At 40.1% G+C, this 266,500-nt stretch overlaps 4 long non-coding RNA genes across 12 annotated transcripts; 2 read left to right on the top strand and 2 right to left on the bottom strand.

The window, feature by feature from the left end:
• Nucleotides 1-12,777: 12,777 nt before the first annotated feature.
• Nucleotides 12,778-22,784, bottom strand: LOC308476626. Its single transcript, XR_013986017.1, has 3 exons — nt 21,626-22,784; nt 14,365-14,501; nt 12,778-12,841 (listed from the first exon to the last, which is right to left on the bottom strand). It is a non-coding gene; the product is annotated as an uncharacterized lncRNA (long non-coding RNA).
• A 4,839-nt stretch (nt 22,785-27,623) lies between these two features.
• LOC308476619 lies at nt 27,624-262,896 on the bottom strand. Of its 9 annotated transcripts, none has more exons than XR_013985997.1 (8): nt 262,882-262,896; nt 261,494-261,557; nt 255,492-255,648; nt 224,757-225,048; nt 164,956-165,028; nt 113,062-113,125; nt 61,884-61,947; nt 27,624-29,087 (listed from the first exon to the last, which is right to left on the bottom strand). It is a non-coding gene; the product is annotated as an uncharacterized lncRNA (long non-coding RNA). The 9 variants fall into 9 exon arrangements; XR_013985998.1 differs by lacking the exon at nt 262,882-262,896 and adding an exon at nt 261,765-261,903 and having other exon boundaries at nt 255,492-255,651; XR_013986004.1 differs by lacking the exons at nt 261,494-261,557; nt 262,882-262,896 and adding exons at nt 238,961-239,033; nt 241,702-241,976 and having other exon boundaries at nt 255,492-255,571.
• LOC308476621 lies at nt 32,808-35,470 on the top strand. The gene is made up of 2 exons (XR_013986008.1): nt 32,808-34,675; nt 35,254-35,470. It is a non-coding gene; the product is annotated as an uncharacterized lncRNA (long non-coding RNA).
• LOC308476614 lies at nt 126,331-129,511 on the top strand. The gene is made up of 2 exons (XR_013985996.1): nt 126,331-126,997; nt 128,046-129,511. It is a non-coding gene; the product is annotated as an uncharacterized lncRNA (long non-coding RNA).
• Nucleotides 262,897-266,500: the final 3,604 nt, after the last annotated feature.

The raw sequence follows: 266,500 nt of genomic DNA, 5'->3' as shown, positions 1-266,500 counted from the left end.
TGCGCTGGGCGGCCGCTGCACTGTCCCTCCCCCAGATAGTCCCTCGCTCTCTCTCCGCACCGCACGCCTGGCACCCACTCCCTCCACAGTGGGCGGCGACCCAGCGGCTCGGATTCGCACAGCCAGCACTGCAGTGAGAGAGAGTGAGTGAGCCAGGTAGGGGCAGAGAGCTGCCCCCCAGATGTTGCGCCCAGTGCAGCCGGCCCCCCCTGCACCCCCCACGCTACGCCACTGTATTGTATTATTTTAAAAATCAGGTACAGGATACCAAAAATACCTTCCCTTTTTAATAACAACTATTGTTGTGACGAATTCATATTCCTTGACTTAGCTCGGACTTGACTGCCTCAAACAGCTACCTCACATATGGCGATTACATAGCTCTTCTAGGCTCCCTTTGAAAGTCACACTTCTCAGATGATACATGAGCACTGGTTGGAGAAGGAATTCTCCGTAGGTCCTCCTCAACCTGAAATAAAGAGCATCTGGCCTTGTCGAAAGAGCTTTAGTCCTAAAACACTTCCCTGTGGGAAAATATGGTTTAGCACTCTCCCTGAACGGGTCGAAGAATATGTTGCCTCAGAGCTGATTTCTCCTGAGTGCTTTACCAAGTGGTTAAGCTAACTAATTGATGGCCTCGGAGCGGAAGCCTCTTTGGGATGTCACAGTTTCATACTATATCTAGCGCTATGTCAAAAGTCTTAGTATTCCCACTCCCACCCTACCTTTCTTATTTTTTCCTCAGGAGGTACAACAGCATGGCTACCACCATCACTGCTGGCTTTTATAATCAACCTTTTTCTTTTTGAAAATGGAAGACGCATTCAATTTTCTGCTAGATTTCTGTAGCCTTCCACATTACACACACACACACACACACACACACACACACACAGGGGTCATCTGAACTCCACCACCACCACCCTGTGACTGGTGCTTGAATGTGCCAGCAAACTCCAGTCAAAACTTTTGTGTTTTTAAGTTGCTCAGAAGCAAAATAAAAGTTATTTCAATGGCTCTGAGGGAACTGGATGAATAGTATTCTTCAAGCAGATTATTGTTTCTCCTTTGAATTTATTTGTTCTATCTTATTATTTATCTACTTCATTTCCAACAACACTGGTTTTGTTTGGGAATAAAATATTCCATTGGCAAAATGGAATCTTGAGTATCTCATTACTATAGAACAACATGTTAGCCACAAATGAAGCAACTCGCAAACAAAAGAGATTATGACTAATCCTTAATTGAAAATGAATGAACAGCACTGGTGCTGGAAAAGTAAACCTGTAAATATCCTTTAATATATAATTAGCTTTTTATATATTTTTAAAATTGTAATAAAAAGAGTAAATTATTCTTAGTCAAATTTACTGGAGATTATTGTATTCTGAACTGTGCATTAAGATTATTGCAGTTTACAATATTGGGAATAGAAAATATAGTACTGATTTTTCTGTAGTGAACTTTCCAATTCTTTGTTAAGATGCCTTACAACACTCTGCTCTACTGGGGGGGAGGAGATGGGTGGGGTTGCATTGTTCTCACTTTGTTTTTCTATTAATGTAACAGCATCATCTCACACTTAAACCTGTAATCTTGCTTGAAACTCAATAAAAACTACTCTTTCTTTTTAAAAAGAGATACCTTACAACACGTCCTGTACTGGGCCATGAGAGCCTCAAGTTACTATGATAGCTGATGGGCTGTCACACAGAGAATGGAGCAGACTTGTCATTTGTTGCTCCAGAGCTGAGAAAATTGGTATAAATTGTAGAGAAACATATTTCTGCTAAACATTAGGAGAAATGTCCTAATGCTAAGAACAAGTCTTTGATGTGTCAGGGATTGATTGGGGGCGGGGTGAGAGGAGTGAGCAGGGCTCCTGATTCAAGGAGGCACTGAAATCATGATTAATGTAATGTGTTAATTACTAATGACATTGATATTACTGATGATAATAATACAGCTATCCACATTACTTACAAAAAATAAAATTTATTGATTTTAAAAATGTATTAGATGAGATTATTGGTAATGTGCAGTACTAAATGTTATGGAGGGTGGTTGTGAGATGCAGTTGCAACAAAAAGAAGAACGTGTAACGTTACAGATGTAATACACATTAGAGTAAGTATTTTCCATGTTCCTGATTTAACTGCCATTGTACTGTTCAACCACAATTTGAAATATTCCAATTATTTGTGCTTGTACTTTATCATTTTGTTCCAGTTGCTGTTAGATTTTTACATGGTCAAATATGGAGTTGACTTACAGGGCGTGTTTCATGCCATTGGCTCCTGGTGCCAACAGACTTAGTTCCTGCTCTGCACCTGGGTACTTGCACTTACCACTAAACTGTGTACACACTTACGTTGAATGCAAGAGTCAGCAGCGCTGCCAGGGTGCCATTTTAGGGGGGCGGGGGAGAAGGCAATAGTATTTATTTATAGATCTCATGAAGCCTGTAGAGCACCAATATTTCTGGACAATTCACTGGATCCAAACAGTGAGTGACGACTGCTAATAAAAAATCATACAAACCACTGCACTAAAGCAGATAAAGCTAATGGTTTTATTGGGAAAATAGAATTAGAACTAAAGCACAAGAAAGGGTCTAAAATGCACTTCTATTTGAAGTGTGCGTGAGAGAGAGAGAGAGAGAGAGAGCATAGACACTTATATATTGTTTGAACTCTACAATGATCCGCTGTCTGCTGCCCAGGATATTTGAATGTTTTTCTCCCTTTGCAGTACACTTTTGTGAGCATGATGCTCGGTGCTGAGGGGTGATCCTTAGAGATAAGAATGTTTCAAAGGATAGATGGCCTTTGCTAGATTGGGATACATATCTTTCAGCTAACTTAATCCACAATATCGCTGTGTGAGGGAAACGATAAGTTGCTATAGATTGCTATAATTGCCAAAGAATGAACGCTACAGAAATTCTTTATTTCTCCCATACCCAAAACTACACAAATAAAAACTGTTGTTTTGATTTATACAACTATATGTACCAACATTTGCTTTTCTTCTGGAGGCTTGAAAAAAACACAACCAAAAAAGTGGCAGAAAGATTTGCAAATGGAGAACTGGGACAAGAAATCCCACAATTATCTTTCCAGCTTCTCAGTTAAACATGTGCCAAAGCCCTTTAGTACTAGCTGCATGATACAAATCTTTCTCATTTGAAACACTTTCAAGGTTCTTCCAGATGAAGGAATGGCTTGTGTGTCAGGAGTAGTGACACCTACAAGCCACATGAGGGACTTTGCTGAACCCTGGGTTAGTCACTGCTAGCCCAGGTGACTCATTGTGGTGGCACAGCTCAAATGAGTGTGACTATGAAATATCACACACAAAATCATCCTCAGGGTTCATTTTCCTTCACTCCCACTTCACTAAAAGCTGCTATCTTGGATGTGTCCTTGTTGTTGCTACTTTCAGTTTGTTTGTTTTAGGGCTGAAGGCCAGATGAGCTCCACTCCACTTTCACAGATATTTCTTTCAACCATGGCACTCTCTTGAGCTCTCCCTCTCGCAGGAGGGGGAACTAGCTAACTCTTGCCAGAGGTTACTAAAATTGAACAACATGTATTCTCATGATAGCAAGTGAAGGAAGATCAGTTTGCAAACATGGCTGAAGAAAATAGGGTTGATGATGAGAGTTGCCCTCAGTTCCTGAGGGAAAGCAGACATGGAAGAAAAATAAAATTAATATTGTCAACTATGGCTGGTTACTCAGCTGCTGTCTATTGGCAGAGTTCCATCATAATCTCGATTCAAGGACAGATGTCTGTTTTGCTCTTCTCATTTTTACCTTATTGACAGGTCTGCAATCATGGAGCTACTGTCTGGTGCCAAAACAGCCTCTCTTTATGTACTCTGCCCTGGGAATACTGCCTTGATTTGTCTCCCTGCAAGATTGGGATTAGTCTAACAAATGAACTGGGAAATGCTCCTGTATGATTAACTAAAATGTGCTGCGCCAGAGTCTGTGGAGAAAGCGGGCTGGTTACGGCCACCACCAGCTGCCAGCAGGCTTAGAGCGGTGCTGAGCCATGGAAGGGTTAAAAGTTTTGTCTGTGACACTGAAATTGAGGCCAGCTGTAGGTCATATTCATGTCCCAGCCACAGGAAAATGAACCTGTGAGACAGAACCTAATTATCTGCTAAACCAAAAGCCAGTCTCAGTTCAATAACTTACGACAGAGCTGGCAGCCAGATATAGGGTTGCCATGACAACACCAAAGACGAAGGGGGGGGGGGAGAACCCTACCGCTGCAGAGAAGGAGGAGGAAAAGGAGACTGTAACCCTAAATGTGCTGTAGCCATTTGATCTCGGGCAAGTGGAAATGTCTAAAGACCCAGATTGTGGAGAGGGTCCATCTGCTTTAATATCCTCTGCTGTGACTGAAATGAAAGAAAATGTAATTATAATGATCTCAAGGCTAAAATCCAGAAGTACACACCTAGCTGGGATTTTATTTTATTTTTAAAGTGAACAACATCAGTGACTTTGCCTTCCAACAGATCCTGTAAGATGTATGTGGAGGCAGCAAAGGAAGGCTTCAGTTGCATACTAGTCTAAAATGACTTCAGGCCGATTAAGACTTTGGCTCTCCAAAACAGAAGAGCTGCTTGTGAGAAATGAAACTGGAAATCTTCCAGCAGGTATGAAACAGAACCATGAATTAAATGTCTTTAGAACTACCAGGAATAGTTGCTTACAGAGAGGGCATATATCACAGGACACGTAAAGGAAAGGCATATATAAGAAAGTTTTATAAAATAACATTGACTGCATTGAGCATAATAAACTCAGGGATGACGGCGATAGACATTTCCATGTTCATTGTTATTTATTAAGCAACTAAAGGAACGCTGGGTGCTGTACAATGCAAAATATAGAAAACCCTGCCTTAGTCTTATAATCTTAAAAAAAAGTCCAGAAGGGACAGGGAGATTATGCACATCACATGAATGCCACTGGAAATAGCCTCCATTTGTGGATTTGAGGTGTAGGAGCAGCCTTTGTGTTATTCAAACACCTGGCAAAGGAGTTCCAACAACAGCATCATTGTTAACACTGCCTTGGAAACTTTATATGCCAGGTATCTGAATGCCTTAGAGTATATGCATTGAAAATGCACCCAATACACATTGGAAGCACACGACTGCCCACAAGAATGATGGGAACTGTAGTTTCTCCCTCACAAGGCTACAGATCCCCAGCACCCTAGTTCCTATGATTCTTTGGGGCAAGCCCTGTGCTTTAAATGTGCTTGGGATATATGGTACTTAACAGTGTGGATCTGCCCTTGGTGATGAACACAGCAGGCATGACACATACTGTTGTGCTTTGAAGGTTGTCAGAGCAAAGAAGCCATCCCCAGCCCTCTCTGTAGCCTCACACAGAAGTTATACAGGTGCATGGATATGCAGAGAGAAAGCTTGTATCAAGTAGCCATGTCCCTGAGGTCCCGCATGCCGCCTAGTCGCATCCCCTGGTGTGTTCACACACATAAAGCATGAACTATGTAGGGAGGGAGTTTCAGATATGAGCCTTGGTCATGGTAACAGGGGTGTTGTTAAAAGACTTGGGCTCAAATTTGCATAAAAATTACATGGGGTCATTTATTTGTATGGGTACAGATTTGGGCTTACCTTCAGAGAGAGAAATAGCTCTGGTTTTCAGTGTTTGAGCTACATGGTGCCAATGGTTTTTCGGAGTCTCTCCTCATTACCCACAGTCGAGTGAAATGAATGGCTGCTTATGTACCTATCAAAATGAAAGCAATTGCCTCAGTGCAAATCAAGATGGTGAGCGATTACGGCCTTGCCCTGTCCCAACATCCCTAAATGGCAGTAAACATCTAATATGAGAAATTGGTGTGAAGGCCTGTATATGAGACACTGGGGTATGGGAGCGGTGTGGGATGTTTGGCCACTTTAGGCAAAATGCATCTGCCCCCTCTCTACAGATCTGGACCCCCTCCCTGCCCCCACCATTGCACCTGCCCCTGGCCTCGCCGCCGCCACAGCTATACCCTCACTCACGGCTGCACCTCCGCTGCCACCACAAGGCAGTGGTGAGGGCGACCATGAGCGGCAAGGGCACTATACTGGCAGGGGAGGTGGTGAAGCCATGGCAGGGCTGGCAGCGGTGCAATGATGGGGGAGTGGAAGGGGAGGCGGTCAGATTGGCCACCCGAGGCAAATTGCGTCGCCTCACTTCATGGAAGCACCAGCCTTGCTGGAGTGAAGTGTTTCATAATATCCAGACATTTCAACCCAAATTCTGGACTTAACATATGGCCCCATGGCATTTAAAAAAGGCAGCTACAGATACATCACAGTGAAAGTCAGTAATGGCTGAGGCCAGTGGCGGAGCTGGTTGTATGGGTGCCTAGAGCGGCAGCCATGCCATGCACCTGAGGGGGGGGATCTGCCGTGCGGGGCGATCCTCCATGCGGTCTGCAGTGGCGTCGCCGCAATCCTCCACCTGCGGTTGTGGCGACGCGAGCCTCCATGCGGCAGTGGCTCACGTCACTGCACCCGTGGGTGGTGGGGAAAGTCCTCCGCGGTGTGCCTTTTTATCACCCCCCTCAGGGATGGCACCCAGGGTGGACCGCACCCCCCAAACCCCCTTCCTATGCCCTGGCTGAGGCCTGGTTGTCACAAACAGGTGAGGTGATAAACATGTTTCTGAATCGTATCACTTCTTGCCGCGGGATGGAATTACATGATTGAACAGCATTACACGTGTGTGCACATGAACACACTGCCAGACACCTCCTTATCATAAACAAGCATATAGGAAGAAGATTGTCTAAGATCATTTCCCCTGATAGCTAACCTATAAGCAGAGCTATTTTTCTGCATTTCCTTGTATAGAGGAGAAGAGAATGAGGCCTTTGTGATGATTCCCAGTTGCGGAAAAGGTTTGTTCGCTACTGTTTGGTCAACTTATGTAAAAAGTAATGGAGATTGAGGAAATATTTCGGTACAGGGTAAACTTCAGGCTCCTTGTTATTGAGAAGCCTAAGCAGTCATTTGAGTTATCAATCTACCATACAAAGTTGATTTCCTCACGCCCAGCCATCCATGAGTCCAAAGCCTTCTCTTGCCTCAACTCCTTCTGCAACAACACACCCACACCCACATACCCCTGCAGTTAATACCAGGAGGGAGAGGATGCAAGGTTTTCAAAATGCATAATATTCCCCCAAATGGTATGTAGAATTTCATCATTTTGCTTTCTCTGTTCCTCTCTAGCCTAGTCCAACAGGTGAATGTAAGAAAGGAACATCCTCTGGTGGGCTCATTAGAGGCTCACTGGATTGAGCTCTGTGTCTATTTACTTGATAAAATGAAGTTATGCCTATGGATGTAAGCACCAAAGAAAACACCTTTGTTTGTGCCTTGACAATGGGAATTCTAGTCATTATTTTCTATAAGAAAAAGAAAATTGTTATTTTTCTATAAAACATCCTGCAACTGTGATAGAGAAATGGACACCCCTTCATGATGTTGGAATGTACATTAGAATGTCATCTCTTAGGATATAATTTTGTTTTGGCAAGCCTCTTTTTAAAAAGTAAAAATTATTTTTAAAAGATGACTTTAACTCTGAAATTGCAAAGCTAAAACACAACAACAAACCTTTTGGGCATGTGAGGTGATGAAGGGGCATGTTGCACATTCCACACCTATTGTAAAGAATCAAATCTAAGGCTGTATTCAAACTCCTGTTTACTGTGCATTTCCAGTGCTGGGGCTTTACTCTGTATTCACACAGACATATATATCCCTGATCTTTGTTATAAGATAATACTGCTTGATGCAGTTGTTTCTGAAACCAGCTTCACACTGACTGGAATGCTTAATTTGTCTCTAGCCAAGGTGTGAACGCTTTTGCATAGGATAAAGGCATCTCTGCCTTGTCAGTGTCCCTTAGCATCTACTGCAACTAAGCCTTCAAGGAGAGGCTAAATTACTAAGGATGGAAGGAAGAAGATCCTGGGTCTAGCTTGCAGAAACCAGGGTGTAAGACTTGATAAAGGTCTGGTTAGACGCAACAAACAAATATATATATATATATATATATATATATATATATATATATATCTCCTTCCAGTAGCACCTTAGAGACCAACTACGTTTGGTATTGGTATGAGCTTTCGTGTGCATGCACACTTCTTCAGATAGGTTAGATGCAGTAAGCCTGCCTATTGAAAATCCCATTTCTGTCAATCAAGGTAGGCAGGGTCTGGGAAGGTCACTTTCAGGACGGAATTGTTTATCTTGGCACTGATTGGCTGCTGGGCTTGCATCTTCTCCTGTTCTTTTATCACTCCATCTTCACCACCCATCCTTGGAGTGCTTCTTCTCCCATGTCAGATTTACTTATTCAATGTCAATTCAGTTGAATCTGCTATTGACTAATATATTGGGATTTTGTCAGTAAGGTAGCAGAAGGACCTGTGGAGAAATACAAGCACTGGGGAAGGAATGACATGGGATGGCATAGGACTGTAGATGTCACCTAAGGTGAACCTGACTGGCCCAGCACATGGAACAAATTACATTCCCTCAGGTGTACATATGGTGAGGGCTAAGTTCTGTCAGGGGAAAATCTCAGTTGGCTGCCCATGCCAGTCTTCCTGGGCACCTCAGTAGGAGGGGCTAGAACTATGCTTCCATGTTGAAATTAAGAGAATTCTGACAACAGATTTGGATGGCACGCGTATTTATGGGCTGAAAAGAAGAAAATCCATAAAGGTTTTGAGAACCACATTTTCCGAAGATAGCTAATAGAAATATGGGAGAGGTATAAAAACCTACTTGAAGTAAAACCCCCACACTGGTTGTCTCCTTTAGAGGTTATGAGTGTTAAAAAAATCAATATGAGAAAGAATTGGATTACATATGGAAATTTGATTATTAAAGAAGGGGGGAAATGGAAAATGAAACCTTATGAAGAAGTGAAAGAGTCGGTATATGATTGGTTGCATTATTTCCAAATAAATGACATGTTTAAAAAAGATTTTAAAGAAAATGGATATGCAGAGAAAGATTCTAAATTTCAAATAGAAATTATAAATAATGAATATAAAATCTTATTCAAAATGTATAAGATATTGTTGGAATGGCATACAAAGGATGAAGAAGTTAAATCAGTCATGATAAAATGGGCCAGAGATATTGGTCATAATATACAATTTAATGATTGGACAAAACTATGGAATGAAAGTATTAAATTTACTGCATGTACTGCATTAAAGGAAAACGTTATGAAAATGATATATAGATGGTATATTACACCAGTAAAACTTGCAAAAATGTACAAAACATGTAAGAGGTGTTGGAAATGTAAATAAAAAGATGGTACATTTTATCATATGTGGTGGGAATGTAAGAAAGTGAAAAGCTTCTGGGAGTTGATATATAATGAGCTGAAAAAAATGTTGAAATATACATTTGTTAAGAAACCAGAGGCTTTTCTTTTAGGAATTGTCGGTAATGAAATAAATAGAAAGGACCATAAACTTTTCCAATATGCAGTAACAGCAGCAAGAATATTACTGGCCCAGAAATGGAAACAAGAACAAATACCAACGTTGGAAGAGTGGAGAATGAAGCTGATAGACTATGCAGAACTTGATAAACTGACTGGGAAGATCAGATATCTACGAGATCAAAAGTTCATCGAGGACTGGGGAAAATTAGTTGAATACTGGGAATGTATAAGTGATAATGAAATAACGCTAGTGGCATTTAGAGAAGCTCTGTAACAGCATAAGAAATATTGTAAAAAGGCAAAATAGAAGTGGGGGGTAGGTATAAAGGCAATAGTAAAATTTGGAAATGTGTAACTGAAGAAGTTAGAATTTGGATGTTTGGCAGAGAAGCCGAAGGAAGTCAAAAACGGAAAATTTAATAGAAATTGTAATGTGGTATGAATGTATGGAAAATTAATAAAATATAATTTGGGGGGGGGGAGAAATTAAGAGAATTATGCTTTGACACTTTGCATTTCTCCTACAACAAGATATGTCATTTCCATATCCATTTGGAATGGATGCATCTCATGTTCCCCTCACACAAACGTACATGCTAGTGGCTATCAAAGGGTATGGCACATCATACTGGTGTGGCTGGAGAGGATGGAAAGTTTGGTAGGAAAGTTCAAGGACAATGAAAGACACATTTAAGCATGTCACTATAGTATAGTATAGTAAAATCAACATATATATATTTTTGGGGGGGGAATACACAACCAGAAACAGTTTGTGGGTGATATACTTACATTTTTTCTTTGCACATGAATGAAATCATCATCTCAAAAGCATACCCACTTTATCTCATTTTTGCCACTTCTCATAATAGGCTGCACAACTTTCATTGGGGTCACACCTTGATATTAAATCCCTAGAGTCAGAGAAAAGCATAATCTTGCCATTCACAAGACTAAAGAGTCTTGTGACATTTTGGATGCTAATACATTTATTCTGCCAAAATATCCTTGGCTGGTTGTGGTTATAATAAGAACTCATTGTGCGGTTTAGTGGGGTAAAGCCCACTGTCAAATGCATGAAATAGAGAGGTAATGGGCACACAAACACACATGTGGAACTGAGGAAGGGGGGGCTGTTTAATTTTTAAAGAACAGACTGCCAGCCATTGGAATATGAGCTGTAATAATTACCGTTATATAGCATTTTTGGCAACTGAGATCTGCCACTTTGTCTTCACCCACGACTATTTCAGATTTGGGGGTAGCTTATATCTACACCCATCTTTTAGCCAGCTTAACTAGGATGTAAACCAAGCTGTTAATTGAGTTCTGACAATTCCTTCATCAATCCTATTACCTCAAGAAAGGTGTCCAGTTTTGATTTACAGGTTTGAAATGGCTTGAGTACCCATTACTTAACATTCTCTATTGGGCTGCAATCCTAAACATATTTACCTAAGACTAAATCCCCATTCGGGACACGGGTGGCGCTGTGGGTAAAACCTCAGCGCCTAGGACTTGCCGATCGCATGGTCGGCGGTTCAAATCCCCGCGGCGGGGTGTGCTCCCGTCGTTCGGTCCCAGCGCCTGCCAACCTAGCAGTTCAAAAGCACCCCCCAGTGCAAGTAGATAAATAGGGACCGCTTACTAGCGGGAAGGTAAACGGCGTTCTGTGTGCTGTGCTGGCTCACCAGACGCAGCTTGTCACGCTGGCCACGTGACCCGGAAGTGTCTTCGAACAGCGCTGGCTCCCGGCCTATAGAGTGAGATGAGCACACAACCCTAGAGTCTGTCAAGACTGGCCCGTACGGGCAGGGGTACCTTTACCTTTACCTTAAATCCCCATTAAACACAGTGGGCCCTACATTTGAGTAAATAATTGGATGATTGAGCTGCCAAAGGGTGACCATTCCTACTGAGAGGACCAAAATGCATGACACACACACACCCGGTCATAAAATCATAGAATTATAGAGCTGGAAAATACCTCAAGGGTCAACTAGTCCAACCCCTTGCAATGCAAGAATCTCACTTAGCAACCAAACCAGACACCGCTTAGCTTTGCAAATGTGCTAGCCATTTCATTGCTGCACTACTAGGAGGGTCAAATTCTTTTTATAACTCAACACAAACTGTGTCCCTGGTAAACCACTTGTCTGACCCATTTTTCACAAATATAGAGCACTCTGTGTCACACTATTGTTCAGCCCACTACTCTAGAAATGTCTGCTGTGGCAGTCTGCTATACTGTGGTTTTTGTCCCTGAATGACAAATACATTTTATTCTGGGATAAAAATAATTCTGGTTGGCCATATGAATCACAAAATTAGACCTTACTGGAGGTTTTTGTGTTTTTTTCAGTCAATGATTCTATCTTCACAGTACAGAGCCTTTTAACATTTGCCCCATTAAGTTACTTGTGCTCTGAATGGATATTGTTATGTTCCGTATCCACTGTATCTTAATACATTTCTCATTATAGAAGTGTTATTATTCTTGATGTCTTTCCTGATCCTCACAGTTTCCTGTCATATTAAATTCAATGTGGCATAGTTGATAAACTGGGATTCAGGAGCCAGGGTTCAATCCCCACTCCTGCCATGAAACTCTCTAGGTGACCTTGGAACAATTAATGTCTCTTAGCCCAACCTACCTTACAAGGTTGCTGTGGAGATGAAATTAGTAAGGTGAACAGAACCTTGTGTGCTGCTTTAAGCTCCTTGGAGGAAATGCAAGCCAAAAGAGTAATACATACATACATACATACACAGTATCACTAGCAACTGCCATGTTAGACCTGGGACAGATTTACGCTGATGGGATTTCTGCATGGAAATGCTATCACATTTCATTTATTTATACTGAATCTTGTTAAGGAGAATTCCTCACATGCTTTTTAAGTGGCTGCTGTCTGCCTGGGGCTTGTAACACCAGCTTTAGTCTCCCATCCTGAGGTGCAAAGCTAGAAACGGTAGCCAGAGGCTTGAAAATTCACTTCCTGACTGAGTATCAGTTCTGTTTGTGTAAGAAATTCTGACTCAGATGGCTCTGTAAAGAGCCAAACAAATGGAGGACTCTCTTCTGTCTCAGCCCAAACAAAACAAAAGGAACCGATGTCTGTTAATAGGAAGCACAGATATTATTATTTAGCTAACAGCCATTATTTTAATTCTCCTTTGATATATATATGCAACAAAGTGTAAAGCAGAAACTATACCTTGTGGCACCTGAAATGTTAACTATCCTGGCACGCAGTGACCCTTCAAAGTAGCAGCGATATGTGATCTTATTATAGCACAACCTCTGCAGTTAAACAGTTCCTAAAGTAAATATATGAAAGGCCTCTATAAATTATTTGTCTTTAAAATACTACATATGCTATAGTGACCCATATAACAAGAGACCTGTTATATTTAACATATTCTTTTCTTAGCTCCAAACTCAATGTATGTGCCTGACAGCTTACCCAATCTCACTGCTGATGAATCTCCTCCCTCAACTATAACAACAAGACTGATAAGTGGCTGCCAGGAAAGGACCTTCTTATGTGATACCTAGTTGGGTAATCTTTCAATCAAGTGGATGGGCTCTTGGTAGCTGTGAAGCAGCCACTGAAGATGCCGCTCTACATGCCCTTGCTGTCCAAATGTGGTGGAATAATCAATCATCGTAATAGATCTTGTGATGGGACATTGCAAAGAAGGAGTTTCTAAGGTATGCTGAGTCCAAGCTATTTATAGGTTGAAATTAGCAGGTTAAATTCTGCCCAGGAGGCAACACAGATGCTACATCTCCAACTTTATGTTCTCCTAGCAATCCGCTAAGAGGTGAGTCATTCCACTTGGCATCATCTGAAGCTTCTTTTTATTTATCTATTTGCTAAGGAGTGAGTCACCATGTTTGGCATCAGTTGAATGGATGAATCTATCAATTTCAGTTTCTCATTTTCCTATCAGGCTCAGTTCACATTCCCACAACAGTTTGCAATTTTTAAAAAAGAGCCTTCACAAAAATTATCAGCATTTTAAAGCACATTATTCCTAATATAAGCAATTTGCATGCACACCTTCCCATATTATACACATTTTAGCAAGCAATTTATCCTAATATAATGCATTTTTGTACACACTTCCTCCTAATACACAATCTTGTGTACATTTTGGGCTGGGTAACTGCATCACAAAATTTGGATACATGAAAATTTCAAAATGTGTTTGTGTATTGTTTTATGAAGTTCCTATTACGTTGAGTCACAGTAAAATGCAAGCCAAACAGAATTTCTTCCCTATCCCTAGCTGAAGGGGCTGTTTGTTTATTTATAATATCTACTTTCATTTCAATACAGTCATATCTCGACTCCCGAACGCTTTGGGAGTCAAACGTTTCAGCTCCCGAACGATGAAAAACCAGAAGTAAATGTTCTGGTTTTCAAACATGCAGAAGCCGCATTTTGGAAGTCAAACGTTTTGGAAGTCAAACAGACTTCCGGAATGGATTCTGTTCGACTTCTGAGGTACGACTGTATAGTACAAAGTATATGTCTAGATCTGATTCCATTTTCATCTTGAGTTGAGGGAAGCTACCATGACAATCCCTGCAACCTGAACAATGAAGAAGGAAGGCTGTATCTCAAAATTAGGAGTCTACAATCTCCTGCTTCCTACAGGACAACAACATTATTATCACCAACTGGTCTTGGACATCTCTGAATAACACCTCTCAGGGCTGACCCAAGACATTTTGCTTTCCCAGTTCCATATAGCTGACAAGATTGGCATCTGAATCTTCCTTCAATACTGGTGATGGGACAGGGCCCTCCACTGCCCCGAGAGAAGCACACTACCTTAGGAGGTAGAGAGGAGGCTCCTTGGCAAGCACTGCTATTTTCCCCAGCACATTATTGCTGCTCCTTGCTCCCTTCATCCTCCACCTGAGGCAATTTCCTCACTCTGGCTAATGGTAGGGTCAGCCCAGGATTACCTTTAAGGACAAAAGAAGGAAGTGAAGGAAGGAAGGATTTGTTAAAAGCTGTCAGTTCTTGAGCTTCAGTAAGGCTTCAAAGGAAAGCATGCTTGGGATAGCCTTCCTCACATGTCTGTGCAGTTAGGCTCTGGATGGTGTATAGCTTTCTGGGAGTGTAATATGTATTTAAATAAGTGAAATGCTCCAGAGTGCAACCAATCTTTTCCTGAAACCACAAGATCCTGAAAGAAACAGAAAAAGAACGAGAAAGGGTCTGAAGTAGCATCAGAAGATTTGTGAAATGAAATTGATTTCCATTCCAATCAGGTCTTTTACTCTTCTTGAAAATGTCAAGGTGTCGGCCTTGGCCATTACCAGACTGTGATTTATAGTTGAGACAAAGCAATAATACTCAGGTGACTGTCTGGAGCTGCGCTGCAGTGTCTGGAAAGTCTGCAGATGGCAGCCATCTCTTTTCTTAACCAACTTCAATTGCTTATCTTAGATTTGGGGTGGAGGGCACTTTGTTTTCATCCTTGATAAGAAGATGATGACATGCAGGCCTTGATATTTTCTTAGCAACAGAGAAAAGAAACAAGCACTGGGAGGAAAAGGGTTCGGCACTTCTGAGGGAGATATTTTTTATATGTTGAAAAAAACACCCTTACACCAGACTAAGCAGAAAAGCAGTAGACTTTAAGAATCCTTTTTCACTTGTATTATGCCAGAAATCAGGTTTCAAACATTCCTAGCCTACTGCATAACTGTAACCGAATTAGGCAGAAAAATAAGGATCTAAGTGCATTTGTATCCATTGACTTCAACAAGATTGAATCTGGTTGTATCCACCTACTTTTAACTTATGTGGCTTATGGGTCCACATTGAATTAAAGATGTTAACATTTATAACTAGTTCAAATAACATCTAACCAAAATCTGAAACACCTTTTGAGGAGGAATGTAATTCCTGAACAGTCATCAAGTCAATTGAATAATCTTCAACAAGTCTATCTTGCAGTCTAACCATACAGGGCTGTTGTGAAGATAAAATGGGACAACAATATAATAATAAAAGGACATGGCATGTGCAGGGAACAATTTTGTGATGTGGTAGCAGAGCACTACAGATATGCTCTCCCCTTCCCACACTGCCCCTTCCTCACAGCAGCTGTTTGGAATTTCCAGTGGAGATCTGGAAGCAGAGTGTGGTATTCAGCTAAGCATTACTCAGAGTACACCCACCAAAATGAACTAAATTCAGATCATTAATTTAAATGGCTCTAACTCTGAGTAAAGCTTAGTTAAATACCACCTAAAAATTAGCTTCTCTTCATGGCTCACTCTCACTGAAGAGTGGTACAATGTAGTTTCTCTCATAATATGGTTGACTTTGGTGAGTTGGCTCAGCTTTTTTTTTTTTAGGTAATATTTATTGATATTTCAAAATTACAAGAAAAATAAAAAATAGTAAACAATACTACAATACACAAAAAGAAAAAAGAAAAAGAAGACAATAAAAAAGAGAAAAGCACAAAATGTGAAAACCAATATAACAATACAGCAATAAAAAAAGTAAAAAAGAAGAAAAAAGAGAAAAAAAACACAAATCCCAAATTGCATATCCATAATTTCCATTTGCTTGTTTCATTGACCTCCTCACACCTCCGTTTTTGTATTCTAGTTTAGTAATTATTTCAGCAAATTCTTTCCATCTTTCTCAATTTTTGTTATGAAATTTGTCTTAACAATTTAACCTAATAATTAACTCAACAAATCCTTACTATCTTTCCCCATATTCTATTATTCAGATTACCTTAATTTATTTAACCTTATCTTACCCCTAAGTGCCTTAAAGCTTAAATCTTAAATTTCAGATATACATAGCTCCTAATATCATTTCTGCTAGAGTCGTATAGTTTCATTCCCATATTTTCCCTAATATTCATTAGCTGATTCTAAAATAAAAAAGTTTCCATTATAAATTCTCTTCCAATCATCATCCAGCGTCTCTTCTTCCTGGTCTTGGGTCATGTCAGTCCTTATTGTCCTTATTGTCTATTCCGTCTAGTCCATCAACCTGGAAGCCTTATGTCCGAGGCCCTTAAATCTCTTCCATGTCCCTTCTGCAATTCTTCTTCATCTTGTTTGTCTTTGCCCCTTTCCTTGCCTCTTGTTGGTCTCTGTCTTAGTTTCTTTCCTTTCTCATTGAGGAGTAGGTCTCTGGGGGATTCCAACCCAAAATTGTCTCCATCGCCCTTCATCCAGCTCACCCATTCCCCACAGTCCCACTCCCCACAGTCCTCGATATAATCCAAAATGAGTTTAAAATCAAATTTCAGAGTCTCTCCAAAGCTAGAAGTCTCCTCATCTCCAGACTCCCCTTGGCCCACTCCAGCTTCAATCTTCAATAACAGTGGCTTATGCTCCTGTAGGGCCTCGGGTCTCTCCATTTGTACTATTTGAGGTGCAGCCACATCCTCCTCCATTGTCAACTACACTTGCCCAGTCGGTACAGATTGATAGGTTGGTTCTTGGATGATTTCTGTATCAATGTTATTAACCACAACAGTCAAATCCATTTTCTCATTCATCAAGTCCATCTTTTCATGCATCTGCTCCAGCAAAGCATTTGTCTTGCGTAGAGCAAGCAACCAGTCTTTATCCCAGCTCATCTTTATTCAAGGTCGGAAAAATCTGTTCCCACAGTCTTAATCTCACAGATGTTGGGTCTCGAAATGCTGCAACAACAATTTAGCAAGCTCCCTCTAGAGGAGACAATCTACTTGTAGCCATTTTTTTTTTAAAGACAAAGGAAAGTTACTTTCATTTTTCAGATATTTCAAACGTTTTTCAAATATTTTGTTTCTTTAAGATGCAAAAAGCAACATTAGAATCAACTTGTTTCTCTTCATTAGCTATCTGTCAAAGTGTTACGTTCACCATCAGTGAACCTCAGCAACAGTTTCTGTCTCTGACACCCCGTTCCCAGGTTAGAGACGATGGAAACTTATCCTTCTTCACTCCCTCTCCTGCTAGGGTTAAACAGAGTTCCCCCCTTTTCTCCTGCTTCCAAGGGGGGTTTCAGTGGTTCTAAATGAAGGAAATTTAGTCCTTTTTTGACAGCTTCCCGGCTTTAGCTTGCAAAATTTTTGCTTTAGTCTATATACAAAGAAACGGAAGGCGGACTTCCTGTTTACACCTTCCCGCTTCGTTACCAAATTAAAACAATTTCTTGATCCAATTTTCCGTTTCTACTCACGGGTACTTGTTTTAAGTCCAATTGTCCACAGGAAAAAGTCAGCGCTCTCTGGCAATGGCTGTGCGGCTTCACTCCGTGAAAGTAGCAGTCAGTTCGTAGCACCGCGCTTCTCACCCCACTTCGCTCCGGAGCCCCTGGATGGGATTCCCCGCAAGTAGGGGGGCGCTTCTGGTGCCCTGCCAAACCCCACGTTCCCAGGCTTCCTCCGCCTGGGATTTCTAGCGGGTCCCCACCTTCGCCGAGGCGGGAAGACCCATTTTTCACGGAGCCCGTTCCTCCGATCGGAGGAACTCCGCCATTCACCAATGGCGCTAACCCGGAAGTCCGTTGGCTCAGCTTTTGGACACTCTGCTTATGAGTTCTTGAGCTAGAATTCCATTTGTTAAAAAACAACAACCCCAAAAATAATCCTGTCCATGCTGAGCTGTGAAGACTGAGCAAAATAATTTTTCTTCTTCTCCATATGTTTTAGTCTAGTTTTGTGTTAATATTTTACATCCTTTCATTGTGAAATAGTTGAATTAAAAGTTATTATAAGAGAGAAGACAATATGCTTTAACATACTCTGTATTTGTAACTCCAGTACATTATGATTTCAGAGTTTTCCCCAGGATGTTCTCTATAAATCATTGTTCTGTTAATTTGGATTTTTAAAAGAACCAAAAAAAGAATGAAAATTATTAGCTCTTCCACTATATGTATACATCTATTTAATATGTTCAGAATGGTAACTGATTACTGTTAAATAACTGAAAATGAATCAAAGTATTGTAAAAAGTAACTGAAAGTTTAGGATTTCATTAGTTATAGCAACTGCACAAAATACATTACAATGAACTGATTTGTAGATTTATTTATTTCAGTGGGTTTATATCTCATCTTTACTCTCAAAGGGAACCCAAGGTGGATAGCAAATCTATAATTTAACAATACAAAATACAATAATTACCAAAGCCACCTCTAAAATACCAATAAAAAGGTTGACTGTGAATGACCCTTGAAAGCCAAAGCAAAAATACAATCATCTATGCACGTTTACTAAAGAACAAATCTCAGTGAACTCAATGGGACTTACTTTGTGCACAGGAAGTTTTTACGTGTTTCTTTTTTGCTTCAGGTCTCTCAATTAAAAAGAAAAAGAAAACACCAGCTAATGTTAATTATGTTGAAATATATGTATTCAGTTGATGAACTACAAATTTTGACATAAGTGCAAACAGAAAGAAAAATGGATAAAAATGACAGCACATATAAGTAAACTGGATATCATATTCAGTTGAAAAACTGCAGCTGGTGCAGAATCTGGTGGTCAGATTGTTGACTGGGGCAGAACCGTTCAAGCATGGAACACCAATTAAGGAATGATTGCACTGGCTACCGATTTGTTTCCAGGCTCAATTAAAAATGCTGGTTTTGTCCTATCAAGCTTTATGCAGCTGAGGACCCCCATACCTCAAGGCCTGCCTCGTCTCACATGAGCCAACCTGGACTCTATGCTTGCAATCTGAGGACCTTCTCTGTGTGTCTGATTCAAAGTTCAGAAGGTGGCAGTGGAAGAATGGCATACCCTCAAACTATCTTGAAACCTAGAATCCATCAAGGTTTCTTGTTTCGTTCCATAAAATCACGATTTGAAATCTTTGGCCACTTTTTCATTCATTGCAATAAAAACTTCCCACAAACAAGAGGTGCAAGACCTGCCACCACCAATGGAAAAATCCATTGTAGTGTGGATGAGTGATTTTGAGTAGAGAACAAAGAGGAGAAGCCAGATACAAATAGTTTACTAGTGTAATAAGCTGGTGTTAATTTATTGTAGGATTCTATTCTGACTATGCTGGGGGAAATGCTCAATTCTCCATTTATATAATCTTGTATTAATAAATAATTGCCATCCATCAAGAAACTTTCAAAAGGCAAGAGAGAAAAAAACTAACCAGGAAGGAAGGAACGAAGGAAGGATGGACAAATAATACCATAAAACTGCACCTATGTGCACCTCTCACTAGGATTTCGAATATGAGAAACACCTTGCCACAAACTAGTTCCAGAAGTATACATGCTGATATGAACATTAACCCAGCTAGTTATGATTCAAATATCTACCATCTAGTTTCTTGAAAAATGCATTCAGGTAGGGGATACTGTCGATATTTGAAATCCAACCCCTGAACTGACCTTTTAAAGGAAATGCTTCCCTTAAATGGAGTATATTTTCCTTTTATGTCCCTGTTTAATTCCTACTTTAAACTTTCCTCTCATTGTATACTCTAAGCTCCACCAGTGAATTTAAATAGGGTTTCACTATATGTTTTAGTGCATTCAGGATTTCTTTGTTACAGTTCCCACCCTGCTGCATTATGTGAGTGCTGGCACGGAAGTCCAGCAGTCGGTTTGTTTTCTGCCATTAATAAAAGAATCCACTTTCTTCCAGTTCTTTGAAGAAGTTGAAAAGGCTACAAGTGAGGGAGGAGGGGATGGGGAACAGATTGCAGTGTAATCCCCCAACAAAATGCTTGTCTAGATCAGAAACCTCCCTGAAGAAAATTTACGAATGCTAAGCCTGCTTTTTCTGTGAGGAAGACTACAGTCAATGTACTTAGACACATACTGGGTTTTGACTAACAGTAGGGATCCCACTAGGCAAATTGAATTAAATAATAATAATAGAACCTCTTTTCCTGTCCACTCTTTGAACCAACACTATCCAATTCTTTCAGCGCCCAGTGTTTGATTAAAGGCACTATTTTGTTATATACTTTGTCAAAGCAATGTATTATGATGGGGAATCTATTAAAGTTACTAAACAAATGAGATTTGCACATTGTTAGTGCTTTTTCATAGTCCAAGCTTATTTTAAAGCAGTTGAACTCTTTCTGAAGAACAGAAGTTTTGTCTCCTGGGCCCATCACTCAGAATACAACAGATGTGAAAGTATAGCACCCAACAAAACTAGCCCTGAGTCAACAACTTGTAGCAAGGCACTTGAGTTTCATCGTATTTTAAAGCCAAAACTTGTGGCTTGATGCTGCACCATCATTCTGTGAACAAACAACAACAGCATTGTGACAATATTATATTGACACTGTAGGCAGATGCAATGATATATTGAATAAGGATGCAAGTTCTGGGGAAGTCAGTGCAATTTACTCTCACTTATGTCAATGGGACTAATTTTGATTCAACCAAATTCATTTGTTTTTTTAATTATCTTTAGACTGAGCTGCAAACCTGTTGCTTTCAAAATAAATTGTTATAAAACATCACATTTATTACAAGGGGAAGAGGAAAACAACAGTGATTTATTTCATACACAATAGGATGGATATGCTGTTGAAGCCTGCATTGTGTCCTTATTGACTATTATTAGACTGCAATATTTAATTCCCAACAAGCAGTAACAAAAGCAAGGAAGCCAATTCTTTTTTAAAACAAACAAACAAGCAAGCAAGCAAGCAAGCAAGCAAGCAAAAATTCATTCAAAAGTTCCAATACAGCTTTGTCCAATTTTAAAGGCTTGTGAGGTAAGATTCAAAACAAAATCCGCAAGATCGATTCCATAAGTTTTAAACTGGGTATGAGGGTTGAAAGAGAAAGGTGAAAACATCATCTTATTATTTATTTAATTTCACTTCTTTGTATATTCAACCTATTAAGATAAGCAAAAAGTGTCATGCTAATGATGCTGAATGTTAAGCCATGCACTGATTCAGAGCAATGGAATCATGGCCACTGAAGAAGGCACATCAAGAAAACTGTTATTGAATAAATGTCTTGATGCACATAGATGATAGATTTAAAATGTTTCAGCAGAGTCTGTCCTAAAAGTATACAATGAAAGAAGAAGAAGAATGTTGATAAGACATTGCTTTTGGATCCTCACCTTTACTTATAATTTGCCTCTGGCATTTGGCACATTGAAAGTTGCTTGCCTCTCTTGTCCCAGTGCACCTACTGACTGAAATCATCTGTAAGGGGTTGCAATATGGCAGGGTTAATGTTACCAGCTGTCACGGCACATTTGCGTTCTCAAATAGGGAATAATGATCTTTGGATGGAGGACACATATGTTACTCTGTTGTCATGGGCTGATCATTACTTGGTTAAGTTTGACATTACGGCTGTCTGGGCACAAATGTTGATGGTCTGTCCTCAATGGCTAATGCAACCTGAGGATGTTAAGGGAATTTCTAACAGCTTGGGCCAGTAATCCTCTTGGACCTCACTGCCCGCAAAGAGGGGATGAGCTCAAGGCAGCCACTCCCAAGTGCTCCAGCTGAGCTGCAGGGATGTCTCAGAGGAACTGAGGGTGATGAAGCAACAGGACGAACCTCTGGAGTACAGGGATCACAAGACTCACAATGAATGTGACCTAACACAGGTAAAAAACACATCTGCAGTCATACTCTGTGCTAGTGATGTTGTTGAAGGAAACTTACTGCACCACCACATCTACACAATGTCATTCAGCATAGCTGTTTCATGTGGCAAGAGATTTCCTGGATGTGAACTCAAAGAAACAGAACCTGGAATCCATGAAGGTCTGTTGTGAAGTGTTGTATCCATTTGCATATAAAATCACATCCAACCAGGATGCCATAATTAACAAAGTGGCATAAGAGCATAGGAAGAGCCCCACTGTATTAGCCTGAAGGCCCATCTAGTCTAGTATGCTGTCCTCACAGTGGCCAATGATATGCCTATTACAAGCAGGACATGAGCACATCAGCACTTTATCCACTTGTGGTCCCCAGTAACTGGTATTCAGAGGCATACTGGAGCTAGTATACAGCTACCATGGCTAGTAACCACTTACAGTGGTACCTCGAGTTAAGAACTTAATTCGTTCTGGTGGTCTGTTCTTAACCTGAAACTGTTCTTAACCTGAAGCACCACTTTAACTAATGGGGCCTCCTGCTGCCACTGCGCTGCAGCTGCACGATTTCTGTTCTCATCCTGAAGCAAAGTTCTTAACCTGAGGTAATACTTCTGGGTTAGCGGAGTCTGTAACCTGAAGCATATGTAACCCGAGGTACCACTGTATAGCCTTCGTGAAACAGTTATGGGTAGTTTTAAGACATGTTCGGCAATCACTGCACCTTGTGAAAGTAAACTCCATAATTTAATTCCATAATTTAATTATATGAAATACTTTAATTGTGTGTTCCAGATCTTCCAACAATCAGTTTCATTGGATGCACCCGGCTTCTGGTATTATGAGACAGGAAGAAAAACTTATTTCTATCCATTTGCTTCATCCCATGCATAATTGTATACACCTCTTTCTTGTACCCATTTAATCACCTTTTTTCTAAATGAAAAACCCTCAAATGTTTTAAGTTTCCACACTGGGAAGCTGTTCCAGTCCCCATGTAGTTTACTGGCCCTTTTCCAAATGTTTTCCAGCCCCATGATGCCCTTTCTGTAGTACAGCAACCAGTAGCTGAACAGCATTCCAAATGCAGTTGCACTATATATTTGCATAACAGCAATATTATATTGACTGTTTTATTTGTGCTAATGATCCCTAACATGAAATTCAGCTTTTCCACAGCTGATGTACACTGGGTTGACATTTTTATTGAGCTATCCACCATGGCCCCAATATCTTTTTCCTGGTCAGTTATCATTTCTGACCTCATAAGCATATATGCAAAGTCAAGATTTTTTTCTCCCCAATGCATCACTTCACACTTGCTTACACAGAATCATATTTGCCATTTTTGGAGCTCCTCACAAGCCACCTTGAACAATTGGGTTGATCAGCAAATTTGCCCATTTTAGTGTTCACCCCTATTTCTAAACCCCTTATGAGGAAATTTAAATGTTCTTGTTTTTCATTGCTATGTGTTTTAAAAGGTTTCATGGAATGGATATGTTGTTTATATCTTGTTGAGGGTTTTGTTTAAAAGCATAATACAGAGCCTGTAAATATATAAATAAAAATTAAACATATACTTAAAACTATCATACTAAAATGACTAGGACATAGAGTTGCTTAACTCTGGTTGGATTATATTTAATACTAGCTTATTCTTACAGTATTTGGCTTTTGCAGTGTCATAATAAGCACCTTTATATGATCCTTTTGTTTTCTAAGTAAAAAGGGAATCAAATAATGAAACAGTGGAATCCTAACCATGTCTACTGAGAAGTGACTCTTAGGGACTTCAGTGGGTCTTACTCAATTGCCGCCTCCAATCCCAACCCCTCTGATTTCAGAGTAAGTCCTACAGAATGCAATAAAACTTACTTCTGAGTAAACATGGTTAGGATTGAGCTGCAAAGTGTTAATGCCTTTGAAGTTTAATTAAAAACCTTCAACAAGGTTATCCTAAGCAAGTGCTGTAAATGCATTTTATATTGTGAAATATATGGAACTTGTTATGACTTAAAATGACATTTGGGGAAATGGGTGTATCCATATGACAATTCAAACTTAAAGCATGATTGTCATAATAATGATAATCCAACTGAACATGACAGACGCAAGATCACTTGCTATTCCTCTCATTTTTATTTTTATTGTTTGGACTGATGTTTGTTGGGAAATTGCTAAATAGCATTCAAAACAGACAGTTGATTAGAACACAATCTAGGAGGGAAGAGAAAGTCATGGAAGGGTTAAGAGATGTATGTAAAACAATGGTTTTCCTTTTTAAAATTAAAATGTACAAATAAGCTGGTATCAGGGAGACTAGGTGATCTTTCATTTCCACCGCACTGAGCACAGCTCACACCAGCAGAAGACAGCCATTAATGTATGCGTCTGGCTCAATCTGGTCTCCCAACTAGGAATTCATCAAATTGTTAATATCACTCCTTTTTTGTATGCATCACACATCATTGTGTCTCTTGGTGCTGCAAGAGGTTGCTTTTTTTATAGAGTCACTAGCTGTAGCAGGAGCTGATTATACCATATTGTACTGTACAATATTACACAGATAGAAAAAAGCATTGAAAAAGACACATATACACATAGCTATTCATGTTTACCTATAATTCATCAACAAATTTGCTGCTGATCAGCCAAATCTTTGAATTACCAAAACAAAAACAAAAAAACCTTCATGCTGGACCATATGATGGATTCAGTAAATACATGACAATGTCACATGTCCTTATAGTCTTGAGTTGTATTTTGGTGTGATGGGAAAAGAAGATGTAGGCATCTTTCCATTTCTGACAATGCTGAATGGCAAAAAAACCCCCAATGTTCCTTTCCTCTGCTGTGTGTCGTATAGCCAGTGCTCACCTGAGAGGTTCTGGCAAGTTCTGACTGAAAAAAACTCCTGCTCCTAACAATATCATTCCTGGGGAGATCTAGAAAGATCCTTAGGGATGGTTTGTATGTTACCTTCCTAATGTAGGATCATGTGTACTAATGTCCTCAACAATCACCAGAGTCAACAACCACAAATGTGGAAGGCCCTTCCCCCTAGACTGGACCCATCTTCCCAATGAGACAAGTGCCACTCACTCATCCTCAGAGCATTTTGTCACATTCCCTTGCCAGAGTTTGTGGGATCACCACACCACACTACCATATCCACACACATGGACCTGCTTCTCTATTGGAAAAGAAAGAAAGAAAGAAAGAAAGAAAGAAAGAAAGGGAAACTCCTGTGGGCAATTCCATGTGTGGCCATTGAATACTGTATCCACGGAAAGCAAGTTATTATAAAGTTCTTGTTTTTTAAAATCTGTTGTGAGATGCAGTATCTACTAAGTATCTACTTTGGCTGTTATTGAAAAGATCAGCCAGAGTTCCATCCATTTATTACTCAGTGATATAACACATGCTTTGAGTGCAAATGCTCCAAGATTCATTCCTGGCATCTGCAGCTGAAAGAATCAATGAGTAAACAATGCAAAAAACCCCACAAAAAACCCCCACTGCCTGCGATACTGGAGAACTATCCTGGAAGGAGAAATATCCTGACACATGCGCCCCCAAATAGCAACAGTACATAAAACTATATCCAGTTTATTAGGGAATCTCACACATTCATTGACTAGGAGTATGACTGCAATCCAGGGCACACTTACTTGGAAGTAGACTCCACTGAACTCAGCAGTGCTTATTTATGACTGCCTAGGTCCAACTTGTAAAACACAATGAGCTTTAACAAAGGATTGTCTGAAATTGAAATTTTAGCCTTTAATTAGAAGTGCAAACTTGCAAATATGTGCAAGTGTTTAAACAGCCAGTGTGAAGCGGGAACCCTGTCAAAGAAAAGATCAGAAGTACCCAAATTCTGTTTGATTTATTCCTTCATTCTCCAGGAGCATATGAACATAGGAAATATAGTGTCAGAAAATTGGTCCATCTAGCTTAGTATCATCTACACTGAACAGTAGCAGTTTTGCAGCATTTCAGCCTGGAGTGGTTTCTAGCCCTACCTAGAGACTTTGGGAATTGGAACCTGAGGGTTTCTGCATGCAAAGCAGATGTTCTATCACTAAGCTATAGCCTTTCCCCATGTCTTAACCTCCTCTCTGCTAATCTGTCACAACAAAACTTGGAAGCCTCATTATCATCTCCTTCACATGCTAGAGGAAGGGAGGTCCCTAAAAGACTCAATAACATTGGTAAATACGGTAATTATAGCTCTTTCTTTGAAAAAAAATGTCCAGGGTGTCCATTCCTACCACCCACCCATCTCCAATTTCCCCTCTTTTACACCACTGGACATCATATGCTGCAACTTATTTATTCTTATGTAGGAACACAGAAAATTGCCTTACGCCAGGTCAGAACATTAGTTAGCACTACAATGACTGGCAGCTCTCCAGTCTTTTCCAAATCTACCTAGATGCCAGGGGCTTAATCCAAGACCTTTTGCATATACATGTGCTCTCCACAGAGCCCCTTCTTAATGAACTTCACTCTTTGGCTAGACTTATTTTGGCCTGAAACAATGGTTATTCTCAATCAACCTATGAGCACCATATTGAATTTATGCTCCTGTATTCCTTCAAAGGTGGGTAGAGCAACTGTTTGTGCAAATGTAACATCAACTGGATTCATATAGTATTATTATGGATTTTACTGGGCCAAAATCAAACGAACAGAGGTTGCATGGGAGCAATGATAGATTATAAAGATTTCTGCCCTTCCATTTATCTTATTGTAACTGGAAAAGCTTCATTCAAGTGAAATATATACATTATTTCAGCTTTAATTAGTGTGTGTCAAAATGAGCACTACACATTTATTATGATGGACTGGTTTTGCCTGCAATACTATTTATTTGGAGACATCTTTCTGATTACATACATAGTCCTTTAGTTTAATACTGCTAGATCACAGCTGGATCAAGTATATAAACATGTGATTAAAAAAGAATTTGCAAAAACCTATTGTTGCCAAAAAATGAATGTGCCACGCCTTTGCAAAAAATGTGTTTCCTTGGGGGGGAGGGAACAAGACCCTATTTATTTATAACATTTGGGGCGGTGACTTTTAAAAAAAATGACTATACAATTATTCTGCAGTATAAGAACAATGTATTGTAATAACAGTGTTGATGCTGACAGTACAACAGTTCCTCCCACACACTGGGGGCAGGGGGATGGGAAATCAGCTGTAGCTGGAATATAATCCAAAATGGGGAATTGTTTGAATGCTTGTGATGTGCAATGCCTTTGTTTCAGACTGCAAAGTTTGAATTTTTCACAGTAGAGGATGGGAAAGATAATACAGGAAATTGAAAAAGCCTCAAGGACTATATGGAAATGAAAGCTGTATGTGAAGAAATCAATCCCAGTATATTTTAGCTCTTTTCAGTGCTATGCTAACAACTTGTGAAGCACTTATGTCTTTGCAGAACAAAATTGTGTTAACTAGTTTTGAGTAAAATAATCACAAGGGAAAACAATACATTTGATATTAGCTTTATGTTATAGTAAAACTATGAAAGTGCTATAGAATGCTGTGATGCTGGTTACAATCAGAGAAACAGAGATGAAAGCATTTAAAACATTGGAACAAAATGACAGGACAGGCAAATACCTATCTATAAACTTGCATCAAAACTTTATAGGTGGGAGGGGGAAGATACTGGTTTGCTAGGCCTCAGTGTGGAAATGGCAAACGAGTCAAGCACAGTTTCATTATCTAATCACAGGGATGCTTTATTCTCCAGCACTCGAATGAAGGCCCAACATTAATTCAAAACATTAAAGAGTACAGTACAGCTGTTTGAATATATGAACCTGTAACACAGCACGTTACCATCTCTATTCTGCACAATGCATTTCTCTGTGGGCCAAAACATCACATGCCTCCCCCATCGACAAATATCTCTTTTTATGCTGCTAATATCGTGGAAAGTTAATCATTAAAGTCCAAAGTTGCTGGTTCCCCTCCGCCTAGGTCCCAAGAGCCTGACTTGTGATTGTTACTAAAAAACCTCACAAGTTAGGGTCTCAGGGACTAGGAAAAGTCCGATAAGATCCAGTCGAATTCTTCTTCAATTAATCAGATTGGGCTTTGTTGTTGTTTTAGAAAGTATCTCTTTCAGCAAGTGCGGAAGATATAACAAAAAGAGGCACCACTAACACTGACAAAACAGACCTTCAGTTGCATGAGCAAGATATTATTGAGATATATTTATTTATTTAATAAACCCTCCCATTTATAAAGGCTATCAAAGTTGTGCATGCAAAAGAAGTAAGAACAGGAAGCTAAAAACAGGTTACATCTGTTTCAAACAGACTTTTAAACACCCTCCTTCTATTTTTCCCAGTGGCTTAGACAAAGATTAAACAGTTCAGCATTATATATTCACTACCATATTTACAGTGGGCCCTAAAACATTCTGCACCTTAAAGCCATTTTAGACCAAGAATGCCCTTTGGGTATCATTTATGTTTTCCCCCTTCTTTCTTTTATTGAATATGTATCTCTCTACTAATATGAAAAAGCACCTGACTTTTGAATGCAGATTTACTTTCCACATCCTAAACTGCAGAACACAATGACTTTGAGCTAACTTGTCATTCTTGGTCCCGAGTCGGTTGAACCACATTTGAACTTTCAAAAAATATTCTTCATACAGTTAGCAGGCGGGAAAGAAGGTATTTTCCCCAATCACTTTTTGCTTTTAAAGTCCAAGACTTTTAATGGCACAACAACAATGCGGAAAAGATTCACTCTCTCTCCTTCGGCATCTGAGTCTCAATTGTAGAATGGAAAGAAAATGTCTACTTTTAGGAACAGATCCATGATGTTCGGCAGATGAACCCAGAGCCAAAGAATCAGCAGCCATAAAGATCCTGGCCACTGAGGCAGAGACTGGTGTATATAACTCATTCCTGTCTTTCTTCATGATGCAGCTCAGCTTTAAAGGGAAAAAGAAAGTGGAGAGAGAAAACAACAGTAATCAAAATAATTAGTATCTCAAGTTGCAGAACAAGCTGATAAACTACACACAAAAAAATAACTGGAAGAAAATATTTATTAATTGACACCCCCTCCTTCCTAGGTAGTTTCATTATCCCTTGCCCCTCACCCCATTTAACGGAATGTCACTTCTAGATTCAGTACATGTTGGAGTACTTTAAATATTTTGATCGAGGAAAGAATATCATGTCACAATCAAACCCTTTCTTTGTCATTTGCTCTGCAGTAGACTTCGAACTGTTATGCCTCAGGCACGAAAGAGTTAAACAAATCACCAGAAGCCCCGTAATTTTTAGACATTTGGGCAAAAAATTAATTATCATGCTTTTTGTTAGAACTGTAAGATGATTTTCCAAAGCAATTTTTGACCATAGCTTCCAAACCAAGAAATTAGGAAGAAAAATCTAGCCCCTCTGTAAATATGACATTAACATAATTACACCGCCCCCCCCCCATCACATAGACCCATCCTCCTTAGGGAATACATCTGATGCTCAGTAGATGGAAATCAGTCAGATTTCAGCTGCTCTCCAACGTACCTTTGCTTCTCACTGACTGACTGGGTTTTACCTCCCATGAATATGCGCGCGCGCGGGCGCGCACACATACACACACACACACACTCAGACGGACATGCTCACTTACATACACTCAGACAGACATGCACACGCAGCTGCACAGACAAAACACGCACACACACGCGCGCACACAAAGGCAAGGCGAAACGTCGGATGCTGACTCAGAGCGGCTGCAAGTGGAGGGGGTGGCAGCGGCTGGATTTTTCCCTGCACTCGTCATTTACATTAACTCTCTCTCCAGCATCCGCCCTCTGCCAGACCTGCTGGGCTGCAACATTTGCATGACGCTGTGACTCCAGCCTTGCGGGTCAGATGTTGCAAGAGGAAGGAAGGAAGGAAGGAGGAGAAGGGGAAAAAAGCAGCAGCAGCAGCAGCCCCAGTACACTCATAAGAAATGCCTTCATTTCTTCTAAACAGGTCCCTCTTCTTATTTTCCCCACCTTTCTACTTCCTCTGTAGCTGTATCTCAGTTGTTTGACATCTTTCCGGAAGAAAATGTCTTGAGCTGCAATAAGCCAGGAGCCTGACGGTCCTCCCCTCCCCTCCCCGTCCTATTCCCACCCCTTTCTCCCCCCTAATCAATAAGACAGATCTCCAAATGCAGTTGTGGAAACAGACTGTGCACAGACGTTCATCCTCGGTCTTCTGCCTCAGGAAGAGCAGACAAGCTCGGCTCACACACACACACGTGATGTAAGGAGAAATAATGCCAGCAATTCTTTAACAGACTTAGAATTTATTCTACGCCTTCATTCTCCCCCCCACCCCCACCCCACCCGCCGCCTTTCCCCTGTGCTGAATTCATAGGTGGAAACGGTTCTTCCAGTGTGCACATCACCTCTCTCCCAAGCTACAAGGTTGCAACGTTTCATCTCGGTATTTTAAACAAAACTAATGAAAATTAATAATTTTCATCCTAATGAGAATCTCTGCATTAAAAAAATAGAAAAAACGAGTCAGGCTGTCACCTAATAGGAATGGTGATTTATTCCCCCGCCCCTCCAAATTACTGCCTGATTCCGAGTCACTAATATGATGATAAAGCAGAAAGCTTCTGGGTTTAAAATCTGTAATAGGAAGGGGCAGTTCTAGACTTCAAAAAACAAAGTGACTGAGTGTCTGCCTCTGTGTGTGTATGTGTGAGAGAGGGAGGGAGCGAGGGAGAAAGAGAACAAAAGAATAACAGCTATACTGTATTGCACAAAAGCACTACAATGGTGCAGGCTTTTTTTATTCGAGCATTATTTATCATTGTATATCTATCAACATACATATGGAGCTATTTGACCACAGATATTCTGTAAATCTCAGCAAAAGGTTTACTAGCTGAGATGCAGAAAATGTGTGCCATGCTAGTTTCATAATGCAGTTATTTAATGTGCTTTGACTTGCTCTGTCTTAACACTTGGTAAATTTTAAATATGTGTTGTGCACTTAGTTCTGTGAAAAAGGAACACTATGTCAATATGATTTAAAGTACAGAATTCATGTAAGAAACAGAGTACAGTACTCTGTCCCCAAGAGGAAAAAGTTTCTCAGCTTTCAACAAACAGGCAGATCCCAGCATGCAGTGCCAACTAAAGTAGGGACTGGGCAAGCTAAGTGGACAGGCAGCATGAAAGGCCTCAATCTGCACAACATTCATATTAAAATACGAAAAACTACAACAGAGAAAAGAAGCAAGCGTTAGTATATGACCCCTAAAGAAGATTGTGCATCAATTAATACCATCAACACTTTTAACCCCCACCCCAAGAAAGATAGTTAAGAAGCAGTTCCCCAGAGTGGCTGGGAAACCCCAGCCAGATGGGTGGGGTAAAACAACAACAACAACAACAACAACAACAACAACAACAACAACAACAGACAAAAAGGCAGGCAAGACCACAAAAATTTGCAAGGCATGAAACCACACCAGACATAGCCCAACAAATGAAGGATTGAAATCAGATTTGGAAAACTGATAAAAATGACAGGATTATGGTATTCAATTAACTGGTTTACTTTTTTATTTTTAAAAAACCGACAACACCTACAGTGTGACTATGTACTGCTATCAACTGTCTGCGACCTATACTGACTTCCTAGAGCTGCGCATATATTAGATTGGCCATTGCAAACCTATAGATGTTTACTCAGAATTAAGCCTTAATGTGACAGTGGGGCTTATTCCTAGGCACATTGGTAGGAATAAACCTCACAGAACACAGTGAGACTTCCTTGGAGTAATACGCATCGAATTGAGCTTGTCGGTCTACTTTTGCTAGAATTCATCATCATTATTTTTTATTTTACTTTTATTACTACTTTCTTTTTTGGTTGCTCCTTCCAGCATCCTTGGTCTGCCCCTTTTCTTACCCTGGTAAACTGCTGTATTGCTGTCAAGGGGCAGGGCAGGTTACTATGTTTACAAGTGAGTGGTGCGTCCTGCAAACTACAAGATATCTCAACTCATCAGCGGTTAAAAATATTCATCTACAGAGTATTTAGAAGCGCTTGAATAAAAAGCATGAAGCAAACAAGGAAGAAAATGGCTAAACATTTTGTAATTTTATACCCGGGCTGTGACTTGGGAGAATATCCAGGTTCAAGTGCTCAGGACTTCATCTGGGGGCACCTTTAGAGCCAGTGGGGAATGCAGACTAGATTAAATCAATAGCTGAGATGTCGTAATCAATCAGCTCAATTACAGCTGTCACAGACCCAGGTTTAAGGTTTTCCCCGATTCCAGTTTTCTAATAATTAACCCTTGGTCATCCCTAAGTGCTCAGTCACCTTACTTTATAAAGGGGAGCACGAGCAGGCTTTTTTCTTTTTTAAGTTTTGTTAATAATGTTGCCATGAAAGTGTGGTGAACTAGTAATGTTGAGTTAACACACCTTCTTTCCCATATGTCTCTTCATTTATATAGATATGACTGTGATTATGCCTGTGGAAAAGCCAGGGTGGATCAAAGAATGTTGCTAACATTAAACAGCAATTTCTTTGAAGATTACAAATGTGAAGGGACTTGCAGAATTAGACTGGAGCCAGTCACTGCTCTCCATTGAACATGTATAAAATAATATTTCCCTCTAACTTTCACCCACTTTGTGCAGGACTTTGACACAAGGACATCCACATGTTCTACCCAAAACTGTTTGACTGAGCAACTTATTTGAAAAATACATTTCCAACCATTGACCATTTGGGGATCTGTTCAGTTCATAAGTCACAGCATCTCTGCTTAAAGACTTTAGTAAATAACAGCAGCATTTGTTTTTCACTGAATATTCCTTTCAGAAGAAAATAAATAAACAAACAAACCCTACAGTTCCCTTTGTACATACATGGCAAGTATATTTTATGTTATGAACCCCTAGGGGAAAAGATGAACCTTTAGATATTACAGAAGATTCAGCACATGATGGCCATATTTCATGATCACATTTAATGTTGTGGGAAGTAATTGTGGGTATTATTATTGGACAGAAACAAAAATAAATTCCTCGCATGCATTTCTACCTTTGCTATATAAATGCTGTCATATTCTTAGTGAGGAAAACGAATCTCAGATGGGATTGTGGTGCATATGCAGTACATTGAACAAATTAATTCTATTAACTCAACTTCCTCCATCATTATGTCTTGTCCTTCACAAGCCTCTTAATTAAACTCCCCTTATACATCCACAAAGCAATGGAACTGATTTTAAGACCATACCTGCACTAGGATGCTGGTACAATGGGTTGGATCCAGACTATATAAGACAATGGGTTAGCTCCAGACTAAGACATGTTTAGTGTGGACATGCTGGAATCAATAGTCAGCCATGACTGACCATATCTAAGCCTGGATTCGGGCCTTTCACATCTAAGCATTGGGCCTATGGGGTAGCAATGGCCAGTGGACACTGAAATGAATAGAAAAATAGCACTGGAAGCCTTCCATTGTATGGTTGTCTCATTGGGTTTCAATGAACTTACCTTCCCCTTGATTGTGGCTAATATCATGAAGGGCTAAGGCCCAGGAAAGTATGGATAGGATTGCAGCCTAACTGAAATAAATTGCACCAAAGTGATAGGATTTAAAGATACACACACTCTCTCTCTCTCTCTGTGTGTGTATCTATACATACATACATACATACATATTCTTAGACATGGTGTTCTTGAGCTGTGGCTTAAATACAGACAATACTGCCTGAAATAAGATGCAAACCTATGTACAGTTATTGGGATTAAATTCATGATTTCAATGGCACTTATTTACAAATAAACATGGTTAGGAACATGGCTGGAAAACTGTTTTATTGCTTTATTGACAGTAAATAGGATTACATAAGTGCAAATGTCTGTGGTAATTATTCTATGCCGGGTGTGTGTGTGTGTGTGTGGAGTTCATGTAAGGTAATAAGAAAACTGTGTGTTTAGAAAATATTCATTTACCAAGTAGCACATTCAGTTTCGCAGTTACAAATTAGTCTAGATTGACAACATGACTGCTAGCGTATGACCACTAGCAAATGAGTTCAATTTCATATCCTTGCTCGCAAGAGATCTACTGAGAGTGGTAGGAGACAGAGAATGAATCTATGGTCCTGTCCTTTAGAGGTTAAGGGGTGGGGGGGAAATAGCATTTCAATGAGATGAGTATGAATTTCATAAAGATGATGAAAAACTTAACAGGCACACCATTCAGCTTGTCGAACAGCATGACATATGCAAGCCTCAAAATTGTTCTCATCATCCACAAGGGGACAGCACTGGCTGCCAGACTAGAAACACACAGTTTCCACATGAAGAGGCAAAATGAGAGCAGCCATTGCTGCAGCTACCAAAACAGAGGTGATATTCCATCTCTTCTTTGAAATGGGGGGTCTAGAAAGAAGGAGTGACAAAGACCTCGAGATAGAAGGCTGTCAGGTGCACGAATACATGAAACGGTGGGATAGGCTTTAAATTTGAAGGTTATGTGCAATTATCTTTTTTCTTTCTTTCCCGGTTTTGAAGAAATAAATACCATAGCAAAGAAAGTAAAGCATGAGAAAGATGCATTATCTTGGAGCTGAAGACTGGGGGGTTTTTTTAGAAAGGAAATTATAAATGTGAGATCTTTGGCTTTTGAGAATATGTATGCTTTGAAAGACTTTTATAGTAGAAATTATGCAGGGCCAGTACAAATAAACTGATGGCAAGAGACACTGAGTACATATAGTATTTTACCTTTGTAGTCTGCTTTTAAGAAGCTATGTAGAAACAAATATTAATTTAAAAAGACGACTAAGTATCTTACCTTTATGAGGATCAAATAGAGATTTATAATTTAGAAAGAGTGAGTCACTGAATGTGTCTGCATGCTAATTCGTTGCCTAACTGTTCTTAAAATGCATCATTATTCTGCGGAACAAGGTAATACATGCTTTGAAAGAATCATGGCTTGAGATGACTGAGGGGGGAAATTTGTTCAGTTTGCCCATGTTGACACTTTTGTCCTACTCCTATTCTTCTCTTGTGTTCTCTGATTTTTCTATCTTTACCGTTGCAGGTTAAACATGCACACAACACACTCAAGTCATGTGAAATTGTGGAGATGAAACATAACAGAAAACAATTGTTCAAACAGGTATATCAGTGATCTAACGACTCCTGTACATGTGTGGAAGAAAATTCTTCACACAAGAGGAAGCTGTTTTACTTCATTTTTCCTTTTGTTTTCTTTCAATTAGCACAGCTCAAATAAATGCAGTCTAAATTACTTTAAACATCACTGTGTTAATTCTTGTTTAATACCAACATATGCAAATTAAAGGATCCATCATTATTTGTGACAATCTTAATCTCTCAACCAACCAAAAGACAACCTTGAATGCTTCTGTTAAACAACATTCTATTGAGGTGAAATGGTGTGCTAGCTTTGAATGTTTTTATGTATTCTCTTTTCATTGTTCAATGCATATATATATTCTTCTTTGGTTATTTTAAATCTCATCTGAAAAAATGGCATGATACAGAAACATGATACACTATATCAATAATAAAGAAATTGATTGTTTAATGAGGATGGAAAACATTAGTATTTACTTTGTACTTGAAATGAATTATTGCTGATCATAATGCTATTGCATAAATTGCAGCAGTAGAATATATTTATAAAATGCCTTATTATTCCTTTGTCTCTTTAAAAGCTCTAACTTTCATATACTAAAAATGTCTGCTACAGTATTTTCTGAGAATGTAGTACAGCAAGTTGTCAGGCAAAGACGGTTCCTTCTTTTACATGTTTTGAACAAAGGTTTCTCTAACCTTTGTATATTTCTTATTTATTTGTTTCCACTTCCTTACAAAATTCAAAAGCATGAGGTTGTATAGGGACTATTTGGTATTGCTGGTGCTGCAGTGAAGACAGGTATGCTCACAAGAAGCTTACAAAGGAAGGGTAAGAGATTATGGTGTTTCTGTATTCAGAAACATCTGCATGATCCGTCTCCAAAAGCAGCAAAATGCCATCTTATTTGTGAGGGTAGAAGCACAAATATTTTACAAACAATGCTCTGTAAGGGCGGAAATACTCAAGATTGTAATCACAAGCTATGGCTTTGTTAGAAGGCTAGTTCCTTTACTAAGACCAAGGGAATGCTTTAAACAATCATACACAATGTTTTAGGTATTAAGTACATGCATAAAATTAATATTTCAAACCTTTCTACACAGTGAAGGTTAAAGCCCATCCTGCATTCTCATGGTTTACTCTCTTTTCCCTTTCAATCAATTCCATTGATTTTAAGGGTCAGAGGCTATACCTTCATTGATCAAAGAAACAGCCTGACACAGCGAAAGAGTCTGCCAATTCCAGACAGATCAATCACACCTTTGTCTGCTTTTGATACATTATGGTTATTTATTCTGCATCTCCGTGGTTTTCTGTCACACGGTTCTTAATGCAATAATGCTACTGAGGAAAATAAAAGGGGAAATATTCCATTAACAATATTGTAAGCGCTTCTCTGGTCTTTCTTAGGGTGGTTTACAATGGAACTTGGCCAGCACGCTGGATTTCATTTTTGACTTGGAACAGAGCTCTTGTGCTGGTATTTAACTCTCCTTAAGATCAGCATTTTGCAGGAGTCAGTGAAGGATAAAAGATAGCCTTTGGAAAAGAGCTGTGTAAAATGTATTTTGAAAAGTAATTAGGTTCGATAGAATAACAGTTGCAACCTACAATTACCCTCATTGTTTTCAATATTTATTTGGGCACTTATTTTTGAAATATGCCTTATTGGTTAAAATGTAAATCCAATCAACCCCCAGCCACTGACAGTTTTATCGCTGTGAAATGAAACTAATTGTCTCCGTGTAATAATTGTTATAAAACAGCACCAAACAGATTATTAGAGGAAACAAAATCTGCTGTATTCCACATCTGTTGCAATAAGAACTACAAGGCTTCAAATTATGCACACCCTTTTCAGTGCATTTTTTCCACACTCATAATTAAGTTAAATGCATATTTATAGCATTATGAAATGTTTTAATTTGTGAGACAGTACACGTTTAAAGGTAACTGTTTGGGAGGTAGGAAGGGTGTTCCAGGAGGGTAAATAAAGTGGTACCTCGGGTTAAGTACTTAATTCATTCCGGAGATCCGTTCTTAACCTGAAACTGTTCTTAACCTGAAGCACCACTTTAGCTAATGCCGCCTCCTGCTGCCACCGGAGCACGATTTCTGTTCTTATCCTGAAGCAAAGTTCTTAACCTGAGGCACTATTTCTGGGTTAGCGGAGTCTGTAACCTGAAGCGTATGTAACCTGAAGCGTATGTAACCCAAGGTAGCACTGTATACTGCTTTCTCAATATGCTGCTTGGGTAATTAGTTTTCAAAAGAATATAAGCAGTTAGTATAACTGTATATATAATAATGGATGAGATTCTAGTTCAGTAAATGGCATGATGACCCCAAGTTAATCAGAGCCAAGATTTCATAGTCAAATTACAAAGCTGCGCCCTATAAAGTTGCCACTGGCTTCAGCCTTCCATTGTAGGTTTTTTTCGGGATGGTGCCTTTACATAGCCATGTAGACACACATTAACTTGTAATATAAAAACATGACGCTCAACATTATTTCCTGGCACAAGGTGCACATTAGTGAACACACTGGAATGTATCAGGTCTACAGCTGCTACAATACTTGTATATAAAAAAGAACAAATGGAACACAAATCTTGAACATAAAGCCATTAGAAGGGTATCAGTTTGACATAGCTTCAGCCTATAACTCTAGGTATGTCAAAGATGCATTTGGCACACTTAAGAGTTAAACTGGCAGAAATGGTCTCCTCTCCCACTGATAAACTACAAAGTCCAAAAAGACAGAAAGTCAGCTGACACGCTCAAAGGCAGAAGACCTTTTAAACATTTGCAGGCTGACAACAGTATTCTAAAGCATGCAGTTTCTTGTGAAGAAATAAAACTGAATGTACAACATTTTAGGGAAGTTTTGAATAAGCCTATTTGTCCAGCTTACTTTGCAACGGCTGTGTATAAAACAGCACTATAAACACTTTCATTCCCTACACAAGGGCTAAACAAAGAGTCCTCTTTTAGCCATTTAATCTGGTAATTTATTTTTTCAACCATCACATAAATCGAAACACAGCTGTAACCAATGACTTGCAGATTCACTTCCCTGCCAGCTGGATTTTGTTCTGCTGAAGCAGCAAGATTTTTACATTGTTCACTTCTGTGCATCTGGAGAAATCACTAAGGATCAAAGGTGACTAGAAAAGCTCTTTAAATAAACTCAACCAACAGTGAAGATCAGCTTCAATGCCTGCAGAATCTACATATAATGGCACAAATCATCCCTTGTTTTGTCAAAATCAGAATCTCTCCTTCTGGAAACTGAAATAATCTGAAATATATAGTTATACTTTTAAGAGGGTGAAAATGCAGCTGTCACTTCTAGTTCAAGCTGCTGTTTCCTGAGAGTTTTAGTTTCCTCCACATTCAAGTTTTGCAAATTACGTACTCACAGTTGAGTATTTTCTAAAAAAAAATTATCTTGGTAGCAAATCCTTAAAATGAATTCTGGCTACCAATATCAGCATTTCTGGGTTAGAGATAAATTTTATTTTCCCAACTCTTTCATACAGCGGCAGACTAGAGGTGGCCACTTTACTAGGGACTGGGACCCCCAAGCTAAGCCGTTTTAATGAAGTAGTTCAAACAGGCAGACACTTGTGTGGTGCAGTTTTTTCATGTGATTGAACTATTTGGTGGTGAATTGTGTGAAATTGTGTCCCAACAGGCACTTTTTCTGTTTTACCTTAAGTCCTGCCATCTGGAAGTGTTGGAGCACTATCCATAGTCTGGTGGAAAAGTCCTCTCTTGATGATGCAGCGATCAGCACATCGTCGAAAAACGGCGTGACTCCAGGGATGCCTTTAAGGAGACGGTCCATTAGGCTCTGAAATAACCCTGGGGCCACGCTAACTCCAAACTGTAGGCGTTTGACCATCAAAGCACCCCTATGAGTCACGATTGTCTGGGCGTCTGCGGTGGCCTTGTCAACGGTTAGCTGCTGATAAGCTTATGCTAAATCCAGCTTCCCGAAGATCTTGGCTCCAGCCAGGGTTGCTAACATGTGGCTCACCACTGGAACCAGGTACGTGTGGTCCTGTAAGGCCCGGTTCAGGGTGCATTTGTAATCGCCACAGATACAGACTGAGCTGTCCGGCTTAACCAGTGTGACGATTGGGGTTTCCCAGGTTCCCAAAGCTACCAGCTCTAAGACCCTTTGGGTGACTAAGCAATCAAGCTCCTCATCGATCTTGGGTTTAAGTGCAAACGGAACTCTACGGGTCTTGACCCGAATGGGTTGTACCATGGGGTTAACCCATAGGGAAATCGGGGGTCCGTTGTACAGGCCCAAGACTGATGGAAACTCCTGGCAGATTGATTCAAAATCTGCCCCTGGGGAAATCTGATTAAGCCCTGAAATACCTAAGCCTAACGGCCCGAACCATACTAGGCCTAGAAGGCTAGTGAATGGGCCTTCAGTTATGATGAGGTTCAAATTCTTGGTGTACTTTTTAAACTGGACCTTGAAGGTGCCTATACCCTTTAGTTGGATTCTTTTTCTCTGGAATTCCCACAGCACTATGGGGGCCCGGCGGAGAGGAGGACCACCATTAGGGCAAAGCTCTTTCAGAGTCTTAGCAGATATTATGGAGTAGGATGAGCCGGTATCCAACTCCATAGTGCATGGGGTTCCCTCTATCTTGAGTTGTACCCTAAGCTTATTGGACCCTGGGGATGGAAGTTGAAGTACTCTGGCTGGAGAGGTGGACTGTAACTCCTCCTCTATGTAGACCTCGTGGACATGTTGCTTGGGTCGTGCTCCGGAAGTCTTAGAGCAGTAGACTCGACCAACGTGCCCAGTCTTCCCACAGTGGCAACATGTGGTGTCCCGAAACCTGCATGTTCTGCATGCAGAGCATGAGACTCTTAATCTCAGGGTCATGGGTTTGAGCCCCATGCTGGGTAAAGATCCCTGCATTGCAGAGGGTAGACTAGATAACCCCTGCAGCCCCACCCAACTCTACAATTCTTTGATTCTATCTTAAATTTCATATGATAAATTTATTACAATGCACCATATTGTTTTTTACAAAGGAAACCACAAAAAGAAATTAGCAGCTTCTTTGGGATGTAAATAAATACAAATGGTGAAGGCACACAACTTGTAGTTTAATCCCCCACCCCACCCCAAATAACAGAGTTGGAATGCTTGATTCCCTCCGAGTGGTTTCATGTATACAGTGGTACCTTGAGTTACAAACGCCTCAGGTTACAAACGCTTCAGGTTACAAACTCCACTAACCTGGAACAGTTACCTCGAGTTGAGAACTTTGCCCCAGGATGAGAACAGAAATCGTGTGCCAGCAGCGCAGCGGCAGCAAGAGGCCCCATTAGCAAAAGCATGCCTCTAGTTAAGAACAGTTTCAGGTTAAGAACGGACCTCTGGAACGAATTAACTTCCTAACTAGAGGTACCACTGTATATTGGACTCACTCTAAAAATATAAATGACTAAAATTGGCTAGACAAAACAAACAGCCTGAGGCCCATGCTACAATGTAGTTAAATTGATATACCTGGGTGTGTGTTCGGGCATGTTTACGTGCGGCCACATAAATCTAATTAGCTCTACTGATTTCAACAGAATTAATGCAACTTACACCTGATAATAGTAAGTGAATAGTAAGAATGTTTTGTGTTTATATATATACACACACACACACACACATATGTATATATATGTGTATATATATAACGTTATGCATATATATATATATATATATATATATATATATAGCATTCTCGTATATTTGTTTTAGGAAATGACATATACAAAAAATTAAATTGTGTGTGTGAAATAGAAGAATATGAAGATTTATTCTAACAATAGGCATTATGCAACAGAGGAATAGTGTTCCTAAACAATTCTTTTGAGTATTTTTATTCAGGATATGGCTGTATTCATTGTTGGAGTTTTTATCTGAATACTAGTTACAGTATATTTAAAATTGACATACAAAGCTAAATTCGAAGGAAGCAAAATAGGGTAGCTGTGTACCCAATTTTACAGGGGGCAGCCCTCTGTCTAAAGCAGGGTGGCAAAACTGTGGCCACCCAGATGTTGTTGGACTCCAGTTCTCATCAACATTAAGGCTGACCAATCCAGGGCCTGCATGGTCCCTGATAATCAAACTACTGCCAGCATATAACACATTGTTTGTGTGATTTGCACTGGCTGCTAGTTTGCTACCAGGACAAGTTCAGTTAGGCCCTACACATCTCATGATCAGGTTACTTGAGAGACCGCCTTATCTCTTATACAACCAGCAGATCGCCGCAAATCCCAAAGATCTCAGAAGCCCACTCTGCAGTCCCTCAGAACAGAGCTTTTAGTGTGGCTGCCACTATTCTGTGGAATAGCATTCCTGTTGAAATATAACAGGCGCCCACTATCTGCAATTTCCAGAAGCGATAAAAGACATTTTTGTTTCTGCAGACTTTCCCAGCTGGATAAATGTGTCTCTACAATGAGTGTCCACTTATTAGGATTTTAGTCTTGTTTAAAATGTTTTTTGGATTTTTAACTGTTTTTAACTATCTTATGTGTAAATCATCTAGAGATGGCAGTTTAAAAGGCAATTAATAAATTACTTAGTAATAATAATAAAAAGGGGTGATGTCTCCACCTCATCACCCAGTCAATACCCACCAGCTAACCAAGATGGGCAAGGACCAAGGAGGCAGGTGGTTAGTCACACTTCTCATAGCAGCTTGTCCACAACCTCAGGCTGCAATATTTGAAACTGATCCAGTGATAGAACAGACAGTGCTCTGTCAGATGGCTATTTGCAGACACAAGAGTGGTAGAAAAGTCATTTTTCTTTACCACCGTCATTGACAAGTTGTAGGCAAAGTAATGCACCCTCACCTGCGTTGGATCATGTTCAGTACCGTGATTTACACTACCTGTGCTCTAGCCATTGACCCCATTTGAAAACATACAGGTCACCAGAGTACCAAGGTGAGCTTTGTCTTCCCCAGCAGTGGCGAGGGCACTCAGGAGTGATCATATCAATGACTCTATGCACCTTCCAATTCCACAGTGTGATGAAAGCCTTGACAGGAGCTCCAGTCTTATCAGTCAGAAAAGCCCTCAGCATTCAGTTACCCATCAGATTACAAAAGTCACTGTGGGTGGACCATCTACATGGATCCTCCACTGCTGCAGAGTGGAGTACCATATTCAGCCCAAACCTCACCAGGAAACGATTCACAAACTAAATATAATGAGCACTCATATTAGAGCACTGTGATAGCTATAGTCTTATATATGCTAATCCTTTACGCTTTTTCACTCTTGTCTAATGTTCTTAACCCTTCTTTTAGACTCTCTTAGCTTCTTTTGGATTCTTATAGACTTTTATATATACTTTTTGTTTTAACTCCTTTTAGTTTTTTAAAAAAAGTTTTTTGATTTTAAATTATTGTACCCCTCCCCAGCGGCGGAGCAAGTCGATTTGGCACCTGGGGCAGGGTGTGTGCCCTGTGCCCAGGGGCAGAGCCAGCTGCCCATGGGGGGGGTGAGCCAGGGCGGGACACTCCATGGGGCCTCTGAGGAGTCTGCCTGTCTCCTCCCACTCAGCTGTCCTACAGTCCTACAGCTGATTGGGGGACAGCAGGCGGACAGTTTGGGGCAGCACATAGCCTGCGGGCGCTCAAGCCACCACGTCACTCCCAGGAGAGATGTGTGGCTCGGGCATGCTGCAGGCCCCGTGGCGAGTGCCGCCCGGCATTTTGTCACCCCCTCAGTGGTGACACCCAGGTGACCCGCCCCCTTCCTCCGCCCCTGCCCCTCCCTTCTTATGCTGGTCTATGACCGTAATAAATATTTGTTGTTGTTGACCCACTCATGGCAACAGACTCACAGTGGAGAGTATTACCAATCCAAACTAAGGCAAAGACCAGATCGAGCTTATTGATCTGTTGGATCGATAAACTAAGACAGACCCATGGGGATCATGAAGTCCCAAGCCAGCCTTTTTGATGTAGTCCCAGAATGGGTACTGAAGTCCACCAACACCACCGTGAAGAAGTTATCTAGCACCACAACCTAGACTACCCTCACTTGCTCATTTAGGAAGACTGTAGTGCAGCCTGGTGGATATGGTATACTAACAACATCCCTATTCTGTCTAAGTTCTGAACCACGCTCTTTCCCCAAAATCCCTTAAAATCAGACATAGTGCTGATTGTGAATGACACATGTTTAATTCTAGGCAGATCTGGCATTTAACAACAGCCTCCAATCTTTTTTGGATTCCAGGGTGGTGTGCAACAAAATTTTATATCTTAATAGAAACTGACAATAAAAAACAGGTAAAAAAATTAAATACAGAACTGGCATTTGCAACAACCTAAAATGCTTCTCTGTGGTGGACCTTATATTCTGAACAGGTCACCACCATATTCTTTCTGGCTGAATACCACTCTATTATTTTTACCCAAAAGACATGAGAGTGAGGGCAGAAAGAATCACCCTCACTCTGATTTAGCTTCAGACATAATCATGCATTCAAATCTCATTGGCTATCTGGTATTACATAGCAAAGGGGAGCTTCTGTCCATGAAAGCTTCAGCTCCCCTTTGAAGCCCATTATGCTCCATTCAGAGCATTCAGCTCTGCTTCAAGTTTCACACAATGGCCACTCTATGCTCACCATAAAGAAACTGAATGCATTAAAACTGGAATAAGGTTATACATTTTTTGTAGAACACATCCTGCTATCCAGCTTTACAGGATCCTGCTAACATATAAAACTGTACTTCGGAGAGCTGACCACAAGGCACAAGTGATAATTACATCACACTTGGACTTCTGTAGCACACTCTGTATGAGGCTGCTTTCGAAAAGTGCTTAGAAAGTTTAGCTGCTTCAGGAATCTGCAGCCAGATTATTGACCAGGAATACAGTGGTACCTCAGGTTACATACGCTTCAGGTTACATACGCTTCAGGTTACAGACTCCGCTAACCCAAAAATAGTGCTTCAGGTTAAGAACTTTGCTTCAGGATAAGAACAGAAATCGGGCTCCGGCGGCGCAGCAGCAGCAGGAGGCCCCATTTGCTAAAGTGGTGCTTCAGGTTAAGAGCAGTTTCAGGTTAAGAACGGACCTCCGGAACGAATTAAGTACTTAACCTGAGGTACCACTGTATGTGATTCCTCTCTTACAAGAGCTTCAATGGCTATTAGCCTATTTCCGAGAACAGGTCAAAGTTTTCACTATGACCTGGGACAAAGTATATATACATCCCTTATGTAAGTTTTCTCAAATACAGTTATCTCAGGTTCGAAGCTTACTCTGTAAAACTTTCAAACATTTTTTCTAATGATATTGGCTTCCAAATGCATCACCCTGCCCCCCCCCACCAAAAGAAACTAAATAATATTTCTCTCCTCCAGGGCCTTAAGGTCACCTGTATTTTTAATGCCAAATCAAATCCCAAGAGTTTTTCTTCAAGAAGGACACATTTATTCATGAATTAGTTGAGAACAGTCTTTCAACATCACTTTTCCAATTCAAGCTTCTAGCTGTATACACTTATATTGGGAGGTTCCTTTGCAATGTCATCATGACTGCCGTTCAGTCCAGCATCACAATATTTTACTATCTATTAGAACCTCTTTCACTTGTAGCTCTACATTTCTTTCACACAGAGATCACAGTGTTTTATCAATGTGTGCTCACTGACAGAACTATATGAAACCTGACAAACTTCTCTGACAATCAAGCTCAAACCACTTAGTCAATACTAAGTTCACAAGTTCACAAAGAATATTTGCAAGGAAAACTTAGTCAGATGGACAGCATATAAAATCATCATCACCATCACCACCATCATGGGTTTCCATATTACAGAATGGACAATCTGAACACTCCATCTTTCCCCTCATTTATGTCCATCTGCATAGTATAGTTTCAGATGAACCCTAAATATTTGTATTCTTACTTCAAATCTTTTTTTTCAAAATGGCAAAATATTCTGGGTTGCATAAAAGGAAAGGGTTGCCATGCTTTTGGGCCAGTGGGCAGAAAGGCAAGGATAAGACAGAAGTTAAGTCTGTGTTTTGATACATGGAACCAAAACAGCTTCTCAAGTGACCTTCCAAGATCCCCAGCAAGTTTTAAGTGGTCCATGAATACAGTGCGGGAACTGCTGCAATAGAGAATTATACCAGAAAGCGAAAGTATATCTGAAATAATATTGAAGTCATGCAATGAAGAAGCAAGAACTTTCAGAGAGCCCACATGTTACAGCACTGCATGAACACTTCCACAAGATTTAATGGAAGTATCTGTGGGGAATAATGCTACTGGCTGCTTTCCATCCACTCAAAGATATCTGGATCTAATTCGTAGTTTTAGAAGGTTCAGAGGAAATACTAGGACAATTGCAGGAATTAGCAAGCATCACCTTTTATCCTAGTCATCATTGATTTATGGCCGTTCTAAGGTCCAAAAGTGCCACAATGCAAGATTTTAAACTTTAAAGCAATCACTGGGGGCTTTTCCTTGTAGCAGGAGTGTTGGGGGGGGCATGTTGGCCTTTTTGGCCTGAACCAAACACTTCTATACGTTTCTTTAGGCCCCCTACCATTTTAAGCTAATAGCAGCTCTGAGTGGTGGATTAAATCAGGGACACATGTATTGAGCCTAAACATATAGCTTTTATCTACCAGCTAGGTAAAGGTAAAGGGTCCCGTTGTGACCGACTCTGGGGTTGCGGCGCTCATATCGCTTTATTGGCCGAGGGAGCCGGCGTACAGCTTTTAGGTCATGTGGCCAGCATGACTAAACCGCTTCTGGCGAACCAGAGCAGCACACGGAAACGCCGTTTACCTTCCCGCCAGAGTGGTACCTATTTATCTACTTGCACTTTGACGTGCTTTCGAACTGCTAGGTTGGCAGGAGCTGGGACCGAGCAACGGGCGCTCACCCCGTCACGGGGATTCGAACTGCCGACCTTCTGATAAGCAAGTCCTAACCTGGTTTAACCCACAGCGCCACCTGCATCCCTTATCTACTAGCTAGTTAACAGTAATTAATGCCATTATTCTTCTTGAAAACAAAATCTAGTCCTTTAACTCACTGTCCTACCCACTAGCTTGTGTTTGCATCTTTCATTTTACTCAGTATTAACACAGCTATATTTATTTCCTTATATGAAAAGACCATTTTTTTAAAAACAAAGACCAGTGGCGCTGGTCTGCAAGGAGATTGCAGCTGGCCCTGAGAATCTCCTGGCCCTGCTGGTGCTCCTTGGTGGTGTTGCTGCTCCTTCGCCTGGCTTCTTCGAGCAAGCAGGGACAAGAGAAGAACAAAGTGTCCTCTTGCCTTGTGATTTCCTCTGAGTGACTGTGCACAATGGACATGAGAATGGGCATCAGAAATAGTGGTAGACACCCCCAAAGTCAGGGAACTCTATACAATACAACCCGAGGAATTGCAGAAGAGAAAGTCTGAAGAGAAACTCATGGAATCGTGAGCACATGCGTATGAGTGCTTAAGCCTTCCCCAACCTGGTGCCCTCCAGATGTTTTGGACTACAACTGCCATCATCCATGACTTTTGGCCATGCTGACTGGAGCTGGAGTCCAACAACACCTGGAAGGGGCAGGAAGGCTGACACAGACACAGAAATCTGACCCTGGTTAAGCCAGCTACACCATAACATTATTCCTTACCTCTTTTATATTTCAAAATCAATGAACATTTTTAGTGACTGTATTGGTTTTTAAAAAGTAAGAATGAAATTATTATTTTTCATTACATTTTTTAAGTAACTACTTGATTGCATCCATGTAGAATGGTTTGGGCATAATGAGCATTTATATATCATACACATTATATGTCAACAACTGCAGGTTACTTTGCCTACCATGTGCTTGCTGTACTTCTTTACAGAAATAGAATCATAGAGTTGGAAGAGACCACAAGGATCATCTAGTCTAGGGGTCTGCAACCTTTAAGACAAAAAGAGCCACTTGGACCCGTTTCCGAAGAAAAAAAAACTGGGAGCTGCAAAACTCGTCATTATAAAAATAACTTTTTTGTCACTTTTTTATTATTTCTTTGTTTGACCCCTCAGAATTACTCCTCCTCATAGAAATAAACGTTAAATTAACAAGTTACCTTTTTTTGTGTGTGTGTGTTCTTCACTCCCCTTCAAAACAGTGACCAGCGTACATGCCCCCTTTCAATGCAGTGACCAGCGTACATGCCCCTTACAATGTAGCGGGCGGGCGGGAAGGTGATGTCGGGACAGTGTGTGACTAACGCACGCACCGCCCCCATGCGACGTCACAGCCAGTACAGCGCCCGCCACAGTGGGGAGTGTCGGGGCGCACAATGCGCCTCCTCCCCTCACTAGTATCTGCCCCGGAGCCGCAGCAAAGGTGTAAAAGAGCCGCATGCGGTTCCAGAGCCGCCGGTTGCTGATCCCTGATCTAGTCCAACACCCTACAATGCAGAAATCTTTTTGTACAACATGGGGCTTCAGCCCACTACCCTGAGATTAAGTCTCAGGCTCTACTAACTGAGCTATCCATATAGCAAGTACCTCATTGATAAGTGCTTGTTTTTCCATGTATTCAATTACTCTTTATTATCAAGAGACAAAGGGTTAGTGAGAAAAGGCGGGTAGAGTGAGATTGCTAGGGCCTGGAGACAGAAGGTCTCTATGGATTACTGAGCAGAAAGGGAGTGGACAGTTCAGGGGTTGGGGACATGAAGACGATGGTTCAAAGAGCCAAAGAATCAGAATTGTGCTGACTGTTTGGGAATAATTGCTTGGGAATGATAATGTTGTTGCAGCAATATTGCATGTAATTGTCCGAGTCAAAGGATTTAAAATATAATTTGTTAATCTCAGGGTAAGTCTGGACAATGGGCGATTGATGTGAATGGAAAGAGAACAATATGGGAAAGAGAAGGAGGAAAAAAAGTTAATGGAAAAAAACTTTTGTTTATGAAAAAAACCTGAAATGATTTAGAATTAATTCTATGGAATATAAGCCATATACTGGTTATTTGTTTATTTCACTAACTGAGTTAATAAACATAAACAAAACATACAAAATGCTAAGTTCTAGATTTATTGATGCCGATAATTCAATTAAAATACACAGGTAGAAGGGAAAAATTATGGTCAAGCCAATTCTGTAAGTAGAATTTATCAATCATGCAGTTGAAAATGGCACGTTCCTCACCATAACATACAATCTCTAATGACAGTGTTTGAAAAAATGAAATAGCTCTAAACAATAAATATTTCCTTCTCAAAACACACCACACTCAGCTCACAAACTGCCACCACACCAAGTTTGTGCATGGAATCAAGCCGCAAATGCATTGTACATTTAAAGCCTATAATGTCCTTCTAAAGAATTCCGGTAACTGTTGTTTGTTAAAGGTGCTGGGAATTGTAATTCTGCAAGGGGTAAACTATCGTTCCAATGATTCATGGTCATGTGCTTTAAGAGTAAGTATGCCATGCCTCAGAATACACAGATCAGGATATCCATTGTTGTTAGTGGTGGGAGCTTTTCCACAATGCTCTGAACTACATGCAGGCATCCTGCACAGTGCTTTGAATGAAGAACCAAGATCTCTTTTCAGGTCTGCTATCTCCTTATTGATTACTCTCAAATCCAGTTATCTATATGTGAAGTCTCTCTTTCTAGTCAATCCTGTACAGTGGTACCTCGGGTTACATACGCTTCAGGTTGCATACACTTCAGGTTACAGACTCGGCTAACCCAGAAATTGTGCTTCAGGTTAAGAACTTTGCTTCAGGATGAGAACAGAAATCGTGCTCTGGCGGCGCGGCGGCAGCAGGAGACCCCATTAGCTAAAGTGGTGCTTCAGGTTAAGAACAGTTTCAGGTTAAGAACGGACGGACCTCCGGAACAAATTAAGTACTTAACCCAAGGTACCACTGTATCTCTGCCTGATTTCCTGACATTGCAAAAAATCCTGATGGAACTTTCTGCCATCAGCTAAAGTTAAGCATTATGAAGACCAAAGCTCCTTATATTTGTACACAAACTCTCCCTCCCTCCCTCCTTCCCTTCATTCCTCCTTTCACTGAAGGTCTTAGGCTAGTTTTTCTTTAGCAAAATGCCCCCCATGAACCACTCACATCCAAACCATCCATTTAAAGTACACTGCTTCTCCAGGGATTCCAGGGAATTGTAGTTTACCCCACAGAGCTACAATTCCCAGTACTGTACCATTAATAAACTAGTTTCCAGTATTTTTTGGAGGGGGGAGCCATGTGCTTCAGATGTGTAATGTGGATGTGTAAAACTGAAGGAAGTTTTTTTTTAAAAAGGTAATAAAATGTACAATGTAGAAATTGGAGATAATTTTAAAAGTAATCGGGATCTGAGATGCAGATTTGCTGTTAAAAATTCCACCAGGCTAGCACAAGCTGCTTGCATAAGCCCAAGAAGCCCTTTGAATCCTGGCCGTTGTCATCTCCCAAGGCCAAATATTAGAAATGTGTAGCCTTGGCATTAATTTGTTTACCTTTCTATTTGCTTCCCACATCATATTGGAGGACAAATACTGCAGCTTTTGCCTTTCTCGCAAGGAAAACATCAAGCCTCTTTTCTGTCTTTGTGGAGTGGTCACCTCTAGTCTCTATTACAAACACCTTTCTTCATTGTATTCCTTACAATGCTTCTCTGAGGCATTCCACTTCAAACTCTTTGTTTTTGAAAGTTCTTCACATCTCTGCTCCATCTGTACCACATCTCCCCTTTCAGCCTTTCATACTTTTCCTATTCTACTCCAAAACTATTGCGTTTGGCCGGCTTTTTTGTGAACAGTTCCAGCCCCACCATATACGATTCTCTACTGCTGTCAAAAAGAGAACAGTGCAACTACAGGCTTTAAATAGTAGCAGCAACAACAAAACATGTATATTTCGATCACTCTTTGGCGATCCTTTGGATGGTTGCCACGTCGTCTTGTAATTGGCACACAAGCCAAAGACAATCAAAAAGCTGACTGCAGTCAAATATGGCACTTAACCAAATCACTTTCTTGTATAATCAAAGGCAACTGCAAATTGATAATTTTGACCACCCAGGTTGAGCAGGACATAGGCTTTTCTATACTTTAGTTTATAAGAAGAGCTACAGTCGTATTCCCCCCACCAGGCATTTATTTTCTATATTATTCTGTAAAATATTTGTTTCTTTTTAAAAAATTGTTGCCTCATTTTCTTCAGAAACCTAATTTGTATTTTAGTTGTAGCTATGGTAACAGAAACAGTAGAAAATATAATAAAAGAAAACATATGCTTCCTCATAAATGAAAATTAAATAATTTGTTATAAAATGTAGCTGAAATACAAAGCCACCCACTACTATAAAACTCCCTGCTAAAAGGAGACTTCTTGGATATAAATATTAAGGAAAGACAGGACTTAATTAAGTTAATTGTATGGGAAAATATAGTATATAAACATTATATTTTTAGAAAGTGCAACTTATTCATATCATCCCCACAAAAAACCATAAATTTATAAATCATACTCTCTAACCAAAGGCACCTCAGGCAATACAGTGGTACCTCGGGTTACATACGCTTCAGGTTACATATGCTTCAGGTTACAGACTCCGCTAACCTAGAAATAGTACCTCTGGTTAAGAACTTTGCTTCAGGATGAGAACAGAAATTGTGTAGCGGCGGCGCAGTGGCAGCAGGAGGCCCCATTAGCTAAAGTGGTGCTTCAGGTTAAGAACAGTTTCAGGTTAAGAACGGACCTCCGGAACAAATTAAGTTCTTAACCCGAGGTACCACTGTATAAAGGTTTTGGCAAAAACTGTACAGTATTATCAATATAGGGTGAATGGGGGAATAACCCTCTCAAATTTCTCTCTGCCGTGATGAATGGCACAAATTTGACAATAAGATGACCACTATCTTACATTGATGGCCTGTTTCATCAATGTTTTGGTCCAAGTCCCAATAAGGTATATAGGTGGGGGGGCGGTGCCTGTGCCTGAGTAATTCTCATTGGTTCAACAGAGTCTCTCTGCCCCCAGGTGCAAATACGGGCAATATAACAGGCCATGATGGATAATGGAAGGTTTGTGTGGCCCTCCCAAATCCCAGCCCAGACCTTCTCTGTTTGGGGCAAGCATGAGTAGCTTGCATTGCACAGAGAGGGAGAGTGGCCTGGGAAGACATATGGGAAGCATACACAAACTTCCCACTCCCATCATTGCCTATCATTCCTAGTGCTGGGTAAGGAAGGAGAAACTGTGCTCTGTTGAGTGGGGGTGCTTGAGGAATTTGATTTATGTTAACTCCAGTGGGAACTGACTTGAACTGCATCTCTTGGACTAATGTTTGGAACCAAACATAATTATCCATCAGATTTCACACTATTTTACAATACAGTTTTCAGGTCAACATTTAAGAATGCATATTTTAGGATAAATTACGTTTAGAAATACAGTGGTACCTCTGGTTACATATTTAATTTGTTCTGGAGGTCCGTTCTTAACCTGAAACTGTTCTTAACCTGAAGCACCACTTTAGCTAATGGGCCTCCCGCTGCCGCCGCGCTGCCGCCGCACGATTTCTGTTCTCATCCTGAAGCAAAGTTCTTAACCCGAGGTACTATTTCTGGGTTAGTGGAGTCTGTAACCTGAAGCGTATGTAACCTGAAGCGTATGTAACCCGAGGTACTATTTCTGGGTTAGTGGAGTCTGTAACCTGAAGCGTATGTAACCTGAAGCGTATGTAACCCAAGGTACCACTGTATGTACATTGAGATAAAATGTCATTTAGGTATGCATATTGTGATAAAATACAGTGAACTATGTGGAACTTACTACAGTTGTCACTCAGCCATAACATGACACCTGTTGACTGAACTTTATTTTTACATGAAGTTTTGTGCTCTTAAAAAAAAAAAAAAATAACCCTGCCAAAGCAGCTTATGTTTGAACACATTCACTGTTCAGATATATTTCCTGTTAAACTATATAAACTAAATACTGGCATCCAAAACATCTTAAAATAATGCACTTGGCATTACAATTCTGAGGCAGAATGAGGTGACAAAATATGGATACCACTTTGAATATCCACACACATCCAAAACTCCCTGAAAACAGAAGAGTGGAGATAATGCGAGTAAGTTAGAGAGAAAGACTGAAGTCTGGCCCTTAGCCTATTCTGCTTGTTTTCAACTGCAGGGACTTTATCACATAAAGGGAAATTGGAAAATGGCATCCCATCACTGGTGGTTAATACTGGTACAGCCCACTCTACTGTTTCAGCATTCTAACACCCCGATACCTCTATTCCACTTACCTTTCCTTTTTCAGAATGTTCTTTGGTGTCATAAAACAAGTCTTGCCTTGCCTTATACTGCAGCAGTTAGAGCTGTTCCATAGATTCAGGCAATCCTGGGATTGTTTGGCCACAGATAAAAGTATCATCAGATAATAACCTGCCCTTGAAAATACGTTAAACTAGAGATGGGGAATCTATGACCCCCTGGGTGTTACTGGATTTCAACTCTCATCAGCCCCAACCTGCATGATCAAGAGTAATGGATGATGGGAGTTGTAGTCCAACAACATCTGGAGGACCACATATTCCTTATGCCTGCCCTGCCTTAAACATAAAACTGAAACAGACAATATATCCCCTAGCTTTTAAAGAGGGTAAATTGTGGATATGTGCTAGACTGGACTGCACTCCTTTAAAGATGATACATCATTCTATTTAGATAACAAAAGGGGCTGTAAACACACTTATACTGAAACAACAGAGAACCATGCTCAATAGTGTGCCCCAGCTGCTTTGCACTGTTCCAGTGATTATATAAAAACATTTTATGTAGCTATTCTAAAACTGTTTATGACTGATCTGTGTCACTAGAGCAAGCAGTCAATGGTAACTAAGCCACGCTAGCAAAATTGACCCAAGACTTTTAACCAAATAGCAGCATTTATGAATGCAAGGAGAGAGGGGAATTCAAAGCAAACTGCATAGACTTGAGTTTTAATGGGAACTAACTCTTGATCAAATAACTCAGTTCACAGGACTGCAGCTATCTTGAAAGAAGTGAAGTTTGAACTGGTGAACTAGATGGATCACTTCATTCTATGCTTCTGAATACTTTTAGAAATGCATTTTGGGCTTCTTATTCAAATGCATTTGTAAGTGAGCTTCCAACATAAGATTAGAATATCAGAATTGGGAGATACCTGAAATGTCATCTACTTCAATCTCTTGCTGATGCCAAAACACACTACTATAGCAACCCTGATATGTGACCATCCAAGCACCTGTCTAATGAATGAGAAGCCCACACTTTCTGGGTAGTCTGTTCCACAGTTGAGCAGCTTATACCATCAGGAAATTCTTTCTAATGTTAGAACAACAGAAAACAGATTTCCACAAACTTCTAAAATATCTAAATACCATATTGCCGCTTAACCAACATTTCTCCAGGCTAAACATAACCCAACTTCTTCCATTTTCCCTCAGTGGCCTTTGCTTCCCAGCTGCTCACGATATTTGTTGCCCTCTTCTGGAGACATTTCAATTTATCAGTATCCTTCTTAAACTGCATCGCCCAGAACATGGTACTTAATTCTTCTAGGGTATTAGCTAGCCCACACTATTTGCTGTCATCTTTGAATTTTAGGAACACCCACTCTACCCTTTCATCTAACTCCTTTGAACAGATGTTGAACAATCCTAAGCCAAGGGCAGAACCCCGCAGCACTCCACTTGTCACTTTTCTCCAGGCTTTTGATAAGCATTTGTGTACTGTCTATCAGGCAACTATAACCCTACCTAACAGTAGCACTGTCTAGCCTACATTTTGCAGCTTGGAAAGAAGAATATCTTAGGGGCATGTAAACAGCTTTGCTGAAGCCTTCTTCAAATGAGAACATTGGTCCATGGATTCTAGATTAGCCTATGGGTAAGTGAATGCTGATTTGTATAAATTCACATTGCTTAGTGCTATCACTGCTCACTAGCAAACATGTTTGAGCATGTACAATACAGACAATATTGAGAATATCAAGTTTACAGCAATCCAGGCAGCATCAAAGAGCAACTTCAAACTTTCAAGAAAACACAATAGAGCAGGCTTCCTCAACCTCAGTCCTCCAGATGTTTTGAGACTACAATTCCCATCATCCCTGACCAGCTAGCTAGGGATCATGGGAGTTGTAGGCCAAAAACATCTGGAGGGCTAAGGTTGAGGAAGCCTGCAATAGAGTCTTCCTAGGAATGTATGATTTGGGGATGTAGGCAGAGGATCTCATGTCTAATAAAATTTTCTGACCATTCTGCTTACCTTCCATGGTACCTAGGCATGGTGGCCCCCTGGTTTGCCAGCAGCAGCCTTTCCTGGTCGCTGGAAATTTTTGAATTTAAATTAAAAAAAAATTGTCATGAGTGGTTGTTGATTCACATGGCAGGCTCATGGAGCTTGGGCACACAATACATATATTAAAAATAATCTCACATCTGCTTATAGACTTATGTGACATGTGTCATTGTTGCTAATGTGGAAGAGACTGCACATTCTAGGGACTCATACATATTATAGGGCAATTTAGAAGAAGCCACAGTTAGGTGCTTCCAGACTTGAGTGGTTCATTGCTTTTCTGCTTCAAGCTGCTTCCACACCTACAGCTGAATTGTCAGACCTTCTTTCCCAGCCATGAAAGTGGGATGATTTTTAATCAGGACAATCCTGTAGATCAAATCCTGACCACCCCTCCCCCATGACTGTCTTAAAAAGATGTAAAGAAAGACAATCATACTCAAATGGGGGCAGTTTAAGAAAAGGAATCAATTCCTATAAGAGAAACAGTACAATAGTGTCTGGAAATGGCTAGAACATCATATATAAGCCATTCAGCTATTGCTATTCAGCACAACCTTCACACAAAAAGCTATGGGGCAGCTAAGCTGTAGTATACTGTAAGTAGTATCTTCATCTGTGTAGTTGTTCCATGGTTTGTTTTTGTTTTAAGTTGGCTCTTAAACTCTAAAAAAGAAAGGAAAGGAAAGGAAAGGAAAGGAAAGGAAAGGAAAGGAAAGGAAAGGGAAAAGATGGGGAAAAGACCTTTTGCTAATGATGTCATGTAGATGTGAGCAAATGAAAAGGGGCAATTTCACAATAAATTCCATTGCGGAAGCTCACTTCTCAGTTGTGAAAACAAATCAAAACCTATGCATGTGAAAAGCAGGCGTGTCAGGAACAAAAATCACTGACCACTTTTCTTCTTCATGTGCTAGTTTTCCATATGCAGGGAAGTTTTGAGGCACAGAAGCATTCAAGTATCAACACACACACACACACACACACCACCCCACACAGCTACATTCATGGGAAAACTCTCACCATATAATTCTCTAAATATTTGAAATGGATCTTAGGAAGCATGTGGGAAAAAATGAGAACAGAATGAGAATGTATTGGGTTGGTGGTTAAATTATGGTTACCAGACGTCGCCATTTCCCGGGGACAGTCCCCAGATTTACAAATCTGTCCCCGGACAAAAAGTAGGGAATGAACGTTGCGTGATTGGTTCAACGGCACAAGACACACCATATGGGGACTTCCGGCGAGGCAAAATGGTGGGCGCCATGGCAGCAAGCAGCTCCTGAAGCCAGCCAGAGCCAACTGCGCTACTAGGCTGGCTTCAGGCTGTTGAGACTGCCACTGCCACTGTCGCGGGGGAACCGGGGATGCCCGGTGCACCAACTGGGAGAACCGCTCTCTCACACACACCCCGCGACCCAAATCGAGCTGGGAGTGAATGTGCCCAACCACCCACCCAGCAGCACTCTGGGGCCAGTAAAACCCCCGAAGCTGATGCAGGGAGGAGAAGAGGAGAAGGAGAAGGAAGAGGAAGGAGAAAAAAGAGGGGAGCCCTGACCTTGATGCACCGCTGAGGAGAGGTAGGAGAGCACCGGGAGGGCAAGGACACGTGCCTGAGCCCAGGCTCGACCCGAGCCTACTCCATGGCAGCTAGCGCTCCAAGAGAGCAGGTCGGGGCCCAGAGGAAGGCCACGTAACAGAGGAGACCACAGAAGGGAAGATATTACTTCTTAATTTTTTTTAAAAAAACAACTTTTTAAATAACTTTTTTTCTCTTTTCAAAAAAAAAAGTGTCCCCAGATTCTTTGGGAAAAAAATCTGGTAACCTTAGGTTAAATAGAACACAGACTCCGCATCCTCTCAGCTGTATGCCAGGCAATGTTGTAAAATGTAGTAAAAAACTGAGCAGGGAAATGATTAGCAAAGTCTTGAGTCTCTGAGAAAGAAGAGCTTCCCCTACTCTTTAAATGACAGCCAAGTAATCAACAAGGGAACTTTAGTTTAGAAGACAGCAGAGCCCTGTGCAGACATTCTAGGTGTGTAGGTAGGTCAGGATTGTGCCCAATGGTCCTGATCCCATGCCATGCCCTACATCCATGCTGATACCCTTCCTGACATATGTGTGTACACTCAAACATGTGGTCCATGCCCAGGGTGTAGATCATGCATTTGGAGCTCATGTATGTATATGCTTAGGCCCCTTTGCAGACAGGTCCTTAAGCATATGATGGTTTGGTGCAGGAAAGAAGTATGGCCAGTGAGCATGATCACACCCACCACCATTTATGCAGCCTGCACATTTAGAACATCTGCACAAGGACCACATTGTGAAGTGAAGGAACTCAGGAGTATGGACTATTCTTAGCTGATACAATGGGAATTTTAACATTTGTTATCGCATTAGTTGAAGAGACTAGAAAAGACAAAACAGAAAAGCAACATATTACAGCTTGGATTGGTGAGCCATCTTCTGTTTAATTTTGCCAAAAGTCAGCAAGAGCAGAGGTCAAATTAAGTCCAGGATGTCACCTTTTCTATTTTTGTATCTTTTATATTTGTGCAATATCTTTTTATATTTAGCTCAAACAGGGACCAGCATGAAAAGCAGCAATGTGAAAATATTTTTGAAAATCAGGTAATACATGCTCACTTAAACCAGTGAGGACAAAGGATTACAACATTCAGCATTCAGATCCCCATTCACTCAGTTATTCTGTCCTGCAAGTCCCCAGCTGCTACTTCCACAAAAAGAAGTAGTCTCATATGATGTCATCCATAGCTGGGCTCTGACAGCTGAGACTCCAGGTGAGGTATTGAATACTTCAGGTTCCCTCAAGAAAACCTGCAATGTCTTGCAAATTCTCAACTAAAAACTTACATTTTAGCCATGCCCCCCTACAGAAGGAGAAAGGATTTAAACTGCAGTTGGAAGTGGTACAATCTAACAACAGAAACATCATGTGGGTGATCTTAGCTTGGCTCCAAGACTTTTGACTAGCTAAAGAATAATTTGCAGTGTTCAGATGTTCTTCCAGCCATGTGGGATCCCCTTGAGCAATACCCAAGTGGTTCAGAGACAATTTAAATTATGCAACTATGTGGGCTGAGGAGCGGAGATCACATGGCTTCCTCAATGCCAATTTTGTAGGAAAGACAAAGAATAATCACTCCGGCCCATATGCCGTAGAACTGGCATTGGGGAACCCATGTGACTGTTACTATAGATCACATAGTTGAGTCATTTAAATAATCTCCCAGTTAGGGGTGGGAAAAAATTTCATTCGGTCCACATTTTTCAGGAACTGACCTAGTTTGCAATTTCAGGGTGAATACATGGATTGGAACTTAATTATCCCTTAGATTTCACGCTTCTCAGAATTTTCTGCCGCAGTTCTTGACTTTTAAAATTGTATCAATATGTATAAGAAGATGTGTTTGGAAATGCATACACTGAGATAAACTGCACACCCACACAGACACACATACACATATAGATAAAATACACTTTTAATTACATTTCTTGCATTGTTGCTTTTTTTAACACCCCCCCCCCCAGATTAATATAAATAAACATATACAAAATAAATGCAGACCAGCAATGGCTGATCTGTCCAGTCCTACTCCCATCCATGTGAAAAAAAGCTTGTGAGAATATCTAAAGGGCACCTGTCACACTAATTCATCAGAGAAGCTGTAACTTGTGTAAGCAGACATACACATGATCTAGTCTCATATTAAATCATTATTTTTTGTTAAGTATTGCTCTAGAGTTAGCTACATCAAATTTAAACTATTTCAGATAAGTCTTATGAGGAAAAACGGCAGAGATAAATATTTGTCATTTTCTGTATGTAGCGATTAAGTCAGATTTTCCAGCTTTGCTGCTGATATAATTAAAGTAGCCATCATTCTTTCTCAAATATCTGTGATGTGCAGTCACAGTCCATTAGGAGAACATGTTAGCATAGTTCCTAATACGCTGTAAATGAAATAACCATGTAATAAGGAGTATGTGAGCATCAATAAAGCTTCAGAGTGATTACTCCATATACATTTACTACACAGAGTTCACTTTATTAGATTAAAAAGATGATGAATTCCTCGATGGTTCAAGTGTGCTCCAAGGAAAGCTAGAAGGTTGTACAGTTAACTCCCAGGGTGTAACTCTAAACCATACAACCTACTACCTCAACCCGGATGCACACAGCTTCCAATGTCTTCTTCTGATCTTCTGCATCTCTTTCAAATATGGCAGACACTTACCATTAATCAGTTTCCATCATGTTTAATATGAACATGGAAGGATCACTGAGGAGTTTGCTTCTGTCCTGTTGATATTGTGTGTGCTTCCACAGAATTAGCAACCCTCTTTCAAATCATGAGAGCATACTGAACATCCATGTGAGTTTCCCCAGTACATATCAAGCAAATGCATTTAAATTGTTTCACCCTTAAGTAATGTTTTTGAGGCCATTCACGTTACAGAGAAAAGTGGTGCTTGCCACAAGTATCCCATGGTGAACACCATTATAGTGAGGGTATAGCTAAACCATACCACACCGTTAGAGCACATGTTTGGCATGCAGAAGATTCCAGATGCTATTCCTGGTATTTCCTTGTGCTTTTTTTTTTTTTAAGGAATAAGTGGCATGTCTATTAGCCAATTACTTCCCTCAGTATTTGTTTACGTGTGAGCAAACAATTCAAACTTTATGGTTCTCAGACTTTACTGGGAACACGCACAGAGATATGCTGTGAACATCTCTTTACTATATTGTGCAAAATGACCCTTATTTTCTGAGTTTATAAATCCTACTGGGATTTAAGCACTTGGAAGTATTTGCAGGGTTGAGGCCAACTGCCACAACCTGGAGCCCTGTACACACATGGTTTCTTGTTACCAGCTATGGCAGGGGTGCCCAAACATTTTTCAAAGAGGGCCAGATTTGATGAAATGAACATGCGTGAGGGCCGACCAAAGTTGTTGAGCTTTTTTACAATTTTACCCCTAAGTTGTTGAGCTGTTTTTAGGATTTTACCCCAGGACATATACTGCCATGGGGGCCAGATTAAACGGACTTTGGACATGCCTGAGCTATGGAATAGTCAATCCAATATTCCTGGGCAACTTCAACTTCCATAGATGACAATCAGAAAGCCAAATAGTCTTTTGAGTTCTCCCTTGGCAGATCAAAGCCACTGCTTTTAATTGTTGCCCATTTTCCATACTCTTTTCTGGAAATGTATTGTGAATTTAAATGTATTCTGCTTTGAAGAGATAAAAACACAAAACAGAAAAATAGTAAGATAGAACATTTCTCCCTCATATGTTCGATGATGACAATGCTAAAACCAAAATATAAATTTGAAAAAAGGAACATCCATTCTCTTTGACAATAGTTGCTCAAAAACCAGTCTTTTTTTTACCCAAGTTGTGACTTGTTATATATATATTTGGGTCAGATCACCAGACTGACACAGACCCATAGAAGCGAGCTTGTGCAGTACACTTCACCACAAGATCGGATCTACGGGTTTATGCTAATTGGCATCATCTTTCAGATTAAGCAGTGTGGGAGCAAGTTAGAACAAATCATTTATGTTGACAAACAACAACTTCCAAATGCACATTAAGGGAAAGATAAGAAACAGTTTGAATGTTCAAAAACTATGCAAAACAGATACAAAGTTATATGGTAGCAAATTCAAGTGGGTTTTGAGCTATCAAAATAACAGCACCTCAAATTTCGTAAACCAAATAGGGGGAGGGAGGGAAACTATGCAGATTTAATACAATTCCTGATGAATGAACGATGTGTTACAAACAATGAAAATCCAGCTACTGAATCTAAAAAGACATCATGTCCAAGAATAAAAATTTATCTGCTCCAAGTAAAAGTACCAGCATACTGCAAACTCTGTATTATTTGTGTAGAGTATATTTACTCAAAATTTCATAAATGTTTACCCAAACAATAATGACAAATGTAAAAAATTCTCCTCTTTTGGCTATTAATAAATTATCCTAGTTTTTATTGAATCAAGTTATGAGGCCTTCTGCCACATCTGGAAGCAGCCTTTCTGAAGTATCAACAGGTTCTCTGACAATCGAATCCTATCCATGTCTACTTTGAAGTAAGTTCCACTGAATTAATGGGGTTCAATCCTTGGTAAATAGATTGCATCCTGAAGGAATTATCCTCCAAGTGTCTTTCATAAACATAAACACCATTATTTTAACTAAAAAAAACCTACGTAGCATAGATATATTTTAGGACAGAGGTGCTAAATACTTTTTTTAAAAAAATAAATAGCACCATCTACACTAAACACATAGCTTTAAGTCAATGTCTTTCATTGATTAATTCAAATACTAGCTGTATGGGTATTAATCAATCAAAATGTTGTTTTCTTTAGCATTAATGCTTACGAATCAGGTTCAAAATGTGTTTATTCATTGGTAATTTAATAAGAAAAGTGTTCTAGCACTAAATGTTTAGAATGACCCAAATGTCAGTGCTTGGATATATTGTCGTTTGGGGGCAAGTAACTTGCATCTAAGTTTTGGACATTGCAGGCCAGTAACTGAAGTTATTTGGCATTTTAGTCATTATTCAACAGAAATTCTATTTATATTTCCCACTTCAGAAATGAGCATCTAGTAACAATAATGCTTTTAAAATATTTGTAACTTAATCCAAATAATTAATTCATCTTCCAGAAATGTTTATCCTTAAATTCTTAAAATTGTATTTTAAACAGCATAATTATGAATATGGAGATCAGCTTTGCATTTATTTTAGGGGAGTGCCATGGAAAAGTTTGACCAGACATTTACCATACCATACAGATGAGTGTGGAATATATGCTGGATCCCCCAAAGTCCATTCTATATCACACCTGTTGTTAGTTTAATTACATTAATTCTGCAATTCTAACTTGTTTCCCTTCACTGATTAATACTCTCTCTGTGGTAAATTCAAGATATTTGAAAGGAAAACAACAAGGAACAGAAAAGCCAGTTGAACTGCACTTTTTTCAGTAATCATATCAATATTCAAGAGGTATTATTCAATTAAAATGAAATGCTAATTGTTAAAAATGCTTTAAGAACGTGATTCAAATATGAAAATAGTCACATATGTGTTTAACATTGTATTACCTTCATTCAGTTCTTACGTGATCCAGTTCTTCGGTTTTCTTTTCCATTTTAATTTTTCACAGCCCTATAACAAAATGAAGAAACACAACATTAAAATGTTCTACAATACAATCCATTTTAAAAGGTCTCTTGATCATGATATTATGCACAAAGAAATGTGTGCTCCTGATGAGACCATATAAAGTTAATTTATTAGACAAAAGTAAGAAAAAAGCACACTTATTTAAAATATGTAAATATATAGAAGCTTGTCTGATACAAACAAGCAAAGAGGGACAAAATAGATTTGCATGTTTAATAAAATGAAAAAGTGCGACTTGAGTAGGAAGATACAAGTGCAATCCTAAGCATGTTTACTCTTACTTTCATGAAAGTTGCATAGGATTGCAGCCTAAAACTATAAAACTTTTAAATGCAGTGATTTATCTGTTCACATAAGCAATAACTTCTTAGTCTACACAATAATTACTTTTCCATTACAGCACGGAGATCTACTGGCATATTTATTTTAATTCCAATATGCAATTCTTTTACTATAACAGCTAGGGGAAAAATATATAATCTAGCTAATTAATGCTTCAGTGTAAATCCTAGTTAAGGACTTATATTTGTCAAATGTGAATTATCCTCCCTTGGCAGTTTCTCACTGTTCTTTGTTTTTTTCTCTACTCCTTGCAAAGTTCAAAACAGCATGTTAGAATCCACATTTGACATCATGCCACAAACTGTTAGAAATATTTACCCTTCATGTCCCTAGCATGTGTAACCTGCACAACAGACAACAATCACTTTTACACAAATCATTTCAAAATATTTAATCTAAGTTATAATTCATAGTTGGAGCTGCTTTTTTAAAGACACAAAACAAAACTTAGAAGTATGGAAAGGGTTACAAACATTGCCCATTGATGTGCACAATTATTTTCCAGTGTTCCAACTTAAATTATTTCTGATTAGAAATATGAAAGCTGTACAGCAACGGAACAGTTTAAAGGAAACTGATTTGCTGAGGCGGCATTATCCTTTAATGCCACGAGTAACTGTGCATAGCTTCTTTGTAAACAAATATTGAATGCGTGGCCTCACATTTTTGTCCACCTAACTATTTTTGGACAAGTGCTCCATTACCAAACATCCAAAAATAGACATTGTTACTAACTGAAAACCAGACTTGCAATATGAAAGTTATAATAACACGCCTTTCATTTCTGTCCTTATGCCACTGAATTCTTCATAATGCAGTTAGACTGAAATAGTGATAAACTTTTATAGGCATTAGAAGAATTATATTATTGTTTCAAAGCACTGATGAGAGGGCAGACCCATTGTACCAGTTTTGTGAAGCAGGAATAAAAAAATTACCCTGCGTTCTTTTGCAGCAGCAGTCTATATACCTGAAGGCATATAGAGATTATAGTCAACATTTATCTTGAATAGCCATAAGACAAGATGACTTTGCACTACTTCAGCACTTAGCTAAGATTAAACGTGGCCCAAAGTTAATCATAACATTCTCGAGCCTCTGTTTACTTTTGTATTTTTAGCAGTACTCAGACATGACTGAAACAAAAAGATCTTTTCAGCAGTGTGATTGGTCAAGAACGTTAAAGTGAATAAGACAAGGATTTCGGCTTCAAAACGAAAGGAAAACAAATTAACAATATCTGCTATACCTGTTTCAAAAGGTGCTTTATCACTCATTGCAACCTATTGATGCAACAAAAACACATTTTTAATGAATCGAACATCTCAGCTGATTTAGTTACGTCCTAAGAATCCCTAAGACATCTTGAAGCTCCTGTAGTTAAACATGCCAGTGTTTATTATTTTTTGTGAACAAGTCAGTTGACTTTCTTTCCAAACTCAGACTTTGTAACTTCCTAGGCACCGTCTAGATCCAGAAGTGAGGAACAGGGTGTCTGCCGTCTTTTTCGTTCTTCTTAGAATTCCAGGCACATGGCACTGCGCAAAAACTGCACCAATCCTTGCGGCGGCCGCCTGTGCAGGACCAGAAGCAGGGCAAGCCGGGGGGGAGAGGAGGAAAAAAATCCACTGAACTCCTGTGCTGATTTCATAAATGATGCTTGCATAAATCTGCCGAAGCCAAGGGGCAGAGAGGCAGAGTGCCAGTTGCTTACACTGTGCTTGCAATGATCTCATGTTCAATGCTGTTGTCGGGTCTGCCCAGCTCCAACGCCAGCACATCCAAACACTTGAAACTTTTATTCTCCAGATGCCCAAAAGGCTTGTCGTAAACTACCTCCAAAATGCTGCCATGCCACCTTTCAAACAAAACGACGACTCTCTCTTGAATTTGTCCTTTTCAAATGCAGCTCTCTTTCTCTTTTTAACCCTAAATACTCTGTTTAGGATTTCCTTCTCTTTCCCTCACATCTATCAGGAGACAGATAAGCAACAGACTGTATCAGGCGTGAAAGGGGCAGCCTCTTGGTGGCCTGCCAAAAAAGGGAAAAGAAGAAGAAAGGCAAAGTTGTGCTTCAAGGCTCTGTTGCTTGCTGAGTCTGGTTAAAGTCAAGTATTAAGATCCACCATTTTCTGAGCCACATAAGGAACGAGGGAAAAGAAGCCAGGGGTTGCATCTTTCCAAGTCTCCGTTGGCACCATTGCAAAATCTCAGCCGTAAGGTCACATGATTTTTTTCAGCCAAATGTGGAGTGCATTCCCATAAACCATTCTGCTGATACTGCGAAGGCAGCTATTGTCTAGTTTATACCCAAAGTTCAGCCCACTCTTCATTGAATTAGCTGAAAAATGCATCACCTTTGGGGGTTGGGAGTCATGGTAACGTCTACCTGGCAAGCTGCCCACTTTCTCTGCCCATCAACCAGAGGCGGAATTGTGCTGCCTAAATGTAATGATGACTGGGAATGTGAAGAGTCGTCCAAAGAGAATCTGATTCTTGTGAAGCCTGTTCATTTGCGCAGCTAACTCTGGCTTCTTGTCGGGTTGAGGGGGGTAGGGCGGGTGGAGAAGAGAGGACATTCTTCTAAGTGTAGCAATTAAAGCCCTGATAGACATGCTTACTCTGAAAATGTATTCTGTAGCACACCCAAATACATCCAGAACTGAAATATATTTTTTTCTAATGCACATTTCCTAATTTAAAGCAGTGCTTGCTTGTTTTGTTTTCCTGAATGCAACATTCCCTAAATATTTTCCTTCCTGATATACTGTATATTTATTCTAGCTACTCCCTCCTCCCCACTTTCTTTATTAGCTGCTGATTAGATCTGGGCAAAAATTATAGATGTGCCCAGCCATGCCACAATCAACACAGAGATTGCAATATCACTGTAATCGTCTTCAAAGCAGTCTGCCAAGAAAGCCACTTGTGTTTCCACAGTATGAATGACTTCATCTTAGCCCTGTTTTCTAATTCCTAAGCCACACTCAAACTACGTGTCAACCAGGTTTGATACATTGAAAACCGGGTACTTATTCTTACTCTGAAACCACACAACTTGTTGCTATTTACAAACAGGCATTTTGTAAATATATATATTTAGACTCATGTTCAGGGGTACACTTCCAGAAGTTGTTGGCCTTCCATCAGCCACAGCAAGCATGACCAATGGTCACAGTGATGATGAAACTTGTAATTCAGCAACATGTGGGGAGTCATATGTTCCCCACTCCTGCACCATGCAGAATAATGGTTTAAGTATTAACATCCATTTACCTACTGTTTTTAAAGTGCTTTTCCCCACCGCACCAGCAACCTACCACTGAAATGCAGAATTTCTTCCCACCCAAATTAAGGTGCATTATGCTTTCTGGATTACATTTAACCTAAATACCTGCATATTACTATTTTTTAGCCTCCCTAGTCTGCGGGCGACAACCCACATTCTAAACAGTAGTATCCAGTCCAGCATGTAAAAACTGGTATTGTAGAAAATCCCCACCATTCCCTTCTGTACTCTGTACAGTCTACTGGAAGGTGCTCTGCCTTTTTCCTATCAAAAAACTGGACACCATGGGAGAAATTCAGTGTCACACTGTTACAAACATTCAATCTGCTTGCCCAGCAAAACCATCTCCCCTCTTCTCCCTCTGTGAACTATCCTGGGAGGTTCTTCCGACCTGACCCTCAGCCAATTTGGGGTGTGGAGGGCATACAAGGAGAGGACAGCCCCACTGTGCTAGAAAAAGCCCTTCTTTGGTCTTCCACTTGCAAGGCCAATTAGTTGAATCTGGTGTAAGCACTGGGGGCCAATCAAAAACTTTTGGGTTTGAGTTCAAAATTTGAAGAATTCTAAAGGGATGATTACTCAAGGTACACTTGGTTTTACACCCTCAAACCACCCTTGATGCTAATCATGTATCTCACCCTTAAGTGGATAATTTATCTTTCAGAGGTGGCCAGCACAGGGTCCCAAGGATGACTGGGAGTGTCTGTGTGTTTATGTGGGGCAGAGCGGCTTTCACCCTCCCACCACTGAAATCCCACAAACCTGTTTCTTAACTTTTATCCTGTACTCTAGTACATTCAAATATGGTTTCTAATTCTGGTCTGCAGGCTAGCTATGTAAAAACTACAGATCACCCAACTGGATATAATCACAAACTATGATTTGCTGCAAGTTAAGAAGCCAGGGTGGTAAGCAAAACATGCAATAGTAGAATGAAGAGGAGATGGGAAGAAGTGAAAGGAGTGGATGAACGTGAGTCTCATTCATACAACACCAAACCATGGTTGGGAATTACATGTGAACCAGCTCAGTGACTACACTGAAGCCTTTTGGGAGTTTATAATAGTTCCAGCTTCATAAACCACCATAGAAACTTTGATGTTCTAAAATGGTCAGGTCTTTATTGGGCTGGAGGCATAGGTTTCCTTTCTCTGACAGAAGGAGTTTCCTCTCATGAAAGGAGTCTTATTTCATAAGAAGCTCCTTCCATTGGAAGAAGGGAACCTTTAAATCTAACCTATCGTAAAACGCTTGTGATAATAGCACTGTGATATCTGCTCCTCTTCATAGAAAAGAAGCGTGAGTGTAGGCATTCGTCTAAATGTGTGCAAGTGTACAAGCCCCGAAGAAATGTGAAATAAGCATATAGTGATAGCTTAATGATAAACTTAAATTATGGGGAAAGTAAAATTGTAAAGTAAAGTTGTAATATTAAAAATACCATTTGGAAGCAAATACTACTGAAATCAATTGATTTTGGTTCCAAGTAAAACAAATTTAGGGATAGGATTTTAAATAAATTTATAGCCTTAGGCACAATCTCATCACATTCTTTCTCTTTCTTTCCCTCTCATATAATCAGTGCATGGTCTTAATATTAAATATGTTTTGATATGATAAACAATTTGCATTACTGAGGAATTGTACAAGTGCCACTGAGAAATTACTAGGCAATTTTTTTGTGCTTGAGATGATTTCACTCCATATTTCACACCAAGATCTGGACAAGTATGACATATAATGTAATGCTGTAATTAGAATGTGTGATTCAAAACTATGTAGGACCATGAGAGGTATGTAGGATGCTCAACAACGGTTCTTGATGCTTTTCTTCATGCTATCAAACCAGCTGACCAGGAATAAATGATCAGGGCGGGGGCCTGGTGACGGAAGGAACAGAGGTCTTTTTATACCAATATTTTCATTGTTTCCATACTGGTAAATGTGGCCATGGTTGCACTGTTACATATAGCTAAACAGCTACAATATTTTCTATGCATTTTATCCATTGCATGCAAGTTCTATTCGGCAGTATATGTAACTTATATTCAACTCACCTGAAATCAATAAAAATGTTACACTGTATTTCTTTATTATGGAAAACTTATTCTCTCAAAGCAATGGTTTTAGCAAAAACTGCAGTTGCTTCAATTGGTTTTCTATTTCATTTTAAGGAACCAACTTATTCAAGTAAATGGAATAACTTGCATGTGCATGAATTTCTGTTTACTTCCATGTGCAAGTCCTTTGGTGCCCATAGACCTTTTTAGTGAACATGCCTTTCCCTAAGACTTTGAGTGAGCTGCCCTGTGAAGGTGTGTGTGGTTGCAGAAAATATTCAGCAAATTTCAACTATAATGACTGTATATCGCTGCCCCAACCAGTCCATTTTAGGCAGGCAGACATGCATATAGGTCCACCCCACTTTACTGAATGTTCATGCACTTTACGAAGTTCTAAATGTGCTTTGAAGTACATGCTGTCAAAGACCGGAGTATGCACCTATAAAACAAAAACGAAAAACACAAAGTATGCAGTTGGGCCCTACAACGAAATGTTACACGGGGGTGTGGGAGGGGCTTTTCTCAGGTGGGAAGGCTTCCCAGAAGAAGAAAGCCTTATCACATGAAAACACACATTTTGAAGCCATGGACTCAGCTGGCTCCGGTGTGTGGCCTGATCCTCGCCTTCAAGAGCTGTAGGGTGTCTCAGCTGAGAGCTTTGAAAGGAATACTGGGGCACTTGGGGGAAGAGGGGGCCATGCTGGCTGGGGGGCAGCTTAATACCCTTGTCGTGCTCCTTCTCCCTTTCCCAATCTGTATGCGAGAAAGCATGCATGCACAGCCTGAATTCACCTGTTCTCTGGTCTTTTGAGGGCCCTTTCCTTTCTTTTTAAAATAACATATGCATGTCTGCAAACCTTGGGATTTTTCTGAATCTGCTGACCCCTCTGTTTTGTGTGTGGATGGTGCCATTTAGTTACAAAAGTGATGGCACTCCACCCCCACCCTGCCAGGACACTGTAAACAGAGGAAATTATGTTGGTATGTGTCAGGGGTTCAGGGACAGAGGCACAGGATAGGCAGGAGATGGAGAGCGATGGGGATGAATCCCAGGACAGCGAGGAAGAGGATGACAATGACTCAAGAGATTCCATGAGTCTTTCCAGCGAATCAGAGGATTCCCAGAAGGGGGCACCGGTGGTCAAGGCCAGGGGAGCCCCAGGGGGAACGTGTCAGGAGCAGGGGGCCAGCGGGGGATCCCAAAGTGGCAGCTGGGCGTCAGGACCAGCCTCCCTGCCAGAGTGCAGCGAAGGGGGTGGAGGTTCCAGTGTATCAGGGGAAGCAGCTCCGGCAGCAGAGAAGGGAGGGAGGTCGGAGCAAGCCACCCTCCCGGAAGGGGAGGGGAGTAGTGAAGGGAGTAGTGTAGCTGTCAAAAGGAAGGTTAGAGGTTGGGCGCGCGCGCCAAGTTCAAATGTGAAGGCGCGCGGAAGTACAGGGAGCCCAGAGGAGGGGCCAGGTCCCAAAGCCCGCAGGAGGGGGGAAGAGCAAGCTGGGGATTCCGCGTCAGGGGAATCCAGGAGGGGCGAAACCCCAGCGGGCAGGAAGACCCTGAGGAAAAGGAAAGAGAGAAAGAGGTGGAGCAGAGCAAGCCTCTTAAACTGGTGCAGGGGAGGGACTGACTCAGAGGGGACTTCAACGGTCTAAGCGTAACAGACGTGGGGCTGCGCGCCTCGGATGTGAAGCTAACAATGAGCTCCAATAAACACTTTTGTATATAAGAAGAGATTGGCATTGGTCTTTTGTGAGCTGAGACCTGAGGCAGCCTTGACAGTATGATTTGGCAGTTGAATGTTCATAAATCGTAGTAAATGTGCACAGGCTGATAGGTCATTATTGTAAATGTGAACTGATGAGAGTTGTGTTGGCTATTGGTCACATACATACATTAAAAATATAAACTATCCACTTGAATTTCATATACAGGCCAGGCAACAGGCAAAGTTTCTAGACAACTGTATATTTCATGGGAAATATATACAGTACTTTGTGCATATTTTGAAGTTGTGCATATTTACTACTTGGAAACTATGGACTGGCCAATGTACATGATTCACTGTTTATATGCAGGTTCTCCATGCCTTTATCTGACTGTGTCCTGTGAACAAGGTTTATACACATTTTACAAAAAGCTCACATAGACTATAAATCCTGCAAAGGATGTGACTGAATTATGTCTTTATGGAACATGAGACAAGCCAGTTTCAGACTCCATCTTAGCTATGAAGCCACAATTACTTCCTCTGTAAGTTTGTACATACACAAGAGGCGTTCACAGGTTCTCTCTTTTTCTGTTTGCGTTTTCAATAGCAATATTCCCAGTTGTCCTCAGATGTTTAAAACTGTCATGATATTAAGTTATTCTTTCCTGTTCCAAATTAGTAATACTGTAAATCCTAAAACTAGCAGAAGAACGTTTTTATTCTTTGTTAAAACGGCCTCTTCAGTATGCTCTTAAGAAAGAAAAACATACTTATCTATCCAACTTGTGTCTGATTATTTTTAGTGGCCTCTCAGTCCGCAGATTGTTTATATATCAAAGCTATCAGCTTATTGCTTATACAAAATGAAGCTTTTCACCATCAGTACTTGAAGTGGCTTAATTCTGAAAAGTAGTTTATTGAGTATCTCTCAGCAGTAAAATATATGGTTGCTTTTGATTTGCCAGCAGTTGCAAAGATTCAGGGGCTAAAGGAAAAAGGAAGTAGGGGGTGAGGGTTAACAGGCATTCTCATGTAATGCTTCCAAATATCCAGAGATGGAAAAGCTTTTTCAGCCCAAGGGCCATATTTTGTCATGGAAAACCTTCCAGGGGCCACATGACAATGGTGGCCAAAGACTAAAGTGGCCAGAGCAATGGATGTGGCTCTTAGCTTTGTGCATTGGTACATTCCAGCAATGCAAAAGGCAGATGTTTCAACACTGTCCTCTCCTACATCTCTCAATAAAGTGTTGTGTGGCAGTTGCAGAAAGTCCTGTAGGGCCTCACTTGGTAATTAACTAATTACAAAAAATGAAGCACAACAAGGCTATACCACTTGGAAAAGGCATGGCTTCCTCCAAATGCCGTATTTTTCGCTCTATAAGATGCACCAGACCATAAAACGCACCTAGTTTTTGGAGGAGGAAAACAAGATAAAAAATATTCTGAATCCCAGAAGCCAGAACAGCAAGAGGGATTTTCTGCGCCGTGATCCCTCTCACTGTTCTGGCTTCTGGGATAGCCGCGCGAAGCCCCTTCAGGGCAGTGGGATGATGGCTCCCCCTGCCCTGAAGAGGCTTCACGCGGCTAAGCCAGAAGCTAAACAGTGAGAGGGAGTGCTGCGCAGAGATCCCTCTTGCTGTTCTGGCTTCTGGGATAGCTGTGCAGCCTGCATTTGCTCCATACGATGCACACACATCCCCCTTTACTTTTTAGGAGGGGGAAAGTGTGTCTTATAGAGTGAAAAATATGGTAATTCTAGGAGCTGTAGTTTCTTACGTGTGCTGAGAGTTGTTGAGAGAACCTTATTACCCTCACAGAACTACAATTCTCAAGGAGGATTGGTTGTCACACCACTCTCAGACCTGTAGCTGTGGGTATATAGTTTAGGGCACAGGTACCTGAAAGAAAGCCTGCCATCATCCTAACCCACCAAAGCATTGAGGTGATTTTGGGGGGCTCTCTTCTACATGCCCCCACTATCTGAGATTGTTGTTGCCGTATTTTCTGTTGTCCTTTCTCTTGCTTTGTAACCCATACTGGAAGTTCCATTCAAGGGGAGTATTATATTTTATTTTTACAATCAGCCAATCCGCTGGCTAAAATCATCTACTTGACTTCCCCTAGCACAAAATAAGAGCATGAGCTGTGGAGGAAGCATGCAGAAGAATGTGGAATGGCATTCTGGGGCTGAGTTCAACAACCTTGCTCCTTTGTGTGCAGGTGTGTGATACAAGCTCAGACATGCACAGTAAACCAAAAATTTATGCTGCCTTTATTTTCATTGTACTTATGGCATGATTATTTTATTTGTACCAACTCAACACCACCCAGAGGCATCTGCAAGGATGAAAGCCAGTAGAAAGTGGTGGTTTAAATAAATAAGTAAGCAGGTATACCTGTCCCTAGGAAATCACTGTCCATATTTTGTCCTTTGGGAGAGGTTAGGGTGCACTGATCCTTCTTTCACTAAAGTGGTAAACTGACCATATTCTGGCAAGCACTCTTAACCCCCCCCCCCCTTTACACATATTTTTAAAATAAATAAATACAGTGGTACCTCTGGTTACAAACTTAATTCGTTCCGGAGGTCCGTTCTTCACCTGGAACTGTTCTTAACTAGAGGTGTGCTTTCGCTAATGGGGCCTCTTGCTACTGCTGCATCGCTGGCACACGATTTCCGTTCTAATTCTTGGGTTCTCAACTTGAGGTAACTCTTCCAGGTTAGCGGAGTTTGTAACCTGAAGCATTTGTAACCTGAGGCATTTGTAACTCAAGGTACCACTGTACTGGTCTAGAATCGGAAAAACTGGCTGTTCCCTGCCCACCTCCAGTCAGTCTGCAACCCCAGATAGCCTGCCTTCTTGTTGTTACTAGTCCAGAATAAAACACACCATCTACTACTGAGCATGCTAAACAGTCCGTAGTGCTTTTGTGTGGCCTGCTGAAGATGGGAGCAGTGCAGCATGGTCTAGCACTATGACACGGGAAGCCAAAATGGTGCCCAAGAGATGTTATTGAACTCCAATTCCCATAAGCCCCAGCCAGCATGGTTAATGGTCAGGGATAAAGGCAGTTGTAGTTCAACAACATAAAGAGCACCACATTGGCACCCCCTGCTCTATGTCTTAGCCTGTGTCTGGCTTGTGTCCTTCTCTCTAGAGTGCATCTAATCCTTGCTGCTTGTGACATGTGTGCCAAAGCACCACCAACTTTGGCTTAAATTTGTTTTATTTTTTCCATAGAAAAATGCATCTCAAAAATGCCATTAAACAATATTTATCCTACTTAAAGCATTTTCTTTCTTTCTTTCTTTCTTTCTTTCTTTCTTTCTTTCTTTCTTTACTTCCTTCCTTCCTTCCCTCTTTCTATCTTTCTTTCAATATTGGCTTTGATATGGTGGAAGCTTCTATGAGCAAAGGGCGAGTTTCAATGACTCCCCCCTTTTCCTGCAGTGGTCCATGGCATCTCACACTGTTCCACAGCCCACCACCAATTATAGAGCACAAGGCGCAGGGTGGAAGGGTTCCACAGAAATTGTCTCATTTCTCTTCCAATTCTGACCAAAATGAAAATGGAACCAGAAATTGCCATTGTTTGCTTATTATTCCCAGATCTGGAACAGAAATCAATCCCACGACTGGTATATGTTGCTGTTGTTGTTTTCAGTCTGCAAACAATACATAATTGATGTCTCCCTCACTCACTGTGGATAGTGTTTTCTTTCAGTTGAAACAATGTAATGATAATAGAATCGGTTTCATAGAATTCTACCACAGTTGACAGAGAGACAAATAACATTGCTCTTGTTGGATGCAGAATTGCAGCAGAATGGAAACAGCGATGCATGATACAAACACAGGTTGGAACAGAAACCACTGCCTTTAAATCCCTAAGGAATAGTGTCCCACTGGGTTAGCTGGGAAGCCAAGAACGTGAGATTAACCAGTTGGCTCAGGCCAATGGCCTATCTAGTTCAGCATCCAGTTTCCCCAGTGGTCAACCAGATACCTGTGGAAAACCAGGGACTAGAATATGGGTACAAGAGCATTCTCCCCTCCGCGGTTTCCAGCAACTGGCACTCAGAAGCACTGCTGGCTCCAACCGTGGGGGCAGAGCATAGGCATTGTGTCTAGAAGCTATTGATAGCCCTCTCCTACATGAATTTGTCTTAAGCCACCCAAGTTTCTCCTGACGGAGCAAGTTCCATAGTTTGACTAAGCACTGCATGAGGAAGTACTGCTCTATATCTCCGAACATTTAGCTTCTACTGAGCTACATCAAAAGTTCTGAGGTGCAGAATATTAATTCTTTCAACATATGAATTTCATGTCTATTCCACAAACAGGGCACCCTGTAAATCTGTTAAGTATTTAAAGTCCATATTTGCTTTAATAACCCTTTTTGTGATAAGAAGTATTTCTTTGAAAATTACTGAGCCAATATTTTTAGAAGTAAAGCATTAGAACATTTTGGTAAGATTCCAATGGCTGGATTAAAAACAAGAAGAAAAATCATTGTTCAAAATGTAATTAACTCTAAATATTAAGTAGATGCAGAATAATTACCACATTCTGAAAGGCTATGAAAACTTGCTCTCGATTTGCCAAGATGAATGACTCACAGCTACCATAAACACAGGTTTGAAAAAGATGTGTGCAGAGGCTTTGTTTCTGTATATACGCAATAACTAATTGCATATTTAACACAGGAGTTTATTTTTATTGAAGAGGCAGATTACAGCAAAGAGCCTGAATAGTATAAGGGAATTAAACAAATGCAAAGCAATCTCTCTGCCAAAGAAAGAAGCATAATTTTCCAATATGGGAAGTTTTTATTTGGACTGTTATATTTGTCATTTGATAGCCTTAATATAAGACAGATGTTTCTAAATTTTCTTAAAACTTTATGCAAAACATTACATCATACAGAAATATCTAAGTTTAATTTCCAATAAAGACAAAGCAATCCTTAAGTTTATGACTTCGGTGGGGGGATGGGCTAAAAGCCTGCACATGGCAGCTCATATACCCTTGAAATCAATGAGAATTAAACTGTGTGTAGGACTGCAGCCTTCATCATTTCATCCTATGGACTGAGCAACTAATTCATTTCTGTTTTAGCCTCACTAGCAGTCATACACATGAAAAGTTCACATTTAAACTGTATGAATTTTGTTCATACTGCCTATGTAAATACAGAGTTTAAAAACATAAAGTATGCACTTTTCAAAGCTTTCAGTGCATTCATCCATAAAAAATATACATTTTGTACACATCTTCTTACATGGAATAAGTATTCCATCTTGTATGAGGAACAAAGGTGAATCTATAAATATCAGCTGATGATGGCCTTTCCTTTGCATCCTGCTTAAGCTACTAATAATTCTGTTCACACGCACACATGTGAGCACAAACCCACATCAAAACTGGTTGTGTTAAGACAAGTGAAAGAAAAAAATGGTAGTAAAATTTATGGCAACCACATGAATATTCAGCAATAGGGTATTTGAATCAGTAGCTCTATAGTTTCTTGCCTGTACCTTGGAATGCTATTGGTGCTACGTTATGCATACTACTTGAGTCAAAATTTGATGTTAGTTCATGAATGTTCACTACACGTTCATTAAATAAACAGCAAGGAGTTTGGGGCAAGCAGTCTTAGTGTGTCAGTCTAATCTACTTCATATGGGTATCATGCAGCCTGCAACCCTGAACTCTTTGGTGGAAAGTGAGAATTATTTCAAACAAATAAATGTAATATTTCCCCATGTTTTTTTCTGAAAGCTGGGTGGTCATGAGGTCCAACCTTGGCTTCTCTTGCTTTTGAATTAATGGCAGCTGTCCTTCATGATGAGGATTCTTGCAGATTATATCAATAGGCAAACCCCAAAGAAATGCATAATCACATAAGTGGGCTTCTAAGAAAATTATCTCTCAGGCACCTGAAGATAATATGCGCTTCAAAATAATGGAACTATGTAGAGTAGTAGAATGGTCTGCTATCCAGTTTTACCCTGCTTTTCTGCTTTAAGAAATATCTAAGGAGATTAGTGATGAAAAATTCAAAATAGTGAAACAAACTTTAAAAAACAGACAAACCATAATTAAGGGCTTATCCACATTTGCTTTTTGCTCCACTGTTTCCAGACACAGGTGTGCACTTAAAAGCTCTGTGTCCAAGCGGGTTCCCCTCCCTCAAAGCTTTCCTCGTGAAAACCAACTCTTTAGCATCCAATCGGAGCAAATGTCAATTCCAGTTTTCAGTAGTAATGAGCAGGTTTTCACAAGGAATGCTCTGGAGCAATTGAGTTTGGAAGGTAAGTTCGTACCAGAATTCTCAAAGAATGAAATTCTCAGACATATTTTGTTACATAAATATGGTTCAGTTGCTGATATGCGGCATCTGAAGAACTTAAGTGGTCTGGAACAAAACCAAACATTCCATAGGCTCCCATCACACATACATAGTAGCACTGACAGCCACACCACTCTCTATGTGTGTGACACACATATAAACACACTATGAAGGGAGCACTGGAGCAGTGACAAATACTTCAGTTGTGCTTCTGCTTTTCCTGCTTCAGCAGTGATGTGCAAAATGGGGCTGAAGGATTAGTCCCAGACAATCAGCTCCTCTTGCTAGATCTGCAAGTCCTACTACACACATTCCCATAGAGAGGAAAGAAGCAGAAGCTCACTTTCCCCTCTTCTACATAACAACTGAAGGAGCTCTCAGGATAAAGGCTATTAGAGATTCTTTGTGGATAAATCTTTTGGCTGAATACACACATTTATAATGTTTTAGTCTCTTAACAGAGAGGCTTGGCACACAATGCTATGTAATTTAGTTTCTTAAACGTATTATAGCCGTGGGTGATTTCAAATAACAAGTTTTACAAACAGATGGAAAATATTTTAACCACCTTGCCCTTAACAGAGGTATGCTTTATATCCCTCCCAAGTGATTTGCTCAAGCAGCTATAATACAACTGATCAGATGAAAGCATTTCCCCCCCAATGTCCATAAAGTTTTAAAAATCTTAGTACTACAATGGGAAACATAAATTGTTGAAAGAGGTCCTAAGCCAATTAAGGAATGCATTTCTTCATGATTTACATTTCAGTTTTGATTTGGCGGTTGTGATATTTATTAGGCAAGTGAACAATTTGTTGGCTAGAATATTATTTTGAGCTTGGTTTGAATTTCTAGCCCAGGTTTTATTCTATGGGTGGTCTGGGGTAAAAATCATTCTTGGTATATTATGTAGCATGGTATATGAAACTATGGAAAAAAGTTCTCAGTACTTTCTTATTCTGAAACTATGGAATACTTGTCCTCGTGGTACTGTTGTCATGTATTATGTGAATGACTCTGCAACAAAAGAGATTTAGCACAAGTCTAAACACTTATGTCTGTTTAGCTGGACCCTTCTTTATGTAGGCAGCACAGAAGCAATTGCAGCACACTGCCAAAGAAAGGTAAGACAGTGGAAGTGGCAAGGGAGATGTCTGCAATGCTGCTCCCCAAACCAGCTTTCTGGGAAAGACGGATCTGGGATAAGGAAGAGCTGCAGTATGGGCTCTTCGCATCTAGCCCAGAACTTATCTTGTCAAAGAAGGCGGAAAATGAGGCAGAATGGCTGGCACAGCAGTAACTTAGACTGCAATCCACACCCCCTCCAAGCCGCCCGGTTGGGCACTTACCTGTGGGCGTGGTGCACCAGCCAGGTGAGTGGGTGAAGCAGAAATCGCGTCCTGCCCACAACACCTACCCTCTTGGAGGGAGGAGAGGCTTTGTGCCAAGCAGATCGCAGAATTGAGCACATTTTGTATTCTGTGGAGCCACAAATCACATAGCAGGGAGACATGGCTGTGGCTGACAGTTGTCGGCTGCTAAATCACTTTGTACATAGAAATGAATAACTGCCATGTGTGATAAAAGTGTCTCATCCTGCAGTCAGTAGGTATTTTCTTTCCATATCTCAGCTGAACTGAATGGGTCTCTGTGTAGAAACAGACGAAGCTGAGGATTAAATGTACTGACATTTAAAACTTTGAGCACACATACATCACTTGAGGATCTCATCAAAGTAGAAATGCAATCCGTTTGCAATGTCATGTTTTAGAGACAATGTATTCACAGTCAGATCTTACACAGTTAATCCATTTTTAATTTGACAGTAACATTGCATTTAAAATGTCCAAAATGAATAAGCAAGGAGGACAGGCAGCATGCTGACTAGTAAACTACTGGTTGACAAGTTCTACATAGAAGACACAGGTCCAGGCTTGCAAGACTGGTAGCACTCATGAACATACAATTAATTATATTTAGGAATCACAGCCTAGATTCAGAATAGTTCAGAATACATTAATCTGGGCAGTGTAATTGTTGCCTCTGTGTGCTGCCTTTGCATCTGGTATAAAGTTCACGTTGCTACACTATGGGCAATTTCACTCTTTGCTCACTGTTCACTGAACATGTTCACTGAAGTATGTACAACCCAAGGCATTCACTGCACACCCTGGCTCCCTTGATAGGTACACATCTATATCAGAAACACTATGGAAAATATGCATCTACCATGGCTCCATGTAATGCTTTTCATTTAAACAATGGAACTGATCTAGAGATGCACGACAAGAAGAAATTCTGGCAGTAGCCCTGTTCCACACATTATTGGACAAGTGCTAGTTGAAGACTTCATGCAACACAGACCACTTGCAGAAAGGTGTACCGGGATCCAGCCCAAAGTATAAGGTTGCTTTAAAAGGTCTAATTTAAGACAAAAGAGGAACCTCCAAGAAAATGTTGCAATGTAGTCTCAGTCTTACCTCCAAATAGGATTAGTCCTCTTCAGGATTCAAGTCAGCCTGCTATACCCTCCTCCAGCAGGACCTTTCATTTTCTCTTCCCCATCTTTTGTCTTTCTTTTCCAAAGTAGAGTCAACATTTGGCATCTTGTTTTGTACTTTTGAAAAACTCAGGCCTCTCCCACAAGCATGCCAATACCTCCCTCTTGGTTCTTAGTGGGTCCATTATGGCTACAAATCTGTTGGCACCCACTTGGTGAGTTCACTATGACAAGGAATATATGTACTAGCTTTGCATTGCATCTAGAGGCATTTAAAGAATAAGAGAATGTGAATATTGAACAATACACTGTCATTTTCTGGAACTGAAATAAGTACAAGGATAAAGAACAAAAATAAATAATTACCAAAAAAATATCTAGAGTCCATGATAGCTTTTAACTATCATGAGGTGGGGTAAGGGAGATGGAATATTTTCTGAGGATACAAGATAAACAACTTTCCCCAAAGCAATCCAGTGATTCCAAAATTTATCTTAAAAGGAATTATCCTGATATGATCTGTAGCTTTGTCTGCCAAATTTATCATCACATCATTCTTTCTTTAGGAAAAGATTTACAATTATTTTTGCTTGCTTTACATTCATTTCCAAGGGATGACAACTCCAAAACTGAAAAGATATTTAACATAGGCACAAATATCTTGGAGGGGTAAACCTGGAGAAAATGAGGGGGTTAACAAGCTTATTATCTACACAATGTACACTTGGACAGGTGTCAGCAGACAATGCAGGTCAGTTCACAAGGCTGATGATAACCTTCCATACCCTTTGAGTTGATCACGTATGAATGCCAGGCTTAATGAAAATATGTCAGAAAATAAATGAAGCAGAGTTCTAGACAAGGCTATAAAACCAATGGTTGGAATCCAATACTACACAATTGGAAATTGGCATGTGCAGTGGGGCTTTTCCATTCTACTCCCCACTGAAGCCTTGTGTCCCATGAAAAGTACCTCTGTGTGGTGAGATGTTGGACCATATTCCAAAAAAAAACAACAACCCTAATGTAAAGTGAGAAGTGAGATGGAATCCAGAGGGATATGGTCTGCTTTTGAACAACATCAAGATCCAGGCTGTAACAGGAGAACAGACATGTTTCCCTCTTCTTGTGGCCTATATTTTGAAGCTCAGTCTTGTAGGATTTGGTATGTGTTAGTTCACAGGGTTCATTGTTATTATCAGTGGTTTTTAGCATCCATATTAAACTGCTGGGCATGATCACCGTCCTATGCAGAACTGGGCTGATGTGACATTAGTATGCCGGCAATGAAACCCCAGCTCTTCTTATGTGGAGGCAGTGCTCAGATGGATGAAGGCAAACAGATGAAAGCTAAATAGAAGCAAATTAGACATGATAATTGGTAGAAAATATCAAGACTTGCACAAAGTTGAGTGTTCTGTGAATAATAAAACTGGTATTTCCCTACCTGAGCAGAAACTGAATCTAGCGTGCACTCCTGCTTTTTCAGAAGGTGTCAGTGGTAGCCAGCAACACATTTAAACAACTGGGTTTATTCCCTAGACTTTGACCCTACTTGAACCAGCATAGCTTTGCTTTTTTTAAAAAAAAAAAAAATTTTTATTAACCGGCCAATCAAATTAAATCACATCACATAAATTCCGAATTACAAAGCCGAATTTTAAATTTTGTTGGGGGGACCCATATTTCAAGATCCGAAGGGGGATTCTGATCATCTTCTTGTTACTGCGTTAATGTCCAAATCAGTCCAAATCAGTCCAAACAGAGTTCATAATTCTATCCAGTCATATCTTGCTGTTTCCACATCACATCTTGTTCATATATTTTCTCTTTTTTCTTTATGATCTCTTCTGATAGTCTCTTTAAGCCGATAAACACCAATAATAATCCTGTGTGAATTTTCCCGTTCTTCCAATCCTCAAATCGGGATGGTTTCCATATATCATCGCCTTCATAGATAACATCGCTCTTTCCATCATTAATCTCGCAAAACTGTCGCTCTTAAGTCCCTCTGAGGAGTTTCACCCACAATATAAAAACAGCTCTATTTCTCCTCCCAGACTCAAGACCTCCGACAGAACTTCCCAATATGGCGACGGCATTTTTAACTGCATCATTCCAAAGCTCTTATACATTCCACGCTCTTCTTAAAACATGCTTTGGTTCGAAGGTTTGTCTCCACACAGCCTTAAATCCACAGCTTAAGTCCTTAAAACGACATTTCTGACTCGTGAGGGGAGGGGATTCTTGTTTAATCACATAAGGAAAGAAAGGAAAGTTTTTTCCCCCTCCCCCATCAGTCATTTACCATACCGAATCTTGGCGTATCTTCTCATGATTTCTTCTTGTTCCTATCAGAGATCTCTTCTGTTAGCAGTCTTTACCCCCCCCCTCCTTCCTTGAACTATGTGCATTCCTTCATCGAAATTGTTTCTTTTGAAGTTCTTGCTCCTAGTGGCATGGATCAGGGACGGCGTCCAGGAGCGCCGAAATCCCACAGGAGGGCTTTGTGCCTAGTGCCCCCATCCCCACAAATTTGGGGGTGGTATAGGGCACAGCAGGCAAGGGCAGTCCCCCCCACCATCCTGGGGGGGGGGGGTAGGGAGGCTAATTACTCCCATCATAGCCTCCAAATTACCTCGTGTGGGTCGGAGAGATGTTATTGTCAGCCATCTTCCGATGCACCCCCTAGTGGCCCCCCCAAACCAGCATAGCTTTGCTATGTAGATCCATGTTTTTTTAAAAAAACAAATTCCAGGTGGAGTTTCTGTAATGTCCAAATGCTTAATCTGGTATTAAATATTATTATCATTACGACGATGATGATGTTATTTATTTAATTTGTCAATTGCTTTAATCTTGCACAGGACAACCCAAAGCAACTTTGTTGTTGTTTAGTCGTGTCCGATTCTTCGTGACCCCATGGACCAGAGCACGCCAGGCACTCCTGTCTTCCACTGCCTCCCACAGTTTGGTCAAACTCATGCTGGTAGCTTCGAGAACACTGTCCAAGCATCTCATCCTCTGTCGTCCCCTTCTTCTTGTGCCCTCAATCTTTCCCAACATCAGGGTCTTTTGCAGGGAGTCTTCTGTTCTCATGAGGTGGCCAAAGTATTGGAGCCTCAGCTTCAGGATCTCAAAGCGACTTACAACCAACCAAACAGAAAATAACCCACAAGTGTACATTAAAACCAAGAGGAAAGAAAAATACATTAAAAATACCCCACTCACTTCTAAAAGGCCTGGTTATATATGGAGAGCTGCTGTAGAAAAGGCCCACTCGTGTTACCACCCTCCAGACTTCTTGCGGAGGGGGCAAACAAAGAAGGGCCTCAGATGATGAACTCAGGGTCTGGGTTGGTTCATATGTTGTGGCATGCCTCCTAACAAAATTTTGGAGGCACCACCCTGTTCAGTTTGTTTTGTGCCAGTTGCACTGGTTGCCTAACAACAAAACAACAACAACCACAAGAAGAAGGAGCACAAATTAATGTGCTGACATTAATCGTTAAACCCTTTTCCTTCTTTGAGACCAGTCCTTGCCATAAGCGGCCATGACATTTCTGGACAATCTTGAGGCTGCTTGGCTAACTGCAGCCAGGCCTTCTTTCATTCTTTCAATGATCTTATGGTCTTTCTGTCTGGTGATTATTATAAGATGGTGATCAGTTATATTTTTAGCTGACACCAGTTTTCTTTCTTTTAAAAAAATCTGACTTTGTTTTGTTTGAAATTTATCATTTTATGTGCTAGACTTTTTTTATTCTTTGTAAGTCACTTAGAGCACACAGAGAAGCACCCTATCGATGTTTTAAATAAGTAAATAAATAGAATTCTTTACCTGGGTATATGGGCACACAGACCAGTTGAAAAACACAATTAGGAAAAACCAGGAAGGTTAGTAAAGCTGAATTTCAACTGCTTCACATGAAACATTATAATTAGTCGTGAACAAAATAGATATATTTCTATTTATTGTAGCAATCACGTATAAAAGTGACCCAACTGTGAAATGTATTTCACATCTTTTGCAGTAGACATTATCAGAAATCAAAACAAAAAAAATCCTGCCTCAGAAAACAAACCCTTGCATTCATCTGAAAGACTCTGTAGAAATTTGATTGCCCTTTTAAAAACACTAAAGATGATGAGGACCTAATCTGAATTAGCAAATGAAATGAATGGCTACAATTTTGCTTTTAAGTTTCTTATTAGAAGTGGTCTTTATGCTATGCAATACATGGTTAAAGTGCTAGCCAGACAAATCGCTGCTGTTCCTTTGACCTGAACATAAGATGGCATAGTTCCAACCAATCTGAAGGAAGGTTTCTAGGCAGAGCATCAAATCTAGGCCCCCTGGGTCTCGGAATGATGGATTGAATTTTGAAAGTTGCAGCAGACCTCCACATGAGATTTCAGTACTGTACTTTGTTATTTGTGTACAGATTAAACATGTTCATGTGGGTTACAGCTTTCAAAACACATCTTTAACCATCTACTTAGACTCACTGCTCTCCCCTTTGGAACTGTTATTACAGAGGTAGAAGAAAAACTTGTGGGAAAAGGGCAGCAGTAACAAAGGCTGCAGTGGCAACAACCATTGTGAAGAACAAAGTCAGTGAGCAGGATCTCCTATCCCACATTACTTTCTGGAACATTTCTTTCATTTCCATATGACATGGATTTATATACGCTCATCAATCATACATGATTTTAATGATTAGAGATATCTCCCATTTTAAAACTCACTACCTTTCCTCTTTTAGTATTATGGCTGTGCTTTCAACTAGTTCAACTAGGGTTGCCACAAGTCCAGATTTTCCTGGACATATATGGAATACTGTGGCCGGCAGCAGTGTCTGGGCGGAAATCAGGGGAAATGTTCTGGAAAATCCGTGTGTATGGCAGCCCGTGACTTATCCCTAAAAATAATGCAAAAACGTTTTTGCCCCAAAAGTTCAATAACTTTGGCAAAAAAAAAAAAAAAGCTCAACAACTGTTCTGTTCAGATTTTCATTGTTTGAAATATTATTAACCAGTGTTGCACCCTCATAACTGATACAATAAGAAGTCCAGAAGTACCCCCCTCCCCAGCTCAACAAGTCCTGTGCCATTTTGTCTGTAACAAGTGCAAGTCTGCTAGTGCTCATGTAGTCTGTTCGATGTTCTTCACAATGCCCTTGGAAGATGCTTGCCTTATTCTCTGCACTCTTTATTTGGGCTTGGGCAATGAGGTGGTACTTTGTTTCATTATTTTTTTTTAAATGCTCTGGGTTTGCAGTTGCATCTTTCATGGCACTTTTAGCAATAAGACAACTTACTCCCCCTTTTTTATCTGCACTTGCCACTTTCATATTCAGACCAATAGGAACTGCAAAGTCACAGATAAACAGCAATAGTCAGTCTACAGTTATAAAGCAGCAGGTCTCTGGTGGACCCTGACAACTAGTAGGGTGAAGCCATAGAGATGTCAACTTTCAGCTGGTTTTGATGGGTCAGCTGGCAAAGTACTATCCCCATTCACAATTAGACTAATCTATTTGTCATCACTTGTAATTGGCTGTATGGTAACATGATGTCATTGTGATTACTACATGATCCTCATTGTCAGAGGAAGAACCACCACCCATTTGAAGCGGCAGAAGATAATATGCCACAGCTCTGTCCACATATTCAGCAGTTCTGAATATGACTTTATTACTTCATTTCAGCAGTAATTGTTCTTTTCCCCATCCTTGGACTAAGCTAAACTGGTAAAGAAAAAGTGATTTATATGCGTTGTACATGCGATATAACATTGTGCCACCAGATGGCGATGTAGAGCCCCGTTTTTCTCTACCTGTTTTCCCTGTTTAAATTTACAACCCTTTGAACTGAAATGCTTCTTTCATGTGTCTAGATCCAGCCATTTTCTTCTTTCTCTAAACCCCCCTTATTGATAGACATTTGTTATTTTCTATGGTTTTGTATGCTTGTCTTACTGTATAGAAAGTTAAAATCCAATGAACACATACTGTTTTTTAAAAATACAAACCTGAATACAAGTAGGGTTGGAGAGCTTTTCTCTAGAAAACCTACTTTTCACCCTAACTATTATCGTGGCCAAATATTTGGCACAGCAATTAAAAAAAAAAAATCTCTAGGGATGTGTTTTGATATTGCAAGGTGTTAATTAGCCAAGGATATCTTGCTGAGATGACTATACCATTGGTTGAAGTCATTGCTCTCTCCCCCATTGCTGAATCTTGGTTGTGAGAAAATAACTGTTCAGCCACCAGACTATTACTAACCTCCAAAAGTTGGTAATAGTCTGAATAAATATCACTTGCTTTAAAGACTCATGGCTTCCCTCAAATCGTAGCTTGTTAATTGTGCTGAGGATTGTTAGGACAATCCTATTCCCCACACAGAGCTACAATTCCAGAGTTCCCAAGGAAGAGGGGTTGCTTGTTAAACCATATTTGGCTGGCTGGCTGGCTGGCATTCAACACTGCAACATTTTGGTGCAAGTTCCACATGTTAGTTTAAAAGAGAAGACACCTCCCCCGACACCCTCTTTCTACTATACTATACTATATATGGTACATAAATTGTGAGATCTGTGTATTTCGCAAAATAGAAAATTATGAGGACTAACTTTCTAATAATCTCTTATTGTTTTCCTCTCTAGCAGAAAAGCTGTCTATAAGAGGTGATAGAAAGGGTCTAGTTCTGAGAGGAAAGGTTTATTATTCCTTATCTATTTCTCCATCCTGCAGACTTCTTTCCTCTTGGCAATGCAGCTAAGCAGTGGACACACTGAATGGAGCACACATACAATCTCAGCTACTTGTGCTTGGACACAACAGGCAAGAGGCCCTTGCATTCTGTCCCTCTTCTTGCATCACCCCAACTTCCATTCTTAAATACGTTGAATTCTCCAAACTCTCAAAAATACAAGATGATGCATGCATTCTTCAAAATTTCCTTGGCACAAAATAATGGCTACCATGCCTGCCTTCAGGGGAGGAAAAGAACACCCTGTGTGAATTTGAAGCACTAAACAGTTCCTTCAGTTTTGCTCCTCCCAAACATTAAAATACTGTTAATGCAGCTGACCTGGACTCAGCCAAGCCATATTGCAGCTTCAGTCTTCTTTGGCAGGATCAAACTAAGGAAATGATAGTGCCTGAAGTACTTTTATGTTGTCATAAAATAACCAGCAATATCTTCTGCCACTTGGGAGAATAAGGAGGTGACACATCGCCAGCATATCTGGGAGGAAAGGATATTCTAGTGGTACTTTTTTCTTGCTCCTCTATTTGTCGAGGCTCTGCTCCACAGTGGCGTAGCGTGGGGGGTGCAGGGGGGGCCGGCCGCACCGGGCGCAACATCTGGGGGGGGGGGGCGCGCGCTCGCACTCGCAGCTCTCTGCCCCCTGCTAAAATCCACGGGTTAGGGGGCACAAATTACTTGCCTCGCCCCGGGTGCTGACAACCCACGCTACGCCACTGCTGCTCCACATAGTCTTTTCTTTTCCTATGGCTTAGTTTTGGAAGAGTACATTTACATGCGGCATTTACTGCATCTTTCTAATACTATAACGCCATGTTTTGGTAAATTTAAAATGGCAGAAAATGTCACATGTTTCTCTTTGCCAGACTTAGTCCCAGTGCTGAACAGGGCATGGATTAAGTATAACTTTATGCCAACTTAACTTGGTTTGCTTTATGCCAGGATCTTGTGCATAGGATTGCTCCATATATCTGCACATAATGATTGTATTCATCATAATTAGTACCTATCAAACAACAGGAATAGGCTTGTTAAATGCCTGCTCGAACCATGATCTTAAAAATATATGTATAAATAGAAGCACGTATAAATTAGGACTGCTGAGCAAGTAAGAATTTATTTTATTAACTATCTGCCTTTTAACCGATTGATTAGATTAGAAAAAAACCTATTACGAACCATTTTGAGGATACTGGGGGGCAAGACAGTTTTCTTTAGTATGAGACATATTTCCGCAGACTTTCAGTATGCCATCAGTTTGGGAACTGAAAGTTAAGTATAACAAAATTCAATAAAATCTCAGATTTAATAAACACAGGGCATATTCCACACAAACCTTCAGTGCCATCCTACACATGAATTCTCAAAAGTAAGTCCCATTGAGCTCAATTGCACTTATTTCCAGGTTAGAAAGTATAGGGTTGAAGCCTTAAGCACTTTTAATTCCCATTGATTTCCCTCTCCCCTTTTCAGTTGGAGATATTTAAACAAGCTGGATTGTGTCTGTCTTGAGATTGACTTTAACTAAGCATTGCCAGCTTTAGTTGCCTGTGGCGCTTGTTGGAAGGAAATCAACAGAGGTTTCATCTAGAAATTCAAAATATCTGCAACCTTTGGGTGCAAAGAGGAAGCAATTCTATTTCTTATCCTTTCTATCTCCCATTTTTAACCTTTCTTATTACAATGTAGATTTCTAAATTAGATAGTGTACTCCAGCTGAGACTTGAAACAGTGTTGATTAGTGTCAAACAATTATTCATTGGACATAGCTATGTTGTTTCAGTTAATTCAACACTTATCAGAGCTTGCCTGTTTTTGTAGCATTGTTTCATTTTCTACACTTTTTTCCTATAACATGTGAGCATTTGTCATTTCTTTCTGTCTGTTTGTGTTGTGTGTGTTTGGATCTAACTTATATCTTCATTGTTTTATACAGTTTGATCTATAAAGCTATATAGTCTTACATTTCTCACTGCTGAAATGAAATTATTTCCTTTTATTTGAAAGGTAAATCTGGGCACACGGTTCTTCTTTTCAAGTATTTATGTTCATATTGCTGTCCAGAACATCTCTAGGACATACATCTGAACCAATAGGGTCTCTTTTGTGTTTTGATCCAATTCTCCTTTATTACTGAAAAATTATTGTTGTTATTGCCGTGCTAGTTTTCTGATTTCCTATCTGACCCATATAGCAAAGTCAGGGAAAACATTCTTTTTCATGTATCTTGTTCCCCTTCAAGGGATTACTGCGAAGAACAAAGTAAGATAACTTGATGTAAATCTATGCACCAAATTGTAAGGGATATGTATACCTAAATATTAAAGCTTTAGTCTTTCCCTACCTCACCAGCTTGCACCAATCAAAAGCTCAAGAGGCTCTCAAAGTACACAGAACTTCCCCATTCAGTGCAATGGCACATATCTTCAGGATAGTGCATGTAGGATTGCATACTTAGGAACATGTAAAACTGCTTTGAATTGAGTTACGCCAGTGGTCTATCTAACCCAGTACTGTATATCCAGACTGGAAGGGGCTCTCCAGGGTTTCAGACAGTATTCCTTCCTAGTCATTCCTGCGGTCTTCTCCATGCAAAGTATTACTTGCTATGACTCTTTAGGGTAGTGGGCTTTGGGGGCACATGGTAACTGGCTATTTTATCAATCAACAAGTTGTTAGGTAACTATTATGGGGATCTAAAAGCAAGCAGGCAGGCAGTATCTGATTCCAGAAACATCATGTCAGTGCTTCCAAAGTCCTCCAATCATCCCCGCTCTCTTTGGAACACTCAACAGCTCTGCCAGCCAATTTCAAGCAGGTTCCTTTTCAAATGGTTACATGTGGCTAAATAAATTTTGAGTCCCCAAATGGGCAGGTGTGACGTACATTCCAATCTCACGTTAGACAAGAAGAGCCAAATGTCCCATTAAACAAGAACTATCAAATATATCATCGAAAACTTGGGTGATGCTGTCATCTCTTCATTTTGCACAACAGAATAGCATGGTAATAACAATATGGATGTGAGTTTGGCAGTTGTTCAGGACTTAACAACTAAAGGAACAATAACGTTTCTTGGTAAATGAGGGTGTTGTTTTTTTCCTGCACTGATTTTGAAAAACAATTCCTATCAGAAAATTTTTGAAGGTAATGCCTTTCAGCTATGGGAAGGTGGAGCAGAGAAACAGTTTGCAGCCAGCTTTGAGAAGAAATTCTACTCAACCTGGTGGTGGCTGGCTGTTGGGGCTGCACTACCAACGGAAGATGTTCTCCTTTCCTTTTGGCTGTTGGAAATTCAAATTTCTCCATCATGGGCGGGTGCCTGCAGACATCAGCAGGGGGACGGAGCCAGGTGGAAGCCTAGCATGGTCTCCACTTGGGTGTCTGTCAGGATAAAAGGGGCCCACCTCCACACCCATCATCACAATCAGCTTGGGGTCTCCCACCCTCAATTTCCTGGTTTTATTGTTTGGTCCATGACCATGCTGATTTTTTTTATTGTTGCTGCCATATTTGGGGCCAGTCTCGGGTTTTTCTGCCTCCCTCACAGCAATCGCCACAACTTTGGTGGTCAGGCACTGGGTAGAATTCATGGTAATTAATTGGAAGTGGGGGGTTGTATGGTTTTCCTTCCTTTTCCAGGAATTGGGGCATCCCAATAAAGGGATCTGAGGGGAAGTATTTTGTCCATAAGCCCAGATAGAGGTTGAGAGCCAAAGCACACCCCAAAGTGGTGATTCCAGCAGGCTGCTCCTATTTGATGACTGTCATAGGACAATCCTTTCCTGGAATCGAGCCCCTGGGAAGCAGTCAGCAGGCGGACAGGCTGAGTGGATAATCACCCAGTGCCTGAGCCAAATCACTTACATCTGTAATCAATATAGTTGTGGCTGTTTTGATACAAGAATGCAGTCCTATGTATCTGTAATAATACCGTGTGGCACTGGGCAGTGGGTTCACTGTGCTTGAGCAGGCAAGTGGAAAAAGTGGGGAGTTAGCTAAAACTGGGTGTGGCTTTGAACTGGTGAAACAATTGCTCTCTGGGAGCCAGGGACAAGATCAGTGACTTTGCCACCTGCTTATATGAGTCTTGTTTCCTTTCTCTATGCTTTGTTGTGCATTTGCCAATAAAACAGATTTTGCTGGTGTAGCAAGAGTGGTTACAAAACTGAACTACAAACCAACAACTCCACATTTTCAATCTCATCTCCGCCATGAACTCATCAGGTACCTTAGTGATGCCACTCTCAGCCTCAGTCACTCCACTGCAATATGGGAGATAATGATATTGACTTACTTTACAGGGTTGTGTTGAGTATTGCAACTAGATGATGCTTGGTAAAAACACTCTCCCATCCAAAGGAAATGAAATCTTCCTACCCAGCCCTGGACTTCTTGTCACTCAGGAATGTATGTATGGCATAACAATCTACATCCACAAACTAGTATTGCTCTGGATAAATACGAAATAAAATCAATATAGGTATGTGTTTTGTATACAGTGGTACCTCGGGTTAAGTACTTAATTCGTTCCGGAGGTCCATACTTAACCTGAAACTGTTCTTAACCTGAAGCACCACTTTAGCTAATGGGGCCTCCTGCTGCCACTGCGCCGTCACAGCACGATTTCTGTTCTCATCCTGAAGCAAAGTTCTTCACCTGAAGCACTATTTCTGGGTTAGCAGAGTCTGTAACCTGAACCGTATGTAACCTGAAGCGTATGTAGCCTGACGTACCACTGTACTTTTAAAATGTTCTTCAACTATTTTTAAGGCAAAAATATCCATTAATAAATATTATATCTTGCTTTTGTTATTTAAAGGCTTGTGCAGCAGGTGATGTAAAAGACCTCTGATTGAAGCCCTGGAGAGCTGCTGTGAGTTGCAGTAGGCAGCACTGGGCTATATGAAGCTTCCTATGTTCCTAAACTTATGTAATTATTACCTTATTAACTATTTTCAACAACCTGTTTGAACACTTGTTGCTTGGTTATAATGCTGTTAAATACTGCAAGCAGATTATTTACTGCACTGGACTAGATAACTGTTGCATGGCAATATATTTGAGTTTTTAATCAAGTTAAATTGAGAAAAGCAGTAATTTTAAAGACTTTGGAGAAAGCTTTCAATTATCTGTAAAAAGCAAGAGCACAGCAGATTTTAATGCAAATGTGTTATTTACTCTATCCATCTTCAGGCTTTATCAAGAGGGGAAAGTAAACAAATGAGGGGGCAGGGAGTTGAGTGTGCTAGATCTCCCCCTACTTGTTGCCAAATCATGGAAGACAGTTGTCTGAAGCAGAGAACTTTTTGTATCCACAGAAGACTTCCCAGGCATTCTAGAACCCTGAGGATTCTAAAATGGGGGCAGGGCTTCTTCTCCAATTCAAAAGAATCTCTGCTTCAGACAGTTGCCTTCTGTTAGTTGGAAGGCCAGTAAAGCAACACTGAAGGAGGTACAGATGGCATATGCCCCTAATACCTCCACTCATGTCGTGTATTTATTTTTCTAATTTGAGATGCCTGAAGAGGACTTCCATCTCCCTCCTATCTGCCATCTTGGTATTTTTTTACTACATATTTTATTTCCTTGGTTTTTTTACATTTCCACAAAAGCACAAAATGTAAAAATTACAGTGTAAATATTTATTTCAACTCATAGTGGAGAAATATTTACATGGAAAAGGAGTTATGATCTCCACACTTTCTTTGAACATCTATGCAAAAGTTATTGCATAAGAGATTAATTACACACAGGTCTGACTGTTTAGTCATTATTGTTCAACATGTCATAAACAGCAGCACATGCTGAGTAGGGAATGGACACATCATTTTTCTCTATAGGAATTGTTAGGCGATGGATTAGCTATTTTGGAAAGACCTAAATATTTCTACATGTGTTGTGTTAAATTTCATATCCCTGTGAACTGTGATCGAAATCAAGGGAGGAATTCAATGTCACACTCTTCTGACCATGTCATCAACGTGTGCATTTATGCCAATGAGGACAAAAACTGCTTACTGCCACCTTCAGGAGGAGCAGAGGTTACACTCTACCTTGGCTTGTACAGGGCTCATCGTGAAACCAGTTCGTCCCCTCCATGCTGTGTGTCATGATGTCATCTTGAATTGTGCTTTCCCCAACCCTCATGAGCAGTCAGTCATAACACACATACTGTTCACTTTATTTCTCCCTCTCTCTCCCAGACCACACATACGTGTATTCACTCTCCCCTCTCTCTAACACACAGACCACACATGCATCTCTCCCTCTACTGTCATACATAGGCATCTGAATTTTTCAGGATGCGCTCTGGGAAGTAGGGCAGAGTAAAATACTGAAATGGTGGAGCAAGCTGGTTTCTCACAAAAATTGAGAAGAATTTTGTCTGTACATTTCGCCTCATATCTCAGGTTCTAAAATGCTAGAAACCGACCGTTTCAAAAACAAAAGCTGAGAATCTGGAAGAAGTTTGATCCTGGAAGAATCAAATAAGGCCTTTGAGGGAGTCATGGTTCTCATAGGTGCCAGACTGATGACCCCTTCCCTAATACATGTTCATTAGGGGATTTTTGGCTGTGTGTGATAAAAACAACAGATAACCTGGATTCCATTATATAAAAATTACTTTCTGCTTACCTCTTGCTTACAGATTGGGCTTTTTAACCAATCTGAATGTTCTGGTGGCAGCTTTGAGACTAGATTTCATAGAGGTGATTTAGCAATTGGACACAATCTTCTGTGGAATGTAAATTCCAATATTTCAACTGACCTTATTCCCAAGCATTTCCTCGCATTGACAGATAAAGCACTAATGTGCTTTGTGCGACACCTCACAGTATTGAAAAGCTATTCTAGCACACAAGAACATCAGATGTCTGTCATGACCACCAAATTCAGCCATGATGAGCTTTCCAGCAAGATAACAACTTTCCTTAGAATTTTGCCAATGAATTCCAGCTTCCAACTCAGCATGTATGAAAAGCTATTTTGGCTACTTTGTTGGTGCTTAATAAAATATATGTGGTAGTCAGATGGGTGTGTAGCCCTCAGGATGCTGAAACAAGGTCCCAGGGAAGATGATGGGTGGCACAATAGAGTGAACTGCAGAAGGAATAGCAGCCCTGCTATGAGGACAGCAGTTGGTCATGTCTTTGTGGCAGCTGGCCCATTAGTTCCCCAGTCAGTGGTGAACCCTGCAGCTTTCTCCAAAACAAAGGCCTGCTTGAAACTGAAAATGAAAGCAGGTGTGGAAAAGGAGATCTATGTGACTTAGAGAGGTGTATATAGGGGGGAGAGAGAGAGAGAGAGAGAGAGAGAGAGAGAAGAGGACAAGGAATAAGTCTCTTCTGAACTTCTCACAGACCCAGAAGAAGCACAGAAGAACAGCTTCATTCTTTGCAGTATAGGCAACCAGATGAGTCAACCAGGAAATATTTTTTAGAATCCCTCTAAAAAGGACACAAGATTCACACATGTACACCACCTACCATTATGATAGTGCTCCTATACCTTAATTTGGGATTTTGCTGTCACAATTCTAGCCCATGATCATGCTAATGAGAAACAAGAGTTACTCAGGGAATGAGGAACAAAGCTTGATACCGTAATAGAAACAGCTCAAGTCAATTACTTCTAGTAGGCATGCTACATAATATTCTGCCTTATATCGCTGTTGTATATTACCAGACAGTCTAAATCTCTCCAGTCAGTACAGCTGGCTACGGTGGTTTACAATATCACTGGCTTTCATGGACTACATAAGGGTGCTTGCTCATGGTATTATGAACAAGCTGTCATTTCCCAAAATCTCTTTCGGCTCTTATGTGTGGACAAAATGTGACATGGACCACTTGAGAAAAAGACTCTAATGCCCATAGAGAATTTAAATCAACACTACACGTATTATTTTTTCTTGTTAGTGTTATTTAATGACAAATACAACATAGCTTAGTTTGAATTGGCAAAAGTTACCTCAGAAATGTAGTCGTGTGCCAGCATATCTGGAGACCACTCTTGACTGTACTTTCCATAATAGAGAAAAGACTGAGGGTGTTTCCTTAATAATTACAGAATCCAATAATTTATGAGAAATGAAAATACTTTTAAAGCTCCCTTTTCTATACTGTTGATGTTGCCTAGCTATTTATTGAGAATGTATATTATTAGCACTTGTAGTCATTGTATAGAAGGACAGAACTGCCAGAAAAGGCCCTGTATACCTGAACTGGATGAGCTGGAATTTGGCCAATTACTCAACAATGAATAGCCAAAATCCATCATCACTGGATCACTTAAGGCATCCATGTTTCACCTATTCCCATTAAAGCACAAGTTGAGTGGGGAAAAACTTGCTTAAATTCAGTCTGAGATTTTAACAAAATATTAATCCATGAAGCAGCAATGCAGATTGCTAGGAAGAAGTTACTGTGTCCCATGTGTTTTGGATGGTCCACATGTATATTTTCTTTCCTTCTTTCTTTATTTTATATTTATATCTATTCTGCCTCCCAGAGCAGCAACTCCTGAGGCAGTTTACAAACAAAACAATATAAAACAAAGTACTAAACTAAAAACAACAGAGGTTTGAATGACCAGCACAACAGTTGTAATACTAACATTTGTTCAGTTCTTCCCATGCAGGATTGCTGGCAAAATTCTCAATTTTATTATGTTCCATTTGGAAAAAATTAGATAAACAAATAATAATTGGTCTTAGATAAAGCATTGGATGACAGCTAATATTAGTTATACTCCAAATCAATCTATTAAAACAAATGGATAGGGGTCCATTAATTTCAATAGGTCTGCTCTAAATATGATAGACTGATTATTTCAGTAAACAGTTATGAGATTCTTATTTTTAAAATGCTAACATTGATAAGCTAGTACTTGACCATATAGTGGACTCAGTGTCCCTAGAGATAAAAAACTGAACCATTCTGAATTAGATATCTGATCTATTCATAGTCTCTGTGCAACAAGTACAACTTTTAAGTTGTCTTTGTAGGAAAACTTTAGTAATATGAAAAGTTACATCCCAAGCAGCAGCATTACACATTAAATAAATGTTCATTTCTCATCAGAATTCAGCTAGTTATCATGTTTAAAGTAAGCAAAGAAGGAAATCAGACATACAGGCTGATTCTAAACATGTTTCCTCAGATGTATGTCCGACTGAGTTCAATTAGACTTGTCTCTGAGGCAAGTGTGCTTAGGATTGCAGCCAAAGTCATGATCATATTTCAGCATATCCGTATCACTAAAATGATAACACATTATCATGGGCAGCATGCAATAAAAACAGGGCTTTATTTTATCACAGTATTTGCTCTCTCTCCTCTTCCTCCAACTCAAAGGACAAAACTGTTACATGTTTCTTTTATCTAACTCTTGTTACCTCAGAATCTGAGGTAACTGCGTACATTAATCTTGCATGGCAGAGATCGCTGAAATTATGTCCAAGTTAAATAATTATGTTCCATTCAATGTAGCAATGTATTTATCTGTTTACTGGAGTTCGGATCATATTCAATCAAGTGCTTTGTTTTTTTAAAAAAATCTCAACTAAAAAAATTATCATCCCAGTACTGTGAAGAAGTTGACAGAGTTGTAAACTTTTGCCAGTCTGCAGAACTGCAAGAGTTCGAAATATTTTTATTACACAGTTTTTTGAAAGGGCTTTGCAATATGTGAAATCTCTGAAAAATGTAGCCAGCAAATTTGCAGAGTTGTCTGTGCTATCAAATGTCTCAAAACTATGTTAAAACTATGAGAGAGACACTATTTTGAACAGAAGAAGAAACAGACTGCTGTTTTATGACTGAAAACCTACCATCACAATCTATGGGAAAACGTTCCACTGGCATTTTGTTTTATTTTGGATTGTTTTATTTGATGTTTTAATGTACATTGTAAACCACTTTGATATTTTTTATTAAAAATATAAAGTAGTGTAGAAATGATGATGGTGATGGTGATAGTTTCCATATTTGAATTAGGATATCTGAGGGTGCTCATTAGTATAATTCAACTTCAGGATACTCAGCCAAGAAGGCCATTCAGTAAGCCTTGGGAGTCACTCTCTTTTCACCTAACCTGCCTCACAGGGTTGTTAGGAGGATAAAATTAGTAGGGAAGAAACATGTATGCCACCTTGGAGGAAAGATTGGCTATAAATTAAATAAATAAATCTAGAGGTGCATTGAATAAGCCAGTAAGGGTGCAGAATTAAAACATCTCATAGTTCAATATTATGCATGTCTACTTAGAGGGAAACACCATAAAATTGAGTAGATTTTAGTATTAGGAAAGTCTGAATAGGGCTGCAGCCTTAGAGTGCTTCTTTGGAAGGGCATTTTAAAAGAACTGTCTGATTCGGTTTTTATTTTTAATTATTAGTAAAAAAAAAAATTAACCAATGCTGGAATTCTGTTTTGAGTTACATGCATGTGTATATAAAGGTGCAGGGGGACAATTAAGGGCTGGAAGCTGAAGCTTTTACCTCTGAAATGCTTTCACTGAAACCAATGCTATACTGATTTTAAAACTATGACCACGTTGAAGGTGAAGTTATTCCCAGTTTGGACAAAAGCTACAAAGTGAACAATATTGTTTTATAATCCCATCTTGAAATTATTAAAACTTCCTGTGATATGATCTTTTGCTTTGCATTAACTGAATCAGTATTTCTCAAAGATGCTCACTAATTTGATGAGCTATACAACTACATGAAAATCTGTCCCCTTCTTGTATTTTTGACCCTTGCATGCAGAAGGGGAGTATTTACTTATCTTTCAGCCAAACAGTACACCTGCCTCAGGTTTTCCTGTATGCAAATTTTTCAGTTCAAGCCTGAAGTCTATGATTGACCATAATAGATCTCTCACTGAATGACATTTTAAAAAGCTGAACTTTATATACATACCATACACATAAAGAAAAATAATTTTCATTAAATGCTCATTTTTATAAACATTTATAAATTCCTACTATTTTATTTTATACCTTCCATTGGTTGTTTAGGGTACAAGTTTCTGGAAAAAAAAGTTCAACAGTAACCCCCCCACCCCTCCTGCCATTTAGCAACTTTTAAAAATTCCCCAGTGAGATATACTAAAGCTTATATATTTTATGTGCTTTATTAACACCATGAATCCATTACTTCAACATATTTTAATACTGGGTGTTTTCATCGCTGTAAAATCCATATACTACACTTTAAATATTGCACTTAGGAAACAGTTTACAGTATCATAATTCGGACCACAACTATATAATACTGAACAACCACCACTCATGGTGAACTGACAGGAATTTGCAGACCCTCGAGGTTTTATAAAACATCTCAAGCTGTTCCAGGTGCTTAGTTTTCAACCACTATATTGCATTATTAGAAACAGATGAGCATGCACACCAACAAATACATGTGTACAATGCATTCATATACACTATCAACACTGATTATAAAAGTAAGCAAAGCAGATGTCTCAACTTTTCAATTCTTTACTAATACTTACGCTGAATTTCACAAACCACTTATTGTAGACTAGCACAACAGGAATTAATCTGAAGTAATGTGAAGATGACAATCCTACACTATTTGCCATTCTCTATTAATAAACAATGCATGGATTTAGCAAAGAGCCTGCTAGTTCCAAAATTAGAGGCACAGTCAAAAATTCCCAAAGCTCTCCCTCCCCAAGATACAAAGACTTCTAAACTTTCTTTTCTTCAAAAATACATTATATTTATATTTTTCAAAAAGCTTTTCTTAAACATCATCTTAAACTGTGAAGAGAAAGTTCTTTAGAAAGTTACTTACTCTTCATATACCTTTAATGAATTGAAGAGTTTAAAGAATTCCTCTGCTCTTTATCCTGACGTGTTTTAAAGCATAGGTTATCACTGTAAACTAAAATGAGACAGTTCAGCTTGTATTGATTTTCTGGTGAGCATAAGCATACGATTGAACTCAGTGAAACCCTATTCTGAATGGTGAGCAAGCTAAAAGAAACGTTAAAATGATAATTCCAACATCTTTGCATACTAGGAAAAAAGAAACCAGACTGAAAAGGAATGTTTCACGTCCACTGTATAAAGTCATTTTGACATGCCTACACAACTGGTTATGGCAGCTTTCAGAGTGATTCCTCGTCACAAAAAAAGAAAGAAAAATGCTCCAGGTTCTTTTAGAGAAAGCTCTCCATTGGGAAGTTGATTTTGGCCATGTGCCAAAATCATGTGCAAAAGGGGCCCTCATTACCAATTCATGGCAGCCTTCAGCGCTAACAAAAAATGTGACCCAACAGGCTAAAGCAACAACAAAAATTAAAATCTAGGAGACAAAGACAACTTACTTAATATTCCCCCCAGAGCTACATTAAACTTTTTAGTAATTCAAACCCTATTAGTCCAAAGCCATACTGAACAGCTTTTAAATTATCGTCGAGATATTCTGTAATAGTTGAAAAACACTCTTTGTAACTCTTCCCAAACTGTAGGACTTCTTGAAAGTATTTTTTATGGGATAGCTGAACTTTCTCTTTCCACATCCATGGCTATGAAATCGTGTTCTAAACAGGTACAGCTTTGCACACACAAATTTTATAAACTTGGAAACTAAACGGAGTAGTGCAGCATTTTGCCAGCTTTTCAGACAGAGCAAAACAGTTACGGTGCAAGAATCTCTCTTATTTAGAAAAAAACGTACATGCAAGCAAGGCAGTTTTAAGCAATTGCAATTAACTGAGAACTCACTGCACTGTTTCTCATAAAAGCAGATTTGATATTCAGCCTTACCTAGATGTCGTCTGGCTTTTCTGTGGATCAAAAAGTTTCCTGCCTAAGCACACAGATATTCTTTCACAACCCATAAAGGCCCCTTTTATTAATCCAGCACGGTAACAAACTTCTTTCTGCACCACACGTTGAGAGCAGGATGCATCAGCTTTCAAGACAGAACGCATTCTTAATACACAAATGTTGGCAGATTGCATAATGCTGGATTTATCTTAAAGAGGGAAAGGTCTTTTTTTTTCAAAAAAGCACCAAAAACAAAAGGAGTAAAGAGGGTGCGGTTAGATGTTAGGCTATCCCTGAGAAAAGGGCCTAGGCTGCTGCACAGGCACCTAAATGCTAGCAGAAGCTTACTGGGAAAGGAGCCAATGGAATGACTTTGTTTGACCCAGCTGCCAATCTCTCCTGAAGCAGTGCGCCAGACTAAACACTGACACTATTTTAACTCAAATCAGGCTACAGCAGCTGTTTGCTTTCCGGCTTTGAGCTATGCACCATGGCTGTGATGACTCTGCACGGCACTCTATCATGTTAAAATATGTTCCTTGTTTGGTTTTGTCATATAGCAGTCATTATGTTTAACCACTTCCTCTCCCCCAGTGCAATAAAATAGATGAGCTTATGTGATTGTTGAAACTTCCAGTGAAGAAGAAGGGTTGCCAGTGAACACTGGCGATCTTTAGGACAAGAAGGCAAGTTCCAGAGCCTGGCATACCAGGGATGCAACACAAATGAATTCTAACGTTGAGTGGTGCGCATTCTGTAGTCCACCTCAAAACAAAACATATGTGTTATGACATGGTTGAACTTTAATAGTAATATATCTCATCTCCAATTGAACCTAGATCTTTGCCACTTCTGAGGTTCACTGGGAATTTATTAAGCGTTCCTAGAAGAAAAGTCCAATAACTGCAGACAGGTTTGGAAGATATCTGCTTGACTGGTGGCCCAGCTATGCTATTTGGACAAGGATGGCCCAACTTTTGTTGCCTATGCTCTGGTAACCTCTAGGTTAGATCACTGGTCAGAAGCTGTAGAAGGTACAGAAGTCAACGCCAGGGTGCTCACTGGGGCAAGAGAGTCTGAGCACATAAAACCACCCCTAGCCTGACTACACTGGCTAATAATTCATTTCCAGCTCAATTCAGAGTGATTGTTTCGACCTATGAAAGCTTATAGGACCCTTATACCTCAAGGCTTCAGGACTCCTATACCTCAAGCACCACCTCTCACAATATGAGCCAATTTCAGACCCTGAAATTGTTATTCTGAGGTCCAGGCAAAAACTTTCCTTTTCACCCAGGCCTTTGGTCCTTAGTTTGGAAGTTTTTAAAATCTTTGTGGCATCTTCTGGTGGAGCAGGATCTACTATACCTATCTTATATTTGTATAGATGTGTTGTTGTTTTTAGGTTTTTATTGACTGTGTGTTATAAGTTACTTTGAGTCATTTTATGAGTAATGTGACGAATAAATAAAATGATACTGATATTTTTGTTGATTACCGTCAAACCACATAAATTACAAAGCCAGTGTGTTTTTTTTTAGTTTTACACTTGCTAAACTTTTGCTGTGGACTACTTGATCAGCTCAAGCAGCCTGCTGGGGAACACAGAACCAAACCTGAAAACAGTCCAGGATGAGTATCAGAGGTGAATGCTGCAATCCGGAATGAATACAATCAGTTTCCAGAAATAAGAGGCCAGGTGGTCAGAGGAAGACAGTATAAGGCAGGCAAGAAAACAGATCACAAGAAACAGAAAACAACCCTGTTTGAAGGGCCAGAAGCATGATATGCACTTCTGTACAGTTTCCCAGACGGCAGTAGCCCAAGTGAAGCAAGACAAGACAAAGATACCTCTAGAGCACCTACTTTTTATGATGTTGATGTATGGTTAACCAGGCTCCTTTTGGCTTCTTATTTCTTGGCCTGGCTGGCCAGATTAACTACTGTACTTCTTTCTGAACACTATTTGGATGGTTCTGCAGCACAACAAAAATCAGACCAATAGCTCCTCTGTCTGATAACTGCTGCACTGTCACAGAGAAAAAGGCACCTGGGCCATCTGCCAGAATCCCAGTGCTTATACATCTCTCTCTTTGGTCAATATATTCTCTCTGTGCTGTATATGAGACTGGCCTTTGAAAATAGTTCAGAAGCTTCAGTTAGAGCAGTTGACTAACTGTTGACAGGTTTGAGACGGACACATCATGTAATACCAAATCTGTTACACCTACATTGAAACTGTACACTTTTATTTTTTATTTTGTTTTAGAAAAATAGGTGCCGGTACTCAGCATGAAGTTGTTATGGTGCCACACTTTTTAACAGCAGCAAAAGAGGTGCCGGTTCTGCGTGCCCTTGAGTACCCCCTAATAATAATAAAAAACTAACACTGCTTCCAAGCCCAATTCAGAGTGCTGGTTTTGATATAAATCTCTTTATATCAGGGCCCCTCTTTATATCAGGGCCCCAATATTTCAGAACACCTTGCCCCGCCCTGCCCCGATATAACCTTAATAACACAAGAAACTGCAATTTCATGTTATGTCCAAACTCTAAACTGTGGTCAGTGGTCTGGGTTTGCATACATTGTGAAACAGTAGTTAGTTAAAAATAAAAACAAAAGCTTCCAAGATTTGGGTAGCTGACAATGGAGAGGGAGTTGATGAGCTGAAGGCTCATTCACATAAAGAAATGTAGTGCTCCAGACTACTTTTCAGCAAAGCTCTTGATGCTTTTTGACACTGGCCATTGCGCATATACATGAGGATAGTAGACAAGAAAGGTAATGTGCTTCAGAAATAGTTTGAGAGTAAATTCACATTACATAGTTTGTTGAGACAACTGCAGTTCTCACCTCACAGCTTGCTTATATGAAGCTATCATCACCAACAAGATATAATATTGCCAAAACTTTCTTTTCATAGTGTCAATATTGCACAATTTAAGAACTAACGTTATTATATATACTTTTGAAAAAACCTGAAAGAAAGACAGCACACTCCTAAACATGTTTATTCAGAGATAAGGCCCACTGAGTTCAATGGAAATTACTCACTGGTAAAGGATGTTTAGGATTGCAGCCTAACAGGCATTTCAATATTTGCTTTACATAATGAGGCTTGTGAAACTAAAACCGAGAATTTAAAACTAAATGCTTTCCTTGCAAAGTTTAAATAACCCATCAGTCTTCTAACATATGTCCCTTTGACTTGTGCTATGTTGAATTTTAAAATAGTTTTAGTCTAGAAAGTCAACATATATATAGAGAGAGAGAGAGAGAGAGAGAGAGAGAAGAAATCTTCACCATCAAAACTGAAAGATACTGAAGTTTCATTTTTCTCCCTAGACTCATCTTTTGAACTTGATAAAACCTACTGGTATTTGGTTATTATTATTATTATTATTAATTGCATTTGTTACTCACTTTTTCCAAAGCTTCTCAAATGACTGAACAAGATAAAATACAAATAGAGAAATACAAATAGAGGACATTTTAGAACAATGTTTTATAAATCCTTGCAGATTAGTAAAGTGCACAGCATTTTTTAAAATTAAGATTTGTGCAGTTCATTTTTTTTCTTGCCTCCCACCCCAACAAAGATTTCATAGAATCATGGCCTAGGACCCTCGTACCTACGGGACCGCCTCTCCTGGTATGCCCCACGGAGAGCCTCAAGGTCCATAAATAGCAACACCCTAGTGGCCTCGGGCCCTAAGGAAGTTAGATTAGCTTCAACCAGAGCCAGGGCCTTTTCAACACTGGCTCCAGCCTGGTGGAACACTCTGCCTCATGAGACCAGGGCCCTGCAGGATCTGATTTCTTTCCGCAGGGCCTGTAAGACAGAGTTGTTCCGCCTGGCCTTTGGCTTGGAGCCAGTTTGATTCCCTCCCCCTCTTTCTTTTTTCTTTTTCCTTTCTCCTCCTGTGATGAGGCTGCATTTTAAGATTATATTGTTTCAATATTTTAATGTTGTACTTTAATCTTGTTTTTAAGTTGTATTCATTCAACTTGTTTTTATTATTGCTTGCTAGCTGCCCTGAGCCCGGCCTTGGCTGGGAGGGCGGGGTATAAATAAAAATTATTATTATTATTATTATTATTATTATTATTATTATTATTGGGTTGGAAGGGACCCCAATGTCATCTAGTCCAACCCCCTGCAATGCAGGAATCTCAACTATGACAAAGGGCCTTCCAATGAAGGAGGATCCATCACCTCATGTGGGAGTCTGTTCTACTGTTGAACAGCTCTTACCCTCAGAAAGTTATTCCTGATATTAAGTTGGAATCTCCTTTCTTGTAACTTGAAGTCATTGGTTCGGGTCCTACCTTCCGGAGCAGAAGAAAAAAAAGGTTTCTCCCTCCTCTGTGTGACAGCCCTTTAGATATTTGGAGATAGTCTGCATATCTCTTCTTTGTTAATATCCTTCTTAAATTGTTGTTCCCAGAACTAAACACAGTACTCCAGGTGTGGCCTGACCAAGGCAGAATAGAGTGGTATTATTACTTCCCTTGATTGGGACACTATACCTCTGCTGATGCAACCTAGAATAGCATTAGGGTTGTTGTTTTTTGCTGCTGCATCACACTTGTTACTCATGTAAGGTGGTAGTCCACTAAGAACCCTCCTCAATCATTTTCACATGTACAACTGGCAAGCCAGATGTCCTCTCTTGCAAACCTAAGCTCATTCTGAGCTTTCAAAATGTTTCTGCTACAAAGACTGAGATATTCACAGTAAAAATAACGGGGAAAAACAACTACTATAATGTAAGTCAAACATTTGACAGTAGACCTTTAAGATTTCAATTTTGAAATCTAGGACAATAGAGTAAGATGAGGTGTGTGTAATAAATGTAGGATTTACCTTATTTACGTGAAATGAAGTGTGTTGCTTAATGTTTACTTGTTATGCTTCATAGACAGGAAGCTGCAGAATGATGCATAAACTGGAAGTTGTGACTTATTTCATTTGACATCTTCGGGACTGCAACAGCATATGATGCTGCCTTATAATGAGGCAGACCATTGGTCCATCTACCTCAGTATTGTCCACCCTGAAGGGCAATGGCTCTCCAAGTTTTCAGAAGGAAGACATTCCCGGACTTACCTGGAGATGTCAGAGATAGAGCCTACCACTCGGTTATGGCCATTTCCTTTAATTGTCAGTAATACTGCCTGAAAGCGCACAAATGAAAAATAAAAATAACTGTAGCTGTTAAGACTGAGCTAAAGCAACTCCTGAGTTTGCATTTAGGCCGTACTTTGTGGAGAGCTACAAAGCATTCACCCCTTGTGCAAAGAGCACACCCTTGTATTGCTTAAGCAAGTGGGAGAATTTGTCTTTTTCCTATGCTGCATTGTGAAGATAAGCCACATCATTGGTCAGTACTTTGGTGGCTTCCTAGGCACAGCACCAGAAGTGAGGGAGCACATTCCTAAATTGCCTAGGCAACAAAATGATACTCCCCTTGTAAGACCATTACATAAACTAGTAGCAATAGGATTGGTTATTTGATAGACATGTTGTGGAAGCTACCTAACCTTGCTGTTGTTGTTTTTTAAATTTGTCTTTATTAAAGATTTTCTTGGTTTACAAAAGTGCCTTCTCTATTTTTTTCAGGTTGCACAGTCTTTCTTACAAATCAGTTACATTTGTTGTAGATCAAAATAAAAAAAATCCTTCCAGTAGCACCTTTAAGACCAACTAAGTTAGTTCTTGGTATGAGCTTTCGTGTGCAAGCACACTTCTTCAGATACCATATTTGTTGTAGATATTAGTGTTGAGTATAGTATAAGGTTGGGGGGGGAGGGGTGATGAGGCTTATATTCTTTTGTACAGTGTATGTATGGGGTTTTGTGTCAGCTGAGTAGTCCATGATGTCCTTTCAGTAATATGTGATGCTGATCTAATAAAAAATATCACCCACTGAATCCTAGTTACTGCCTCTGCATCTGCCTTTAGTCTCTACGGCCAAAGGGGAAGGGAAGCCAATAAAATGATTCAAATATAGATTAGCCGCAGTCAGGCAGTAGACAAACAAAATTTTCTTGGTGGCTAGCTACTATTATAATGGAAGGACAGGAATCATATTTTAAATATCTCCCCTTTTGTATGTCTCCTCTTCCTCCTTTTGAACCTGCAACACAACATGAAAGAAGACATACCTGAGCATCCCACTTTTATATGCCATGGGAATGTGGAGAACGGATAGGAAGGAAAGGGGTAGAGGTGGAGGTGGCCTTTATGCACATCAAATCTGATGCCGTGATAAATATATGTGACAAGGATTGTGTTGCATTGACCACAGATACTTAATATGGGGTACCTCAAGGACAATTTTGAAGAGGTTGCTATAAAAATACAGTAGGAACTAGGAACTTGGAAATCCAGTTCAATCATCTTTCAAAATTATAGAAAACAGTCTCAACATTCATGAGTGAGAACTTAGAGAATGTTGTACTAATGTGCAAACAGACTTGCCAAATGCTTCCCAGAAATCTAAATATGGTCTGCAGTAAATCTGGAAGCACAATTATTATATAAGCAAATTCAATAATCTAAATGGGTTTTTTAAAAACAACAACAGATTTTTAAAACATGTAGTTATGAACACAACATTAAGATAGACTCTTAAGCAGAGCTAATCAATGTGGTGCTCTCCAGATGTTGCTAGACTACATTTCCCAACATCCCCAGCCAGAGGCTATGCTAATTGGGACTGATGGGAGCTTGAGTGCAACAAAAATCTGGAGGGCACCTTGTTAGCCACCCCTGCTCTAAAGTAAGAAACATGTTCTGCTTTAAATGGGCGCAAGACATAGGCCATAACATTATGTTGGAAGATTGGGAAAGATTATGGAAAATAGACTTAAAATTTACAGACTGTTCTTTATTGGAAAAAAAATTACATGAAAATGATGTATAGGTATTATATAACACCAGTACAATTAGGGAAAATGTATAAAACTGGCTCAAATTTGTGTTGGAAATGTAAGGAAAAAGAAGGGACTTTTTACCATATGTGGTGGGATTGTAGTAAAATTAAAATGTTCTGGGAAATGATATATAATGAGTTAAAGAAAATGTTTCATTTAACATTTGTGAAAACCCCCAAAGCTTTCTTATTAGAGATTGTGGGAAAAGACCTGCCAAAGAAATTTAAAAAATATTTTTATGTACACGATAATGGTGGCAAGAGTCTTAATAGCACAAGGATGGAAGAATGAGGAAATCCCGACGAAAGAACTGTGGCAAGAAAAACTGATGGACTATGCGGAATTGGCAAAACTGACACACAAACTACATGACAAGGATAACTGTGATTTTAAAGATGAATGGGAACCATTTACGAAATACAAAATGAATTGGACTCTTTCGCAGGTTTTGAATAAACATTCACAAACTCTTTATTGTAATATATAGATAGATAATCTGAGGATCTTTACAATTTCACAATATGCAGACAGAAAGATGTGTTGAGAAACCAGAGAAAGGAGCTGAGGGAAGTCCGGGGGTAGGTTGGGTTTTCTGTTTAGAGGGGAGGGGGGAAGGAGGGGGGAAACAATGTGGATGATGTATTTTTGTTTAAATTACTGTGTTGAAATATCTAATAAAAAATTAATAAAGAAAGAAAGAAAGAAACATGTTCTGCTGATGGGACTCTTCTTGGGGTGGGGGCAAACTGACAAAATAAAACAGACTTGTTTGTAGATGAAATAAATAACTACAAATTTGATACATATAACAAAAATGTTACAGTCTTAAGCTTCTGAAAATAAAAAATGCATGTCAACTGACATGACAGCTCACAACCTGCATAACCCCAAACTGTATTATTCTTATAAGAAAATTTGGGGATGTAGAAATGAATATTAAAAGATTTTAAAAGAAAAGGTTGCGTGCGTGCTGGCATGCACCCCCCAAAAAACACTGCTCCTTATAGAATGCTAGAAAAGGGTCCCTTACTCCTGTCAATCAAATGTTAAGCTCCTCTGAGCAAAGATCTATCTCAAGCCTAGTTCCTTTGTTGTTTAAATTGGTGAGTTGGGTATAGTATCAACTTCCACCCCTGGGATTCTCCAAAGTTATGGACCAAGAATAATGAACCTGAAATGAGGCAAGTATTGTGTACAATATGTTTCAGTGTTTATATGTGTATAAATTAATTATTTTCTGACAAAAAGGTTACTTTATTTGAATTATGAATTTTACAGTAAAATTAACTAGATTCAGTCAATATGATCAAAGTCATATTTTTTCTACAATTTGAGATACTTAATTTTTGTCCCACCATCAATCAGACATTTTAGAGCTCAAAATTAAGATTCCAATGTACTAGGGTTCAAAATTGCAATACTAGGGTTCAAGTTAATTTAGCCCCACTGTCCTCAATTGGTCTCATTTGATCTTACTTGTAGTAGGGCCTTGTAGATCAGGCTGTTGAGTGTGTCCACTTTCTTTGGAGTCTGAAAGCATTTTAAAGCACCTAATCAAAATGTTTGCGTTCCTGCTTGCAAAATTATTATATTTTAATTGGTGTTTGATTTGGCCCCATCTGAACTATGCATTCAAAACAGTATTATACCATTTTAAACAGTCATTGTTTCCCCCCCCCCCCAAGAATCATGGGAACTACAGTTTGTTAAAGGTGTTGAGAGTTGTTAGGAGAACCATATTCCCCTCACAATCTGTAATTTAACAGTCTATTTGTCTTCCCAGGAAGCTCTAGGAACCGTAGCTCTGCAAAGGAAATAGGGGTCTCCTAACAAGTCTCAGCAATTGTTGATACAACAGAACTCTGAGCCTGCCGCCTTTGACTTACCCTACCTTAAGTCAGCTTTTATTCATTGTTGACCTCTGGCTGATCAGATTGGTTTGTTGTGTTTGACCCTGGTTTATATCACTTTGCAACTTCTCCTGCAATTGTTTGGGAATCTTAAGTGTGAGACCACAGTTTCTATGGACTCTGTAGTCCCGCAGCCTCTACAACGAATATTGGAACTCCTACTGTTCTTTTTCTTACAGAGCAGCACATCCACCTTTGACTTTACAGAGACACAGTAAGATGCTATCTGACATGGCGACCCATTTTTAGGGGGCACAACCTGTATCTAAAATGCTCCTCATTTTCCTCATTGGTGTTCCAGGTGTGAACCCAATTCAAAAGTGGGGGAGGGGGAGAGAGCAGGAACACACAGGTCAGGCACTTTCTGTGTTAGCTCCCCCTAGGTTACAGTGTAAGAAATAAAGATAGTATCCAAAATTGAATTCTAGGAAGTAGATATTTGTCTGTATGAGATATTTAACATAGATGGAAATCAAGCCTCTAGATATTTGCCTCTGACCTGCAGACAGTTATGAGGATGGAAACATGGGGGCTAGCACCACTTTCACCCCCACTTCCCCCCACATGATTCTCATTGTTTGTGCAAACAAAAAGCCTGAATAGGCATTGGATTTTGACCACAGCTGGGAATGGAAGATATAGTAATAGCCTGCATGTATCAGAACTACTGTGTATTTTCATAGAGGAATGGGTTGCTGTATTAGTCAGAGCAACAATATAGGAATGGTCTATGATAAAAAAAGTAGGATGAAATTCTGTTGAAATAAAATTGCACTTTATAGTTATAGGCATATTTCAATTAGGACTGGAAAGTTATTTCTATTTGTTGCCTGTTCCGTCCCAAAGGATTGGGATGGGTAAAAACATAAAAACGAATAAAACAGACAAGTCATTTGAGGAGAGAAAATGTTCCTGTTCTTTTCCAACTTCCAATATCTTGTTTAAAAATTGTAATGAGTTTGTAATCAGCTAGGCAGAACCAAATTATAGTGATTCCTTTTTGGGAGACAACCCAAGGATTATTCAGCATGATATGATATTTCTTGTTGTACTTCTCTATGTTCCTAAACTCTGGGTAACATCCCAATAATTCTGCTTGATTTTTCAACTAGTTTTTAAATGAAAGCACAGTATTTTTCAACAGATGTATTCAGTTAAAAAAGTAATGTAAAACCACATGGAAAAAAATCTGAGAGCTATCATGACCATAATAACTAAAAATCTGTTTTCTTAAATTGTGGAGATATTAACTTAACAGAACTAAAAACTTGTTCAATGCTTCTTTTTATATATATATATTTTTTAAAGGATGAGGGAGTTCATTTCATGCTATTTTATTGCATATCCTGAACTAATATTTCACCTGTACAGTATTCCCGAATAAAAATGTAATTCATTCCACATATTAATTGCTTCTCTTTTCTCTTTTTTATAGCTATAAATAATGTTGCATTTTAATTCAGATGATGCTGTGATGATCTGGAGATTGTGGGACAGATGTATGAAGAAACAAATGATTGTTAAAAGCTATGACCTGATGACCAGATATGACTTCTAATGTACAATCATAAAACTACACAATCCTAGATGTCTTGTGAAATAAGCAAGCATGAGATTGGAGCCTAGTAACACTTACTAATCAAGCTTAGTGAGGCTTCCTAGTGCATAGAATTTTACTTCACAGTAAACAGCGTTTCCGTGCACTGCTCTGGTTCACCAGAAGCGGCTTAGTCATGCTGGCCACATGACCTGGAAGCTGTACGCTGGCTCCCTCGGCTAGTAAAGCGAGATGAGCGCCGCAACCCCAGAGTTGGTCACGACTGGATCTAATGGTCAGGGGTCCCTTTACCTTTAAACAATGTCAGGATGTGCCAAATCAACAACTTTCCCGCTTGAGGAATGCCCTGCCATTCTTCTTTGCTGTGGGACATCCAGAGATCTTTTAGAAGTATCTCTCCTGCTAGAATTTCCCCAGCAATTCAAACCTAGGTGTGCTTCTTCAGGTGTTGCAGGAGCAGTCAGTGTTAGCTATGAATGAGGTATAAAATTGCCACACATATTTGCATTTTTGCCAGAAAAAATAATCCTGGAGTTACTAAAAGGTTCAGTATGCTTAAAATGTAAACTTTATATCCATATGGCTTTTCTATCCAAACAAATCCCCAGTAAAGCTATTCATTTCATAGCCTTTAATTACTTTCAAGTCAATGTAGTTCAATGACAAATTGCGCCATTTAAAGGTATTTGGATAAAAGTATGACATTCATTTTCAAATGGATGAGATGTAGTCTTACATTATGAAGCTGACGGAATTTGGGAATGTAGTTTTTGCTTCTGCTGAAAACTACTTGGATGGAGAACAGATAAGTGATTCTCCTCCATTTATTTTGCTTAACTTCTTCTTGGAAAAAATAATATTCGTCTTTCACACTTCATTTGAAAGGATCTCATAAAATAGATCACTAGGTCTTATTGTCCAAGAGGAGTGGCTGCCTGACCGAGCAACTCAGTTAGCCAATTTATAAAGTAGACTGTTGAATCACCTGACACAGGTTCTCTCTGGAAATCAGTCTGTTGCAGACACAGGGCATGAACCTGTACTTTCTAGATAATGTACTTAATTAAGCATTCCCCAAAATATAATTTAATACATGTTCAGAAGAGGGAAAGGACTTTAATACAATTGTGAAACTGCAGAGTCTGAAGGAAACTTTCCAAACTAACATCACTGCACATTTACTACAACATTAAGGAACTTGTCACAGGAAACCTGGTACAACATGCCATCAATAATTTGCTGTAACTAATATTTCAATCTTGTTCCCAATCAAACAGAAGTCATCTTATACGGAGTCACACCATAAGTCCTTCTATGTCAGTATTACCTACACCAAGGTTGGGTTAAACATCTGTGGCCTTCCAGGTGTTGTTTATCTCTGACTCCGACAAGTCACAGCAAACATGGCCAATAACATAGGCCTCTGACAAAGTCCAAGTTTCAGATTTCAGTTCAGTATTAAATCAGTTAAAAGTGAGTTTCAATTTTAAAAGAAAATCTTCACATGAAGTTAATCCCCACTTCATCTCCATCCACCCCCCCAAAAAAAAACATTTCTAAGGGAGCTAAACTTTTTAAAGTCCCTCCCTCTTTCAAATCCCTACTTACTATTATTTACTACCTGTGTTTTTCAGATGAGCTCCTTCTGCTCTAACTGGCTGCAACAGAACCTGGGGAAAACTGGCCAGTGCTAGAAATGTGGAACAAAATATGTGGGAGCCCACTCCCAGAAAGTCCTAGTGACAAAGCATCAATGTATCATGTGAGTAAAGCAACTGAGCAAGTTCAGAAACAAGATAAGGAGGTCAGGGCAAACTATGCCCCTTCCCTTTGTGACTTAACAAAACTCGTTTCCAAGTGAACTTAATAGGTCAATAGGATGATGGGATTTATAAGTCCAGTATCATCTGGAGGGGTATGAATTAGTCATCCTTGATCTATGCTTCCTGGTGGCAGCTGCCCATGTCTTTCGCAGTGCTGACTGAAGATGCCAGGGATTGAGCCTGGGACTTCTTGGATGCAAAGCAATTGCTCTCCCACTGAGCTGCGCAACCCAGAACTATTGATGCATCCTAAGGCTTTCAATGGCTACTAGCCATGATGGCTACCTAGCATGTCAGCTATCAAGGTAATATGCCTCTGAATAGCAGTTGCTGTGAATCACAAGTGGAAAGGGTACAGTCCTGCTTGCAGGCTTCCCTTGGGCATCTGGTTGACCCCCGTGAGAACAGAATGCTGGTCTAGATGGGCTTTGGTCTGATTCAGAAGGGATCTTCTTATGTTCTTAAATATTCATCTGGCTTCTGGTATTGATGTGTGTGTTCTAAGGCTATGATACAATATTCACATACCTGGGAGTAAGTCCCATTGAACTCAATTAGACATACAGCTGAGTAGATATTATAGGTATCCTTATATGATTCTTTAACAACATCCATTATCCATGGATAATATCAACTCCTAAATCGAACTTTAGCAGAAGAGCAGTGTTTCTTTTGGCTTTGCATCTTTAGGCTACTTCCTTTGACATAAACTATAAATAAGAGTTCCATTTATTATGCCCTGCAGGCCAGACACTCTATATAACTGTAACCACACTAGCTGCTTTTTGTAGTCTGAATCTAACACACCAGGCTATATTAAAAACAAACTTCATTTTCTTAATTTCTTCCATAAGCCCTTGCCTTTCACATTCTCATCTCTTTTCCTTCCAGTTTGCAGTTGTTGTTTTTTAAATGAAGCTTCCTTCTGCTTTCATGGGAATTTCTCTCATAACACATCAATACACCAAATCCCTTTCCTAGCAGAAATATCTTCCAGAAATATATTTTGTGATGAAGGTGTGTGTGTGTTTACACACAGATTTTTGCAGGAATGTAGCTATTCTTCCGACGCTATTCTTCCAACATCAGCCAGATGATACACAGTATCTCTCACATTCTATATGAGAACTGATGTCTGTGAGGTCTTACTGCTGTTTTCAGTTGCAAAGACTGAAATTTCTTTGGACCACTAGATGGCAGTCACTTCAACTTAATATAAACGCAAATGGTTGCCACATGTGAAGAAAACAATGGTATTCTTTGTGTTTGAAACTGTAGCAAGACAAAATTGATTTTAACCTTCAGAACTGTTTCTGGAGCATGACTAGCTAATGTAGATCAAACTATGCACTCATAGCTAACCTTAAATCAAGCATGTGGTACATTTATAGTATTTTATTTTATTTTATTGAATATTAATGAGTTACAGTTTCAACTACATGTGGAAATATTTCATCACCATAATGGGTCCGTGAACCTTGAATGTAACACATCCCAGCCTACAGACATCAATTCAAGACTTCTGTGATGATGCCAAAATTTAAAACATGTGAGAATTGACAATTTTAGATGTATATTGCATACTCATCATGGTTATGAAAACTAATATCAGCATATCCAAGATAACAGCTATAAACATCAGCAAGCCAAAAGATAGCAAGGAAGTTCTTCAGTCTAGCTCTTGAAAATCAATACAATAAAATAGTATGGTATGCATTTAGCACTTGTATGTGCCTTTATGAATACAGTGGTACCTCTGGATGCGAACGGGATCCGTTCCAGAGCCCCGTTCGCATCCGGAAGCGAATGCAACCCGCGTCTGCGCATCTACGCATGCGCGGGTCACGATTCGCAGCTTCCGTGCATGTCGTGATTTTGAGCATCTGCACATGCGCGAGCTGCGAAACCAGGAAGTAACACACTCTGTTACTCCCGGGTCTCCGCAGAGTGCAACCCAAAAATGCTCAACCCGAAGCTACTTCAACCCGAGGTATGACTGTACTACCATAACTACATGTAAACTAGTCCATGATAGGGTCACTACCAGAGCTGTGTAGGGCTTCACAGACCAAAACTAACACCTAAAAATTGGCTTGGTAGCTAACCAGCAGCAAAATCTGGCTCAGACTTGTTTTTATATGTTGTATTCTGCCTTGTTATATTTTGTATGCAAGTTTGGCTTATAAATTCCTAAATAATTAAGTAAATACCAGACCCTCCAACTGTCCCTATTTTCCAGGGATGTCCCTGTTTTAGAGAAGCCATCCTGATTTCTGATTTGATCTCAGAATGTCTCACTTTTCCTTAGGATGTCCCTATTTTCACTGGATAAATGTTGGAGGGTATGGAGTTATCCGACCCCCCCAGGCAATCCTGTATAGGGAAGTTTTTTAATGTTTAATGTTTTTATAGATGTTGGAAGCTGCCCAGAGTGGCTGGGACAATCCAGTAAGATGTATGGGGTGTAAATAGTAAAATTATTATCATGAAATGGGACATCCCTATTTTCATTGGATAAATGTTGGAGGGTATGAAATGCTATTAGGCCCGATTCCTAGACCACGAAAACCACTGGGCTCTGTTTGCTGGTGCCACATCATAGATATGGTCTGAAGGCACAGGAGGCCTCCATCTCGGTGAAGCTAAGCAGGTTAGCGTGTGGACAATGACTGGATGCACAGCTGTCTGGGAAACATCTGTACACCAGCTTGGGTACAAGATGAACAAAAGGTGGGATTAAAAAATGCAAACAAACAAACAAAAGTTCTGGGTCTGCTCTTAGCTCCTTTCTCTTGCACAGCAGGCTTCACTTCCAGACTCCACTCTGATACCAAAATAGTTGATCTCAATAACTAGCTAGCTTAGCAAGAAGGCCAGAGATCATGAGGGGCTTCCCCATTAGCATGCCCTTCACTGTGCAGTCTAAAAAGCCCACTGAATGTGACTTGCCTGAGGACAACATAGTGTGAAGTTGCCACCGCTCCACATATATTTTTTATTGTATTTATAGTTTAAAATAAAGGTATTATGAGCTTACCTCCAGTTTCTGAAATGGCAGAAATCTAGCTCTTTTAAAAAATGTATTCAAGGCACCCAGACATCTAAAGAAGTGAAATGAATTCAGGTAAGCAGAGTCACCAAATAACTCAAATAAACAACGGATTTAATGTGCTTTGATATTTTAATAGGAAGTCAAGACTTTGTTATGATTTAAGTCTACATGGTAGCTAGTAGCACACCTGAAGGCAAGTTAGGACCAGTCCTACTTTGGGACATGGGTCGCTGGCTTATGGATTGTTCTGCTTAAAATTATTATGTGCGTCTGCAAACTTTGTATATACTCCAAATCTGCTGCATGTAGATGCTGCTGTTTGGGTTACATAAGAGTGGAAACACGAGTGAAGGTCAAAAATATAATATAAGGTTGGGGAATGGCCTGTGGGGACATGGAAGCAGGCTTTTTTACTGGTGGCACCAGTGTTGGGGAAAGTACCTCCTGCTGACATGAGAGGACCCATCTGAACTGGCAACCCCCTCGCTTTCCCTTGACCTCTTGACCCAAGTCTCCTTTTAAAATTTCTGGGCTGTTTCTAAGGGAATTGTTTCATTGCATATTTTTTGATGGATGCTTACATTTTAAAGTTTTAATTGGACTATTTTAATGTATTTTAATTAAGTTCTCATTTTAACTATTCTGTATTGTTACCAATGTCATACAATTGGAATTCATGTTTTGGAAACTTCTTAGAAGTCATCTTGGCATTAAGCAATATTTTAAATTAATTCATTAATAAACACATATGCATCTGGCTCCTCATCCAATTATGTATGTATGGCATGAAAGACTGCTTCTGTGTGTGCTGGGATTCCTACTCGGATCGGCGTGAACATGCAGATAACGTGTGGAAGGAGGGCTAGACACAGATGTATACAGTTTGTGATATACAAGCCAAAAACTTACAGCTGAAGTTCTTTAAGTATACAGCTATGAACTTCCTTAAGATAAAATATTACTTGAAAGCAATACCAATGGAAAACAAATGCTTTTTGCAATTTAGAATTTCAAATTTTAACCTAAGAAGGATGTGAACTGAAAACGAGTAAGCCCTGTGGTGAATTAACACTAAATTTAAGTCTGATTTCATCCATCATTTTACATGGGGTGAGGAGGAGCTGAAAAGTAAGTCCTTAACAGGAAAAGGAGCCGTGGAGATGCTGACAGGCTGGAGTGCACTGGCCATGCCATAGCAACACCTCTGTCATGGATTGGCTAAGCTTCAATATTGTACTGTGCTTGAGTCAGAGAACCTTCCAGTTCCATCTGGCTGAGCTACAATGATGGCATGAAATGCTTATGAAGTTTACAACTACATTTGGCATTACATGTATTTTTGCAATTCACCTTAACAACAACAGCAACAAACCAGTAGGTGTGGCCATGCCTGACTGGGACTGTTGCAGGAAAGGTTGGCTTCCCTGCTTACCACAGTCTCAACAAAAATCCCCTCTCCTGCCATTTGCTCCCATTGGGATTTTCAGTGGGGACATGGTGAGGAAGGAAAGGGTTAAACCACTTGCCATCTTCCAAAATCCCTACACCTATTTTGTTTGTTTTCTATCAAACAATCATGTTAAATGCAAAAAAGAAAAGCACTGAATGTAGTGCATAGTTATTACAATGTTTGTAGTTCAGGGACTCAGAAATACAAATAAAATATTTTAAGTGCAATATACAATGGGACACTAGATGGCGATGGTGAGCCTTATGGAAAATTCAGTGTATTTTTAAAAACGCTTTAAAAAAAAAAAAACATTTTCAGAACAGTTTTTATATGTGTGTAGTTTCCACCCAGCTCAGCTTCAGTGAAGGAAAATAAAGTCATCAGTTTTGCTACTACAGGGATGGGGAAGCAGTGACCTTCCAGTGGTTGTTGGGATTATACAGTGGTGCCTCGCAAGACGAAATTAATCCGTTCCGCGAGTCTCTTCGTCTTGCGGTTTTTTCGTCTTGCGAAGCACGGCTATTAGCGGCTTAGCGGCTATTAGCGGCTTAGCGGCTATTAGCGGCTATTAACGGCTTAGCGGCTTTAAGAAAAAGGAAACAAACTCGCAAGAACTCGCAAGACGTTTCGTCTTGCGAAGCAAGCCCATAGGGAAATTCGTCTTGCGGAACGACTCAAAAAACGGAAAACTCTTTCGTCTAGCGAGTTTTTTGACTTGCGAGGCATTCGTCTTGCGGGGCACCACTGTACTTGTTCCAGCAAGTATGACCAAGGTCAGGCATTATAGGATTTAACCTTGCCCTGAAGAAATGACAGGAGTGGGCTGTACTTTAGAAAGAAAGCCCAGGATGGAGCATGGGAGCAAGTGATACATGGCTTGAGAAACAAGAACCTGAAGAGAGAATAACCGAAAGAGAAGGAAGGGAGACACAAAATGGATAAAAATTAGATCTGTAGAAGCCTTGTAGCACTTAAGGTCAGAGAGGTGGTATGAGGACAGCTAAAACAGTGATCAGGTGGCTAGCTGAGAGGCTGACTAAACGAAATGTGGAAAGGTAAAGACTTGAGGAAGGGACAAATGTGGTAGGGACAAAGAAATAAGGGAGCTGGTGAAAAAGTAGGTCTGGGCTAAAACCTCAGATTGTTGGTATGGACATGAAGGAAGAGGAAAGATAAATGAATAGTTTACTCTTATGTATGTTGACTCACAAGTAAATTCCATCAAGTAATGAGGCTTCCTCCTAGGTAAGTGGAGATAGGATTGCACCCTAAGGGAGGTTTGAAGGACTTAGGGACAGAAGGCAAAGGAGCCTAGGATTAGTAGATCTAGAAAGAGACATGGCTGCTGTATAAAAGGGGAATCCAGCTAAGTGAAAGACTTCTGTTGCCTCTGCAATCCTGTGATCTGACAACCCTAAGAGGGAAACAAAAACTAAGACTGGAAGAAGGGGTAGATTATATATATTTGATTTTCAACATTTGATTTCAACAGCTAATTGTCAGACTTGTAGTTATAAAAAATATTCTTGAATCTTCAAACAAAATCCTCCTCCTGTCATTATTTTTCTCGCTATGCATATTTTTTCCTAGGCTTCCTCCATTTTCTTTTCTCCTATTTTCAACAGTCAAAATGTAATCCTTTGTGTGCCTTCTTAGGAGGAAGCCCAATTGAGTTCAGTGGGACTCTGAAGCAAGCTAGTATAGGAATGCAGCTTCTTGCTCTTGAACTTTCTCAGCCACTGTCTGTTCCACTTGGGGGGCTCAGAGAACAATGGGCCAAGGAATTAATATGATGCAATGAAAACTAATGATTAAAGCTCATAGACAATACATAAAATCAATGGTCAAGATTAATAACAAAAATATAAAATTAATATCTACTGAAAAATGTGGGGGTGGATCAAACTAGAAGAATCCCGAGCAAATTTACATACAGTTGATTGAAACAATGATTACATGATGATAATTAGAAATGGCCCTGTCAGTCTATTTTTTGCCTGTATCATTTTCACAAATGTTCATTCATTAAGTTTTTCATCCCATTTCTGTACTGATGTTTTCTGCATGAAATTAGTATGTAAATACACATATATTCTTCTTTTATTAAAAATACATATTGAAACACATATTGTTTTGACTTTACACAATACAAAACATATTTTCTCCTAAAATATTTTTAATGCAACTTGGCATTTTTTTGAGCCAAGAATTCACAGAATTTGGAGATCTGTGAAATCTGAAGAATAACTACATTCCAATCCCCATGTTGTTCCAGGTGGACATTATCTGGGAGATCCAGGAGGAGGTGGTAAGGATCAGAAATTCAGTTCCTCAAGCATCCAATTTATTTATTCCTCCTTATTGTACTACTAAGTACAATGCTACTTAGTCCATCAGCTGTGATTATGTGGCAAACCAAGTCATTCTTTTGGAGTATGCTCTACACTTCGTTGTGTGCCAAGACTGGGGAGTAATAGACTAGTTGCCTTGACAACAGGGGTACATTCCCTTTTTATTGTGAAAATTGACATTAGATTTTTACTGAGCCCTAATTCAAATTATAGTAGGAATTTAAATGTACACCAGTAAGTAGTAATAAATGTATGTAAGGCATTAATGGAAAAATCAGCCAAAGTCATTGTCAAGATGTTAATGGACTCAGAATTCTGATCAGACTCCAACTAGTCCTTGCTTTCAGGGGGGAAAGACAAATGAGCCAAAAAGATTATTATATTACTTTGTGACCTGATTAAGTGCCCAAGAGGTATTCTGACATGACATTCTTTAACATGATATTTTGCTTTATGGGCCCTACAGTTATCATTTCAGAATGAACTTTAGCTTGAAATAGTCTGCGCTGACACAAGTATCAGCTTCTGCTATACAACATCATGTTCAAAATAAGTATAAGAATCACTAAACTGACATAATGGCATCACATAAATATGATTTTCCCACATCGAAATAACACAAGTTCCCATTTGACAGTTTAAGAGAACTTGTATTTTTTTAAAAAAAATAAGTCACTTAATCAGAGAAAGCCAGTGTGGACAGGTTAAGGATGGCAGACACAACTTTGAACAGCATTCAGGAAGTATAAAAAGGTAAAGGTAAAGGTAAAGGGACCCCTGACCATTAGGTCCAGTCGTGACCGACTCTGGGGTTGTGCGCTCATCTCGCTCTATAGGCCTAGGGAGTCGGCGTTTGTCCGCAGACAGCTTCCGGGTCATGTGGCCAGCATGACTAAGCCGCTTCTGGCGAACCAGAGCAGCACACGGAAACACCGTTTACCTTCCCGCCGGAGCGGTAGCTATTTATCTACTTGCACTTGACGTGCTTTCAAACTGATAGGTTGGCAGGAGCTGGGACCGAACAACGAGAGCTCAACCCGTCGTGGGGATTCGAACTGCCGATCTTCTGATCGGCAAGTCCTAGGCTCTATGGTTTAACCCACAGCACCACCCACATCCCTATTCAGGAAGTATAGAATACAATAAACTACTTCATGACAGTCAGGGCTGGCAGGAACAAAGCCAATAGGTCTTAGTCACTCTGCATAGTTAGCAGGAATATGCAAATAAGCTAAATCAGTGGCTTCCAAAGATCTGGAAAGGGACTGTCAATAAGCCTCCCTAAAGTCAGAATCACAATGTTAATGGGTGTAGGATTCCAAGCAGGTTCCAAATCATTCTTACTTCATAATAATGAGTTCAGGAAAGACAACAAGTTGAAGGGGGGGGGGGGGGAATATACTTTTTTACATGTAGTTCTGATAAGATGGCAGTGTTATCTGAAAAGTGTTGTTCTGGCTCAATAAGGCAGGGAAGGCACTTTCAACATTTCCAGCTTTTGCTTGTTTGTTTAAATAATTATAATTATAATAAAAATAAGATAATTGCTTATTGCCTTCACATCTGATGGGAGGGTGTTCCACAGGGCAGGCGCCACTACCAAGAAGGCCCTCTGAACAGTGACAACTTTTGCCCAACAACACAAATATTTAAAATATTGTCATTCAAATAGGAAACCATTGCTTCCAAATCATTAGTGCAGGAAAATTGCTGATGGCTGTGTTTTTGGTTTGTTTGTTTTCAGAATTCTCTTGCATTAATAACAGCTGCCTTAGGTTTGGCAAAAAGAAGTGTGCTATAGGTATTTTTAAACAAATAAAAAAAATGATGATTTTCAGCAAAGAGTACAGTGTCCAGGTTCCACAAGACGGGGCACCAAAGCTACTGTGAAATCTTTCACTAAGAGACATAGGGGAAGGGAATCCTGGTCAAGACACGTAGCCACTGATAGCCTTACCCTCCATCAATTTGTCTAACCTGTTTTTAAAGCCAGCATAAGTTGGTGGCCATAACTACATCTTGTGGGAACAAATTTCATGGTTTGTACTGTACGAAGGACCTCCTTTGTGTGCCCCAAATCTTCCAACGTTCAACAGTCCTGGGTTCCAATATTATGAGGAAAACTTTCCTCAATTCACTTCTCTACATTATGCATTATCATTCCTTCCCCCAAGCTCACCCTTTTAAAAAAATTAAAAATTCTCATAAAAAGAGTTGCTCCAGTCATTTTGGTTGCCCTTTTCTGAAGCTTTTCGAGTTCTACACTGTCCTTTTTGAGATGAACTGACTGGAACTGTACTTAGTAGTCCAAGTGTGGCCATACCACAGATTTATAAAACATTATTATATTGGCATATGATGGAGGCCTTCTGATCTCCCTAATTTGTATTCTATTGCTCCCAGTCTACTACCAATGACAAAGGATAGTTGATTAGTTTACTGTCCAATCATACATCATCATAAGGATAGAGTGTTACCAGCTGTCATACACAAAGGCAAGTAACAGAAACCCCATCCGCATGTAATTGCAGTATCTGTCTATTATTGTTGAGAATTCTTGGAGAACAGGTAAGGTCCCTATAGAATGGAGGTGGGCAAATATTGTGCCCATCTTCAAAAAGGGGGGAAAGAATACCCAGGCAACTACCGACTTGGGGGCTTGACACCGATACCAAGAAATGTCCTAGAGCAGATAATGAAAGGGTCAGTCCTTGAGCACTTAGAAAAAGATGCTGTGATTACTAAGACCCAGCATGGCTTTCTCAAAAACAAGTCATGCCAGTCATTTCTTTTTTTCTTTTTGATAGTTACTATTTTTGTGGATCAGGAGAAAGCAGTGAACATAGTATATCTTGAGTTCAGTAAGACTGTTGACAAAGTTCCCCATGACTGCCTTGCAGAGAAGCTGAAAGGAGATAGGATAGTCATCTTCCAATAGCTAAAGAGCTGTCATATGAAGGATGGAGCAAGCTTGTTTCCTCCTGCTCCACAGGCTAGGATCTTCAAATTACAAGAAAGGAGATTCCGACTAAACATCAGGAAGAACTTTCTGACAGTAAGAACTATTCAGTAATGGAACAGACTTCCACAAGAGGTGGTGAATTCACCTTCCTTGGAGGTTTTTAAGCAAAGCTTGGATGACAATCAGTGTGGTGTAGTGGTTAAGAGCGGTAGTCTCGTAATCTGGGGAACTGGGTTCGCATCTCCGCTCCTCCACATGCAGCTGCTGGGTGACCTTGGGCCAGTCACACTTCTTTGAAGTCTCTCAGCCCCACTCACCTCACAGAGTGTTTGCTGTGGGGGAGGAAGGGAAAGGAGAATGTTAGCCGCTTTGAGACTCCTTAAAGGGAGTGAAAGGCGGGATATCAAATCCAAACTCTTCTTCTTCATGTATAATCTAGTTGAGATTCCTGCATTGCCAAGAGTTGAACTAGATGACCCTGTGGTATCAACTCTACAAATCTATGATTCTATGATGCTAAGTACAATTTAATAAATAAACACTTTGTACCATTAATGTGCCTACTTGTTGTTTTTGACTTGGTTCTAACAACAAGGTCTGTATTTTGCTAAGCATGCTTAATAAAAAAAGTAAATAATATAGTGATAGAAACTAGGTCAAGTGGGTTCTCTAGAAAGAAATGTGGTGCTGCGGGATACTCAGCCATGAAAACTGCTTTACGGGCTTGAGGGCAGGCAGCTCTGTTGTCAGGGAAGAACTCATAGGACTTTTAAGACCTAAGCATTTTTCCAAACAATGTGGCCAAACTAGAAAGGTGCTGCTACTGTTTTCACATTACAAAAAGAAATGCAAAAACTGAAAGATTAAGGCTGAAATCTTAGGCATACTTGCCAGGAACTCCTCTCTCTTTGGCTACTATAGACTTTCACTGAAGTCTACTATAGACTTTTGGCTACTATAGACTTTCACTTGTTTCTCTCTACAACTACTCTGCAGTTCATGGAATGTTAGTTCATATTCAACTCTTAAAAGTAGAAGTCCTTTCAGACTCTTCTTGATGTGGTAATCTTCTAGGGTACCTCTCCAACCTTTTCCTCATTGCTGGCTGGAGATAATAATAGTTCCCATTTTTGAGAGGAGCTGAAAACTAAAGAAAGCATGCCAGTGGTTGCTAGGGATCCCCTAACACTTCCAAATTGTTTCCAGAAACTGAGAGCCCAGGTACATCCCTCTTCTAACAGCAAACTTAAGGGGTGAGTGCCAGAAGGATTGAATCCAAATTAGGGTGTCAAAGAAACAAGAGGGAAATATCAGCAGGTTTCCACCCCAAGGTTTCCAGAACTACAAAAATATTTTAATAAGAAAAAGTTCCAGGAACAAATCCCCTTAAAACTGTGAAATAGGAACTGAACATGTTAAGCAACCATAAAATGTTGAGAAAATCAGGGGGGACCAAGCCAGGAGAGTAAAATGCCCTGCTTGAGCCCTTTGCATTTTAGTAGTCTAAAGCATAGCTGTCAAGTGTCCCTTATTTGAAGGGACAGTCCCTTATTCCAGCGCCATGTCCCGCTGCTGTCCCTTATTGATAGATGTCCCTTAAATGATGTCCCTTAAATTTCAAAGGAAGCAGCTCCTCTCCCTCCCTCCCTGCCGGCCAGGGAGGAGGGAGGCTCCAACTGTGTTGCTTGGCTGTGTTGCTCACCCAATAAGAAGTCTAAGAATGACTGGGGGGGTGGCGCTTGCATGCCTTGTGTGTGGCTAGTTAATGCAAGCTGAGGGGTTTTTTGAATGCTGGACACCATTTTGTTGCACGTGCTGCTGCAAACTTTGCAGTGCAAAGCCAGGCCGGGGAGCCATCTTAAGTTGAGGCTGCATAGGCCTTGTGGTGCATGCGATTCAGATTCTATTCAGTTGAACCTCTGGTTATAAAGTTGGTTGGACAGTGTTCTCGAAGCTACCAGCATGAGTTTGACCAGGCTGCAGGATGACAGGAAGACTGGAGTGCCTGGAACAGGTGAAGCTGCAGGTCCCTTATTTTGGCTGCTGATCCCTTATTTTCAAATCTGTAAGTTGACAGCTATGGTCTAAAGGTGGGCATAGCTAGCTGGAATCTTGAACAGGAGCATTCAAGTTAGGGAGGTGATGATGTGCTGCAGCACAGAGCCCCCTTATTGATAGATGTCCCTTAAATGTCCCTTAAATGATGTGAGCAGTGTGAGACGTAGCCAGGTTCTGATAGCTGAGACTTCTGGTCCAATCTACACTACACATTTAAAGTAGTATCATACCACTTTAAACTGTCATACCTCCCCCCACAAAATCCCAGGAAGTGTAGTTTGTTAAGGATGCTGAGAGTCGTAAGGAGGCCTCTGTTCCCCCCGCAGAGCTACAATTCACAGAGTTCCCTGGGAAGATTTATTGACTGTTAAACCTCTAAGGGAATTGTAGACCTGTGAGGGGAATATGGGTCTCCTGACATTGCTCAGCACAAACAAACCACAGTTCCCAGGAATCCTTGGAGTAAGCTATAACTGCTTAAAGTGGTATGACACTGCTTTAACTGTTTAGTGCAAACGGGTCCTCTGAATGAAATTTACCCTTTGTCACCTTGTTCATCAAATTCCACCTAATATCAAACCATGAAAGTGTAATATGTAGCTAGGCTATGTGTTATGATTACATATTTTGAGACAAAATTTTAAATCTGTACACTGCAATAAACTGCATTCTTCACCTACCCTAGAGCACATTAATTGGCCAATTACAATTCATTACTATGAAGCTTGGAGACCACCGCGCCCACACTAGTGATCATTCTACGACACTGTTGATCTAACTTCCCTCATAACACATTGATATAAACAATGAAGCTACTCCATGGATCAAAGATATCAATATCCGGAGGATATAGTATGGCAGAAGAGTGTGGATGGATTGAAAGAGTATACACAGCACAAGAAGTCCCATACACATAAATATCCTCATATCCTCCAATGACTCAAAAGTTTTAAGAATGTATATCAATTTTTGGGGGGGGGGGTCATGTTTATGGTTTGAGTCTTGCTAAAAGTTACCGTATTTTTTGCTCTATAAGACTCACTTTTTCCCTCCTAAAAAGTAAGAGGAAATGTCGGTGCGTCTTATGGAGTGAATGCAGGCTGCGCAGCTATCCCAGAAGCCAGAACAGCAAGAAGGATTGCTGCTTTCACTGCACAGCGATCCCTCTTGGTGTTCTGGCTTCTGAGATTCAGAATATTTTTTTTCTTGTTTTCCTCCTCCAAAAACTAGGTGCGTCTTGTGGTCTGGTGCGTCTTATAGAGCGAAAAATACGGTATATATGTATATGCACTACAATACTAAATCACTGCTCAACATTATAGCATCACCAGGTTCTGTCTTTTTTTAAAAAAGGAAAATGAAGCCCTGTTCTTAAAGCAAACACAACACAAATCATATAAACCTTGCATTTGGCTGCATACAAATTAGTTTTTAAAAAATATCTACAGGCAATATGCTTCACGTGCAGTCTTTTTTCTAAAGATTCTTTATTTGGAACTAATAAATACAACCGTATAAGGCTTCAGCTGAACAGTAAGCATGGTACATGCATCACTGGCAGTAAGCATATTTTTATGTTTGCAAATATATAGTTATTTGGTGCTGTATTGTGGGGATGAAAAATTAGAAGTATCTCGTAACAGTCAGTATAAAATCTAGGTTTATTGTTTCTTGGTTACATAAGGAATAGAGCATTATCCCATAATTAGTATAATACAGTATATCAGTATCATTAAGTCTCATTAAAAATAAAAACCTCGCTCAAACTAATTAAGTTAAGTTGAATCTGCAGAACCTGAAATCATAAGGAGAACTTAATAATTAATATATATACCATAAATTATCTGATGAACACCAATGGTTTCTTTTTTAAAGACAACATGACAATTGTTAACATTTATGTTACATTTAGATTTCTCCTAAGTGTTTGGATATATTTGTTTTGTCCAGTCCTCTTACTTCCTCCTGTTCCAAATGATATACTAAAAGACTCCCCCTCTCCTTGAAAAGCATGGTGTTATCATTATTCAACTAACTGTATTGCCATCCAAGCATTCTTACTTTCAAACACACACCATGGAGCTCCCAGTTTTAATACTTTATAATGTATCTTGAGAAATGATAGTGTTTTACTAAATATTAATCACTTTAATTTAAATTCTATAATTATGCATTCCATAAAACACTGTCATGAACAAATAACAGCAAAATAATAATGTACATATTTGTACAAACTTTACAGATACTCAATAGAATCTATATTATCCAATATATACAATCTATATTACCCAATATATTATATATTATCCAACACAAATATTTCCGTATTATAAACATGACCTTACAGGTTTTGGTAACCAAGTCATTTTCCCAGTTGTGTGACTCCACAGAAAAAAATAGATGCTGAATTAAAATAATATTTTGCTAACGGTGTTCTAGTACTCTAAATATGTCAGATACCACAAGGGTAAAAAATAGTTAATATTTTAAATGAACATACTGTTATCACTCACACATGGCTGTCCAAAAATATATACCTTATTCTTGAGAAAACAACATTTACATTTTCTTTATAAAAAGAAAAACCATTAACTGTAGATTTAAAGCAATTAAAACAACGCTGTATCCATTCTGCAAACCATTTTAGGAACATCAAGGTTGACAAAATAAGTAAATAAACTGAAGATGTTTTGGACAAGTAAACATTACGAAACTATCTCCGTTCTGAATAATAAAAAAAATCTTAAGAAGAAAATCCATTCAGAGTGGTAGAGATTAAGTATTTTCATGCTCATCAAACTTATAATAATAGTTTAGATTGAAAGAAAAGCAAAATCTTATTAGGCATTCACTAAAGCTTTCTTAACAAAAGGGCTTGTGGCCCTTTCACACACAAAAACCCCTTAACCCTTGACCTTTTCTCAGTTAACAGAATAAGAACACTGAAAATATTACATATCATATGAATGTTTGTTTTGTACAAACACTCTTCTCCATCTACTCTTGGGTAAGAAAAAAAGAAGTCCTCTCTTTGAAACAGCACAAGCCTGCTTCTTAAGTCATGTGACTCTTTTTTTTTTTTTTTTTTTTTGCTAAGAGCCATGTGCTCGCGTATCATTTTACTCTGAAATATCTATGCGGATTTCAGCTCAACCTGCCTTTGCTTATAATGCATGACATGGGCTGTGAGGGAGCATGAGAACCATCTCTCTTAAAAGCAAGGTTCTCATAGTTGGCCTGTAACCATGGAAGCAGATGCTTCTTCCCTCTTTCTTTTTCTTTCTTTCTTTCTTTCTTTCTTTCTTTCTTTTTTGCCTTACCCCTCCTTACCTCTTTGCAGCCACGAGCTGCTCCCTATTGTTAAAAGAGGTACGCCTTGATTTTTCTTCGTCGTGACCGAACTTGTCTCTTCTTCAAAGGGCGTGATGCTGCAGGTCATCGGTCTAGACTGTTTGCACGGTCCAGAGAACAGCCTTGATGTAACCCTTGCTCCGTCTGTGCCACACCACCAGCCATGCAACTGCAGACTGTGGGGGGACATTGGAGATCTGTATTTGAAAAGAAGTCCGTCTGATTTTGCCATTGTGCCTTTTCACTCATCGATCGAATGAATATCGAACCTTCTGTCGTTGCATGTGTGAAACAGATAGCTTAGCAAGCAGTTTTGAGCCCAAACCTGTGCAAAGGGCCAAACTGTTTCCTTTACTCCCAAGTAGTGTTCTTCATTAGATATCTGTTTCTCATTTATTTTATCCAGTTACATATTGATGTTATGCTTCTTCTGTACAACCACAATCGTTATTCTCAGGCTACGTCAACCATCACCTTTCTTCTCCTCAGCTTTTAAAGTAATTTTCTTCCACATAGTCATAGTTAAGGTTCACTCCTCAGCACAGTACTTGGATATCGATGATTTAAGGCTGTAAAAACTGAGTGATCGTGAGCAGTCCAAAGTGTGTTAAAATCACACTGTTGGTGCTTTGATTGCTATTACAAGTAATAAAGCTAATTCAATGCAGAAATAAATGAAGCACATCTCATATTCAGAGAGACAAAGTAAGAAAAAGTGTTGCCTTTTTAAAAATGGAAGAAAAAAAATATTTTCAAAAATGTGTAAAAAAAGAGAACTATAGCTTAATCTCTCTCACCATAAAGTCAATGAAACTTTGATCTGAAAATAATGGAAATGTTCCCTCTTCAGTAAAATGGCTACCAAACATATTTTTTATTTGAAAGAATATATTTCATAAGGGGGGGGGAGAGAGAGAGAGAGAAACCCTGTGAAAGTTATGTATAAATGTTTCGAAACCAAACCAAGCATTCAAATATATTTAATTTAAAAAGGAAAACAAACCAACAATCTTCAGTCCCCAAAGCACATAAAGTGACGTATTCTGAAATCTGTTGATAATCATGTTTTGCTCATCCTCAAATACTGTGACCAAATCTCTATGACACTGGCTGTCAAAAAAAGGACGGGAAAGTTAACCCCCTGACAACTATCAGGATCTGTTCATTGTAAAGTATGCTTGCTTCTACTCCGGTCTAATAAAATTCGGAATCAAAAAGGGCTTATATATTCTTCAGACTGCTGCTTAGCAAGAACTGTCTATATATGACATCAGTATCTGTGTATGTTTTGAGATATCAGTTTCTCTGTACTTGGAAGACATACCTATTTTCTCTAATTGCCAAAGGCAAAGGGGAGGTGCACTAAAGAATAAAGAAGGTTATTGTGACAGATGAAACATAATTCACAATGAATACTCTTTTCATCCAGACTTAAATAGAAGAGGATTACTCCAAGGAGAATTTTAGAAGAGACAGTATACTTTGATTCCAATAATAAAAGGACAGGCCACAAACTGGAAAGGCAATGTAAACCTAAATAGGATTTTGCTGAAGATTTTGGATTTCTCCATACTGGAAGAAGTGCTAACTTGAAGAAAGTCTGAAGAGAAACAGTCAATGCAAAGCAATATGAGCTGGGATTTTCTGGAGTGGGTAATGATGAATGTTTGTCTTATATTTCTTCTTCATTTGACAGAACCTTAATGAAATGAGATCACGCTATTTCTTCAGTAAATTTGTTCTGTGAAAGTAGGTACCTTATTTTAATACACTTACTAAACTTATGTGGCTTCATAGAACTTCATTTGTTAATCTTCCTGTTATACTTTGCTTTATCAGATGTTGGAGAAGTTAAAATTAGAAAATACTTACTAGAATAATTGTTTTACCAGATACAGGCAAATGTATTAGAGCCAAAACACATTACGTACATATAACTACATATTTATTTTACTTGAATTTTTGAAATTTTCAGGGGGAAATGATTTAAACTGTAAATTGTTTAACTAATTCATTTTAATATTCTCTTTTGCTCGTTTCACTTCCCTCTTTTTTAAAGTACATTTTGAGAAAATTAATTACTTATTATGATCATAGTTATTTAACAAGTAAACATAATAAACCACTTTTTTTCATTTTCATTTTCTTTGATGCAAATATGTCTTGATTAACAAATAGCTGCATTTTATATGTTAGTCATTGTTATTTCAAGCTGCAGTTTTGCCACAAAACAATGTAGCAAGATATTATTTAAGCTAAAACAGAATACAGAGAATCTTAAATGGTAATACCCCAAAACAGTTTAGGGCGAAAGTACACATTAGATTCTTGTTATAGGTTTTCTTCATTATTGTATACATTATAAAATACTTCTAAATGACTGTAAGGATGAAAAATGGTTTCTTAATCAAAATAAGAAATGTTTTAAATAATAAATGTTCTATAGTATAGATCTATCTTTACTTGTTTCATACTTAATGACATGCCACGCAGTTTCAGTTCTGAACAGCATGCTATACATTTTAGCAACTTCTTTGTCCACATATAAGATTATTGAAGATTAAATTAACATTTGAATTAATATTAGTCCAGACATCTGAAGGAAGATGCTGTCCATTGAGTTACAACCCCTAATTTTATTACCAAGAAAAAATGTCATTCTATAATCTGTCACTACAAAAAACTATTCAGAACAATATATACGATAATATTCAAGCACTACTTTCAAATATCTATAATATCAAACTGCCTATATCCCTTTTAATAACAGCCATGGCATAATTCAACATTTCTGCAGCACTTTCTCATAGAATACGCAAAGATGAAAAGAAATAGTGAAATGCAAGCTATTTTATCATGGTGAGTACAGAGCAAGAGGCGTCAACTCAAAAGACAAATAAACTGAAAACAATTGTTTCATACAAAATGTCCATCTGTGTCAATTTCAGAGGTACGTGTTAAAGAAAAAGAACTGAGTACAGCCATTTTTATTTCATTTTGAATTTTAGTCATTATATGCTTCACTGAACCCTTATTAGAATATTTACTTTAAATATTTAGCTGCCATGAAGATTCTAAAATAGAAGGTTCCAATTTAAATCTTAAGATAGTATCTTTTAGAAAACTGTGACTGCACTATTCATTTTTATCGAGTTATGCTTAATGAAACAAAACATTAAAAGCTGCAATCTTAGTAGCAAATCATTGCATCTGAAAAAAGTGTTTCACAAAACAGAATGTTATACTAACCATACAAATTAATATTACATAGTAAAATTTGATGCCACTATATCTTAGCTAGGTTGCATAACAGTATTGTAGATCAACATCTCATTTTTTAAAAAAAATACTGTAGTCTACAAAACAATATTATTTTAAATACTACATTATTGTATAGTAGCCCTGCATGCTAATAACAATTCAGAATGCATATTTTCTGCAATTTATTGGCTATGTTAGTAAATATGAAACCAGTGTTTAGTTCCTTGTTTGAAGTGTGAACATTTTTGTTTAAAGACTGTTTCTATTATTTCCCTTGACCTTTTGTTGCTGTATGGTTATTACAAATTCAGCAGAGCAATTTAAACATCTTTAATTAAAACTATTTTGATTAGATGAGGCTAGGAGCCGCACTCTCCATCTTTTTTTAAAGAAGACTTTGATTTTATAAGACAAGCTGGAGAGGAGTCAAATCTGCCACATGCTGTGTGAAAAAATGCCACCCTGGTGTGAACAAAGGGTTTAGAATGGAGTCAAGAAGCGTGCAAGCTCAATGTGTAAGCTTTTCCTGTGAATTGTTCTGCCACAACCTGCAGGATATCAAGTGGGCCGGGAAGAATAGGCAGCTCTTAGAAGCTACAACAGAGAAACACTGGCAATCCAAAGTGTGTGAGAGCCTCTTTTGTTTTGCTTCATTACGGCAAACTGTTTTACCCAAACAGAAACTAAATTCAAGACCAAAAAAAGAAAAGGAAAAAGTCTGAGACTGGCTGAAGAACCAGTGGTATGTGGCTTTTTATCTTCTCACAGTCCGGAACAAGGTGATGGAATTTACAAATCAGATAATTCATGGCATGGGCCTCTCAACTCTCCTTCCAAAATATAAGAATAACTTGTGCTGCCCACCAAAAGAAAGAAAGCTCTGTGACCTCTTCCTAAGCTAACTGCTGTGAGATGGAGAAAAACATTAAACCTTTCTAGCTTTATACATTTCCTTCATGATGGGTGATGTTGAATTGAAAATAAAATTCAGTTTTTTCTTAACTCCAGTGGGTCAATTTATTTTCACTTTTGACTAATATTTGTAACTTTTTTCCTCATTACTTGGCAACAATTAATCTTCATAACATGCTCAAAAAACAATCCTCATAAAGTTTTTGACAATTATATACTGTTTTTTAACAACTGATATTCATAATCACCTTCAGTGATGGCATAAACCTACTCGTCTCTTAGTTCAAAGACACAATTTCATGTAAGCATTAATTTGTGTGGGATACGATTCACTGTAATTTAGAAGGTAATATAAATGTTTTAATCGAAATTACGAATGTTTTAGGAATTCTATATCACAGTCATTATCAATTTCCATGTAAACAACAGAATATATTATCTTTTTATCCTGCATAAAGAATTCTGTAAGAATCACATTGTGAAAGTTTCTCTCTTCCCAACTTACAAATACAGATCAATCTGTTACTTTCATTACCATCACACAGTCCATTCTATTTAAAGTATAATGCAACACAACACCCAAGGGCAATGCATATCTTTAATAATAATAAAAACTTATTTCTACAATGACTTTGTTGTGCATTATAAAATTATTCCTAATTAGTTCACAGCTAGCTTAAAAACTAATATAATTGGATTTTAGCTAATTCTAGCTGAATATCAACAAGAGAAACTATTGAAAAAGGAATTTTAAAGCTAACATTTATAACTCTTTTATACTGTATGTAACAGAGTGAGTCTGTCCAAAGCAAACACTCAGTATATCCCATAATATTTCATAGTTTTCCATTGTTTTAGATGTAGACATGTGTGCGTTCACATGGAAATATGATTTCCACCAAAAACTGGGAAGGGGGACTGAATTAGTCTGAAAACAGTCTCAGTAATCTGGCCATTATGTATTGCTAATAAGTGTGATTGAGCTGGTCAGTGTCTGCACTGCAAAGAAGCACATTTTGTTCATTCTAAAACACCAGGAGGAATGTGGGTTCAGGCACACAGTAACAGCATAATACTTTGCATGTCTATTCAGAATAAGCCCCACTAAGATCAACGAACCTTACTCCCAAGTAAGTGTTAATAGGATTGCAGCCCAAGTAGCAGATTTAGCAGAGAGGATTGCAGCCTGGCTTCCTGTAGTAGAGCAAATGACACTGTAATTCTTTACTGGACCTGGCTATTTGGACCTGACCATCATCCGATTTGCAGTTTTGAATTCCAGTGGTCAGTCCTGAGCAGAACACAACTCAAATTGCTCGTGTTACGAACATTTTTATTGAGTATTTTTGCTAGGGTTTTAAACATGATTTTAGTTCTTTTTGAACCATTATCCATTAACTCTTGTTGCACCATAACACTGTCTAACGTCCCTGCACATCTGAAACTCACACACTTCACCCCGTCTCCCACACCCTGCTCTCTTTATGCACAGTGGCAGAAGCACTGTTTTTCTGGGGGGATGCCACCACACGTTTTCACTCTCCTTTATCAGTTACCCCCCTTCCCCACCTCAGGTCTCTCTGGACCCCATCTCTGAATCTTGTAGCCCTGCTATTTTTGTCTGAACTACCACAGGCTGCCTGTGCCCTCTGTGTCTCCCTCATGTGTTGCTCCTCTGTTCATCTTTTCTCTTTTCTTTGGCCCTTTGCACCATCACAGTTTTCTCTGTGACTCTTCAATATTAGCTATATTCTCTCCTTCCCCATCATGCACATCTCTTTGTACTTCACCATCTTCCTGTCCCCACTTTTTATTTCTTCAGTCATCATTCCTCTCCTCTTTCACTAGTGTCAGATTACCAAATATGGAGAGTAGGCTATGGGCCCCACACCTTTTAGGTGTCTCATGATAACGGATCAAAATAATATTGATTTAAACTTGAAATAAAATTGTTTATTAAAATTGTTGGTTGGCAAAATCATAAACATATTAGATTATCTGTGAGGTCCCACCACAAGATTTCAACTGCCTAGGGGCCTCCACAGGGTTCAATCCGGCACTGTCCTTCACCCCTTATCTCTCAACTCCTCGCTCACTCTGATAAAAACACACGACTATTTGACTGTCATGTCACACAACTACTTAACACAAACAGGTACGAAAAGGGCGTGGGGGGGGACTGAATGCCGAAAAGAAGAAAAACTGGTGCCAACTGCATCACAAGCCTTTGGATTCTAAACAAGGAGCGGCAATGATCACCTAATGATTGTTGGTATATATTGCCAACCAAGCACCCACTTTTAAGGGCCATGGTGAGAGGAAGGCAATCAGGTCTGGTTTGAGCTGTGTGTGTAGAAAATACTTTGTGTGTCTGTGCCTGATCTGTTGCATACTGACTTCATTAAAATGTTCTAACATTGTAGTATTTCATAAAATATGATTCCCAGTTCAGTTCTGTACATCACTGTAACATCCTCAGTCTTTCTAATATGAATCCTTATACTTTCCCCAACTTCTGTGTGGAAGACATTCCAGACCTGCAGTTACAGATAGGTAGCCGTGTTGGTCTGCCATAGTCAAAATAAAAAAATCCTTCCAGTAGCACCTTTAAGACCAACTAAGTTAGTTCTTGGTATGAGCTTTCGTGTGCAAGCACACTTGTGTATCTGAAGAAGTGTGCTTGCACACGAAAGCTCATACCAAGAACTAACTTAGTTGGTCTTAAAGGTGCTACTGGAAGGATTTTTTTATTCAGACCGGCAGTATAATTGTTGCAAGATTTTGTAGTTGTCTTGTTTCCTTATTAAGGCAGAATGTTGAGAATCATGTAGTTAGTCTGCCTCAAGGTCTGGTTGCAACACTGAGTTACATACTGTAATTATGAAGGTTTTTATGTTATAGTTTAGACAGTTCCTAATAATCGATAGAAATTCTGTTCACATCAATGCATTTAGGAAGCCATCTACACAGTAATGCTAAGATTTCTTTCCTGAGTTGAGGGTACAAAAGCAAGTTGTTACTTCTGCCCTTTTGTCATTACAAGTACTTAATGCATTTATATGGATGCACGATAGAATCAAATATTCAAGAAATAAAAAATATTCAAAAATAAGGAATTTTCAATCCTATAATGAAAAGTCACAATCGGGGCTGAAACACAGGTGAGATCAGCAGTATGTGATTGAATATTATGCCACCTTTAAAACAGGTTGAAAAGTCTCTGGATTTGATTGGAGGCAAAGATCCTGAATCCCTCTGCCCTCAGACTGGGGAGGATATTCATTTTGGGTAATTGTTCCTATTGGGTAATTGTTCCTATTAACTGATACCACATGTTAGTCAAGACACAGCCAATTAGTATTGTCCTGCTGAGTGGCTAGACCAAACACTTGGCTTCCAGCAGTATCACTGGTATACATTTTGTCTACCACTATTTTAGTCTACTTTGTGAATCTAATGCTACCTATGAAAGCTCTCACCGCAGTGAATAACTTCACATCTAAGATGCAACAGAGGTATTCTCAATTTTATTAAAGCTGAAGCTTGAATTTGGACCTGTGGATGTGGCCGCTAAATAAAATCCATCAGGAAAGAGACACTGTCTTTGAATAGTCAGAAACCTTTATCTGTGGCATGAGTTCATAATTGCCTACAGAATTTCCAAGAGCTAAGCTCTCCTGAGTTTTATTTTTAAATATTTATTTCATTGTCAAATCTTAAACTCATCCGCTCACTACCAATACTGTTTCTTGTTGGGTTCAAATATACAGAATTTCCCCTACAACATCAAAACGAGAGGAAGATAGTAGGTTGTCTTATACTGTGTCAAACCCTTGGTCCAGCTAGCTCCTTACAATCTGTCCTGACTGGCACCAGGTATCTTGGATATCAGAAAGGAATCCTTCCTACACTGAAATTGTGACCTTCTGCATGCAAAACATTTGCTATGCCACTGAGCTCCAGCCCTCAAAATGATTCATCATATGGTCTATTCCAGTTCCTTGTACAGTATCATATCCCTTCACTTTCACAGAATACTAAGTAGAGGTTTAATATTGTGTTTTATGAGGAAAACATTTCAGCAAGCAAGGAGGGAAAATTGCACAAGAAATGTTATAAATGCTTCTCCCACTTGAGTAGCCTACTACAAAATAGTAAACTGGATCCTATATATTTCAGGTTGTGGGGGGGAAATAATTACATATTCTTACAGTGTATGGCTAGAGTTATGTTCTAAACTGTGAACTGAAGGAGGATAGTAGCAGCAGCAGCAATTTTATTCATTTAATTATGAGCCATAACAAAGATAAAAGGCATTTAGCTCTTAATTTCCTAGCAGCCAATGTAAATAGAGGGACGCAAAATAACATAATTTCCCTTGTCTAACAGCAAAAAGCTCACAAATTCCCATGGTGTAACAATTTAAAGGAGGGTAAAAATATTCATAAAAGGTGAAAATGGTTAGAGCAGGAAGATAAGAGTTTGCTCAAAAACTTTGACACACATTCTCTTCAGACATTTAGCTGAATGTAATGTAAGAACCTTAAAGGTTTGGAGAGATCTTTCCTTAATTCATAAATCCCTTTTATGAGGTTTACTATTGTTGTCTTGACCTTATTTGAATAGAGATTATGAAAGTTTAATTTCAGGGGTTATTAGAGAATGGTAAAGGAAAACAAATCTCTTAACACTTTTGATATATATAAATAGCTAGAATAGCTTGCCATGCCTTCCAGTAATGCAGGATTTTTAAGTACATTCCATTGATGGGATGATAGGTTGTTACAGAAAGTCCAGACTTCTTATAACATCTTTTAAAGGTTATGGTTTCTTAATATGCATTCACAAGCAGTCACAGTTTAGTTGCATTTAATTAATTTATTTCAATATGCATAGTATGACATGGGGGATAGGCACCTCTGACTCTACTGAAAGAGCTTAGGGACTTTTTCTCACAAACATTTTTGCATAATATACACACATTTCTTCCCTATTATCAAAAACATCCCATATGAGGTGCTTTCATTACAGAGTTGTGATACTTTCCAAGCACTCCAAAAAGCAAAATTGTGTACCTAAAGAAGTGTGCCCTGATCATCCTAATCAAAAACTAAATAATGTTGTCTTCTCCTGTCTTCTGCTGTTTCACCTTGGTCCATCTCTCTTGCATTCTTCTACCAAAATTATTCATTCTCTCATTGCTCTGGTATTTACAGGTATGCTGTCTGTCATGTCGCTTTCAAACATTTTCAGTTTATTCAATGAGAAATATTTGATACACATCTGAACCCAGTAGTCTAGAAAAGTATCCACAAACTTACCTTAAAAACTAATTAGGCAGTTAGTAATGGTAGTGACACAACTGATGCAATATACTTTGTTTCATTCCTGATGTTTTGGTCCAAACAAAATATGATGTTTCATGGAAACATTAACTGGGCATGTTTTATTTCTAACATAAACTGTTGTGGCGGTGGCTGCACAACCCCCAAATAGGCTAAACAGTTTTCCTTTTGGAGTTTATAGTAGCTGGGGGGATTTTCATCCTGATTGTGATGGTCCCAATCCTGACTGGGTTCCCCACCGAAATTCTTCCCATTAGAAAAAGCATGCAATTAAATCAGAAGAACAGCTGTGTGTGCTGATTTTTGCAGTGCCTGGATATCAGGTGAGAGCCCCTGCCAGATTTTATAGCTTCTGGACTAGGAGAGAGCAGAACGGTTGAAAACCCTGACAGTAAGTAAATAAATGTGGCTGTTCATCGATGTGTCACTGCAATACTGCATAAGAGTCAACTTGGAACTTCCACTGCCATTTGCACCTCTGAGAATATTTTTTTTTGCGTATCTATATCCCACTTGCTTACCAGAGTTGTCAAGACAGCTTACAATATATTGTAACAATATTTCTATTACTATGGCGGGAAAAGTTGTATGCAATTTCCCACCCTGTCCTTCTTGGCCTGGAAATAGCTGCCCAAGCCACCAGATGTTGGTCCCTCATAGTCCTTAGCTTTTCTTCTGGGCTGGCGCTGTCTCCCACAGCTTCTGGATCTGAAAGCAGATACAAGAGGCACTGGGGGAGCAAAGGTCTCCCTCAAGCCTCAGATAAACATCTTCAGCAGCCCAAATTAAAAATAAAAACCTTGCATCTGAAACAGTTGCAAAATAGTTCTATTGAAATGAAAACTCTGTTCTTAAGAGCTACATAGAACTATGGTATGCAGACTAACCTCCGGAGTGTGTATACCTGAGGAAAGCCCATAGCACAGTAGTACCAATTCCGACAGTCTGAATACGAAAGCATGCTTTCTCAGAGGAAGATAGGAAGCTGCCTTACACAGAGTCAGACCATTGGTCTGTCTTGCTCAGTATTATACCACGCAGAAACAGCTCTCAGGGTTTCAGAGAGGAGAATTCCTCGTCCTAATTGAAGATGCTAGGGACTGAATTTAGGAAATTTTCCATGAAAAGCAGGTGCTCTACTCCTAAACTACAGCCTTTCCATATTTCTCTATTTCTGATTCAGTTTTCCCTCTACCTCCTTAAGAAAGTCATATTATCTAGCTCAAGAAGTACACAAGGGTGTGGCTACTTATTAGGTTTGCCTTCCTTCAGTCTCTTCATGTTCTCTACCACCCGTCCCACACCCAACTTTTTTGCGCTGTATTGGATTGCAAGGAAATACTACCAATGTTACATCTACTTGAAGTATCCAGGCCCATCCATTCTGGGTCCCTATTTGCATACTCCTTACTTATTTTTCATGTTCATAGCAAATAATCTCACTGACTTCCTACTTCACGATAAACACATCACCAAAAACCATGGATGGGAAACCTGTGGCTCTTCAGAAGTTGTTGGACTTCAAACTTGGAATTTGCTGCCAAGGAGTGTGGTGGAGTCTCCTTCTTTGGAGGTCTTTAAGCAGAGGCTTGACAACCATATGTCAGGAGTGCTCTGATGGTGTTTCCTGCTTGGTAGGGGGTTGGACTCGATGGCCCTTGTGGTCTCTTCCAACTCTATGATTCTATGATTCCCCAGCAAGCATGGTCAATGGTTAAGTATGATGGATGTCGGAGTCCAACAACATCTGGAAGGTCACAAGATCCCCATCCTTGCTGAAAAACACTCCGGCAAAGATGGTTTTTACATATCCTCTGACCATACTAAGAATCTTTGTACTATACAGAATTCTTGCTTTCTATATTGTAATTTTTAATGACCCATTTGCACATATCTTTCCCAGTGGATGAAATAAACCGAAAATGAAAACATGGTAGAAAAAGCAGCTTAATCTGTTTTACCTGCCAATGGGAAAATTTGGTGTAAACAAGAATTTCTCTGGCAAGTGACAGCATGAACACATGGAAGTCAAAGACTGTTAACTTTGATTAAGATGCAGGTTGAAGCAGGCCTTCCATTAAAATTGCAGGAGAGGGTTAGAAGCTGAACCTGGAGAGCATTCAGCCTATAAAAAGAAGTAAGAGCTTAGGAGTTTATTAATAGTGACAAGAAGAAATCTAAGTATGGAAGGAAGGCTCTACCAGGATGAGATATGCTGATTCATACGGGTTAAAGATAAAGTGCAATTGGGAATAATTTGTCAAAAACAATAATAAGAATATGAATCCTAAGTATACGTATTAAAAATAAAACTGATTATGAAATTTACTGGTAAGCAAATTTAGCAAACTTAAGCTCCAATCAGGAGTCAAGTTGGGCTACTTGTCCTGCAACTAACTCTGGCTTAGAAATCCTGGCTGCCATGAATTATTTTCAGAGGCGAGTTGTGTGAATTGCAGGATAGACGCTAAAAGTAAAATAAACTCTGTTTAACCCTGGCTAACTACTTTCCCCTTATCCACCATTCACCTTTCTCTCCATATCCACCATTCCCATTCATGGTTCCAGATGCAAGTTTGCTGTTCCTTACAAGCCCACTGAAAGAGAGCTATCAGGCCTCTTGATTGAGCAGCATGACCATTGATAGTTGAAAGGGATATGACTATGATATAGCTATCTAAAACTGCAAGATACTGATGAATATCTACCAACAGAAAAACCCTAGTTCTCTTCCCATATTTTCCATCTGCAAAAAGGAAAGCAGGGCCATTTGCACATCAGTGATACAAGAAAACATCTGTAAAGGAACATCCAAACATAAGCAGTTGAATACACATAGATGTTCCATGTCATAAGGGCCAGTTGTGTGGAGCACCTATGTGCTGCGAAAATGTAGTAGTAGTAGTAGTAATAATAATAATAATAATAATAATAATAATAATAATAATGTATTTGTATCCCGCCTTCCAAGACTGGGCTCAGAGTGGCTAACATCATAAAAACAACACAATATGCATAAAAGCATACATCAATTATTTAAAATACATCTTAAAATTAATTCAGACAAGTTAAAATCTGGGCAGGTGGCAATTATCAGGTTGGAACTGAGAGTGGTTAATACTTGCCAGGACCAACTGTTTCCACTGATCATACAAGGACCTGTGAGCGGGTTGGGGGCCTCCTTCGGGCTTGTTTTATACAAAGGAAAGTAAGTCAAACTGCATCCTGCCCAAAGGCCTAGCAGAACCGCTCTGTCTTGCAGGCCCTGCGGAAAGATGTCAAATCCCACAGGGCCCTTGTCTCTTGTGAGAGAGCATTCCACCAGGCCGGGGCCATGGCCGAACAGGCCCTGGCTCTGGTCGAGGCCAGTCTGATCGTTCTGGGGCCCAGAATCTTTAGGATGTTGTTATTTGCAGATGGTAAGGTCCTCCGTGGGGCATACCAGGAGAGGCAGTCCCGTAGGTACGAGGGTCCTAGGCCATATAGGGCTTTAAAGGTTAAAACCAGCACCTTTAACCTGATCCTGTACTCCACTGGAATCCAGTGCAGCTGGTATAGCACTGAGTGAATGTGATCCTGTGGCGAAGACCCCATAAGGGGTCCTCGCCGCAGCATTCTGCACCTGCTGGAGTTTCTGGGTCAGTTTCAAGGGCAGCCCCACATAGAGTGAGTTACAATCATCAAGCTTGGAGGTGACCATCGCATGGATCACAGTGGCGAGGTCAGGGTGAGAGAGGTAAGGGACCAACTGCTTAGCTCGGTGGAGATGAAATAATGCCGCCTTTGTTATAGCTGTAACCTGTGCCTCCATAGAAAGGGAGGCATCAAATATTACACCCAAACTCTTGACAGAAGGCGCTGGCACTAATTGTTCCCCCACAAGGGATGGGAGTTGGCCCTCCAACCCCATATTGTCCCGACCCAGCCAAAGGACCTCTGTCTTCAAAGGATTTAACTTCAACCGGCTCCCACGTAGCCATTCAGCCACAGCTTCCAAACATCTGATCAGCATGTTAGGGCCAAGCCGGGATGGCCGTCTATCAACAGAAAGAATTGGGTGTCATCAGCATACTGATGGCAACCCAAACCAAAATTCTGGACAAGCTGGGTGAGGGGGCGCATAAAGATGTTGAAAAGCATCAGGGAGAGAATTGCGCCATGCGGTACTCCACACACCAAGGAGTAGCGCGACGACAGCTCCCCCCCCCCGCCCCGCCACCATGTAGGTGATAGGAATGTCTTTCAGTATGAAATGGGGATAAAATGAACCCATGAAAGTAACAAAATGATTCTTCAATCTCTAATAGGTATCCCTTTACAAATGTTTGGGTTGAGCTTGAAGAAGTTGACAGGTGGGGCAGGTGGCAGAAATGGGACCTGCGGTGAATTCACATTCATCCTTATCCACATGTACATTCTACTTGTGTCTGAAAAAGAGTTACTATCTCTAGGTAGTCAAGCTGTCAGTAGGCTTGAATAGCTTCATTATTGTGAAGAAATGAAATATGATGAACCTTGAAGTAATCCATTAATAGAAAAACAGTTTTTAAAAGTCTATAGATAGCTATTGATGAGTATCTCTGCAAACTATATTAGCCAACTTAACAAAAAAGAACAGCTTCACTGAAATTACAGATGTTTCAATTAGTTAGCTTTCTATTTATAACACCTTTAAAACTGCTGACAATATCTGAATGGATATCATTAGACAAATGATATCTTCAGATGCATTATTCTCCCTCTCTCTCTCTCTCCCCTTCTCCCTCCCTCTATCTTTCCCCTTTCTTATTTTTAAAATAATCTTCTAGCCAAAGGCGCTTGTCTATATGGCTGGACAGGTAGCCCGTTTAATTAAACTTGCATTGAACATGCTGTGTTTGCTGTTGATAGGCATGGGTAAGACAAAGACAAATGCCAACTCAGCAGATATTGCTATTCAGAATTGTTTTTAAACATCTTTAATCTCTCATTCAGATCACATAGTATCTTTGATTTGTCTTCCTCCTTCATCCCCTCCCAACACTCATCAGTTCAAAACTGCTTTATCTGGAGTGGTTGGTGAGCAAAGTGGGAATCTATGCAGCCTATCCATCACTTTTTCTCTTAATTGAATGACACCAGAATTAGATCGATAAAATGAAACATGAGACAACTTTGCATTTCCACACTCACTTATTCTCCCTTCTCTATTACTCCCAGCCATCATCGTGACCAGAAACACTAAGCATGGCATTTGAACACTGTTGCCAAGCACGCAAGCTGTTAGTATATGAATAAAATTGTCAGGAAAACAATAACACTTTTACATTAGAAGAGGCCAAGAAGTCAATGCAAACAACATTAGCCATGCCCATTCTGAAGGGTTATGTTACTGACAAAAGAGAGAACCCACAAATTCTGTTGCTTCCAGAGTAACTCCACCCATTCCCACCTCCCTTTCCCAATTCCTTTCCAGCTGTGTCTGATTGTGTGACAAGTCGCTGATATGACCTCTCTGCTCAATTTTGCAAGTTTCACAATAAACCCAGACCAGCTGTGATTTCCTTGTATACAAGGTTCCTAAGCTCTCCAATGCATTATTGATAACCTCATCAATGTGCAAAATGCAAAGGCTGACACAGTTATAATCCAGCCTTTTCTTGAAAAGCTTTAGCGTTACCAAGCGAATCAACAACAAAAAAAGGAGAGAAGACAACTAAAAGTGGACATTTTGGTGAATTGCACTCATAGGTTTTTTTCATCTGGTCAATATGATATGCTGGTTCCCCCTTCTCCTATCCTTTTCAACATTATTTTGCATTTTTCCACTGTGGCCATATTTTTATTAATCTCACTGTGTACTCAGGAATTATTCACTCCTAAACTATGTATTTATATAAATATAAAAATATTATGCTGCTTTTAACTATTACCCCAATTCTATATTTCAGATTTTCAGATAAGTGTACATAAATCAATGGCTAGCCAAGCAGCTCAAACATACTTAAGAAAAAATGTTTAGTATGTGAACAGCAAGTAAGATTTCTTCTGACATACAAATATTTTGCTACCGAAGTAACAAGGAGATAGTTCTTAGCACAAGTTATCAAATAGGAGTTAAACTGCACACTATATTAAGTGTGCTTACACCTCACCACTGCCCTTTTCCAGCAAAAGCAATCAAAGTGGGCACTAGTCGAGACTGGACACAGCACAGGGAAGGTTAGGGGTGAAGGAGGTTTAACCCTTTCCACTTCACACTGCTTTCCAACTGAGTCTTGTCCTGACAGCTGCAAACAGCACCTGCAGGGGGAAACAGATCAAAAAGTGATCTGCTTCTAGCACCTTTGTTCAACACTCATTTGGGATATCATTGCCAGGAATGACAGTTGGGTTACTATGACATTTCTCTCTTCCATTACTTTGCATTTATAAAGGTAAGGATGCACTTTGAGAGGCAGAGTTCCACAAATATGGAGATTAGGTGTTGATTAGTGGGAGCTAGTTATTTCCCAGGGGCAATATGAAGTTGAAGTTGTAAATGACCTTTTACTAGCTCAATCAGATCCTTTCTTCTTAACAAAGTACAGAAAAATGAATTAGCTATTAACTTTTCCAGTTTTCTAATTTATAAACAGCTAGAAGAACTGTCACAGTTGCATGCACGATAAATACTTTTCTCTGTTAAGTTTTTTCCCCCCAGTACCAGAATAATATGTTGACAACAATGAGAAAGTAAGATGACTTAAGTGATTGTCTTCTCATCTACAACCCAGAGTATTGTCACTTAAATGAATCAGTTTTTGACAATAGATGTTTTCATGTTGGAAAATATCATTAATAATATAGAACTTTTGCTTTAAGCCTAGCAATAATATATATTCAGATATATTCAAGTTAAACTTTTTAAGAAGTTAGAAAACAGTATTAGGTTGGATCAAATCAAACACGTATCTAATATGGCAGATTTCCACCCCCCACCCCAAACCAGGACCAGCCAGCTCCATTTGGGAGATCCATCCACAAGGGCATCATGACAATGGTGGGAGGCGTAGGCTACCTCTGAACATAGTACTTTTCTTCAGCTATAATGGTCAATATTCATATCAATGTGCACTTGAGTCACACGAGTTATGTGTCATTGATGCAGTGTTGGTGATGGGTGTATGTTTATATGCACCAGTTCTCCTGTTATAGTCCTCAAGAACTTTTAAAATGGGCAGACAATGCATAATGTCACCTGCGCAGTTCTGAAGTGCCATGCCTGAATTAGAGTCAAATTCCCCCACCCAGTGTCAGGAGGAAAAGAAGCAAGAACAGCAGAGGAGCTGTGGCCCATGCAGAGCATCAACTTTACATGCAAAACACCCCATGTTCAATTCCTGACTTCTCCTGGTAGGGCTAGGAAAAGACTTCACTCTGAAACCCTGGAGAGCTGCTGCCAGTCAGTGTCAACAAACTGAGCTATTTTGACCTGATGTGGCATAAGGCTGTTTCCTGTGTTCCTATAAAACAAATAAAAGCCTGTATAAGAACTATAAATTCTAAAAGAAAATAGGGATTGTCGTTTATAATAAAGTGGGAGTGGAAAATCCACCCTACAAACTTATATGCAAAATTAGTAAGTCTGAACGGGAAAAATACAGAAGGGCAGGAGGCAGCTGGTAAAGACCAAGCAAATATTAGATAATGATTTTTTGCTATTGAAGTCTCCTCAGGGTAAACAACTGGTAGTGCCAAAGAAATTCAGTGATATGATGTGTAAAAGTAGATAATCTGTACCATAGGTTGGTCACTGATTCAGAATAAGATTGTACGGTATTTGTCAGCAATCTGCACCAAGAAGTAAAAACAAAACAAACTTTCACTAGAGTACAAATAAAAAAAATCATTGCAAATCTATTCTTCTTTGTCTGTTAAGTATTGTTACTTAGTTTAAAATTCCCAAATGAATAATGCCATCATTTTGATTACTTGTTTTCAAGTATACTATTTTAAAAGGGACATACTTAAAAGGTGTCCATTTAATAGTATCAGTACTTATTTTGTTACTATTTTATGACAATAAAGCAATGAGGCAGTCATTTCACCAATTATTGCTAGTGACACAAATCGTGCAATTAATTTTGGGGAAGTTGCTTCTATTTTCTTTTTTAGAAGCAACCACTTTCAAATTAATTGTGGGAACTGATTAATTAACACCCTTTGCCATCTCTTACTTTCCAGATTCTACCAGTTTCTGAAATGTTAAAGCAATACTACCTCTAAGATAACTGGAAAATTCAGCTGATTGGATTTGCATGAAACAAATGCATATCACATTTTGAGTCAAGTTGTTGTTTTTTAAGAAGCAAAATGTTACATGAAAAAGAAATGAATATGGGGAAAGCTGTACCTACTGCAGAAGGATCAAAGCTATACCATTCATTACATAACCTATGGGGAAATTTTGGATGATGAAATTATTGTGGGAAAAGATTTATGCACAATTTGTTCAAAATTTGCTGAACATCAAAGCCATGAATCCCGATTAGGGATATAAAATGTACACCCATCCCATTCTCTTTTTTTACTTATTTACTTGGTCATTTGGGAGGGGGATGAATACTTCTTCCTCCTATTCTTGTTCTGATCCCGGACGGTTTTCTTCACACTGATTAAATGCAATATCACTAACTGTCAGGGGTGGAAAGCAACGTCAGCTCAGATATTCTCCACAACGGCATTGCCTCATGCACTCTTTCTGCCCCAGCTTTGCCTGTTTCTGGCTTAGTAGCACAAGGTCATTCAAGCTTACTCAACATTTTAATTGGCACAGCTACTCAGCAGCAAACCCTCTCACAAGTGCCAGCCTCCTCCTCATCCCCAAACCCACAGGAGTAAAGCACACAATCGGCAGAGCGCTACCACAAGCCTGCCACACACGTCCACCTTTGTACCAGGTTCAGCATCCTTGCCTTCAGCCAGACATTTGTCTCATTATGCAGATTCAATCACATTTTGATTTAAACAAAAACATATTATAGCAATCCATATCGGCTATTTGCATGGCTTGTGTTTTCATAATGGCACGAAGGCCTATTAATAAAACCTACTTGACTGAGAAAATATTTGAAGAGCTCTGCCAAAGCCTACCACGGCAGCAACTTTGAAATTTCCATATCAAATTATGAACTTTGAATGCCTGAAGCACAAATAAACATTCTAAAGGCTTTTAGCCACAAGGAGATAAGATCTCTCTCTGGGGAGAGTGCCTCGAAACTGCTCCATTGCCTTTGTGCAGACTACTGGAATGTGCTTGCTTTTCATTTCTTTCTTTGTGTCTGGCTCTCAGGCCTCACAGGCAGTGTCTTAAGCCAGGCAGGGTCAGTGCAAACAGAGAGCAGCATTCATGGACAGATCAAGTTTATGTGAGAATCTGCTCCTCCTGTGCCCTCAATTTCCATTTGAATTGTTAATAAAATCTCAGCCTGAAAAGCACATGATCCCATCAGTGGAGAAGTCATGCAGAGAATCCTCCAGCTCAGAAAAACAAAATTTCTTTATCTTTCTCTCTCTCTCTTTTTAGGCATCCCTCTCCCGCATTCATGGAAATTATGCCATCTAACCTTTCCTACTCCTTAGCATGCCCAACCCCATCATCATACCACCTGATAGCCGGTGCGAAGTTCGCCTTTAAAAACAACAACTAGACGAAGACAACAGCAAACACAAAAGAAAGCATTTAGAGAGCAACAGAGAAACTAGAATAGGAAACACTTCACCTTTCTCAGACGTTACTGCTGTGGACATCATTCGGCAAACAGAAAACACTTTTCACATTTTTACATGAATTTTGAACATCTGATAAAACTGCATGGAAGAAATTCCCATTGCTTTCTGACACTAGGTGTCAGAAACTATGGATCCACAAAGATAATGCAAGGTCACGTATAAAGCAAAGAAAAGGGCCATCGCACAATTAACTTGGTTGCCTGGTGCAAATACTGTGCAGGAACAAGAGCTATTCTTTGCTTTACGTAGCGGACATGCTTCTTCCTAACCTTGCCACGAACTAACTGGGCCTCTTGTTTCTTCTGGCTTTGCTCCTTGCAAACTGTTTGAATATATTGAACGCTTTTCAGAGGGATGGGCTGATGAACGAAAACATGAATTCCCTCTTACCCCTTAATAAGGGTTAAAGGGGGTGCCAGTGATCAATTGCAGAACAAAAGGAGAGTGACTGAAGATTCTAAACAATATACTTTGAGCCTGGCTCTCTAAATTGCATTCTCCATCTCCATCTTAAAATAGCTCTCAGTTTAAGGAGAAAATGTAACTCAAGTAACTAGTGCATAAAATATGCATGACAGCCACTAGGTTTCCTTCAAATTATGAAATAGTCTTCATGGAACATTCCAGCCGTGAATGAAGTATACACATGATAGGCTATGTTTCATATATGTTTCCATATTAAAGGTTCAAATCTGGTTGGATTAGGCACTCATATGAAAATTATTTCAGATCTACTCTTAGTACCTTATCTGCAAGAAATTCCTAACCCTGAAGATTGCCTTACTTCCAAAACAGTCTTAGATCTTGAACTGCTTTATGAAACATTAAGGGGCCTATAAAGTAAGACAAAGAATATTGGGAAAGGTTTCAGGAAGCCTGGATAACATTTATTATTTTAATTATTTAGTCTCTTAAATTTATATACCATCTACCATGTAACTCAAGGTGATGGACATGTGATTCTCAAGCAGCCACACACATCTATGCAATGACCAGATCCAATTCTGCTTAGCTTCCGCAAGGTGGTGGCCTAATGTGCCTTTAGAACATGCCCTGGGACATGTTATGTCCTAATAGACACTGGAGATTAGACCAGAAGGGTTTCTGTAAACAATGTAAGCTGCAAAAAGATGGGACTGGGATAATTCTTCAACATGTATAGGGCGGTATACAAATTCTAATAATAATAATATTAGCTTAAACCACCAAGCCAAAAGTAACTCATCAGTGATGTATAGTGGTCTAATAAGAGCTCAATAAAGGGGTTTTGCCTGTAATTGCAAAGAAAGATGGGTTGTCAAACATCTAGCAGGTCACCATACTTGACTCATAGGCTGCATTTGGTTTAATGGATCATAACTTGGGGAGCTGGTGGCCTGCTAATAAATATGTTGGGAAATTATTATTTGTAGAATTTCAGTTGCTTTGAATAACTTTCTAACTGGACGTCTATAATTTTTGGCTGACTATGGACCCACTCCAAAAATTGTAGGCACTTTGGCTCTGTCTGTTCCCTTGCTTAGTTGGGTGTGTCAGCCAAGTAGGAGGAAACATGTCCCCCACTTCTTTTGACTATCTGGTTCCTACTTGGTCCAGGCACCTGGGAAACTCAGTGGGGCCAGAATCAAGAAAGTCCCCTGTCTCCTCTCAGGAATGGTTTCTGAATTGCTGGAGATACCTGAATGCCTCATCTACCACTCTTTGCTGCTCTGGGACAGGAAAAAGACATAAGGGGGCTTCTTTCGCCCTTCATCTGCTTAGGAGCCCAGAACTCTTCTGCCAATGGCAGTCATATGGGCAGCCTTCATGCATCAGTTTTTATTGGAAAGAAAGGGAGTCTTTGGCTGCTTACCCCTGGAGCTCCTTGGCCATATGACAGCTAAACCAATAAACAGACCACCTCCCAATCTCAGGCATCTGTCCCGCTTTGCATCTGAGAAGGGTTGATACACACCCAATGCTGCAGTTCCTAGGCTAGAACAAAGTCTCAGATAACTGGACTCGCCCGATGGAAGCAGTTAGCTTACCATGGTAGGTAAAGATGTGGTAGCCTGTTTAAAAGATCTCACTACATTTAAAATCTCTATACTATTTCAAAATAAAAAGGGGGTAAAAAGTCATATGTTATTTGTTCCTTATAAACAGATAAAATAGATATTATTTTTTGTCCTACTGGCAGCTCTGAAATTCCTGCATTTTCACTTATTTCACTTTCCAACTAATTTCTGGAAATCAAGAAGTGATTCAGAGGAAAACTGAAAGACAGTACAGATCAAGGATAGTTAGGGACACTTTTGACTTCCTTCTCTTTCATTTCAGGAAAATGGTAAAGAACAGCGTAAATGACAAAAATCAAGGCATTGTTCACACATTTGGTTACCTTGACATTGCAACTCCTTAACTCACTTAGACCTTTGGTTTATTTATAGAAATTAAGAGGGAGAGTTGAAAGTGAAGAAAGAGCCTATAAATAATTAAGGGATCTTGATTCACTTTCCTTTTATCTAAGAATGATCTAAGAATGATCCAAGATAATATGAATCAGATATATGATTAAAATATCTGTAAACAAGAGTGCCTAGTTTTCATTACTTAGAATCAATAACTTCTAAAACTACCCTGGATATCCTTGATTGTGTGAATATGATTTTGTTATTAAGGAATAATAAGTCATAACAAGTCTTTAATGTGAAATGACTTCGGTGTCCGCTAGTTTAAAAAGTAATTAAAAACAAATGTATCCTAAATGGACAAAATAGTGAGTAGGAGAAAGCAAAGCATCCCCTGTCTTGCCAAGGCTGAAATAAGGCTCCAGACACACAACCCTGTTTTTACTTTTATCGCTGAAACCAATGAGTAATAACTTAGCTCTAAAAACTGCTATTACAGGGCAGTTATTATGGATAACATTTTCTTATTACATGAGCACAGTACGTATCGGTGAGAGGAAATCAGTTGTGAACTGGCCTTAAGAAAAGCCTGAAATTATACGTGAAGCAATGCCTGACACAGCAAACAAAGCAGACAAAAGACCTGGGCCTACACAATACTACTTTCCACTTTAATATCACAAAACATACACAAGACAACACATTCAAAGCCGGTGGTCCAGGACTGCACCACTTGAGCTGGCCTAGGATGCTTCTACCTAATATATTATGTGAAGAGGGTGTTCGTTTTTAACGTGAAGAAAGAAACATTTAAGTAGCTGATCCCACCCCACTTCCAGCCCACTGGCAATCTGATGTGGAGCGTTCCAGCAGCTTGTGATATTGCTGTTGCTGTCATAGGAGCCAATCCTGGGAAGCTGTGGGTACTTGGGCACCCACAATAATATAATCATGGGGGCTGGCACTCACAAAGTCAACGAGAAAAGGCAGTAGGCGGCAGTGGTGCTGCCTCTGAGAAAGAAGCAGTTCAGCTCCACCCTCTGCAGCCAGCGAGCAAGGCACCCTTTTTTGGGGGGGGGGGACCCTCGGATGCGGAGGCAGAATCTCTCTGCCTCTGCGTCTGAGCCCCTCCCCGCAGAAAAGGGTGCCTTGCTCACCGGCTGCAGAGAGGAGGGAGAGGAGCCACCCTGCTGCGACGCAGATGTGCAATGTCACACGCTCTACGCACAATGTTGCTTTGCATTTTTGGAGGAGCCCCCTTCCCAATGCAATGCAACATTGCATGTCGTATATGTGACATCACACGTACTGCATGCAGGTGTGTGCATGTGACGTCGCAAATCTGTTTTGTAGCAGCAGGCACACACAATCCTAAAGGTGAGGTGGCGCCCCCAGGTTGGTGTAGTTTGGCTCCTGGTAATAAAGCCAATTTTCTTTTATCGGCATTGCTAAGCACCATTTAAAAAATAGATTTGAGTGATCTAAGGAAGAGTGAAAGAGGAAAAATATCAAAGGGGGGGGATTAAAATAATGTTAAAGGTAAAGTACCCCTGACAGTTAAGTCCAGTCGCGAACGACTCTGGGGTTGTGGCGCTCTTCTCGCTTTTGAAATATACTTGGAGTCCTGTAGTGATTTCATGCTCTTTATTGCAGCTTGTAAAACAGTGATTTAATTGCCCCCCAACCTCAGGCTTTTATATACATTATTTAAACAAGGGACACAGGTGGCGCTGTGGGTTAAACCACTGAGCCTAGGACTTGCCGATCAGAAGGTCGGCGGTTCGAATCCCTGCGGCGGGGTGAGCTCCTGTTGTTCAGTCCCTGCTCCTGCCAATCTAGCAGTTCAAAAGCACATCAAAGTGCAAGTAGATAAATAGGTAGCGCTCCAGCGGGAAGGTAAACGGTGTTTCCGTGTGCTGCTCTGGTTCGCCAGAAGCTGCTTAGTCATGCTGACCACATGACCTGGAAGCTGTATGCCAGCTCCCTTGGCCAATAAAGCGAGATGAGCGCCGCAACCCGAGTCGGTTACGACTGGACCTAATGGTCAGGGGTCCCCTTTACCCTTAACCTTTTAAACAATGAGTCCCGTCTGATTGGCTGATTCTGCTTCCCTCCTGGAGCCTGATTGGTCTTTTCCTGCAGGCCAATCAGTTGTTGCATTCTACGATCCTACCAGCCTAATAGGCTGATTAACTTCCTCCTGGAGCCTGATTGGTCTTTTCCTGCAAGCCAATCAGTTGTTGCATTCTAAGATCTTACTTGCCTATTGTTCTAGGATCCAAGCTTAGTACATAACACCTTACTGGCCGAGAGAGCCGGCGTACAGCTTCCAAGTCATGTGGCCAGCATGACAAAGCCGCTTCTGGCAAACCAGAGCAACACATGGAAACGCTGTTTACCTTCCCGCAAGAGCGATACCTATTTATCTACTTGCACTTTGATGTGCTTTTGAACTGCTAGGTTGGCAGGACCTGGGACCAAGCAACGGGAGCTCACCCTGTCACGGGGATTCGAACCGCCGACCTTCCGATCGGCAAGCCCAAGAAGCTCAGTGGTTTAGACCACAGCACCACCCGCATCCCAAAATAATGTTAAGCTTAGTGAATTCTGAAATATTTCTATAAACAGACACAGAGATTAACATAAATGCTTGCATTCCAAGTTAAGAGGTTATTCAACAGACAAGGCAGCTAATAATAGCCTAAAAAGAGTATTCAAGTGTATTCTTTTCATGTGATCAGCCAAATTATTCATATATATAATTCAGCACAATTGTTTGACATCCCTGAATGTCCTGAGAAGAATATCCCAGAATTTCCTTTCCACTTGTTCATCCAAATTATTCATATTCAACATTTAACCTAATTGTAACCACATTCATCAAGCTCTTGCCACCTTATCAGCCATTCCACCATTGAGCTAATGTTAGGCAGGATTTTATGACATCTCAAGGTACAACAACTGAACGGAAACCAAATATATTGGAATGAAACTACACATGGTTTTAAAATTAAATTAGAAAATCTTGTTCTAATTCTGAAGGGACCTGCATATTGAGCTATATATTCTTTACTGATGTCTGGGTCAAGATCTTATCAGCTTTATTATGAAGAATGTCAATAATAGACTACATGAAGATAAAATGTTTAATTAAAAATGAACACTGTATACTAGTTATCAATCAGAAAACGGGGCCTATCACATACTGTCCTCCTTTTCCTATTAAACATTATTATTACACATTGTGGAATTTGTAAAAAAAAAAAAAAAAAGGTTAACTTGTATATATACCCCTTAGACAAAATAGTTTAAAATTAGTTGCATCCTGGGCAAGTTATATACTTCACTGATCTGTGCCAATTATGAAATGAATGAGTATGGTCTCCTTTTCAGCAGCCCTCAACCTGAATTTCTGGCTAATAAATATTGTTATTCAGAACAGGCAGAGTCTCGGAGATAGATCAGCCTGGTTACCAGACACGTCAGAAGCTGCTTTGACTCCACCTACCCTTCAAACCATAGATAAGAAGGTTATTCAGATGAAATTGGCAAAGGTAGGATTTCCGCTTCTCAAGGCACTCAAATACCAGCAAATGAAGCTGAGAGGAGAGTTCTTGAACAGAATTTATTTAGTGCTTTTATATCCCAACTTTCTTCAAGGAAGGCAAGACAAAGTGAATGGGATTCCCAGGTGATCTCTCATCCAGGCTCCAACCAGACCCAGATTTGTTTAGCTTCAGAAAAGCGACAAAATAATCTGACCTCAGAAATCACTAGGACTGAGCACCATTAGAAATACAGTATAAAGGCTGTCAAAATATAATTTTTCAATCGAACTACTTCATTTGCACAATAATGTTATAAAATACTATACAGTAGCATGCTTTAGTTAATATCCTACTTTTTTCTTCCTTTCCTTTCCATTTCCTGTTTTACAACTAATGCATCAAAGGTAATCATGCACAGGCATCACCTTCAAAATTTGTGGCCAAGCACCAAAATGTGGTCTCAGCAAGCATTGCATGTGAAAAGTTTTTTTGCCTGGTGCACACCACCAAACAAAAGGTCACCATTGCCATTTTTTATAAAACGTATCTGTTGGTAGTCGAGGGGCCTCTGGTTGCAAATACGTCCTTCACATCTTTCTATGCCCACTGCTGAACTCAGGGGGCTGTGTTTTTTCCCCCTTTAAAAGTGGTGTATAGCAATGGGAATAGAAGTGCCTTCTAATAAACACAGAAACAAAGCAAAATAATAATAATTCACTATTAAAGTAAATTTAAAGTAATAATTCAAAATTTTGACCTAACATCAAATAAGCCAAATGATGAATTAATTAGAAACTGGAAGGAAGAGTTATAGAAGCAAATACTCCCAATTAATAGTACATTCGCTTATCAGATTTTGGTTGAAAAGAGCAAGAAAGAATAGCCAGTACTGTAGAACTTAGGAGAATTGGCCTGACCCAGTCATGACCCTTTACAAGAAAGGAATCAGAGCAAATTCAAGTTGATGCAGAAGCTGTAGTGAAAGCATAAAGGGCTATTAATGAATTACGCTACCTGATCAGTTCAAAAGATAGTGATCAGGTAAGAAGTTTCTCTCCTCTTGACAGCTCATCTATTTACAGGAAAGGAAGTCCTCTTTCCGTGACAGAAAGCTTTCTAACTACTGTGATTGTTGCATGATAAGTACAATTATTGTGCACGAAATGCAGTGCTAATGCTCAACTAAGTTTGGTTCAGAATTAATTCGCAATTGCGACAATTGAAAAGTTCTCAAATTAACAAAACAAATATTTTAAAACGTTGACCTGTTCAGCTGATGCTCCATGAGGACGAATGACCCTCCCAAGATACAGTAATGATATTCAAAGACAGCAGTAGCAGTGTAGATCATGTGTGGAGTTATGCAATTAGACCTTGCCCTTAAACCTGAAAATCAATGTAATTGATCAACAAATAGACTACTGGCAGAAATGCTAGATGAGACCGTAATTCAGGATAGCATGAATGCGGTCTGCAGCCAGAACTAGGGAATGTAAGTGATGAGAAAGGGCAGCAAGAAAGGACATGGAGTGGGTGGAGGGGAGTCAGATACTATTCAATAGTAACTTTTAGTCTACGGCATAAGATGTCGACAACATGTAATAGTAATAAATGAGATCATTTTTACAATAAATAAATAGGTGATTCTCATGCTTACACTATAGGCTTATGGATCAGCTTAAGCTCTATCAGAAACAAAGGGCAATAGTGCTCTAACTGAAGCATTATCACATACAGTGGTACCTCGGGTTAAGTACTTAATTCGTTCCGGAGGTCCGTTCTTAACCTGAAACTGTTCTTAACCTGAAGCACCACTTTAGCTAATGGGGCCTCCTGCTGCCACCACGCCGCCGGAGCACGATTTCTGTTCTTATCCTGAAGCAATGTTCTTAATCCGAGGTACTATTTCTGGGTTAGCAGAGTCTGTAACCTGAAGCGTCTGTAACCTGAAGCGTATGTAACCCGAGGTACCACTGTACTTAGGAATTCTGAGTTGGCAAAATAAATTGCAAGTGAGGGTGTGCTCAAGGCAAGGCCACCATGGGGAACACAGGGTTCAAAACCCCTTGCTCCCATGGTAGCCTCTCAATCTGGATCTCATGCACAGTGACTGCAAAAATTACCTGCGTTTAAGGGTGGGGTTGTGTGAGTATTTTTTCTCTCACAGAAGAAACTGGTTAATTTTTCTGAGCAGGAAACTCATTGCACCTACTAGAACAGGCATGTCCAACTCCCAAGAGACTGCGATCTATTCCCACTATTAAAAAACTGGCAGTGATCTACCCATTGGATTGACCAAAGTTGTTGAGCTTTTGGCATTCAGAGGCATACACCCTGTAACACTAAATGAGGCACAAACATCCTCACCCAGAGCTCCTAACAGTACCTCCATCTTGATATGATTCAGTTTCAACTTCTTCACCTCCACTTAGTCCTGAAGTGACACCAGACTAATAAAATCTCTAAACCTGGATGCCTCATTGTCTACAAACCCAAAATATCTCGTGCACTGTGACATCATGTGTTGCTTTGTCAAACTTAGAGAGTACAAGGTCATCTGGAAAAGATCTCTAGTGAGACATTCAAGTTACAACACCCCCTGGCCAGCAATTTTCATTTCAAAAAGCCACACAAACTATTATTTATAATTTCATTTTATTCCCTTTTATATCCCACTTTATGAATTTTTCAAAGGCTCTTAGTTTATATATATTCTTCCCCTCTCTCTTTCTCATCAAATAGATTATATATATTCCTCCTCTCCTTCTTTCTCATCAAAGGTTTCTAATTTAGCTTGTGACATCAACAACAATCTGGAAAGGAAAAATCAGGCCAAATCTCCCCAACAGCTTAAGATTCATAACAGTATTGCAAATGAGCCTTTTCCTTTTATAATTTATACTGATATTTACCACAATTGTTGAAACACAAAATGGTTCAATGGCCATCAAATAAAAACACTTAGAATTTATATAGCCTATTTACAACTCACTTCAAGTGTTTAAAGAGATTCACATGCATTGCAGCAGCAACATTTGCAATGACCATGCCAGGTAGGAGAGTATTATCATAACCAAATTCTGGGCTAAGGAGAAGGGATAAAATATTGAATATTGATTAGCATACAGCATCCTAGTAAATTTGTTGCCAATGTGACCTTTGAGCAAGGGAATTTTCTACGGCACAATCACAGCCACTCCATTCACCAGATGTGCAAATACAGTAGGCTATACTACCAAAACAAAAAACCAAAAAAACCACATCCGAATTATATAGGGTACTTTTGTAGGGATGCGGTTGGCACTGTGGTCTCAACCACAGAGCCTAGGGCTTGCTGATCAGAAGATCAGCGCTTCAAATCTCCACGACAGAGTAAACTCCCGTTGTTTGATCCCAGCTCCTGCCCACCTAGCAGTTTGAAAGCATGTCAAAGTGCAAGTAGATAAATAGGTACTGCTCCGGCGGGAAGGTAAACAGCGTTTCCGTGCGTTGCTCTGGTTTCAGTGTTCTGTTGCACCAGAAGCGGCTTAGTCATGCTGGCCACATGACCAAGAACCTGTCTGCGGACAAACGCTGACTCCCTCGTCCTATAGAGCAAGATGAGCGTGCAACCCCAGAGTCGTTTACGACTGGACCCTAACGGTCAGGGGTACCTTTACCTAGGGTGCTTTGTAAAGACAACCACTGATAATTTTTTTAAAAAAAAGATGCTGAGAAATATAATAAAAGTATCTCAAAAAAGATACTAAGCAAATAGATTTTGATTATATATTCAAGTATTTGTTACATGCAGCCCATCATTTACAGCCACCATTTATTTTTTATACAGAACACATTCACTAGAAAGTAACAGATCACCAAGTTCTTACATATAAATGTTGCATAATTTATTTATTGCTCCCCCCCTTTCTTACTGGTCTAACAACTTATACTTTATTTTTGCTTCTTAGTGTTTCACTTACTCGTGTCCTACATCCTTTTGTTTCGTGTTTTTGTGTGTGTGGTTTTTTTTTTAATGTTTCTCTGGGATTGTTCCCAATAGCTGACCCTGTGCCCCTTTGGTCAAGGAATTAGGTCAAGTGCATGACATCCAATGCTTCTCCCTCCTGATGGTTATCTACTGCTGCTAGGTTCCCTCCACAGCATGTTAAACATCTGTGCAAGTGAAAGCTTAAATATGGGTGACTTCAGCGTAAAAGCTGTTTGTAGAAACTAAAGCCAGTAGCAAAACTAGCCTAGAATTCTCGAAAACAGTACACAAATTTTAAGCACAATAATCCATAATAAAATATGGAGCCTGCATCTAAATGGTTATTTCCTAACACAACATAAATCCTGATCTTGCTTCATTTCCTTTTTGTCAAGAGCCAATAATCTGTATACTCAGGCTTTAAAAGAGGTTTTCCTTTGCTTAAAAGCAATGGCTGGGAGCGAAACTTCAATAGAGTTATTGTTAACACACACTAGGAGTTGTTTGAGGATATTTTAGTAGGTGCCACAAAACCCACAACTGTTAAAACAAAGGAAGATGGAGCTACAGTCTGCACAAGCCTTTTGATTAGAAGACAACCATTGGAATTTAATATAAAAATAAGCCTACAAATGGTAAACAATGGGAATTTAATATTAAGAAATATGAACAAATACCTAAGTAATTTAGTCAAGCAACAAAATATGAAGAGGCCCTAGAAATATATGTTTATTATAACCAAAATTTCTGCACTAGTTTTTTAAAAGTGTGCTAACTCATCCACTGTTCTGGAGCAACACAGCAACACAAGAAACCCTCTAACTCCTTTTTCTGGATTATTTTATATACTTGGATTTTTAAAAACTTTTTTTGGACTGACCACTCAAAAATTGCTGGGGTTTTAAACACATAAATGCATAAACGTCTTTCTTTGGTGCCTTTTCAAATTAAGAAAATCCTAAGGCAGTGTCTTAGATCCATCCCTTGTGTTGAAATATCATTATTAGAAAAAAATAAATCAAGTTCTTGACTGCTCTGCCCCCTTTCCACAGACTGCCTGAAGGGAGCTTGTGGACCACCAGACGAAAGTTTGAGCTATCTACTACAAACCAAGGTTAGGGCTGGGTGATATCTGATTTTGAATATCGTGATATATCACCAGCTAAACATCACGATATACCAATATATTACAATGTCTGAAATAAGGATGGAGCTATGTAGAGGCATTGGCTGGCTTCATGGTTTTCCCTGAATCATGATTTTTGCATAGCACACAATCATGTTCATGATACATTGCCAGGTCAAAAATTATGAAACCGATATCACCATATCTTGGGGGTACCTCAAGGACTGCCTCTCCCCATATGAACTGACCAGACCCTGAAATCATAATCTGAGGCCCTTCTTTGTGTACTCCCTTCCACGACAGGTCTGATGGGTTACAACATGAGAGCGGGCCTTTTCTAAAGTGACTCCCCATTTGTGGAATGCAGGCATGTCACCTTGCCCCCGCGACAGCGGGTGCCTGAGGTGTGCAAGCATGTGTGTGTGATGTCAGTACACCTGCAGCATGCTGATGTAACTCGTGCATGATGCCAATGTGACACACACATGTCCCGTGGCGTGTGCATGCCACCAAGTGGAATCTTGGGGGGGCACCCCTTCCTTTATAATTTGTGGGAACCCAGGGCGCCGCATAGTCTGGTGTCTATGGTGGAATGCTCTCCCCAGTGAGGCTCGCCTGGTGCCTTTGTTACATACAGTTTGGTGAAAACATTTCTTTACAACCAGGCCTTTGGCTGCTGATTAAACAACCTATGGCCTTTTTATTGTGTTTGTGAAAATGGGATCATTGGTTTTTGGTTATGTATTCTGTGTTCTCATTTTGTATGTTGTGACCCACCCTGTGCTCTTCGAATAAAGGGTGATATACAAATTTAATAAATAAATGATAAATGCTAGGTTTGTGAGACAGGGCTTGCCTGTGCAGAAGTCATGCTGGCTCAGTAATTTCTAGGCTCTCCCCACAATTGTTTTAAAAAATTGTGCTAAATTGGCTATTTTCCCATCCTCAGTGTAATGAGTATGGGTTGCTCGTGCGTAAGTTGCCGCCTCTCCTGGCTATGTTGCCTTGTTTAAACCTTTCTGTCTGGACAGCCCTTCACTTCGTGGCTGCCTCAGTCGCTAGCAGAATCCGTCAGTGGGCGTTTCTTAAACCTTTTCCAACATAAAAGTTGTTTGACGCCAAGTCTCCTCCTACTCTCCCTGCGCGGAAGCCTTCTGCGCAGGGAGGGCGTGGGTAGTGGAGGACCCGTGCTCTCCCCGCTGGTGTCCGGTGAAAAGTCCTGGAGCCCTCTTGCCGATTCCCCCATCTGCCCCCCTTTATCTCTGATGTTGCGCTGATTTGCTTCCCCATCTGCTGAGCTGCCTCTCTCCCTGCTGGGCCCTTCTCCAGCATCATTTGAGAGCCTCCCCTCCGCCTCTAGCTCCGATGTCAGTTCCCTGACACTCAGGTATGGAGGCTATCTGAAGAACAAGTTATACATTTTTGTTAGAAGATTAGGGATTTCACTTGAGTTCTTTGCAAATTCTCAGGTGGATGCGATCTGGATCCAGTCTTTCCCACCCCTGACGGTAGATGCCATGGACTGGAACTGGAATCTTTTGGGTGCAAAGCATGTGCTTTATCATTGAGTTATTGCTCTTCTCCCAATGCTACTTCATCTGTAATGCTACTGCGCTGAGCATATTGCATAAAACACTGAACATATGACATAATGTAGTGTCTTTGAGTGACAAATATCTTGTTGACAAGGTGCAAACACAAACCTGCACCAAGTACTTACTACTAACAAAAATTCTCCTTTCTCTGTACTATTCTATTGGTTGTACTATAGTTTCTGGCAACCCTCCATCTACACAGTAACCATATTATTAGAAAATGTGCTGGACCACAAAAATGAAGGAAGATTGATGTATGTCAAACCACACCTTTAAGTTTAAAGATAAATAAGCAGACAGGGGTATAAAAATACAAAAGAAAAGATGTGGAGATTAAAGGCAAGAGTTTCAAAACATTCAGATTGTATTCTAAGATCATTCCAACATATATTTTATGGTACTTGCCACAACTATCAAAAGGCATGTTGTGCTGCAGATATCTTTGCCAAATAAACATTATGACATAAACATTACATGCTGTTAAATATGGGAAGAGTGCCAAAACAGTCGTGTTCATCAGAATGTTTCCATTACTTCAATTTTTAAAATACCCCTCAAAATCTAACTGCATCATGAAGCAAACACTGAAAATTCTAATTTAGAATAAAATGTTCCACCCCTCTTTATTACTGAAACACTTTTATTTAGGTTGAGTTATTCACTTGATGCATCATAGATCTGGTTATTACTTGACTGAATGCATGAAATTGGTCTTCCAGATGATTTATTATCTTCACAGGCTTCTGGCTTCCAGCAGAAAGTGTGTGGAAAGTGAAATATCACATACTGGCTATTGTGTGTGGACTGGTTGTTCTTCCCAACCATTGTACATCAACCCACTTTCATATCTGGTTATACAGTAGTTGCATAGTCCCAGTAGCAAACCTTTTACTCTTTGGTGGTAGTAGTAGTAGTAGTAGTAGTAGTGTGTACATATTTGCATTATTACAAACTTACATTTAATATCACCAATACCAGTTTTATGTTAGTTTTTAGCCATTTGCACTGATTACTACAGAGTGCTAAGACGTGAGCACTATAACTTTCAAATAGCATGCAATCATGATGCTTCTTTCCAAGGCAGCTTAGTAAACTATAATTGTGTCTATGTGTTTTCTTTAAAGGTCAAAGGCGAACAGCAGTTTAAACCCACATTTTAGTAAAACAAACTTGAACTTTCTAAACAATAACTCTCCTTTTTGTACAGTGATGGGGGATGGCTGCTTCCTGTCACAAGGCCTCAACAGAAGATAGCAGTTTGAACTAAGATAGCCTGGATAAGCTTTCAGCTCTGTTAAAAAACAGATGCAAAAAAACAGCATTGCACACAATCCTTATCACCATTATGGCTAAAAGTCCTAACTAAAATGATCTGTTAGACAACATACACAGAACACTGATATGCCATGCCACAAACATATGCATGGTGTCATGTTAACTTAGGATGTAGCTGAAACAGAAGAATATATATAATTCTTCAATAATAAATAAGGGCATAGATTATTTTTGGAATCAAATGCAATGTTGAAAGAAATGTTGAAAAAATGAATGGCTAAAAGTATATTTATGCTGATTGTCAGAACCACAGTGAATGTTTTACTGGCAATTTTATCATGCCTACTGACAATTACAAGCAAATCTCAAGAACTGTCAAGTACCCTTCTCAATTCCCAAATTTAATCTAATTTCCAAGTGAATACTGACATTAATAAATCTTCAGAACAAAATGTTTGACACAATATTAACCAATATTTTCAGTAAATGTCAAGAATGTCCAGGTTACTTCAAAAAAACACCCAATTTATTCTCATTTGCAACATTTAATAGAAAATGCCAAAGCAAAATGGTCGAATTATGCCTCCTTTTCATAGAGTTGGTGCATCAAACTGTAGCAGGTGACTAGTTGGAGTGAAATCTTTATGAAAAATTATCCCTGCACATAGATGGCAAGCAAGTCATAAAAATACTAAGCCGAAACCCTTCTTTTTTTCTTCTTGCCATCTAATTTTCCATGTACAGTGTTTTGTTTGTTTGTTTGTTTGTTTGTTTGCATGCATTTGCAATCCATCCTATGAGTTCCATCTGCATTCTAAAGTGGTACAGTCCTGACATAGATTTATTACCTCTATGAGAACTAGACCCATTCACTGAATCCAACTTTTCTTGTTTGCATTGTCTGAAGATGTTAAACGTGTAGATAACACAGTATCACGTTTTCTGTCCTATCCTAAAAACACACCTGCATCCTTATAAGCTACATTGTTATAGAGAGATATTCAATGAAATAGTTCCACTAGCAGCACTTTTGTTTATGCAACTGAATTTCTTCTCTCTATGTGCCCACCACATACTTCTCTAAATGTTTTCCAGTTGACCAGGGCAATTCCCAGAACTTAGGGGGCGGGCAGCAAAAAGAAAGGAGGGAGAGGAAGTTTTGCTTCACAGCCAGAAGTGGAACTGTTTAGATGAATACTATCCATAGCGCTTTAAACTTTTTAATACAGCAAAATTAAGACAAATCCTAACAACATACTTTGAACTTTCCACAGCAACATATTTCACTCTGTTGCAACAGGCACACATAAGTATGCCACCTAATGGAGCTGTCTAATCACAGCAATGCATTCTGATGCTTAGCAGTAACAATTTGCAAAGTAGTTACAATTATAAATGATACAATGTTAAGTGCTTTTCACATTAATGTCATAATCAAAAAATATGTTTCATTAAATGTTTTGTCAAACTACTTTTGTTCATTAAGAAAGCAGGCATATTTTAATAGTATTTGTTACTTATAGCATATACAAATGAACTGATGGTTCAGTGCAGAAAACATCTTTATATACATGTATTTTATATCCCTCAAAAGCATTTTTTGAGAAACTGCTACCACTCTCTTGTATTATTTTATTTCTTTACAGGGCTGTTTTTATTACAATCTGTCTCAAGTCCATGCACATATTAAAAGAATAGAATAGTAAAATCACAATGCAACAAATAAGATGCAGCTAATAGCCCAACTGACACCATAAGTTAGGCTCCCCAGCACTATTTATTCATAGATATTAGATATGACTGTATGCAGAAATGCTGATGCTCATGGAACATGGATTGCTTAGACCATCCCAATTTTGGGATCACCTTCCATAGTTCATATTGTGACCAACAAGGCTAGATCATCCTGCAATGTTTTATTATTAACTGCCTACCTTTTTTAAAAAAGCAAATAGTTAAAATCTATACTGAATAGGTGGATTAAGTTTTTTAAAAGATGTCTGATCATGTTTACAATAAAAATCACATTTATAGCATACTCCAGCTGCATACTCCAAATCAGTATTAAATCCACCTGAAGGCAAATAACAATAATAATACCTTTATTGTCATTGTACAAGATGTGCACAATGAAATTAAACGAGCCTCCTTCCCCCCCACAAACACTCAGTCTCGTTGCACTCTGTGTGCTTATCGAACAACACACGCAAGCAGCAATTTCACTACTTCTCCAGTACATCTTCCCCAAATACAAAGTGACCAAATATCAACAACCAGGGTATGATTTTTATTTATTTTAAAAGCAATATATGCCATTCTATCCTTCACACAAAATTGGCATATTGGTAGATAATATGGCCAATCAGAATCTCAACCAGGCCCTGATAAACATCTCCCCTAAGGGCGGGGAGGGGGAAGGTAATCAAACAAGATGTAAGCAGCCAGACTCTTTTGTTCCTTGATAAATATTTGCCTTTGTCTTTTGTGATAAGGTCTGCTGCCTGCATTTCAACCTCAGAAAGGCCCTGTTGTTTCTGCAGAGAAAACATTTAATTAAGATCATTGCTGATTTTGCAGCCCCCCTGTGTGCTAAAGGAAAGCCAAGAAAGCAGGTAGGGGGGGGGGTTTGGGGGGTGGAAAATCAAGCCAACCTCCTTGAGTTGTAAACAGGGAAGAACAAATGTTATGCAGGTTCCATAACAAGGAAACACATGCCCTCCTGCTGAAAGTGCTGGGGGGAGGGGGGGGAGTTATCTCCTGGAGATCCAAAACTGCAAGGCTGTGGGAAGAGGGCAGGCAAGTAGCCTACAGAATCAGGGCTGTGGGGGAAACCAGGAATGAAAGTCATGCGTTTAAAAGGCTTCTGTGAGATACTAAGGACAAGGAGGTGGGGAATAGAAGTGCACAGATATTCTAATAATGGTACTGGCAGTCAGTGACAAAACCATTTTTGCTCATATCTAGACATGACAGTGATTCTCTCATGCTATGAAAAAAGTAAGAAGCATAATGAAGAAAACGGATTTGGTGGTTTTCCCAAATTCTTAAAAGGTCAGTTCTATTTCTTTCTTTTTTACAATATCTTTCAAATTATGCCACCATGTGTAATGTATTGAATGAGAAGCAAAATCACTGCACATATGCCAGCTAGGGTTATTATACATCCTGATTTTCCTGGACATACAAGGAATACCACAGTCAGCAGCAGTACAGTGGTACCTCGGGTTAAGAACTTAATTTGTTCTGGAGGTCTGTTCTTAACCTGAAACTGTTCTTAACCTGAGGTACCACTTTAGCTAATGGGGCTTCCCACTGCTGCCACCCCGCCGAAGCACGATTTCTGTTCTCATCCTGAAGCAAAGTTCTTAACCCGAGGTACTATTTCTGGGTTAGTGGAGTCTGTAACCTGAAGCATCTGTAACCCGAAGTGTCTGTAACCCGAGGTACCACTGTATCTGGAAATCAGTCAAATGTCTGGTAAAACCGAGACGTGTGTCAGCCCATTTTGGCAGTGCGGGGTTTTTTTCCATAAAAATAGCTCAAAAACTGCAATTTTGGGGGCCAACAAAACAAAACTCGACCAACTTTGCCCAAAAAAGCTTAACAATTTTTCTGTCCAGATTTTCACTGTTTGATGTATGGTAATCCTATGCTAGCCTTTCAGAAATAGACTGCATATGCAATAGAAATAGAGACTCCAACATCACTGAACTCCTTATGGATTTTAGTCACAAAAGTTAGTTATTTGAATTGCTATAAATAGATTTTCAAGATGCTGTACTTAAGATTCAGTCTTAAGATTCAGAGGCCCTTTTTGTTGCATGTATTTCGGAAACAATAACCACACTGCCTTATGTCTTTCTTGCAATTTGTGTAAATTTCACAACAAAGGAAGCAATAAACAAAACCAGAGTGCAATGGGATTAAGCCAAGATTATCTCAATTGATCTTCTCCACAAGTGTAGGGAAACCAGACTCCCTTAAGAGCACTCATGATGATAATGAATAGCAAAAAATTACTCGACTAAAATTGCATCAGCCTAAAGTTGACAGTAAGAAATTATTATGTTGAGTGTTGGGCACACAAATGTACAAGAATGAAAGCTGAGGGCTTTTGACACTGGAGAGGTACTTCCTGCAGTCTTATCTTTGCCGCAACAGCAGGGCTGCTATAAACAAAGATGATTGTGAAGCTCAGACTTCGATATCCATAAGAATTCCCTGAGATAGTCAGTGGAAACTTAAAAGATCTTTTAAAATGTAATGTATTTTCAGAACTCTCAGAAAGCCGAAGAGGAAACAAAAACAGGAGCGCAAAGTAAGCTTACAGTTAAATGTAGATGTAGAATTTGAAACATATTTTATCACTCTGAATGCATAAGAACGCTGCACTGATATGAAATTAGTCTTTAAAGAAAAAATAAATCATTGCTTAAAATTAGAGAGCCTGCAGAGTGTCAAAATGTTCAAAACCAATTAATAGAAAATATCAGCATCATAAGTTGGAATAGACAGTCTCACAGTGAGTAGCATTTTCATAAGTTTATAGAGAATGTAAAGTGAGGCAATAATTTAAAAAGAGGAATGTTTCTAAAAGAAGAGCAAGAAAAGCCGTGTTCAAGTGAACACAGGAAGGTATTGTCCATGTGTAAGACCACTGGGATACAGACAAAAGCCTTTCCCATAATACCTATGTGCCTGGATGCTCCTCTCCAGACCTTGTATGTTTTGCATGGCGGTCTGAAGAACGTTTCCAAGTATGGTACGTTGAAACCTGATTAAGATGTGGGGATATTTCTAAGCAAGTTCAAAAGGACACTTTTGACACTCTTTTCAGGCCTTTGTGCTACACACACAAAGAGCCATAGAGGAGCCTGTACACCCTGGGATGTGGGGGGCAGAGACTACATGTGTACCCCTACCCTCATTTATGGATAAAACCTTCCCATGTTCAGGTGAACATGGCTTTGCAGAGTCTGAAACAAAGATACTAATGCAGCCTAGAAGATTGGAGATAGTTTATATGTTCGAGTAGTATACATGAATCTAGTAATAAAACAGTTCCTCCTAGACTGTGCCAATTCAAGTGGGAGAAGTAACATGCCTCAATGTTTGTCCATTTATAATTATTTCCTAAATATCCAAAGCTAGCATGTCAGGAGGAAGTGTTCAGCCTTGCCATCTCCCTTATATGCTCATTTTCTATGAGCTGGATTTCCCCCTTCCTACATCAGCAAACATTTGAGCGTGTAACACAGGACCTGAAGAAGAGCCTTTCCAACTTGATTGTAAAGTTTCAAATGGAAATGTTGGACATCATCAAAGCCATTTCATGACAATGTGAAAACATCTGGGAAACCCAGACAAGTTGTAAAATCAGAAGTGTGTGTATACACTATGAACATCAAGGGTTTGGGGAAAGAAACTAGTCTATAAGATTTAAGACTGGTTGCATCACGCATCTTTTATGTTACTCCTCATATACTTCTAATGTCAAGCCCTCATGTTCAACATATCTGACATTCCATCAGGAAGATATTGAAACTAAAAGAATCTCTGATTATTCATTAGTCTTGGTTTGAGATGATTAGGTGATTTTCTTCATAGGTTAACAACTGGCTTGCCATGTAGTGATTTTAAATTGCCCAGCCAGTGATGGTCTCAGTTAACGAGGTTCGGACTGGTATGGGGGGCACAACAAGTATGTTTTCAACAGATGGGGGAAGCCTGGCAGTTTTGAATAGGGCAAGGCCAGCATGCTAATGGGTCAGGGTGCATGATCAATACAGGAAAAAAGAATCAAGTCAACATACCTGGGAGTGAACCAGCATATAAAAGCTTAAGTGGGTGCCTAAAATACCCGAGGCCTAGAAATTCTGCTCCAAATAAGGTTTTCCATCACAAAATAAACCTCAACAGCAATGATAGCCTGGAAAGAGGCAGCGTTTCACAGTGGTTAGCATGCTGGATTTGGAACAGAGAGGCATGGGCTTAAACCTCAATTCTCAGGGATGCTCACTGTGTGACCTTGGGCAAGTCATATATTTTCTGCTTGAGGCAGGACAGCAATTGACATACAAATAAATCCCAGTCAAAGTGCACAGGACCCAAGGCTGGCCAAGTTATTTTGAGCCTGAGGCAAAAAACACTTTCCAGAATACCTTGCTGGGAACAAATATGCCACAATAATAAATAATAATTGATTTTCTTCCATCTCATGATATCCAAAAGCCGCTGCCTAAGAGGGAAACCTCACTTTGCCTAAAAGTAGGGCCAACCCCACACACCAATCTAACTTACTTCACAGGATTGCTGTGAGGATAAAATGGGATAATTCAAGTGCATGTCACTAGGACCTCCTTAAAGGGCTGGTACACACACACACAAATATATAATTGGTAAGTAAATAATTCAAATAAGGAATATGTAATTTTCTACATATTTGTCAGGAAAACATTGGGCAACAAATGCAAGTACTGCAAATATTCATTGAGTTACACAGTAATAACCGTGCTGTGCCAAAACAACTTACCATTTGTGCTCTACGCCTGATGGTTAAATAAGAACTTTGTGTTGCCAGCTACATGGTGAAAATCCCCGAAGACCTAGAAAATGAAGGTAATAAAAACCAGTTAAAAATCCACATACATTTCTAAGCTTGATTCAAAGGTTGCTAATTTTATTGGATTTTTGTTTGGATATCTATTTTCAAGACTTCAATAAAAGGCTGGCTTTAAAGCTCAAGCGATTACTTCCATTAAAAATATCAGTGATACCACGCCTGTAAAAGCCAGCATACTTAGGGCCATGAAACATTAAGTCCTTTATTTGTTCATATGCCAAGTTTTGCATTCACAACCACCCTCCAACCTCTCTGCCCTCAACCCTGACCTGATCATGCTGTGTAGAAAGAAAGAGTAATTCATTCCTCACGTTAGCCTATTCTTGGGCCTCTCTTCTGAGCAAAGATTATTCACAGTAAACAGTTATTATTTCTATGCTCAAACAACATAGGATCAGAGATAATTCTAAAGTCACTACACCAATTTTCTCATTTGGCCATTATAAAAAAATATCCTGATCTGATACACAAAAACAAAATGTAGATAACGTGTGCCCCACCCCCTGCAATTGACAGAAATAAAAACTAAGCATTCAAATTATCTCATGGAAACTTACAATCATGATATGCATAATTCTGAATTTGGAATCTGACTCCAAACTGATGGGATATTATTTGCAATATGTTCTTATATTCATAGCTGCAAGCATTCAAATGGTCTTATGCAAACAATAATTATATCCATATTGCCGAAAGTAGAATTCGATGACAGAATATAACATGTTTTTATATTCATTACCACAAGATGCTGTGGTAACCACCAACCTACTTAAGGGTTAGACAAGTATGGCTCCTACTATCACCAACAGGAGCATGTATCCTGAGACTTAATGCAGCCAAGGTAGTAACTGTGAGTGGGCTGGGAAACGGCTAGCTCTGCCCTTCCTGCATGCCATTAACCCAATCCTGATCGCTTTCCCCACGCCTGCTAATCTACCGATTTTTGCGTGTTCAGACCCAGAAAGCTCCCCCCTAAATAAATTCACACTTGACTCAAATTTGGGTTTTGGTTTTTGGCAGAATTTAGGCCACAAGTTTATTGATTTCAGAAAGTGAATGGTTGCATAGGCTCTGGTTCGACTAGCTCCCTGCCATTCAGGTAGCGCTGACCCAGGGTTCCAGCATAGGTCAGCCAAGGGTGAACACCTGGATAAGCGGAAAGCTGGAACAGGCTATCTCTGCCACCCAAATGTCCCCCTGGACTCAGGCATGGGCATAAACCCCTCTCATGGGTTGACCAAACCATCGAGTCCCTGGATTCCTTTAACGGAATACCCTTCACATAGGGATGGTGAGAGCGTTCTCCCATCCCTATTACCTGAACCAGAGCCTATCCACAACCTTACAAGTTGTGACGATTTGCTTGCAGCAGGCAAAACCCAAATGGCACCAGCCAATCAGCCAAGTGGGGGAAATTCCTGCCGTGCCCCTGTCCCAACGACAGACAACACACAACGGCATAGCAAGGTCAAGTGCAAAGCCCTAAAAATAGGGAGAGGTGGGCGGGTGTTCTGAATGCACGTGCCGAAAGAGGAAGCTCTGAGTCACGTGCATAGGTATATATAGGTCCCTCAAACCATTTAGACTGCATCCCATTGGCCTGATTAAACCCAGCATCAAGTGACCTACCAATTGGGTGTTGTGGCTGACCAATTGTACCCACCCACAACACAGGGTGTCGGTTTCCAGGTCTCACCGCAATACGTGCCCTCCTTAAGGGAGGACCCAATGTATTTCAACCAACTACAAGTGGTACGTTCATTGTTACATGTAGTTTGGCCCAGAGTGGAAGTTCCGCGTTAAGAAACTATGGTCCACTGAACACATAACTGTGATGGCAAATAACTGTGGGTTCCTTTGAGGTTTGCGGGTACAGTTTCTGGAGGCATCTGTTTGGACGCTGCTTAGAATTCTGGACTGGATGAACCATTGGTTTCATCCAGGAGTGTTCTTCTTACGATGGTTAAACTGATCTCTACTACGAAGCACCTTGCTGTTCTCTGAGTATTGCCACACTGTGTAACATACAGAATAGGGGTCAGCCATGTTAGATTCATGGGTCTCCTAATGTCTACCAGATTTGATTTGCCAAAGAGAGGTCGTGTGAGGTATGAAGAAATGGCTGGCAGGCTAGACATGCTCTACAGACATTAAACTGTCTGCCCTTGATTTACTGAATCTCTCAAATTACAGCCTTTCATGAGATAAAAACATACCTAACAATGTCTTTCCCTAAAAATTAAATAAAAGAAAGCCTTGAAAAGACATGCAGAAATCAAAATAAGCAATGTAATTCATGATCATTTGTTTTTAAGGGGACTTTGAAAACAAAATACTTGGCTTGTTTGTTTTGGTTCACACTCAATGGGAAATTTGGCAGAGGGGGCATACAAAAATCCAAAGAGGAAGAAAAATCAAAGGTGGGAAAACATTTCTGCTTGCAATGGAAATTTTTATTCAGAACCAACACCTCTGCTTGCATTGTGAAGGGCCAACCGGGTTTTTTTTATGACCCATGCAGGATGTTAGCAACAACACATAGCATTAATGATTTATATCCACAAAAGGTCATTAAGGGTGCCTCTTTGATTCTTCATTTTACTTATCCTGTCAATAAAGTGCTTTGTTAAACTCTTACGCTGGCCTCTTCAGGATAAAAGGGGCGGGAAATAACAGCAACAAAATGGGGTTGGGGGAAGGTGAGATTATACAGTATCCTAAAATAAACATACTGCGGTATCTCTAACTCACAGTCTCCCTGTAACTGATACACAGCATTTAATGAAAGTCCAGAGATATGCTTTTGTCTTCAATTAAACCACAGCATAGTTTTGACTGGGAGGCCCTTTCACAGGATCCCACCACAATGGAAACAGGCACAGATCCTTCATTGTAAATCTTATTCTCATTCTTGAGCAAACAAAGATAATTAAAGTGGCCCATACAAGGAAAATGGCAAGGCCATAAACACAGCAGACAAGGCAAGTAATAGTCTAGCAGACAAGGCAGGTAATTAAAGTAGTTAATTTCCAAAACAAAAAAGCAAGTCCATAAACTTGTTGGCAATTCAAAACTGTTCTTAAGAACCGTTCTTTTCTTAAAGCAAACATCAGTAGGCAGGGGAAGGGGGAAGGGAGCCATCAGAATGCCATTAGATGCTACATGACACATCCATGAATCAGTCACCTACTTGCTCCTAAAGAGAAGCATGTAATGCCACGGAAGGACTAGAAGCCATCCCTGTATTTCCAAAATTAATGTTTAAATACAAAAAATAAAAAATAAATAAAGAAGCAATGTATCATCAGCCTAAGTTCATTTACATTGCATTTTTGAAATTTATGCTAGTCATTTACAGTCCTAAAAGAATAGGATACAGATGATCCAAGTGTCCCCATTTTCCATGGACAGTCCCGGATTTATAGATGCAGTCCTGGTTTCTGATTTGATCCCAGAATGTCCCGCTTTTCCTTAAGATGCTCCTATTTTGATTGGAAAAATGTTGGAGGGTATGGGATAACCAAGATAACATGATATTTATTAAATCAAGGATGGGGAACTCTGAGCCCTTCAAATAGACTGCTACTCCCATAAGCTCTCTTGCTGTTCTGGCTGGGGCTGACGGGAGTTGGAGTCCGACAAAGCCGGGTGAGCTAAAAGTTCTCCCATCTCTGTCTTCCCATATATAGAGAAAAATGCAAGGTTGTTATAGCACAGCTCCCAGTGGAGGATTTGTAGCGCCTCATCACAATCTTGAATTTCCATGAAGTCGGGAAGGGGTAGGGGAAAAGAGCAAAAGAAAAGGACGGCTACTTATCAGCTGTGGTCATGGCATAGGAGCAAGAAAGGGGAGACATGGACAGGTGAAAAGCAGTGGTTTATGAAAACAAATAGGGCAGAAATTTGTGTAAAGCAGGGAAGGAGGAAACTGAAAAGAAAATGGTGGTTTAAAGCAGCAGATGTGAGTAAAGTTATGCAGTTGTTTTCACCACTTGATGTAGAAGGCTGAACACATTAAGTGTGGATCAAATCCAGCATTTTCTTTCATAATATACACCTTCTCCACCCCCTCCCCCAATGTTCTTAACTAATATGGAGAATATCTATTTTCTTTTTGTATGTGTGCCATGACATTCTGGCCTTGAGCCTATTGACCTTTTTGAATTCCCACCGATACTAAAAGCATAGTCAGACTTTTCTGAAGTGATTGATACACTTCTCTTCCAATGACTGGTTCTGTTTGCACATGTTGAGAGGCTTGATACCTCGAGGGAATTTGCAGGCATATCAACTAAGACCTGCTTCACGGGTCTGTTGGAAATTGTATCTACAAGGCGATTGTCCTGCGGGGCAGCCCATTAGTGTGCACAGCATTTCACATGGATACTACCAGCCACTTTCCTCCACACTGCTACAAATCTCCAAAAAGATATGGTTGTGAGATTACCAAAATATATATTTAAAAATGGTAGGAGTCGGCCTGATGTTATTTTATCATGCGATTTCACTAATACGGGAAAATGCTTAACTTTTGAAAACTTCATATTAATACAAGTGGAATCTGCAGCAAAATGTTGCAGTGTGGAGTCTCAGGATCATCTGTTAAATTTGTTCACCCAGCAGGCTTCCTGGTTCCCTCTCCCCAACAATTATTCAGCATCCCATGGTCATTTATCATGCTCTGTCTTCACTGGGCTGCATTGGGTTTTCAGACACCTAGCCTTAGGTCCATCTTCTTTCTTTCTCTTTTCTTTCTTTCTTTCTTTCTTTCTTTCTTTCTTTCTTTCTTTCTTTTTTGTTGTTGCTTCTCATAGAATCATCGAGGATCATCTAGTCCAACCCCCTGCAATACAGGAATATGCAGCTGTCCCTTACGGGGAGCAAACCTGCAACCTTGGCATTTTCAACACCACACTCTTACCGACTGAGCTATCCACCTCTACAAACCTTGAGGTTCTACCTCGGCCTACCAATACTTTCCTTTGGTGTATGGATGGTGCCACTGTGGCTACATAAAGATAGGCACCCAGAGAACAGAGAATGCTGTTAGTATGATTAGTACCAGCTATAATTCTGTGCATAATTACAGCCATGGATTTCCTTACACAAGCTATGGGATGAGGTACAACAGATATATAGAGAAACCAGTTCTCTCCATAGTCACAACAGAAAGACCATACACCAAGGATGGAATTCCCAGCATTAAGGAGGCCCTGTCCTCCGGCTGTAGTGCAGAAGTCAAACAGTAAGCCTTGAGAAAGTAATATAGACAAGAGTTTTAAATTTATAAAATATTTTTCATATGCTGTCACTGCTTAAAACATACACATACAGTGGTACCTTGGTACTTGAACGGTTTGGCTCCCCAACAAGTCAGCTCCCAAATGCAGCAAACCCGGAAGTAAGTGTTCTTGAGTGCAGGAAGCTCCTACAGCCAATAGGAAGCCACACCTTGGTTTTCAAATGGTTTCGGGAGTCAAACAGACTCCCGGAACAGATTCAGTTCGAGAATCAAGATAGTGCAAGTATTATAAAATAGACTGTACTGCATTTATACATGGCACTGAATTAAGAAAAAAATACACCTTTTAATTTCCTGCATTGTCAAGAGCTTTTACAACACTTTGGCTAAATTTGAAGACCAGATTCTCTTTAAAGAAAACAACTTGGAAAAACAGTTCAGTTGTATAACTTCCAAATAAGCCAAGAGGCAGAAAAATGGATCCAAGATGGTAAACAGATTCTGTTAATGATTTTGATTAAAAAGAAGAAATTCCTGAAAGGGCTAAATGAACAAATCACTAGGTTGAGAGGGAGAAGAATGAATGGTGTGGCATTGCTGGTGATAAATTACTTTCAACTATACTGAGGTCAGATGTGGAGAGAGGAGAACTGATTAACTAAGCCTGATATTAAATTGATTGAAAAGCAATAACTGGTCATCATAATTCATACAACTAGAAGGCACTTGAAAGGTCATATACTTCAAGGATTAGTGGTTAGTGCTGGTGACATAAACTACCAGTCCATTCATATGGCCTTTTGTTATTTTTTCTGTAAGAATTAGCATCATGTACCTGCAAAATGGGTATAAACCCAGCAGACCCAAATGGCACATCACACTGATGGGATACAAAAGTTCCAGCATTGAAGAATGAGCCCTACTATTCAATTCATTCCAAGGTAGACTCTTTAAGACACTAACAGGAAGGATGTGAACAATAGCCTTGTGTTTTAGATCTACCCACAAAAAGGTGCTTCTGAACCAGTTCTGTTCACAGAGGTTAATATCCAATCTCCTTATTAGTACAAAAATATGTCTGGGGTTCCTAGATGCTAGTTTGGTGTTGTAAAGCACTGGTTTATCATCATTCCAGCTGATCTGGTTTTCAAATCTGAATATTGATATTGGCTGCCGCCGGCTCAATGCAGATTTCTGTCCAAGCTCAGTTTGAAGACCTCCAGCAAACGAGAACTCACCACTTCCTAAGGCTGTCTCTTCCATTGATGCCAATGGAAGGTTTCTCCCAATGCTAACTGCTACATCGGGGATGGGGGGTTCACTAATTTCACGACAAAGGAGGGAAAACTTAAACTTCTCCACCCGGAGAACAGCAAACCACCCCCCACCCCCAGCATATTCAAGGACAACCTTCCCCCGCCAAGGCCTGGGGTGGGTGGGTGTGTGTGTGTGTGTGTGTGTGTGTGTCACAATGTGATTGTTGATCACAAAATTAAGATGATGTGTACTTAGGTCCTGAAAACACAGAAAAAGAGAAACATGATAAATGGCGATAATGAACTGACAAATAGCCCTTAATACCAAAAGTTAAGCTTAGTTTCTCATAGAAATGTGAAAAATAATTCCACAGCACAAACAGTATACCTAAAATAGGGTTGCCATATGAAGCAGCATTCGGGCGGAAATCAGCCAAAAAAAAAAAAAAAGTCCGGAAAAATCCAGACATATGGCAAGCCAGGTCTGTAGTGTCGGTTTTGCTGATTTTCCTAACAAAATTGCTCAGAGTAAGTTAAAAACGGATTTCCACTTTTTGAACTATGGCAACCCTAGGAGATACATACAAGCCCCATCACGCAGGATTTCAGCACATACGAACAAATGCATGCAGAAATCCAAGGTCCTAGTTTTCCAAAACTTAATATTCTGTGAAATCAGGACCAAATTCTTGCTTGTACTGTTTCTAAAGGAGTCGAAATTCCCAGCCAACTTTCTCTTACTGTCATCCAGCTGTTTCACCCATTCAAAAATAGGTCACAGATTTTTAAAAAATCAAATGAGAAAAACCACATAAATATTCTCTTCTCGTTACACTTCTACCAAACATTAAAAACTTTACCTTTCATGAAAGGCACAATTGGAAAAGTTTAAAGCATTATATTGTAAATACTAGTAGGAAATTAAAATTTAAGTTATAATGCTGGTTCCCAAGTCAAAATAACTTTGGTTATTGTATCCTGAGCATAGAGTGAGATCTAAATAGTTACATTAAGGTCTTCTTACATCTGGTACACACCCAGTGTAACATTTTGGCTTGTTTGTTCTGATTCCAATGCTATTATCACAAACCCTTCTTAAAATGCTCTTTGTTTTCAAAAGTGATTTCCCACGTACTGGGTTTGGATGTGTGGTTCAAAAAACACAAGCCTCACAATTCTTAGATATGTAGAACAGATTTCACTGTTACCTAAATTATGGTCGAAGTAATTATTATTTCTTCACATCCCTGCCCCAGTCATACTTACATCTTTTCATTTTTTATATTTACTGCTCCTTCCAATCTCTTTTTGTTATATCCCCCTTTCACCACTCTTATATTCCATTTATTTTAATAACTTTTAACAATGTTTCTGGAACTCGGTACCAAAGGTGACAGACTACCTCTCCATATTCAAGCCTTTAAACAGGATGTGAAAACCTTTTTGTTCACTTTTGATTTTTTATGCTTTTAACTGGTCTGCTGAAATCTATGATGCTGTTTCTGTTTTGTTTACTGTAATTCTATTGTACTTTTAAATTTCTATGGGATCTGATGTCCATTTTACTGTATTCACTGCCTATTTTATTAGATTTATTAATTTTAGTGCTTTTGTTTTATTTTCACATTAGGTATTTTAAGTATTATTGTTACAGATTTGACCTATGTGGGACGCGGGTGGCACTGTAGGTGAAACCTCAGTGCCTAGGACTTGCCGATCGTATGGTCGGCGGTTCGAATCCCCGCGGCGGGGTGAGCTCCCGTCCTTCGGTCCCAGCTCCTGCCCACCTAGCAGTTTGAAGGCACCCTTAAGTGCAAGTAGATAAATAGGTACCGCTTTATAGCGGGAAGGTAAACGGCGTTCCGTGTGCTGCGCTGGTGCTGGCTCGCCAGAGCAGCGATGTCACACTGGCCATGTGACCCGGAAGTGTCTGCGGACGGCGCCGGCTCCCGGCCTCTAGAGTGAGATGGGCGCACAACCCTAGAGTCTGTCAAGACTGGGCCATACAGGCAGGGGTACCTTTACCTTTTACCTTTGACCTATGTACACACACAGGGACTAGAAACTGAAACAAAGAGAAATGCTATTTTTGGGGGGGGGGGGAGGCTGTACGCCTGAGTCTCTTCCAATTCCTGGATTCAAGAGGACTCAATTGCTGCAAGAGCCAGACAAGTTTCTTGATAATGGACCCCAAAGTATGGATCATTAAGGTAACAAAGGAACTAAAGTGAGTCTGTGGCAGAGGACAAGTGCATGGCCCCCCCTCCCTCACCTGCAGGGGAGCCAACTTGGGCCCCCATTTATGGCTGCCCAGTGTGTGTGATGTCATGACGTCACATGCAGCATGATGTCATAAGGTCACGCATGCCCCCGGTTCAGAAACTGACTTCCGGTGGCACCGGAAGTCAGGTTCTGAGATCTCATGGGAACTTGGAGGTCTTGCAAAGCCTTGGAGATGCTTTCTGAGGCCTCGCGAGGTTTCGGAACCCAACCTACGGTGGCAATTCTTTTGTGGGTGCTCAGGCTCCTAGATCTCCCTATAGTTTGTGCCCCTGCTGACCTGGTTGGTGGGTTGGCTCCCAGTACGTTTCCGAGCACAATTCAAAGTGTTGGTGCTGACCTTTAAAGCCCTAAACGGCCTTGGTCCAGTATACCTGAAGGAGCGTCTCCACCCCCATCATTCTGCCTGGACGCTGAGGTCCAGCGCCGAGGGCCTTCTGGCGGTTCCCTCATTGCGAGAAGCAAAGCTACAGGGAACCAGGCAGAGGGCCTTCTCGGTAGTGGCGCCCGCCCTGTGGAACGCCCTCCCATCAGATGTCAAAGCGATAAATAACTACCTGACATTTAGAAGACATCTTAAGGCAGCCCTGTTCAGGGAAGCTTTTAATCTGTGATATTTTACTGTATTTTTTGTTTCTATAGAAGCCGCCCAGAGTGGCTGGGGAAACCCAGCCAGATGGGCGGGGTACAGCCCAGATGGGCGGGGTACAGCCCGGGGTAAAGCCGGGTGCGGTGGCGCGTGCCTGTAATCCAGCTACTCCTGGAGGCTGAGTCTGGCGGATCGCTTGAGCTCAGGAGTTCGGGGCTGCTGTGGGCTATGCCGATCGGGTGTCCGCACTAAGTTCAGATGGGCGGGGTACAAATAATAAATTATTATTATTATTATTATTAGAAAGACAAAGGCCAGAGTTGAGATGAGTGAGCTAGAAGGAGGCTGCAGGCAGAAGTCTGAAAGGAAGAGAGACATGCTTGATTTCTGCTTGAATCCAAGACTGTGGCTATGGGAGAAGGAAGGCCCTCTTGGGGTGTTGATATGTGTAAATAAACCATATATCCTAAGGACACCACAGTCTTCGCTGTCTCACATTCTGAGGAAACTGCACCCTGGGTGAGTGCCTGGAAACCCTGGAATCTCGCACTGCTTGGAGATTGGGCTGGTGTGCAACAGTACAGAAAAGCAAGCAAGCAGACTAACCCAAACCCAAACAAGAAGAATTATGGGTACTCACACTACCACCCCTATTTTAACTATTCAGGGGAAACAAGTAACAAATATTCCTATATGTCATGTTTGTGATCACCTTTAAGATTTTATATATATTAATATGTTTTATATGGGTTCAGCACTTGGTATGAAGATAATCCCAGCAAGGACACATTACATTAAGGAGCGAATCTGTTTCTTATCTGAGTCATGTTCTGCATGTTTTTACCAGTAATTCTATTCTAATCAGACATAAATCTCAATACTGTCAATATGTGTGCATATGTATTTTCTTTCCCAATGCACTTAAATCTGAAATTTGAAATGGAATCATAGAATTGTAGAGCTGAAAGGGACCCTGAAGGCCATCCAGTCCAATCTCCTGCATTGCAGGAATAAATATGTTAACACTGCCAAGAAGAGTGCTATAATGATGAGGATGATCCCACCCATCTGGCTAGGTAACCCCAGTAATTGAAGAAGAGAAAAATCCAATAAACAGCTAAACACTGATCCAAACATTTTAGGATTTTAGAATTTTAGGATCAGGTCATTTCATTTAGGAATTCAAAACAATCTAAGTCCTCAAGCAGACAAAAACATTTCCAAGTTTAAGAATACACTGTCAATAACCCAAAAGGAAAGTACTTTCTATAGCAGCTTTTTGAAAAAGCAACCCTAATATACATCCATAGCAAAATCATCTCAGTTTCCTACTTTTATTTTAGTATATGTGCTGCCGAAGCGAGCACTCAGTTTCCTACTTTTAACACAGAGTCACAAGGAGGGCTGGAAAGTGGGCAACCAAGCAATTTGTTTGATCAATTTTCTCAGGAGGAAGCGGATTCAGGAAGTTGAAGGAGCTAACTAGACTAGCCCTTTAGACCCCTTTCCCTTTCCCCTAGTTTTGAAACTTATTGTAAACTTTCTTTGTTGGTCCAGACCACAGCCAAAACATTAGGAGAAGAAGATAAACACAATACTATTCTAATGCTCAGTCAAAAGCAACCAGAACAAAGAGTAAATATGTATAATAAGGAATATTGGATAACACAATGACGCACCCTATTCCAGGACTGTTTTACTTTTTAACTGAGCTCATTTTTCTAATATCTAAGTACCTTTAAATATGTTGTTGGTATTTAAAAATACACACACATAAAAGAAAGTAACCTCTTGCACAGACAACTCCCTGTCAATGAAAATGACTGCAGGGAATCTGGAATTTGAAAAACTAATATTTTCAGGCATTCTTGCCAAGATATCAGAAGCAGAACACAAGTTCATAAAAGGTCGAATAAACTTGCTGAACAGTGAAATGGCCTATCTAGTTGGAAGCAGCATCTCCATAGGGCCAAAGTTTTATTTGTCTCATTGGCACTACCTGTTGTTACCTGGTATGCTGCTAACTTTTCTACAAGGTAACCAGCATGCTTAGAGCATCATGTTTACTGAGAAATATACTTTGAATTTGAAAACTAAAAAACCACTGCTTCTGGGAGTCCCTTTCATACAGATTTCTCGATGCACTTAATTCTCTTCTAGAGAAGAAATTGCTTGGTGGATTGGATAACGAGTTAACAGTATGATCAGAGGAGCATCTGATCGCCCCAAGTAAAGCACAAGAGATGACAAAGTGCCTTACATGTGACTATAAGGCACTGACCCAACTGATAGGGTTGTTATGAGGACAAAATGAGGAAGAACCATGTTTGCTACCCCGGGTTCCTTGTAGGAAAGGGGGAGGGGCTTTAAATTTAAAAATAAAAATAAAATCCACTGACAAATGCAATATGTGCTGCCAATGATTCACACTGGAATCCTGAATAATCATTTTTCCATGTATACCTTTGTTCACTCTGGAACACGCACACTATACCACTATGTGAAAAACCTAAGAAACTGATGCACCGCTGTTTCCAAAGTCACCTAGGAGCTTTTGACTTTGAGTACTAACAATAGCAATAATAATTATAGCATCATATTAATAAGGTAAAGGTAAGGTAAAGGACCCCTGGACAGTTAAGTTCTGTCAAAGGTGACTATGGGGTTGCGGCGCTCATCTCGCTTTCAGGCTGAGGGAGCCGGCGTTTGTCCACAGACAATAATATTAATAATATTAATAATATTAATAATATTAATAATGTTCACAGCTACAGAATTATGCATCTTATTGCCCAACCTAATTTTGAGACTCTGAATTTTAAAAGAATTTAGGATACCCTAAATTAGATTTGCAGTGAACATTGAGTATGTCAAAATATAATGTATGGAGATAAGTAACTATACAACCTTTAGAAGACATCTGAAGGCAGCCCTGTATGGGCAAGTTTTGTAATGTTAAATGTTTTATTATGTTTTTATACATGTTGGAAGCTGCCTAGAGTGGCTGGGGCAACCCAGTCAGATGGGCTGGGCATAAATAGTAAAATTATTGTCATTATTATTATTATTATAGAACAGGACAGCCCTAGGGTATGCAATTACCCTTCTCCAGGCATTTATTCAACACTTGGTTTTCTTTCCTTAAGAATACTCCTTTGCGCCTCAAGGCTCCCCAAAACCACTCCCCAGAATAAAGACAAGATGACACAGTAATAAGGTTAATGCTAATGAGCGTAATTTAGGCCACAACTTTATTGATTACAGAATGTATTGGCTTACGCATTGGCAAACAAGACTATATCTGACTTCCGGCCCGCTTTACTGGAAGTCTGCTAAGGGTAAACCCCAAAGAGGGAGCCAGGCCGATGTGAACCGACTCAAGCATCCCCTGGGTTCCCTAGGGTCGTGGCATGGCCCTAGCCCCTCCGTGGGCTTCAGACAAGATCCAGACCCCCGGCTTCCTTTAACGGAATACCTTAGAGGATGGAGGGGCAGGTGATGGCCGCACCTCACCTCCCCCACCACCCCTATTCCAATGCCTAACTGCCAATTGAGCCCTAAGCTCGCTGCCAATACCCTCACACCTGCAACCAACACTTTATGCCCTTAATGATATCGGCCAACCAAATGTCAATCATGCCATTGGTAAGATGAACGCCATCCGTTCGATAGAAGGCCTCATTGCTGTGCACAATTTCTGGGTGGCAAATCGCCTGGCCACCCAAGGCCAACACTTTCCGTGTCACAGCCCGATCCATTTTTTTCCTAGCCTTATTTGTGGCAGCTGGGCAACGACTGTCCCACCATATACGCCTTTTGAGGAGCTGTGACCGTAAAATGGTAGTTTGGGGGAAGGTAATAGATAGGTCGGCAAAAGGGAACAAAATGGCGTTGCGACTGGGTTTAAATCATCCCGGCCATGCCCTCAAGCCTCCTGATTGGGCGCTCGGTGCTGTGACGTGGCCAGGACACTTCGCCGTGATGTGGGACGTTGCCCCACCCATGCCGAGGTTGGAGGAAGTGGGCCCAGGAGGTCAGAGCACAACACGCCCCCGTTGTGAGGCAGAAGCGACTTGTGGAAAGGTTTAATTATTCAAGAGGCATGTTCCTAAACCATTAAATACTACAAGGCAGTACCCTACCCGGCCCACAATTGTTCTGAAAATTTAGTCCTGAATTTTAGCTACCAGGATGGACCTACTGAAAGAGGAAAAGCCATGCTTTAGTACCCCAGAAGTTGGAAGGTAGGGTAGGTCCTGAAGAAAACAGCACCTATTAGTATCAAGTATTCATCAACTATGTTATCTGATGCTGTACAGTATATGGGACAAGACATGATCTGCCCTGAATGGCTTACAGTCTGTAAACACAATTTCAAGGAAAGATATCCTGTTCCACAATCAAATAATGGAACTGTCTGGAGAGGTAGATACACAGAACTGAAATAGAAGATAACTGAAGTTGGCTTCCTAAAACAAATGAATTTTAAAGCACAGCATTTGTAATTGGATACAGAAGAAAGGTCAAGTATTTTCTTGAGCATGCAGTGCCTTTCAGCCATAAGCAGCGAGTTCTGTCTCTGCACTGATTTTGTAACAACTAAAAAATCTTAATTTTTACAGTGCACTGTTCTGGCTTGAAAATACCTCTAGTGTCTTCTGACTTGATAGTGCCATCACACTGAACTGCTAAATGATTTCTTTACTTGGGCTGAGAATTAAAGTAAACTTAATAGCCAGTAATACTGTTTAGTATTTGTAATATTTCTGAGCACTCAAAGGCCTTCACAATCATTATCTTGTGATCCCTAAAACAACCTTGTGAGTTAAGTATTGTTATCTCCACACCATAGCTAAGGCTGAGAGGGCCTCTTGTCTAAGACAAACTAGTGGTTTTATGGCAGAGGGGAGAATCAAACATGACACTTTCTGATTTCTTGTTCAGCCTGACAAATTGTTTTTATTCATTAAATTTCTATACCACCCTTCATCTGAAGCCCACAAGGCGGTTTACATTGTAAAACAAATGGTTTCTGAAGACCAAACTTAACAATATATGAAATGTGTGAAAGTATTTTTCACATTATATTGCACAATGGGTGTGTGATCAAGACTGGATGTGGATCAAGACCGAGGATGTGGACAGGCTGCTTGGACGAGTGAAACCAACCACCTGTCTCCTTGATCCTTGCCCATCCTGGCTAATAAAAGCGAGCCAGGAAGGGCTGGGTGATGGGCTCTGCAGGGTGGTAAATGCTTCCCCCTGCGAGGGAGCCTTCCCAGACCCACTGAAAGAGGTGATCATTAAACCGCTTCTTAAAAAACATCTTTAGACCCGGCCAATATGGCCAACTATCGCCCAGTCTCAAATCTTCCATTCTTGGGCAAGGTGATTGAGCAGGTGGTTGCTGAACAACTCCAAGCACACCTGGAGGATGCAGAACATTTGGATCCCTTCCAATCGGGATTCAGGCCTCACCATGGAACTAAAACTGCCTTGGTCGTGCTGGTTGATGATCTCCAGCGGGCTAGGGACAAAGGTGAGAGCTGTTTCCTAGTTGTGCTGGATCTCTCAGTGGCCTTTGATACCACTGACCATAACATCCTTCTGGACCGTCTTGAGGGGCTGGGAGCTGGGGGCACTGTCATACAGTGGTTCCGCTCCTTCCTCCTGGGCCGCGTCCAGAAAGTGGTGTTGGGGGATGAGTGTTCAGACCCCAGAGATCCACTGGGTTCCTACTGTGCACTATTCCAGTTGTCTTGAAGTAGTGATGGCCACCAACTCCGATGGCTTTAAAAGAGGATTAGAAAAAATCACGGAGGATAACGTTATCAATGATTCGTAGCCATAATGGCTATGTTCTACCTTCACTATTGGAGGCAGTTTGCCAGAAGAGTGCCGCACCATGCAAGTCCTCCTTTCAGGTTTCCCATGGGCATCTGGTTGGCTGCAGTGAGAACATGATGCTGGACTAGATGAGCCACTGGCCTGATCTAGCAGGGTACCCTTGTGTTCTTCGTTTCAGTGAGCTTCCGAAAACAGTTTGTTCTGCTTTTAACTGATATACCATTTAAAGTGCTGCAGTTTTGTTACTTTTCAGTTTAGTTTTCTCCCCCTTTAACTTTTACTTGGGGTTTTCCCCCTTAAGCCTTCCCCCTACTTTTTCTGGCTGCTTTCAAAAGAAAAGTGGAGTACATATAAAAATAATAATGATGAGAACAACAAATCAAGTTTAAATGTTACCCAACACAAGCAACAAAACAAATAATGTATTGGGGGAAATACCTCCCAAATCTTTATTATTCATTCTCAAGCAGATGGATCCAATAATGTTGATAAATATGTTTATATACAGGAAATGGAAGCAAGTGCAGTTTGCTTGAGAGAAAGGAAAAAAATCTGCAGTCCATACACATGAAACAAATTATATGTTGGTGCTTTTGCCTAAATTTTAGAGACCTGCCATTCAAAGTTATTAGCTGATATATCTAGCATCATTTAGACAAATATAAACTCCAAATGGACTTAAACAGGTGGTGCTAGAAAGGGTGCAATCAGAAAAGTACTTATTTCCATTTATGGTGTGTACCTGTGAAAAAGTACAATACTTCTGGCATTTAGTTTTGAAATTGTGGGTTCTCTTATCCCAGAGGACTTAATGGCAATTTGTGAAATAATTTTGAAAATGTTTACCTGCCTGTAAGTATTTATTTGTGACATTAAATAAGTGCTGTTCTGGCTGTTTAATTGAATGCTAATGGCATCTCTTCTGAAGTGCAAGTGAAGTCAAGTTAGGCACCTTTTTTAAACAGAAAAATTAGCATCTCAAATTTTAGTGAGTTTAGGAGACAAGTGTAACACAGTCACATTTATCAGCATTTAGCGTGTTCTGTAACACACACATATGAAAGATTTAGAAATATCTGTAACTGTACATCCTACAGGTTACATTAATTATCTGTATTTGTTATACATTTTAATGTGTTAAAACATAACGTGGGACCTGTTTATGTGATTTAGTACACACAGATGCTTTTAAACACCTCTTTTGTTTTATAGTGCTTAATAACTTTTCCTGTCTTTGTGTGCTGGTGAATACAGATTCCTCATGGCTACAGCTGGACACATGTGTTTGAGGAAGCGCTATTCCTTCAATATCCCTCAAACGAGCTAGCATTCAAAACAAGGAAAGTGTGCCTTGTCTTCACTCAGTGTGTGTATCTTACTTTCCCCCTATATTTGTAGACATTCAATAAATAGTAGAAGAGCTATTTCAAGAGATAATAGTGACAGAAAAGAGAATCCCAACAAAATTGGACAAAAAGTCACCTAAACAGCAGAGCTGGGCACGACTTACTGACACATTCCATTTATGAGAATCAGAAAATAGAGGGCAATCGGTAACCTGGTATGGACAGAATTATGTTAAAATCTTTATGTCTTTGCTGCAGTTAGGAAAGGGTGTGTTATGCCAGGCTTCCTCAAACTCGACCCTCCAGATGTTTTGAGACTACAATTCCCATTATCCCTGACACTGGTCCTGCTAGCTAGGGATGATGGGAGTTGTAGACCAAAAACATCTGGAGGGCTGAGTTTGAGGAAGCCTTCATTATGCTGTGCTAGCACAACACACTATTCACTGTTACAGTAACAAAGTTGGGTGGCTGTTAAAGTTGCTAATTCTTACTAATCTGGTTTCCCAGGGCCCAAAGCCTGGTTGCTATGCCTCTCTAACTCTTATGAGGCCTGTTGGAAGTAAAACTGATAGATTATAAATATGTTTTTGACTAAAGGAATATACATTTTTATGTATTTTAAAATATTTCAAATGCTCTTCATCAAAAGATTCCTGGGCAGTGTAAATAAAAATAATTCACGGAACATACAGATTAAAACCAACGAATAAGCATAAAAAACAAGGCAAAACTAAAAACCCAAAGCTAAACCCAAAACTGTCCCAATATTATACAGACTACAATAATCTACAAATTTGTGAGGCAAATAGGAAGGTCTTCAGCTGGTGTCAAAAAAAAAACCACCATGCCTTCTTAGGGAGGACATTCCAAAGTTGAGTTGCCACCTCAGAAAACTCTTGCTGTCACTTAGAGGAGAGGTGTTTCGGCCATCTTTTCTCTTTAGCGTAAATTTTGCCCAATGAGTTACATTCAACAATGTTATGGAACTCCATTTCCTAATCATCTAACCTCTAGGTTCCTCCAGAAGGAGAGGTAGTAGCTATACCCTCAAGAACTGTTAATTTGGTAAAAAGTTGGGTTTTTCCTAACAGCATAATGCCACACAAGTCTACCCAGAAGTAAGCCCCCTCCCCTTTGTGCAGGGGTGCTTGCTTCTAGTTAAGAATGCTGCCCAAGCACCTACATTGGGTGTAGGGAACCTTTGGCCCTTCTGATGTTGCTGAACTACAACTCCCATCATCCCTGGCCTTTGTTGTAGTTCAGTAACATCAGGAGGGCCAAAGTTTTCCCTTTCCCTGGCCTAGTCTTTAGGACATAAGTGCTTACTTGAGGACTGATAGCTAACAAAAAGATACCATTATTAATGTTTAACAAGAGCACTTTATGGTAATATTTCATTTTCATATCTGAATCAAAGTATTAGTTTTGGCATTGTTCCTCTTGTTTCTGAATAGGGGGGTAGTTACCCATCCAAATGACTTAATTTAGACATAGATTATCTTGGAGGAAGTTTGAGCCAGTATGTGTTGGGGAAACAATAACCGCTATATATTGAAACCTATAGTCTTTTTGGCTACCTGCCATTCTGACTTAAGGGTTTCCTTACAAGTTCAGAAATCCATCTCTGTCCTTTGTAATACATAATATCTAGAAACCACACATTTAAAAGAATGTGGTAAAGACAGTCACATCCCATGACTTTCATAACAAAATTGTACTGTGCATATGTGTGAGAGTACCTTGTCCGCTATAGCTTATCAAGATCTTTATGCTTTCCTGAGAGCAGCTAAAGGGGTCCGAGTAAAAAAATGAGTAACAACGATACATAGCAAAGCATTACAGAAACACAATGACATAGCCCTGAAGAGCAAAACATAATTCCTTTCATGACACCATCAGGTTACAGTACAGATATTAAGAGTCTGTGAGGTAATGATGAATTTAGGAACTTCCAGGTGGCTGATGGTGTGATAGACCCTTTCATGGCAGACATTTTGCACAGTCATTTAATCAAATGATAAATGCAGTTACCACATGATTGCAGCAAGGTTCATCATAAATCTGGAGAAAGTTTAGACAGTTTTTGTACCAATCAGAGCTGCACTTACCCAGGAACAAGTTGAATGACTCCAGGGAGGTGCCCTTTGGACAAGGCAAATGCTTGAGCAGTGACAGAATGACATGCGAAAGTGGTGGTTTGCAAATTCTGTATTTTGGTTGTACATTAGCACACAGTTGGCATTAAAAGTACCTGCAGATTTGCACCAGTTTTAGGTACCCCTTCCATGCTGCCCCACCATTCTGGGAACTTCTTGCACGTGGTGCAATCATTTATTTATTTTTTAAAAAACACCTTAATGGAAAAAAACAAAGAGGTATGCTACTGCCACTGCTAATAGCCCCTTCCATAATAAACTGTTCAAGAATTTCTACTCCGACTAGTGAAAATTCCATGAAATGTCCTCCCAGTTTCTCTCCCAAATATAACAGGTATCCGGATTCCCAAGCAAGCTGATAATTCCACCAGAAAGATCCATGTGATGCCCACATTGTCACCTTGTTCACACACGTAATCACTGTGGGATTGCATCTCGTGGAAGCAGCTTTGAGGTTGCTGGGAGAATGTGGGGCCAAAGCCAATGATACTCAAATTTATTCAGGAAATTTGAAAAATGAATCTCTTGGCCCCAATATGAGGAGTATAATTAGCATTCATAGGTTCTCAGCTGCTCTTCGTTCTCAGTCCTAAACTACTTTAACTACAGATCACTCTTCTTTATAGTGGGTCCCAAGAAGTTTTGGCGGCTATTTTTATTTATTTTTTTACACTCCCTACCAGGCTCTTTAAATGAGACTTTTGAGGTTGGAGAAGCACTTCAGAAATTGTTTTCTCCCCACTTTGTCACAATGAAGTGGGAGGAAACTTATGTTCAGCGTAAGTACCTGAAATGGCTGCTGGTATTCTTTGCTTCACATTTCCCCTCTCAATCTCTGATTCAAAACGTGCTCTGAAAACACTAAAAGGAAAATAACCCATAAAGGACATTGTGCTGGAATTCAAGCTATGCTTTCCCTCTGTCTAGCAGAAGAGTCTGCTTAGGTCTCAGCCCACAAAGGAAGACGATAATCCCGCTAATGATGGGAACATAAGGCATAAAGCTTGGTCAGAAATTTGCTATAGTTTTCAACAACTCCTTGGAGTCTTTCCCCAGACTGGAATCATTTAAAGCAATCAGTGCCCCTCCCCCACCCTATATACTATCTCGACTGGTGGACATATTGGAAACCTTTAAGTTTAAACAAGAAGCTTGAGAATAGCTCCAGCAGGTGAACAACAAGAGACCTGTACATTTAGAGGGCTTCTGCTAATGGCTGTTTTGCAAAACAACAATGACCAGCAGAAACACTTTTATCTCTGGTATATAGGTATATTCTGAAACAAAAAGAAATATTCCTCACAATATATTGCAAACCTATAATATTTTCCTTTAGTAATAAGGCATCCAGCCAACTGCTTTAATTCTATGGCAATATTGCTGTACTTATTTGTTTCCCTCTAACAAAGCTGGAAATATTCTATAGCTTTAATATTTCTTTAGCACTTTTTTATATTCTCCATCACAGAGAAGTAAAAGCCTATAAATTTAAATTAAAGGGAGTTGCAGTTAAGTTGGTTAAGCACTTTGAGTTTGTTTGCTTTTAAAATAGAAAGGATTTTAAATTAATATTACACACACAGTAATTTTGGCATGCACGGATGATTTATTACTCTAAATTTTACCACTCAGCAGTTTTTGCATACATATTTCTTAGCTCCCTGTCATCTCGTAACATTTAATGCAGTTGTCTTTTTAATACACCTGCTTTTTTCATATCCTCTCTCATGCTAATATTAGATTGTATTTATTACCAATGTATTAAGTGGCAACATTAACAAATATTTAGGGCAGGACCTCTTCCACATCTGTCAAATAGATTTATACTGAAAGCTTTTAGACCTTTTCCTCCCCACACCACCCCCCAAAAAAGTTGCTTGAGTGATATCATAAACAAAATACAGCAAGATATGCAGAATCACATGTGCTAAATATTCTCTCTAAACAGAATCTTAGCAAAAAATGAAGTGGTTTTGATTGTGCATCTTGGAACAAAGGAACTCAAAAAGTTGTGATTACACTTAAGTTCTTAAAGGCAAGAAGGACAAAAGAAAACTAAAAACCAACTGTCAATGGTACAAGCCACATGGGTAACAAAAAGTGTAGAACTTGGATTCAGAGACAGTTTGGAACAGGAGGGAGAGGAAGGGTGCTCCCTCCTCCTTGTTTCTTCTTGAAAAATAAAGGGCTCAGAAATGAGCCTTACTGGCAGGCAGATAACTTGCAGGCCCTGACCCTTTGACTCACCAGGAATTCAAACACAAAGCTCTTTTCATAGTGACTGTCCTATACATTCTCAAGATAAGGCGGCAAAATAAGTCCTAGCAGAGGACTGCACAAAGCAGAGACTATGTAAACTGCTGCTCAGTCTAGATTGTTGTTTCTTTTCTCAGCAGATGTTGATGTACACCTGGGAGTGTTTATGCATCTACTCCCACCCCCCACCCTGCAACACACACACACACACACACACACACACACACACACACCTCTCATTTGGTTCTGAACAAGAAACTGCATGCTGATAATTTAGGAATCATATTCTCTGTGTGTGTGTGTGTGTTCAGTAATGTGCAAGAATGAAGGCAGACATTGTACAGTTCAGAAACAAATCTTTCAGCAAGATCAACTCTTCATCCTCACCCACCCTTCAAAAAAAATCATACACACTCAGAAAATTGGGTACATTTAAAAACTAAGTTTTCAAATATTGACTCACCGTCAGAAAGCAACAGTTGCCTGGAGTTACTGGGTACTTTCTGCCCTGCTCCATTGCACATTTCCCCAAAGGCTGTCCGGAGCTTAATAGCTCAAAGCTGCCACACAGAGGCCCCTTCAGTGAGATGGCTTATTTGCCTGTCAGCCTGAATCCCAGTTTCTGCACTGTGCAGCAGTGCACTTTGCTGAAATCTTAGTATCCTTTCCACAAACTTCTGCAGTTTCCCGGAGTACGGAGCTGTCTCTCGTCAAGCTCCTTAAATACTTATTTCGCTTTTTCATTGCAGAGATAAAGGCTTAAAGATGTTAGCATGCTAGTTTAAAAGTTCTTTAGCAAGTAGTGGGTGGAGAGAACGCAGTTCAGAACAAGGAAACTGCGCATAATCAGAACTTGGAGAACTTCCTCCCTTCTTCCCTCCTCCCCCAACCCCAGCTCAGCTAAGCTGCCACTGCTCCTTCATAGAAGTTAGGAATGTAAAGGGAGGACTCAAAGAGGCCCAGTCAGACAAACCTTTCTCAATCAATTAGCTTGCAACCATTACTTGTGACCCAGGGTCACACAGCATAAGTGTGTGGGGTGTGCCTTGAGGAGGACCAAAGTTGCTTATTAAAACTTACATAACCCAAAGTGTTCTAAAAAAGAAAATCAAATACAACTTGCAAGCTGGAGGGGGGAGGTGATTTCCCAATACTGCAATTCCACAGGAAGCACACACAATTTGGCTTGGAGAAAGGCGAAATACTTTCTGCTATCCCAAATCCAAGCGATGCTGTAAAAAATATTATTTGAGTATGTTTTCTTTATTTTACAAGTGAGCCCAATTCCGTGTTTACTTGGCAATCAAGCAACTGTTGCAATTAGAAGAGGAAAACTATGCACATCTTTAAATTGTTTTTAATTTGTACCTGTTTTTGCAGAGACTATATTAATTAATACTACTATTTTATTCACCAGTTTACATTGTTTAGGCTAAAATTCCACCATCCCAAGAATCCAACAGTTCATTCCAGAACGCCACCAAAATCACTACGACAAGAAATGCAAACTCTCCACCAACACTTGAGCTAAGGTGGGGCACTTTATCTGCTAAAATATATGGGATGAGTGGATGTTGCTTACAGAAGTTCCCACACTTCAAATATACACCCCTTGGTGTGAAAAGATGACTTCAAAAAGAGATTCAACTTCATATCCTGCTAGTCCAGTGACAAGGATACGTTGCACTGGAAAAAGCATGAGAGCTCCCTGATTTCAAAAGCAGATCCATGACTCCTTTTGCAGGGGCAGACAAGATCAATGCACCATGGGGGCTATGTGCTTTTATCTCAGTCCCCAGCTGAACTTCCAGTTCAACTAATCAAGACTCGTTCCAAATTAAGATAAAAATTCAGAAAAAAACCCTTTCCAGTGTAAAAGATACACAGATGCAAGAGGCTGGCAACATGAACGTAGAAAACATACAGTGGCAGCACAAATGTAAAGCACAAAGGTAATCCTTCTACTGAGGGGTTAAAAACATTTATTTAGCATTTCAGCAGAACCAGGGCAAAACGTGCTGCTAAGACTTTCCCACTATTTGTTTTTTTAAAAAAAATATATAATTTTTATTAACAGGCCAATCAAATCACATTAATTCCAAATCACATTAGTTCCAAATTATACAGCCAGATTTTTAAATTTTTGTTGGGGATACCCATACTTCAAGCTCCGAAAGGGGTCCAAACATCACTCTTGTTGCTGCTTTAATTAAACAGTTCTATCCAGATAGTCTCTTTGTTACTTTCCTCATCTTCTTGTTGTTATCATATATTCCTTTCTTTGCGATCTCTGATAATCTTCACAAGCGGGTTGAAAACAAACATCCTCTGTGTGGGTTTTACACTCTCCAAAAATCATATCACATAAAGGACAGACACCATTTCCACACCTCCGTAAAGAACATTCCCTCAGTCTGTCCGTTGATTTCCCCAGGCTTGCCAAACATATCTCAGGGGGCTCTGCCAGGTCAAGATCACATTCCGATAACCATACATTCACATTCCGATGACCCTGGTCCTCCTCCCCCTCGTCCTTCTATGGGCAAGCCTGTCTTAGCGAAACGCCATTTGTAACTGCGTCATAAAACTTTCTTTCCATTCCCCGATGTTTCTACCAGTCCTCTCTTTGATCAGTAATTCATTTCCACACAGTTCTTGATCTCCTGCTTGTGATTAATAATTTGCAACGATTCTTCTCTCTGGAGGGGAGGGTTATTAGTACTCACATAAGACAAAAAAAAAGAAAAGTTTTTTCCTCCCCCCCTTTCCGTTTCACTCCAACATACCAGTCTTTTAATGATGATTCTTCACTTGATTTATTGTCAGCCCGTCGCTCCGCTCACAGAGATCCATTAATCAGCAGTCTTTACTCCCGATCTTCACTTGATGTATGTGCATTAGCTTCTTTCCAATTATATATTTCCAATTATATATTTCGAGCTAATGCGAACCAGTGCGCAAATTAGAGACAGCGTCAGGGAAAGCCGGCCTCACTTGAGGGCTTCGTGCCAAGTGCCCACACCCCCCTTCTTTCGAATCCGGGGGTGAATTATGGACACAGCTGGCAAGGCAGTCCCCCCATTCCCTTGGGGGGGTAAGGGAGGCTGCATACTCCCATATCAGCCTCTTAATTACCTCGCGTGGGTCGGAGAGATGTTACTGTCGGCCATCTTCCACTGCGCCCCCTGGTGGCCCCAAGACTTTCCCACTATTTGGTGCAGATCCTCCATCTGCCTAATTATCTGAGATTTGTAGATCCTGTATTGCCTATAGTACATATAGTTATACCTCATCACTCTTGTTGATCTAACAGAGCCTTCACACACTTGCTCCTTTCCAGATATTTTGGGATGTAACGTCCATTAGCCCATCCAAAGCGTCAGGATGGCGCTAGGTTGGCAAAGGCTGGTGTATCTAGGGATGGGAGAGAAATTTGATTCAGATAAACCTACCTAATTTCATCTTTCCAAAACACACAAACCAAAACAGAGCCATTCATTGAAATTCACACTTCAATGAATTTTGCAATGCAGTTCTCCAGTCAAGTGGAACGTACAAAAAGTGCATATTGTAAAGTGTGTGTAAAAATAAATATAATCACAAAAAGAACATACAAAAGTGCATTATATCAGGGAAGATTGCTTTGCAAAAGTGTGTGTATCAGGCAAAATTGCATGCAAATGTATTAGGAGACATTCACACCAAAATATTTGTGAGTTTCCATGAAGGCTTAAAAACACCCTGATGTGTACATGTAAAGAACTGAATTTAGGATTGGAAAAATGAGAACGTGAGAGAAACCCAAACTTACAGATCCACCCATCCTTAGGTCTAACTGATATCATATGTTTATTTAGTTCTTAAAGTTGAACAAGTCTAAAATGGTCTTCATATCTATAAAACACAATCAGATACGTGCTGAAAGTGTAAAGAAGTGGAGAGAAAAAGGTGAAAGTATATTGGGAAATGATTTATAATGAGTTGAAAAAAATGTTTAAAATTACTTCCCCCAAAAACCCCAGAGTCCTTTTTATTGGGAATAACCCAAACAGAAATTCATAAGTGTCAGAAAAGGTTATTTATGTATGCAACAAATGTGGCCCATGTTTTGTTAGCCCCAAAATAGAAAGTGAGTGAGGTCCCAACCAAAGAGGATTGGCAACTTAAGTTGACAGAATATGCAGAACTTGCATATTTAACACATAGAATAAGAGAGCAAGAAGAACATATATTTAAACAAGAGTGGAAAACATTTATTTGAATATATGGAAAATAATGGTACACAGTTGAAAATGCTGGCAGCATTAAGATAAATTCAACAGTAAAGAATTTTTGACTGATGTAAAAGTGAAAAACTGATCTGAATGGTTACAGTAAAATATCCAGGAATGTGTGATATGTATAATGAACCATGGAAGAGGAAGAAAGGATGCCATTGGATATTTTACAGTTTGTAAAATGTTTATTCGGAAATGTAAAATTGAAAACTTAATAAAAATTATTATATATTAAAAAACTGGTCTTCATATGTGCCTGTTACAGGACCTGTCAATGGGGCACCCACAGAGTTAGCTACAAGGCTGCTTTTCCCAATTAAAAGTAGGCTTAAAAGCATTCTTTGTAGCCAATGGATGGAGTATGTTGCAGTGTGTGCTTGGTTCCGCTGTCTGTGCATTTATGGTGCCTGTTATGGTTTCTCCAGTTTGCCTAGGTGCCCACAGCCCCCAAAAGTTGGGCAAGCCTTGGCTACTGGATAACCCCATGCTGACTAATACGCTCCTTCATTATCAGTGCAATTTTCATTTTATTTTAACAATTAAAGTATGAAAACATTGGTGGTCATACATCAATTTGCAGAGGGGAGGGGCAGGGAGTGAGACTAGGGCTATAATCTTGAACACACTTACTAGAGAATAAGCACAATTAAGGACAACTGAGATTTCCTTCTAATCCATAGAATTATGTTGCAACTCCACTCTCAGCAATGCCCTACCACGGAGCATATTTTCCAAGTTGTCCTCAGGTTTGAAACAAGGTCAAGGCTAGTAGGTGGCGGCAGTGGGGGGGTCAATTATCATGAAAAGTGAAATGGAGGCTTCCCAATAGCCTAGAAGCATTTGCACATTCAGAAAGCACTCAATACACTGTCACATTATGATATCTGAATTGTTATGTTATGTCATTATTCCATCATGCTGAACACATGATCCCTGGTTGTCAGGGGTCAATGTTAACAAGGAGAAGCTGCAGTTTTTAGCAAAAGAGAAAAAGGTACAGAAGTAGTTGCTGACCTTAGAACAACCCGCCAACAAACAGCTTGTGGAAAAAGGTTAATGTCCTTTAGGGGAAAATTTCTGCTACTAAAACCACTAGCTTTGTATTCAAAATCAAAACAAGTGAATGCAGTCTTACTGGAAACTGACTGGACCTGAACTTGCCATCTGATAGAGTTGACTTCACTACTCCATTGACATGAATGGGATTCAGGCAAGCAGGTACAATTAGGAATTGAAATAGGACAATTCAATAAACAGGCTTCCCATCTTCCCAGGAGCCCAGCCAAGAATGTTTGTATGATTATCAAAGCTTCCAATGTTGGAACACAGCTCCTGCTGTGGTAGCAGCAGGAAGAAGTCAGTCTGGTGCCTTCACAAAAATAAATCAATAATATACCACCTCAGACCATTTATTCTAGAGTCATCTCTAGCCCACCCCGAATTGATTTCACAAAAAGTGAAGGCTTCAATCAATGTATTAATTATATATCCATTAATTCAGAAATGGTTCACCTCATGGCAAAACAATTTAGCAACTGCATGTGTCATCATTACCATTCCAAGTCATCATGTGGTGGTTAACCTACCCCAGGTCTTCTGAACAATGCAATCAGCTTCCATATATGAGGTGGGATGAAGGGGGATTCAGGGCCCCAAAATGTAGTGCTTGGTGCCTATAGACTATTAGCTTCTATGGCTTACATCCTCCTAAATGTTAAGGAAGTTCTGGGACAGGAAAGTTTCTCATTACAGAGCCCATATTCCTTTCTACCCTGAATCTCTGTTTTCACAGCCAGTGACATATAATGATATTGGAGCTAAACTGCTCTCAGAAAACCAAAATATTTTAATTTTACCTTCTGAAAACGTAAGGTAATGCTAAACAACAATAACAAAATATAACTGCATGTACATAATCATTTTAATTATTTCCATGCAATTTTACACACATTTTACTTATATTAGTTTAAACATAATATCTTTGGAATTCCCAAGTCATGTTACAACTTTTTAGCACTCCTCATTTTTGGAATTTGAAAGTTGGAAAATTCAGTACATCCTACCACTACAGTTTTGAATGCCAGATGCCACAATCCAAGATTGGGGAAATTATTGTTCCTTCCAGCTCTTAGAAGTTGCAGCCGTTACTGGCCTTCTCTTCACATCCTGTGCAGGCCTCCCACTATCTATACTAGAGAAGATTGCAAGGCCAGATGCTAAGCTCAGAGCATAGGCAGGAACTATGCCACTGTAGGTTTCTCCCTGAATGACTTACAGCCCTGTTTCCTAATCAGAAACCATGTTCATGTAGAAAAATGTTGGAAATCATTGCCCCAATCCAGCTAGGCATACTGTACAAGAAGAATGGAAGAAAAACAACTCGCTGTAATCAAATGGCTCAGGCACACAGAGCCCTTGCAAAAGGGTTAAAGGTCTGTAGCTGATCTGCTCTGGTGAGGAAAGCAGAAGGTTTCATTAAGCCCTCCCCCTTTTCCTTTCCCACCAAAGAGACTATTAGCAGGATTTAAAACTTTTTTTTGAAAGGGTTCTCAGTCCACAGGCCCAGCTGTTCATGTGCATTCCTTTTGATTGGGCATGGGTAAAATGCCATGCATGGTGATCAGCAAACATATCACTCACTGAATCTACCTATGATGTACTGTATGTGTGCATGTTTTGAAGTCACAGTGAAACAGATGTGTCTATCTTTGTTTACTTATCATACTAGGCTTTCCTACACCCAAGTGCTAGTTTTAACTAATAAAGCTAGGGAAAGTATTGTTATGAGTTGTGGGGGTGCCTAAATCCCCTTCTAATTATTGGATCCTACTTGGGATTCAATTCCTGGAATAGTCAGGCTAGCTTCCCGGTGAGGTAATGGTTCTCTGAGTATGGGCCATTAAGGTAGCAAAGGAAGTGGTTCTGTGCCAGACAGCAAATGGGTGGGAACCCCTGCCTCAACTCTCTAGTAGTCAGAAAGACAAAGGCCAGAGTTGGGAGTTGTGTGCAAGGCTGCAGGCTGGGCAGGTGGTGACAAAGCCATGCCTGATTTATGCTGGAATCCAAAGCTGTGGCTATGGGAGAAGCAAGACCCTCTTGGGGTGTTGATGCAGTGAGTCTCTCCATCGTAGGCTCAGGTTGTATATATGTGTAACTAAACCATATATCCTAAAGACACCATTCTGAAGGAAGCCAAACCCTGAGTAAGTGCTTGGAATCCCTGGAATCTCGTACTGCTCAGAGATTGGGGTGACATGTAACAGTATGCTTTTTAATTTCCATCTCTTATGGAAATATCCTGTGTTAATAACAGCAATACATATTTTGACCCTCAAGGGTGATGAGCTGGTGTTATTTCATGGGTGGTGCTTTTTTTAAACACACACACAGAAACTATTAATTCCGAATTCATAGAATGAGATGGACAAGAAACAAATGCCATTCACGAGTAAATAAATTAATTGGTACTTAACCGGCAAGAGGCAGAAACCAATGACAATTTTTTATCTCCCTTCTTTACAAGTGTTTGCTTCAAAAAACACTTTTCCCCATTGCTGTTTTCTGGGCAACCTAATTTTGATGAACTGTCTTTGATCTTGCATTTTCCAACACTACACAGAATGAATAGCAAGTTGCACACTGAAGTCTTCCAACTGGTGGAAACAATATTGTGGAAAATATACTATGCAGCCAGCTATAGATTTAGAGAATGCTTTTAATATAAAATAAAGCTCATATGCTGGAAATAATTATAGATCTGTCAGTGTCTGCTCCAGCTAATAGGTGTTCCAGACAAAATACATCCCATTCTTTTTTTCTTTCTCCCTCCCACTTTCACACACATACAAATAAATACATATTCTCCCACACACGTTTACCATCTGTTCAGTTGACCCAATCCCTTCCACCATTGTGCTTCCCTTACACTTTAAAGAAAGCCTAGAGAATTGTGTGGGTATGTATTTAAGAGGAGACCACAGAGCCCATACTCCTGTCTACCCGGAATCTCTGTTTTCCCATCCAGTGACACATAACGGAGCAAATATATTGGAGCAAATCTGTTCTATCAGTAGCTGCACAGAGGAAAGCAATTGTGCAGAATACTAAACTACGAGTCCCAATATCCTGACTCTTTACCCCGTGCTTCTCTTCTCCCTCACAACTCATTTCCTCTCAGTTGCTGTCTTCCCCAGCAACTATTCAACTGTCATTCTCAGCAGACATTCGCCACCCAGCATTCCATCATGCTTCCTTGCTGTCTACTCACTCTTTTACTCACATCCACACCCATCCCAGTTTCAAACAGTCATCCAAATCTGATGTTCCATGAGAACAGACAGAGAACGTTTTTGCCAGAAACATGAGAATTGCAGTTGTGACAACCCCAAACAAATATACTCAACTAATGGAGCAATATAAGAAAAACAACAATGATTAATAGCAATGAGCCCCACAGGTTCATATTCTGTTAGCAGCACTTCTTTTGAACAATTCTTCTCCTCTTCCTAGATCTAAGGCAATCTTCAGATTCACTTCATTTCATTTTCATTATTAGACTTGTTAGTCACTTGTCACCTGAAGGTCTCCAAGCAACTTACAACAACAACAACATCAAAATATATACAATACAATTTAGGCTGCATTCACATGACTTTTCCCTGACTGTGAAGTTCCATGTTATACCTGAGCTTTCACATGGCATGAAAGCCACTTCTGGAACTAGCGTGGAATCTAGTGCAAATGTGGGGCTCATTTCTGTGTTATTCCACTATAGTTCTGAAAATGGCTTTTACATTGTGTGAAAGCTCAAGTATAATGTGGAAATCCAACAAAAAGTTATATGAATGCAGCCAGGGATATTACAAAAAATGCTGAACTGAATTACTGTCACTGTACAAAGTTCATAATTTATTTTAAGGAATCTGAGGCAATCATATTTTCCCCTACTTGCAGGACCACCACTGACAATTTCTTCCCAAGGCCTTCTGAGTAGGTGTTTCTTCTGAAACAGGAATAAGGTCTACATTTAATCCCAAGGTTAACTGTCTCATGCCCAACAGAAATGGTGACTGAATATTCGCCTGCATCTACAGGTGTAATTACAAGTGTCCATTTGCATCCACATTCAGTTGAATGGATTCTATGTTCCCTTCATCCTAGCAGGTTGCAGACTTTAAAGTAATACAGAGCACTTTGTCACAAATAGAAACAAGAGTTTCACAATCTTTCACCTTGGCTGGATTGGCAATTATTCAGACTTACAACAGGGTTTGGGTTTACCTTCACAGCTGTTTCTCCAGGGATTAACTATGTTAGATGTAGAGCTTTCAGTGGCAAAGGCCTTTCTCTGCTTCACAAGAACAAGGTCACTATTCACAGTCTCTGAATTAAATATGTCTGCAAACGCCTGTAAGAAATGAAATAAACACAGCCTTCCCCTGTGGAAAGATAGCCTCTTTACACTTGGTGGCCCAAACCAAATCATTTGTAGTATCCAACTCTTCCCAGCTTCCTAATCTTTTCCTTCAATTCATTTTCCACAGCATCCTTTGATTGTTTCATCTCAGCTATATGATCCTTTGTTTCTTTGTTAGCTTCACTTGCCTCTTTCAGAACTTTATGTAGCCCCTCTACAGCTTGCGTTAAAACTCCTTGCTTTGTGTCTCCAATTCATTAGCAGTGCTCTTTTGGAAATTTGATAACTTGATATGGGCATTTAGGTCATTGTGAAATCTCTCTTCCATACTAGCTTGCTGCCATTTGGTGTGTGGGGGGGGTGCATCTTCACTCCCACTAAACGATCTGCCACATTTCTGCAGAATTTAATTAGATTGTGTTTGCTCCAAGATTTTACTTTCTTTCCCAGAGCGAGAAACAGAAGTTCACCTTATTGTGCCTTCAGTTCTGAATTCAACCAAATTTTCTGATTCTCTAACAATTCTTTTCTTGATTCCACTTTGGCTCATGATACTTTACTGATCTCTGAAGCTTATCCTGCTTTAACTGTATCTCCTTTAAGTCCTTCAGTTCATTTTGGTGCTCCAGTTGTTCAGCTCTTCTTTCACTTGTCAGGCCAAAGGGACCTCAAGACAAGCTGTTTATTTGGCATTGATCCTTATTTACTTACAAAAAGCTTACATGGAGGTTAGTGTTATGTATTCAGTGGTCTGTGTTTGCCCGAGCTTGAGTCTGGACTAAGGATTCTGAGCTCCTGTATTCTGATTCGATATACGTTGTCCAATCACAGAACATTTCAGGATTTTGACCTCTGCCATTGGCCCTTGAATTCTGAGTTGTGATTCGCAGCTTGGAAGTGTAGATAGCCAATCACGTTGGGAGTGGGAGTGGCCCAGGCTTTCAGTAATGTATATAAGTATTTGCTTTGCCTCTGTTTCCCAGTTATGTAGTTCAATAAAGGTTCTTGCTTTTATCATTCTGTCTTGCCTCGTGGGAACCCACATACACTTCAGTTAGACTGTATCCGGACTTTATTTAGCATTCTTTCTGATTTGTTTGTAGGGTGGTTATACAACCATGAGCATTCATCCTGATTTCCTCCAGGACTTTTATACATCTTCCTCTTTGTCATTTGTACATCATTTTCCCATCTCTTTCCAAACTGCAAAATGTCAGATATTTTTAAAGTGGATTTGTTGTGTGAGGACAGCAGAGCCCTTTAATCCACAAACATAAAGTTCCACTAATAAATAATAATAATAATAATAATAATAATAATAATAATAATAATAAATTTTATTTATATCCCGCTCTCCCCAGCCGAAGCCGGGCTCAGAGTGGCTAACAAAACAATAAAAATGATACAACTATGCAAGTGAATCCCTCGAACTATCCAGCGGTACCCCAAATCTCCTTTCTCTGCTTCCAATTCTTCCTTTTCTCTAGGGAGCTGAGTTTGGATGGTTGCTTTCTGATCCTGACCAGCTTCCAGCTCTCAGTTAGCAACTTCAACTGATCATTACAGTGGTACCCCAGGTTAAGAACTTAATTTGTTCTGGAAGTTCATTCTTAACTTGAAACTGTTCTTCACCTGAGGTACCACTTCAGCTAATGGGGCCTCCCGCTGCCACATGATTTCTGTTATCATCCTGAAGCAAAGTTCGTAACCCAAGGTACTATTTCTGGGTTAGCGGAGTCTGTAACCTGAAGTGTCTGTAACCTGAAGCGTCTGTAACCTGAGGTACCACTGTACATTTGTTGAGCAGACATTCTGATATTCCTGTGCGTCCTTTAAGAGTCTCTTGATTTTGAGCAAAATGGCTGGTTACTGCAAAGTATTACTATCCACCATGTAGTACTCATAGCTAGTCAATCATTCTCACTCTGCAGATCAACCACTCTGGCTTCCACTGAACAGCTTCAGGCAAATTAGCCACATCAGTCTGTTCCAGGACTTGTTCATCTGCTCTGCCAAGGGGCAAAATGCAGGCCTCAACTGGACTCTTCAGCTTCCATTTACAAGTCATTTCCAATAAATAGCTGGGCATGCAATTCACCATGGATCCTCACCTCCCATGTACTATCCCATCCTTTGTACTTTGTCTGGACCCTAGCCCCAGGCTTAGGAGAAGGTGGTCACAGAAAACTTTTAACGAAATTCTTGGGGCTAATCCGTGTTCTTAGGGAGAATCCCCTACTGATCTGAGCTCACAGATATATCATATGTCCATTAAAGGTAAGGTAAAGGGGACCCCTGACCATTAGGTCCAGTCGTGACCGACTCTGGGGTTGCGGCGCGCATCTCGCTTTATTGGCCAAGGGAGCTGGCGTACAGCTTCTGGGTCATGTGGCCAGCATGACTAAGCCACTTCTGGCGAACCAGAGCAGCGCACGGAAATGCCGTTTACCTTACCAACGGAGCGGTATCTATTTAACTACTTGCACTTTGACGTGCTTTCAAACTGCTAGGTTGGCAGGAGCAGGGACCGAGCAATGGGAGCTCACCCCGTCGCAGGGATTCGAACCGCCGACCTTCTGATCGGCAAGCCCTAGGCTCTGTGGTTTAACCCACAGCGCCACCCGCGTCCCATCATATGTCCATTAGGTATCTATCAATAAGTCATCAGCTGCTCTCTCAAAGATGATGAAGAAAGTTTCTACATGTTTGATATGAGAGTAAACACCTAATGTCAATGTGAGAGAAGTGGTTTAACTATCTGTGAGCATCTCCAGATTGATTTTTTTTACCAGTGTATTCTGCCGTATGGACCTTAGTTATTTTCCTTTTTTTTTCAATTATTTCAACGAGTCTACTCTGAATTAAACTTAGTTTAATACCACTCAATCTCACTATGCTCTGCTATTCTATGCGGGTGGGGAAGGAGGGGACTGTGGCTTGCCTCACCACTACATGTTCATAGAAGCATAGAGTTGGAAAGGACCCTGTGGATCATCTATCCAATCACCTGCAAGGCAGGACCATGCAGCTGTCCCATACAGGGTGAATTAGTTTGAGTTTAGGCTACAGTGCACAGATTCTAGCTGGCTATTCAGTCAGTGTCCCATCGTCAACTGGAGTTGCATGGAGAGTGCATCCTGTAGCCTGTAGGGAGTTAGAAGTACCCTTAACTGATTAGGGTTAGGGTTAGGCTGAAGCACTATTGATTTCCTGTTCAGCTGCTAGTGATGGACAAGTGAGTATATATCTAGTCAGTTTCCATGTCAGTTTCACATGCCTTCATTCACAAATCAGTTCCATTCTGCTTTCTAATTAATCAGTGAGGTGTGTTTTTTTAAAGAATCCACACTAAAAATTGTATTTAAGTACATATTTTCGAACAAATTTTATCACAGAACATGCACTTCTAAACATATTTACTCTTAAGGTATGCATTTCTAAATGGATTTGGTTGCAAAAATATGCATTTCCTGAGACCTTTTGGTATTTGTTTAATCTGAAAACTGCATTACAAAATTCAAAGAACTACTAAAATGCAAGTGATAACTGTATTCCGATCTGCATCTTAGACCAGGGAAGGTGAATCAGATCAGTTTGTTTTGGAATTCATGAATAACCAATTCCTCAGGGGCTGCTTTCAGTTGCCAAGCTGATTTCTCTTGGGCCTGCCCTGGCAAAGACACCTAAAAAGCAGCACATACAGAGTGATAGAATCATAGAGTTGGAAGAGACCCAAAGGTCATCTAGTCCAACCCCCTGCAATACTAGAATCTCAGCTAAAGCTTCCATGATAGATGGCCATCTAACCTCTGTTTAAAAACCTCTAAGGAAGGAGAGTCCACCACCTCTTGTGGGAGTCTGTTCCACTGCTGAACAGCTCTTACTGTCAGAAAGTTTTTCCGAATGATTAGTTGGAATCTCCTTTCTTGCAACTTGAAGCCATTGGTTTGAGTCCTACTCTCCAGAACAGGAAAAAACAAGCATGCTCCTTCCTCTATGTGATTGCCACTAGTGCAACAAGGCTCCAAATCCACTCTGGAGGGTTAGCAGATCTACCAGAACAGCATGTGGGGGAGGAAAAGGGAGATCTCTCTGTAAGGCAAGTGGAAACGTTTGCACAAACTCCTTAGCGCTATGTTGAATTCGCCCCTCTGAGAGGGGAAACTGCCAAGCCCAGAATTCTTTGAGAGAAAGAAAGTGCTTCAAATGTGCTTTAAAGGCATAGTGTGTACACAGCCTAAGACAACCCAGCGCTTTTGAGCTGCAGTTTTTTGTAACGTGAACATTCCTAACCACCTTGTATGCAACTTGTCATCGCTGAATTGAGGCTATGAAAGAGAATGTGTGAACAATTGTATTTTTAGCCAGATGCTGTGATAAAAGTTAATTGTTTTATTTAAATCAAGACAGGAAAAAGGAGTATTATCATCTGCCATAAGTGACAATTATCATATAAAAGAAATTAAGAAAAGACTATTGGCAAAGACATTACGACTGAACAACATCTGGTGCCTCTATCTAATGTTCTGTTTCTTGTTACTCCAGCCGCTTTTATGCCTTTCACTTTATACTTTTTATTTGTGTTAGAGGCAGTCCCTCTCTTCAGAAGGTTTTGCTCCCCTTGTTTAACTTCTGTTGCTATCTGAGAATCAGGAATACTGTCCTCCTGAATGCTAAGTGCCACTCTCATATCTGAATGATTCTGTGGCTCATACCTAAAGTCTTTGCTCATTTGTCACATATATTAGCCAAAACAATGTGACTATCAAAGGGGATACAACTAAGTACCAGCTTGGTGAACAAAGGAACAGTGTAGAGAGTCTTGCTTGGTCAAATTTGTCTTTGCGAGTCCAAGGGATTTTCATATCCATTTACAAGCCAGCTGAAGTCAGAAGTCACCAACACCCAGTCAAAGTTTGAGGAAAATTTAATGCTGCAAGCTAATGACTGGGACCAAGGAACCCACATTAATCAAGAGCCTGAAATAACTTGGTAACCACCAACTAACAAAGTAAATCTTGACAGGCTGAGCACCTGCCTCCAGCCTGCATTGGATTATGCTCTCTACTCCTCCTCGTTCGTCCTGACCTTTTGCTTGCTGCTTTTGGAACTTCAACTTCCTTGCCTAACACATCTTTAGTCCCATGAGATGGAGGTGACTCTCCTACTCTTGGAAGTGTAAACATTTAGGGCCTGAGCCTGGCAACTGAAGAATGGCCTGAGTTCTTCAACAAACAAGTAATGTGCTACAGTGGTACCTCGAGTTAAGTACTTAATTCGTTCTGGAGGTCCATACTTAACCTGAAATTGTTCTTAACCTGAAGCACCACTTTAGCTAATGGGGCCTCCTGCTGCTGCCACGCCGCTGGAGCACAATTTCTGTTCTCATCCTGAAGCAAAGTTCTTAACCCGAGGTACTATTTCTGGGTTAGCAGAGTCTGTAACCTGAAGCGTATGTAACCTGAAGTATATGTAACCCGAGGTACCACTGTATTGTTGTTAAGGCCCTCCAGTCAGAGAAGTTGACTGAAAAGCCTTGGTGATAGCGAAACTTCATTTCCAGAAAAGATGTGGATATGAAAGAATTTATTTTGTGCCCTACCTGCCTTCTATCATGAGGCCCAAGGTGGCATATGGATGATTCCCAGGAGGTTTTCCCTCCAGGCACGTCAAACCAGACCCAGATCTGCTTAGGTATCAGCAAGGTGGTGGCTTTGTGTGCCTTCAGACTATACCATGAGAAACTAGATGTCTGAACAGCCAAAAAGGAGTGAGATCCAGTCGTGCTAAACAGATAATTGGAAAATAAATAAATAGGGACACGTTTCCATTTAGTGTGACATCAACTACCTTGGCGTTAGAGGAGCGACCATAGGCTTTCATATTCTGTCCAGAACGTCTATTTCATTCTGTGATCTAAATGTGATTGTAGCTGTCTGTTCAGAAATGCAAATACAACCTTCGCTTTGAAATATTAAAAGAAGCCTGAGTTTGTCTATTCTGCCCCCTTGTGGCCATGTATTAAAACAATGTGTTTCATTGCATGGGCTCACCTTATTTCTCCATTCGCCAACACTTCTATTTATTAATGTAAAACTCCTTCCAACATCACTGTGCTATAAGAAAGCAAATTGTATCTGTAAAAAAAATTTCTCCAGTATCTAACAAAGTAAAATTGTTTTCTTATACCACAGTGACAGTCCCTTACTTTACAAATAGGCAGAGAGGTCATGGGCTTCTGGAAGTCTGATGAATATAGCTATGTCAGATTTCAGTTGGCAAAGATATCTTCATAAAATCAGTCAGTCTGATCAGTGATGTCATTATACTAACATGCCAAATATTTAAGATATTAAAACATCCTCCCAAAGGGCTGCCTTTTTACTTACAGGATATAATTTGTGAATCGTACATTTCACTTTGTAATTTTACCAACTAGGATAATTGACAACTATTGGTTACCGTATAATTGACAATGTAGAAATATAACTGCACAAATGGTTTCCAAGCTATATAACACCTATACTGCACATTTATATATTTAGAATGAAATGTACACTAATACTGAATCTGAGGAATGTGAGGTTAAAGAAACAGTTAAATGAAGGCTGTGTGTGTATTTTGGCAGGCTTTTCCACTAGGCAACTTCAATACATAGTGTTTGCTTCTTCATCATGTAACAGAGGTCATGTTTCTTGTGGTCATGTTTACATATATATTTGCTTATTTAAGGCATTTTTAGCCTTTACCTGAAAAAGATCCCAGAGTAGTAAGACAGTCCCTGACTTCAGGCTTTCAATCTAAAAGGCACGGCACGCAAGGAAAAATGGAGGGGGAAGGAGAAATAAAGCAATCTCAGAAAACCAAGTTACTGTTTTTATAACAACCCACTGGAATGGAAGCAGTTCAGGTAGCCTGATGGAGTGGCTGCCACTAGGTGATAGTTGAGGGAGGGCCAAAGGCAAAACTGGTCTTTCAGCAGAAGAATAGTTTCTGTTTTTCTCTGCAGACTAAGCATAAAATACAATTGAAAAGACCTATGTAAAATGTAGGAGTCATTAGTGTGCTAACGTGAACAAAGGTGTTTTTGTTTTTTGTTTTTAAAAAAACCTTTTCAGACCTTCAGTCTGAAGGTGTGGTTCTAGAAGAAAGGTTAAACCTTTGTGTGTTCATTAGAAAGTCTAAAATGAGTTCTATATGCATTGTGATGTGTGCGCACTCAAGCACAACCACACATTCCAGCCCTGGAGTACTTCAGATCCAGAAGCCAGTGATGATGTGATAGCTCCCATGTTGACAACAGCAATGTTGCTGTGGAGCAGGGATGTTTAACCCAGAGGTGGGCAGTGTATGGCCCTCCAGATGTTGTTACACTCCACTTTCCAACAGCCAGTTGACAAGTAATCATGGATAAAATAGTCCAGAAACATCTTGGGGGCCATTGGTTAGGCCACCTCTGGTTTAAACTTTCTGTTCCACATCATATTGCCACTCTACATCACTTCCCCAACACTACATAGCCTATTGGAGAAATCAAATAGAAACAGGAATCTGAAACAAGTAACCAGATTCCTCCATTCCCCGCATTAGCTTTGGAGAGAATATTTAGATAGAGAAAAGGGTTTAAAAAGTCCCCCAGTGCTGATAAAATTTAGGCACCTCTTCCATTGTTTTAAATGTTAGAAACAACAGTAATAATCAGGACGTCTGATAACAGATATCCCAGGTGATCTTGATTTTGCTCATTAGATAGCATGTATTCTATATGTCATATTTTCTGGAAGGCTATGACAGAACACAAATGGGTTTGTCGTGGGCAACTCCAGTAGTAAATAAATGGGATGTTCTAATGCATTCATCTGGCTGGATGCTCAGCTTTTTGTTTTCAAGACTGGATCCAAGGTTCTTAATGGTCAAGATTTGAGATGTGACCTGATTAAAAAAAATCCAAAAGTTGATTAGAATGGAAATCATAATAGAAATTTGTGAGAAACCAGGGTTCATTTTTTTCTCCTACCAAGTGAGAAGAGGATTGATTTTTGAAATTACATGAAGCACTCTCATTTATCTCTGCAGATTACGTAGAATTCTAATTCAGCAATGTTTCTGGAAGGAAAATGTCATTTTCCAATAATGCAGGTCCGGAAGCAGAGGTTCAAGTAGGAAAGTAAACGTGAGGTTCATAGGCTAGCAAGCAAGAGAGCTGGAAGCGGCAGTTACGCATTGTCTCTGTGATTTCCTGCTGATTAAAAATGTCACTGATATCTTTTGCAACACAGAGTGAGTCTCCATATTTCAATATGACAGAAATGGTTGATCACAAGTCTAATGAAAAATATATTCTCTTCTCATAGCAATGCAATACTCTGGACACTCACACAATTGGAAATATTTGTAAACTTAGTGACAGCGAAGCAAAAGCGACCTCAAGATACATCTTGGCACGCAAAAATCAGTAGCTTGGGAAGATAGCGCTAAAGACTGTAATCATGTGATCATTCTATTATCAAAATATTTTGACACACCACAAGGAGTCATACTGTTTAATATGTGATACTGCTTTGAAAGGGGATGCTGTAAAAAAAAAAAGTATTACAAAATGCCTTCTAATGTGATTTACAATTACAGGGACTGCTTTTAAAAGCAATGCTATTGGCTGCAACGTATACACTGTGCTTTGTTTAATTACCTATAGGGAAACCAAGGGACTATAAAAGTTGGCTGTCCAGGAAATGTTCACAATACTATTTTAACAGCATAAAGATAAGAGAATAGGTATATATTGTTTTCTTGTTGGAGGCTGGTCCCAGACTTTGGAACTCCCTCCCTAGAGCAGCTAGACTGGCTCCCTCCTTGCTGTCCTTCCTTCCATCGGCAGGTGAAGACTTTCTTGTTCCAACAGGCTTTGGGGAATTGATTACTTTTTAGTCACGGAACTGGTGCTGTGCTGCTTTTATTATAATTACTGGTGTGTTCACACACACAGAGAGAGAGAGAGAGAGAGAGAGAGAGAGCGCTTTAATTCAATCAATGTTTAATTGTTTTTTAATGATTGAATTTTCTATGTTTTTATCAATTCCTGTTTTTATCTGTAAGCTGCCTTGAATCCCTTCAAGGGAAATGGTGGGGTATAAATAAATCTATACTAGTAACAATAATTTTAGCTGCTAGTATGTACATGCCAGCAGACAGACACTTTTTGTGTCACTGACCCCATGAAGACATCAGTTCCCATTTTACATGGATAGCACACTTGGTTAGAGCATGGTGCTGATAATGCCAACGTTGCAGGTTCAATCCCTGAAAAACAAAACTGCATTTTCCTGCATCGCAGGGGGTTGGACTAGATGATCCTCAGGGTCCCTTTCCAACTCTATGATTCTGTGTTTATGTCTACACTAGAGGCAGTCTGCAAACCTGATTGACAAGAGAAGCTCAACCATTATAACAATACTTTCAGATATTACTTCAGTTTTACATGAACTAGCTTACTCCATTCTAGTTCCTCATGAATGCTGGGCAGTGAGCACTAAGGAAACACTGAGACTACAGGATCTGAACTAGATGAAAGGATAAATTTAGCTCATTATCAGTCATCATATTAATGATACCTCATTCGAAATATTCACAAACATTCTCCCAGTACCCTCACAGAGGAAAGTAAACAAGATGGTGTAGTACCGTAAGGATCCTTTGACAATCTAATGCTTGGAATACATAGAATTATTCCCAATTGGCACCAGAGGCCCACCTTTCAGTCCATAGCTATGATAGGAATATAGTTAAATAGTTAAAGAAATTTCAAAAATTTAGATATATAATGAAGTGACAACCACCCTGGATTTTATCAAATGTTCACTTTCTTACGTTTCCCCTGCCTTCCTCTCACCATCCTGCTCCTTTTTCAATGGCCCAAGAGGGTATATGAAATGAATGACACTAGTCATCATGACCTATGCTATTCACAGCAGGTAATGACGGGCATCTAGGGCCCATATTCTAAAGTATTCATTGCTGTTTCACAAACCTGAGGGATAGGCTACGATTTAAATGTGAATACATTCATTAATTACCAATATCTGTAAAGTCACAATATGGAACTGCACAGATTTCTGTGAACCATTTTCCAAAGATTTCTTCTTCGAAATAAATGCTGAGAAGGTGCTGCGCAAAGGTTGCCTCAGCTAGCATACAATTGTTTTATACACTTTCCCCTTACTTCATTCTTTTGTGAACATCTCTGGAATAAGTAATTACTGTGGGAACACTTCTTTACAGCTCTTCTCAAACAGTGAAATTGGCAGAGGTTGGTTTTATAAAGTTCACAAACTGAATAGTGCCTTATTGACATAAACAAAGGGATTTTAACTACAAGCATTAAAATACACTAAGAATATGAGATAAGCAAATCTGTGAATAAAGATAAGTCTTTAATTGACAAGAAAATGAAGGATTAAGCTAATGCAGCATTATAAGCAATATGCCAAGGATTCAAACTCTGGCCTACATCACTGTTTCGGACTAAGTGATTATAAAAGCTTTTTAAATGATAGAAAGCAGGACTCCCGAGAGACATTCTCAGCCTAAAATTCACAAGATCGTGCACAGTTGCTCCAAAGCCTCCTGTCAGCCTTCTGCATGTGCATATATATGTATAACTACTTAAGATAATTGAAGTCTTTACACATTAATTAAAAATAACCTGAAGACCTAAGAAAGAAACACAAACACTACAATTCATAGAGCTTCTCGTAAACAAGAAAGAGATAAAAATTGTTGTTTTTTTTAAAAATGAACGCTGTATTAAGAAAAGTTCTCTCTTTATAATGGGGGGGGGTCATAAAAATATGATGCAAAATAATATTCTCTCTATCTGATCCACAACTTGAATATATTAACACTATCCTACCTTATTGGTCTGCTAAAAGGACCACAAATATACTGTAACTAAAGCTCTGGAAATCTGATATATAGAGGACCAGAAGCCACATACCTGGTGTTGCTTGGGAATTCTAAAAAAACAAAAAAGCCATGCAGTTTTGGAATTAGTGGATAAATTCAGTGCAGTTTAAAAAGGTTCATCTTTAAAAGGTCTGCCATCTTTACTCAAAATGGCATCTAATCCTACCCAAACATAAACAAAAACGTATTCAGTCACCAACATGCAAAATTGGTTCAAATCAGTCGAGTTTTGAAAGGTTTAGTCTTTTTATTTTCATCCCCCGCTGAAACCAATCAGCCTAGAGTGTCACTCCTAACTATTAAAGAAAACTTCTTTAAAGCTACAAGCACCTTATTCTGTTTCTTTACAGAATGACTTCCTAACACCCCCTCTCATTCAAACAGAAACAATACAATGCCATAAATATATACAAAACATATTTATACATCATGCAACACAACTCCTAATTTTGTCACCAGTTGTGCATGTTTCTCAAATGTAAGGGCTTTTGCTTGCTCTCACAGTATTTCAACATTTTGAGGTTTTGTTTAATATTTTCTCTTACATTTTGATATTTAATCTCTATATGTTTTGATTTACCTTTAAACTGCTCAGAATCTACCAGAGATTACTGCTTGATTATCCTCCCATATTTGTACTGGATAATCACATTCCTAACAGAAAACCTGCTCCTTGATATCAGGAACTATCATGCAAAATTTGGTTACAGCATCTCAGAAGATGTCCTAATGCATAACAAACAAGTAAACAACTTTCCAAAAATATACGATGATGAGTCTAATTAGAATTATGATGATGCTTAGGCCCACAACATTCTTGTATTAGCTAAATAAAATGTTTCATTCCATATCACAAACTTTTTAAAACAATGTTCACAACTTGGACTCATGGAGGGGTGGCATGTCCCATTTTACTCTCTGAAATGGAAAGTGCTGCCCCATTCTGCTCACCCCTGGTGTCTCCGCTGCCACTGCAGAAGCCACCTCTTTGGTGCCACCATTGCGTCCACTTTTCTGGCAGAGAAGCGGCACTGCCATTGTCACCAATTTCTGGCAAAATCTCTTGTGATCCATGAAACCTTGTGAGATTCAGCAAGATCTTGCAGAAAATGAGCACCAATGACAATGATGCTTCTCAACCAGAAGCAGGGTCAGTGCGGTACTCACAAGGATGCAGCCTTGGGGCTTCCACCGCCTGAGGAACTGCTTCACCCAGCTTAATGGATGGGCTGGCCTTGGGCTCCTGAAACTTGTTTCAAACAGTCAGTTGAACTAAGCTTAATGGGTGGGTTCAGAAATGTTCATTTTGCCTGAGCGTACTGCACACCTATAAATGTTAGACTCCATCAGCTATCTGTAATTATAAGACATCAGCCCAGTATCAAATCCCATGTAAGATACTAAGGCAATCATAATATAATTTGTTTAGTGTCAGTTCCAGCCCTCACCCCAGACAAATTTTTGCTTTGCAAATTTCAGAGTTCTCAAAAGTTGTATCTTTAAAAACTCATAGCAAAAAACAGAAACTTTGTGCTAAATCCTGTCAAAAAAAATTAGTACAGTGGAACCTTGGTTACATACGCTTCATGTTACAGACTCCGCTAACCCAGAAATAGTACCTCGGGTTAAGAACTTTGCTTCAGGATGAGAACAGAAATCGTGCTCCGGCAGCATGGCAGCAGCGGGAGGCCCCATTAGCTAAAGTGGTACCTCAGGTTAAGAACAGTTTCAGGTTAATAACTGCCCTCCAGAACGAATTAAGTACTTAACCCGAGGTACCACTGTGCTGTATTTTCAACCGACACTCAGTTACAATTTAACTATTTACTTTCTATCTTTAGCATATATTTTGCTAAACAAAGTTGCTAATTTGTTGGTCTTGCAAACAGAGTAAAGAACATGCTTATGCTTGTACTGTCAACAATGTCCTCCAATTCTAATTATAGATATTGTGGCATATTTCAAATGCCTGAATTGCTATATAAATACCAACACTTTCTAAGAAAATAATATTCATGCAAAAAACCCCTGAAAATTATAGAGTTGGCATTTCTTTAGGTTTTGAATATGGACATGGGTATGATAAAAATGCTTCATATACTTTTTGGTCACTTTGTATATAAGTTTAAATATTGCCCTGCCCCACCCATCACTTTTTTGTTTCATTTCTTAAGACAGAAAAAATAGTCTTGCTGCATTAAGACCAATCTTTCTAGTTCAGGTAATAATATCCTAGACAGGACCAGATGCTGCAAAAGATGAGTTAATTAAAGCAGGGTTGGAAAAGTCTATCAAAGCCACTATGTGCTTCATTACCCAAACTCAAATAGAAGTTGTTTACATCACCCTCAAATCTGAACAACAAGCTCTTTCAATATTCTTTCCACTACAGTCGCAATTCATAATGGCACTGCAGTGAGAATGGCAGCATTGCCTGTTCCAAATATTTAAATCTCTAATAAGTAAGAAAAAAGAAAAAAAGGTACTAAGGAGAACTAAGCCAAGTATGAAAAAGGGGATTCAATTAAAGTGTCTTTTAAAAGAAACTAAAGAGCACTGAAAAGAACTGGCAGAATTTGAAAAAAGCTAAGCTGCGTACTGAAACACAAGGAAGCACCAGAGAATCTCAACTTGCCTTGAGTGCAAGTGGAAGTGTACCTGTCCAGCTCTGATTACCAGTCCATCAAGTTTCTAAATAGCCACTGTTAGCAATAAAAGCTTTCAGGCACTCAGTTACGGTCTAAATGGATTCCACAGGCATGAGGCTCTTCTACTAAATGAAAAGACATGTCTGCCTTCAGGCATGAAAAAAAAATCTGGACAAAGAAATTTGTAGAAAGTAACCAATGAATACAGTGTGTGTGAGTGCGCCTGGTGGAAGAAGTTTCTCCATAATAAATTCAAATGTATTTCCAAACTTTCCACCCCACCTCTTTCCAAACTCAACTTCAAATCTAACATGTCAAAAATATCAAGATTCACTTTTCTCTTTCGAAAAATACAGTCTAAGTTGCTTAAAAATCAACCTTAGAATCAGCAGAAAGGCCTGCTTAAAAAAGCAAGCAAGCACTGACTCTTAAAACTGATAAGGTAGAGTCTCTTTGAGGGAAGGGGGATTTATAAGTGGTGCCCTGTTCTAGAGGGCTCCATGCTTTAACTTGATTTTATTTCATGACATCAAAATCAGAATTTCACTACATTATTTCACAACAAGTTAGTTGATTTGGGAGCAATGGCTCCTCTCATTACACTAGCCCAAGGTCATACAGGTAATAGTGACCAGCATCTGAAATTGTGTTCAGAAGCAAGGAGGAAGGCAATGTCGTGGATACAAAACAGGACGACTTATCAACTAATAAAAGATTGGCTGCTCTTCAATGGCAACAGTGTATAAGATGTATTATGGAAGCCCATCAATGATCATACAAAAACATATGCAACTATCCTTTCCTAGCAGCTTCCAATAAATCAGGGCTCCATTATTTTGGCACATCATGACGATAAGCCACATAACAGTGGTCCAGTAGCCAGGCCACAACACCTGGCTATTTTACTTACTCACTGCCTTACACCAGTTCTCTCAAGGAAACCTACACAATAAAACTTACACAATACACTCCAATAACAGTGGGTTAATATAGAAATTATAAAATATTAGATAGTCAACTGGATCACTACAAGAAATCACACAATTATTAAAACCTTCTCCAACAACCTAAGCATGATAAGGAACCAGATTTTAATAGTAGGAGTAGGAGTAGTAGTAATTAGAACATTGGACCCACATATTCATAAAATCATAGAATCGTAGAGTTGGAAGGGATCCAAGAGTCATCTAGTCCAACGCCCTGCAATGCAGGAATCTCAGCTAAGGCATCCATGACAGATGGCCATCCAGCCTCTGCTTAAAAATTCTCCAGGGAAGGAGTCCACAACCTCCCAAAGGAGATTGTTCCACTGTTGAACAGCTCTTACTGTCGGAAAGTTTTTCCATTTTTGAAACATCTCCAACTTTCTCTACCTACTACAATGGCTTCTACTATATCTGATGTTACTCTAAGAAATCTGCAGCCTTCCAGCTTCTGAGGCAGAAGTTCTGAGGCTATAGAAGTCCTAGCATGTGGGAATGAAGGAGGCTCATATGGTCATTTGTCGGCTGGCCCCTGAAACAAAACTTTGCTGGCACTGATTTATGGTTCAGTTCAGGATCCATGCAGGCAATGATAGTGTTAACAGGATTTTTATGATGCTCATATGTTGCTCCATGGCAGGGCTCAAGCCTGCAGCAGTTTCTCCTAATCCAAGCAGAGGGGCTAATCTGAAGGATTTGTGACCAATAAAATAGGTTGTGGTGTGCGCTTGGTTGCAAGGCTGTTTGTGTGTGGTGCCCACAACATTTTGTCTGGTTTACAAAATCTGCCCACAGGCCCCCAAAGATTGGTGACCTCTGTTATGTATATTATAATCTCTCTCTAGGAGCCCATTAATGATACATATTAATAAATGTTGCATTGTGTGTACATGCTTCCCAGCTCCTGGTGATTGATCTGTTCATTAAAGTACAGAAGACAATAGCATTAGATGAAATTAGGAGTATACACAAAGCAGAAGCAGCTTTGACTGCAATGCTTTCAAATCCAACTGCAACTTTTTCATGATGTTTTAATATTTTCCATTTCCAGCTGGAGAAAATCCTAGAGAATTTCAGGAAGCGAAATTCTGACTATACCCCTTTACAATTTGCTGTTCATTGTCAAGTTCATGAAAGTCACTCCACCTCAATTGTTTTTCTGTGTTTTTATCCTTCAATAAGTAACATTTTGTGATTTCAAAAGGCACAGGCATAAATGTCATGCGAAGTAAAAGACTTGGCACAATATTTCATGAATGCATTTCTGCTGGCAATCACCTCCTTTTGCTTCAGCACCCATCCAACGTGAAAAGCACTTGCTTGCATCTTGAGCAACGAGCATATCAACAACACTTGTCACATGAAGCTGAATTTGCCTTCTGACCTTCAGTTGTTCTCTTCACTGCACAGAACACAATTTGTTTTCACTACCCAGAAAGCTGCTTTTGTGGTTATGGCAAGTTCTGTGAAGGATCGTCAATGCAAGATGACAATGCCTGCTTTTTTCAGACCATTCCAGCAGAAAGCCTGTCTTGTTCCTTATGAGTGAAAGTTATTCTGAAACTACAAGACAAGCCCCTTTGCTACACACAACAATGGCACTGCTTGCTTGTATAGCAAATGCTTATGTCAACCTGTAGGTGCCCTACTTCCCAGAAAGTAAGTTGGTGTTTAAATAAAGACACATGCTATTACTTAAAGTTTCAGGGGTATGAGTTCTTAAAGGGGTGGGGAAATTAAATGGAAGTATTTAATCTTCCTTGAAATTCTGTATTTAGAATACTGTGTATTTCTACTGTTTAGATGTCTATGACTACTTCAGGTTCCAACAATGGTTACTGAAAATCTAGAGTTGTATCCAATCCTGTGCAAGAGCAAGACAGCTTACTGAAGGGCAATTTCCTATCCTGCCACACACCACTTGGTGCCCTCGCCCGCATCCCAGGCCTTTCCTGAAGGCCCTGAAGAGAGGCCTATTGAGGGAAAGGGGCACGGGGGACTGCAGTGATGAGGATTCTGTAATGCTCCTTCTGCAAACTACCTTGTCATCATGGAGAATTGAATACCACCCATAATGTCTCTAAAATGCTTCAGCCCCATACGAAAATGGTCATTTTCCCACAACAGATAATATGTAGCCTGGTTAGAAACCAGATTGGTCTAGTGCGTAAGAGTCTGAAGGCTGACTATCTCATCATGCCTAATACTATACAGTGGAACCTCAGTTGTCGAATGCTTCGGAAGCCAAACAATTCGGAAAGTGAACACCGAAAACTCGGAAGTGAATGCTTCTATTTTTGAATGCGCCTCAGAAGTTGAACGGCTTCCAAGGCGCATTTCTCCATTTTTTAAAAGGAATTTGCCGACCGGCAATTGCGCCTCGGCTGTCAAACATTTCAGAAGTCAAACGGTCTTCCGGAATAGATTATGTTCGACAACCAAGGTTCCACTGTATAAGCTTCAGGCCAAGACTTTGAGAAGTGACTCAGGAAGATCCCAGTCCTTTATCTAATATGGGGCCAAGTTCAAGGGGTTACTATTAGTATATAAAGTTTAAACAGCTTAGAGCTCTTCTTATAATCAAACAGTATATAAATGTTGTTAAATATATAAAAAACACATTTGCCCTGACAAAATTGTTATAGCAACCATACACTGAATGGTATTGCACCATACATACTTCCTTCTCCCAATAATATGGAATGATGGTTGAGGAATGAGAAAAAGGTGCAGTGACACTACTCAGCTCCTGGATGAAGGCTTAGGGTGTTGTCATTTGAGAAACAAGAAGCACTGCACAATTTCCACTCACCCTCTTTTCCAGTGCTGTAGAACAAAGAGAGGAAACTAGCACAGGGAAATTCAACAAGCACAGGGAAAGATTTGGAGATTCATGAAACTATATCTTCTTTCAGGCCCCAAACCATCCATATCCACCGCATTTCTCATGTCTCTCATTCTCTTGATTAAACTGATGACAACAGGGGGTTTTTTTTGGGGGGGGGGGACTTGAAGTAATGGCATCTTTACTCTTATACACCACCACTCATATTCCAACAATGGTATGGCTATTCAATATTAAGGTGAATATACAAGACTCAGGCCCACTAATTATAATACTATTAAAAAACCCATATTCCCTAAGGCTTCCAACATTTTTTAATAATGATGACACAGTTGTTATCATGAGTAAGTAAGAATAAATTATTATCTTGTTCTATGAAAATGAACTCATTATATAATAGTCTATTTTGCCAATGTTCAGGCAACATTTAATTGCAAAAGTAGCCATTTTGGCTCCCTCTCTTCCTCCTGTAGCTCCTCAACACAATTCAGCTCCAAAGGTCTCCCACCCTCCAGCATAGATTGAGGGGCATGTGGAGAGGGGTGTTTCACAAGCAAAGGCCTATCACACAAGTGGAACACCACAACTGGACATCATCTTTAATGTTCTCATTCCCATTTACTTTGTAACTCTCATATATACTGTATATATATGGAGTCTTATTATGAACTGTTATGTAGTCAAACAACTAAATGATTTACATGGGTGATTTAACATAAACAAATTGGATTTGTTTGTTTTTTTAAAACCATTCCTCATATACATTGATGGCTGTGACCTCCAGCAATAATTCTTTAATATGGCATAAGCCACTTTAAAATAGAAAGTTAATGTAATGCATGACCTGTGGCTTTATTCCTTTCCCCAGGCTTAGCCCTTTAAGAGGGAGACTGCAAAATAATCGACATACTATTCCAGAGTGCCAAGAAGTGTTGCCTCCACTTGCCCTTTGATTAGGAAAGAGACAGCAGTACGCTTGACCAGCAAGAAGGATATAAAACCATACTCAGAGTGTATGTGTGTGTGTGTGCGCGCGCGCATGCATATCCATGTGTGCTTATTTGCATGCCCACAGGTAAGCGGCAGGTCAGAATGCTTCCACAGGCATAAAAGAAAATCACATATAATTTAAGAAACCCACTTTGTGACAGATAAAAGGAGAGGATTGCTTTGCCAGCTCAACTATAATGAACGCCAGCATGGCTGCCACACTTATAATTATTAATTTATTGGAAGCTGTCAGCTACGCCTTTGCAAAACATCTCAGAAATAAAACTAGTGCACCTTCAGCATTCTAGCTGTTCATAGCAGAAAAGATATTAGCCTCCTCACAATGATATATGCAAAGAGAGAAAACTAGCAAAATGAAGAAACAGGATTGCAACTGGTCATTGTTATGCCTTGGGCTTGCTTAACTACCTTTGACGTCTCCACAGCCCCACCCTTCATTTTTTTGAGAAAAATTAAAAATGTCAATTGCAATTCTACAATTCTAGCACACTGCATTTTTGTTCTGACCTTCGTATGAACTTTTAAGACAGAAAGCAGGCAGTGTCTAATCCCTGCCAAGCAGTAAATAGCATGACCATTTTGCCTCACACTCAGTCAAAAACACAAACAACTTTTCTTCCTCAGCCTCTACAATGCCAACCATTCCCACCAAGAATTACGCCCTGAATGGCTGCACCTGTCACCTTGCCCTACAGAGAAAGCTACAGAATTATTTCTGAGGGGATACCATCTTTTAGTCACAAGGCAACATGATGTTATCATGAAAGTATTTCAGAATAACAGCTCTTTGCCAGGCTATATATACATGCTGGAATTTAAGCAAGTTAATAGGGATATTTAAAAAATAATAATTAAAACTGGTAAAACGTTTACTAGTTTTATAATTTTAGTTGTATTTTATGGTTGTGTTTTTGTATATTGTTCTGTATAATGTTTAATTTTATACGATTTGGAAACTGCTCCGTAATTCTTCTGAGATGCAGGGTGGCCTTAAAAACTGTTAAGTAGCAATGGATAGCTCAGTCACTAGAGCATGAGACTCTTAATCTCATAGTTGTGGGTTCGAGCCCCACACTGGGAACAAAGGTTTCTGCATTGCAGGGGTTGGACTAGATGAGCCTCATGGTCCCGTCCAACTCTACAATTCTATAGTAGTAGTGGTAGTAGTAACAACAACAACAACAGTGTGATATTTCACAGAACAAGATGTACAGAGTGAGGAAAAACTAACCAGATTCAGGCCTAGAAATATTGTGTAAATTAATGGTCATCCCAAATCTGTTTGTTTATTTAAACTTCTCTATATCCCCTTTCATTTTAATCACAACATAAATGTAATAACAAAGCAAGTAAACCCTGTAATAATTAAGACAGGGACTCAAATTCAAAGCCAAATCTCTGTGAAGCTCCTAGCAAAGATACAGACTGTGGAAGATTCCAAAGTCCAATGTGTTTAGTATGCAGTATTTCCTATCCTGAAGTATAATAATAATTTATTATTTATACCCCACCCATCTGGCTGAGTTTCCCCAGCCACTCTGGGCGGCTCCCAATCAAGTGTTAAAAACAGTACAGCATTAAAGTAGGGTTGCTGCTGCTAGGCCATAAGCTATCTGTATCTTTAACTCTTGTGATGTACCAGCAAGACTACACTTCTCCCACCTGCTCCCCCTATGGTCATCATCATACACCTCTTTTGTGCCTGCTATAACAAGGAAAACTCCAGCTTATAGAGCAAATGTAGGGGTGTGCATGGGTCCCAAGATTCATTTTATATCTGTTCTCTGTGCATTTAAAAAAAAAATTCTGTGCTGCTCTGTGGTCTGTTTTTATCTGTGTTTTGGGTTACAAGCAACTCTATAAAACAAAGGTCTGTGGTCTCCCAGTTAATGTAATGGGGAATCTAAAAACAGCTGTAATATCTTCCCCCTTTTGGCCAAAATGGGTGACATTTACAGGCATAGGAGCCTCTCCAGAGTGGATTAAGCCTGCAAAATTTGAGACAAATAGTTCCAGGAATTGTTTGCAGGGGAAGTAAAAGGGATTCATTTTCCTTTCATATTGGATGTATGTGCGTGTCTTCCTTACTTTCAAATAATTAAGAAGTGGCTGAGAGGTACGTATTGTTGCTTTTAATTTTAAAACTTTGCAGCTTTGCACCAGCCTTTCTTTCTGATGGTTGTCTGTGTCCTCCCATAAGCCTCAATAGGTCTTAGAACAGGAGGCTATCTACAATGCTAAGAAGTTCTGGTTTTAGTTTGTTGGGGTTTTTAAAAGCACAGCAATACAGGATTTTTAAGAAACTTAATTCATTTTTTTAAATCCTCTGCTATCTGCTATTGTGCTTAAAATAAATAAATTCAGAACTCTGCAGACAACATTTTGGACAGTCTCACTTGTTGCACATTTCACAGACCTAGAGAAACAGAGATATCTAGGCACAGAGCTGAGCTATATGACACAGAAAAGCACAGAAACAGAGCAACAGGGTGACATGAGGCTTTGTGTGGGACCTGGTCTGACTTGGATGGTCTTCTGTGCTCCAGTAGCAGTTTGGTCATGCTGGCCACATGCCCCAGAAAGCTGTCTGTGGACAAACGCCGGCTCCCTGGCCTGAAAAGCGAGATGAGCGCTGCACCCCATAGTTGCCTTTGATTGGACTTAACCGTCCAGGGGTCCTTTACCTTACATATTATTATTATTATTATACCACCTTTATCTTCCAAGGATATCAAGGTGGTGTACATGGTTCTTCTCCTCCCGATTTCATTCTCACAACAACCCTGTGAGGTAGGCTAAGTGATGGTGACTGGCCCAAGGTCACCCAGGGAGCTTCATGGCTGAGTGGGTACTGGAACCCTGCGCTCCCAGGTCCTAGTCCAACACTCTAATTATTACGCCACACTGCCTGGTTTTTGTTTTTTACACAGAATCCCATCAACTGCACCCTACTCCTTCTGTCATTATGCTTTTGTGGTGAAAAGTTAACTCCTTAGCAGTTCTAGCTCTTGATGGCCCAGTGCCCTCACTGGATCCATAACCACCAAGGGGACATCTGGCAAGCTCAGCTCACATCCACTCTTGTAGCTTTGGGGGAGATGTAAAGAAAAATGGCGGTGGCGGGCAGCATGAACAGGTGTTGCCGCCACACCATGGCTTTCTATGCTGCTGCTGCTGCTGCTGCTGCTGCTGCTGCCTCTCTGGAGTTGTGTGGAAGCCTCCCAGACTGCATACTTAGGTCCCATAATCCAGCCCTAATGGTACCAATGTATATAAATGATATTCATTTATAAATGTTAGCACTCCAACTCTATTCATTATTTTCATTGCCATGACCTTACACTTTGTTGAAGGGAAACTCCCCACCGGAGTAGAAATCATATACCAAACAGATGGAAAGCTCTTTAATCTGAGTAGGCTGAAAGCAAAGAGTAAGGCTACCATAACTTCCGTCATAGAGCTTCAGTATTCTGATGACAACATAGTGTGGGCACGCTCAGAGGATGACCTCCAAACCATCCTAAATATCTTCGCAGAAGCTTACGAAAAGCTTGGCCTATTGCTCAACATCCCAAAAACCAAAGTGCTGCACCAACAAGCACAAAACAACCCCTATGCAGCACCACAAATCCAACTCAATTGTGTAACATTGGAAGGTGTTGTTCATTTCTCCTACCTGGGCAGTTATCTTTCCACAAGGGCCGAGATTTATGTCGAAATCCAGCATCATGAGAGCCAGTGTAGTGTAGTGGTTAAGAGCGGTAGTCTCGTAATCTGGGGAACCGGGTTTGAGTCTCCACTCCTCCACATGCAGCTGCTGGGTGACCTTGGGCCAGTCACACTTCTTTGAAGTCTCTCAGCCCCACTCACCTCACAGAGTGTTTGTTGTGGGGGAGGAAGGGAAAGGAGAATGTTAGCCGCTTTGAGACTCCTTAAAGGGAGTGAAAGGCGGGATATCAAATCCAAACACTTCTTCTTCTTCTTCTTCTTCTTCTTCTTCTTCTTCTTCTTCCTCTTCTTTGTGAGTGCAGCTTTCTCCTGATTGAAGTACAGAGTGTTTGAGGACCAGGACATTTGCAGGGAAACCAAAATGTTTGTTTACAAAGCTATTGTACTACCAACCTTACTGTATGCTTGTGAAGCATGGACCACTTATAAACACCATCTCCAACTTCTCGAAAGATTCCATCAATGGTGTCTCTGAAAAATTTTACACATCAATTGGGAAGACAAGCAAACTAATGCCAGTGTACTGGAAGAAGCAAAGATCACCAGTGTTAAAGCAATGATTCTTCAAAATCAACTTTGTTGGATTGGTCATGTTGTTTGGATGCCTGATTATCATCTTCCAAAGCAACTATTCTAAACTTAAAAATGGAAAGTGTGATGCTGGTGGTCAACAAAAGAGGTTTAAAGACTCTCTCAAATCAAATCTTTAAAAATGTAGTATAAACACTGACAATTGGGAAACACTGGCCTGCGAGTGCTCCAATTGGGTATCAGCTTTTACCGAAGGTGTCATAGACTTTGAAGAAGCTCAAACTCAGGACAAAAGGGAGAAATATGCTAAAAAGAAGGCACGCTTGGCAAACCCTCACCAGGATCAACTCCCATCTGGAAACCTATGTCTCCACTGTGGAAGGATGTGTGGATCCAGAATTGGCCTCCAGTCACTTACAGACTCACTGTTAAAACCATGTTCATGAAAGACAATCTTACCCAGCTACAAGCAGTCACCAAAGAAGAAGAAGAATATCTAGGTCCTATAATCCAGCCCTAGTGGTACCAATGTATACAAATGATATTTGGCTATCAAAGTTCATTTTGCACATCAGACTAGGCAAACTGGATGTACATTGGGTTACTAATCTGTTCACAACAGATTGTCCTGATTTAAAAATGAGATCCACTTTTAATATTACTCATAAATAAGATTTTTTTTCAGAACAACAGTCTGATAATAACTAACAGCATCACAAATATAAAGAGAGTGTTTTATGGGGAAGCATAGAACTGATTGATAGGCCATGTGACTCTACATATGAAAATAAATTCTATTGCTAAACAGCAACAGATTGCCAAAGTCATGAAATTTTATTTCTAACATTAACACGGACTTAGATGCCATTGTCAATATAAATGTTAAATGTACAGCTTAACACACTGTCATTAGGATATTTATCAGTTAAACAGAACATTCCAAACTAGTCAAAATAATGTTCAATTGTGTACAAATTGTTATGAAAGTGCTTTAAATTATTTTAAAATTGACTTGCATAAAATTACTTTACTGTATAAGACAGAAACTGCAATATATTGTACACTTACAGGGAGTGTCGGACGCGGGTGGCACTGTGGTCTAAACCACAGAGCCTAGGGCTTGCCAATCAGAAGGTCAGCAGTTCGAATCCCCATGACGGGGTGAGCTCCCGTTGTTCGGTCCCAGCTCCTGCCCACCTAATAGTTCGAAAGCACGTCAAGTCCAAGTAGATAAATAGGTACCGCTCCAGTGAGAAGGTAAACGCCGTTTCCGTGCGCTGCTCTGGTTTGCCAGAAGCGGCTTAGTCATGCTGGCCGCATGACCCGGAAGCTGTCTGCGGACAAACACCTGCTCCCTCAGCCTATAAAGCAAGATGAGCACGCAACCCCAGAGTCGTCCACGACTGGACCTAACAGGCAGGGGTACCTTTACCTTTTTACAGGGAGTGTCACTAAACACTGCAATACTCTTTTAAGTATATATTCATAATATAGTGTTAAAAGGATACAAGCCTTCAGTAGGGCTCTAAGGGAGCTGTAGCCTATAAGGTGGCATTTGAATACCCACTAGCTGTTAGTTATACTTTCAAAAACAAAACACTCCCCTCCAAAACTGAGCAACTTAAGCAGGACCGTCTTAAGCATATGTGGTGCCGGGGTGCAAAGATCCACCCAGCGCCCCCCCCCCCAGTTGCCCAGAGTTGTCAACCTTTTTTTAAGGGGGGGAACCCCAAAATTGTTGTCCTTTTTTAGGATGGGCGGGCGAGGCGCGCATGGAAGAGGAGCCTGAGGCGGAGGCAGAGGCGGCAGCAGCAGAACAAGGCCGGCACCAGGTGCCGGGGGGGGGCAAGCAGAGCCCAGCGCAACAACAGTCGAGCCTGAGGTGGAGGCGGAGGTGACGGCAACTGAGCGAAACCAGGCGCCCCATGTGAGCAGTGTGCACTGGGCGGGCCTCTCGGCGGCCCGCCAATCCCAAGCGCGCAGGAGGATGGAGCCGGCCAGCTGCCTCAGTGCCTCGCTTGCCCGCAGCAGAAGAGCTGTGGTGCTCCGAAGGGCTCTGCTCCGCTCAGCACCAGCTGTCGGCTCTTCCCAATCCCCAGACTCCAAATCTCGGCCCCGGACTCTCGGCCTGGCTCTGAACTTAAGATGCCTTTTGTAAACTACTGTTATTTCTGTTTCACTTAACTTTGAAGCACAGTTCACCAACTTGAAATGCCAGTTTTTTTCTATCTTTTTCTCAAGAGTGATTATTGACCCTAGGGTCCTTTCAATCAGTGTCCAGAATCCCACAAACAGTCCAGAAAATCAGAGATATTTAACCAAGTCTTTTGGAACCGTTTTTCTATGGAAGCTAAAAAAAAAAAAAAAAGAGGCTAGCAGCTTTATAGATCTGTTTAGTACAACTATGAAATAAAGCTAGGGTCTCAGGTTCTGATTAACAAAGGGGGCCTGACTCCACATTAATAGCAATGGGTTACATCTAATACAGTTACGGAAACAAAGAGTATAAAAGAAAAGTAGATCAAATCATACCCAAAGCGTAAAAATGCAGAGCTGGAAACGGGTATTATTTTAAAAGCATCAGGACAGATCCAGGATCATGACTTCCTTGGGCAATGGAATGGAAAGTAAAAACCAAGTGGAAAGGCTCAGAGTGATGTATTCTTCATATTGGGCAGGTTGGCAAGTCAAAAGCAATAAGGAATATCATCTGAACATGAGCAACTATGGCACCATTGATGACCTCATATTGTCCTCCGCTAACAGTAACTTACCAGCAGGCAGTGTGATGAGAGTATTGAGTTTATCTTCAGATTGCAACTATTGAGATTTGGGCTCTAACCACATGAGTCTTCCATCAATGAGCAGAGTGGATGAAAGTTCACGACTTGTCCCAAGGGAAAATGACACACACACAATATTTTAGAGATGCCATCTCTCTTTGCACTGCCTGAATCAATAAAAATGCATATTGCCAAATGCATTGTTTGATTATTTAATATATATTGTGCCGCTGCACAGGGCACACCTTCACAAGGCAGCTTACAAGAGAAACAAATCAAGTGACCAAATTTATAACATAATAAAATAGCCTCAGACGAAATCATATACCAGAGGCAAGCAAAAAAATGAAAAACCAGTAAAAAGCTTGGTGGAACAGAGAAGTATTTAATCTTTAGGGCTACTTAAAACTTGTAAGAGAAAGGGCCAAACAGATTTCTCAGGAGCAGGAACCTCACAAGAGTGTGGGCACCAATAAAAACTCCCTGTCCCTGGCAGCAGTCAACCTGATCAACTTTAGTGGGTGGCCCAAGTTCAGGATTCCTGAGGCAGAACTCAGGGACTGGACAGGTTCATATGGGTATAGGTAGCCCTCCATCCAAACCATTAAGCACTTCAAAAGTTTAACAACAGCACTTCAAACGGAGCCTGGAAACAAATGGATAACCAATGTAACTAATGGAAAAGTGTTATGATATGATCAATCCACCAAGTTCCTACAAGCCTTCTGGTAGAAGTTTGGATTAGTTGAACCTTCTACACTTTCTCTTCAAAGACAGTTCTACACAGAGAACATTGCAGTACAGTATGGCTATGTCTTATGCACATTTAACTATATGCAGTTGAAGGTCAGCTGGTTGAAATCTTGCAGGTTAAATGAAGAGCCACCTGCACAGAGAGTGTCTTCCTGCCACAGAAAGAGTTTTGAGTTCTGTGCCTTGCTTACCAGGCTCTGGGAAGGCTTCACACCAGCTCTGGGATCTCACAGGACCCTCCCAGAGCTGGTGTGAGAGCTCCCAGAATCTAGTAAGCAAGGTGGATAGCTTAAGAGCTCTGCTTTGTCATTGGGAAAGGGGGCAACACCCAGTTGGCATGCTGGCTCCAGAAAGAGAGGGATAGCTGTGTCAAGCTGCAACCTGGGGTTATTCTGGCTGCATGGAATTTTAGCTTTGGGTACAATCCCCAGAACCTAACCACAGGAAAAGTCACAAGTTGACTGTACCTACTTATTTTCCCACTCCTCTGGGTGAACTGGTAATCACTGAGTTTATTGCAATATTTAAATATTTTACCAGTCTTTTAGCTTTGTTGGATTTTGATACATATAATGTATTGTGATTTTAATCGGCCTTGAAATTCTTTTTTGAATGGAAAGGAACTAGATATATTTTAAATAAATAAATGATAAACTACGCCAATCCTCATCCTCTTTTTTTTGGTGATGAAATATGCTTCCAATGGATTGTAACAGAAATCTACATTTCCTTAATAGTTAAGGATCCCACTTAAATGCAATTTGTCTTCTTCAAGTTGAGTTTTCTAATATATTCTGTCTTTTGTTCCTTGGTTTTCCTTCCTACTTCATCGTGCTGGGTATCACACTGAATACCTCGAGTTAGCCATTGGCACTTACAACCTTCTGAAATTTACCCCCAAGATCCCAAAGGACAACACAGTCATATTATCTGGAAAATCTCTCTGTCAGCAGAAAACAATTTTCACTTTAAAATATATAAATATTTGGCATACGCACAGCTTAAGGATGAAATGTTAAGAGCAACCCTCAGTTTTTGTTTTCAATCCCTCCACCACCATTATCCATTCTGTTTCCTGGCTTTCATCACGTGGCACACCCAATCCACTTTTGACGAATTCCTTATCCTTTTCATATTTGCAAGTATTCAAGGTTCCAAGAAAGCCTAATTTATAACATGGAGGAGGTTGCAGATTTCTGGCACATGCAGTTGTGCAGATGTTATTCCTTAAGGAAGTCTATCTTGATTGCCTGTGTGAATAATGGCTCAGAGCTGGCATAGTGCCAAGAGTTCTCTCATAGCTGAATGTATAAAACTACTCTCCTACTGAAAGAAGGCCCCCAGTAGGATAATATATTATTACGCATGATTCAAATTACAGGATCTGCAGCAGGGGAGCTAGTGGCTGAATAAGGACAAGCACACACGGAATACTGATGATGGCATGATGGAATCCATCATGCATTGAAAGAAGCATCATTTTAGCATTTAAATCCTCTGTATTCTTTTCAAAGTGACTATACTGATGATTACACAGATGAACGTAATAAACTAATCATGCCTATTTGTGATTTAAAAAAAAAAATACAAGACGAGTTCCTGCAGTATTTTTATTTTAAAATAAAGCTGTGCTTCTTACTGATTACTTGAAGCCCACGAGCTATAATTCAATAAGACAATATTAAATTCGTCTCCTATCTGATCCTGTTCCAGCGATTAGGATACTGTAGAACAAAACTTGTTTCATTTGGTTATGTGGTCTGAAATCTCTGCGTTCCACAGTATTCTGGGCTGTTTTTAAGTCACTTGCACAACAAATTACTTTACCCACAAAGAACTAAACCCACATGTTTGACACATTATTGGCTTGCCAAGCGTTTTCCTTTTATAAAGAAGCACTGTTCATGAAACAATGCATAAAAAAGGAAGGGAGGAGAAAGAAGGGAGGTATTTAGCACCATTGTTTGCTTGCAGAAAAAGTCTCATCCAGGGAAAGAGCTATTATTTGGGGGATTAATATGCAAGTGTTAAACACAAAAAAACTATAACCAGTGACGGAGTCTATATATTGCTTTGCTCAAAATAGCCTCAAGCCAGCTCTCATCTTAACTTCTTTTCACACACTCTTGTATTCAGTTATTCTGGCAAAAGGGATGCTAATCAGGTGCTTTGTGCAGGGGGCGAGAGGAGTGGGAATGAAATTTGTTCAGAAATGACCTCAATCCTTTTCATTAATAAAATCACATCTAGGCAGAAAAGTGGCAGAAAATTAAATGCAGCACGAACGTGGTTCAGATGTGACATATACTTGCAAGACAAGAGAATAGAATGTGAAGAGATTTTGCAGCATAATAAGTCTGGAAGCATTCAGAGAAATGCTTAAGTGCAGAGCGATCTTACGCTGCAGCAACCTCTTTACCCCATGTTACCTTCCCAAGTCTTGAAAGAATGTTGTAATGAAGGAGAGGTTTTTGATGCACACAATATGAAGCAATATATCCCTATTATTAGAGAAGTAAAGCTGTTTTAAAAGCTACATAAGGCCAAAAAAAACCCAACACAAGTGAAATAGTGCCCATGGTTATCAACACCTCCCTCCTCCTGAGACAACAGAGAGTTAAAGCACACACACACACACACCTCACAGCATCTGGGAAAATGCAGCCACCATTTTGCATAGTGATTCAAATTATGCTGGCAGAATAATTAATTGAGCGACCTAATCTCAGGGAGGGGGGGAGAGAAAAAGGATACATTAAATAAAGTTCATTACTGCATGATGTAAATGAGTTTCTCACCAATGATGTCACTGATTGGCTGAGATGTGGAGCTGGTTTCGAACAGTGCAGCTTGGCCGGATTGGCTGCTAGCTCTTCTGGTTACTGCCTGCTTGGGCAGCGCTTGAACCAGACACTTTTCTGCCTCTCTTGTTGTCGTATGAAGCAAATCATGTTCAGCCCAGCTGTGTCTCCATAGTAGTGGCACCCTAAGAGATTCTCCCTCTTGCTTCCCACAGCTCATCTGTAAGGCGGTCGCTGCTGTGAAATACCAGCCTTTGGCACGGAGCCCAGACTACGTTGTTAGATCCGTCTATAATACAGAAAAGACATTTTTTTAAAAAGCAGTTCTTTCACCAAATTGCATCCTAAGAAGGATTAATAACCCCCGATTGCAGCTGGTTTGTATAGTTTGAAATTATGTCGCTCAGAAACTTTCTAAAATACAGGAGGTGACCTATAGCAAATGAGAGTAACGTTGGCTCTCTGAGAAATAAAGGCAGGAAGAAAAAGCAAGCAAGACGCTTCTTTGTTTACCTTGATTACAAAATTCTTCATTTCACTCTAAGGACTGTGACCGATTTCTTGGCACAGACCCAACCCTTTTGATTTTTTTTTTTAAAAGAAAAAAAGAGCTAAAGCGCTGGGGGTTTTTTCCTATTTGCATCCGTGTAATTTTTCTATTTAAGACAAGGGATCTTAATTAGTATTCTGTTTAAGTATGCAAACTGAAGCGGGGCCATGATACCAAACGAAACGAAACAAAAAAAAAATCTGTATTGTAAGAGAAAGGAGGGGGGGAAAATCTGTACAGCTTTTACAGTTCAGCTGTCTGACTCTCTGGGAAGGAGAAGGGGGGGAAATGCAGTGATATCAACTTTGCCAGACAATGGAGTACCTACAGGCTTTCCCCCCCAGACATGTCTTTTATAACCAGTCAGTATTATGTGCTGCAGACAGTGGCCAATCAGTAAGCTCCTTTCTACAGCAGTGACACAATAGGTGCAACTGGCCACACTGTCCTCCTAGCCCCTGACAGCAGTTCAGGTTCATTTACCGTGTGCTGGAATATGTGTCCGCCTTTAATATTTCAATTTTTTTAAAAAGCCATCAGCAGCGGCATCCTCCTTTGTTTTAACTATAATTACATCAGCCTAATTACTGTGTATGAGCTGCAGTACCACCGTTCCAAAAAAAAAGGGTCGCATTGACGTCACCCGATATAAATGTGCATGAACACGGCTGGTGATTTAAATAATAAAACGCATCAATTGCTTATGCTTCTCACCCCCACCCACACCACCCATCGGTGCTTCCATCCTTTAACTAAACGAATTGAGAGCACATGGGGAAAATGCAGGATCTGCTTTCAAACCTTCTTTCCTTCCTCCATTTATTTATTTATTTATTTATTTAACCTTCCCTTCCCTATTTTTCATTGTAGCATTCTGCTAAGAAACCGAAAAGACAAATATGCTTCAAGTCGGCAAATGCTCAGATAGATAGGGCAACGACAAAGTATTACCCCTAACTAGATCCTGGGAAATACATCTGCATCTGCACCATCACAGACCCACAGAAGTGTAATGATCGTTAGATGCATAGGGTGGCTATATATGTACGTATCCAACGGTTTGATAATTAATAGACTCCCTTGTAGCCGTCCCGGAAACTATTCATCTGGCCAAAAGATTAAATCATCACTTTTCATGTATTAGTTCAATATAATTGGTCACGTTTGGGGCGGGTGGGGTGGGGTGGGGTGGGCGAAGAGCTGTCATGCTAATTTTTGTGGTTTTATGCATGGGATTTACATATTCATGAAGAGAATAGCTGTGATGACCACCGACAGAGCAGAATGAAAAGAAAGAGCACAATTCTTCAGAATACAGATTGCTTGTACACACACACACACACACACACACCAAGAAGGTAAATGATGTAGCATATGGCAACAAGAAGAGGAAGCTGTCTGGCTTTTACTCAAACCTCAAGATTTCTATGGTTTACGAACCTCTGCATATAGGCATAAGATGCATTTATATTATTAATTACCTTTGTCTGATAGCAGGAGGAAAAGAATACTGCTTAGACCCGTTTGCTCCACATGTTCATTGTTATAAATTACACACGCATACAAATATGGATTGTTAGATGGCATTTTATTAGAGATGCATAAAATGCTTACAACAGAGGAACGCTTCTCCGTGTCCTGTCCCACCCCACCCTTGGTTAAATTAACCATTTTTAGATCTGGTTTGTACAGGGAATTGTATATTGCAATTAAGATTTATTTATTCATACATACATACATACATACATGAATTCGTTCCATAGCATGGATTGTCATAAACTCAACTAAACACCGGGGGGGGGGGTCAGTTTGGTACTCATTTGCAAGCGAAAGTTCGAAATTTTAACTTCCTGAAATAATATGCAAACAGAAACACAGCTATCCTTCAAAATTTGCACGTCTTCAATTTTTGTGGTGCAGTTTTTCAACAAAAAGTGTGTACAAAATGCATATATCTGTGGAAAGTGTGCAAAATGTGCATAAAAACACATTAGTGAAAATGCATCATAAGGGAAATTACAAAAATATGCACATTTGGAGATATACACAATATAAAACAGATGAATTCCCTTGAAAACTTCTTTTAAAAAATCACAAATGGTTGTAGAAATGTGACAAACTTAACCCAAGTCTGGAAAAATAGGAAACTAAGAGAAATCAAAATTGACACTTTCCTGCATTGCTACTAAGAATCCACATGTCCTCTCTCTGCAAATGCAGGTGTTAAATCAGGGGTCAGCAACCTTTTTCAGCCGTGGGCCGATCCACCGTCCCTCAGACCATGTGGTGGGCCGGACTGTATTTTGAGGGGGTAAATGAACGAATTCCTATGCCCCACAAATAACCCAGAGATGCATTTTAAATAAAAGGACACATTCTACTCATGTAAAAACACGCTGATTGCCGGACTGTGCGTGGGCCGGATTTAGAAGGTGATTGGGCCAGATCTGGCCCATGGGCCTTAGGTTGCCTACCCTTGTGTTAAATGAATAGCCTGAAGTACATTTTATCTGTATTTTAAGATGCACAATTCAGTTCATACAAATATTGTTTCTTTGTTCTAAAGGCAACATATCTGGTTTTTGTATAGTTTACAAATGAGACATGTTCCAAGGCAGCCAGTGACAAATAGTATAAGGTTTTAAAGGGGTCTATCTGAAGGTCGCCCACTTTTTTTTAATCTTTCCATTTTTATATTCTTGCCATAGCATGACTGCCAACTAATTACTGATCACTGCTCCATTAGCAGTCTTACTTTAAACAAATTACAATCAAATATGAAAATAAATAATATAGACAAAATCTGGAGGAAAAGTTAACTCAGCAGTGAACTAATTTTTATTCCTTTAAAAATCAGCCTGACATACAACATGGATAGAAAAGCATGTGCAGATAACTTCCTGGGAAAGCAACTTGATATATTTAGCCCTAAATAGAATCATGTAACCAGCTGGCACTGCAGGTCTCTAGATCAACCAATGACCAAAAGCGGATACTCTTCACCCTATATGCCCCTATATATTAAGCCACATTTTCCGGATTATAGTGTGTCACAAACACAGAACAGCAGGGAAGTGTGTTATTGACCTGCTGGTAGCCAATGATTTAATCAGACATCTATAGTAGGGCAAGATCCAGCCCAGGTGTGGAGTGATCACTTGAAATCAGTGGGGCTTATAGATGCCTAACTCTATCTAGATCACGCCCATTAGATTCTATATGGTAGATAACATTGAAAAAAATAATTGAATTATCTCATACATAATGCAGCATAATAAAGACTAGCAGTTATGGTTATAATTCAGTTTCCACAAGTCAGATAAGTTTTCAGGTCTTCTATTTTATACAATTAAGAGTGCTCAAATTAAAAAGGTTCATGCATCACATTAAATCATGGTTAAAAATAAACAATAGTTAAAAATAAACCGTGGCTTAATGTGAATGAGCAGAGTGCAGGGTCATGCTGCTCAAAGGTCCTCATTTTGTTCCTTCCCCACTCCTGCTGCTGCCATGCCAGAGAAAGGCAAACAAACCAGAGGCTGGCCTCATCTTATAGGTGAATTCGCACACTGGTGGTTTGTTCTTCTCCAAACACAAACAAGCAGAACAGGAGCAGAACAATACTCTCCTCACCACTCTTCCCACCTGTGATTCCCAGCCACTGGTATACTGCCTACAACACTGGAAGGAGAATATAATATTATCCTCCATGAATTTGTCTAATCTGCGAAGCAGAACTTTCTTTTGTCAGCCCTGCACCTTCCAATATTTAGGTTTGTTGGCTGTCCCCAGTTCTAGTGCTATGAGAGGGAGGGAATTTCCTCTCTGTATCCACATTCTCCAACCATGCATAATTTTATACACCTGTCATTTCCCCTCTTGCTCACTCTTCTGTCCTCTAAAAAGCCCCAAATGTTGCAACTTTAACTCATAGAGGAAATGGAAAGAGGCAAGTCATCTTGAGCCTGCTAATGTATTTCTTCAATGGGTTATTAAAACATCTTCATTCACAGCGCAAGTTACACTTGTTACCATAAAGCACCAATGCTGCAGCAAGCAAAGGCTCTAGCAGCTCAGCCAGCTGCTTGTGGCTGGAAAGTCAGACAGGATGTTTGTGACTGTTGCCATGGGAACAAAGGGGCAGTCCATTCTGTACTGAGCACCGGATGTTAGCTCAGTGTGTGTGTGTCATATGACCCGTACTGGATGTACTTGGGAGGAGTTTCCTTCTTGCTGTTGTTGAGTGCAGACATGATTCTCTGTACTGATGTAAGAGGCAGAAATAAATGATGTAAATAGTTTTCTGTCTGCTTCTTTCCCCTCCCTGGGGACACCAAAGGGGAGAGAGGAAGAACGGTGTGTTCCTCTCATACATCTGAGAAGAATCGCCGGACCTCGCCTGCTTATCAGCAGAGGTTGGGAGACGCGGGGAGGTCGACAGGAATATCTGCCGGTGCCTACGCTTGTGGCACATTCCTCTGACCCAGGCAGAATTCCAACAGTGGTAGCAGAGGATGGTTGCGATACATCGGACATCTGCATGAGAGGCTGGTGGATTGTCCTCCTCTGCTCCAAGGAGGGAGAAAGGCGTCTGAGAAAAGCTAGAGGCTCCACAGACAGCTGATGGAAAGAAGAGGTGTTTTCCAGAGCAACAAAGTTCAAGGTATGCTGCATTTCGGGCTAAAAGTGTGAACGCAGGAAGATTAATTCCCTGGTTCACGGAGCTGCGTTTCAAAGAAAACAAAAGCTCCGGAGGAAGAGGCCTGCAGCTTGAAGGCAGAGGCAGAGGTTGGGAGACGCGGGGAGGTCGACAGGAATATCTGCCGGTGCCTACGCTTGTGGCACATTCCTCTGACCCAGGCAGAATTCCAACAACACTATCTGTAACTTCTGTTCGTTTGATGTATGATTAGAACACTCATTGGCACTCCAACTGTTCCAATTTTCCTGGAGCAGCCACAGTTCAGAGTCCTGACCTGATTACAGTGGTACCTCTGGTTGTGAACTGGATCCGTTCTGGAGCCCCGTTCGCAACCTAAAAGGAACGCAACCCGCATCTGTGCATGCACGGGTTGCGATTTGCCGCTTCTGCACGTGCACGTGACATCATTTTGCGTGTCTGCGCATGCATGAGTGGCAAAACTCCGGTACTTCCGGGTCGCCACGGGACGCAACCTGAAAAGACGTAACCTGAAGCAAACATAACAAGGTATGACTGTATATCATTTTTCTCAGCCTTTTTGTATACAGGCACACACCTGTATATCAAGGTTATGTTAGGAGAGAAGAGCAAATCCTACCTACTGCACAGGAAAACAATCTGAATACAGAAGTCTCATCTCTAGTTCATCCGTTCCATACTCAGATAAGGGCACCCCTCCCTACAGCACACTGTAGTAGAAACTTGATTCAGAGCTTGCCCCTAGCTCCCAGTTCTTTACAGTATAGGGGCTTGTGTCTTCCAAACCACACTAGCACCCCAGCCAGGCTTACCCATGCACCATCTGCTACCATTTCCACCAGGATGAGAGTGCTGGCTTCAAACCTAGCAGTGGTAAGACTACAAATCCTTCTTACCTTCACATCTGAAATAGCCCAAGGATTAATTTCCTGCCCTGCATTATACAAGGCAAGCTATTGTGAGTGGAGGTGTTCATTATTAGATCTGTCACCAGAAGCATGTGTCTCACTTATGCTCTGAACCACCCTTGAAAGCTAGGCCCATCCTACAATAAGAAGTTTCCATTTCCAAGTCACAGCTATATAGAATGGGAACACTATGTGGAGAGCCCAGTCAAAATCCTGCAGCTGTTGCTGGTGCATTGGCACAGTATAGGCCACGGGGTGGGCCTCTTAGCAGACTAGGAGCCCTGCAAATAAATCAGCTGTTGGATCTTTAGCACTATTTGTCCTACCTACTCTGGAGGGCTTCTTTAAGTCTTGAGACCCAGGAGCACCAGTGCAACTTGGCAATGCTAGATTTTGAGGGGGTTCTTTAACTAGGAATGCTATGTTTGTGGGTCCAACTGCTCATTCTGTTGAGGGGAGTTTTGGACTTCTGTCCCAAAATTCTGTCTTGGTCAGTATCACTGCCCAGGAGGAATGAGGAAGGGAAAGGCTTTAACTGAAGAGAGGCCCAACTTTCTTTCCTGCTTGGTTGTGCAGTGTAGCAATTATCCAGTCAGCACTAGCCTCTCAACCTGCCTAGCAGCCAACTAGTGAATATATTCTTCAGAAACAAGGGATTCCACCTGATGTCAAGCACAGAGAACAGGTTTAGCTCTTATTCAAGTCACTTATGTCAGAGAGGATGTCAGCAGTTAGGTTCATATAGCCATATGTGGTGGGAATGCAGGCCTGTACAACTATTTTGGAAATTCATATTTGCAGAAGTTTCTTGTATTACAGGCCAGGTTGATCCAAGGCTAGCTTTATTAAATCTGTTTATGGATGACCATAATAATTTATTTTTTAAGGACCTACTAATCTTTTTCATGTCTGCAGCTAGAAATATACATAATTACACAATCCAGATAACAGCTATGCTAGAGGCATGGTGGGATAGAATATGAAATATAGTCATTATGATCATATGAGCACTCAGGAACACAAAGGCCAAAGGTGATTTTGAAATGGTACAGTACATGTTTATTCAGTATGCTGAAAAGCCCAGTGTTGTCCCCTCACCAGCAACTATCCATAGCTCACTCTGGGACAATCTGTTAAGGAAGAGAGCAGAAGACCCTTATTGTTTGACTGTATCATTTACTCTGTATATGCATTGAATGTTTCTTGCTGGGTATCAGTATATGGGGATTGTTTGTTATTTGTATTTTTTGAAACTGAAAAATAAAGAAGTTAAAAAAGCACAGAGAACAGAATAATTGAGCTGTATACCAAAGCATGTTTTGGGAAAGTAGATGCTGTGACTTTAAAGAAATGTGTGTTGATAAATTGCCTTTGGCCTGCACATGTGGAATTGTTGAACAGAAGGGCCCTGAAAATGTTTATAGTACAACACTGTTTAAAGGAAAACTAGGGATCGTAAATAAAGACCCAAAAAAGAAAGAAAGAAAAACAGAAACTTTTGCAAAGAAAAAAGAAACTCGACATAAACAACCACAAGATTGAACAATATTTAAATATAAACAGAAGACAGCTAGATTTAATAAATATAATTGAGGCAAGTAAATCATTTACTGACAAAAGCAAGAAAACCAATAAACTCTTGGCTCACCGTCTAGAGAGAAAGTAATAAATGATTCCTCTGGTGATGTCCAAGGAGGACCTACAGAAACTTACTAACTTTAATAAACAACTTATTACCACATTAGTAACTTTTATTAAGCTATCAGTCAAATAATTCAGTTCATCCAACATTAAGTAAATTATTTTTAAAAACTAGCAAATAGTTAACATTACTGGAGGACAGGCAACTTCCCAGTTACAGAAAAACACACAACGTGCACGCACTTAAATTCCTTATCCAAATAAATTATCTGTGAAGTTTTATAGCCTGAATTTAGATTCACTAATCCCTCCACTAATTAGTCTCCTTCATAAACTTCAAATTCTGGACACATTGACTAAAGCCATGATTATACTTCTACAAAAGTTCAGTAAGGACCAGCCCTCCAAGTATGCAGACCAATTGGGTGGTGGACTGTGTCACAGGACTAGGAAATGACTGACCCACATTTGCTAAGAATCCAAAATCCCAGTACATGACTTGCCCTTAAAATGCTGCCAGCCTGTGAAAATGCATTAGATAAGTGAGAGTGACATAATGTAAAAGTGAACATCCAGCTAAAGTTTGCTCAGTGGGAAAAAAGATATTATTGACTCTTCCAAGGCAACCTGAGCATGTCTGCTTCTCCTTACAGAACAGCTACACTTAATGTACGATATCACTGTCTTATCCGCTAAATTAGTAGCATTATATATTGCAACACCACCTCATTAACTGGAAACTATAGCCACTTAGGGGCAACCCTGGTTGTATAATTACAAGTTTCGTGCTTGGATTCCTCTTACTCGTTTCCCAGCTCACCTCTCATGCTGGAAGAAGGCAGGAGAGGGGCAATCCTAATGAATGCACATTGAAAATCACACACAAGGATTTAGCTGCATGATGCCCCTAAGAACCAGCAGGGGATGCTAAAAGATTTAGCTGCTTAGCAATGTACACCTTACTGTTGATGGTAAGACACAATACATTTGATATTCTACCTACGCTTTCACCCAGGGCACATGTAAGGTTAATAAGAAGTTGAAAGAAAAGCATGCTGGTCTAGGTCTCCAGGATAAAGGCGCAAGCAGCCTGTCACAGCCAGGCCTCAACCTTCTTGACTGACTCAAGTTATTGCCATGCATCTGATAGCAAATGATGCTCTGATGTTAGCTATTCGAAACAGACTATTGCAAGAATCTCTGTGGTTTGGTTTAAACAAGTTAAGGAGTATTATAAGAGAGCTCCTCAGTTGCTCCAAGTAAATAATTTTCTATGCAGCTCTTGGTGCATGTCTGAACATGAGCATTCAAATCCTCCATGGCTTAAAAAAAAACCCCCAAAAACTATGCAGGATGCTCTTCACAACGAATGGTCCTTCAGAAATCTCATGACTAAGACAGAGCCTTCCCCATGCGTAAATTAAATTCCAAGGATGAAACAAAAACATAGTTGGTCACCCACATCTGAGTTACCTTCAGTGTGTGAACTGAAAGCCTTGTGTGCTGTTCCCTTGGTTGCTATTGCCAAAAAAAGAAACTGAAGGAAAACCTGGAGGTGCAGAAATGCATGGGATGAGGAAACAGAGACAACGGAGAAAGTGGAGAGAGAGAAAACAGATGATCAGAGATATAAATGCAGAGAGATGTGGGGGGCGAAAAGCACTGATAATTTTTCAGTTAACGATGTGGCAATGCTGACCTTCTAACCTGAAGTGGTGCAAAGAGAGATCACTAGGAGGTGCAGAGTGAAAAGGGATGGTGATCAGATGGCAATACAGAAAGTTGTTGTGGAAAAGGGTTAACAGATGGAATTCAGAGGAAAACCCAGGAAGGAGTGCTATAAAGAGGAGATGAGGAGGGTCTAGAGAAGAAGGAATAATGTGAACTGTTGTGTTTGCAGGGAAACCTTAACAACACTAGAGAGACAAGCAAGTATGGCACTCCTATTCAATGCCATTGCCAGGTCCTAAGCCTTCCTGTTCAACCTGTGGCATCCATTCTGTAGAATGCTCTAGTTTATTTGAAAGTTAGATACAATTACTTTACATCTATTCTATCATATCTTGACCAGCCTTAATCAACTGCATTTGTTTAAATGGAAATAACAGCATATCGCAGCATTTCTTAGCAAACAAGTTACTCAAGCAATTGTTTTGATGGTTCTTAAATGTAGTCGCACTGAAGGCCAGCATTTTAGTTTGCTTGTTTCTGGAAAATGAGCACAACGTTTGGCCTTATACTCATTACACAAGAGGGTTCTTGAAAGGCTTCCGAATAAAACTCAGTTGTAGTATTTATATTTGTTAGAATAAATGTCAAATAAAGAACAGTAGTTTGCATGAATGCAAAGAAAATCCTAAAAATATTATTGCATGATAGGCTCATTATGCTTTCCAAATGCTACCATATTAGTAACAAGCAACATTTATGAAACATTCCTATATAAATACAACATATCCAGAGGCCGTTTCTGCAGCAGAGAAGATCTACCTTACACTGCAGTTATAAGTGGCAGCTGGAACATCAGGCAAAAAACTTTTTTTAAAAAAAATCCGCCAACATTGGTCAAAGGCTTTCTCCCAGTGAATCTGATGTGGTGGCGGTGTGATTTTCTAAGGTCATATAAACAGCAAACTCATAGCAAAATGTATTATTTTAAAAGAGAATTGGGGAGGAGTTAGCAGCCAGCAGCAGTTCTACTTAGATGATTGCAGCTTATGGGAGCTCGTGTACTGGACTCGTAAGCAGGGGCATTTGCAAGAGCACTTAGCAGAGAGTTTGAGGGGGATGTCTGGAGCGCTGTCTCATGGTGCGTGTAGGATCTGAACCAATGGATTCAAGTTACAAGAAAGGAGATTCTGACTAAACACCAGCTGTTCAACAGTGGAATGAGGTGGTGGACTCTCTTTCACTGGATGTTTTAAAGCAGAGGTTGGATGGCCATCTGTCATAGATGCTTTAGTTGAGATTCCTGCGTTGCAGAAGGTTGGACTAGATGACCCTCGGGATACCTTCCAACTCTTACAATTCTATGATTCTGAAATAAAGGGGGTGAGGTTTCACTTGACCTACTTTAATGGGAGTGCAGTTGATTGAAGGAAGACATGAACAAGCCTAGAGAAATGGCACATTTTTTCAAATCACTTCTTCAGTACTTTCTGCCAAAATTTATGTTGCCAGAAGAAATACTGGACATCCCATGAGGGTGCTTTCTGGGATCCTCTCAAGTGTGGAAGGCATTGCAAGTGCCCACGTTTTCCACCTCTCCTTAATATGCATTAGCACTAAACAGAGAATGTGCATCGCGAAGAAATATGCATTAAAGCCAGCATTGGCTTCAGAAAATCCCGCATTGCTTGAAATACAATCGGATGTTATTTTGTGGCAGTATTAAGATTATATTTCTAATAAACACCACAAACAGTTTTAATAGCTGGAATGGTTTTTCTCTTACATAAGCAGAAGTAACGTAAACCAGCTGAGCCTGGGATCATAATGGAGGCCTGGAGTGTCTGAATTTGGCTTTAAACTATTCACTGCATATTGTTGGTCACTGATGACACCATATGGAACCTGATTCAGCCTTATGCTAAGTTACAGTGCACTCCTAACTATGTGTACTTAGAAGTTAGCCCTACTGGATTCAATGGGGCTTATTCCTGGGTAAATGGGCTTAGAATGGCAGCCTAAGAGTCTGAATACCTTCACTGTATCAGTAGCTAGAGCCAGCTGGGAGAGCTTCTTTCTAATAAGCTTTTAAAAATAATATTGGCTGGCTTGCAGTTCATATATATTTAGCAGAGTAAAAATAACTTAGAAGCTGGAGTTTAACCTACCACCCATCATCTGTCTCATACAGATATCCCTAGCATTGCTTTAAAAACAGAGTAACGTTAAATACACAGGAGTCCCACTGGCAAAGAGAGAGAAAATGTTCCTTTACTTACAGTTACTTCAAATTCACAAGCATGGCTTTGGATTCCCAGTTAACATAATGAGAGGAGGTTTTCATGGCTGCCTCATGCAGCAGAAGAGGGAAGACAGAAGAGCAAGCAGGAGGAAGGGGCAGAGCTTAGGTGCTTACTGGGAAACCCCAATGTGTATTTCTCCTCACTGTATCTGCAAGTTTCAACCCAGCCTTCTACTGACTGAAGCCACACAAGGTTTGTATACCAACACTTTCTACCACCGTGCTAAATTGTGTATAGAACAGGATAAGAAGTCATAGCCCTGTTAATGCAAACACTGCAAAAAGCTACAGATTTAGTGTGCAGTGTTGCCGTTATGCTTGATTATATATCCACTGTGTTGCCCACAATAGCCAGTTAATAACTGAACAGTTCAAAGGGTCTTATTTAAACATACCCTGTTTTCCACCCATAATGGATCCACAATGCAGTGAATAATCATGACATTTATTTAAAAATACAACATTGATTTTTATATTTGCCTGGTATTATTTAAATGCTTAGTTGATTGATAAAGCCAGGAATTAAAATGTACCTTGGGTAACCAGGTACTGAAATGCTAAGCTCTGTCCCACTCCCCACTGTACAATTCCCACACAGAGAGACACATGTGCGCAAATAAATTATGGGGGTGGGAAAGTGCCGCTGGCAATGGACACTCATGCACCAAGCTCTAGCTGGAGCTGGGAAGGGAGGAAGCAGCAAATACAATATTTGTACTCATCGTTGACTGGTGTTGGGAAGAAGTAAGAAAAAAAGGAAGGAAAACAGCATAAGAACTATGGCAGAGAGTAAAAACAGCTGAAAGCTAAAACAGATTAAAACAATTGGAAAAACCTGAAGGGTGGTGAAATGACATGCCAAGTGAGCCTATCTGGGGCTGATATTCATAGAATCATAGAATCATAGAATCATAGAGTTGGAAAAGACCACAAGGGCCATCGAGTCCAACCCCCTGCCAAGCAGGAAACACCATCAGAGCACTCCTGACATATGGTTGTCAAGCCTCTGCTTAAAGACCTCCAAAGAAGGAGACTCCACCACACTCCTTGGCAGCAAATTCCACTGTCGAACAGCTCTTACTGTCAGGAAGTTCTTCCTAATGTTTAGGTGGAATCTTCTTTCTTGTAGTTTGGATCCATTGCTCTGTGTCCGCTTCTCTGGAGCAGCAGAAAACAACCTTTCTCCCTCCTCTATGTGACATCCTTTTATATATTTGAACATGGCTATCATATCACCCCTTAACCTCCTCTTCTCCAGGCTAAACATGCCCAGCTCCCTTAGCCGTTCCTCATAAGGCATCGTTTCCAGGCCTTTGACCATTTTGGTTGCCCTCCTCTGGACACGTTCCAGTTTGTCAGTGTCCTTCTTGAACTGTGGTGCCCAGAACTGGACACAGTACTCCAGGTGAGGTCTGACCAGAGCAGAATACAGTGGCACTATTACTTCCCTTGATCTAGATGCTATACTCCTATTGATGAGGCCCAGAATTGCATTGGCTTTTTTAGCTGCCGCGTCACACTGTTGGCTCATGTCAAGTTTGTGGTCAACCAAGACTCCTAGATCCTTTTCACATGTACTGCTCTCAAGCCAGGTGTCACCCATCTTGTATTTGTGCCTCTCATTTTTTTTGCCCAAGTGCAATACTTTACATTTCTCCCTGTTAAAATTCATCTTGTTTGTTTTGGCCCAGTTCTCTAATCTGTCAAGGTCGTTTTGAAGTGTGATCCTGTCCTCTGGGGTGTTAGCCACCCCTCCCAGTTTGGTGTTGTCAGGGAACGGCCATCGGAGCTGGAAGCAGAGGGAAGGCTCCAAAGGGATGGCGGAGAGGGTCCCAGTAGGGAGAGAGGGAGCCCGTCTGCTGGGGAAGGAAATCAGCGTAACACCAGTAGAGAAGGGGGGCAGATGGGGGAATCGGAGAGGAGGCTCCAAGACTCCTCACCGGAGACCAGCGGAGAGAGTACGGGTACTCCACTGCCCACACCCTCCCTGCGCAGAAGACTTCCGCGCAGGGAGAGTAGGAGGAGACTTGGCGTCAAGGAACTTTTGTGCTGGAAGAAGTTTAAGAAACGCCCACTGACGGATTCTGCCAGCGACTGAGACAGTCACGATGCTGGAGGCTGTTCAGTCAGAAAGGGTTTAACCAGGTAACCTAGCCAGGTGTGGCAGCAACTTACGCACGAGCAACCCCTAAACCCATTACAGGTGTCATCTGCAAATTTGATCAGGATGCTCTTGAGTCCATCATCCAAGTCGTTGATAAAGATGTTGAATAAGACCGGGCCCAAGACAGAACCCTGTGGCACCCCACTAGTCACCCTTCTCCAGGATGAAGAGGAACCATTGATGAGCACCCTTTGGGTTCGGTCAGTCAGCCAGTTACAAATCCACTGAGTCGTAGCATAGTCAAGACCGCATTTTACCAGCTTCTTTACAAGAATATCATGGGGCACCTTGTCAAATGCCTTGCTGAAATCAAGGTAGGCTACATCCACTGCGTTCCCTTCATCTACCAGGCTTGTAATTCTGTCAAAAAACGAGATCAGGTTAGTCTGACATGACTTATTTTTCAGAAATCCATGCTGACTATTGGTGATCACAGCATTCCTTTCTAGGTGCTCACAGACTGTCTGCTTAATGATCTGCTCCAGAATCTTCCCTGGTATTGATGTCAGACTGACTGGGCGGTAATTATTTGGGTCCTCTCTTTTCCCCTTTTTGAAAATAGGGACAACATTTGCCCTCCTCCAGTCTGCCGGGACTTTGCCTGTTCTCCAGGAATTCTCAAAGATGACTGCCAGTGGTTCTGAGATCACATCTGCCAGTTCTTTTAATACTCTTGGATGCAGTTCATCTGGCCCTGGAGACTTGAATACATCTAAACTAGCCAAGTATTCTTGTACTATCTCCTTAGTTATTCTGGGCTGTGTTTCCTCTGCTGAATCATTTGCTCCAAATTCTTCAGGTCGGGCATTGTTTTCTTTATCAGAGAAGACTGAGGCAAAGAAGGCATTGAGGAGTTCAGCCCTTTCTGTGTCCCCTGTTTGCATTTCACCACAGCTGGGGTGCTACCAATGAAAAGATCCTTTCTCCCTTAGCCACCCACAACACTTCATTTGGTGGGGACACTCTTAGAATGACTTCCCAAGATATCAAAGACTACATAGTTGGTTTTGGAAAGAAGTGGTCCTAAAGGTACCCTGGTCCCAAGGCATGAAGTACCTTTAAGGCCAAAACCAGCAAATTGAATTGGACCCGGACTCTTACTGGGAGTCAGTGAAGCTGGTGACACACTGGTGTGATGTCCTCACATCACCCAGTCCCATAGTCATATTTTGAGCTAGCTGAAGTTTTCAGACACTTTTCAAAGGCAGCACCATGTAGGACATTTTGTCGTAGCTCAAACAGAAGGCTACGAGGGCATGAGTAACTGAAGCAGGACTATGCCTGTCCAGGGGAAATGACATCCCAGCAAAAACTGGCAAAAGGCGTTCAAGGTCATGGAGGCCACTTGTGTCTCCAGTGACAAAAGTGGGTCAATGAGCACCCTCCTGACTACAAGCATGAACTTTCAGGGGAGCAATCTCCTTTAGAAGAGGCTGAACAAACAACTTAGCTAGGCAGAAAACCCACCAGCTAACAATCCATCTATCTTGTCTGGACTGAGCTTCAGTTTATTGGCTATAATCCAGTCATTACCTCATCCAACCTATTGCATAATTTAAAACATAATTATGTAAAGCTACATGTGAAAACTGCAGGCAGCCTTGAATGTATTTCCTAAACATATGCCAAAGCCTCTTAAACTCTTTTTTAAAAAAATACCCTCCTCCATCCCAGCCAGGAGAAATAGCCGCAAAGCCTCCAAAGTTCCATTTCCTTTTTATTCCAGCTATCATATTCAAATGAAACCAAATCAAAGTTAGTCTCACCAGAATTCCCACTGGTGCTTCAATTTTACTGCATCTTTAATTGCATGATGGAATCAAAATGCATGATATCGGTTCAGTATAAGAATTTGTCCAACTCATAATGCTTGGCTGTATTACTAAACTGACCTTTTCTCTCAACAATTCTTCTTCAGATTGAAATTATCAACTCATCTTACATTGTCAGCATTTAGTTACCCTAGATGAAAGCAGTCAACAGTGAAGAACGTCTGAGCGTGTGCCTAGAAAACAGCTGTCTGTGCGCAGGCCAAGCCCTCAGAACCAGCTGCTTCATAGAGGTGTTCTCAGAAGTTCTTTAACATTAACCTGTTAACTGTTGTTGAAACTCCCACCAATTGCTCAGAAAGTACAGCTCTCTTTGGATGTTCCCTCCACATATATAGCTAATATGCAAGGCAGCACGACAGCTCTGCCTGGCTCTGTTCTCCACATCACTTACCCTTACCATGTATTGCATGCAACACTAGCACAGAGTTCCCAATAGTACGCATATTTTGACCTTACAGAGCTGCACTCAAAATGTGGATATCTAGAGGTGGGGGAGAAGGTATGAGCAGTGTCAGGGGTAGGGTCAAAATAACATGACCCTGCTCCTTGTCAACTTGATAAGCCCTAAGTGTGGGTGGCAATATCTAAAGACAGGTTAGGTTAACATTTTAAATGTGTATGGGGACTGGCCTGACTGTAACACAACCTACTGATATTCAGCTAGTCAGGCTTCAAAGGGTGACCTTTGCCACCATTACCAGAATTTATGGAAAGGTTGGGGGGGGTTGCCCCTCCAGCAGACACCATACACCCCTCCCAACTACCAAAACCAACACAATGACTCCTGCAAATGTCCCCACAAAACACTCCATCACACAGTTTTTTCCTATCTCTTTTCAAAGGACATTACCAAATGCATCTATGTACTGGCTCAATCGGAAAACTTTCGAAAGTCATATGAAATCACCCCAGTATCAGATTTGTGCCATTCCAACTTTGTCCTGATCAGGAAGGAAATGGTTACCAATGAGGGAGCCTGGGACGTGGACAGGGGCAGCCATAATCCCTGAAGCCTGAGACCACATACTCAGCAGCCTCTTGCATGGGAGATAATTGCTGGCATCCTGGCCCTGAGTGCCAGACAGGTAGCCATTCCAGAGACAATAGTAAACCCAACCTCAATTGTTTAGGATCTTGATCAAGACAAAGGGGTGTGATTAACTGGACCGGGAGAAAAGGAACATGTACATACTCACCTTTTGTTTTACTTAATGGGTGTGAGGTGGAGGTCAAGGGAGGGATGAGGACAAACCTGATGCTCAGGTTTCTTCCAGAAGACCCCTCCCAGATTATGACATAACATTGATGTATATATGATGTATGTATGATGCTTCACTAAGGGTGTTGTGGGTAAAAAGGGAAAGTTATATAAAAAAGGAGCTATCCTTTGTTCTGGGCTCCTTTCTGCTTCTTCCATGTGATAGTTGGAAGTCCTGTTGCAACAGTTCCTTGAATAAAGATCATAACCACCCTACAATTGAATCAGAAAGAATGCTAAATAAAGAGTGGACATTGCATAACCTCCACACAAGCTTTGTGCAAGCAAATCAGACCCAATTTCTCAATAGCCAGGTCATTCTGGATTTCCTGCAAGTGGTAATAATGGGAGCACACAGCAACATCAGTATGTATTTACCAATATTTCACAGAGAGGTTATCTATGACCAATTATGGCTGATCTGTTCACAAAGCAGAAGCCTTTATATATGTGATTAATTTAAAAGTTTTACAGTAAAATAGTCAATATGTTTTGTATGGGATGCAATGTAACCCCATCATCTCCAATATTTTACAGCCAGAACTGAAATGCAGACATTTTTTTAAAATTCTGGCCTCCTTAAGCTACTTTCCAAAGTAGCCAAAAGAAGATAGTAAGGAATGCCTTTGACCATTCTTCCTACTGAAATTAGTTTTTCTGATGGCATATTATTATGATAGGTCATATTATTAAACCATTTAGTAAGCAGAGCAGTAATATCTAACAGGTTGTTAAAGTAGCCTCTGAAAAGATGACAGCTGAAAATGCATAATAGATTTATCATAGTCTAATCACTTGCCGTATTTATTTTGCAGCTTTCACAAGCTGATATTTTGTTATAAATTGTTAGCTAATTAATATAGCAGAACATAAAACTGTTGCAGGGTCAAGCTACTCACATTACACTGTTTGATTGCAGCCCTACATATTTACTGGCCAAACAACAACAGCAAATATTTTCATTGACGTTTGAATATGAGCTTATGTATTTATTGACTGACAAATCTATAGCCACACAAAATTCCTCACACATTAGTTACAATGAAGAGTACCCATCCACTTATTAAAGCGCAAAACTAAAATATTTAACTTTTGTGTTAGATAATGAGCAAGTTAATTGTATTTCTCACGAATATAAAATGTGTAATTACTGCTAATCTGCCTCATTTAAAGTAAATTTTAATTATATAAAATTATCACAGTGGAGATAAACTGGCATTAGCAGAAACTTAGCATAGTCAATAACAAACAAAATTTAAAATGAATAAATTAGCTAACAAAGTCATTCACACTGAAACCTGTGCAAACAAATGCAAAAAGAAGGTGCCTCTCTAAGTACTGAGACCTGGTTCACAATGAATACTTTACCAGCACATAGGAATCAGTGCTGGACTACACCATTGCACCCTCTCTTTCTCTGCATCTCAATCTTGCGCATGAATTTCCTATCTCCTCTACTCAGGTTTTACTGTTACATGAAAGTCACTTGTCCATGTTAAAATTAAGTTAGGGCCTCGCCTGCAGCACACACTGAAAGCAGTATCATACCACTTTCGATGTCCATGCTCCCCCCCCCCCAACCAATAAATTCAAACTAGAAATAGTTGCAGGTCCAATCTAGACTATATCAGGAGTGCCACTTTTTTAAAATGGCAAATGCAGCTATGGGTAGGATAGAAAGAGCACTAAGGATGAATGCTGTGCCTCATGGGGAAAATGGCACCTCTGTGGTCCTGATCCAACCCCCTCCACACCATGCGGCTTTAAATATTATAAAATGACACACAAAAGAGACCCAGTCACAAATTTCTTGATATCTCCTCTAGTTGTCCCTTGCTCTTAACCTTTTAACATAAAAATTACTCTAATATAAACTTCAGGCATTTGGAGGCAGATTAGATTATGAATCAATGTAGTGTTTCCATTGTTCTTTGCAGCAGTGCTCCCATACATTTAACACTTTTGCCCCTTTCATTCTGTGTACAATCCTATAAATCCAAGCTGAGGGGCCTGGAGTCTGACAACTTCTGGAGGGCCACCAGTTCCCCACCTCTGCCACAAACCAAGAGTGAACTCATTTTCTTAGCATGAATTCTTCTGTTGCCAAACCAGCACCACCCACCCACTAGGAAGGACCATCAGGAGGCTTGGAGGAACACCAGGGTTTGCAGAAGCACATCAACAAAAGCCTATGGGAATTATTTAAAAACAACACCACCAAATTGAGACTGAGCATGCTCAGTGGGCAGAGAATGCTGAGAAGTTTTGTTGTTGTTGGGTTTTTTTGCGGGGGGTGGGGGAGAGGACAAAATATCACAGGGGGAGGGGAGGCATAATATGGAATTTCCTGGACAAGGGCATGACCTGGATCTAGAACAGGGGCATTCCATACTGCAACATTTTGTTGCAGGTGTCACCTGTGAAATCCTGGTAATGCTGTCCTTGTAACCATCAACAGAGGTGTCATGTGATTGTATTTTCAGTTCCATTAACAGAGTAGCCCAGAGTTAAAGCTGAAATCCTAACCACTCTTGCTAAGAAATAGACCCTACTGAACTCAGTAGGGCCCAATTCTGAGAAAACATGTATTGATTCAAATACGGTGGTACCTCGGGTTACATACGCTTCAGGTTACATACACTTCAGGTTACAGACTCTGCTAACCCAGAAATAGTGCTTCAGTTTAAGAACTTTGCTTCAGGATAAGAACAGAAATCGTGCTCCGGCGGCGCAGCGGCAGCAGGAGGCCCCATTAGCTAAAGTGGTGCTTCAGGTTAAAAACAGTTTCAGGTTAAGAACGAATGAATTAAGTACTTAACCTGAGGTACCACTGTATTTCTGCACTGCCTTTCATATGCAATATACAAATTAATGTACAAAAACCAGAAAGTACAGAGAATTACAGTTTGGAATAGCATGGCCATGGCTAGGACAATGGCAAATAACATGGACTGGGCTATAAATTACATTTTAAAAAAGCAGGAGAGGGGCATTTAAGGAACTCTTGATATTGAAATCAATGGATCTGAAAGGTGTTTAGCTTTGGCTAGACTGTGCCTGCCTTTTCAAGTGCAAGGGGCCACCGATATATACACCACATCCACAGCTCTCCAACATTTCACTCACCTCTGTAACATCAGTAATTCCTCTGCAAGTGAAAATGTAAGTGTTCAAAAACCAAATAGCTTTGTGAGCCCCTTGAAATGTAGAGATGCAAGTATGCAGCTGTGACATATTGAACTATACAAGAGACATACCAATCCAGGACACTGCTATTTTCTTCAGGGTCACCCTTTTCCCCTTATTTGCAGACATCACACAAATTCTCAAGTAAGAAACCTGACAGCTCTGTCATCGGACTTTACAAAGCAGCTGATAAAACCTGACAGGGACAAGAATTATACAATGGTTTGGCTGTGTTTTTAAGAAAAGGCTCAGATGTTTTGCATGCAGCTCTAATGGAAAACGTTGAAGGTTTTCCCATCTACTTGCCATAATTTTGTTCATGCTCCGATACTGCTCTGCCCTCTGCTGGCCAGTATGTGGACTTGCAAAAAAGTAAAGAATCTGCAAAAAGCAGTGAATTTATTGATATCGAGGAGCAGTCTTAAAAATTAGTATCCCAAATGACTAGCTGAAAAATGGTAGACCTTAAACAGTACTGTAAGACCTGGTTTTAAAACTATGTTAAAATTCTTACAGGTCAAATAAAGCTTAAGTGTGTATGTTTATAGATCATCTTTATATGTAAAAAAGACCGCAATCTACTTGGATTTTACATACATGATTGCAGCTTTAGGCAAATTTTATGTGGGTGAGTGTAGCTTTATGCGGACTGCCAACCAAATAGAAATGGGGTAGGAAACCCTTGCTTACTGGGCTCTACTTTTAACCAAGCCATGCTGCAGAAACATTTACACTACTTCACTAGTCATGGAGCTCAAAACCTGCTCATTATTGTGTTGTACGCCCTTGCCTTTCATTATTTAAACTTGCCCTGACTTTGGGTCTTAGCTCTGCGCACAGTGGAAGTTTCTGCCGCTGAATTTGAAGTGCCAGTAATACAACTGAATGCTACTGTCTACTTTCTCCAACCTAGCAATGTGTGATGCTAAATTAAAGGTATTGGACTGCATGAGACAATGCTGTCACTGGAGACATTTCATTTCAGGCACTCTCCCCCACCTCTTGCTCTGTCTGTAAACAGCATGACAACTCTGTGCCGTATCAGCTGTAATTAAATATCATGTTCATTTCCTCAAAAGGGCCCCAGATGTTAGGAACTGATGAGAAGGAATTAAATTATTCAAAAAGCGATAATCTATACTGTATAGCAGGGGTCAGCAATTTTTTTCAGCAGCGGGCCGGTCTACTGTCCCTCAGACCTTGGGGGGGGGCAGATTATATTTTGAAGGGGGAAAGTGAACGAATTCCTATTCCCAGCAAATAACCCAGAGATGCATTTTAAATAAAAGCACACATTCTACTCATGTAAAAACACCAAGCAGGCCCCACAAATAACCCAGGGATGCATTTTAAATAACAGGACACATTCTCCTCATGTAAAAACAGGCTGATTCCTGGACCGTCTGCGGGCCAGATTTAGAAGGCGATTGGGCCAGATCTGGCCCCTGGGCCTTAGTTTGCCTACTGTATGCCATATAGGAAGAAAAATAAGCTTAGTAGCAAAACAAACAGAAATGACAACTTCAGAATATGCCACTTCTGCTCCTTGCTCTTGACCAACAAAAAATCAGCAGTGATCTAACCAAATGACCAGAGATGCAACTTCTTATTTCAAGACTGATAATTTACTGCCCCCAGTCTTAAGAACACAGAAAGCTGTGTTACACCAGGTTGGACCATTCATCCACCTAGCTTGGTCAGCAGTATTCCCTATGATGACTGGTAGTGGCTCTCCAGGTTTTCAAGACAATCTTACCTGGAGATGCCAAGGTTTGAACCTGGGGCCTTCTACATGCAGAGAGTGATGGGCTATGCCACCAAGCCACAGCCTCTTCTTTCGCTTGTGTGTATATTCCTTCTGCTATCTTTCCCCAGAAAGAGTGATAGGGAATGAAGTTATAGGCAGCTTCAACAGCAGGGCTGAAGAGAAGTAAAAGCCATGTGTGGTTGGAAGAAGCTTCTTAGAAGCTCTCCTTCACAAGTCATTCTAAGCAGGTGCTCTTACAAGTGGCACAGGAGAAAAGACCATGGATGCTATTTCTCTTGACAATGTGGGAGTTACAGAATGAGTGGGACGCCCCACTTCCAAATACCACAGGACTGGCTTAGCCTCCACCTCCCCTTTGTTTTTGTTTTTGTTTTTTACTTTAGAGCTTTCCCCATGATAACCCACACTTTAAAGCTGAATTGGAGCAAATGACAATCTGTGGAAAACCCGAATTGCACAGAGCTTCGAAGTGCAGATAGGGACGTGGGTGGCGCTGTGGGTCAAACCAGAGCGCCTAGGGCTTGCGATCAGAAGGTCAGTGGTTCGAATCCCCGCGATGGGGTGAGCTCCCGTAAATGGCATTTCTGTGCGCTGCTCTGGTTCGCCAGAAGCGGCTTAGTCATGCTGGCCACATGACCCGGAAGCTGTACACCGGCTCCCTCGGCCAATAAAGGGAGATGAGCGCCGCAACCCCAGAGTTGGCCACAACTGGACCTAATGGTCAGGGGTCCCTTTACCTTTACCTTTAAAGTGCAGACCTGTGTATGGAAAAAGCGGGGCAAACCGTAAGTGTGGATAAACCTGGAGTGAAGTCATATTGAGCACTAAGAAGTTCCAAAAGTGACCTTTTCTTCTCTCCTTGCATCTCTGCCAATATATGGATGACGAGATCATTTTGAATGATTAAATAAGAATGCACTTGGATTTCCTGATGTAGCCCACAATACAGTTGAGAAGTACAGGGGAATCTGAGAAGTATTACCATTGCTTGGAAAGCATGACACCACACATGATGTTGAGCTGAGAAGGGGAAAGAGTGGGTGAATCACGGGAGGCAATGTTTCTACACTGTTTGCAAGGAAGGCATCTGTTCATTGTTCCGAGTGATGACTGACTATATTGATATGAATCTTTTTGAACCTAAGTGAAGTGCGCCTCTTAAAAATCTATCTAGAAAGAAAAACACCACCTTGTGCCTCAGATATTAAAACTCTAGGAAATGCTGTACTATTATGTTCCCTTATTAGACTGGCTCTTGTACATTATTGTCATGTATGCCTCAGCTAGAGTTCATGTTTTAAATAGTGCCATTCCACAAGCAGCCTATGACAATGTGCTTGGATGTGTTGAAAGAACAGAAGATTTCCATACAACATTACTGAGCGCACATCCATCCACATTTATGTCACACCTGGTTTCCGTCATAGCCTAGGTGACAAGCATAGCAATGAAAGGTTTGATACAACTGGGAGTTTCATAGCCTATAGAATGACCAATATTTCACACCTAGGTTGCAGGAAAACTATTATAAAATGGATATTGACAGAGACGGATTGTCGACGCTGTAATATAATCTCATGGCTTTGATGATCTCAAACCTCTTGAGCATCATTTCACAGTTTATGGTACAGTATCATCACAATCCCTCAGAAGAATTACAGCTTTCTAACTAATCTCTCCCTATCGGTTACATGATATGGAAGCCATGAAGCTCAAATACAAAGAGGCTATAGTATGAATGATTGCACTCAGGTCTCTTCCCCCCACCCAACAATATTTGTAAGTCTGGGAGTGATAAATGGCACATGAGTTATAAACGAGCAACAAGGTCAGAGCAACTGAAAGCAGGGAGTTCAAAGAAGTGCCACCATTTTAGAGAGTTCAAGAAGAGGCCACAGACTGACATTGTTCAATTATTCTTGAGGGGGAGGCACAAAATAATAAAAGACAGCAAGCTGATGAACAATAATGGCTTGTCACTGATAAACACTGCACAAGTTAGGACCACTTCACTTATGATGATATTTTTCCTGCAAAGGTAAAATAAAGGAAAACACCCCCACATTTGTACATCATCATCATGAGTGATTATTGCACAGATCAGCTTTACCCCACATAAACTGGTTTGGGACCTCCTCCAGCTCAGAGTATACACACAATCAACACATGTGGGTGCACAGAAGACTTTCCCTCCCTACCCCACTGTCTATTCTTACAAAGGAAAGCATATATGTGAAGAGGCCTTTAGAATTACTTTGATGAACAGAACCATGATAACTGTCATGTTTAATGACTTTGGGGCAGAAAAATGAATGTTTTTCTTAACAACATGCTTTTTGTTATTCTCTGTTTTCATTTGCTTGATTTGCACACCACACCAAGCCAAAATATGAGTTAGCACAACTGTGCAAGCTCCAGGAAAGGAGATAACAACAATTTTGCTCTCCCTCCAGTTCTGTGTGTTGCTTACCATGCCATCCAAACCTGGGATCCTGGTTTAACTCTCATGGACAAACTGTGAGCCATAAACCATAGGAAAACTCATATTACATAAACCATAGTTACAGCCAGTTAGGATGGATCAAAAAGCCTCCCTAAAGAGTCGACACAATTGAAACACAAAGTAATTTATAATAATACAATTCACACTGAAGAGGAGTAGTAGTAATAATAATAATAATAATAATAATAATTTCATTTTCTATACCCCACCCATCTGGCTGGATTTCCCCATCCACTCTGGGTGGCTTACAGAATATATAAAACATAATATAATCTAAAACTCAATATAATCCACACCTGCTAAAATTCCAGAGCTAATGTTAATATCAATAGTTATCAATGCCTAAATCTAACACAGAGTGAGCCATGCTTAAGCCCATCAAAATTGATTCAGGCCAATGAGTAGAAAGGTGAGTGCAAAAGCCCTATACACATATTATGCACACATTAAATGAGTTCTTTTGTAGCAGAGGTTTCTTGATCAAGTGTTGCATGAATGTATTTTTTAATATAAGCCCTTGATAAAGGCAAGCATGCCAAAATGCATTGGGCATATTTACCAAAAAAAAAAAAAAAAAAAAAAAATGGTAATGGGGATGACATGATGACATAGAGATGGCAGGCTCCACTCTCTGCCTGTGTGTTTTCTTCAGAACATTTGTAAAGAGTTCTCTGATGGACAACTGAGCACATGTTGGGATGGAGCCTGTTGAGATCATGTTGTACCACCAGTCTGTGCACATTCCTTAAATATATAGGAAACTGTATACATAGAGCTAAATCTCACCGAATTTTAAACCATTCAGTTCTCATAAATTTAACATAAACTTTTAGGACAATCTACACTTTTAGCAGCATATGCAAATTTTGAAAGCTTCTGCTCCTCCACTGAAAGATGGGTGAAGGGACAATTAGCACAGGTCAAGATACAGGCATGGGCACCCACAGGAATTTTTCCTGGGAGACAGAGAGCCAAATAAATATTTGAATTATGTCAACAAATATACATAACTAGCATGAGAGATGGACCATAAAGAAGGTTGATCGCCGAAGAATTGATGCTTTTGAATTATGGTGCTGGAGGAGACTCTTGAGAGTCCCATGGACTGCAAGAAGATCAAACCTACCCATTCTTAAGGAAATCAGCCCTGAGTGCTCACTAGAAGGACAGATCCTGAACCTGAGGCTCCAATACTTTGGCCACCTCATGAGAAGAGAAGACTCCCTGCTGCTGTACAAGAATACTTATCGCTACTCCCTACTTATCGCTACTCCCTACAGCAGCAAGGATACTTATCGCAAAGCACTGGAAGACACAAGATCTACCTACCAAGGAAGAATGGCAGATGAAGCTGATGGATTACATGGAACTGGCGGAAATGACTGGCAGAATCCGAGACCAGGGAGAAGAGTTGGTGGAAGAAGATTGGAAAAAATTTAAAGTATATTTACAGAAACATTGTAAAATTAATGAATGTTAGAAGGATGCTGGAAAGAAGTTATACGACTTTAGTTGAGATGTTATAAAGAATTAAGTATGAATAGACCGACAATGGGTAAAGGTTAAACTTAAGGTTAAATTGCATTAAGATAAATTATGGAACTAAATTTGAGAAAGAGGGAAAGGATTTGCTGGAACAATCAATTGAACTAGAATACAAAAAAGGAGGTGTGAGGAAGTCGAGGAAATAAGCAAATGAAAGATAAGGATATGAAAATACGGGGTTTTTCTTTTTTGTTCTTTTTTCTTCTTTTTTTCCTGCTATTTTTTTAAAATAATAATAATAATAATAATAATAATAAATTTTATTTATATCCCGCCCTCCCCAGCCGAAGCCGGGCTCAGGGTGGCTAACAACAATCAAATAATCAAACAATCAAATAATCAAACATTCTAAAAATATTTAATTATAAAAATTAATTAAAATCAAATTAATGGCAACCGTTAAGCAAAATTCTGTGCAGGTTGCCAGAGGATGGAATCAGGCTGGGCCCTGACCAAAGGCCTGGTGGAACAACTCTGTCTTGCAGGCCCTGCGGAAAGATGTCAGGTCCTGCAGGGCCCTAGTCTCTTGTGACAGAGTGTTCCACCAGATTGGAGCCGCAGCCGAGAAAGCCCTGGCTCTAGTTGAGGCCAGCCTAACCTCTCTGAGGCCTGGGACCTCCAGGATGTTTTTATTTGCAGACCGTAGGTTCCTCTGTGGGGCATACCAGGAGAGGCGGTCCCGTAGGTACGAGGGTCCTAGGCCGTATAAAGGTGTTTTTTCCCCCTTTTTTTCTTTTTTCTTTTTTTTAATGTTATGATGTATTGTTGATGTTTTGTATTATTGTATTTCCTTATGTTTTTGAGGTTTTGTAATTGTTTATTGCTTGTATTTCTTCTTTTTCTCTTTTCTTTTTTTTTTTTTTTTGGTAATATTTAAACTCTAATAAATATCTTATAAAAAAAAAGAGAGAGAGAGAAGAGAAGGCTCCCTGGAAAAGACCCTGATGTTGGGAAAGATTGAGGGCACAAGGAGAAGGAGATGTCAGAGGACGAGATGGTTGGACAGTGTTCTCGAAGCTACCAACATGAGTTTGACCAAACTGCGGGAGGCAGTGGAAGACAGGAGTGCTTGGCGTACTCTGGTCCATGGGGTCACGAAGAGTCGGACACGACTAAACGACTAAACAACAACAACAGAGAACTGCTGTAGCATTTGGTGTTGATCTGGTATTTGTGACAGATTGACAATGACGCCTGGGTAGATCAGGCCTCAGAATAGCTAGTATTATAAGTTTCCACCTCCCTTATTTTTCAATGGATAGTCTGGTTCCTCAACCACAGATAGACCTGCTGCCCTAATTATGCCCTTCAGTTCTTTCCCTGGCTTCCTCCATCATGTAGTAGTACTACAATCAGCTTTACATCCATACACTGCATCTCCTGATCCAAAAACGGGATGTGGGGGGGACCCAGGATAAACAGCACTGGACAACCTGCCATACTCTAGTTCTCTGCTCCCTGTTTCAAAATGGGTACGACAATACTAGGTTACTTTGAAGGACTGGTGTGACCCATGCACAGCCCTCCTCCTTGTGATGCAGATATAATACAGGCATACCTCATTTTATTGTGCTTCAGTTTATTGTGCTTCACAGACATTGCTCCTTACCAAGGACATGAGTACAGCTGCAGGCAACCCGGCCACTTCCAGGGGAAGGAAGGAAGCCACACACACACACACACACACACACACACACACGTGGAGCTAACTAGAGCTGCAACTTGGTTTTTCCCTTCCTGCCTCTGCAGCCATGGGTCACTAGCTTTATAGGCTACAATATGGTGTAAACATAACTTTTATATGCACTGGAAAACCGAAAAGATTGTGTGACTCGCTTTATTGTGATATTTTCTTCATTGTCGGTGGTCTGGAACCAAACCCACAATATCTCCTAGGTATGCCTGATGGTGGAATTTATCTGTATTGGCAATAGCAGGGGAACTTTTACAAACTCAGGGCAGAGGAATCACTCTCTTTTTGTGCTATGAAACAAGACTCCAGTTTAAAAAGATCACAAACTCCCATTTTTGCTGCTCATTTCCATTTTAGGGTACCTTTTGGCCAATCACAGCTACAATAAAACCTTGGATACATGAATTGTTTTCTCTGAAGCAGCAATCACTCTTCTACCACAGAAAATCAGTATAAAAGCCTTAAAAATGAACCAAGACGTTTTATAGGTAATGGATGTTTCACTTTGGCCTGCTCTGTCTCTGATGGACTAGATCTGCTTTCCTAAGTGTCAGTCATTGCTATGACTTCATACATTGAGTGGGGGGAAAAAAGTCGGGAACAGGCTAGTCTGTAGCAAAACAAATGACCTGAATAGTGCCTGCACATTTTGCCTCACATCTCAGGTTTGACTAGAAAAAAATCAAGGGAATCCATGTGCAGGTGGAGATATGTGATTAACCCTTTCCCCACCTATTTTTCCTCTTGTCACCTGCAGATGCTTTTCACGGAGACAAGATCCTCAGGTTTGTGCATGCTGCATGAGGTTGCAAAAGGTGACTGGGAGGTTATTGCAGAGAGGAAAGGAAGGAAGAGTAAAGCAGCAATTATCAAGCCAGATATTGTCTAACTATTCTGACAGGTAGTAGCTCCATGAAATATCAAACAGAGGTCTTCATATCAGCCGCTACCTGATCGTTTTAACAGGAGACGCTAGAGATTGAACCAGGAATCTTCGGCATGCAAAGCTTGTGGTCTACCATTAGGCTACAGTTCCTTCTCTCTTCGAGTTAAAGGTTTGGCTAGAGTTAACCGGGAATTCTTCTCATTACTGTTCACTGTCTTCCGAAGAAGCTGAGAGCATGCTGAATTTCTCAAATGAAAGCCTTTGAACTTTACATAGCACTAAAAGATCATTTTAAAACTATTTCTCATTTCAGAAGAATAAATCTCACTTATTCCTGCCTGAGATGACTGCCACTTGCAAACCTTGTACCACTAACATTTATCCTCCTAACAGTAACATTATAAAATAAGATGTATATTAGCAGTTGGCTCAGTTCTGGAGCACAGAAGCAGCTATTCCACTGAACCGTAACTCACATTATGATGAGCCCTTCTAACATTTTGAAGGGCCTGTGTCATGATTCCAGGTGTATTTTTAAAATGCCCAAATTTTAAAATTACATTTCCAGAATACTCCATCCAGTTTAAGGAATACAGCTTACAGGTCACAAGACTGGGTGGACTTATTTTGCTCTACCAAAATTCCCATTCTGCTGCAGCACAGCACTCCAAATTATGCTGTGAAGATCCAGGAAAGCTTGAAGCTTCAGTAAAGCTCCCTGCGTGCCAATTTCACACAAAAAACAAAGGGGTGGTGTTCCTGGCCTATTAAACTGTATATGGGGCCACTTGATTCAATGCACTCAGGCTATCTGTTAGGAATGGAGTAGAATTTTGTCTGGTTCACATTTTTAGCAAACTGACCTAGAGTGATATCCAGTTAAGTCATACTTACACTTCTTGAATTGCGTGGCACAATTTTTTAATTTAATTTTTATTTTTAGGGGAGACATTTGTATCATTTTGTACCAAAACTGCAGAAGCTGACATAAACCACACCTGATTTGAACACATCTGAAACTGACACTAGAAATACACTGATTCACCCATCCCTAAGTGTATGTATGTCCATGTGTATTTATAGGTGTGTATACTTACACATACACACATGAACTCTCTTAGCACATAGAAACTAGGGATCAAGGAGAAGGGCCTACATTTCTGCCTAATATATTGCACATAAACACATGCATATGCCTAAAGATTGGCCTCCTGTTTTCCTTCAAAGGTGTCACCAACAATTCAGATCACATCCTGTCCCATAACATAAATAACTTTAAAACTGCCAATGGTGAGATTAAAGCAAAACAACATTGAAATATTTACTCAGTGAAGTAGACACTCTTTGAAGATCTATGTTTTACACACAACCATTAAAAGTTGTACCCATATTTGTGTCTCGTATTTACCTCCCTCGCTCTACAGTTCATACCGAAGCTACTAATGCATATTGTTGCACTCATGCTTATATGAAAGTCTACTTATGAGGACAGAGTTGTAGGAAAGGCACCAGATTCCATAATAAAAATGGGCACTATCAACTAAGTACAACTTCTGCAAAACATCTACACATTTAAATGGTGTTCACAATCAGGTTACAAATGAAAAGTAGTTTGGTTTCAAACTACTTAAGAATTTATTCAGTGTAATTCAGATAATAAACTGACCAGCTCCTGGACAGAAACTGAAACTATCCCACCTTTTCACTTCTCTAATTTGTTAGGCAATATGTTCTATATAAAGCATAAGCATCAATATTATCTGCTCAAACAGAAATTGGAAAATAGGCAATAAGCACCAGACAAGAAGAGTTAAATGCTTAATAAAGGACAGATATACATATAATTTGAAAAAACAAACCTTATGCTCTCCTATTTAATAGTATATTGTCACCTTCCCCAATTGTTTATTGCCACTTAAACAAAAAGAAAGTGCAATACTTTCACTGAAGAGATAATTTAAATTATCTCAACAATTACACATATTCACAAGATACAGTACAGGCAGTGACCGGGCTATATTTTAAGGTACCTCAGATTAGAAAGTTTTTTGTGTAGCCGGCTGAATTCTCTTTATAAAACCTTTTAAACTACACTTAAAGAGCACATATTACAATTCCACTTGAAAATTCCCTCAGAGAACTCTTACCTGTGAGCAGCAGCTGATTTAAACAACAATGTGAGAGCCTCTTCCCATTTCCCTTTTTAGGACAAATTTATTCCCCTTTCAGTTCAGTACCTCTATGTTCTCTGCTGACCTAATTTTGTCTGTGATAAATGCCAGAGTTCGACTGGAGTCACTTGAGCTGCTGCAAGAGAAGAATGGAAGTCAAAAATGAATGCACTCAACATTCCTCCTTGACAGATTGCTTGTCAAGAGGCTAAAAGCCTTGGAAAGCTATAGGTGAGGTAAAGCATTATAATAGCCATCCTTTAGATTAAATTGAATTCCAGTTTTCAACTAATTACTCCAGACTCCAATAATGAAGTTAAAGCTCATTGAAACTGAAAGGTTCAGCATTTTACTCAGGTCCCATGCATGCGGTATCAGACAGTAGCCTTTTAAGTCACTAGGAAAAGATCCATGGAAGCAACAAAACCAATCAAGCATCAGACTCGGTCTTGGGTCAGACCCTACTTAAGTGGCCCTGGTCAACAATCTGTGTCTGGAAGATGTAGAATAGGAGCATGACCTTGATAATTCTTCTGAATCTCTCAGTAGCCTTTGATACAACTGATTGTCTGATTTTTACAGGATGGTTGGTAGTGGAGGACATCACTTTGTGACTGGATTCATGTGGTATGGATACTACTCAGCCACACAGGAATCAACTTGTAGAATATAACAAGAATTCAGTCTTTTCCCCAGAAAAAGACTGCATGACTATGTATTTATTATTTTCATTTATTTATTCCATCTTTCACCTATCGTAGAAATCAAGAAGGCATCAGGTGATTTCCCATCCAGCCATTGACAAGACCCAGCACTTCTTAGCTTCAGCAAAGATACTGTGCCATGTAACCTCAGATGATGTCCTAGTACACAAAGATGATGTCATCTGTATGCTGGTGGCATTCAGCTTTGTTTTGCTTTGTAATGTGACTGTGGTATAGTGCCAATTCCTGAGTGTCAGTAGTCAGAGGAGCTCAGTCTACACTCGAGTAGGACCCTGGTAGAGACACATGCCCGACTGGCATGTTCTCTCTCTCCTGGTCAATCCTTTGGGAGCTTCAAAAGCTTTCTTCAGCCTGAACATCACCGCGACCGATGCCAACAGACATTGGCACACTTAGGGATCCGCAGAGTTTGTGCATCATGCATAACAGACCTCAGCAACTCAGCATTTTGACTAATCTACTTTATTTACATATGAACACACATGGAGCACTGCAACATGGCTCCCTCTCTCTCTAGCATCAGACGGCATAGAGAAAAGGGACAAAGGACAACAGTCCCACTTCACGGAACACAGTAACACAAACATCCTGTCTTCATCACTTCCCACTCTGTGGAGTCAAAACATATACCATCATGTGAAAGACAATAATCCCATGACTGCAATCACAGAACAGGAATTCTAACAAGTATCTACACACAGTTATGGGTGCAGTATGAAGAATACATCGAAGCTGAATCCTGACATGGCAAACTGTTGGCAAAAATATATTACTTGGTGTGAAGGGATATCTGTTCGTTACACGGTCACAATCCCTTTCATCAAAGGATGAAAAGAAACTTACTTAGCATAAAAGACCCTTTACATAGGGAAGAATGCAAATGCAGAATAATGAAATAAGTCCAATCAAGAGTAGTCCCATCCACCAACTATGTGCAGCCCTCAGAAATGGGGCTTTCATGGTTACAAAGGTCCCCCACTCTTTCCCTAGAGTGCAAGTGCACAGGTTGGTAGAAAATGGCTTGGTTCTATATCCATGTTTTAGGCGGCAATGAATGCAACATTTCTCAAAATAATAAAAATCACCAAATTATAAACTGACAAAGAAAAGACTGCATATGCAGCAAAATATTTCCATATCAAACTTGATAAAATCCCACACACTCTTAAAGGCAAATTTGTGGAGACTTTAAAATGTCAATATTTAACAAGACATATGAAACTTCACCTCCACTTTCATAAGTGCTCATTTCTAAAGAAAATCAATATTTAAATGTATTACAGAGCAATAAAACATTGGCAGTGAGACTGCAAACAGTTATTAAAATGGGCATATCCATTAAACTGTGGGTAGAGTCATGTAATAAAGATATTTTTGAATTAAAGTATGTTGCAGTAAATCATTTCCTTCTTTTAAGTTGTAGAAGCTAGATTAATGCTTATCTGTTTAATGCTTACCTAGCTCTTACAGTGCTTTGGAGTTTCAAAAGCTCCAAACATACCAGTGAAATTAGAAAATCTTTGAGCAATGGGTAAAATTTACCTAAGTTTTTTACACTCTAAGAATAAAGACTCTAGGAATTTGTTAACATGATTGCATACCACACACTGCACCAGAACCCCCAATGCAGTGACATGATTCTGTAATTTTCATGCTAAATGCCAATTTATATTAAAAGAAAACAGAACTGAAATAACTTCCTACATTTTTCTGGCAACAAAAATCTTCCTAATACATGGGAAATATGGGAAAGATACTTTACAATGCTAATTGCAGGAATATACAACAGGTATTTTTTTTAAAAAAGACTTAAAAAGGATTTTAAAGGAGTAAGGTAAAGGTAAAAGGAACCCCTGACCATTAGGTCCAGTTGTGACTGACTCTGGGGTTGCGGCGCTCATCTCGCTTTATTGGCCGAGGAAGCCGGTGTACAGCTTCCAGGTCATGTGGCCAGTATGACTAAGCCGCTTCTGGCGAACCAGAGCAGTGTATGGAAATGCCGTTTATCTTCCCACCGGAGCGGTACCTAATTATCTATTTGCACTTTGATGTACTTTTGAACTGCTAGGTTGGAAGGAGCAGGGACCGAGCAACGGGAGCTCACCCTGTTGTGGGGATTCGAACCGCCAACCTTCTGATCGGCAAGTCCTAGGCTCTGTGGTTTAACCCACAGCACCACCCACGTCCCCTTTAAAGGAGTAGTGAACTTAATTTGTGCACCACTGCAATAAGACTCCCTCCCTCCACCTCTTCTTGGAGGTGGGGGGGAGACATGAATCTCAACTTGCTATCTTTGTGGCCAGGCAGCATCCAGCACCCTTGAGTAAGTGTTGTGGGCTCATGGGTACTGATACCTGTGTCAGATTATGTCCACCTATCTGCCTGCCTCCTGACCTAGCCCCACCCAGTTTCTACCTTGAGCAGTGCAATGACCAATAGTGATGTTAAACACCACTGGATAGCTCAGCTGGTTAGAGCATGATGCCGATAATACCAAGGTCACAGGTTCAATCCCCATATGAGACAACTGCATATTCCTGCATTGCAGGGTGCTGGACTAGATGGTCCTAAGGGTCCCTTCCAACTCTGAAATGATACCTGTTTTACAGCCAACCATTGAAGATTACAGGACTGCTGCTGTCCAGCACAGGCAAATTGGGATGCAGACACTGGTGGACCTGACAGATGGCATTTGGGGGGGGGGGGAGTCCTCAATTCTGGAGCTAGCCAGCTTTCTGGAGCTAGCTTTGACACTTCTCATGATGTAGGCATGAGACACTGCTCTAATGGCTTTGTGCTGTGAAGCGGTCTATAAGTTTAACAATTATGACGACTTCGTCTACTACTGCAGGAACTGGCATTCTGAGGTGGTTCTCATTCCAAGATACAGGAAAATAAAACTGTAGTGAAAAAGTCTAAGTTTTGTTTTCTAAGTAAACTGGGTCAGTTTGCACATTAAAATATCCATAAGTAAGTAAAATAATCAAGCAGGAAAGACCACATAAATTGACCCCTCCCACATGTTTAGGTTATTTAAATACCTCCCCAGCTGTATGGGGGTGACACAGAAGAGGGGCAACTCCTAACTTACTTAGAAATGTTTAAGGAGCCAATAACAAGTATGTGAACATTTAATAGCAACTTCATAATTAATAGCCTTAAATAATTTACACCCTGAAGCCTGATTTTTTGATGATTTAGGATTGTTGTACTAGATATCATAATATATATTTTTTACAAACTGGCATAAGAAACCCTGTAGGTCAACCCATGCTTTGACTCCTCACTTCTGTAACTGTGCATCTGATCCTTTATATACTCTTGCCAACAGTATTCACAATTATAACTTGTTTTTTACAGAAATATGCACATCACTTAAATTTGATTTGGGGATTTGTCCATATGCAGACTGGGCATTGGTTGCAGCCAATGTAAATAATTATTAAAACAAACACACCCAGAACATTTTGAACAAATGACATAATTGGTAGCTGAATAAAAAGCTGAATTGGTAGCTGAATTTTGACACAATTTCTTTCATATAAAAAGACCCTCCAAAACTAATTTAACTAATATTACTATTTTCAGCTATACATACAATATGTATTATAGGATTTTATCAACATACTGACTAAGCATTTAACCTATCTTATAATGAAAATTTAAATTTATGGTTACAATTAGAACTTTAAGCATAGTAATGATAAAGAATAAATGAACAAACAAACCTGATGTCTGAGAGAGCTCTTTGGGGAAAACCACATGCACACACATCGAAGGACATGGAGCAATATTCTATTAAGCCCTAGCAGTCTGAGACAGCACCTCAAACTAATACACTGCAAAGCACTGCCATGTGGTAATGCTTAAAACATATTGACAGTCTTCTAAAGCTTTTTGCCTTCTCCTGTATATATCACACCATTGATTTCCCTCCCTCTTTTACTGAACAGGCATCGCTTTATAAATGATGGGCATGCGATACCGTGGGAGAGTGAACATATTTCTGCTGAAGTTCAGATGTCAATGGCCCATAGGAAAAGTGGGTCAGGTGTTGGTTGTGTATTGTTTTCTGCTGTTTTACAAGTTAGCCCCTTCTCCTGGTTTTTTTTTTTTTTGGTGGGGGGGATAGAATTAAGTTTATGATGGTGAGTTGATGGATCTCACAGGTGCAGCACTTTGCAAACTGCTCATTTCACCCTGTAAGCAAAGTCAAAAGAAGGAAATGCCTTCCTACGTGTGCTTCATAAGTTACAGGGGGGCAGCGAACACAATTAAGCTTATTGGATGCTCATACAGCTTACTGGCCAGTCACTCCTGGGTAGCCTAGCTGTGGATGAGGATGAAATGGTCCCTTTGGCATCTTGCACAGCCTCTCTTCATTGTAACATACTAAGTGCTCCCAATGCATCCAGCTTAGTTAAGCAGCAAAATGTGGCCTAGAGGAACATTGATCTAGATTTCACAAGAACAGAAATATATCACCTTTATATGTACTGTGGAGAGTAGGCTGGTGACTAGGAGCGGCTGCCGGGACTATATAACACCGGTCCTAAAGGATTTTCACTGGCTCCCCGTACATTTCCAAGCACAATTCAAAGTGTTGGTGCTGAACTTTAAAGCCCTAAACGGCCTCGGTCCAGTATACCTGAAGGAGCGTCTCCACCCCCATCGTACTGCACAGACACTGAGGTCCAGTGCCGAGGGCCTTCTGGCAGTTCCCTTGCTGCGAGAAGCAAAGTTACAGGGAACCAGGCAGAGGGCCTTCTCGGTAGTAGAACACTTTCCCTTCAGATGTCAAAGACATCTGAAGGCAGCCCTGAATCGGGAAGTTTTAAATGTTTGATATTTTACTTTTTTATATATGTTGTAAGCTGAGTGTCTGGGGAAACCCAGCCAGATGGGTGGGGTATTATTATTATTATTATTATTATTATTATTAACAATAACAACAGTGGAGAAATCCTAATTTTTGAAGTTGTCTTAGCTTTTTCCACTTTACTTTCTCTGCCTATTCTTCTGGTGCAGATTTTTCCATTGTTTCATACAAGTCTGTTTTCATGAGCTCATTTTCCATTCTAAATTTCCATTCTAAATTTTGCACAGCAAGCTCTAGGGCTTTCACAGGTTTTATATATACTGCCATTATTTTTCTCTTTCTCGTCAGACTGGGCCTGTAACCCTATTGTTGTGGAGGGTGGGGGTAATATTAATAAAACCAACCCTCCAGACTGGGAATATCCCCTCACTCACCCAGTTTAAGATATTCCAACGTTCTTCAGCAGAGTTTCTTTTCTTTCAGCAAAGTAAGCGGCTCCTGTTATGTCAAAGAAAATTGTAACACAAAAACATAGTGTCTGAGAGAAACTACAACAACATGAGACAAGAATGACAGTTGGTCTCTCTAACTGAACTTAACTGAACAACCGAAGGAAGGGGCCAATTCCAGAGCACAACACAAAAACCCTGCCCACCAGATGACAGACATTCTACTAATCAAATTAGGCCCCAGTGTTTTCCTTACAGATAAATCCTAATTTTTGAAGTTGTCTTAGTGGCCACTGGATGTCACTCTTGTTCCACAGTCCAAATTTTTTTGAAGTTTTCTCCCCCACCATAGTGAGGTAAATAGACACAGTCACTCCCCAATCTTAGCAGTTCCAAATTCAGAAGCTGACATACTTGGTAGATAGCAACCATTAAGATAAATGAGATGAGATCCAAATGAATGTATGAGGATAGTCTATCCACAGTTAACATGGTTTGATTAAAGTTCATTCAAATGTACATCTCCACCCATGAAGGCACATGGGTTAACTTATTTATGAACTCATAGAATCATAGAATTGTAGAGTTTGAATGGACCCCAAGGGTCATCTAGTCCAACCCCCTGCAATGCAGGAATCTCAGCTAAAGCATCCAGTGGTGGTGGATTGTCCTCAACACAGCACAACCCCCAGGTTTTAAATGACTGACTCTCCTTCTTGTAAAGCAAGATCTGAACAGATCTCAAAAATTGTCTAAACTGGGGAAGGGCAAGCAAGAATTTTTCATGCCTTATTATATTTTACAATTATTATTGTATAAATAAATGTCCTCTTGGTGGTTTTATTTTAAAACAGACTGTTCTAAAACACTTGGAACGGTTTAAAAAACACTAATAAAAGAGAAACCATCTTGGCTGTGAGTTCTGGAAGAGCTTCTCCCTGCCTTGCAGGCCTTTGTCCACCTGGCCTAGGAAGGCTGGGCCCTGACTATAAAAGTTGAGGCTGCTAAACAGACACTTGACCTGGGATATTGCTGGGGGGTGGTGTTGTTGGGGGGTAAGTGGCTTGTTGCTGTTTTTGGCATTTTTGTATGCTTATTTTGTATGTTTATTATCATGTATGTGGAAAATGTTCAGTTTGGTTGTGTGCTTTATTTTTTATTTTAATTTTATACAAATAAAATGATGTATGTATGTATGTATGTATAAAGGCTTCAGCCTATAACTTTGAAGTGATAATCCAGTCCAGGCTTAATTTTCAAATGCCTTGAAGAAAAAATAGATTTTACTTTTGTTTTCCTTTGATGGCAAGGAAAACAATAAAAGTTGAACATCATCCAGGACAGTCATCAAACTTTTCAAATGTAGGACTCACCTTTAGCTGCATCCTGCAACTTGGGATCCACTTTTCCTTTTTTATAACCGTATGTCGATCCTTCTTCCATTTCTCCTCTTTCCCCCTTATCTTCCACTTCCTTCTTTCGAAATGCTTAAAAGGTGGAGATATTGCTGGTGCAATCCAACTTCAACTGGGTTCCAGCTCACTTGTTGGGAGACCAGCCCGACACTGATCAGCCCAGAATTGAAAGACTAATTGTAAATGCTCTGCTTCTCGTTTAGCCTCCCATTTAAAAGGGATATAGAGCAGTCTCCTACCATGTCATTTTTAGCTGGTGAGGCTCATCATAATTTGATTATCTAGACTTCTTAAGTGCATTTGCTCATTTTGGGGAGTAAATTGTTTCTTAGGATATGACTTCTGAAAATGTCTCCTCAGTTTTTGAAGCATGGGCTCTCTTTTAGATTGGAGAGTAACATCAAATCAATACTGCCACACAAAGGGCTAATTCAATTTTATTATCAACTCTCTAATGTTGTGGTCTCTGGGGGGCATCACAGTATAGGAAGGAATTAGCTGTGCTTATTTCAAAGAAAATAGTAAAATAAAACTATATATATATATATATATATAATTATTTGTGTTGCTCGTATGTATGTTTAGGGTAAACGTTTCTGGAAAATGTTTTAATTGTTGCCAGCTGAGAATTAGAACCAGCTGATAGCAATAAAGTGGTTCTGCAGTCTTGTCTTCCTTTCTCCAACTTCTGCCACATAATGTCTCACCGTCAAATGCCAGATGAAACCTCAGAGAAATGTTGAGGTTTTAGTTTAGGTGTGGGTTTCTTTAAGCTTCAGTTTCTCGGCAGCAATGGGCTTGCTTTGCGGGAGAGCGGGGAATAACCTTGCTGAGAGAAGATGGCTTCCTCCATCTCCATTTTGTTCTTATATCTTGAGAACTAGCCCTTTTGCCCTTCAACCTTGTACCTTGTAAGAAAAAAAAGGGGAGAGCTACTGCCATTTCTCTTCATGTAACACAGCAATGAAATTTTAGAGAGTCTCTAGATGCTACCAAAGAAGAGGCACACCAGCTTTTTAGGAAGGTAGCTAGTTGTTGGAATTATTCTGGCTTTTGAACTATTGAGGCCCAAATGTATTCTTACACTTAATCCCAGAATTCTGGGACCTTTCCCCATACTTCACTAGTATGCAGAGGGTCCCCCCCCTGAAATATTAACTCTGATCAGCTCTATTGCTTGCTTATTCTTCTCAAAAAACAATAGTCCTCATTAATACTATTCAGTGCTATTTTTCTAGAAAAGGAGGTGCCGGAAATCACTTGTTCTCTTATAACAGCAAAGGCGCCCACATGAGAGGTGCTAGAACTGAGTTCCAGCAAGTTCTGGCTGGGGGGGAAAAAGGCCTGGTGCTATTCAACTCGTCTCATGCGCATAGATGGAATTGGGACCTTCTTGCTTCAGAAGGAGCAAGGCCTAGATGAACTATCCTTCCCCTGTGTGTGTGCCTGCTCTGCCTCTGTGAGGCACTGAAAGGAAAAGGCAGGCCCGAGCACACTGCTGCTAATATTCCTGAGGTAAAAAGGGTGGAAAAACAGGAGAGGCCTCAGAGAACACTTTTCAGTGTCCAGCCCCATCACAGTCTTTCTTGGCAATTGTGGGCTATAGTTATTGCTGCAGGATGATGTTTTATGACTGCTGCAAGACAATGGACCAGGGATGGGGTGGAAACTCTGTTCCCTGTGCCACATGGAAAATTTGAACACACTTGTGAGTTTAGGCAGCTGAGAGGTGCTGAACCTTGGGTGGACCCCATTTCTCTCCTGATCCCTCCCAAACCCAAAAGCAAAGAACTCATCCTGTGAAGAAACAACTGTAGTGAGGGAATACAGTTATCCAAACAATGGGGCTAACTAGCTTCTTTTGCTTTGGTACACAGGCTGAGTTACAATTCTGTCAAGCCCCATGAAGCTCCACCAGGAGTGGAAAGCAGCCTCTCCTCAGAAACATCCTTTCCTTCAGGCTTTGGGGCCTGAACACACCAAGCCCCATCCTGAAAGCGTGTTGCTCCGTCTTGCAAGTGAAATAGCCTGTTGAAATTGAATTCAAATAGTGTGGCAACAGATCAGAAACAAGCTGTGCTAGAAGCCTGTTAACCATATAGGCTGCTAAGGAGTAATTCTTCCAGGAAATCTTTCCAGGATTTCATAAGTAAAGACTTCCAAACCTGGAACCACTGGAGAATGTTGCATTTCAGCTTTCTGAAGATTGTTTGTTAAAGCTCAATGTGTTTTACAAGCTAAACCTATGAAGTCATGAGTACACAACACTGCATTTTATGGAGCTTACTTCTCTAACTGCAGTCATGCCACATGGTTGATCAAGGATGTGAACCCTGCCCACTCCCGCCAAATTCCACCATGCTATCTGTATAACCACCCTTTGCCAGCTCCCTAGTCTACGACTGGCAGCAGATCCTATTAAAAAGGAGTACTATGAACGGTTCCTCTTGCTGCCTTGGAGGGGAAAGAGTTCCATTGGGCATCTCTTTGCTCCTCCAAGTCCAATGGCCAGTCAGTCATACTGGTGGTGCCAGAACCGAGTTCTCACCAGCCTTCTGCCATCACTCGCAAAAGGCAAGGCAAAGGAGGGAGAAATGGCAACATTTTAACATGAGGCATACCCAGAATAAATTCCTGTGGCACTGCTAACCATTTTACTCACACAACATAAATACTTCTTAAAAGGGACCAGCCTGGAGAAGCATCAGAAATCTAGGCTGTCGGAACATTGGCTGTGGGGTCTTCTTCCTTGCTGGGAGCACACATTTGTAGAGGGGAGAGTCTAAGTCCTATACAAAGACTGTGGTCCCATCATATCAGAGAAAGTGCAAAAAGAGCAGATACAAGCAGGTACTCTCTGGGTAGTAAGGGAGATGGTTTTGTGGAGCTCTTATTATCAGTGTCAAGCATTTTTCTAAATACATATTTAGCATTTGCTGGGGAAGCCACGTGATTTCATTGTGTCATTTCTGACCGAGTACAGCAAACTGTAGGCCATCAAGCACAATTCCTAAAACAAAGTAAGGTTTGAAGATCCTGGTACTGTGTGTAATACTGTTTCCACATGACTACCTACCCACGTTAGGACATCACAAGTTTATTGTCTAATAGGATTAGCAGTTTTTGGTCAATTTGAAATTGCTGGGACTGAAAACAGTCAATGGAAATTAGTTTCTTACTAATCTTGCTGTTTTTAAGTGGCACTGAAATTTTCCTCATCAATTCGTCATTTAGCTGCAGCCTCATTTACGCAGTGAGCTGCTTCCTAGTGTTTAAGTAGAATTGCCACTCTGAAACCAGTGGCTTATCTAGCACAGTAGCTCGTGTCTAGGCAGCACACAATCCAGCACCATTACAAAATGGAATCACTGGAAATGTCACCTTAAATGTCTGACTTGTATCAGACACTGCTTTCCATAATGAAATACATAAAAGTAAGCAATTGTCCCCCATTATCCCAAGAGAAAGAAACCTGTTATTATATTCCTCCAGCCACATTCACTAGCGTTCACTTCTCCCTAGGACCTGCCTGTGCTTTGCCCTAAAGTGCCAACTGAGGGCCAGGATGCAAAAGATA

The sequence above is a fragment of the Podarcis pityusensis genome, assembly GCF_964106645.2.
Source record: "Podarcis pityusensis genome assembly, chromosome: 4".
Taxonomy (NCBI): Eukaryota; Metazoa; Chordata; class Lepidosauria; order Squamata; family Lacertidae; genus Podarcis; species Podarcis pityusensis.
The sequence above is the reverse complement of the archived record's forward strand: the minus strand, read 5'-3'. Positions and strand labels throughout refer to the sequence as shown.